At 39.0% G+C, this 258,412-nt stretch overlaps 7 protein-coding genes and 1 long non-coding RNA gene across 14 annotated transcripts in view; 6 read left to right on the forward strand and 2 right to left on the reverse strand.

Annotated features, from left to right (window-relative positions):
- The window catches only part of tmem102 (transmembrane protein 102), a 14,346-nt gene extending 9,412 nt beyond the window's left edge, over positions 1-4,934 (forward strand). For all 3 annotated transcript variants that reach the window (XM_017710301.2, XM_017710302.2, XM_017710300.2), the window contains exon 3: positions 3,246-4,934. In XM_017710301.2, the coding sequence (XP_017565790.1) occupies positions 3,246-4,609 (1,364 nt within the window). In that variant the 3' untranslated portion in view covers positions 4,610-4,934. The remainder of the gene's footprint in view (positions 1-3,245) is intronic.
- Positions 4,935-12,211: 7,277 nt separating this feature from the next.
- On the reverse strand, positions 12,212-51,534 carry LOC119261814. Its single transcript, XR_005129207.1, has 4 exons — positions 51,249-51,534; positions 43,011-43,119; positions 33,330-33,492; positions 12,212-12,917 (listed from the first exon to the last, which is right to left on the reverse strand). It is a non-coding gene; the product is annotated as an uncharacterized LOC119261814 (long non-coding RNA).
- A 9,858-nt stretch (positions 51,535-61,392) lies between these two features.
- fgf11a (fibroblast growth factor 11a) lies at positions 61,393-156,771 on the forward strand. Its single transcript, XM_017710298.2, has 6 exons — positions 61,393-61,586; positions 61,803-62,578; positions 106,183-106,293; positions 118,442-118,545; positions 146,793-146,991; positions 147,602-156,771. The coding sequence occupies exons 2-6, from the start codon at positions 62,386-62,388 to the stop codon at positions 147,736-147,738; spliced, it is 744 nt and encodes a 247-aa protein (XP_017565787.1). The 5' UTR covers positions 61,393-61,586; positions 61,803-62,385; the 3' UTR covers positions 147,739-156,771.
- A 5,385-nt stretch (positions 156,772-162,156) lies between these two features.
- chrnb1 (cholinergic receptor, nicotinic, beta 1 (muscle)) lies at positions 162,157-198,957 on the forward strand. Its single transcript, XM_017710297.2, has 11 exons — positions 162,157-162,340; positions 167,070-167,203; positions 170,135-170,179; positions 171,143-171,252; positions 175,586-175,694; positions 179,406-179,550; positions 180,197-180,385; positions 182,185-182,408; positions 187,128-187,300; positions 196,153-196,300; positions 198,374-198,957. Exons 1-11 carry the CDS (start codon positions 162,268-162,270, stop codon positions 198,518-198,520), a joined length of 1,497 nt encoding a protein of 498 aa, XP_017565786.1. The 5' UTR covers positions 162,157-162,267; the 3' UTR covers positions 198,521-198,957.
- Positions 198,958-203,531: 4,574 nt separating this feature from the next.
- Positions 203,532-220,575, forward strand: chrnb1l (cholinergic receptor, nicotinic, beta 1 (muscle) like). Of its 3 annotated transcripts, XM_017710243.1 has the most exons (12): positions 203,532-203,623; positions 203,796-203,892; positions 205,776-205,909; positions 207,450-207,494; positions 208,667-208,776; positions 209,139-209,247; positions 210,307-210,454; positions 210,691-210,876; positions 211,347-211,570; positions 211,878-212,056; positions 218,431-218,572; positions 219,210-220,575. In XM_017710243.1, the coding sequence occupies exons 2-12, from the start codon at positions 203,811-203,813 to the stop codon at positions 219,348-219,350; spliced, it is 1,500 nt and encodes a 499-aa protein (XP_017565732.1). In that variant the 5' UTR covers positions 203,532-203,623; positions 203,796-203,810; the 3' UTR covers positions 219,351-220,575. The 3 variants fall into 3 exon arrangements, with proteins under 3 accessions (XP_017565732.1, XP_017565731.1, XP_017565733.1); XM_017710242.1 differs by having other exon boundaries at positions 203,552-203,892; XM_017710244.1 differs by having other exon boundaries at positions 203,552-203,892; positions 211,347-211,459.
- Positions 220,576-226,958: 6,383 nt separating this feature from the next.
- Positions 226,959-234,854, forward strand: cldn7a (claudin 7a). Its single transcript, XM_017710296.2, has 4 exons — positions 226,959-227,388; positions 231,085-231,249; positions 231,671-231,755; positions 232,651-234,854. Exons 1-4 carry the CDS (start codon positions 227,166-227,168, stop codon positions 232,808-232,810), a joined length of 633 nt encoding a protein of 210 aa, XP_017565785.1. The 5' UTR covers positions 226,959-227,165; the 3' UTR covers positions 232,811-234,854.
- Positions 234,631-237,430, reverse strand: si:dkey-112a7.4. 2 transcript variants are annotated; one of them, XM_037533337.1, is made up of 3 exons: positions 237,291-237,430; positions 236,606-236,939; positions 234,631-235,489 (listed from the first exon to the last, which is right to left on the reverse strand). In XM_037533337.1, exons 2-3 carry the CDS (start codon positions 236,829-236,831, stop codon positions 235,416-235,418), a joined length of 300 nt encoding a protein of 99 aa, XP_037389234.1. In that variant the 5' UTR covers positions 236,832-236,939; positions 237,291-237,430; the 3' UTR covers positions 234,631-235,415. The 2 variants fall into 2 exon arrangements, with proteins under 2 accessions (XP_037389234.1, XP_037389238.1); XM_037533341.1 differs by lacking the exon at positions 237,291-237,430 and adding an exon at positions 237,106-237,253.
- An 8,916-nt stretch (positions 237,431-246,346) lies between these two features.
- Positions 246,347-256,272, forward strand: LOC108434831 (placenta-specific gene 8 protein-like). Of its 2 annotated transcripts, XM_017710240.2 has the most exons (4): positions 246,347-246,410; positions 246,598-246,729; positions 247,986-248,140; positions 255,618-256,272. In XM_017710240.2, the coding sequence occupies exons 2-4, from the start codon at positions 246,612-246,614 to the stop codon at positions 255,801-255,803; spliced, it is 459 nt and encodes a 152-aa protein (XP_017565729.1). In that variant the 5' UTR covers positions 246,347-246,410; positions 246,598-246,611; the 3' UTR covers positions 255,804-256,272. The 2 variants fall into 2 exon arrangements, with proteins under 2 accessions (XP_017565729.1, XP_037391422.1); XM_037535525.1 differs by lacking the exon at positions 246,347-246,410 and having other exon boundaries at positions 246,547-246,729.
- The last annotated feature ends 2,140 nt before the right edge of the window (positions 256,273-258,412 follow it).

Genomic DNA, 258,412 nt, shown 5'->3' on the forward strand with positions numbered 1-258,412 from the left:
TTTGCAGTTGTCACAGTAGTGCAGTGTAGGCAGGAGAGATCTATGCTGGTATGAGTGTGCGTGGGTGTGTGTGATGACGCATAGTTCTTGCCGTCTCCCCAGAAAACTGAGCACTAACAGGAGTTGAATTAAAAAGTTTTTCATCTGTGCTTTTTCCCCCCTCCTTGCCTAGTAGATAGGCGCAGAAGTGGAGTGTGGAGGGCCGAGGCTGCTCTAATGGACTGACTGCTTTCTCTATGTGTGTGAAGCCATCACACTGAGATAAGAGTTTTTTTCTTCCTCTGCTCCCCATTTGCCCCAATTTATTCCTCTCCGATAAAACAAAACAAACCCAAATCCGAGCCTTCTCGCTGCGCTGCCCTCCACGCTTCTGCATGCCTCCCTCCTTCCCTCCCTCCCTCGTTTTCTTTTTTCCTCTGTGCAGATTCTTTCCTCCCCACTCCTTTTATCTTTTGTTTTTCAGTTTCAGAAGTGCTTGAGAATGCTCTGCCTATTTCTGGCGGGCGGGTGTGTGCGCTTGTCCAATTTCTCAACAACAAAAGGAAAAATTTGCACTTTGATTTAATCTTGCTTGTTTTACAGGCTTTAGGGGTCTCTGCATGCATTAAATGTGTGATGTTTTACTTATCACTGCCTGGTGAGAGATGTACATGTGTTAAAAATCTCTCCTGCTTAAGTGGCCATTCTTCCCTGTCTCATGGTCCATACAAGCTGATTGGTTAATTCTATGGACAAATAGAATTAGAACTAAAATAAAATATCAAGGAGCAGCTATATTAAAGGTTGGTTAAAAACATCTTTAAGGAACAGTTTGGCAAAAAATCTAATTCACACAAGGCTAATGTTGCTAACAGACATTGCAATCAGTAATCACCCAAAATGTTTTCACAACTACATGCCAAAAACTCTCAGCCCATTCAGCCTACATGCAGGTCTTAATTCGGGTTCCTGAGACAAGTCGATATGGTTTAGATCACAGTATAATTCACTATGAACTATAAAAATGAAAAAGGAAAAAAATATTTATTATCCAGAGTACAGTGTCTGATTACAAATTTGAATGAAATGTTTTCTGTATAAATGACCCTCAATTGTACATGTTTGAACTTGAATATACACATGAACAAATGCGTCAGTTGGATACTGAACCCACCAGTCACTCTCTGGACCCACCACTTAGCACAAAGTTGAGGTTAGTGTCTTATTCACCAGCTTCTTATTTAAATTTTGTGTTGCTTTTCTGAAGGTCTCCTTTGCTAGTTTGTGGTCCATTGCCAAAAGGCACAGTTTGCATGCGTTTGCATCAGTAGGAAATTGGTGATAACATAACTTGTAACTCTCTTATAATAAGCAGACCTTAGGTTTGACTGTATTTACAGTTTGTACCAGTGTAGTGACATTTTACAGCAAAGCCCTGGGCTACATTGTACCAGAGTTTGAAGGCAGAATAGTAGCAGAAGACAGGGTGTTATGTGGATGAGAATGTAGCTCCGGTATTAACGTCTAAATAAGGTCTGTCCATGGCATTTTACCATTTTTTTTTCCTCCCAAACAAGTTTACATGCCATACCAACGTAATTTAAAACAAATATATGAAGATTTTGCCATGTATTTGTAGAAACGGTTTTACGACTATTTACCTTCAGTGTGTGTTAGCACCGTTGGAGCAGCTCCTATTCTAAACTAAAGAAACAAAACCTGGACACAAACATGTCTCAGCTGATTGGCTGCATTTCGGTTAAGTGGAAAATTGTGTGAATTAGATCTTTTGCCTCACTACACCTTTAAGATTATTTTAACTCATCTTTACTGTAGTTGCTGCTTGATATTTTATTTTATGGTATAAAAATTATTGTATGCTTTGGATCCTCGCATGGCACAAGAGAGTCAATGGACGATGATGGGGTGACTAGTTACTAATGAATTGTACCTTTTGATTTTTCAACAAATTATTCCTTTAAATACTGTGTCCAACCCTAGTTGCTGGCAAGGTTAATATTGTAATTTCACACCTGAAAGTCCGAAACAAGGTTCATGTTTTTGATACATTGTATACATTTGATCTAGTTCATTTTGGTTTCAGGCTGCTATTTAGTGAGTGCACTAAAGAACTTGGCATGACATCCCTACAAATTGTCGTCATCATCATCTATGTGAGCTACATCTCCCTATACTTGACATTGATTTGTTCGTAGAGGAGCAAATGGCTGGTGTTGATGTGTTGTCTGTTCTGTGGGTGACCTTTTCTGTTTGAATGGAGAAAAAATGAATATTTCCTCTTTTATTCTCTCAGAAAAAACATTTAAAGTTTCATAATTTTTGTGGGGTTTTTTGATTGTTTGTTTGTTTTGTTTTTCCAAGTTGACATTTGACTTTTTTCTGTCACACCAAATTATTCATTTTTACTTCTCTCCTGGTTCTGGTTCTCCTGGTTTTCTTCAGTTTGTGGCCGGCGATAATTGTTCCAAAAATATGCGATTTTGGTTCTACCAAACTGAAATTTCCGAAGGTCCGGACCACATAAGGTAGGCATGAAAGCTCCCTAACTGTGCACAGAACCATAATGAGGAATTGTGAGAAATAGGCATAAGGAAGCATCTAAAATTCTAAACTTCTTATATGTCATAGTACAGTGAGCAAGAACATTAAATGCTTGTTTCTTTTATAACCTTTCCAAATGTCTTATGTTCTTCTCAGCATGCCCCCTCTCTTTTCACAGTCTCTCTCTCTCTTGCTCTGTCTCTCCCTCTTTTTCCTTCTCAAGCTGTCTGTTTCACACTCATTCACACATACAAGAAGAGTTATACACCCACGTTTGTAACACTGTGGCAGGGGGTTCACACACTGGCTTAGTTTGCAGATAATTGGATGAGTGAAATCATGTTATAAGATTTAAACTGCAGGACGTAGCTCAGAGTCTGAAAGAAGCGCACACAGACAACACAGTCTCTTACACATCCACTGCATTGCTCGTACATGGAATGTCTTTGCAGCTTTGGCAAGATTTTAAGACCTAAAAATTACTTTAACTTCTCTAAAGGATAAAAAAAATACATATAGCTCAGTGAAACATTGCCTTGGGCTTTGGAAAGCTGACATTTAAAACAAAAAGTCCAAGTCGGATTCATGCCCAGTGATAATGTCATTGAACATTGTGTACCATACTTTAGTCAAAGTCTGGGTGCTCTATTTCTGGGTGTGTAATAAAGTAATTTTTCTGACTTGGTGAATGTGTCTTCTTCTAGGCCTGGTACAGAAGGTGGACAAGAGGCTTCCGGTGGCAAATGAGTACCTGCTGTTGTCCGGTGGTGCCAGGGAGGGTGTTCTGGACCTGAACCCTGAGGACCTGGGTGACTACGCCCGAGGTGTGGACTTTGACCTGGATTTCACCCTGTTGGTCCCAGCCCTCAAATTGCATGACCGCAACCAGCCTGTAACTCTGGACATGCGCCAGTCTCCGCCATGCCACTCTTGGCTCAGCTTACGGCTCTGCGACCCTGCCATGCTGGCTCGATGGGGTATCTGCTGTGAGGATGAGGCCAATGGGCAACGTGAGGAAGATGAAGATGGAGAGGAAGAAGGTGGTTCCATACTGGGATCAATTCCATCGCTGCAGTCTCCACAGTCTTTGGATGGCTGCTACTTCTCGCCATTGCTGGTTACGGATTGGTTCTGGAATGTGGTGGGAACAGCAGTGGAAGAACTTCGGCGGAATCCTCAAAGAGGGATTCCAGTTCCGGATCGCATTGAACGGAATGGCCCTTTGACCACTCTGATCCTCAAAGCAGGTACCAGCCGTGTGCTCTACGATCTTCTACCCGTTGTGTCGTTTCGTGGCTGGCCAGCAGTTGCACAAAGTTGGCTAACCACCAATCACTTCTGGGATGGAAAGATCACTGAAGAGGAGGCCATCAGTGGGTTTTATCTGCTACCCTGCTGTTCCCCGGCCGCAGGGTCTGCCTCTAGACCAGACCGTGAGTGGAGACTGGCCTTCTCGCGGAGCGAGGTCCAGTTGAAGAAGTGCGTGCCCTACCCTATGGCTGCAGCCTTCCAGGCGGCTAAGGCAGTTCTGTCAAGATTGCTTGCTCGTCCTCGCACCGGCCTTAGCCTCTACCACCTCCGCACATTGCTTTTCTGGGCCTGTGACCGCTTACCTGTAGCCTACCTAAGCTGCCCAGAACAAGAGACACCTGCCCGTCTACTACTGGGCCTGCTAGACGATCTAGCCCACTGCGTGTTGGGTAAAAACTGCCCCAACTACTTCCTCCCTCAGTATAACATGCTAGAGCACCTTACTGATGGCGCTGCCCTGCTGGTGGCACGGAAGCTAGCACATTTGCGCTCTGATCCGGCCGAACACTTACGTGCGGCACTGGAGCAAGCCAGGCAGGCCTGCCAGCTAAAACGAGAAGCTGCTGGGGCCAGTAATGGACATGGGGTTTCATCACCCAGCCGTGGGCCATCTGCAGCAGGGTCACCTCAAGATGATCGACTAGCACAGAGGCTACAGCAGCTAGTCACAGAAAACCCTGGCAAATCCATTTCGGTCTTCCTCAACCCAGATGATGTCACGAGACCACATTTCCGCATTGATGATAAGTTCTACTGAGATAACAAAGTCACACTGAGAGCCACAGAGTTAATGCTAAAGCTAAATATTAAAGCTGAGAGCATGCACCCCTCCTTTGTGCATTGCACTGTACTGTTTCAAAATTAATAGCTCCCACACAAGTCGGGCATAATCAGTGATCTTTTTTTTTTTGCCAACGCTACAATCTGTAAGCCAGCTCTGCAAAATATGATTAAGCTGCTGCTACAGAGACCATCTGACCCAAATCAAGTCCTCTGTCAGCTACATGGCTCTGCTACCAAAAAAAACAAAAAAAAACAAGCACAAACAAAAATGAGAAAATCACCAAATGGAGGAAGGGACAAGAGCAGCTGTCAGAAGACTGCAGAAATATTTGTCTTGTATGCTGTTTGTTGGGGGGCCTTGGAGCTATATTGCTCAGTGAAATTTAATCCTGCAAACTGCTATGGATAATAACAAAGCTGTCTTGTTCAGTGGAATAGTACTCCAGTTTAGAGGTCATAGGTCTTAATCCTGCTATGTACTACGGAGGTGTTCTTTTTATTTTAAACGTCTATTATTTCTGTTAAACAAGATCGTCATGGAAATTATCTGAAAGAAGGTACATATAATGTAAATGAATGTATTCTTTTTTTTGGGGTGGGTGGTTGGGGAAAGTCAAAGTGAAACACTGAATATCTTTATCTTTAACTTCTGTACTTAATCTATTTCTTATTCGTCTTATTCTCTTTCTCAGGTACTTTTTGTTGCTGATTTTTTTTTATTTTTTTTTTTTTATTGCTACATGAAGATGATGGCATTTCCAGTGTTTGTGGTATTGCCTGTGTGCCTCCCACCATTTTGAGCATTGTACAAGTTGACAGTTGAGGGTTCGGAAGCTGCTTTTGGCTTAGAAGACAAGACAGCTAGATGATGATTGTGATTTAAAGGTGAGGAATTCACTCAAGTGCACAGCTTCAGCAGGTCATACTCTGTAGCTGAACTATACACCTTCGTTTTGGATCAGCCATGGGCCTGAAGCTCTGAACTGTTCAAACCTCAGGTCTGTTTTTTTACAGCAGGATCATGATCTAGTGCGTTTTTGCTGGAAAATATCTGTAGTATATGTGTATCTGACACGTAATCAAACCAAACTACAAAGCAAGACCTGCCAGTGTCACAAGGGTGAAAACTCTAGCTGCATCAAAGCAAAGGAGTGATGGCTCAGATGAAGAAATAGTACAATGTCATGTCTTTCTGGCTGCCGAGTTTGCTGTGCAAAAGATTATTGCTACAATGTTACCTTGTGACAAAGTTGGTAATGTGTCATATGATTGTGTATCATAATGTAATTGTTTTTGAGCTGATGGTTGATGTTTTTTAGCTGCTCTCAGCTTGGTGCTTGATTATACAGTAATCTCTACATATGGTAAAATATACTAAAGTTGCAAGTCTCAATTTTGTTTGCTTCCATAATTTTGTGTGAGAAGGAGAGCATGCAGTACAGCAACGCCTGTTAATATACTTTTTGTAATCAACTGTACAGCATTGTTTTCCTCAGCTAGGCTGGCTTTTTTGCTGGGAAACTGCGGTTTCTCTCACCAGAGATTCAGAGATGGGTAGAGAGAAAGTAAAGGATAGACAGCGAAAATGTAACACCGCACCACAATGATGTCACATGAAGCATCTTCAGAGAAATTGTCTTGGGTGAGAGTCGGTTCCTATCTTTCTCCCACAGATGTGCACTGGTAGCTATGGGATGGAGGGATGGCTAGAGTGAGAGAGCCAGCAGCAGCCTCCATTGGCAGATTAGTCAGAACGGATGGAGCTCCTGGGAGTCCAGACAGCTGCTTCTCTCTTTCTGTCTGCGTCTACCTCTCTCTGTGTGTCTAATTTATCCTTTTTTCTCTCTCTTTTATCCATCTCTCCCTCTCTTTCTCCACATCAGAAACTGAACTGCAGTGCATTTCCCTTGGTGTGAGTTCTACACTCTACCTAACCCAAAACAATTCTTTGTAAATGTATGCAGTAGGCAGAGCAGTCAGGCTCAGATAAGGCCTTTGGCTGAGTGAAAACATTATAAAATGGGCCTGGACAGTTGTTTTTATCTTATTTGTTCCTTTTCAAAGTGGCTGTAAATTGCTCTATGTGTGATAGATTTGTTAGGTTTGTGTCATGCACTTGAAAGATGGGGTACAACTGAAAATACTGAAGGTACAAAACATGGCTGTGACTGCATGGCAACATTATACACTAGAACTCGACAGTATAATGGTTGTGCTGGCGAAACGAAGCCAAAGAGGGAGGTTAGATTTCATGTCTGAGTGATCTCTTGGTCAAAAACTACAGAATATGATGGATGAATGGTTAAGCTTGACACTGGGTACCTTAAACAGCCTGTTTTAATGGGCTCAAATCATGTCAAATGTTTGAATCAATATTTATATTGTTATATATATATATATATATATATATATATATATATATATATATATATATATATATATATATACACACACGTGTTCTCTTCATTGATTATGTTCACTGTACCGCACAATGCCTAATATTAGATGAACAATCGTCCTATGCAATTTCACCATATCTGTCAGGAGCTTATCTGTTTCAGTGAGATATTAGCCCCTGCCCTGTCTGAGGTAATTACCAAGAGCATTTCATATGGAGGAAAATGATTTCAAAAATCGATGAGTGTCTGCCTCAGGGGATAACAGGATATTCTAATGGCCACATTTTTAGGTGTGATAACTTTATAAAAACCAAAGCACAGCCATTACTCTCCTGACAATTTGTGTTGCAGTGTTTTTTAAACTATATTATCCCAACGTTGCAATTTAGCAGTGCTATCACAGCTAGACAGGATGTCCCCTAGTGACAGCACAGAGCTGTTTTGTAGTTACAGTGTAATGGAATGAGGAAAGATAATGAATGTAAACATGTTTTACCTCTGAATTTAAGTGAATATAAATGAACCCAGACATGAAACAAGTTGTTAAATTGTGCAGTGACATGACAAGGAATTTCTGTCCTTTGTTTTTCTCATGTCAGATTTTTTTTTCTTTGTGCATTTTGCTGTTATTCGTTTCCAAAGTCATTTCAGTTGATTTGTTATTTATCTTTTGGATCATGTGCGATGCTGTCAGTCGTAGCATGAAATAAAACATTATATCATGAAGTGAGTGTGGTCTGTCACCTATTTAGTCTGCATAATGTTCCATATTTCAGTTTGATATTTTGTTTTGTTATTCTAATAAATTATCTGTACGTTAAAATATAAAATAGAAAGAAAGCTTCATGCTTGAGCACCAGTTATATTGCCGTAGAAGCCCAACAGAGGGCGCTGTGGTACAGCACACTGCTGCTTCTGTACTTCAGCCTGCTTTGCCCCTATAGTTACGGTGGTGATAAAAGCCAAAGCAACGGTTAGACAGGAACCAGAGGAAAGGATTTTTTTTTTTTAACCCCAAACTTGCACTTTGTATCCTGTCATAACACACCGTCCCTTCTCTTGCCTTGTGCTACAGCCACAAACACACTCAAACCTACCACACATTAATATCTTTTCAAGTACATTTTATATACATACCATAAAAGCACACACGTGGTACTTTGCAAAAGTTGGAAGCCACCTTTCATTTATCTAATTTCCTCTCAAAGCACTCATTAAAGATGAAGGTTTCATTTATTCAGAAAATATTTTTGAGGAGATTAACATAGTCTATGTGGATCTAGAGCAGGCATATGATAGAGTGCCAAGAGAGGAACTGTGGTACTGTATGAGGAAGTCAGTTGTAGCTGAAAAGTATGTTAGGGTGGTGCAGGACATGTATGAGGATAGTGAGACAGTGGTGAGGGTAGGGTTACATCAGGGATCAGCTTTGAGCCCCTTCTTGTTTGCAATGGTGATGGACAGGTTGACAGATGAGGTCAGGCAGGAGGCTCCATGGACCATGATGTTTGCAGATGACATTGTAATCTGTGGTGAGAGTAGAGAGCAGGTGGAAGAGAATCTGGAGAGGTGGAGTTTTGCACTGGAGAGGAGAGGAATGAAGGTCAGTAGAGACAAGACAGAATACATGTGTGTGAATGAGAGGGAGGCAGGTGGAAAGGTGAAGATGCAAGGAGTAGAGGTCGTAAAGGTGGATGACTTCAAATATCTTGGGTCAACCATCCAGAGCAATGGACAGTGCAGAAAAGAGGTGAAGAAGAGGGTGCAGGCAGGATGGAGTGGGTGGAGACGTGGGTGTCAGGGCTGATGTGTGACAGCAGGATAGCAGCAAGAGTGAAAGGGAAGGTTTACAAGACAGTAGTGCGTCCTGCTATGATGTATGGTTTGGAGACTGTGGCTCTGTCTAAAAGACAGGAGGCTGAGCTGGAGGTGGCGGAGACGAAGATGCTGAGATTTTCGTTGGGAGTGACAAGGATGGACAAGATCAGAAATGAGCAGATCAGAGGGACAGTGAAGGTGGAGCAGTTTGCAGATAAAGCCAGAGAGGCCAGGTTGAGATGGTTTGGACATGCGTTGAGAAGGAATAGTGGATATATTGGTCAAAGAATGTTGGAGATGGAGCTGCCGGGTAGAAGGAGAAGAGGTAGACCTCAGAGAAGGTTTATGGATGTAGTGAAGGTGGACATGGAGATGGTTGGTGTAAAAACAGAGGAGGCAGATGATCCGCTGTGGCGACCCCTAAAGGGAGCAGCCAAAAAAAGAAGAAGAAGATAGTCTATGTGGATAAGGAAGGGGGACGTCAAAGGAAAATAAGTGGACAAAACAGGAGGATCTAGAGAAAATGCAAATCCAGAGACTTCCACAGGTGTTTCTGTCCATCCTTCCACAATTAAACACTGGGAGTCTGAAAGGAAGTAGCTGCTGTTCTCAGAACAGTGGACTGGTCACCCCAGAGCCCAAACCTCAACATCACTGAATATGTTTGCAGCAGCTTTGATTGTGAGAAGTGAAAAATGCAGCCAACTTCCAAGACTGAGCTATAGGAGTGTGGAAAAATCTCCCTCTAGATTTCTTACAAAAACTAAAAGCAAGTCTCCCAAAAAGGAATGGAAGCTGTTAAAAAGGCATAGCTTGGACACACAAAGGCCTAAAGTTTTGACATTTAGTTGTTCATAGACCTCTGTATAATTTTCTATTTTATATGCTTTCTAGTTTTTTCCTGCCACTGAAAAATGAACAGCTTGTGCTTATGACCATTTTGATTAGTAATGAAATAAGGGTGGTCTAACTTTTGCCTATCCGGGCTGCAATCCTCATGCCCACACTGGCTGGTCTGCAACACTGTTCTGCTTCCTCTAACACTTCAAAAAAAGTTTGGAAGAGAAATGAACACTGCAAACACAGACTTGCACTCAAAATTAAATGGACAGAGAGGAGCTGAGTGCTGAGGCTGCCAGAGCTTGTGAGAAATGAGATTAGGAGTTGGAAGTTTCTGTCTCACTCATTCACACTTAAAAGACAGGTGCACACATACACCAAGGCAATCTGTCCTTTAAGAGAATTACACGTCCGGCACATGGGATTACACCCCAAAGTGACATTTATACCCAGTGTGTCTTGCTTGTCAGTTGTCGTCATAGCAACCCCACCACTGCTGGACATTTCATAACGTTATCCTGACTCATTCCGCTCGAGGCTAAACAGGGGTCAGCTGCTTTTTGAACTTCTGAGGACACTACAGTATATACACTGTTCTGTCCCTCCATATGCTGCAAGTCTTTAAAGGGATACTACAGCATTTTCAACCTAATCTCTATCTCTGGGCTGCCTATCAGCCCATCAGAATGATAGCCTAGCCTACCCCAGTGCCTGACGAGAGAGCAAACACTTTTATACTATATATTATTATTTTCAATTTAAAACTGTTTTTGAAGCATTTCCTTGACACAATAGAGTGTAATGTTATATTTTAAAACCTACCTAGTCTTCGTTCTTTCACTAAGCACAGAGAAATGCATCAAAATGATTGTCTGTGGTTCTGCACTGTATGATGCATAAACAGCTGATCGAGATTAGGTTGGAAAATATTCCTTTAAGCAACGTCTGTAGCTCCACTGGAGGTGTACAGAAGGGCTGGTGAGGGAATTCTCCCTCAGAACAGCTGCATCTGCTGGGCCACAAAGGGACACACAGTCCCCCTAATAAACACAGCCTGAATGAATACACTGTAAATACAGACAGACATTGTTCCACCACATTCTTCGTGTATTTTAGTAACAAAGGACTGAAACAGGAGCTACTCAGCTGCACTTTTCCTGAACCCATTTCTCCAGAACTCACACAAAAGTTTCTGTTAGTCCAGAAAATTAGTATTCCACTGTGATGCACAGAGAGTAGGAAAGAAAGGTTGGATTTACCTTGTCTATTTAGTGCGTTTAAAGGGCTCATTTTGTGATTTTCTGTGCTTGTTTAATTTTCTCCCCATTTTTACTTGACCGGTGCTGACTGCAGTGATTTTGCACAGTTGTCATCTTGCACAACGTTATGTTTTTGTCACACCAAACAGGATGTGAACTGGGAGTGAACCTGCTCTGTTACCTGTTTACTCATTAGCATTTCATCAGTTGAGCTAAATACAAAAGAAGGCAGAAAACATTTGGTGAGGCACGCAATGAGAACAACAAAAGAAACAATAAAGCTTTCACCTTCTGACAGTTGCTGTAGCGCCTTTTATTTATCTGGGCTCAAGCTGTGTCTTCAGCTGGGAGCTACTAAGTATCAAAAGCCAAGCTAATCAGCCAGTCTGGCCATTTTAGGCTTGTACTTCAATATAATTCAGCTGTCTTTCCAAAAAGGATTCAATTTAAAAACAATTTGTCAATTGCAATTATTTATATGGTAATTAGTTGTTAGCTAGTGTACCATGATCATGACAGGCCTAATGACCGTTCTCCAGCATCTCTTTATCTCTCATTGTTACTGTGCCTTTAAGAGCGCTTTATGTAAACGACCTTCGTTCTGATATGCTGCCTTATTTCTTTTAGTTCAGTTTTTATAAAAGGGCTAAAGGACTATGTTTGAAACTTCTACAGTGTTTTTTTTTTTTAAAGTGAGGGTTTTCCTTGGCATGTGCCCTTTGTTTTGTGCCTTTGTGATTCCCCGTGTCTCGTGTGTTTGCTGTATTTCCTGTCCTAGGCAGAGTAAAAGTGGGCCAAGGCTGGGCTGAACCTCAGGCAGAGCTGGGGAAGCAGGGCACTCTGTAACCTTACCTTGTTATTCTGAGGTCATTCACACTTCCTCAAGGACATGAGCACAACACATCAAGTACTGCCATGCAGACACTGCATTCATTCTCTTATTTTGAATATTATATTTGGTGTACATTTCAGCACTTGGAAGTTTACTGTGTGGATCACTAGATATAATGATTTGCAGTAAAGGTGGTATCGTATATGCTGATGTTATGGTATGTGGTATGGTACATATGGTAAATGCACATTGTGTGACATTCTAACAATTGATCTGTTGAATTCATTAGCCTATAGATTCATGGCTAGGCTAGCAGTCAGCATTAATTGACAACACAGGAATTCCCATGGCTGTATGATGTATTTGCATAATGCATGCTGGGTGTTGTAGTGAGAAACCACTGATGAATGAAAAACATCAAAGTCAGCTAGTGTGGTTACGCATTCTAAAATGGGGAATTTGCTATGTCTTGATCTTGTTTTGATCGTAACACCCATAACTAACCTGAAGTTATGTGGCTGTTGGAACACAAGAGTCAAGTCAAAGTTTATTTAAATAGTGGTTCTGCTACAGGTGTTGTCACAAAAAAGTCCGAGCCCCAATGAGCAAGCCTCAAGAAAAAGCTTCCTAAGATCAAGAGGAAGAAATCTTGAGAGGAACCCAGACTCAAAAGGGGAATCCATCCTCCTCTGGGCGACACCAGATAGCAAACACTAACACAAGCAATAGGAACAGAGGAAAAGATTTTACAGGTAATATAATATAAAATTATATTGAATGTTGAGAAAAAGAAAAAAGAAACCAGCCTGTCATTGGACAGAGTGTTTAGATTAATCAATGGTAACCAAGAAATAGTAAAATGTTGGTATGGCTCACCAAACTCACTTTTTTTTTGTTCCATTTCTGAGCCCTGGAAGTAATACAGTGTAAATGAGTACTAGATGTACTGGATGTATTTCAGGCTGAACTCCTGTCTGTACACATAGATGATGCCACCTGCTGTGCTGTTTATTATTGTCTGCTGCAGGTGCAGCTTGGTACCCAAGTGCCTAGATGTCCAGAGCTCATGAGGGCTCTCAGCATGTCTGCTTTGTTGTTCAGTTCCAGCTCCCAACACACTGATCATCAAGAGCCCTAGAGAGAAGACAGTCGTGTTAAACGTTAATAAAAAACTCTGTAACTTGGCAAAGGCTAAATACACTTTACTGAAACAACCAAACAGAGCTGAACACGCTCACAACAGCTACAGCTTAAAGGGACACTCCAGCCAAAATAGAAATCACTGCTACATCTGTTGTACTTGCATCCTCCAGTGGTACCTTGCTAGTCTCTAGGGAGAGATTTCCTGGTTTAAAGATTAGGAAAATAACCTCATATGATGTCTCTTGAAAGTGGGAGGAACATTTGAAAAAAGGTGAATATAGGAAGCTAAATATCGCTGTTGTTTGAACAAAACCTTGTATATCCAAAATGGTAACTTTACAGGAGAAGGAAAAAACCTACTTTACTTTTAATGTAAGTCAATGGAACCAGACTGAATCATTAAATGTACAAGCAAAATAAAGAGCAATAGGTACTTTTAAATTAGGTCAAAAACTGAAAAACGTCAAAAACGGAGACGCAAGGTTTTGTTCCAACAGCAACGATGTGTAATGTCACTGGTAGGAACACACATCACATCTGTATACTTGTGGCAAATCACCATTAATACTTACTGCAGCACTAAAAGTGGGCTTCCATTCATTTATTGTGTGTGCATATGTATGTGCGCACATGTTTGGCCTATGGCTGTGGATCCGTCATGACTGTGTTTTCATTATTTAGCTATGCTAGTACACTCCTCCAACCATCCATCTCTCATTCTTGTCTCCAGTTTCCCTCCTCATGTACAGTGTCACACTCACATCTCTCTCTCTCTCTCTCTCTCTCTCTCTCTCTCTCTCTCTCTCTCTCTCTCTCTCTCTCTCTCTCTCTCTCTCTCTCTCTCGCTCTCACTGTCCCTGAATGTCTCTCTCTCCTGCTGTTGCCTGTTCACATTTATCTCCATTAGAGATGCATGAGTATTAATAGTTTCTGGGGCAAAATAAAGGAGAATGGTTTTTGCCACTTGTGCGCTCCTTACATTGTTTACCATCGAACAGACAAAGGCTTTCCCACCCTTTTAGCCTGCTATAACTGTTTTATTGTTCCTTATACAGGAACATTCATGTTCGTTAATCTCTCTCTCTCTCTCTCTCTCTCTCTCTCTCTCTCTCTCTCTCTCTCTCTCTTTCTCATGCCTACATTTTCCTGCTTTAGTTTGCTATCATTGTTTCAGAGTTGTCATCATGTTTTGTGGGACTGGTGCTTCAGCCCTTTCCAAATCCTTTCCTTTTTATGAGCAGAGGGTTGTTGGAGATATTAATCACTGTCCTCTAGTCAGGCTCCCCAGTGGCACGTTCTGCCACTATTACTTTTTTTTTTGGTGCCTTTGTGTGTCTGTGTGTTTATTCGGGATAAAAACACTCACCTTTCTTATATTGTCCCATTAAGCCTTACCAAGAACGCCTTAGCTGCAAAGTCCTGATAGCGAGGTCAGAGGTCATGTGATGTCAGATAAGATAAGAATGAAGTGTAAGACACGAGTGATGATTGTGATGATGTGGATCATTTTAAGTGGCGAATGCAATTAAAGCTTATTGATTGCTTGGCCTGGGATGCACCGCAGTGCTGCTGCTTTCTCTCCTTCTCACTCACTCTTTCCACACAACGTCTTCTCCTTCTCCTGCATTTGCTCTATCACTCTACCAACATATGTGTTACATTTTTTAAACTGTTTTCTGTCCATTTTTTCTATACTAACCCAAAGTAGTTATTATTAAAATCAAATATTAATCTGCACATAAACATTTCTGATCAGCATTCAAAGCAAGTCCCTATGTTATTGTACTGTATACTGTAAATATCTATCATCTTCAAAATGTGATAATCACTTTTCAAATGTGAGATATATGATTAATTATCACAATATTCATATTAGAACTTCCATCTCAATGTTCTAACTTTCTCTGTCATTTTACAGTCATCTATAGCTCATCATTCTGAGTCTTATTGGGAGAGCATTGAAAGAGTATCAAATAAAAAACTCATGGTGCAGGATACAAGGATGTGCATGAATGATCTAGTGTTCTAATGTTGACTTTGCTTTTGAGACCTAAACATTGAGCCGGATCTTTTCTTCTCTTTTCAGTCTGTGATGTTAATATATAAAGACATATTACGTGGTCTGAAAACTTGACGCCCCTGACTTTTAGATTATTATTTCAGGCTTTACAGTGCGACTCGCACCAGCACACCCACCCACCATATATTAGTGTGTTTTTTCTCCTGACTCAGTAACAATACTTCATTTAATTTTAACAACAAAGTCTTACATAGTGTAGCTTTAAGATGTACAGGACTGGCACCATATTAAAATAATTTTATACACATTTGTACATGCAACTAACTACATCCTGCAATTTGGGGATCTGAGAACACCTGACATTTCAACAGCCAGTATCAAAGAAAATCAATATTTTTACAATAAGAGTTTGATGTTGTATGCTAACTTTGTTAAAGTTTTTATTTATATACATCCATCCATCCATCCATTTTCTAAGCCGCTTCTCCGTCAGGGTCGCGGGGGGCAGCTGGAGCCTATCCCAGCAGTCTTCGGGCGGAAGGCAGGATACACCCTGGACAGGTCGCCAGTCCATCGCAGGGCAGACACACAGACACAGACAGTCACTCACACACTCACACCTGGGGGCAGTTTAGCATGTCCAATTGGCCTGACTGCATGTCTTTGGACTGTGGGAGGAAACCGGAGAACCCGGAGGAAACCCACGCAGACACGGGGAGAACATGCAAACTCCACACAGAGAGGACCCTGGTCACCCGGCCGGGGAATCGAACCCAGGCCCTCCTTGCTGTGAGGCGACAGCGCTACCCACCACGCCACCGTGCCGCCTTATTTATATACATACAGTCCCTTAAAAAAATTAAACTGCAAAAAAGCCTGTTTTAATTCATTTTGGGATGTCATGAGTGTGGTGGGGTTGTCTCATGCTTTACATTCAGTATTACAATTCAAAAACAAATACTGTTATGAACTGGAGTAATAATATTTTAAATATTCAGTACAGAAATAAAATTTAGCTGCCTGTTACAATTCTTTTACTATTATGTCGGTAGTTTTCTTTTTGTATGATGTGCATGTTACTATAAGTATTTTATCAAAATTCAACATACAATCATAATACAAGTGTTGATAACTATTAGCCAACTATTAGCAAATGACTGCTTCTTTTGTTTGGTCCCTTCTGGCTAAACAAAACAACAAACAATTTTGACTTTCATTAGAGGATTAAAGTGTGATTGATAGCTATATTTGCTTCTTAGCTGTGTAGTTTATCTCAAAAACAATCTTGTGACCCCCAGAAATGTCTTGCACAACTTCAAAAGTTGGGGAGGACATGTCCCCTACACCCCCACTGATGTCCCCCCAGTGAGTGAACCTCATGGAAAGAAAGCCAATAGCAGGACAGAGACGCTTAGCACTGATATTCAGATAGTTGTAAATCTACGCCTGATTCTCTGGCTCCTGCCTGTCCTGTTTTAATGTGTTTTAATGTGAGCTCGCTGGTCCTGGCTTGTGTTAGAGTGATTTTAAACTTTATTATTCTCTGGAGGGAGCAGTCAGTGCTGAGACAGCAACCAGGAGTCATCCTCCACCTTCTGTTACTTCCGCAGCCCTGCCGCTGAGAAAAGACGAGCCTACACATTCACACGCTCACACAAACTCTGCTCCTCACCATCCAGGAAGAGCCCAGGAACAGCATCCTCACCCACACCCACTGCAAGCAAACATACACACACACACACACACACTTTTTACTGAAGCATCGCACAAACCCAACAAATTCTGTCTGATCAACAGTTCAAAGATATCCGTCTCTCTCTTCCTCCCTCCCTACTTTGGTTGGTATTAATTAAATTAAATTTTTAATTACACTGTGTGTCAGGAGGGAATTCGAGGCTTTGCCGGAAATTGGTCATGCTGCTGAATCTTTGATGTGGAATAGCTTCAGTGAAGTTAAGAACAAAGAGAGAAAGATGAGGCAAGGAAAACCAAGAAAACAACACTACAAGTAGCTGAATATAGACTGGGCTTTATGGAATGCTCTGGCATTTTTCCAACCAAATCTATGTATCTGTATCATATGTTCATTACCAGGGATGTTTTGTTGATTTTTTTGTAATAATAAATGCACAATTTAGGGCACAATTTCTTTTTCTAAGTTGTACATATTGGGAAAAAAATGAACATTATATTGTAGCATCTTGTTACTGGCTCACAGTGCTGTAGGAGCAAGGGAGGCGTGGCCATGCAGAGCGCTCTTGGTAGGAGACACATTTGTTGTAAATAAATTGCTGTTGCTGTTGCACAGGCCACATTTTTTGCTTTATTTCTTTTTGCCAATATGTTAAATTAAGCAAATACATATTAATTGTGCATTAGAATGTGCAGACAGATGTACTCTGTAGAGGATGTGTAAGTGACTTCTTTTCACTTAGAAAATTAGTATACATCATTTTATCAGGTGTGCTCAAACTTTTGCACTTTTTGCATCTTAGAGTTTAGCCCAGCAACCTGCTGAGTATTTTAGTCAGTGATTAACACCAGAGATATAAAGGAAGAGTAGACAGTTCACTGGTTGAAAAATAAATGGGAATGCTCATATTGTTCAACATGGCATCTGTTTACAGGTATTACAGGTCTCACCCTTTAATACTAAAGGCCTGCAAAGAAAAGCTGCAAGTGGGAAAAGCCCTCTGTTGTGGAGAAATGCACAAGATCTACCTGAAGTGTTTCTGTGTATTACTTGAGCCGAATGCTCGAAACCCTTCAGCTTCATGTCCTGTCATTGGATATTATTTTACCCTAATACAAAACACAAGCCTTAAGGTACCACATACACACATACATACAGCTAAGCTAACTTTGATTGCTACAGGAAATATATTTCTTACAGTTTTTATGTTACCTCAATAAGCCAAGATGTTTCCACTTCATCCTGAGCAGAAAATAATTTACTGACAACTTCCCCTCATCTTTCACTGTTAGCTCTAGCATTAGCCACTGATTAAATATACAGAGGCTGAAAAATCCCCTATGCTCTGGAATGACTGGAGCAGCATGAGGAGTCGACTCCAAAAGAATTGATTGGTATAATTACAAATTTGTGTTACATTGTTATGATTATATATTTTACTGTTTAATTTCCAATAAATGGAAATTAATTTCCATTAAGTGGACTCCATTATACCTGGAGTTGTGTGTCACTGTTTTTGACAACATCAGCTATTTTTGTATAAAGTATTTAAAAAATAACTGAAAATCATTTAGAATAATATTTATAATAGAAGCCATTAGGCCAGTTGCTTCATCACCCGCCCATTGACTTTTATTATACATGACTTTCATGCCACTGTATTTTCTGTACAAGGAAATGTGAAGAATGTATAGTAATTGACTGGATACATGCAGTAGGCTGAAAAATACTGTATTCTTCAAGTATTTCTTCAAGAAACATTTACTCTAATATCTTCCTATATGGCTGGCATGTGTATATGCGTTTGCATGTATTTTCACCTGAATAAGCATTGTCCTCTCAAGAACCATATTAGTTTGACCTGGGGACAGGACAGACCTCCAGTAGCAGCTCCCATACATGTTCTAGTCAACACCATGGCTAATGCCAACGCTACCAATACCCCTGGGGACTGCACACAATCTAACTGTGTTTACAAACAGTGGCTTCACGCCACATTAGCCTGTAAACTGCATTAAGCGTCTTTTCCCAGACATTCAATTTCCTCACTTAAACCATGTTAAACCACAACAGGATCCAGCAGTGGCTTGAATATGAATCAGGTGCTGGTGAGTGCCGATGAACACTCTGGAAGAGAAGTCATGATAGCACAGGCTACACAGATTACACTGTATGTGTGTAGTTCATAATATCTCTGACCTCTGAACTATAGAGTCTATTCATTTAAGACTTACTGTCCCTCTGTTAGTCAAACTGCCAGAAAGGGACAGTGAATGCCAATGGCCAAAAAATGGACTGAACAACCTCTGCTGAACCCAAAAGATTTAGTCAATCACTCATGACATGGATTTTCTCAAACAAAATAGATAATCCTTCTTGTGTTTGATTTACCTCAACTGTGCTTAAAATAGTCTTCCTTTCTTAGCATAAAATCTCCTTATGAGTAATATTGGCAAAAAATAGCATTTTAATGCTGTCAAATCAATGATCTCCACAAATATACATCTTAAGTCACTGCTTACTTATGAGATGATTATGTAAAGTATTTCATCTGCTAAGCATACATAGTTTAACAGAATGTTAGTATAGGCAAATCCATGAGCATTTCATCAGTCAGTTACCATAGAGAACCCACATACTAGCCAACTCAAAATGAAAAATCTCTATCCACTGTAATAGACTCAGTTACAGTCAGAATCAGTGCTTCTGTGTTTGAGTTTATATATTAGCTCACATGGTACTGGCCCACTGGGAATTCTCCCGACTCTCCTGATTACCCACTTCAGCACTGGTTCATCTAACCTTGGATTTTCTGTCATCACTCACACACACACACACACACACACACACACACACACACACACACACACACACACACACACACACACACACACACACACACACACACACACACACACATTATTTAAGCTGCTTATCCTCCACAGTCTTGGTGCTGGAGCCTATCCCACTGCTCACTGGGTTGAAGGCAGGGAACACCCTGGACAGGCTGCCAGTCCATTACTAGGGTTTGTATCATAATGGTGGATCATTTTCATTTTCTTGGCCAATCACAGTGAGTTTCTGACCCATCAAGGACAATGGAGGTGGACTCTTTCAGTGATTTTCTTTTTCTTCATGATGTTTGTGGCTCCCCAGTAGTGAAACTGCCTAAGTGCTGGCCCCATCATCAGGCGATCATGAGTTCAAGCCTCAGTTCAAACCATCCCTAACCAGTAGTCCAAGACAGCCCAGCTGTGGGGGTGATAGCCCTCTTTTTACCCTCAGTCATTCAGCACAATGCTAGCCAATGTTAGCTGATGTAACAGGACTGTCAGTTATTGCTCTCCTTCAAGCACGCTGAGCTGTCCAATGCTATTGCATTGTTTTGACACAAATCGACAGTTCAAAAAGATGTGGTGGCTCAGAGGAACCATGTGCCAGCTTTCACCATCTGAGCAATGGTAGTATCATGTATTTACGGGAGACCAGGCTAGTAAGAGGAATTGGAGACTCTGCCTCTCTAAAATTCTCTTTTTATACCCAGTCATGTGAGTTGGCTTCAAATTGCTCCTCCAGCTGTTTTTTATTAGTACCAGTTACTTTTCCAGCCTTTTGTTGCCCCTGCTCCAACTTTTTTAAGATGTATTGCTGCCATCAAGTTCTAACGGAATTAATGTGTTTCATAAAGTGGAAAAATGTCTCACTTTGAATATCTGATGTGTGTTCTATGTTCTATTGTGAATAAAATATGAGATTTCCTGTTTTTATTTACACTTATTTGCATTTTACACAGCGTCCCAACTTTTTTGGAATTGTTGTAATTTGCATTATATAATTTGTTTCAGAAATAGCCATTTGGAATTCAGCCATGTGTGTGCAATGCAATGCTACACAAATAGTGCACTATTTGGAGCCAGATTTTAATAACTTCCTCCCTCACCACTCCATGAGTGTCCCTCCCGAAGCTCCGTGCTTGGTGGAAGAGAACAGAATCCCTAGAGACAAGCATCACTGGTATAGAAGCTGTGCACGAGCCTGCTACAACCTCCAAACAAGCTCAAGGCCCATTTGTAGGGAAACGTAGGGAAGTCGAGCTCCAAGACTTCAGACACATCCAAATGAGGCACTGCACGTGGCAGTCTGCCGTTCTTGAAGTCCCATGAAAATATGGGCAAGCTCTAGAGGTACACATAAATCTCATAGATTTCCACAACATTGCACTCATTCCATCTACTGACACACATTTGTGACCCATTCAAATTCATGCCAATATGGCTCTTACTCACATATTAATGCTAGATTTTGTGTAGGCCAAGGGCGTGCAGAGTCTCGTGGTGATTTGTAAAGGGTCCAACAGTGGCTGAAAAAAAGGTGCTTGCTCCCTTGTGGGTGGTAGAGGTCCTTTGTCGACCTGGATCCACCCTACAAGGTTCATTCACTGCATTTAGGGTCACTATGGGTGATGGCTACCTGGCCCCCAACCTAGTCATTAGATTAGGTGGTAGATTACTCGACAGGAGAGCCTAAATTACCCGAAATCATCACTCTGCCCAGTGCTTGAATGTCAAAGTGAAGAAATTCAGTGAAGCATGGGTAAAACGGCTGAAGTAATTATGACTCTAACCTAGCACACTATATAGGAACAAGTGAGCCATTTGTGTTTCAGCCTGGTTGACAGAGAACATTACTACAGGGAAATAAGGAAAGGTTTTGGCCCCAGAACACACAGTGCCCAGCAAATGACAAAAGGTATATATACTAGGAAAAACAACAAGAAACACCTGAGATAGATAACTTGAGGCTGCGAAGAAGACAGGAGAACTGAATAACAAGGGGGTGGAGCAAGAGTGAACAGGTGACAAAGCTGTGGCAGAGAGGGAAGAAAAGTGTCTGGAGAAACTGTGACAGGTATGTAACCGAGCCTGTGAAGAGTGGTTAACTAGGTGTACAGTGTGCTAGCATTGGTGCTAAATAACTTTCTAATGTAGTCCATTACAGAACAATGTTTTGAATTGCTAAGTTTACTTAAGACTTGTCAATGCAGGACACAGGCACCTAGAAAAACAGAGTGCTCAAGACAACCTTCATTAAAAATGAAATCAGTGCCTGAAAACATTTTTGCACTTCCTCATCAGCCAGCTGTTCCTTTCGATTCATCAGCCATCAAACCTGATGTATGCTTGTTCTATGCATTTTTGTTTCACCTCTGTTTCTTTTCTTTTCACATTGCTAATCTCTTAAGTAAACATTTTAAGCCTCCATTTAAAATTCTGTAGAGGCATTTTGAAATATAATGTAATACACTTTGGCTGTTTTTTGGTCTAAATAGAATGTATTACATAATACTGCAGTAAATCATATTTAACTGCGGCCTGTGATTTAAGGCTTCTTTGTGTTATCAGCAAATTCACACTGGGTGTTCTATCATTCTTAGTGCTGAAGAGCCACATTAACCTCCAGCTGTTCCTGTAATTAACCCCTACTCTGCTACTGACCACACTGTGGCCTTGTTTATTTATACTGTATTGCAGAATAGTCATGAGGCCTGAGACTGGTATTGATTACTTTGTTATAGAGTCAGCTTTCCTGTAGGCCATTTCAAAGGGCAGGAAAACCGAACTGTTTGAGCTAAATAGGCTGTATATGAAAATTACCCTTCACTTTGTCATTCAACAGATGCTCTTTCCTAAAGCAAATTACAGTTAAAAGCATGTAAACGGTGAATCATACAGCAGTGCAGTATTAAGGTGGAAAAATGGGAAAATTAGCTCCACATTTTAGTCCTAATACCACAAATTCATGCTGCATTTATTGAAAAACAATATGAACTTCTAGGAAATGACCTCTTGAAGAGAGTAATCGAGGACAGGTGTTCCAATCAGTTCAGGTCAAGGGAGGTTGACCTTCTCTGCTATTACAAAAGCCTCTATGCGAACAGAAATCTGCTCAACTGCAATATGGATCCATCAGTATATACATGACCTGAGGCAGTTCTGTATAGAGGAATCATGAGTTAAAATACCTCTTCACCACTGAACTGATAAGCAGCCCAGAGAGCATTTCGTTGAGGTTATTGCAAATAAATTTCCACTATTTACTCAAAGAGAAGCTCCAGACAAAATGGAAAATGTAACCGTTGCTGCGTTTGTTGTTAATGTGCTTACTCACATACTACAGTGGTAATATCGTACTGTAGCCATACACTGTTAGTAATAAAGGTTCTGTGCAGGTACATTTTGCGTTCATCAAGGTACAAACAATGTAAATGTTCCCTCAAAGGTGCAACAGCGGTATTAAGGTCCAATTGTGAACCCTAAATATATTTTTCCCAGTGGAAAAGTACATATTTGTACCTTTTCATAACCTGATGGTCAAAAAATAGAACAATAGAATATAAAGGCTGGAGACGAGACGGGGTGTGTGGAGTCAATACTACTGAGAAATATAATTTCAATTAATTATGGTACATTTATGTTCCCTGACTTAAGGTACTGACCTGTACTATATTATAGTATTATATTTATGAGCCTTTAGTTCAGTGGTAGGACTAGCATGATTGGTTGACGCCAAAGAGATTTCCAGCGGCTATATGATGCATTTTTGTAATGCATGCTTTAGTGTCATAACATTGATGAAAATATTGCTGAGATGATATAAAATCATGAAAAGAGGCATGGGGGCATATCTGCATTACAGAATACTGCATAACTGCATAAAATTAAATTCTAGTTTTATTCCCGTTCAATACATTTTGCCATGCATTACCTTACTTGTTGCATTGGCCATTTTAACAATAGAGATATGGAAGTCTTAACTAAAGTTGATGCCCCACTTGTTCAGATCTGTGCTGCTTACACTCACTGATAATGCAGTTAAGGTGACTAATTATCCAGGAAAACAGTAGCTGTCTGCTAATAACTGATAGTTTACTTACAGCACCCGATGTAATAATGAATTAAAGAGAGTGCTTATGCATTGTTTTTAATGCCTTTGCATTCAGCAAGTTCCTCATTTCTTTACTGCAGTTGGCTCTCTGTGAAAGCAGAGTTATTAATTGTGCAGTGTTTTACTATTTTGTTGGGCCTCTATTTGGTGGGGAAAATTTCATTTGAGCCAAAGACCTTACTTGGCTTCATATTGCCATGAGACTATGCAGCCTCCTTCATAACCTCATTTTCTATCCCAGGTGTTTCCTTCTCTCTCTCTCTCTCTCTCTCTCTCTCTCTCGCTCTCACTCTCTCTCTCTCTCTCATTTTGTCTTTATCTCTTTCTCCATCTTTTTTGTCTGACTCTCTCCCATTCTCTGTTCTACCTCTCCATCATCTCTTTATTTCTCTGTCCCCATTTCTATCTCGCTCTTTCCTGTCTTCCTCTTGCTTACTCTCCCTTACTCTTTCTTTCTTTCTTTCTTTCTTTCTTTCTTTCTTTCTTTATTTGTCCTTCTCTCTTTCTAGCTACCTCCCTCACTCCATCTCAATCTTTCTCTCCTGCCTCTCTCTTTTCCTCTTCCTCTGTCCTCCCCTTGTCTGTTTTTTTCTCTCTCTCTCTCTCTCTCTCTCTCTCCCTCACTCTCCCTTCCTCTTTCTTTCTTTCTTTCTTTCTTTCTTTCTTTCTTTCTTTCTTTCTTTCTTTCTTTCTTTCGCTACCTCCCTCCCTCTGTCTCTCTTTCTCTCTCGCTCTCTCTCTCCAGACTGGGAGCAGATGAATAATTCCACAGCACTCCTGCTGTATTTATTATTGCACTTAGTTTAATGGGAGTGTGTTTAAGAGCCAGTGTGTGGCTCCGTATGCCAGACTGCCTGAACAGGGAGATGATGGGATATTGCTTATCCCTTCTCCACCATGCCTACATGTTCCTCTCTCCTTTGGTCCGCCTTTTCCCTTCCTTTCATTCCCTCTCTACTCTTTCTCCTCCCATTTTGGAAAAGAATTGATTATACAAATGGAAAGTCATTGAGAAGAAATGAAAATGCACCCACTGTAAGCAGGGGTGGGGGTGGGGGGCACGCCCTCACATGCACGCATTCACTTTCAAAACACACATGCACATGGTTGCTCGCGGGAATTGAAATGAGGCGCGCGTTGATGGAAAATGGATTCAGTAATGGAGTGGCCAATGCGCGCGCAGCCCTTTAGTGCAGAGCCAGAGCTGATATCCCTGCATCCACTGACATTGAACCACAGAGAAAGGACAAGAAGGGAGGGAGGAGGAGGAATGAATGGAGAAGGAGTGGACTGACTAGTAAACATAGCATACACTCACAGGCATGCACACACAGCAATAATCTGCTGCTGCTGCCTTTACTTTTTATTAATAAAACCAATAATCATGGATAAAAAATGAAGAAAAATACACATATCAATTTTCAGAAATAGTTACAGAGTTGGTAGAGCAGATGAATGGAAAGAAGAAATATTTGGAGATGGATGGAGAAACAGAGAGGGGCAGAGAAAGGAGGGAGGTAAAGAAAAAGAAGAAAGGAAAAAGAGAAGAAAAATAGAGAGAGAGAGAGACAGAAAGAAAAGTAGAAGAAGAAAGAGAGAAGGAGAAAGGAAGAGAGGAGTGGAACAGAGAGGGAGAGAGAAAGAGAAGGAGGGATGGACACAGGGGTGAGAGAGGGAGAGAAAGGAAAGGACAGGAAAGGTGGAGTAAGAGAAGAAAAAAGAGGAAAGGGAAAGATTTAAAAACACATGTTCTGTGTTTTTGTAACATATTACATTTCATGTCCATTTAAGTAGCTTCTTCTTCTTCTTCTTCTTCTTCTTCTTCTTCTTCTTATTATTATTGTTCTTATTGCTCTTCTTCTTCTTCTTCTCATTATTATTATTTTCTGTTCATTTCAACATCTTACATATTAACACAGCCAGTGACTTTTAATTATGTAATTATGTCAGAGACCTGCTGTTAATGAAGAGAGTGCCTTGTTTTCTCTGCTCAGTGTAAAGAGTACAGAGAGCTGTAGAGCAGCAGAGTCACACAGATTAAACACTGACAGTGTTCAATACATGCTAATCTCACACTGAATTACATCACACACAGCTACATGGCAGGCAGTGGGGAGGATGGAAGAGGGAGGGGGAGGAGAAAGTGCTGTTTGTCCTCTTTTACACTATAGGATGACTCATCTCACTTACTGCTGTGCTATGAATGAAGGGCTGGGGGAGCGTGAGAAAAGATCAGTCTTCAGAAATCAGTGCCTGATTGTGTGCCTGTCTGTGCTTTTTTTGTACATTTTTAAGACAAAAATTGATTGATTTTTGAAGGAAAACCAGAATAAAACTAAAAGACTAATCTTCAATATTCAGAGCAAAAAAATGATGCAGACTTCGTAACGTTTTTTTTTAACAGAAGCTCCGTTTGATTGTTTAAAACTGATAGTGTAAAACTATTTCTTTATCTATGAACACAGTATTTATACATTCTTGGGTTTAATTTTAGTGTACATTTGTTCAAAATGGACTTGTGTCCAAATCCACAGCTTATTAACGTCTTGATTATCAAGTCGATTATGTACTATGTAATAAACCACTGATGTTCCCTTAGGCCAGAGGTTCAACTCCTGTCTTTGTATAAAAACAAGGGTGTGTGTGTGTGTGTGTGTGTGTGTGTGTGTGTGTGTGTGTGTGTGTGTGTGTGTGTGCGCACGAATCAGGATTGGGCCCAAATAATTTGAATACTTGCAGATTTGTGTTTAGTATTCAGAGGCTTTGCTTTTTTTCCCTTTTGAGCCACAAAAGAGTAGCCTAAACTGCAACACGTTTCATCAGCAAAGGCCTTTAAAAAGGATATTTTTAATATGTATAAACTATTAAATAAGTCAAGTATAGCTAATTTAGTTTAAGCATCCATATTGCCTTGCAGACAAAGAGCAACAAACTGCTGCTTCCATATGGCCAGTGAAGCTAAAGAGGAAAGAGCACTTTAAATGATCAGATAATAAGAGAAATGGGAGTATGTGACTTGTAGCCATGATTCAGCGATAAGCAGGGTTTGGATGTTGTGAACACCTTCAGAATACAGAAAATTAAGGATCTGTATTCACTCCAAGTTGTAAAGGCAATATTCAGACTACAGTTACCTTTTACATTTTCTATAGAATATTTATAGTATATTTATCCACTAAATTAAAAATCTGTACCATCTTTTAATGAAACATCATCAGTGCTTGGTTGTTCACCAATTAAAGATCATGGAATGTGAAAATCAGGCTTCTTTACAAACACAGAACAAACAAATCTCCTCAGTAGTGGACGTGTTCAGAAGTGATGAGATTAGCATCAGTGTTGTACTGGACTTGCATGTGTTTTGTTACATATTTTTAGCTGAAAATCACATAGCAACCCACTTTATAGACAAAATTGTTTGCTTAGTTCATAAGACAGCAGTGAGATTATGGGAGCAGCAGTGGGCTGAGGCAGAAGATGACATACAACATTTATTTTTTGTAACTTCATTTAAATAAGTGAATTTTACATGAAGCATTAACACAATTACTTGAAAAAAAACTACCAACTACCAACCAACAGCAACAGTGTGAATTAAATAAAAATTACAGTAGTAGAGTTTTTCTTATGTACCTTATCAATGTGTATTTTAAGGCCCAATCCCTTTTCATCTTTTGCCCCTGCCACTTAGCCCTCCATTTAAGGTGAAACAGGAAAATTCTAATGAGAAGCTGGTGAATACATGACTTCAGCTTCATGTCACCAAAGAATTAGGGGTGGGTAGTAAGTAGTTATCACATCCCCCCTCTTTGAAAGCAAATGATGTAACTAAAGCCCAGTGGTGAGGTTGCTGAACTTTACCGTTCATCTGCTATCACTGGAGACTAGCAGTGCCACCTACAGACTGCCACTAATAGCCTGTTAATGAAGCAACGTTCTTCTTTATTTGAGGGTCCCAAAGTGGACCAGAGTGGACCTAAATGCACTCTGAATATGTTACATTTAAATGTATTGCATATTGTAGTTATGTGCATTGTAATGGAATATGTTACTGAATACATTTGGATCAGTGTATTTAGCATTTAGCCATCACTACTGGCTACATATATCCATAGGTGGTTATGCTAGAATCTCATTGCGAGAGGTTGCTACGAAGGCATGGCTAGGGAATCATCTCAAATGTATAGTGATAGTTATGAGTGGTGATAGTTATCTATCTGCACCACTGGTACTCTGGTGAGGGCAATGGCAATATCTGGGAACACAGAGCCTAAAACCTGTTTATTGTGGTGAATTCTGGCAGTAGAAGAGAGGAACAGCAGCTCTGTGGTTGTCAACAAACATTTGAGTACTTGCAAAACGTGAGAGAAGGAGAATCTTCAGATGCAAACAGAAGAGCTGAGCTATGGCATGTGTCTTCCCCTCTGGCAAGCATGAGGAAGGTGTGTGTGTGTGTGTGTGTGTGTGTGTGTGTGTGTGTGTGTGTGTGTGTGTGTGTGTGTGTGTGTGTGTGTGTGTGTGTGTGCACATGTGCATGCGCGTGCATGTGTGTGTGTGCGGCAGCAGGAGGTAGGCTGTGTGAGTTCTGCCTGTCACTCTCCATTGTGCTGTACATACATCTCCTCCTGCACTCAAGGCCATATCAGCCCACGCGTGTGTGTATATCTCACATACATACACACACACACTCCACAGACAATGAAGAATTACAGATCCAGTTACACCTTTCATTCTCTAGAGAGAACATCCAAGAGTTTTCCCAAGGTCATAATCCAGTCTGCACGCCTTTTTCTTGCCCTTTGTACACACTGGGGAATACGCACTATTCACCCAATGGTGTGGATGAACCCACTCATATTGGCAATCAATCAGGTGAAGCAGTCCAGCAATCAAACAATCAATAGGATCTTCAAAACACAAGTGGCCGCAATTGACTTCTAAAATGGCTGGGCACACCCTGGAAGGTTACTATTTGCTTTTCAACCATGTCGGGGCAATCAACAGAAGCTGAAGACTCACATGGGCTGCAGAAATATGGACACAAAGATTCTACATAAATCTACATAATCTACTGTAAACTAAGCACGGATGAGAGGTAGATTTATAATCTGGTAAATAAGCACATTTATACTGATCAGCCTAGGAAAAAGGACAGTTTTATGACCAGTGATACAACCAACAAAAGAGAGCAGAAATAGAGGGGCTGCTTTGTATTCTGACAATGACAGTCAGATAAGCAGTAATAACCTCTGACAATGCCTGCATTGTTCAGGAATGCACGTTTAAAATGGCTGTAGAGCTAGACTCCAGTGTCTTTGCCCTGAAAGGTCTGGAGTAGACCGAAGCTTAAAGCGATAGTTTGGTAAAAAAAAATGTACATCAATTTTCCCTCACCCCATAAGCCAGGACATGAATGGTGTCTAGAATTTGCTTCTTTACTTTTGCACCGAAGCTATGAGGCTACTGTAGCTAATAAATTATAGGAGCTATTAGCATCAAGCCAAGTTGGATGCAATATGCCAAATACAAGTGTTTAGGAACTGTTTTGGTGTGCTTGGATTGTGTTCACTTAAATGAGAATGGGAAGTTTCTGCATGCTTGAGTTGCACAGATGTAAATAAAGTCATTCAGAGTGGTCTAATGTGAAATGCACCATTAAAATGAATGACTTTATGAATTAATGATAATTGTCCACAGTGGTGGTGACAGGGCCAGACATCAAGCATTTAAAGAGGCTTCCCATCATCATCATCATCATCGTTAACCGCTTAGTCCAGATAGGGTCGCAGTAGCAGTTGAGAGAGCAGAGAATCCCAGACGGCCCTGTCCCCTGCAACTTCCTCCAGCTCATTCCTGGGGACCCCAAGCTGCTCCCAGGCCAACTAGGCCGGTAGTCTGTGCCTGGTACACACCCACTGGGAGGCGTCCAGGGGGCATCTGGATCAGATGCCTGAACCACCTCAGCTGGCTCCTCTCAATGCGGAGGAGTAACAGCTATACTCTCAGCTCCTATGTATGTATGACAGTATGACCAAGCTCCTCACCCTATCGCCTAGTGTGTAGCCCACCACCCTGTGAAGAAAACTAATTTCCGCCACTTGTATTCACGATCTCATTCTTTCTGTCATTACCCACAGCTCATGACCATAGGTGAGGGTCGGGATGTAGACCGACTGGTAAACAGAGAGCTTTGCTTTATGACTCAGCTCCCTCTTCACCACTACAGTCCGGTACAGCCTGCGGCCGATCTCACGATCTCTCATCCCATCACTTGTGAACAAGACCCCAAGATACTTAAACTCCTCCACATGGGGCAAGTTCTTTCCCCTTACCTGGAGTGGGCATGCCAACCTTTTCCAGGCTAAGACCATGGACTCAGACTGGAAGGTGCTGATCCGCATACCAACTGCTTCACACTCAGCTGCAAACCGCTCCAGTGAGCGCTGGAGGCATGCATGTGATTCAGCCAAAAGAACAACATCATCTGCAAATAGCAGAGACACTGCCATCCGGCCTCCACACATAATGCCCTCCTTACCCCAGCTACTACGCCTTGACACTCTGTCCATGAATATTCCTGGGCCATTCAATCTCTGTCTCGGAGTGAGAGCTGTGTTTGTATACTCGATATTAAGTCAGAGTCTTTCAATGTTAGGATTGGACTCCAGCAGGGTTGTGCCCTGTCTCCACTCCTGTTCCGCTTTCCATCTGATTTTTTCAAAATTTCTACATAATTTAATGGATGAGACGTAAACAAAGGCATTCAGAGCAGTTTAATGTGATATGCTTCATTCTAAAGAAGGTTACCAACTCTGATTTCTTTACAGTGTGGATGGAAACCAGGTTTTATGCTGTCAACAAAATATAGCCATTTTATTTACTATTCAAAACCATCAGTGAACCTACACTTCTTCTTACATGAGTTTTGTATGTAATGATGATTATAGTAAAATCTGGAAAATCTTAAAAAAGAAGTCTTTGGGTGACTTCCCACTGCACTAGAAATGGAATTAAAATATATTTTGGGTCAAAAACCTTCTCAAAATGATAAAATTCAGTCATCATGTAGAATATTCATGATCATTTCATGTAACAACTTTCTGTGAAGAAGCTTTTAGAGGTCAGTGTCTGGTTCACCACTGTGAACAATTCTGAGACACACAGAAATACACCTCACCTCAAGACACTGGAGACTGCAATGAGAGCGCACATGTGAACACTGCACACTGTATAAACTGAATGTTTACTTGTTGTGATGCCATTATAGGATGATAATGTTCCTTTCTAGGCCTGGAAGGGTCCACAATGATCCAAGAGAAGGAGGAACCTGTAGTGAAAGAACTTGTGGAACCATAGTTATGGTTAGAGAATGCTCATTAACTCAAGATGTGAATGATACCATAAAATATCTGTGTATACACTTATGTACTAACTGACTATGACTGTAATATTGTATCAATGTAATTATGTCTCTTATTCTGTCAGATATGGTGTAAATGTGGGATGACCCAGACCCTAATTTGGAGGGCCCACCTGCTTAAAGGGGGAAAAAGGAGGATAGAGTTAAAAACAGCTGGAAGACCGGTACTACAGAAGAGTTGTGTATGGCCTCGCAGCCCCAGACTCATGTTTCCTTGGATGGATGGGTTCCAAGAACATAGAATAACAGTCATATGTTGATCTTTGGGTCAATGATATTATTCTTAAAGTGCTTTTTTTCTTTTTTTATTAGATTTTTTTTTGCGCGTGTAAATATATTGTATGTGAATAGATTCAATAAACTTTGGGGACTTCCCTGCAATGGACTGTATCCTGCCTTCTGCCCAATGACCGCTGGGATAGGCTCCAGCACCCCCCGCGACCCTGAATGAGAAGCGGCTTAGAAAATGTGTATGTATGTGTGAGTGCTTGGACCTCTCACACACTCACTAAAACTAGTGAGTGACTTTACCAGCGGTGTGATCGTTACAAATATAATTTGTTTAAAGAAGAACTGGTCTCAGTTGAGACCCAAGATTAAATTTGAACATGGTTCCTCTGCAAGAGAAGATTGTAACAACAGTCATGCCCTGGTGAACTGGCAAGAGTGGCCGGAAACTCTCTGTAACTTGGTTAGAGAAGGAAGGGCCAGCTTGAAAGTTTAGAGGCTATTACAGCTGCACTGCTATTACAGCAGCAAACCAAGACAAGGCAAAGTACAAATACTAAACTCTAAGACAAGGCAGAGATTATAGAAAAACATCTTCAATCCAGACTAGACAGAACTGGAGTCCTACAGCACTGTCATTCAATTTCATAGCACTGAAGGTTTTAGAATGTACCCATCCCCTGAGACCTTAAATAATGATCATTCCTTTCTGCTGTTTTAATCTTTAATCAAGATTTATTTTCTTCCTTGTGTTTTTACCCTCCCCCCCAGGATCCAAACATGTTATTGATGTAAGCTGTATTGTATAACTGTTCTGTGTTGATATTATGTCTTGAGATTTCACTGTGCCCTGTTTAATTTGTCTAGTCCTCTTATTTTCTCAAAAATAATTTTTTCATTACAGTGTGAATTTTTTGTGAAGTGACCTTGGGCTTGGGAAAGGATTTATAGATAATATTAAAAAAATCAGAAAAATGATGAAGATGATGGCCTGAACTGTGCACATGTTGTGTGGGACACAAGAAAGACTACAGTAATAAATGTCAGACACAGACTTTCACTAAAGCTACAGATCACCTCAGAACAAACAGTGATAATCCAGTCTGCACTGTGTTTGCACAGTTCTATAAAAAATTTCAAGGCTTCTTATCAGAGAAACAAGAACAGTTGTAAAAGACTGTGTGCTCTAAACCAACCCCCCCAGGCACATTTGCACACTCACTTGTGACCAGATGCTTGCACATCCTTGCAATCACAGGACCTTATGAATATTCATATTACTAGCCCTGCCCAGAGGAACATCTGCATCAGCAAAAGCATGACTGTGTGTGTCTTTGTGTGCGTGATAATGAATGTAATTATGCAACTATAATGGACTGAGGGTGTGTGAGAACAGACTGTGCAGTGATCTGTGTAGTATAAAAAAGCACACTTGGTGTTTGAGTTATTCTTCTAAGCATATATTGTTGCTGTCCATACAAAACCATTTATTTCCATAATAGTAACTTTATGGGCAAATGCAAAAATGTTTTAACAGTGGCCCCTAGAAGTATGTTATAACTCAATTAACAGCAGTTCACATCATTTTAGGGCTGTTCTAGATTAAACATGGACATTTGAAACTTATTAATATGGAACCCTGTTAGTGACATGCCATATAAATGAAAAATATTTCGTGGCCATGCTGTATTAACATGTGGGAACAAGATCCTGATATGTGGCCATGACTTAGTAAGGCATGAAAATGAGAAAATCAAGTGGTGGCCATGACTTAGTAAGGCGTGGGAATGAGGTCATGCCTTATTAAGCTGTGGTCAAGTCTTAATGGTCTCATTCTCAAACCTTAGTAAGTCATTAGGATCTCATTCCCATCCCTAAGTTGTGGCCATGAATTATTTTTATTCAATACAGTTGTTGCCAATGGTAAACTGAAAGACAGACTTGTGATGGTGTAGAATATTCTGTTCATATGGAAATGATGGACACATTTAAAACAGAAAAAAACCTGTGCATCCCCTTCTTATTAATATATTTTACTTTTAGAGATGATTGTTTCAGAGATACAGCTGCAAACATGAGGGTTTGTGTTTGTGTTACCAAATGTGACTGATGGGGAGCCAGAAAGCCTGTAAAGCAGGAAAACTCTCATCTCTCCAGTCCCCAGAGGCGTCTCTCTCTCTCTCTCCCCCTGTCTCTCTCTCTTTCTCGGTCTCTCTGTCTCTCTCGCTCTCTCACTTCGGAAGCCCCCTCTCCAGCCGCCCTGATAAAGACAAATGGCACATAACAAAAATTCCAATTAAAGTTGTGTGAGAGGGAGGAATCCCAGCACACTGGCAGCTAATTCATCCTCCTGCTGTCCTCTAACACCTACTCTCTGCTCTCCATCTCCCTCTCTTTTCCCTCTTCCCCATTCCTTCCTTCACTTTCTCAATAGTCGCTTATTTCTGATCTCTGACCACTCCATTTGTGTGCACAGTGTGGCACTGAATTATCCCTCTCTGTCTGATTTAGATTTTGGATCAGAGTCTTGTTTAATCCTGTTATATTCAATGTTGGCTCTTAATGGAGTGGCATACACACATAGACACATACACACGAGGGCTTACATAACACACATCAACTTCCGTCTGATGAGAGCTGTGTCAAGAGTTCTCAGAGTGCGAGTGATGAGTGATTGGGGAGCAAGTGTGTGTGTGTGCGTGTGTGTGTGTTGGTGTCAGTGAGGCAGCCGTGTCATCCCCATTTCTTTTGAAGCAGAGAGCCATATGCCAAACTGCCACTCACACACACAAACTGAGCTCATACAGTATCTGCTGCCAGACTGTGTCAACTTTACTCAACACAGCCGTAGCCCGAGAGAAAACTCAGCAGGGGTGCATGTCACACTCTTGTTCTGCTAATACATTTCCATGAAGGTCACACTCTATCTGGCAGATGAAGTAAAAGCAGTCTTCTGTTTATCTCTGCTTAAGTCTCAGTGCTGTCAGTAATGCTACAGCAATATGGGTATTTAGTGTTGGCAGTGGGGGTTATTCTTAGTGATACAGTTAAACAATGTGTACTTAACAAACCTACACTGAGTTCGCAGCTTTTTAGAAACACCAGTTGTGAACCCTCAGAACTTCCTAGGCCTTCAGAGAAGGTCTAATTATATCTGTAAAATAAAAAAATTACATATCTGATCATCATGCTTGTTGTATTAATCTCCATAATAACCAGAGTGATGCTCTTATTTCATTGTCAAGTTCTGATTGTAACCAAAAGTTAAAATCTTAAAAACACCCAATGGAAAATTGTCCAATCAGGATTTATTTGCTCTTTAGTTTCTACAGCCAAGTGGCTCTCTCACTGGTAAGGCCTTCAGGAGCTGGACTAAAGGCCTTACATGTTAATTCAACTACCAACATAATTAGGAAATGGCAGTGGAATCAACCAGTTACCTTTTGGTTTCTAATAGGTGACATTTTTGTTTCCAGTGGATGTGACCATTTCTGAGAGAAAGACTTTAGATCTTTAGGTATGTAACTAACTGTGAATATGAGCAAATGCAATAGTCAAACATGGTTTCATTTAGCTGTTAGAAATGGAAAATGCTGACAGCAGCTCTCTGTTGGGGATTTTTACTAAAAAGTCACTATAAAACTGTTACATACAAGGTAAAATCTATGTTCAAGTCTATTACAAGGTCAAACTAAATATGTCTTTTAAAAGTTTTAAACATCTATGTTTAATCTAGAATGGTCAAAAATATTAATGCAAAATGCTGTTAACCTAACACTAATATAATATTAGAAGTCCCCAAAGGGCACCAGCAAAAATGAGCAATATTAAAGAGTGTTTTTTCCTTCTGTTTTCACTGTTTTGACATTGATGGCCTGATTGAAGGCCCAACTCTAACAGTTATGGTTAGCCACTAAAAACACTTATTGGCAATTTTATGAGGTACATCTACCATGTAGGTGCAGACGCATCAACTGAACCAATTTTTAAGCCAGGCATTTAGATCTCTATAAATTTGTTCATATGTATTGTTGATAATGATAAAACAGTGATAAATCTGAAATATTGAATAAAGCATTTCACATCAAACCACATTGAATAACTTTGTTTACATCTCATGCAGATTTTTTTCTATCTCAAATAAATTAGCATATTGTATTGAAAGTAATACAAAATGTGTTGTCCTTAACAGGACATGTCAAAGTGTTAAGAATATGCATATTACATCTGATTCTATGCACTGAACAGGCTCTAATTACAGTTGTGTGTCATGCTGCATTATTTACCTTAAGATGGACGAATAAGTAATTGACCCAATAGGAGGTGCCATTGATGGCAACAATGGCTTAGACAGACCTTAAGTACTCTTGACAGTCGTCTGGTTATGCAAAGGCATGACAAGTTACACACACACATTTACACAGACCAATGACATCTGGGGGTGGATGATTTAGGATGAAGGTCTGATCCTTTTCCTCCCCTTGTCGCTCTTTAAATCACTCCTGTCACTTGTGCAGTGCAAAGTGTTATGACGAGGAGACCGTTAGCACCTGCCTGAGACCTTGTTGACGTTATGACGACAGTTGCCCCACCTTCATGGCTCTAACTTCACTGGCCTCTTCTAAAATAAGTTCCCTGTGCACACTGTGATTTACTGCAGTGGACAATTTAACTGATACTGTGTAGAAGAAACTATGACTCACAACCATGACTGGATCGTATGGATCTTTATTACTGAACCCCAGGGTGGTGGAACAGCCTGTAGAGCCAGGAAATGAAGCTTAAATAAGCCCATCTAAATCTGTCTGATACATTTTCTCGCTGGGAAACAGATTTTGCACAAACAGACACTTTGTAAATGCTGAATTGGTCTTTCAGAAGTTTCTTTCAGTTAGTAGCTCACCTAGGTCAGGCTAGTAACTTAGCTAAGTATTGCACCTGTAGCCTTCTATGATAATGCTAATACCTGCTAGCATCCCTGTGGGATTCTAATACCATTTCTATGCACAAATATGAACATTTTTGTCAATTTAGGATTAAAAACAGATATTTAAAGCTTTCGAATGACCTCATGTTTTACTTCATAAATATAACAGACATGTTAGAACATCTTTAAACTTGCAGTAGGTTCACAGTGACTCTTTCATTAATGGGCTCTGGTGTAGAGCTGCCACCACTGTTGTCTATTTCTAACAAGCTACTGAGTAGGCTGCTACTTTTATTCACAGCCTGTGACATGTCTTAGACTTCTAGTAGGCCTAGAGGTATTTTTGTTTCTCATGAAATTAGAAATCAAAATATGATCGGATGATTCCTCTGTAGGTTCATAATTATGCTGATGGTTAATCTAACACGTTGAGAAGTACAGTGATATTTGCAGAGTTTACATACAAAAACTACAGTACTGTATTGTTTTGTTTCCAGAAAGCACTAGGCCTTCTCTGAAGGGTTCCACTCTAATTGCATTGTATTGTTGTACTAGGACTAACATGTTAGCTTGGAGCTAGTGGATGAACTTGGAGATAACAAATTAGATTGTGACTACAGCGTTAGGTTGGAACATCTTAAAGCACAGCTTTTGTTTTAATATTGCACTTTTTAAACTACAGATGCTCTAATAAAGTAAAAATGGAAATATTAACATATTAAAGCACTAGTATTTAGTATTTGTCACTATTACACTAATATTTAGCATTTACTTTATTATCAAATCTATTGATTCATGACATCATGTATCGTATGGATTCAACTGTGAATTCTGTAAACTGTTACACCTTAATATTAGTACAATGCTAACATGCTAATTTGCCAGCTGGTGAAGAGCTACAGGATTAAATGGGAAATAGAAAAGAAGGTTATGTTTAGTTTGGTTTCCAAGACAGATAAGTGAGTTTGCAGTGTGTCTCGTCTCGTCTGTGCCTCTGAACCTAAAAAAGCTAGTTTCAAGTTCTTTTCTCCAGATGAAAACTTTCTCTATTCGTACTTGTATTTGTATCTTTTAGAACACGTTATCTTTTCATTCTCAATGATGTATTTGTTGTGGGTTATATCCCTGTGGCAGACTATCCAGATAAAGCCCTGTCTGCACATTTTATTTATTTGTTTTTTTGTCAGAGCGTTTTCTCTCTGACCTCCACTCAGAGATCCAGTCCAATTGACATGAAAACTGACATCCCTTTGCTCCATATTGATTTATTCAAACACTTGTGGGTTTAGAGGGCATGGCTGCCTCACAAAATGTCTTCCTTGTCCCCTCATCTCCTGCACATGTGTCACGCAGACTGTAATTCTCTCCTATGTACGATATGCAGTGATGTCCAACAGCATAGCCCCGCTGAAGGAGACCTTCTGAAAGAAATGAATTTCCTCCTGGCAGTTAAGACAGAGCTGATCACAGTGGATTAGGAAAGATTTACCAGTGGACAAGGAGACAAGGAGAGGTGCTTTCAGTTTAATGGAGAGAAATGGAGAGTTATGTGCAGCGTTTAAAGTGTAAAAATACACAGTTGTCTCTGATTGTAACTGGTTGGTTTGGTGTGGAACCCAGTACCCTCAATGCAACTTGGAGTATAAATCTCACATTTGGATGGAATTTAAAAATCTGTAATGGACATTTCAGTATATATCACAATCATATTATGTTGTTATATTTATACAAAGGGGGTAGAAAAGTATCACACCCCACTTGCAGACCCCTCAAATCAAGCCCTGGTTATTGCTTTCAGTTTGCATTACTTTTCAACTACAATAATATAATATAATTACATATTTAATTACATAGTGGGAAATATAATATGCATTGTTAGAAATATAACGGGTACTAGCAGGTACATTTCTCATTCGTCAAGGTACTGACAATATAAATGTACTTTCAAGGGTTCAACAATGGTTTTAAGGTCCAAATATGAACCGTGGTGTGTATATGTATATACAGATATATATAAATATATCTTTTCATTACCTAATATTTTAATACAGAACAATAAATAACAACAATAAAAAGTGTGTGGAGTCAATTTAACATATATAACAAAATATAATTTCAATGGATTATGGTACAATTATGTTCCCTGACTAAAGGTACTGCGATAAACTCTTGTGGGTACCACCCCAGTGATAGTTTTGGCCCTTTTTTAAGAGTGTGTGAAAATATAATAGATCTTTTTTTCTGCAAAACAAAACTACACACAGATGTAACTGTTCATTGAATTCAAATCATAGTAAAAACCTCCTCTTTTGCTTACAAGCATGACTGAAAGTTTAAAACGGCCATTTCTGACTGGATCTCTTCATTTGCTTCAATAGTTGGGTCTCCATCCACAGGTTGATGTGATCTGATCTCAGTTATACTCTTTACTCACACTCAGTTATCACTCTTACTGCTAAGCATCTAATATAGAGGCCCAGTTTGGTCTGTGATTTATTGGAGTGGATAGGCTATTAAAAATACTGTGTAAAAGAAACTATTACTCACAGCCATGATTTGATCTTACAGATCTTTACGACTGAACTCCAGGGTATCAGAACAGCAAGCAGAGCCAGGAAATGAAGCTTAAATAAGACCACCTAAATCTGTCTGATATTTCTGCTCTCTGGGCTGGGGGTTTTGCACCAACACTTAGAGGATGGATTTTTACTCTTTAGATGTAGCTTTTGATGTAAAACTGGGTTTTCAGAAGTGCTTTGGGCCAGACTTTCATAATAAAAATTGTGCAAATGTGAAGAAAAGGTCAGGATGATTTTCATGTGATTGGCAGTTTAGATGTCAGCACTGTATACCTGCTGAATGTACTATGATGTATAAGCACACTGAAATTTCCACATGAATGCATTATATCAATAATTGTATAATATTTCTATATAGTATTATGTAGGTGGAAGTGACATACACATTTTGTTCCACAGTTCATTGGGAATGTTAAAAGATTTATTTTAGCATTTTTCTACAAAAACAATGAGCACTGTAAAGAGGTGGATGCTCTTAGCTCGGTAACAGAAGCTCTGTTTCAGGATACGTTTTCTTTCCCCCTGCTACACTCCAAACTCTCTGAACACAGGAGACAGAGCTAGCTGACATTTGTTCTTCTTACACTTGTTAAACACTGTCTGTTGGTTTTAAATATTTGCCATGCCTGTCCTGCATATTTTCTGAAATAACGCTGGCAGGCTGCATCCTTTCACAGCGCTTGAGATAAAAATGTTACCTCAGTTGGTTGCAAGAAAGTTGCAGCTCAAATTGGCTGTAACGACTAGATGTTGCTTCATTTTCAACATTTCACAGCATTCACATTTTATCACTTTGTCCTCAGCTGAAGCTGTGTCTCAGCCTTGGGTTAGGCTGGCCTACGTCCTATGTCACTTTAAACAGTCTCTCCAAAGCTGATATGCTTCATTTGCTTCTGACCTCACTCAACAAATGACTATATGTTGTTTGTGCTTCAGAGTTTTCATGCATCACTTTGACGAATCATTGTGCTGAGGGTCTGTCTGGACTGATGAGGGAGAGAAAGAGAGAGAGAGAGAGAGAGAGAGAGAGAGAGGCAGAGGGATAGGCAGAGGGAGAGAGAGCTGGCAGTATGTGTGAGCAGTTTTCTATGATATGGATCCAGCCTCTTCATCTTCAATAATGGGTGAAGCCAATGAAATCCCACCATTCTGAAAGCCTGCACCTCTCTCTCTCTCTCTCTCTCTCTCTCTCTCTCTCTCTCTCTCTCCGTTTGGATCATATGCAGCTAATCTCAATCTGTTTCAGAGCGATAGGACAACAGTGCTATTGTTACTGTTCTGTCAGCTGATTGGTTGAGCAGCCCTGCACCAGAAAGCTCAGCTCCAGCACTTGAGCCACTTAATTACTGTAGGAGGATTCCACTTAAACATCCAGCTCTCCTTATTACCCCTCTCTTTCATTTCCTCTGATCGCCTGCTTTCTCATGAAGCACTTTGAGCTGCATTTTAATGTTTTTAATATATGAATAAATTTGATCAATATTGTTATTATTTTTACTTAATTGACAAAACTGTGCTGTTATTTACTGTATGCATTTTTTATATTTTATGTTGTTGCTGTTTTATGAAAGCAATAAGCCACTTGAGTCATTAGTGCATTACAGTGATTTTGACCTCAGACAAGGGGTTAAAGACCACCCCTTATGTGCAATAAAATCACTGTAACCAATGGCCTCTTGTGGCTTATTGCTTTATTAAAATATATACTAAATCTATGCTCGTTTCATAGTTTCCACAAAAGAGAGCAAAAAAAATGATGCTCAGCAGAAAAGGGAGATACAGTTTTCAATTTCAATACCAGTTTGGAACATTTTGGAAAATTTTTGCTGCTCTATTAAAATTGTTACACCTCTACTCGCTGCTTTGATCTAAAGCAAATCTTCTTGCTCTTGTTTCTTGTGCTGCTTCATGGGTGATGCGAGAATACACTTTCATTTCAGCCTCTGAAGTATTCATCACTTTACCCCAAGTTTACCCTGCGCCCCAGAGTTTAACAGCTGTGCATATTCTCTGTGATTTCTCTCTCTCTCCCTCTCTCTCTCTCCCTCTCCCTCTCTCTCTCTCACCCCACTAGGATTTTGTAGTGGACATTACAGCCAGCACACTGTTTTGCAAGTTGCTTTGAAGTAAACTCACATTCCTGAGGACAGCTTCATCCGTTGGACATAAAGCCACAGCCAAATAATTGTATAAATGACCAGTGTGAGCATTTTGTACATTAGCTTGAGTTTTGTAATGGATGTATAGAGAGGTCAGCATGTTCTCTCTGCTGGCGTCCAGTGGCACAGCCATCCATTCACACAGGCTTTTGCCGTCCACGCTTTCTCTCAGCATGCGGTCTGTTTATTTCTGCATTCATCTGTCAACATCCCTTCATCTCCATGTGTTGCTGGGGTTGCTGTGGCTGCCTCTCTTTTTAATCACCGTCTGAAAAACTCATTTCTGCTAAGCCTGCGCCAAAATTAAGCTTTTATGTAACGCTTTTGGACGGCTTTAATTAAAAATAAAGAAATAAATCAAATTTTTAAATGCTTCCTACTCAACAGCACATGGCAGGGGCTTTTTGGAAAGAGACTGTAGTTGAGACGATGAGTTCAGGGAAGGAGAGGAAACTCATCTTTTTTTTTCTTTTTTCAGCTCTGTGTTTTTCTCTCCTTCCTGTATATTCAAGCTGAACTGCTGTGCTAGAGAGCGCATCCAATTGAAGCACTGCTCTGCATCAGAGGCGAGTAGAATAGGCTCTGCTCTACATAAATTATTGGTATTATTGTTTTGTGAAATAATGAGCTCAGTAAAAGTTCCTCTCTAAAAAAACAACTTAAGTAGAAGTACAAAAGTATCCGGCCAAAAAATAACTTAAGTGGACATTCCAGCCTAAAACTGACATGTAACTTGTTATCTAATATGTCATGCTGTGATGTTATGTAATATCCCTCAGCCCCATTGATTTGACCGAATTCACAATTGTGTGTTTTCGTCCATCAGCATTCTCCTAATTTAATACCCAGCATGCTTTACGCAAATAATTGTGAAAAAGGAATCCTGCTTTTACAGCCACTGCTATAACACTGCTTGCATAGCCTTTGATGTAGAGGCTAATACAGCCACTTCTACTGATTGCTTTAAAGCTTTTACTTGACATTTACTTCAGACTAAAATATATATTTTTAAATGACACTGATCATGTTTATTTTATTAAAACAAATAAGATAAGGTAAGATAAGATGCCTTTATTGTCATTGCACAATGTACAACGAAATTGAGCAGCAACCCAACGGCACTTTAAAAACAAAATAATGAAACATTAGGCAAAAATATATAAAGTTTTAGATTTAAGAAAAATCCTAAAAATCATAAATATAAAGAAAAAGGACTATAAAACTATGTATTCTAAACAGACAGTAGACAATAGACAGGTGGGGTAGCAGTTAGTTATTGCACATTCCTTGGATAGCTCATAGAGGTATATAAATGACAGAACATTCCACTTTGTCACTACAAACACAATCAAAACAATAGCAAATTATCAGAAAATGTTTTAGTAGTGAGAATTCTAGCTAATTTTGAGCACAAGTCAAAAACATTAGTTAGTACATGACTAAAAAAACACAGGTTTAAGCAGTAGTACACATGAAACTATGCTATTTTTATTAAAACACAAAAATGTGTTTTGGTAGACACTTTTAAATGTTACACATTGATGTTCAGATTTTGAGATACATTTATAATCAAAACAATGAGATGTAACTGCTCACCATGTGGTCATAATGGGATGCAGTCTAACTTCCTGCTCTAAAATGCTGTGGTGTGGCTAAAATAAGGCCCGTCTATGGACTAAAACTCTTTGTGTTTCTGGAGTGACATGAAAACATGGCGCAGCATTGTTTATATTCCTAGAAATAACATTAGCTATCTGGCTTTTTTCAGCTAGCAGTAAAAACTCGATCTGAAGTAAACACCCCACTACTTTGTGGCTTTCAGTTCCTCCTGCCTTCAAGATACATCACCTGGCAGAGAGTGAAGTTTTGTGAGGTTTAATTCTTCCCTTTCTGACAATGCTCTTGGTCTAAAATAAACTAATAAAACATAAATGTGAGAGGAATGACCCATCACAAAGCAGTACAGATATCATAATGAAATTAAACACACACAATTGGTAACACAAATATACTTAAGTAGAAGTATTATGATTTGAAAATGCTCAAGGAAGTACAAATCCATCCAGATGTCACTTGAGTACTTGTACTTTTATAAATGTAAATTTTCACTTACCCACCTCTGCTCAGCATTGCACAGTCATTTCCTACAGCTGGGACTGGTGTAAGCCTATGTGCCGCTCCAGGCTGGAGGTCAATGAGGACGCACTAGCACTGCATTCTCACTGGAAGAGAGACATAATGCAGGCTTGAGCATCCCTCTCTCACCAGTCATTATCTGTCCCTCTCTCACCAGTCATTATCTGTCCCTCTCTCACCAGTCATTATCTGTCCCCCTCTCACCAGTCATTATCTGTCCCTCTCTCACCAGTCATTATCTGTCCCTCTCTCACCAGTCAGTGTTGTGACATGGCATATTATTACAATATAAGTAAAATGGGTTTAAAATTAAATTAAACACAAAAAAGTGGGAGGAGACAGGGGAGTGGGGGGGGTACACATGTTTTTTTCTTAAACGTCGTACAAATTCTAGCTGTTTTTTTTAGAGGGCTGGCATGGCAAGCACTGATAAAAACTCTATTGTTGATTTTTTCATTTATCTGAACTACACCAATCTGCACAGTATATAATTACAGCTCTGTTGAATCAAGACATTTCAACACATAATATTTTGAAAATCAAATAAGATTTTAACCTCAGAATCAAAAATCTTATTAACCATGGCACAACATCTAGGTGTTGGATGTTCTGGATATCTGGAGATCTGTGAATTAAATCCATAGTAACTGAGAGTCTAATAGGGTACAATCTGCCTTATTCTCTGGATTAGTAGGATGGCTCATTGCTCTGTGCCAGTGTGGCCAGTGTAGCCAGTAAGGGTGTCTTTTATGTAACAGAACTGGTATCTAATATTCTCTTCCACGCATGTTAAGCTGTCCAGTGACATTGCAAAAAGATGCGGTGGCTGACTTCACATGACTTGGAGATAGCATGTGCTAGCCTTCACCCTCCTAGTGCTAGTAGTATCATGCTATTGAAGGGAGACCTAGTTAGCAAGTGGACGTGGATAAATTGAGTGAGAAAATTGGGGAAAATACAATACTAATGCTACTACTAATAAAAGTAAAGTATTAGCACCTAAGAGTAAAACTAAGGCCTTACTTACCTAACACACACAACCCAGACCACCACCTGGTTTGAACCCATGGTGTTATGAGAAAGTGCTTAACGTTTTTACACACTTGACACTTACTGTGTAGAGTGGTTGTTAAGGGGCTTTGTGTTTTAAAGACAATAGCCCATCTACTGCCTTAGGAGATTTCTGTACAACATGTACACACACTCTCTCTCAGACAGCTAAGAGGCCCTCAGCTATCTGCCCTTTCCCTCTGTCTGTTTGAATGTCTGCACTTCTGTTTGAGTGTGTCTGTATCTCTCCCTCTCCAGACAGCTGACATCCTGTCCTGGCCTCCCTTTCTTGTCCCTCTCATGCTCTCTTCTAAGGGTGGGCAATATGGTAAAACTGTAATATCATAATACTTGGAGACTGTTTATGACGGTAAACAGTTGTGTATTTGTTGTATTTCATTGTGGGAAACAGAGGCAAAGAGTCTAATCATTAGATTAAATGTGACGGTTTTACTAATGTTTGTGTGTGAGTGTATGTGTTATACTTTGCTACTCTGAAACACAAGTCTGTTGTTAAAGCTGCACTATGTAAGATTTGTTTGTTGAAATTGAAAGAATATACTTTACTGAGAAAGAGGAAAAAACTTCTGAAAGGTGGCATTCTTGTGCTGCTGCAAGTCTTTATGTAAAGCCTGAAAAATTCATTCAAAACCTAGAACTGTTGGGTTTGAGCTTTGGAGCATCAAACCACATCAGACCACGCCAGACATCTATACGTATTGATGTCACACGCACAGACACAAAAAAGCAAGTTGCCTGAGCAAAGCTGGTGATGTCTGTTTAGCTAGAAAAAGTGTTGCTGTTAAAGCGTCAACCTGCTTTTTCATGCAAGGAAGTGTCTTAATAGCATGTTTGCTGGTGTTTGTTAATGTTTGCCATCAGTGGGAGATTGATGGGTAATGGGCCACTGGTATCCTATAGCCTTTTGTCTTATGGTTTTGGATGGTAGCTACCAGGCATTTGGGCTATATGCTATAAGTATGAGCGAGTTAATAAAGAACTTTTTTCTGTGGGTTCTAAATATGACCTTCTGCCACATCTTCTTTAGTGACATCACAATATTGTCTAACTTCACTCTTTTACAGCTTCTACCTTTTACTCCGATCATAACGATTCTTTCTGTTTTGTTGCCTTTATGTTCTTCTCTTGCCCTCGCCTTTTGATTTGTGTTGCTGAACTCAGCCGAACTCTGTTTAACAGGCACTCTTAGGTTCCTGTATTCATCTAAGTGACAGCGCAACAGATGGGATTAACATTATCCTGACACTCAGGGACTATAATTGCAACAGCTGGAGTTCACACACACACACACACACACACACACTTATACACACACACATAAACAGCTGGAGAGAGGGATAGGAGGGTGTGCTGTGATCCGTGCAGAGGGTCTGTAGTTGGCCGTAAGGCTGTAAAAATGACCCATCTCTCCTCTGCACTCCTGTTCTGTCCTGTAGGCCTGTGCTGAATTGAGCTGTATGCTGGTCGCTGACCTGTAACACTCAGTGCTGATGTCCCCCTCAGTAACACTGGAATATCACTTCCACAGTAATATCTTGCTTTTATTGTGTCACTGAAACCCCTGTTTTCCGGGTGACTTCCATCACTAATGCTATCTCATCCCACTGCCTTGCTTGCTTCTGTGCTTTCTTGCTGCTCAAGGGCAGAATGCAGACACACTCAGGTACTTCTTGTATCTGACGAGCACTCAAACCTTTGAGACCATTGGCCATTTGAGGCCATGTGGACCACCGCGTGATCCACATACATGAACAAAGAATGATATAATGTTGAACCAGTCATGTGTCTGTTCAGCCCCACACGCTTTGCCTGTTTTTTTTTCTATTTTGAATGTACGTTTCTAAGAAAATGTATATTAGACTTTTACACAATGTGAAGGTTCTTCAAACTTCTTAGAAGATTCTTCACATTCACACATCATGTCATTTGTTGTTCTTTTTTAGTTGTTTTTTGAAGAACCATCCACTGAAAGTTACTTTTGGGAACTGAAAGTGGTTTGTCTGTTGTTGACCTGGAGGGCCACTGTCCTGCTCTGTTTGATGCTTTCCTTGCTGTACTAAACTCAGTAATTTACTAATGAGTTGCATCAGGTATGTTGGAGCAAAGAACTCAAACAAACTATTTGCTTGAGCTAGACACTTGAACTAGACATCTTTTCCTTGCTGCATCTTCATTCATTCTTGGGATCTATTTATATTTTTTTTATATTGTGTGTTTATAGTGTTTATATTGGTTGAACTGCAGTTTAAATGCTGCTAGTGTGTTTAATGACATGACTAGTATAGAACTGTGTAGAACTACTTTCCTAAAGATTGTTATTGGGGAGGGGTGTGGAAGCACACATTATGTTCCAGTGCATGTTGGGGATTGTAGTGCAGAGCACTGAGAAACAGGCTAATATTTATAGAAAATTACAATAATTTTGCAGGCCTGATAGAATTGTGCCATATCAGGCCTGTGACCTTTTGTTTGATGTATGAACAAGTGTCCAGTATGTGTTATTAGTGATACACCAGTATGGGAATTTGGGCCAGTGCTGATATCTGATCATTTTTAAGTATGTATATGTGGGAGCCGATATACACTCACCGGCCACTTTATTAGGTACCTAATAATAGTGTACCTTTACACTTTACACTTTACACCTGTTCAGTTGCTTGTTAACACAATTAGCTAATCCGCCAATCACATGGCCACAACTCAATGCATTTAGGCATGTAGAGGTGGTCAAGACAACTTGCTAAAGTGCAAACCAAGCATCAGAATGGGGAAGAAAGGTGATTTAAGTGACTTTGAACGTAGCATGGTTGAGTATTTCAGAAACTGCTGATCTGCTGGGATTTTCACGCACAACCATCTCTAGGGTTTACAGAGAACGGTCTGAAAAAGAGGAAATATCCAGTGAGCGGCAGTTGTGTGGACGAAAATGCCTTATTGATGAGAGAGGTCAGAGGAGAATGGGCAGACTGGTTTGAGATGATAGAAAAGCAACAGTAACTCAAATAACCAACCAAAATCTCTGAGGAACGTTTCCAACACCTTGTTGAAAGTATGCCATGAAGAATTAAAGCAGTTCTGAAGGCAAAAGGGGTCCAACCTTTTACTAGCACTGTACCTAATAAAGTTGCCGGTGAGTTATAAACGTTTATAAAAAGCAGAAACTGGGACTGCATCCACTGGAATTAGCACTGTGGAGAAATATAGCATTTATTTGTTTAGAGCCATCAAATCAGGCTACTCTTCTGAAGTATAATAAATGTCATTACTCATCCATTTGAGTAAACATCTGTCCAGTGCACATGCTACTTTCAAGCATTATCTGTTGGTACCAATATGGTTCTGATGCAGTTGTGCATCTGTTGTTAGCTACGTTATAGTCTGTTAGCTCCAGTGCAAAAGTAAAGAATCAAACCTAAGATACCAAACATATGTTGGACTACATTTGGTGCATTTGGAAACTGTGAAAATTTTAATCACTGAATTTTATCCATGTCTAGTTTTCCAGTAATGCTTGTGCAAGTTCCCTGTCAGCATTCTGCCAGCAGTGTTTGAAACAGTGGAGGAACACTTCCTACTGAAACTTTCATGCTGTTTTTGTTTCATTCAGCAGGATCTTATGTCCTGTGTTTGGATGCGGTGAGTAGGACACAGTGGCTCACTCCCCTCAGGCTGACACTTTACAAAGCAATATCAAGTCCAAGGTTTGTTCACACTGGAGTGAGAAACGGTTTTATCTAGGCTGTACAAAAAACACAGCATAAAAGCCCACCTACGCTTATACACATAAAGCCAACATAGCCCACTAAATGACAGCGCCTTTATGTAAGTACTTTCTGCTTCAGTGTGGCAGTGACTGTGACACTGTGTACTCTGGTGCATGAACAAGAAAGCAGTGCTGTGTCAGTCCTGGCACCCCTGTGTTTGAATCATGCAGAGGCTTTAAATGGCCCATATCCTAGAAAATCCAATGTGGTCCCACTTTATTTGGATAGCCCACTAAAGATGTTCAAATTATTAACAAACTATCTGGTGAAACTCTGTTGATTCTTAACAGCACTGTGGATGGGACTAGGACCGAGGTTAGGTTTAGGTTTTGGGCTGAGGTTAAAGAAGCAATATGTAAGACAATGCAACCTGTCAAATTCATACTCTACACAGTCCCTCCTCCTCCCTCTTCACTAGAAGAAACTTTGCGAGTCCATTATCAAACTTTGTCCCTTTTCTCTCCAAGAGAAAACAATGCCAATTTTAACCATTATTTTGCTTCTATTTACTCCATTTACTTCTTCTCCCTCACTCAACACTGCAGTGACCAGGGATGGGGGAGTAGCTAAGTAGCACGCTTTTTTTTTTAGCTAACTACACAATTCAGTAGCTAGTAGCTGTAGCGCCTACACATTTTTGTGTAGCTATAGCAAAAATGTTCGCTACAATTTCGCTACAGGCTTCAATCGATCCGTGCAAAATTGAAACCATAGAACGCCATCATTCACTGGGCTGGTGGCGATTGTGCAATCCTGACTGAGCCGTGGACAGCTTGAACAGTCACACACTCACCCCACATGCTGATCACACCTTACTAGTGGGCTTACCTCAGGGGTCACAACCGAAATGTTAAGAAGAGCCATTTTGTCCTTTCAACAAAAATGAAACCACCTTGGGAGCCACAACATGTTATGTCTGTTTTACCATCTTGGATGTAAATATGTCTGTATTGGCTGTAGGTATGTGGTAATGTACTAGTATAGGCTATAAAACATAATACAAACAAAAACACAGACTTCCTTGCTCTGCTTTAAGCTTTACATCAGCTGTAGCTGCTTTCTTGCCCTCAGTCAGGAGAATTTCAGCAAAAGTAGCTTCTTGTAAAATGTGTCTCAGCATTCGACTTTTTACGAGGCTGAAGTCGCTTCTGATTCACCAGCTTCTTGTTCAAATTGTCCCGTTCCACCTTAAATGGTGCCTGAGGTGCCAGATTGTATGTTACTCCTGCACCATTTAAGGTAGAACAGGAAAATTTGAACAAGAAACTGACTTCATTACTTAGTGTTTGACAGTATCTCATTGCAGATAAAACATATCAGGAAATCAGCTGGAGTGATTATAAATGCTAAAAATGTCCATTTGTTTTGAAATTATTGACATTCGTCTTACATTTTTTCCGTGTCATTAGCTGTGAGCTAGGCGAGATTGTCTGTGTTGCTGTTTGACCAGCGTCAATCTTCAGTGTTAAAGGTGGGTGAATTAGCAGTTCTACATTGACTCCAGCGTTTAAGACCATTTATTGTTAAAACTGTGTTAGAACTGTTGGTTGGTTAGTGTAGTGGTTAACACCTCTGTCTTCTACACTGTAGACTGGGGTTCAACCCCCACCAGGACAAACACTATACCAATAAGAGTCCTTGGGCAAGACTCCTAACACCGCCTTGGCCTACCTGTGTAAAATGATCAAATTGTAACTCGCTCTGGATTCACTCTGGACATTCTGAAGAGTGTCAGCCTAATGCTGTAAATGTAAATGTAAACTGTGTGTTATAACAATAAGCAGAGCTTTATTTTACAGCAAAGGAGGATTATGTTATTTTACCTTATAATCTAGTGGTGCTGCAACAGGGCAGTAGAAAAGCCACATGTGTTGCTAAAAGTGTTGCTGAAGTTCAACAAAGGGCTCTGAATGTCATGTCTGTACAGATCTTGCTGAAATGTGTAAACTGATGCGGTTTTATTTTGACAGTTTTATTTCGACAGTCGCTAATGCTTTGCACAAAATTATTTAGTGTGTATACAGATATTCTTGTTGATATTCTTAGCCTAGATTCTTGTTGGATATCACATCTTTGGTTGTGTAAGTTTGATCATTGGTTACACTTTTTGGTGATCTTATTGTATATTTAATATATACACACACACACATATATATATATATATATATATATATATATATATATATATATATATATTTTTTTTTTTTTTTTTTTTTTTTTTTTTTTTTTTTCAATTGTAGCTAAAATGTAGTGCACTACTTTTCAAAAAGTAGCTAAAAAGTTGGCACTACTTTTTCTGGAAAAGTAGCTAAATTGTAGCTAGCTACACATTTTGGCAAAGTAGCTACAAAGTAGCTAACTACTAATTTTCATTAGTAAACATTGCTTCTTGAAGTGCAAAGTGGTATTACGAGACAGGCCAGGGCTAGCTGATAAGCATGATAACTTCAGTAGATATCTCTGCAACATCTCTGCAATGTCTCGTGTTTGCCAAAAAAAACAGATAACCCCCCCAAGACATTTTGGAGGACATGGGTCTCGCTGGATCTGGCATAAAGTCATCACTGCATTGCACAAAAAGAAAATCATACCAACTGTCAAAAACAGTGGTTGTAGTGCTTTGCTTCTGAAAGACCTGGATAACTTGTCATTATTGATGGTACCATAAATTGTGCTTTCCATCAGAAAATCCTGAAGAAGAATGCCCGCCCGTCAGTTTGTGACCTAAAGCTCAAACGCAGCTGGGTTATGCAGCAGGACAACGGGTCAAAGTCAAAGTCCTGACTTGAATCCCATTGAGATGCTGTGGCAAGACCTTAACAGGCATTTCATGCCCAGAAACCCTCCTATGTAGCAATTCTGCAAAGATAAGTGGGCCAAAATTCCTCCACACTGATATAAATGACTCGTAATAGGTTATTGTAAATGCTCGATTGCAGTTGTTACTGCCAAGAGTGGCACAACCATTAATTAGGCTTAAAGAACCAGTTACTTTTTCACATGGGTGATACAAATATGACACATACACATTTTGTGTATACTTGTGTTGCCTTTATCTTGTATTAAAAATTGTAGGATGATCTGAAACCATTAAATGAGACAAATTAGCAAAATAAAAGAAATTACAAGTTACAAGGGCTTTTTTTTAGCCTGAACTGGTTTTTGAAGGATGTCCATTATAGGGCAGCTAATCAGACAAACAGAGCTAATTTACATATATCAGTATTGAAGGCACAGTAACAAAAACATTCAGTTTCATCCTAAGAGATGGAAGCTTGGAAAATGGTCATATAAAAATAATTTAACTGAAATAGAAATGCACAAAAGTTATGTATGGAGCTCCCAGAAAAGAAAAAAAACAGGAGATGAAATATACTCACTTTAATCATCTTTTTGGTTTCTCAGTTGAGCTTTTGTTTTGATGTGAGGTTTCAGGAAGAGAAAGAAGTTGTTCTTCATCTCCTCTTCTTTAAACATCTCTCATTAGCCCAAAAGTGTAAATCACCAGGGACACACAGCTCTCTGCCAGTTGTTGTATCATGTTGTTGAGACGTTTACTACGGTTTCCATCTCCTGTGTGCGTGAGTGTGAGTAATGGAATGCGAGCAGCGCGTCTTCACTGAGTTATGCGGTTATTAAATGCTCCCTGGAGGGCTGTTTCCAGTATCAATCCTCGTTCCCTAGTGATTCATTCAGACTGGTCGCCAGTTAACAAGCTCTGACTGACACCCACTCTAATGTACTAGAAGCAGATTTGAGCTTGCAGACTGTCTGGAAGCTGTAATTTACAGAGCCCTGTGTGGAGCTACATCAGCTGATGTCTTTCTCACCTCTCACACTCTATACTATCCAGACCATCTCTAGCTTTTTGTTAATAGATACCAACATTCAAAAGTTTGGAATCACTTACTGATCATTTTTATGATTTTATGTGGAATAATCCTCAATGGAGAACAAACCACTGCACACTTAGTGCACAATTACTTTATTTTAATTTATTTGCAAATATAAAGAAAAATGATTTTTTCCAATGTTAGACTCAGCAATTCTTTTTTAATTTTCACTTAGAAAGTCAGTAAAATGTAATTTTACTTTTTTCCAAATCATGTCCAATCAAGTGAATTTACCACGGGTGGAGTCCAATCAAGGTGTAAAAACATCTCAAAGATGCTCAAGAGAAATGGAAGGATCCCAGAGCTAAATTGCAGGTGTCATAGCAAAGGAAAAATTTGCAATTAAAAAATTTCTGAAATTCTGTTTTCACATTAATTGTATTCAGTAATTGCTGATTGATGGGGAAAAGTTAATTTATTTTTTTATTTTAGCAGAATTGCAAAGTGAGTCTAAAAACTTTCCAAATGCATTGTATATATATATATTTTTTTTCTTCCTCTCCATCTTGCTTTTTTCCTCTCAGCCCACTCTGTTGTTCCCCCTGAGTCTTCACCAGCTCTGTCAGCCCATACCCTGTCCACCTCCGTTCCTACCCTTTCTTTTCACATTTGTTTCAGGGCTAAATTGCAGACTTGGCTCAGCATTTTATTTCTCTCTCTCTCTCTCTCTCTCTCTCTGTTCATAGATGTGTTAAGATTAAGCATTATGCTAATCACTTCCACTCAATCTTCCCTTCCATCTTCTCTGCTTTCTCTCTCTCTCCTTCTCTTTTTGTCCCTTTCTCTTTCTTTCTCTGCTATTCTCTCTTTCCCTCTCCCTCTCTTTCTGTCCCTTTCTCCCTCTCTGAGATGTGGAGTAGCGGAGTACAGATTGAAATAAAATCCAAACATTCATTAAGTCGTTCTACTCTCTACATTTCGTTACTCTCACTTTTTGGTATTTCCTTGAATGTAGCTGTGTCTGAACTGTTTTTGCTGTTTTCTCATGTTCATGATTTCTTTCTTTTTACATCACCCCATTGTACAACCCATCATAGGCCCACCCCCAACCTTTCTATCAACCTGACAGCTTGGAGATTAGAAGAGTGCTTCTGGACTTGTGGAATAAAACCACTGACCTGGAGAACTGTTTCTACAGTTTCGTCTTTAGACAAGAAGCAAAACTGATTTAAGCCAAAAAGTGTGATAAGTTTCTGTTTGCGTGTGCATACCTGTGATCCAAAAGTAACCCCAAACTGAGGACACATTCATAACATTCTAATCCCGAGTCACCCCCAGGGAGTGTGTGAGTGTGCGTGTAAGCGTGCTGGAGGGATTTAAAGCGGAAATGAACCTGGAAGTCGCCTCTGTTGCCTGAAATGAGGTTTTTGGCCAAACAGCTTCTCCACTCTAATCTCATAGACAGACACCAAATCTGCTGCTGGAGTCTCTACACACAGCTCCGTGAGTGTGTATTCACGTGTAAGAGGTTAAAACCCCTGAACTGTACTTGAAATCATTTCAAGCAAACGAATTTCAAATGTATGTGTGTGTGAGTGAGTGAGTTACTGCACAGTGACTGGTGTGTGTGAGTGTGTTATTGAGTGTGTAACTCAGCAGGAGTTTGTGGCTATGTGGTACACACTCTGAAGGCTGCTTGATTAAAATGGAGCAGCTCTTTTCCTCCGCAGGCCACACACTCTTTACTCACATTATTCACACTCACTCACCTCCCCTACACTGCTGCTCCCCCAGCATTCTTACTTCAGATTCATTCAGACACAGCTCAGGGCTTTAACTTCTAACACACATATAAAACACATATCCCAGAAAACCATTTGCTTGAAATGTATTCAAAGACAGTTTTGGGGTTTTGACATCTTACACATGAACATATGCAGACAATTCTACTGAATTAGTTCAGACTGCATCCCTGGTAGAAGCTATTTTTTTAAGTAAATATGTCCTGAAATCTGAAAATTAGTGTGGAACATTAAGAATGGCCATTACCAAAACATAATGATAATGTTTTAATGAGGTATATTCTGATTCAAAGCTGTGTTTACCATAGTCATGTGTTTTTATGCTCAAAATTAGCTAAAATTGTAATTACCCCGATATATACGTATATATATATATATATATATATATATATATATATATATATATATATATATATATATATAAAATCTCTCCTAAAAATTATGGTGCTGGACTAAACCTCTTAGTATGACATGATCACCATAGAGGTCAATAAGCAAAAAACTACTGCAACATGGAAAGTACCATTAGGGTATTACCATCCAAAATACAGAGGGACACTTCACACCATTACATAATGAGGAAAGGATTAAATGCAGAAAGCCTGTTACCTCGGCAGGGTGTTAAAGAGAGAGAGAGAGGGAGAGAGAGAGGGAGAAAGAGAGAGAGAGAGAGAGAGAGAGAGAGAGAGAGAGAGAGAGAGAGAGAGAGAGAGACAGACACACACAGAGCAGGGTCTCAGGGGTCCCCGGATGAATGTAATCTCTTTAGACGGACAGTACGACCCGGTCACATCATGTCTGGGAGTTTTGACGATAAAGAATGCAGCCTGTGTAAGCGTTTACGTCATTATTATATCATACAGACTGTCCTCTACACTAACATCCAACAGTCAGCTCACTCACATCATTTCAGACATGTAAAACACTAAGTTCTTCTAACACACATGCACATTCAAGGAAATATGCATTCAAGGAAATTCCAAAAACAAGGATGAAATGTTCAAAAATTACAGCCAGTTAAAATGTACTGAATATCTGCCTTATCTGTTATAGTGTCTCAAAGCCAAGCCACGAGGCATCAGGATTTGGATTTACTCAGATGTGTTAAAGAAAGCAACCATTTAGAGCTGAATTCTTTTTCCTTTCTTGATTGGTTTGTGCAATTAGAAAGAGGTGAACATTTTTTGAAAAAGTGAGGAATATTAACATTTAATTGGTACAAAATTATATAAGTCTGCTGAATTTATTTTTGTGTATATATAGTGCTTTTTTACTACAGCAGTTGTCACAAAACACTCTAGATACAGATATCAGTGTGTAATAAAGAAACATTTGTGACATACATGCAAACTTGAAGTAGGATATACACAAAAGTCATTTTTGCTTAGAGGGAATTTTTAATCGGTCTGTGGAATGAAAGTAAGAACCAGCTGTGTTGTACATTATAGGCATATCCATATTAATAAAACAATAACACATAAAAACAGGAGGCAAAATCAAAACTAGAGAATCACCAGACAAAAAGCAAATGGGGTATATACAGGTAATTAGATTGAAAAAAAAAACACCAGGATTGAACTAGGAAAATATTCACCTCAAGTAAGACTTTGCAATGTATATGAAAAAAATCCACTACACAGTTGCACAGGAACGTAAGAAGACAGTTGAAAACAGGGAGAGAAGACTAGACTGCAAAACAGATGATGATCTAGACATAAGTGATAAAAAACTGCAGCCACAATCAGGGTGGAGCAAAGCTTGAACTGGACAGAGCAAAGGCAGGGATTCCATGCTGCAGTACACCTACAGATATATTCTTTTTTTGCAAGTTTTCAACCTTATAGAACAGTGGTAAAAGTGCATTCACCTTGATGAGAAACTGTAGCAGACAACAGTCACGGAAATGATTTATTCAAATTTATGTATTTCAAACACAGTTAGAATGGATATAGTTGTTTGCGTATGTACATTTACATTTAAAGCATTTAGCAGATGCTCTTATCCACAGTGATGTACAAAAGTGCTTTGTTGTTCACTCCGTCCACTTAACAAATAAAAATAAAATAAGAATCCAAACTACCCTTGAGCTGAGACACGGCCAGAAAAGTGCCAGTGTTGATAACTTAAAAGAAAGATCCAAAATACAGAATTAGGACAGAAATGCAACACCAGACAACTTCATAAATGCTAGATGCTACATTAGTTTTCCTTTAAGTGCTTCACAAAGAGATGGATCTTCAGTTGGAATTTGAAGATGGCGAGAGATTCTGCTCTTCACATGTTCAATTCACCACCTGGTGTCAGGACAGAGAAGTGCCTTCATCTTCCATGTGTTCTGGGGGATGGTGGGTCAAGCTAAGAAGGTATAAGACACAGATTGAGTTTGTCATCAGGCAGAGAGCAGCAAGTCCTTTTCTTGGCTTTGTGTCCAAGCATCAGAGTTTTAAATCTGATGTGGGCAGCTACAGGACACCAGCTAAGAGAAGGCAGCAGTGGAGTGACGTGGGTGAACTTAGGAAGATTGAAGACATGCTGCATTCTGGATCAGCTTTAAGAGCCTGATGGTAAGTGTAAAAAGACAAGCCAGATATGTGTTGCAGTAGTCAAGCCTTGAGATGAAAAGAGACAGAACAAGCACCTGGTTGGCCTCCCTAAAGAGAATGGGTAAAATTTTCTGGATGTTGCAGAAGAGAAACTTGCACGACCCAATCAAATTTGCAATATGAGCCAAGAATGAAAACTGGTCATCCAGAATCATATAACAGAGCAGCTTTTACCACCATTTCAGCATGTGGCAAAGCTTGTCCAATCTCACAACAGTTGATATGAAAACGAGCCATATGTCAGCTGGGTTATGAAGCTCAGTTTGGGGTTTTGCAGTGTGCAGTGTCTTCACTATCTCTTGCTGACCCTGCATGTGTGCTCCCTCTTTTTCAGTGCTAGATGTCTTCATCTCTCAGAGGTTGTCTGGGACTTTATGCTCTGTGGGCGTAGTAAAAGCTCGTCTTCACCAGTGGACAAACAGCTTCAGCAGCCGGCACTAATTCTTGCTGCATATGCCTGATGGAACCTTATTAAGGCCTGCAGAATGAGCCTGCTGGATGTGAGGAGTGGGTGGTCCCCTATATCACTGTTTTTGTCAGTGCTGGGGGCCTTGTATCTAAATGTCATCACACTGGGTTGATGCGCAAGAGCGGATTGGGGGAGAGGGGAGAGACGTGAATGTCAGGATGGGTCTCGCAGCTGTTTTAGAGCAGATTTCAGAGCCACACAGTCCTTTAAACAGCTCTACAAAGCAGCTTGGCAAGTCTGAGGGATTGTATGTGAGTGTGTTTTTGCTTATGTGACATCAGATTTGAGGAAGATGAGCCGAGAATTAAAAGACATGAAAAATGAAGTTCATATAGAGGTAAACACTTATGTGTGAGCTTAGGATAATTTTGTAGTTTACAGGTAACTGGACTTGTCTCTCCAATTTTGGAGTTTACCCAGTAATTCTAAAGCAGAGAGATAAAGAAGTAACTTTAACGATAACATATAAACACTATAAATATATATTTGTTTATATATAAACAAATATAAAAAGTCACTCAATTATTTAGTACTTTTTGATCAGTAGTGTATAATTTTTGTATAATTAAACTGTTAAGTTATAAGCAAAGTAGAGGTCTGCTACTCAGCAAAGTACAAAATATGAGATTTTGACGAATTTATCACATACAACATTTAGAACTGGGTGAACGTGCCACTGAATAGGGGTGCGGAAAAAACTCGATTCTTACATGCATCGCGATGCAGACGTGAATGATTCTGAATCGATTCATAAAAGGTCAAAAATCGATTTTCGAAATATTTAATTTATACCGTAACGTTGACGGAACGTAAAAGGCGGAACTTGGAAGTGGGTAAGTGCAATGCCCGGACAGTCTGTGGCGGCACATAACTAACAAAAACACCCATGGATGAGTGAGAAATGTGACCGGCTCTGCATTAAAGCCGTTAGGCCAGGAGTCACAACCCAAATGTTAAGAAGAGCCATTTTGTACTTTCAACAAAGTCAAACCACCTTGGGAGCCCCAACATTTAATGTCCAGTTTGTCTCAGTGTGTGCTGATGTCTTAGTGTAGGCTAAAAAATATGAATGAGAGTGCAGACTTAGTTACTTTGCTCTGCTTTAAGCTTTAGCTCAGCTGTAGCCGCATTCCTCCCGTTTCTGTCAGGAAACTTTTCTCAAAACTAGAGCAGTTTCTTGTACAATGTCTCTCAGCGTTCTACATTTTGGGAGGCTGAAATCGCTTCTCATTCGCCAGCATCTCATTCAAATTTTCCCGTTCCACCTTACATTCTGCATGAGGCGCTGAATGTAACTGCTGCACCATTTAAGGTGGAACGGGAAAATTCAAAAGAGAAGCGACTTCATCTTCACAACTTTTTAGTGTTTGACAGTGTTTGACATTTGCAGATGTAGGTTTCCAAGAAACCAACTGCAGTGCTTATAAATGTGAATCGGTCCATTCACCTCCAAATGTTTGTCTTGTAGCTGCTGACGAGGTGAGACTTCGTTGCTCTGACCTTCAGTCACATAGTCAGTCGTTGAGAACCAGGGCTTTCGCGCTATGCTGCACACTTTGGAGCCCAGATTCAGCATCCAGTCTCAAAAATATATAACTGACACAGCGATTTTGCTTTAAAACTAACAAGTCCTCAGACATTAGGAAAATAGAAATCCTGTATAGAAAAGAGATGCATCAATAATCATTTTATAATCGCATTGCAGCCCTCTGAGTCATAATCGAATCGAATCGTGACGTGCCTAAAGATTCCCACCTCTACCACTGAACAGAACCAGAATGAAGTTACATCATTCACAATCATCCAATTGATGAGTTGGTGAAAAGGTCACAACACATCTTTCCTCTTTGCCTGTTAAGCTTGCCCAAAAAGTGTTAAGTGTTTGTGTGAGGAACTTGACCCCAGTGGAGCTAACATTTGATCAGAGGAACAGGAATGATGTTCTCTGCCAGGTACAATCAGCAATTCTTTTAAAAAATACAACTATTAATGTATTACAGATGTGAACATATCAGTTTATCCCAGCATTTCCATCATAACATTTTCTGTCAATCAAGCATTTTGTAACAAATCAACGCAGAGTTATCCATCTGTGTGAGTGGGTTTGGTTTGCGTTCAGGATCCAAATGAAGCTGTACCAGTCGGGCCTGGTTGGGTTGGGTCTCAATTCATGAGTATGGATCAGTTTCAGGCTTTAATTTCATGCCCATACAGAGTGTTTTGATGTGCAATATATCTATTTTAGAGAATCTCACAGAATGTTTTATAGTATTGGTGATAGGAACAAGACGTCAGAAGAGTTCTTTGAATCTATCTGACAGAAAGGTGTTGTACAAAGCGGTTATAAAAACATTGCCTGATGCTTTAGACATTCTTTTGGTATAATTTTGGCCCATGCATGGCTGGGAGGTTCATGCAAGGTATTGTAAGGCAAAATAGCCCCAATGTTTTTTTTCATCCCTAATTTTCTTAGGGGCATTTCAAAAATGCAGACCCTTGTAGGTTTATTGGTTATTTGGGATTGTAAATAAAATGGTTATATTTGTATTGTACTGTGTCCTTGATTCCTAGCACTGCCATTGTAAAGAAATCTAAGCTTATAAGCTTCTTTACAGAGTACAATGTCACATCAAACTACTTTGACTTTGATTACATCTCAATGACAGAATTACAAAGACATTGTTAAAAATCGGTCAATTTCTCCTTTAGTTGTCCCTGTACAGACTGCATCTATAACTACACCTGCCTGACCTTTATATGTTCTTGAGTCTGTGAATTTATGTAATATTTCTAAATATGAGCACATGTGTGTGAATGTGTGACTCTTTCTCATAGGTGAGGCACTTTGTCAGTATTACAACTATAGAGAGCACAGCAGCTGCTGACAGTGTCTCTTTCTCTGTCCCTTTAAGCCAACATCAGGAGGCTTTAATTTTTTTAACGCTCCACACCACACACAGAGAGAGAGAGAGAGAGAGAGAGAGATAGAGGGAGGGAAGGGTGGAGGAGAGAAGGACTCAAGTGAGGACTGTGGAAGAAGGAGGGATTGTGAGCGATCAAGAGAGAAAGGAGGGATATGAGTGACAGAGAGGGAGGGAACAAGAGGAGAGAAGAGAGGAGGGTTTCTAGAGAGAGGGAGGGTAAGAGAGAGCAGCATGTTTCCCGTGCTGGCTCGATCATACACGAAAGAGGGAGCGAGAGAGAGTCACACACTCACACACACTCTCAGTCACACACACACACATACACACACACCTACACACACACACACACACACTCACACACTTACTGTCAACTGCAGGCGCCGAATCAGAGGTGCCTAGCTGAGGAGACTTACCTTACAGACACACACACACACACACACACACTCAAGAAGAAGGAGTGATAGAAACTGGCATCACTGTGTAAAGAGCAGCCAGAGGAGCTGGGACAGAACTGAACTGAACCAGGACAGAACCAGGATAGAACTGGAACAGAACAGAAATGGACCAGAACATTGATGCAGAACAGCGCAGAACCTGGACTGAACAACTCTAAATGAGGACAAAACCTGGACTGAACAGCACTGAACCAGGACAGAAACTGAATAGATCAGTCCTACCCTGGGATGGAATCTTGACAGCGCTCTACTGAACTGGGACAAAATCTGGATTGAACAGCACTGAGCCAGGACAGAAACTGGATAGATCGGTCCTACCCTGGGATGGAATCTTGACAGCGCTCTACTGAACTGGGACAAAATCTGGATTGAACAGCACTGAGCCAGGACAGAAACTGGATAGATCGGTCCTACCCTGGGATGGAATCTTGACAGCGCTCTACTGAACTGAGACAAAATCTGGACTGAACAGCACTGAGCCAGGACAGAAACTGGATAGATCATTCCTGAACTGAGAAAAGATGTAGACAGAACTCTGACAAAACAGATGATACATAACTGAACAGCACTGGGATAGAACAATGCTGACCTGGGACAGAACCTGGACTTAACAGTGCTGAACCAGGGCAGACAGTATAGCACTGTACAACTGTACAGCACCGGGACAAAACAGAAACAAGACATTACTGTACAGTGCTGGGAAACAAGCTAGATGGAACATTTATGAACCAGAAGTTAACCTGGACAGAACAGTAGTGAACTGAGAGAGGGCCTGGAAAGAACATTACTGAACTCACATAGAACCTAGTCATAACAGTACTGAATTGAGACAGCACCTGGATCAAACAATACTGTACCAAACAACCTGGACAGAACAGTACTAAATTCAACTGAACCGAACCTGTGTAGGGCACGGATAGAACCGAAGAGAAAGCTGTACTGAATCAGGACAGACTTGTATTGTACCACGACAGAACTGTACTGAACCAAGAGAAAACTGTACTGAACCAGGACAGAACTGTACTGAACCAGGAGAGAGCTGTACTGAAACAGAACAGAACTGTACTGAACCAGGAGAGAGCTGTACTCAAGCAGGACAGAACTGTATAGAACTGAACCTTCCTGACTGACTTTCTTTCTCAGGACCTGTACAACACAGCTGGTTTCCGGAGTTGACTGACACGTACAAGCTACAGCGATCTCTCTAAGGAGCACATACCTGCACTCTCCATCTTCTCCACACCTCCCTCTCCCTCCCGTCGTCCCACGTTCATTCATCCCTCTCTCTTGTCTCGTGTCTCAGTGTGTGTGAAGGACACAGAAATGCCAGGAGATTAGCTGCACACCACGCTGCTCTCCTTTCTTACGTCGAGGGAGAGGCTCTCCTCTCTCCTGCTCCCACTCTCTCTGTCTCATTCTGTGTCCGCTTTCCCTCGTTCATGAATGTCACCCCTGTGCGAGGGAACCTGTGAAATTTACAAAACCTCTCCCAGGGGCTGGAAATGGAGGGAATGCATAGGGGGCATAGAGGAGGGAAGCTGTCTTCCGTCCGATTCCTTCCATCCCTGTTTCTCTTCCTCTAATCCCTCACTCTGGATGTGAGCTTCTGGGATGACCGTACCAGGTTTTGAGGTTTTTAAATACCTTTCTTTCTTTGTTTAAAAGCAATTGCTCTATTTATGTCAATTTAATTGTAATGGAGACAAAACAGGTTTCAGGTTAAGCAAAAGAATGTCAATGTAGTGTTTCTGGATTTTTTAAAAGGTTTGGTTGGAGTTGTCTCAGTTGAGAGGTCAGACAATCTGGATGATTTGATTTGCTTTTTAATTTGAGTCTAATGATTTCCAGTCTAAAGTCAAGATTTCGAGAAGCTACGAAGTCAATTTGAAGCTGGATAAAGTGCATGTGGTGTGGAAGCTTGTCCGGGACAGGCTGGGACTGCAGAGACTCCAAGAGATGGAGACAGAGTGAAGCATGGACGCGTGGTGCCTCACTCTCCGCTGCCGGACAGCAACAACATGACTCCGCTAATCACCCACTGCCACACTCGTGGTCCAAGCGTTAGCATTTCGGCACGACCACTGAAATACAACACCAGCAACTGAACTTGCCACTTCTGAATCAATGAGAACAGCAGTTGCCATTTAGGAAACAACCTTGATTCAATTCAGAAAGACCCTTTTTTGTTTGTTTGCTTCTGTTTTTTCAACCAAAGAAAACTTTACTGGGACTTTATTTGGTGTGAACCCACCCCTCTGACTCATAGATCCAGCCCCCTTTTCTCTCTCTGATATTGCCTCCTCATCTGCTGATTGCCTCGGGAGACCCAGTACCTCTCCTGCTGTCTGTGCTCCCCTGCCTGTTCCTGTCCGGCGCCCTGGGTGACTGGGCGGGCTGGCGGCCTTTTGACGGGTGATCCTGGCACGACAAGATGGCTGCCCTCGCCAGCTCACTGATCCGACAGCGCAGGGAAGTGAAGGAACCCCAGGCCAACCGGCAAATCGCCAGCAAGCGCAAGCCCTGCCCCAAGAGCAACAAGTCCCTGTGTCAGAAACAAATCCTCATCCTTATCTCCAAAGTGCGGCTATGCGGCAGTCGAGGGAGGAAACTAGAGAAGAGGCCCGGTGAGTCCAAAAACGTTCCTTTCCTTCTTCCACACTTACTTTCTGTCTTCTTTCCAGCTTCAAGTTGGTCACAATCACCTTTCTTTTATCTTCTGTAGAGATTTTCTCAGCGAGTAGGGGGATTTGATAATAATTTAAAGAACTAACTGAAGGACAAATCATTACTACCTGCTTTGACCCTGTGATTCTTCTGAGCACTCACGTACTGGTTCCCTCTGCACTTGGGTGATTGTGTATGGCGCATTGACAAGTTGTGTGGTGTAAGCAAGTTCTCACTGTCAGCGATGAAGAAGGCAGCTTTTGAACCACTTTTAACAAAAATGTTACCCAATTTCCAAAAGTGTCTTCCATATTGTGGTTGGTCAGATCAGTTTGCCATTTAATGTAAATGATAAAATACTTACTAATCAGCAGTTTCTTACTCCTGTCCTGGAGTGACACTCATAGGGATACTAAAGATGTCATCTAGAGTGGCACGATACCACTTTGCTGATACCGATACCAACACTGAAACCTTGAGTATCAGCCCATTTTTTTCACCGTGATTACTGTGGTCTCCTGATATCTGATCTGCTGATATCGACCCAATACTGATACCCAGTATGTTGTAATGTCTTCCGTAAAAGACATCAGTGTGCTGTCCATTAGTGTTTGGTGGAGAGCAGTGCTTACTGCTGTGTAATCGTCCTGATTATTTGGCTGTGTGATGCTGCAATGCCTGTGACAGCACCTGGCAATTTACAGCCGACAGATGCAAAAGTTGCATGTAAAATCATTTGCAAGTTCTCCAGTGTCCGCCTCCCTTGTCCTCTCACTATGCAACTGTATGCATAGAGAAACCACTTGGACGAGTGTTGGGCTGGGTGGATGGACGCTGTTGTTTGTGTAATAAACCACAATGTCAGTTTTACTCTGTCACAATAAATTGATCAGATTACTGATGAGTTTATGTTGGGTAGGTGGTAAAGAATACAGGCAAAGGCCCTTCAGGGGTTTATAACATCATAAGAGAAGTGGTGCGGAACTCAACCGCCTTTAGCAGATGTGCTCATCTCCCTCTTGAGAGACTGTAATGCAATGTTTACTGTTGGAAAAGCTTGAATGCATTTTACACAGCTTTTCAAAAGATAACCGGAGGGGTTTGGTTTAAAGTTTAAGTAGATGAATTCGTCTGAAATGTATGTACAAAGTGCAGTTTGCCAATTACATGGTAAGGATCAGCATTACCCAAGAGAAAGTCTAGAACAATGTCTAGAACAGTTAAATGGAGTTGTCCATGTTCCTTGTCAGTAGAGGGAGCCACTGGGGTGCATGCTGTGCGAATACCATAAATGAAGCATGGAAATTGAATTGCCTCTCTCTTATTATCAGACCCCTCTGGCCTCCTGCTCTTAGACACAGTGAATCCTTCACCTCAGAAAATTAGCCATCCTGTTTTTCATAAATGCGTTTCTTTTTTAATACAATTTACATTTGAATGAAACTTTTAAAATAGAGCAGTACTCTCTGAGATGGTTTGGAGAAAATGCTACGAATATGTGCCTGTGGCGGATTTAGCCTTATCTACTGGTACAGAGGTGACACGGGGACGAGTTGTACGGTGGATGTGTTGCCTAGTGGCACCCAGAAAGCAAACACTGCTGACTTATTTCAGTCTCTTATGAGCACAAACTCTTTCTTTAACCCTATTTGAGCTGGATTATTTTTATAGAAATCTACTATAATTGAAATCACTTTTGCAGAGATTTGTGACTTTAACTCAGCATTACAGGCACCACAGTTAATAATTCCAGAGTAAATTCATTTTTGTCAACGGTAAACATGAATATCATGAAAAATTACCCGTATTGCACCCTGTGGTAAACAAAGATGTTTCAAAGATGACCAAACTCATTGGTCAGCCTTGAACCATGATACCATCCATTTTTCTCAGCTTTGGCCCAGGACTCTGGCTGCTAATAGATGATGACATTACCTCAAAGATCTAAAGAAGTTTTGTACAAATCAATAACAATAATGTTATAACAAAACCCCTGGAAATAAACAACACCACTTCCTTTGGTGGTCAGAGGACAAGGTGTATAAAATGACTTGACAAAGTTCTTTCATCTTCAATACAGGCGTACAGTAAGCCACAACATTTTGAAAATAATGTTACTGTTATTGACTGTAATTTGATAATGTAATGCTACCATGAACTGATGTTTCAATTCAGTTTTTTTCTTTTCGCACATTAACATTAAAAAATCATATCTGTCTTTTATATTCTGTAAACATTTTATGATGTGACCTGATTGATTGTAGATAACGTTACCAACTCACATTTCTTCACAGTGGTGGTGATAGGAATAGCGTTTTAAAATGGGTCGCTCTCAGAAGCTCAGTGAATTCCAGCGTGGTACCGTTATAGGATGCCACCTGTGCAACAATTCCAGTCGTGAAATTTCCTTGCTACGAAACATTCCACAGTCAACTGTCAATGGAATTATAACAAAATGGAATTGATTGGGAATGACAGCAACTCAGCCACGAAGTGGTAGGCCACGTAAAATAACAGAGTGGGGTCAGCGGATGCTGAGGCGCATGCAGAGATCGCCAACTTTCTGCAGAGTCAATCGCTACAGACCTCCAAACTTCATGTGGTCTTCAGATTAGATCAAGAACAGCGTAGAGAGCTTCATGGAATGGGTTTCCATGTCCGAGCAGCTGCATCCAAGCCTTACATCACCAAGCATAATGCACAGTGTCGAATGCAGTGGTGTAAATCGCCGCCATTGGACTCTACAGCAGTGGAGACGTGTTCTCTGGAGTGACAAATAACGCTTCTCCATCTGGCAGTCCGATGGACGAATCTGTGTTTGGTGCTTGTCAGGAAAACAGTACTTGTCTGACTGCATTGTGCAAAGTGTACAGTTTGGTGGAGGGGGGATTATGGTGTGTGGTTGTATTTCAGAAGTTGGGCTCAGCTCCATAGTACCAGTGAAAGGAACTCTAAATGCTTCAGCACCAAGAGATTTTGGACAATTTCATGTTCTCAGTTTGGGGATTGCCCCTTCCTGTTCCAACATGACTGCACACCAGTGCACAAAGCAAGGTTCATAAAGACATGGAAGAGGGAGTTTGGTGTGGAAAAACTTGAATGGCCTGCACAGTCCTGACCTCAACCCAATAGAACACCTTTGGGATAAATTAGAGTGGATATATTCATCACTATTGTAAAACAGTGTCTCAGTGCCTCATTAGGCAGTGTATTCACAGTGTAATAACGTTCTGTGAGCGAACTTTAGAGAGGCATTTAACACCTGAGACGACTGGTTCCTATCACCAGCACTGTAAACAGTTCTGTAAACACATTCATCTGGAAAGCACACATTTCACTTCATAACACTGAATGATTTTACATCCAGATTGTTTAAACCATCCAAACATTATTTTTGTTCTCCTATGAAGTTACCGTTTTGTGGTTAGGAGTTTTTTTTTTATGACAGTTGGTGTTAGTGACATTATACTTTATCCTGTATGAATCGTTTAGTCCATTAAACTTTACATTATGGAAGATCCCTTAGTAAAGCTCGTCCAGCTCTAAAGGTGCTTTTCTCTTTTGCACACATGAATACACAGTAACACACTGTGCCTCATCAGTTCAGAGGGCTTGGCTACGTGCGCGTCATCACGTCGGGATATTGATGACAGGCGTGAGCCAAGTTCATCATGATAATTACAAGCGAAAGCATCCTCGCATAGCACAGCATCTGCTGTAGCACAGCGCCGGCTGCCCAGCTGTAATTACGTGGTAAAATACGGCTGCACACAAGCCTGCTTTGCCTTTGGTTCTGTCACTGTTAGGATCACTGGATGCTGCTCCAAAGTGCTGTGCTTATTGTTTTATTATGGAAATGGCAAGGGATCTGCCTCAGCTTTGATGGAGGAGAATCGGCGGCTGACGGTGCTCATAGTGTTGCCTTGTCATATGCACAGATTCGCCTGTCAGCACAAAACCCTGAGCGAGAAGGAGAGAGATAGAGAAGAAGATGGAGAGACGGAGAAAGCCCTTGGTGTGTAATTTTGCAAAGGAAATACTCCTTAGAGAGAACTGATCTCTCTCTCTCTCTCTCTCCCTCTCTCTCTCTCTCTACCTCTCTCCCTGTCCCCCAGGGTAAAGGAGAGAATTTAGAAGCTGTTTTACTTTAGAAACTTTACCCAAAGTGAACTCAGGTGCCCTCCCTCCCTCACTCCCTCCCACTCTCACTCTATCTCTCTCTCCCTCCCTTCTCTCTGCCCCTTCCTCATCTTTCACTCTCTCCAACTCCTCTTTGTCTCTCTCTCTCTCTCTCTGCATTGATCCCCCAGCTCCTCTCTTTCTGTCTATCTTTGTTTATCACTCCTTCTCTCCCTGGTCTGTGTTCCTCTCTCTCTCTTTCCATCCCCCATTTTGTCTGTTCTCTCTCTTTTTCTTTCCCTGTCAGGAGAAAACAAGCAAACAAACATTGGGGTCCAAAAGTCTGAGACTGCTTGTGAACTTTGCCTTGTTTTCTAATTTACTACAAAAGTTTTCATTACAAATTTTTACACAAACCAAAACCTAAAAATAATCTGAAACTCCTATAAACATTCCAAGATTCTACATTTACATTCACATAAGTGTTATGCTGAAAGGAAGAAAAATGCTTTTCTCTAAACCACATCAACAAGTTTGGATGACCTTAATGAACACCTGGATGCAGTGCAAGTTGAGAGTTTTGGTATGTGTTTATGGAAAAGATTTGGGTGACTGTTGACTTGTAATGTTTTTTTTAGCCTTGTAGCGCCATCATTAGACAAAATAAGCAAATCTGGAACCAAACATGTCTTGACTGATCAGCTGAATCCGAGATAAGTGTAAAGTTGGATTCTGCATTGCTCTTTTCCTTTAAGGTCACTTCATAATGATAAAGCATGTGAGAATGTAGAGAGATTTATAATACTAGAAATGAAATGAGTAAACTTCAGTTCAAATGCACACTGACATAGAGACTGTATATATGTGTGTGTGTGTGTGTGTGTGTGTGTGTGTGAGTGCTGGGGGGCATGATGACCTTGTTAAATGCTGACTGGGCTGTTGTGACCGGTGTTCATTAGTGTCTGTTAGGACAGACTCAATCTGACATGACAGCATGTGACACACCCGCACACACTTAAACTGTCATGCAGCAGACAGGTACACTGCAATTAGACACACACACACACACACACACACACACATACACACACACACACACACACACACATGTTAGAGATGCGCAGGAGTCATTATATTCATGCAAATAGACCAATAGCCTGCTAGCCTTATCTTATGTAGAAAACATAAGAAAACAAAAAAGTATATATAGTGAAAACCATACGTCTCAGAGCACACTGAAAATCTCTTATTTTTCATTTAAATCTGCAGCTAAACAGGAAGTTTTAGAATTTTGATAAATAAAATAAAATACAGAACAATTAGGACAAGTAAAATGAAGAAATAAAATACTTGTACATAAACAGTTTGCACAGTTTGTAGGTCACTAACCAAATTATAGATACTGCGTTGTTAAGACTGATCCGTGTCACTGTCAAAATGTAACCTCATATTTCCAAAATAGTAACTTATCAGGAGAAATAAACAAAATATTCTTAACTTAAAATGGAAGTTAATATAAGAGGAATTTTTTTCCAAGTAATTTTTGATTTTCTGTTGGTTCAGCATGAACATTTAACATAACACAAAGGAAAGTGTGAGTTTTCAAATGACTGAAAAAGTCCAAAATGACAAAAAATGGAGATATAAGGTTTTTGCACAACAGCGGCAATATGCAAACAGGCTCACTTCTGATTGGCTGCTCTGTACTGCATCTCACTCAAAAAGCAGTCCAGGCTAAAACATACCTTGTAACTTCACCACATAAAGGTGAAGCTAGACTGCTGTGGGCTAAGTAGGTGAATATATGTAAAACTTCAAGACTTAGTTTTCATATATGGACTGAGGAGTGAATGGTCATTTTAGAAACTTTAACAATGTTTACATACTATATCAAACTCTATATTTTCTTGAAAGCCAGGAGGTCATTTCTCATGATATGGAAGTTAATTTGTGACATTGACCATGTTGACCATTATACTGAGTTTTTCTTATCTCTTCCATTGAAGGTCGTGTTCAGGCGATTCTTAGGTGGATTTGATCTACTCAAAAGAAGCTATTGCACTTACCTTCAGAGTCCTTGCCAGTTTGTCGCTAAAGCAAAACTCACTCAAAGTGTTATGCTGATAGTCAGAAAAATGCAGAAAAAATCCATAATGATTTTTTTGTAGCAGATTAGAAAATAAGGCAAATGCATGCATGCAGAGGGTGAGTCAGATTTCACCAAATCACTTGTTGTCTAAAATTGCGTTCAGCTACACAGTGCACAGGCATATGGAGGCTACTTATTTTCATGATTTCTGTTGTTCCTCTTTATAACACAAACTTTCTTTAACATGTATGCAACCACACAAGTATTAATAGAAATAAAAAAAAGCTCAATAAAATAACATTATAGAAATTCTACACTCTCAGAGTTTAGACTTTTAATACTTGAGTGTGTTCAAAAACAAGTTCTTCTGTGCTTTACAACTTTACAACCTTTAAGCTTTAAACAGGAAACTTCAGCTCGAGTAATGTGTTATAAAGGATGTCTGTACCTGCAGTCAAGTACAGGAGTTGTTTGTACTGATCGACAACACACTCAGAATACAGTACAACATGTGCGTGTGTAAGTGTGTGCCCGAGTCATTGGAGTGCTTCATTGTTGCTGGGTGATTCATTCATCTGAACACTCCGTTTCTCATTAACGCTCTCATTTATCACCCTCCCTCCACTGCATCTTTTTCATCCCTCACTTCTATTCATCTCTCTCTCTCTATCTCTATCTCTCTCTCCTGTCAGGTAGTGTATCCCTACTTATGCCCTTAACCCTTATCTAGTGAAGGACATCTGCTCTCTTGTCAATCTCTTTCTTTTCTCTCCCTCGCCACACTCTCTTTCATTCCTTCTCTGTCTCATTGTTATAGAGTCAAGCCTCTTGAATCTGTCCTTTTTTCTTCTCCCTCCTCCTTGTTGTGTTGTCCAAGTGTATGCTTTAAAGCAATTGTTTGTCTACATTTTGTGAAAGGGCTGCCAGTTCATTTGTCTTTGAAATTTGAAGGATTTTCAAATCACAAGAGCTTGAGTTTTATTTATAGCCTACATCAAAAACAATGTTAGCTTAAGTTAACTTAAGTTTTATGTTGGGAAATTTAACCTAATAACACTCATCTTGTGAACTGCATGTAGATGACCAATTAGACCAATCAGAAGCAAGCAAACACCCATGTGTGGTGTATATCCACAGCTAACTGCAAAGCTTCCACCCAGAAAACATGGATATTCTGGTCTTCTGTCCTAAAATAATAGGCCAGAACCTCAACATGTAGGAAGTGATTTCATTTAAAAAATATTCAGACATATAATAAAAACCCTGTTATCTATACAAATGAGCAAAAGTACACTGTGTAGCTAAAACAGTAATAGCAGCCATCCTAAATCCTGAATTCTGTCTATTCTTTTGTGCATTTTTTATAGATAGCAGTATGACACTCAGTGCCAGAAACCACATAAGCAATTCTATTTGAAATTAGTTAACATCTCACCACAGTTTAAGACATGTATGTAATAATTTAGATCTGCAGGTTGAACAATTGATGGAGCATAAGCTTCTATATCATGTTAGCTACATTAGCCTCGTAATTCAGGGCAAAACTAAAAAAACAAACAGACTTATAACTGTTTTTTCAGTAAAGGGGAAATTGAGCATCTGATCTCTGTTCCTTGTTTAGATTAGAGCCAATTGTACATTACTGCATTGTATTTGTGAGAAAAGTGATGAGTATTTATGAGTAATACTATCATATTAGAAATAAAAACAATTGTTTTTAGTTGGCCACAGTTGTCCATAGGACTGTAAAGCTCTAGCCTCTCTCTCTCTCTCTCTCTCTATCTGTGGAGGGTGTGGTAGGTCACTGCGACTGCCCAATACTCTTTATTTTATTGATAGAGTGTTTGATCTGTCAGTGCACACAGATTTATCTTCACCTGCAGATGGGAACATGGAACAAACATGACCTGTTAGGAATGAGTCAAGTGTGTGTGTGTGTGTGTGTGTGTGTGTGTGTGTGTGTGTGTGTGTGTGTGTGTGTGAGAGAGAGAGAGAGACCTCATCTTTTTTGGTCCCAGGTGTTTTGGCTGGCCTGAATTGAGGTCACATGAAGAGCAGATACAACAACTCAACACACACACAGATGAGGGATGCAAAGTTCCAGAAATGCTTCTTCACTTGTGCCAATGAATAACCGGCATTAGAATGGTCTCTGACAATTAAATGCACGCACACACACACACACACACACACACACACACCAAAGGTGATGACATTTCAGTGACATTTAAACAGTATCAGAATACAGTGGAACACTTGAGTCACCTCTGCATAATGAAACCAGAGGACAACCTGTAACCTACACACAACACCTAACCTTAAACTGCACTCTCTCTCTCTCTCTCTCTCTCTCTCTCTCTCTCTGTCACTTCTCTTTCTCTCAACATCTTCATCTCTCTCTTTATGGGCATGTGTGTCAAGCACAGCATCACAAAAGTAACAGTAACAGCATCAGTAATAATAATAACAATAATATAAATTACATTAACAACAACAAATAATAAGTTAATCAGTTAAATATATTTTTAATGGGGAGTTTGTTGCCAACTATCTGTCAGTGTTGTATGAAGAGTCGAAGATTCAGTATGTTTTTGTTATTACAACATCATAAACAGTTTGATACTCTACATCATGGAAAGCAGAATTTTCTTCTCTTTTCTGAAATAAATAATGTAGCATGTAAACATTGCAAACATTTCAAAATTTAATCAAATGGAAACCCAGCTGCAAATTAAGTTAAGTTAAGTGATACTCTTTTGATCCCACAACCGGGGAAATTCCACCTCCGCATTTAATCCATCCGTGAAGTGAAACACCACATACACACTAGTGAAAACACACACTAGGGGGCAGTGAGCACACTTGCCCGGAGCAGTGGGCAGCCCTATCCACGGTGCCCGGGGAGCTGTTGGGGGTTAGGTGTCTTGCTCAAGGACACCTCAGTCATGGACTGTCACAGGGCCAGATCCCTAACCTCCAGCCTCTGACTGCCCCAAAAATATGTCTTGTTTTGGAATTCACTGTTGTTCTGATGGCACAAAACCAACACATTTGCATTTATCCAGCTATTCAACCCCACGCAGTTCAGCTCTTCCCATTCACACTGACTTTACAAGAAGTGTTTAAGCTGAGCCTTATTATTGAATGAGGCACAATAGGGCAGCCAATCAGTACAGAAATGTTGCACAGTAACAAAAACAACTTATGTAATTAAAAAAAATATGATGATGTAATAAATAAATAATTTTAATAATTATAATTATTAAGGTACACAATCCTGGTACTGGAGGTCTACCACCCTGTACAGTTTGGCTCCAACCCTAATTAAACATATCTAATGTAGGTAATGAAAGTTTCTGAATATTAGAGCTAGATGTGTTGGATCTGAACTCTTGAGAGTGGTAGATCTCCAGGACCAGGTTTGGGCACTCCTGATTTATGATATGGGCCTAAGAGTTTTTATGTTTTTATGTTGTGTTCTGTACTGTTGAGCTGTAACTTACCTTTTTGTGGCTCTTTTTCTGTGTTTAGTACCAGTTGGCCATTTTCCAACCTCTTTATTCCCAGAAATGAAACAGGCTGTTTTTATCTCTGTGTCTTTAAGACTGATATTAGGTGTTAAATTAATTAGCTGTCCTGTATTGTGCCTCATTCAAAGAGCAATCCACGCTTCACTATATATAAATATATATGTAATATATATAAATCTGTTGATTTTCTGACATCATAAAAACACTATATTCAAAATGGTCTGCAGCTTAGTTTCCATATATAGACTGGACTACAGCGTAAATGGTGCATTTTAAAATCTTTGCAAATAAATTGCTTTATTAAATAAATATTTTTTTAGGTTGATTTGATAACACCATTTTTTACAATGTAGCACTGATTTACATTCAGAAATACTACTAAAAAGTGCATTTTACTGTGGTAAACAAAACACACATGAGACAGACACATTCTCACACTTGATCTCTCTCTCTCTCTCTCTCTCTCTCTCTCTCTCTCTCTCTCTCTCTCTCTCTTCCCCCCACCTCTTTTGAATGTATCCATGAAAGTGTCTAATTAGAATGTCACTCACACTCTCCACTGTGTGCACTGTGAGTGTTAAGGCCTGATGCTGTGGTACTATTGTGTTTCAGTTCAGAGTATTAGGTTTAATAAAGAGGCTCAATTTCAAACCCATACAGCACACACACACACACACACGCACACACACACACACACACACATTCTCACACTCTCTCTCTCTCTCTCTCTCTCTCTCTCTCTCTCTCTCTCTCTCTGGTTTACACCTGTTGAAGTTTTAATAGCAGCCCATAAAGAGAGAGAGAGAGTGTGTTTGTTGTAGAAGCATTGTCAGTTGGGAGAGTTTTACTAGGAGTCTTTTCGTGGTGAAAACAGGTGTGTATGTGAAAGAGTGGAACGGCATCTCCATTATGTTACCAAACACACACACACACATACCTCCACGCTGGCTTTGAAGCATTTGGGCTTTAAATACGCACCGACTGTTTCTGAAGAGCGAATAAACATACTCCTAACAGGATCTCTGGCCCTAGCACCTTGTATGTGCATGTGTTTGCTGTGTGTGCATGAGACAGAGTGTGAGAGAGCGAGAGAGAGAGAGAGAGAGAGAGAGAGAGAGAGCATGTGAATCACTAAGAGGCTAGCTGTCCCCTCCAAAGTTTTCCATTTTAGTATTTTGGTTGTGGCCTCATGTCATCGAACCACTTCAAGTCATATCTTGAAATCTTTCGCATGTACAGGATGATGAATCATAAACCTCTGCACAGTTAGAGGAAATAAACTGGAACAGCAGCAAATTCTGTTTCACAGCACAAATGTTTACATATTTACAGTGAACTCCAATAATCTGAAATCACTAGTGAAAGTGGTAACTTTTTAAAAGAAGGAAGAAAAACATTCATTATATTTTATGCCATTTTGTCTCCAAAATGGAATGTTTCAAAATATGTAATTCTTTATTCTAGAACACTGATATTGCAATATTAAAATGAACCTTTTTATGAATCACTTCATGGTTTACTGTCCTGACCAATCACAGACATGCTTTGGATATTTACATGAATTGAGGCAGTCACATGATCCAAAAAGCATAAAAGATTTCAGTCAATTCTGAACCACATCACATCAAGGGTTCTTTAAAGTGGTTTCAATATATTGGAAGGTATTTTACAATCACAGTATGTAACAATTTAATTGCAACATAGTATTTTGCACCTTTAAGCAGATTATTTCCTCAACCACCCCTCCAAATGCACATTTCCAAAGCATGAGTGACAATGAGCTCTATTTGGAAATAGTTTATCTACGTCAAATGTAGCCTCATTTTTGTTCATCTCAAAGAATACGTTTGCAAATAATAAAATGCTAAAAGGTGCCATCACTGACTGTTCTGCAGGTGCAGTACTCTGTAAGTACTCTATATGTTTCCACTTATAATTCTGCAGTACTGTAGAGCTGTAACATTTCATTATGACTGTGAGTCACTGGTAAAGAAGGCTGTCAGTCTTTTTCATTTACTGTAGAGGAGCTGTGACTCATCCCCTCTTTCCAGTCGTTCTCCATGTCACGGCAGCCCCATCAGCTCTCGCCTCAGACATAGCCCTTATGTGACCCATCAGATCCACGCTGTCAGGGTTATGAGTTATGTGAGGGCAGTAGGAGTGTGATGCACGTTGGAGAATGGTGACATAACAGTATTGCAGTTTTGTAGACTTCGGCACTTCGCTGCTTTATCACATGATGGTGCGTTGAATATATAACGTAAATTAGGATCTACATAATTTACATGGAATAAAATGTATTTTTTGACAGGCCTATATTTGTAGACCTATTTGATCACACATGTATTCCATTTTATTCCGTTAAAATGCACTGTCTTTTCATATTTTGCTTAACACGTTACATGGCCAGGAGACTCTGATGAACCCACACTTCTATTCCTCACTCTGTAACTTAAAAAGGGGAATTCCATTGCTTTTACAAAATATCTACATAATGAGAGTTTAAACAAAGTCATTCAGAGTGGTTTGATGTAACACGCTTTGTTCAGGAGAAGCTAGACAAATTGTTCACAATATTGGTGATAAGAATCAGACATCTGAAGCATTTAATGTCTCTAAAAACTACATCACATAAAGCTGTTGCATGAAATAGTTACAGATATGCTGCCTGATGCTGGGGACATTGTTTTATGACGAGGTTTTGGCCTGATGGTACATTTTTAAGCTTATTCAATGCAAGAGGTGCTTGTAAGGAAAATAGTTATGTTGTAAGGAAAATAGTACCCCTACTACTTTACCATTATGGGGGATGTTGGGCTATAAATACCTGAGGGTGTGTGACAGGATTCATAGATTGAGAAGAGGCAGTACAGTGCAGTCTTGTTTGATGTGTGGAAAATGGGCCGCAAAGCAGATGTTAATGATTGGAAAAAAGGAGTGATTGCATTTGGGTATGCCAAAGGCCACAGTGTGAAGGAAGTAGCTGAATTTGCAGGTGTATTGAAGTGTCCTGTCATACAGGTCTACCAGCAGAGGCAAAAATCCTAGTCTACTGGAAATTCTTGTGAGAACTGTGGCCAAAAGATGAAACTGACAGACTGGGACTGACTGCATGTGGCATGTGAATAAAAATCAATTTGCTTCCGGGCAAGCATTGCTTCCAGAAGTCAATACAGGTCCCTCACAACCAGCTGTTATACATGCTTTTGGAGGTATTACATGCTATTAGCTAAGTTTCAGTCACAGGTGACACATTTTTTGTGTGGTGAGCTTACATACATTGTGGACACTGACCCCTAGTTCCTCTCACCATCACTGTAAAGAAATCCAAGTATGTAAGTTCCTCTACAGTTAACCATTTCAAACCACTCTGCCTGACTCTGCTTTTATCATAACAATCAAATTATATGCATTTGGAAATATTGGTGGAATTTATGACTCAAAGCTCAGTAGGGAAATTCTGTCCAAAAGTGGAGACTTTTAATTGATACCACTTACAAATTTGTTTACAAATTAGCAGGAAAAAAGCCATGAGTGCAGACTTTAACCAGTCAACACAAACTCAAATATAAACGTGTTTAATCACATATGTATGTAATTCATTTTTGTAATGCATTAATTGCATTGTAATAACTGTTTATTGTAGATCAAACGTATAGTGAAAATTACAGTGTGTTCTAAGACAAAATAGCACCAAGACTGAGATTTATTAAGATTAATTATCAAGGGCCATTTCCTATAAGCTGCCTTAGATTTAAATTAAGATTTAGCTTTACCTTCATTGTCTATCTAATTAAAAGTGAAAATTAGTCTTTGGCCTTTGAACAGTATGGCTCATCACGTCCAGCTGCATTAATTAGGCCCTAACTAAAACAATGTAACACAGTAATAGAACAAAAAGGGCAGCTTTAATAATTAACTGGCATTATAATTGTGACAGTTTCACGACACAATCTTATATAACTATATAAAAATCATGTTGTCTAATCATGTCTTTATTCACACTACAGCACAGTAGCCTGCCATTTTAATGGCTTCATGAACGCCATAAAGAAGATCTTATTACTGAATGTTATACTATAAAACCTCATTAGTTTACAGTTTTGTTGAAAAGTGTAGTCATTAGTGGGGGGCATGTTCAGAGCTGTGTGTGTGTGTGTGTGTGTGTGTGTGTGTGTGTGTGAGTGAGTGGTGAGCAGGCCACATTTTGAGTGCACTATTTAGTTTCCACCCTTCATATTTCTTACAGCTTCCATCTTTTTTGTTTCTTTTTGAACTGCTGTCAGTTAGTTTAGTCTTGTGCAAATCTTTGCTTTCAATTTTTCATACAAATCTGAAGGGATATTTTTGAACACCAAAGTGGAGGCTCAGAAGTTGGCTGCATTTTCTGCTTCTCAAAATCCAAGTAATCCACATTCAGTGATCACTGACTCCCACAGAAATTTGATTGCTTACATTGCTTGCTGATAGGACATGGTATTAGTTCATGTTTACTATGCACCACTAGTAAAGACTAATTACTGTTTACTCCATAGTAGCTAAGGTTCCCGAGCACACATATAAAAATATCCGGGTCTAAGCCCAGTCAATTACAATTTACTCAAATCACATTGTGTGATTTATTTAAATTCCATATGTACACATTACTCAAGCACACACTGTGATCTTAGAAGCTACTTAACACAGTTAAATGGAACCTTTTGACATTTTAAGTAACATTTTAAATAACATTAATTTTTTGAGTGCAGGACTGTTATAGGGCTGAGGTGTGTCTGAGGATGTCTTTGTGTGTATGTGTGTGTGTGTGTGTGTGTGTGTGTGTTTAATATCTGTCTGAAGTGTTGAGCACCCTGGCAGGGCTCCAGTGTGTGAGATTGATGGAACAATAAAGTGAAGGACGAGACTCACACCTGAGCTGCTGATCTTCAGGGAACACACACACACACACACACACACACACACACACACACACACACACACACACACACATGCACATATCATACATGCACAGGCATCATAGACACACACATCACATACAAATGCATCACACACATGCAACATAGACTCATGCATCATACATTACACACATCATACACAAGCACCATGTGTACACACACAGACACACACACACACACACACATCATACACACAGACATCCCAGACACATTCATTAAACACATACATGCACACACACATCAACACATGCATCGCAGATATGCACATACATCATAGATACACAAGCATTATAAATGCATACATTATAGACACAAATATCATATACACACATGCATCTTACACACAAACATACACTGATCAGGCATCCTTGTTTCTATGCTCATTGTCCAGTTTATCAGCTCCACTTACTATATAGGTGCACTTTGTAGTTCTACAATTATAGACTGTAGTCCATCTGTTTCTCTGCATACTTTGTTGGTTTTTAAACACCTCAGTGTCACTGCTGGACTGAGAATAGTCCACCACCCACAAATATCCAGCCGACAGCATCCTGTGACCACTGATGCAGGAAGCAGCATCATCATCATCATCATACACACATCATACATACATAACACACAAATATCATACAAACAGGCATCATAAACAAATACATTATGGACACACACAACATACACACACATGCATCACACACATCATACACACATACATCATAGACACACAAGCATCATAAATGCATGCGTTATAGACACAAACATTATATACACCCCTGTATCATAGACACACATCATACACAGACACATTCAGATAGACAGTGCTACAATCAGCAAGGTGCCTCAGACACACACATTACCACATACACACACTTGAATGCTTTCTACTACTGACACACACATTTATGTTTTGCACAGTAAATAAATCATGAACAAACTCAAAGCTCAGTAGGAAATCTCCTGCACTTATGAGTACACACACCAGTACACTCCAGTGCTTTTCATTCATACATACACAGTTGAACATCAACACTTTGTGAGACTACATACAAGCTTTCTGTTCTCTCCCTGCTGCAGAATTCATCATCTATGCTTTCTCTCCCTCTCTGTGCCTCTCTCACACAGGAGGAGGGATGACAGGAGGATGACAAAAACAGGAACTGTCTTTTCATCCTCCAACATGAATCTAGCAGAAATGAGTGCGTATTGATCTTGGAGGAAAATAATAGATATTTTGCATAACTGTAGACTCTGTCATCCCTGTTTTAGGACATGCTTAACAGCAGGGTTTTAAAGGGCCCATATCACATAAAAACAAATTTCCCTTCATCCTTTCAAATCTCTCTTCATTTCCCTTCATTCCCTTCCCTTCAAGAGTTTTGTGTAGTGTGTAAGCCCTGTTAAAGATCTTACACATCCCATATGTGAAATTTAAGATGCAGAAACAGCCCATTTTTCATTTATTGCTTTTATGATGTCACAAAAGACAGCCCATTTACACATATCCACCTCTTTACTGAAGTTAGGTAGTGTTTCAGTCCTGGCTGCTTTTAAATGGAGCACAAATCAGGGCAGCCAATCAGCACAGAGCTCTTTTACACCAGGATAAGACTACACAATTTAAGCCCGATTTTGATATGATTTTGTTGCAGCCAACAAACTTCTAGCGTCAGGCCTGAATATGAGCATCGAGAACGAAGAATGGCTTTGCTGTGTGACATAATCGAAAAACAGCGATGCGGCATCTGGGATGTCCCATGACACCCTAATGAAAAGTCTAGCATGTCAGAATAGTTGATATTTTTCTGCCTAATTTCTCCTATGATGCGTTCCTTGATGTTAACCAACCTGAACATGAATGATTGGTCAGTGTCAAACTTGTACTGTTGCCAGCCCCCTAACTAAGACATGGATTTATGGCACTATGATTACCTAATCTGACCATCATGAAAGACAAAAATATCATGTAGTCTGAATCTGACATTACATAAACTTCTAACTTCATAAACTTTGAAATTTACATACAATAGTAAGTTACACAATATGAAATTAGACATAACAAACTATTCACTGAAAAGTATTTTAGATATTTTACTAAATAATTCAAGAATTCTACCCTGCGATGGACTGGCGACCTGTCCAGGGTGTATCCTGCCTTCCGCCCGATGACCGCTGGGATAGGTTAGAGCAGCCCTGACCCTGAGGGAGAAAATGTAGCAGGTTAGAAAATGTGTGTGTGTGTGTGTGTGTAGATATTTAAAGAATTCTGTGAATAGAAAAGTTATACAATGATAAATAATATAGTGTCATTGTCTATTTACATATTTTATTCTATATATTTTTTTTTTGCTTTGAGATTTGATCTCTTTTGAAATGTGATGAATTCCATTTTCAATGCTATACAACTTTCTCAGTTCTTTTAAAGATTTGATTCATCATTCTGGACACTGGACATTTTTTCAAACCTTACAGTGTACCTATACAGTGATTCCAAAATTTAGAAGTTTGAAATTTATAAAATTGGCCTGTTTCACTCTAAATGATGGATAAAGACCAGTTGGAGTATTATGTTCCTATGAATTACAATGTTTTTGTGTAGAAACCTACAAAAATAAATGGGCCTTGGGGAAAAATAATATCCATTAAAAATGTTGGATATGGGCCCTTTAAAGACTAGAGTGAATATGACAGTCAGACTGTAATTAAAGCACAACTGAACACACAGGTTGTTAGATAACAACCATACAGAACCGCAGGGAGATGTTGGTGATCATTTCTTCCTTGTCAGTTGAGCCGTAATTACCACGCTTGTTTATGATTTGTTTTCTGCCAAGTTCTTTTTATTATAAGCAATCAAGAAGTATTGCAGAAGTATAAACAGCTTGTGCTGAAAGAAGGGAAAACGACAACAGCAGCATCTTAATCTAGTAGAAAGGGAAACATTTGCTCTTACTGAACTGCTCTCCACATTAGATCAGTGTGTGAGACTGCCAAATGCTGTTTTACACACAGACACGCATTAAGGCCTCTCACTTTTGATTATATTAGATATCAAGTTATCTTCTGATTAATTTGATGATTAGTGTGGTTATCAAAGTATTAAAAAAAGGCAAAGCTATAAAAATGGACTTAACTGAGCAGTAACAAACCATGCCTTTCAGTCATTGCAAAATGCTTTACTGGAAAAAGACTTAAAGGTAAAAAGTCCACCCTTCATTTGTTTAATTTCCAGTTCAAATAATCATTCTGAGGAGATGTTTCTGAGAAGATTAGATATAAGTTATAATCCACTTGTACAAGGCAAAGAAAAATCAAAGGAAAATAAATGAAAACAATAAGAGTTTCTAAAATTAGAGTTCAAAAAATGATTCAAAGATACAGAAAAAAAGAAACTGGTAGACTACCAATAAATCTGATAAACAGCACTTAAATCTCTGAGAGAGAGAGCCCTACTCTTGCTTCACATCTGAAATCCCCAGGTGTTCCTGTCCTTGCTTCCACTGTAAGAAGACAAAGAAAGTTTCTGAGAAAGATAGTTAAACACGGAAGCTGCTGGTGTTCTCAGACCTCAACTTTATTGAATGTGTTTGAGATCACTTGGATCATAAAAATCAGGAAATGCAAAAGCCTCTTCTAAGACTGAACTTTGGAGGTGTGGAAAAATATCCCTGAATAAACTGAAAGCAAGTGTCTCACTGTTGTCAGAACAAAATCTTGTATCTCCAAAATGATAACTTTACAGGACCACGAAGGGAAAACTTAATGTACATTTTTTCCTGGACTCTTTTGGCTGTTTCTTTTGGTCCAGTCATCGTGAAATTTACATATGATGTAAAGGCAAAATGTATTTTCAAATTGGGTAAAAAACTGAAAAATTACAAAAATGGAGATACAAGGTTTTGTTCCGATATATATTTATGAAATCTGCAGAAGACTAAACTAACTGACAGCGGTTTGAAAGGTGATGTGTTTTTATCAGTGAGCTAGTGTATTTGGAGGCAGCAGAGGGTTTTAGTTAGATGGTGTGTCCATAAAAGAACCGTTGTAGGGTCTTCAAAGAGAGACAGCAGAAGAAAGACTGGCTAAATCTACAGTCTGGATTATGTAGGCTTTCACATACTGTTACAGATACAAACTAGTTAATATGAAACGTCACTGTATTATTTATAATGTTCAAGCTCACTGAGCATGAAAAGAAAAGATGTGCTTTTCTGGATCTCTCAGTGTAAAAGATGGTGTTAGTGTCTTAGACTGTTTGTCTGCTGGTGTTTAACTCACAAACACCTGCTCAGAATCTAAAACAGCAACCTCAGTAAAACTCCACACACGTCACAACAGCGTCACATACACACCTGTATTCCACCCATGAACACACTCTTACTAAAACTCTCCCAAGTAAAAAAAAACAACAAAACAAAAAAACTCTCGCAAGTAACAGCTCCTGTAATAACAACTGTGTGTTTAAGTTTGGACAGCCTTTTCTCTGGTCTAAGGATCCGGCAGTCTCATTATTTACTCCTTCCTTTTTCTCCTCTCATTTTCTCACTTCTAAAACACAGAAATAATTAAAATATTTCTTGCTTAGTTCTTAGGTCCTGAGGTTTAAAAATGACCCTGACCAGGCATCAGTATCAGGCGATATCTTCAAAATATGCTGGATCAGATATTGGAGGGGAAAAACAAATGAATCTAATGCATTTCTGTAACAAATTTAGTCTGAGAAAGGACACATTCACATTGTATAATGTCATGTTGTCATCTTTTTATTTCTTTCTGTGGGGTAGTGTAGTGTTTGAGTAGTTTAAATCTGTCACATAGCCAGAATTGAATTTTAAGGGTACATTTTTTAGTATTAAACTCAGTACAAAATTGTTGTACACTAGTTACTAAAACATTTGTTACTATAACAACTGACAGCATTTCTTGGTGTGTACAGGCTAATTGACGAGAGTCCTACCTTTCACGACTGAGTGTAGATGTCTAGGGCGAATAGTTGAAGGTAGCAATGTTTACAGTATTGAACTTTGTTCTTTTTACCACAGCCAAACACCACTACTCGCTAACTAGGTAAGCAGACTACAGAAATTTTTCACTGTCATGAGAAACAGTCTAATAAATTTATTCTGCATTTACATGTCGACTTGGAAAATAAAGTGTATTTTGGACTATTGATCTATTTATACAAGCTAGAATACATTCTCTTAGTGGACAACAGAGCACCTTTATAAGTTGTTCTGGATAGGAGCAGCTGCTAATATAATTGTAAATGTAAAATTGTACAGGAGTGTAATTATTCATAAGAATTTAATACTGAAAGTAAACTTGTGCTGTAATTTAGGGTGGGCCAAGGATAAAAATGGGTGAACCCAGGCCTACTGGAACCCATCATTGCACCACCACTGGGTTTGCTCCTGGTTTGAGCATGATAGTCTACTTTTCAATCCACATCTTAAAGGAAGAGTTCGGCAAGAATCATGATGTAAGTGATTAGTCATGATAAACATGATGTATCATTTACCGAAGATGCAGTCGATCAGTCCTGACAATGGTATCTGAAATATGCTTCATTAGTGTCAAATAGGAGGTGCTATGTATTTTGGGCTATATATGCCCAAAATAATACCTCTCAACCCACTCAAAGCACATCCAGATTTTCATGTTTCATGCAGAAAAATCATTGTGGTTTAGAACACAGTATGACTTACTTTAGTCTATAAAAATGCTGCTTAGGTGAATGGTAGGATGACTAAATCCTGGGGCAGTGTGAATTCCTAAACACACAAACACATCATAAAGTTACTTGGCAGGGAAGCTAAGCTAGTTTAGTCAGAAAATCAAACCTATGTCTAATTATGATTTTGACAGCCACACCTTCAACACCAACACGGCTTAACTATATGTTTGAATCTCAGTATACATGTAAAGAAAAACATCAGCTGGGTGCTGGAACCACCAGTGACTCGCCAGGCATACCTGTGACTCCGTGTATAACAGGAACTTGGTGGTGTAGTTGTGACAACTGCCAGGTGATGCCAACCCGTTTGGAGTGTCTCAGCTGGGCCTGTTTACACTTTGCATTGACATGTGCTTTTGGTGAAAGCCAGGATTATGATTGGATGACGTATTCAGTATACAATTCTGTGAGCAGAAGTGTGTCTGCTGAGAGCGCACTAGCAGTTGAGAGGATAAACAAGTAAACTAAAGATGGAAGATACACAAGATTGAAGTTAGCCCCAAACCAAGAGTCTTCAGGCATTCTGTTGAAAGCATCCAAGCTGAACTTGTCAACTCTTATCATCATGGGAAAAGAGTATACAAAAATAAAATGGATACAACGTATGTGCTCACGTGCTTTTTACTGGAGAAATGTACAATCAGATCTCATGTCTTCACACAAACACCTTTTTAGTGAAAAGTAATACAAATGGAACCCAGCCTAAGCTTTTTCAGATATGAAGGATATGAAACACATGCTAATGCCAGGTGTAAACTGGCTCTATTTTACAGTTATGAAGCCTTTAGCAGTGCTAACAGACAAACTTTATACCTACATGGTAACATTTTGATGTATAACACACTCCTTGCAGTCCAGTTTGTAAGCAAAACTACTACAAAATGGGACGTCATGTCAAGGGCTATAGTTAAAAATGGCTCATTTTAATAATAGTAGTTTTTAAGAAAAAATGGCAGCTCATTATTGACCCAAAAACCCAAAGCTCTCAATATCCAAATCAGTAAAAAAAAAGTGATGTTGTCTGCAATAAATGTGTGTGTGTGTGTGTGTGTGTGCGTGCGTGCGTGTGTGTGTGTGTGTGTGTGTGTGTGTGTGTGTGTGTGTGTGTGTGTGTGTGTGTGTGTGTGTGTAAATATATGTGTGCATGCGTGTCTAGGAGGCTTAATGTTTACGTATGATTGTAAGTGTATATGGGCAAATAAGCGTGTGTGGGGCTGTAATTGGTGGCATAACAGACATTAGCTGAGACTCTGGAGGACCGCTCACAGAATGATTACCAGGGCTTGAGTTTTCCCTTTCCTATCCTTCTCTCTCTCTCTTTCTCTCACTCTAATTGCACTTGGCCCCCCCCCGTGAGGCCTGTGCTTATAGGAGGCACCACTTTGCACTTTCAGGAGCTCCCTAGTCAGCAAAAAGTGTGATGTAGAAAAAGACAGAGGGAGAGATAGATAGAGAGAGACAGAGAGAGAGAGAGAGAGAGAGAGAGAGAGAGAGAGAGAGAGAGAGAAAGAGAGACAGAGAGAAAGAGAGACAAGAGGTGGCAGGATGAAGTGACAGTGTCTCTTTGGTATTAGATAAAAAGGTCTAATTAAAAATGTCTTAATGGATCTCTTAATGAATGTAACATCAGAGTGTGAGACATGTCTGTGTGTGTGAAAGAGAGAGAGAGAGAGAGACAGACCGAGAGAGAGAGAGAGAGAGAGAGAGAGGCAGACAGAGAGAGAGAGAGAGAGAGAGAGGCAGACCGAGAGAGAGAGAGAGAGAGAGAGAGAGGCAGACCGAGAGAGAGAGAGAGAGAGAGAGAGAGAGGCAGACCGAGAGAGAGAGAGAGAGAGAGAGAGAGAGGCAGACCGAGAGAGAGAGAGAGAGAGAGAGAGAGGCAGACCGAGAGAGAGAGAGAGAGAGAGAGAGAGAGGCAGACAGAGAGAGAGAGAGAGAGAGAGAGAGAGAGAGAGAGAGAGAGAGAGAGGCAGACCGAGAGAGAGAGAGAGAGAGAGAGAGGCAGACCGAGAGAGAGAGAGAGAGAGAGAGAGAGAGGCAGAGAGAGAGAGAGAGAGAGAGAGAGAGAGAGAGAGAGAGAGAGCACCTGCTCACACCACTCATGCTTTCATTTGGTTGGCATAATTTAATATGCCACATAACTCCCTCTGGAAGAGTTTGGTGAAATATTACAGGCTACTAAACTTTTAATGAACACCTTCGTCTAAGTGCTTCAGCGTAATTGATGTTGACCTTTTTGAACAGACCAGAGGAAGAAGCAATATAGAAGGCAGAAATCCATGACTTCTGGGTCTCCAGAAACCCATAGAAAAAGATGTGAGTCTGAAAATGTAGAGATTTGCAAAATAATTACATTATCTGGATCACACGACTGTGTCTGTGAGGGATGTCGCTAAAGAAATAATGCTGACTCATGCTTTTCCAACAGATATATTATATTGGAGCAACTGCAAATCTGAGCTTTTCAGAAGCCTATCAAAGAAACATGAAGACATGAAAAACATGAAAAACTGAAGTGCCAGCAGGCGTACAACCTTATATCAAAAGGCAAAGCTGCTACCAGCTGGCCTGTGTGTGTATTTCAGTCTCCTTTCCTCTCATTGCTTCTCTCTCAATTATCCTTAATGTCTCTTGCTACCTTATCACAATAGTTGCAATTAGTCCTGCTCTCTTAGCAACATGGCTTTACATCCACAGATATGACCTCCACATACAGACTCCCACAAATACATCAAACACATACACACAAGACACACATAGGCTATCCACCCTTTAGTCCCTGCTCTAGTTAAGGTGAGCACAATTATAGTCTAAAGATACTGTAAATTATGTTTACATATACATTTAGACTTGATTCCTTCAATTTTGTTTGTATGAGATGCCAGGCAGAAGGTTGGCAGAGAAGGCAGAAAGGTTGAATTACTTACTTCTTAAGTTATTCAACATTACTGCAAAATAAACAATCAATAAATATTTTTGTTGTCAATTTTTCATTTGTATTTTCAAAGTGATGTCCAACCTAGAGTGAGTTAACGACTTAACTTGAAGAGGGCAGCAATCCATGTATAGTGCACCTATGTAAGCAGAAAGAAAAAGATCAATAATGGCAGAATGTTAAAACAGAACTAAAATCTGAAAGCAAATTCATACAGTGAAGGTTAAACACCAGAAAGGAAAACATGCCAGTGTTGATTCTGAAACAGCAAAATGGTCAGTAAATGGTAGCTTCCCATCCATGTTGGTGAACTGACAAACCAAACTACACCCTGAGGACATGGTTCACACTGTGAGTGCCTTGTCATAATGTGCTACTGTCAGCCTTACAAAAATCATTAAAACTCATCATGTTGAATTACTAACCTTAGTCACTGGAATATTCTAAGCTGCACTTGTTCTGTTAATTGGAAACATTTAGCAGCTACTTTAACCCCTTAAATGACCAGGGCCCAAAGTTTTATTACACACTTCTATAACCTACGAATAGCTCAGGCAGTTTGACTTGAAGTGTAGTTACTGAAAAATAAGCCTTAGTATGTGATAAGCCTGAGATTTTAAAGGGTTAATAATATTTTAACCTAAAAGACAACTCTTTTTGTAAACATTTTCACATGAAAACATTTTACATGCTAAATTGTTAAACCAGTTAAATGCTATGATGTCTGATTCAGATTGATTCACGATGACTTGTTAATTTTTGTTAACTGGTCAAAACTACACTGTTAAAGGTTCTTTAGTAAATATATATATATATATATATATTATATAGAACCATGAACACTCAACAAACCATTTGCATGCGTAAATGTTTTTTTTTTACAGTGTGAAAAGGTTCTTCAGATTGATGGAGAAAGTGTTGTATGGTTCTATATAGAATCTTTTTGAAATGGGTTCTATATTGTACCAAAACAGGATCTGGTATTGTTGCAAGTAACAATAGTAGAGCCCTTTTTGGTGCTGGAACCATATACAACATATTCTCCATCAATCTGAAGAATGTTTTCACCATGCAAAGAACCCTTTAACCATGCAAATGGCTCTTTGAATGTTCACAGTTCAATGTAGAACCACTGTCTTTTTTAAATATTCCTTTGAACCCCTTTTTAAAAAGTGTACAACCACTCCTTCCTCCCCATTTTCCTTCCCCACTGTTCCAAGGTCAAAGTGTCTGTTGGAAACACAAGAGCTAATACAGTACAAATGATTTTCTAAGTGACGGTACCATGCTGTTTTAATAGGCTTTTAAGCTCTGCAATTTAGCTACATAACAGTTAAATGGCAGCTGGAGATACATGGGGTGTTAGTGTAGCATGAAGTCCCTCTGTGGATCATTACATCAGCAGTTAGGAGTTTTGAGTAACAGTGTAGAGCACAGCAGTGAGGAGTTACCATAGTGTGGAGAAACTGTATGGATCATACCAGCAGTTAGGAATTAGTGTAGAGCAGAGTAACTATGTAGAGCATAGTAGCAGGTTTAGCATAGTAGATTGTTGAGCAAAGTAATTAGAAGTTCACATAGTGTAAGGTAACTGTAAAGCAAAGCAGTTCATAGTTGGCGTACTGTGAAGAATTATGTGAAGCACAGCAGGTGGAATCTAGCATAGGGTGGAGTAACCACCCTATGTAGAGCCTAGAATTGTTTATGGTTTATAGTGTGAGTAACTTTAAGGCATAGGTATTTAAATACAGACCCCGAATGCATTTTCTGGTCCTTTATTTTGTAATCACTGGTAGATGACACTGGGCAGTCATGCGCTAGAGGTTAGGGAGCCAGCCTTGTGACTGGAAGGTTGCCGGTTCGATCCCCAGAACTGACAGAACACGACTGATGTGTCCTTGAGCAAGACACCTAACCCACAACTGCTCAACTGCTCCCTAGAGTGTATGTGGTGTTTCACTGTACGGGTGGGTTAAATGCGGAGGTGAAATTTCCCCGCTTTGGGACTAATAAGGGTTACTTAATTGTTAATTAATGACTAACCTACAGACATAACTTCACCATCTAGCATAAAACCTTCTAGTGACTGCAAAATCTAGGATCAGAAACTAGATTCAAGAATTGAATACCTCTGATCTAGATCATAGCAGTTGTCCCAGTGTGGAGCAACCATGCTGTGCATGGTAGCGGTTGATGGTTTGCAAAGTGTGAAGTACTGTATGTGCACCACAGTGATCTTGTTAGTAGAGTGTTAGCATAACTGGCTCTGTGAGTGTAATGACATTAGCATGATGTATTCCCATAGCATGAAGGCGTGTTGTGGGTAGTAGTCATTTATCATCTGAGCATAAGAATGAGAATTGAATCAGATCTTGTGTAAGTGTACAGTTTTGTACTGGTCACACTGAGTGCCTTTTTTCAAAGAGTAAATTCTTATTTGCTTCTTATTAAATCAAATCAAATTATAGAATGACAGACTAACTGCATCAGAAACCATGGAACCATTAAGATCATATTAAAAGCATGTAGGTCAGCACAGACAAATTCCTCTTACCCCTCAGATTTAAATCAACACTGCATATTACATAAACAATAATGCTACATTTGCCAGGATAAAAAGAAAAAAGAGGTGTATATTAACAGCTGACCTTTTCTCTTCTCAAAAGCTGTATGGCGAATCTGAGATATGGCCAATCCCATTAACGAAAATGAGAAGACTTTCTCTCATTCCCTCTCTCTCTCTCTCTTTCTCTCTACTCTTCTTTCTCTTATCTTGCACAGACAAACATTTTTATGTACACTAACTAAACCCAGGAGAACCAATGGAAGCAATTATGTGTGTTTTCTGTGGAAACTGGCTGGTTGTAATTATTACTGTGATGGCCCTCATTATCAAATAAATATAGTCAGGAGCCAAATCTTAGCAGGGATCTCCTTAAATGAGTTTCTGGTTCCTCTGAAGCTGTTAAAGATTTTAAGAAGGTGTACAGAAAGGCCTGACAAAAGGCCTGACCATGCTTGTCTAAGTGGGGCTGCATACAGGGATCACCCGGCAAGATTTACTGCATTAAACCAGTGTGATTGAATTGCCATTGAGGAAAGTGTGAAAGAGAGAGTTTTCACATGAAAACAACATGTTACAAATATATATATATATATATATATATACACACACACACACACACACACACACACATATATATATATATATATATATATATATATATATATATATATATATATATATATATATATATATATATAACAATTGATGTCTTCCTGCTTACTGACATTACATTGTTAAAGGACTCTTAATGAGGGGAGAAAAAGTGGAAGATTTTGAGCTCTTCATGTCAGTTTCCTAATTTATGTCCAGTCAAGCATGCATTTCACTTCATGAAAAGGAAACTCAAATCAAAACCCCATCAACACAAACACCTGTGAATTACTGCAGCAAAAACCTGGCAGAGTATCTCAGAGGAAGATGAATGAACGATGATGTTAGAGGGTCACAAGATCTGTGTCTGTACTTGTGCTAAGACTAAAAGTATTGCTTTTATTTGAAGTTAACTTTTATTTTATATAAAAACATATTTTGTATGCATGCTTATTACTGTACCTGTAACATATATGCATCTTTCATCTTATTTATCCATAGTGGCCCTGTGAATCTATTTCTTGGGTGTTAATGTACATCAAAAACAATTGTGACTTCAGTACTTATAGTGATGTTTTAATTAATTTATTTTTTTAGCAGTCAAGTAGCTCTTGTGTGAGCATCTGAAATGGAGGAAACTGGCATAAACACCAGCAGGATCTCACAACTGTTTATATATTTCCAGTCCCTGTATGCTGGGCCACCCTACCCTCACCCTACATAAGCATGCAATGGGAGGAAACATTCAACACTGTTGCTGTCATAGTTTGACACCAACTGTTTACAACACTTCAGCTAGTAGTCAGCCTGGAGACAACCAGAGGCAGAAAAGCACCAAGGGCACTATGTAGAACTTTTGCTTCACATCAGTCACATTGTGTATCCTTACTGCCTTGAGTTTCCAGACCTTTTGTCTACTGTTTTAGCTAAATTGAGTGCCTGGGCTACCACTCTGTCTTTGTGGCTGTGATGACCATTTATAACTAAAGCCTGTGCCAATTAGGGTGTTGCTTCAGTTTGTCTGTACTGCTTCATGATGACAGGGCCTCCTTAGGCTTACCTGTTTTTGTTTCTTGTCTATTTCTTCTGCTCTGCTCTACCAAAGGCCTGATACAGTGCAGCAAATGAGTGGAGACAGGACTGAGGAGCTATGGCGGCCGTGCACACGAGAGAGAGTGAACAAAGAACAAATCAGATTAATTAAAGAGTATCGATGCATGAGATTAGACTGCAGGCTTACGGTGTAAAGGATTTGATTACACACAGAGAGAGGGAGAGAGAGATAACAGGACAGGGAAAGAGATGATGAGAAAAGGAGAAACACACTAAGCAGCAGAGGTGACAAGTACACCACATTGTGCAAAAGTTGTAGAGCAACCAAAAAATGTATCTCTCTCTGCTTCGCCAACAAATGAATTCTTTTATGGCAACTTTGCGAGGCTTGTTACTTTAAACATGTTTTACACACAAATATCCAGTTCAATCTAATGAAATATTAATATTTATTTATCCATAAAACTCTAAAGGTCTGACAACTTCCATATCCACTCTTAAGGCAAACGTTTAAAACAACCAGAGCTATAGTGTACCTGTCTGGAAGAGGATGCATGTTTTTTTCTTTTGTTGTTTTTTTTTATTAACAGTGAGGGCAATTGTAAGAAAGACAAGGAACATGCTTGGAGGTTTATTTTTGAAGTCACCAAGTCTCGAAAAACCTAGCCTCCAATTAGCCACCTCAGTGGATACAAATAATAAATAAGGAAAAAAATGAAAGCACCTGGAGTTCACCAGAAACTCTGGGAGCTCTATGGTGAGAGAAAAACAGAGCATTTTGGAAGCAAGGGTGATTGAACAGGAAAAAAAGGAATCCCCACTGTTAAGTATGGTGGAGGAGGGGCATCTCCAAAGAAACATGGCATCATGGACTCAGCAAAGTACCAGGAGAATTTAAATGAAAATCTGGCTGCCTCTACCAAAACGTTATAACTAGGTTGTGGTTGTATCTTCTCAGCAAGACGTACTGAAATCCCCACAAAAATAGTGCAATGACCATAGAGGCAAGCTTTTGCCAATGCCATCTCAATCCCCTGACCTTAACCACGTTAACCCCTTAAATGGCCAGGGCTCACCAGTGGGCTCACAGTTATATTACACATTTCTATAACATAAGAACAGCTCAGCTAGTTGAAGTCCCTGTGGTTACTGAATAATAGGTCTTAGTTTGTAATAAACCTGGGTAAGCTGAAGAGAGGAAAAAGTACCCCTAAGGATCTGCAGAGATGTACAGAGGAGTGGTCGCCTTGCTTCCCCAATCTCATCGAACATTTTAGAAGACTCCAAAAGGAGATTTCACAAAGTATTAATCGTTAGTAAAAAAAAACAATCACCCCTTAATGAAGTATTGATTAGATGAAGTGAGTATTGGATGGTAACTACAAATATTGGACTGCCTTGAGGGGGGTTGGAAATGGTTAACACACTGAGAGAAATTACAGTCGATTATTATATATTTGCATCTGTTGTAATGTTAGTGTTTTCTGAGCAAATAACCACTTACTAGCCAGACAAATGGCTTTATTCATCTTCATCAGGTGCTCTAAGACTCTTATACAGAAGGGACTCTATGTGGCCAAGAGGAACAAAGACTGGATGAAGAGAAAAAGGATGGATGACACAGTAAAAAGAAAGAGAGGGCACATATCTGAGTGGCTGGTTGGCTCTCAGTTGGCAGTAGTGTGGGTGGACGCTTGTGTGTGTGCCCTGTCGCTGTGGTTTTGCTGGTACAGTGTGATGACGATGTGGAGTTCTGACATCTCCAGCTGCAAGCTCTGCATGTCCCACTCAGCATTATACACACACCAACACACACACACACACACACACACACACACACACACACACACACACACACACACACATATAACTTCATACACTCTCGTTCACACCTGGTTTCAGGTCTAAGTCTGAGTTTGTACATGAACAGTCACTCACTAACTGAGGCAGTTAGTTATGTGTATGTGGAAATGTGCAGACCACTTTTCCACATGTGAAGAAATGTGTGCATATGCACAGTTCGAAATGACAAAGCAGCAGTTTAACACTCTTTACAGTAATTAAGGTAAGAGACAGTGACGCCTGAAAAAGTCATAAATGTGTCAGCTTGTTTGTGTTTGCATCTGCAACAGAGCTCTGCATGCAGATTAGCCGTGCTTATGAAGTATTTCTGCTCTTGAGTGAGCGTGCAAGGGAATGAAAGTGAAGGAGAGAAGAGAGACGCGCCCACTGCTGTTTGTTTGCCATTATAGCTCCTGACATCAGAGAGAGAGAGAGAGAGAGAGAGAGAGAGGCTGATTAGCATTGTGTCCATGTCCCACTGCCGTGACTCTGCTGTGAGATAAAGCAAAAGAACGATGGAGAATGAGTGTGAGGAGGGTAGAGAGATGAAGAGGAAGAGAGGGAGAGAGAGAGAGAGAGAGAGAGAGACAAAGAGAGAATGACAGAACTTACTCAGCACATTTTGGGGGCCAGGGTGATGAGGAGGAGAGAGGGAAGAGGGAGGTGAGTGAGGAAAGAAAGAAAGTAGACAAAGAGACACGTTCACCCCCCATACCCCAACTCTCTTTCTCAATCTGTCTCTCTTTCTCTCTGCCACCCTCTCTCTGTCTTACTCTTTGTCTCTTTCTTTTTCATTGTTTCTCTCTCTCCCTATCTTTTTTTTCTCGTTCTCTTTCTATGTCTGTCTTTTTCATTTTCTCTCTCTCTCTTTTGCTTCTAAGGCACTTACTGTTTTCTTGTTGTTTATATTCTCTCTCTCTCTCTCCCTCCATCTCTCTATCTCTGTCTCTCTCTCTCTCTCTCTCTCTCTCTCTCTCTCTCTCCCTTATATATATATATATTTCTCTCTCTTAGTCCACGCGACTCTGAACAATAGAGAAATCTCAGACAGCTTGCAACGGTGTAACAGCAAGACCAGACTGGAGTAGAACACTGTAGACGGATACACTTTCACTCTTTCTTCTTAACTAGCACTTTTTTCAAACACTTTTTTCTACCTCACTGCTTTGTTGTGAGTGTTCTTCTGCTGAAAGCCGCTTCTTTGCTTAAGTGTGTTTTCTTTCCAGGTACTTTGCTTGAGTGGAGTTTCTTTCCATCTTTGCTCAAAACTGCACACTCATACAGACAAACACACAAGCACACATGGACTCAGCACAGCAACAGTGGTGACCATAGACTTCTAAAGTCGGGTCAGCATTGTATAGTTGGCATCATGTCTGTATTAGGAGCTCTGGGTTTAAGCTTATTTTCTCTTTGGAAAAAATAAATGGCTTTTTTAGAAATCACTACTATGGCATCCTTTGGTAAACAACAATGTTCCAAAGCCAATACATTTTGCCATATATATATATTTTTCTGCTGAATGTTTGCTAAATACTCAAATGATGATGTCGTTAGAGAGTGGAAAATACTGATAAAAGCAATATTGCTGTGTACTGAACTGACATGGGATGACTGGGATCCTCATCAAAATACTCAACACAAAACATCAAGCTTTGTCCAATGTGGTATTTAAGAGGCTTTTTCAGTAGTAGGTTACAGTGTGAGCAGCTGGTGTTGTTATATAATAAGGTTGAAGTTTATTAGTAGACACTTTCATTCAGTGCTCAGGAACATTAGCTTGCTTGTATCGTCTGTAGCATTATTTGCATCATGACTGCTGAACAGCGTCATAATTCAGAGGATCCAGTGACGCTTTGGGGTTCTAGTGCCAAACACACACCTCAGTTCATGTCCACATTCACACACTCCATTAATCTCTGTCACACCACATGGCAACACACATACATTCATACAGTCTTGTAAAACTATATCTGTTTGGTTTTTAAATTGACTTATGTTAGAGAAGGTGTGTCAGTATCGGCAGAAAATGCTAGATCAGATATCAGAGGGTTAAAAAAGGAATTAATCTGATCTAATGCAGTAAGAAAATGTATTCTAAAAGAGCTCACACATTGTGTGATGATAGCGTTTGAGTAATATGAATACGAAAGGCTGCTCTTATATGCTTATCTTAATTGGTGCTTCAATCAAAAATAGCTCATTTTAAAACTTTGTACAGAAGAAATTTCAAGTTTAGTACTGTCTTTTACTTAGGCTTTCAATATCAGTTTTGTTATCAGTTATCAGTTCAAATATAAGTGTTGGAAAAGAAAGTAGGTATAGTACTGTCCCTATGTTGTATAAAAAAATGAATCTGGCCGTAAAATCATTAGACAATTTTAAAAGAAAATAATTTTCAAAAACACACTCCTCAGGATTTTCATGCAAGTTTAAATGTTTGGTAGTTCTGAGGTGGTTTAGAGTGCAGTAAAGCTTATGTTGAGAGTTAGCATCATATTTTAACAATATATGCATCAAAATATGCATCATATTTTAACAGTGTGTGTGTGTGTGTGTGTGTGTGTGTGTGTGTGTGTGTGTGTGTGTGTGTGTGTGTGTGTGTATAACAATCTCACAGAATCCAGACGCGCACAGATAAAGAAATGCAAGAAGGCTTTAATGTTAAAGTTGGAATCCAAAATCGTTGTCAAATACAGGCAAAAGGTCAAAACACAAAGAACAGAGATGCAGAGCAAACAATCCAAAGGGCAAATCAAAAGCAGAGTCAAATAAACGGAGAATACGGGTCATACCCAGAATCAAGATAACAGACAGAACACTCAGTAGTTTGCAAATGAAACAGTACCTCGCACTGAACTAATACTAAAGCCCAGGCTTATAAACTAAACTGAGTACGTCACATGATCAAACACACAGGTGTAACAGGTGTAGAGAGAGAGAGAGAGATCTCAGAGACAGAGAGACAGAGAGAGAGAGATCAACCTTAGCTTTGTCTGTTTTAATAATATTTTTAAAATAATAATCTTTAATAAGATTTACATAATAATGAAAGCAGGTCTATTGAGCATCCTCACACACTTGGGGTGGTTATCAGGTTGTGTGGAAGGCAGATTGTGGGCCTTTGTTGGGCAGATCGTTAATGTAATTAACAGCTGTAAAAGGTGAACACTGGAAACCTCAGCATTGGCTTTTTTAACTTTCTCTCTCTTTCTCTCTTTCTCTCTCTCTCTGTCTCTCTCTCTCTCTCTCTCTCTCTCTCACTGTTTCTCTCTCTTATTTCTCCATCTTCCTTTTTCTCATCAGGCATTCTTTCTCCGCTTCTGTCTGCTGACTTTAATTATTTGGTTGTTCGTGTAACCACAAATCATTAAGCTTTACAGAGAGAAAAAAAACGCTAATTAATCTGACTTCAATTAATCTTGAACTACCACTCTGGCACCACAGAGCTGTCTGTGCAGGCACTTATTTACATGTACGTGTGTGTGTGTGTGTGTGGATGCATGTTTTTATATAAAAGTCATCTTTATTAGAATAAATTATAACATTTTCCTTCAAAGGTTACACATTAATTATTAATTATGTATAATAAATGCATGACAAATCATTGATTACCTATTATTGACAAGTTAACTGTTCATTAAGCAATATTTATTACTTAGTATCTGATTAAGTGCTTAGCAGTGTGTAACTGAGTATGGCATTAACTGAAGGCTATTTCTTCATTAACTTTATACAAACTATTGCTTATTACACTAATAATGAAGTGGTGTGTGTATGATTGTCACGATTGGCCCCTCCCAGTCTTGTCCATGTGTTCGTGTTGTGTTTTGATCTTCCATGTGCATTTGTTTTGGTTTCCTAGTCCGGCCCCTTGTTTTGATGACTCCTCCCCTGATTATTCTCACCTGTGTTTCCACCTGTGTCTTGTGAACCCTCGTTAGCAATCTTGTATTTAAGCCCTGTGTTTTCATTAGTCTAGTGCTGGTCTTGGTTTGATTTGTACTGTTTGATGCTTGTGTTGGACGTACTGTGTAAGCCTGTGTGATTGGTCTGTTGGAAGTGTTTAGTCTTTGTACTGTGTTTGGATGCACTGTTCGTCATGTCTGTTCTGCAACCTCTCCGTATAGGCCATTTGACTTTGGACTGTCTCGACCCTGATTTTGGATTTGCCCTTAATAAATCTCACTTATCTCCGCATATGTATCCGCCTCCTCGCTCCCCGTTACAATGATGTGCTTATGTAAAGAAAGAAGACCTATTATTACCTACTAGAATACCTACTAGTACTCACGTGTTTACTTCATTAATTGTCTGTTAATTAATTTTAGGTTATATTTTTTCTTCACTGCGCTTAAAAGAAACTAAACTGATAGTTAACAGTGTACTCTGTTAAAGCTATGCACTTAATTAGTCACTAATAACAAATTTTTATTAAGTGGTTAATCAATACAGTGTGATCCAATTGATTTTGCATTCAAACTTAATGTAGTTTCAAACAGTGCTTTCAAACTTAATATAGTTTTTTACACATTTTTTTAACATATCTGATGTTGTCTCTGTGCTGTATTAACACAAGCTATGATGGAAAGAAAAAAAAAACTCCAAAAAGAAAAAAAAAAAGTTTATTTATATAGCACATTTCATTCATACACTGCAGTCATACAAAATGCTTTACAAAGAAATTCATAAAAAACTAAAGTAATTTAAAGCCAAAGATAAAAGATGTAGGAGAATAGAAATTCAGAAGATGATTAAACATGATTAAAACAATACATTTAAAATAGAAAAGATAACATTAAAAGCAAAAAGGCAGAAACAATATCATAAATCTGCTTGAATCTAAAGTTCAGAATTCTGAACATTTCTTGTTCATTTTACCTCATTTAAAGTTACACCTTTCATTTGTTTTAAAAGGTTTCTAAATTCTTAAACTGTACATTGTTTAGTTTCATGTATAAACAGAAATACCAGATTCCTAATGTGATCTCAGGCTTTTGGACCCCACCATACATCATTAATGAATATGCAATGACTTATTAACAACATGATATACAATTTATATTTATGTAAAGTGCTACCTAAAAAAACAAAGGCATATGAAAGGTCTGCGTATTCTGGTGTACCAAACGAATAATATAAGCAATCTCTAATAAACAATGTTACCTATTGTAATGCCTGCATTTCACATTCTTTAACCTGAAAGAAACATCTTCTCCATGCAAGAAAAATCATAGAAACATAATTTCCGTTCAAACAGATAGAGCAGTGTCAGCATATATGGACTTACCTCAACAAGTTCCAGGTTGCAATAAACATTGACATATTTTCACTTTGGAAGTCAAACAACTTGGTTCATTTTTTTTGTAGGAAAAGAATAACAGCCATGTTCATATCTGCATCATTGTTTCATCTTGTTGGTTTTCTTATGTATTAGATTTGAAAGATTATTATTGCTTATGTGCTTCTTTTTTCTTTCTTTAACTCATGATGAACTGTTTTCTTATTAAACATTAATAAGTGACTTATAAACATTGTTAGAAGCAGCTCTTCTATAATACAGCGTTATTGATTTTCCTAAGCACCAACGCCTTCGGCCTGTGGAGCAGGAGTGAGTTTGTTTAGAGGTGTCTAGCTTTTGTCTGATGAGGGATGGTAGGGTTTTCCCTGGGAAGATGATTGATTGTCCAACTAAATATTGCTGTTCCAGCACAGGCTCCCCACCCCCTTTTCTCCATTAGTCACAGTCAGATTAGGGCAGCGGGAGCACCCACTGTAATTTTATGCAGTTTAGCTGCTCACTTCTCATGAATATGAAACAACACCTGCTCGCTTCTGCTCCTGAAAAGCTATACATACAAGCAGCGTTATTGCACTGACGTTGGACTCTGGTGGTCTCTGTGCTGGAGGAACTGTCCATATTGTTCATTCATTGATGGTTTGGTGTCATTTGCACATATGCTTTGCTTAGAAAGGGCTTCTGTGAAATCTACACATTCCTCCACAGTTCTCACAGTAGCATTCCAATAAAAGGCAATGGCATCCAAGCCTGTATAGTAGCTAGCTTGAAATGGAGTCAGGGATGTCCTGATCACTCTGAAAGACTGGGTTCAGAGCCAAACCAGGCATGTTTTAAAAAGTCCATATACTATATATTTCTTTTACTTTTCCCCTTGGGTCCTCTTGTGATGACTGCTGCTTTTATGTACAAAGATATTAATTTTATCATTATTTAGGACCGTTTATAACCTAAATAAAGCTAAAACTGTCAATCATCCTAAGCTAAAACATACTACCACAGCCAGAGTAGACAGGTCACTGATCACTGCTGAAAATGATACAACTTTTCTTTAACTCAGCCTGACATTTTCTGACATCCTCTAATTTATCAGATTATCTGGTTTCGCTTTTACAGAAGGCCCAGGCACATGTTTTGTAGATCTGGAATTTCAAAGTCAATGTACATTCATAGGATTGTAAACATAACATTAAAATAATTAAAAAGGCAAAGTTTGACCAAGGTAATAGGGACAGTGGAGCAGTTGCCAAACAGTGATTGGAAGAGAAAATGAAGCAGACATTTAGGAATGTTTTGGAGATCATCAAGAAAAGGATCAGCCATAAGGTTAAAATTAATTCTTTTTTTGCTGTTCTGCTCACTGTGGTTCAAGACAGCTGTGAAGATTTTGTCCTAATAGCTGTAGGGACTGCCTAGTTGATGATCATTGGATGATTCAGGCCTGATGCTAATACACCCCCATACCATGACAGATGCTGACTTTTGAAGTTTACAGTGGTAACAATCTAGATGATCCTTTTCATCTTTCACCCAGAGAACAGAGAACATGATGTCTACATTGTCTATAAACAATTTGAAAGGTTGACTCGCCAGCGCATTTCAGTTGAGCTTGAGCCCAGAGAGTTCAGCGGTGTTTCTGTATGTTGTTGGAAATTTACTTCCACTGTGCATAGTACAGTCTCAACATAAAGAAGAACGGTGTTCACTGACAATGGTTTGTTAAGAGTACTCCCAAACCCATGTGGTGATATTCATGACAGACGGTATTCAGATGTGTTTTTGGTCTTGACCTATATGCACAGTGATTTCTCCACATTCTCTGAAGGTTTTCATGATATTATACACCATAGAGAGTCATATAGCTAAAATTCTTACAATTGCTCTTTTAGGAGTGTCTTAAACTGTTATTCACTGATGCATCCAAGACATATAAGTCTTGACCCGTACTTACTCATGAAGGACTTTTCCTTTCATGGCAGCTCCTTTTATTTTTTTTATTAAGTGATTGCGTCACCTTTTAAAGATGTCTTTATAACATTTTATGAAATTCCAATTCTTAAACTGTCTCAACCTTTTTGGAAAGTGTTGCAAGCATCAATTTCTGAATGAATGTATATTTAAAAAATTCAGTTAAATTGTTAAGGCACAATATTAAACAAGTTTGTACTGTTTTATTTAAATAGAAGTCAAAGTGGATTTACAGATGATTTACAAATCAGTTGCATTTCACATACTGTCCCAACTTGTTTTGAAGCTTTTTTTGTGTATGTACCAAATAAGACTCATGTATCAGCAGATACTCTACATTAAAAGATTCGGATAGGATTGGGGCCAAAACTGGAAAAGGGACATTTCTAGATGGTTTAGTGCTCATGCTGTGGACTAAAACTTCCATGCTGCTAACCAATTCAACAACTGCCAGCTAATATGTGAGTGAACAGCATGGCAGTTATAACATGGTATGGTGTCTCTGATAATGATGGTGACCGCAGAGCTGTAAAGACACAGTGCCTCCACCTGCTCTCATTTCATTTCTCACTTTCTCCACTCTTTCAGCCATTGACATATGGCTGGCTTCCCCTGCAGAAGGGCAGGTTTTTGTTAAGCACCATTGCGCTTGAGTGTTTTATCGACGGCTCATGTAAAAATATGGAGCGTCTCCACATTTATTTAGAGTGTGAATCTCCTCTAATGAAATAACTGTGTCATCTCTCTATGTCTCCACATCCTTCCTCCATCTCTCTCTCTCTCTCTCACACACACTCAATCAGCAGAGAAAAGTAATGACTCTGTATCTCCTGCTGATTGGTTGATGTATGGCGTTATTCTGAGCGATATAAACTCGCATAACTCAGCCACCCGGGGTTTGGATGAGGTGAAAGTGAGTGAAAGAGAAAGAGAGAGGGGTGATAAGACAGGAAGTCAGAGAAAAAAAGGAAGATAGAGGGAGGGGAAGCCTGAATTGAAAATCAGTGAAAAATCACCTGGTGATGCTTTCCTGGGTGACCATGTGTAACGGGAAGTGAAGAGGCGTACGCAAATGTGGAGATAAGTGACTTTTATTAAGGGCAAATCCAGGGTCGTGCTCGATACAGTCCAGGTTCAAATGGCCAATACGCAGAGCAGGAGGGACAGACATGACGAAAATAAACAGGTACACAAACAACAGGGCCGGAAGAAAAACAACATCAAACCTCAGACATCAAACAATAAACAACATCCCAAACAACAAAGACCAGCAAAAACAAGGGGCAAACACAGGGATTAAATACAACAGGGATGATGAGGGACAGGTGGAAACAATCAGGGGCGGAGTCATGAAATAAGGGGCTGGACTAGACTGAAAAACAAATGCACGTGGACAATCAAAAAGTAAACAGAAAAAGCACATGGAGTAGTGGGAGGAGCCAACCGTGACACCATGTCTATGTGACTTCTTTTGAGGGCCTGGCCCTTGGCTCACTGGTGTCTTCAACACACCGACACACGTACAGAAAAACACACATTATCAAAACACAGCCTCAAGTGACCCAATCCAGTATTACAAAATACAACACTGTTCAATAAATAAGCAATACAGTTTATTGCAGTTTACTCATATGTGTGTATAGGGTATTTTCAGAGGGGAATCTTCAGTGTTTCAGGCTGTAACTGTATTTGTGCCTCTATATTGTTGCAGTCAAACAAAGAAAGTATCTCCATTTTTATGCAGTTTTTATTTTTCTGCATCTTTTGAGCTCTGATTTCATTTCATGATGAATGGACCAATAGAAATGCTCCAAAACTGCTTAAAATAAAATCTCTTTCTATTAACTTATTTTGAAAGTAAAGAGTGTTTTTTGTCCTCTCCAGCAAAGTTATTATTTTGGAGATACTGCATTTGTTTCAGTTCATTGTTTTTATTTAATAGAATCTTTTTTATTTAATAGAATCTTATTTCATCGGTTTATCCACAAACTGGTTAAAGTCTTGAACTGCCCAGTGGAAACTGAGAATTGAGACATACAGCAAAACTCTCCTCTTGGTCAGCCCTGCAGGAGCTGGACTAAAGGCCTTACACATTAGATTAATCCCCCACATAATTGATAAATAACAGAGGAATGAATTATATCCTGATTTACAATAGGTGAGACAAACTTCATAAGAAAAATCACTCTAGGACTTCTGGAGCTCTTATATCACTGACTATCACTGACTGCTCTTATATCTAGCTATAGCAGGAAAGAAATGGAAAACAGCAGCAGCAGCTCTGTATCATGGCTCTTTACTGAAAGAGTTACTGTGAAACTGCTACATACAAGGTAAAATACATGCATCATATAAAACTAGTGTACTGTCTTTTGCCAGTTTCAAATGTCCATGTTTAGTTTAGAACTGCCAAAACATGTGCACTAGTTTCTATTATAAACCTGAGGTGTTTTTTTTTTCTGTTTTGACATTTATGGTCTGAACTGGCAGCCTGTCTCTAATAGTCATGGTTCACCACTGAACATTTTACACAAGCCTTGAATTTGGTTCAGCTATTCATATTGTAACGGGGAGCGAGGAGGCGGACGCAATAAGCAAGATTTATTAAGGGCAAATCCAAAATCAGTGTCGAGACAGTCCAGGGTCGTAGAGCCAACACGGATAGAACAGGGGCCAGACATGGTAAACGACACAAAACCTCAAATAATGAACCCAACACGAGAATACAATAGATACAACCAACAAACAACACATCAAAGGAACAGCACGATCAAACAAAGACCAGCAAAGACTCAGTGCAAACACAGGGCTCAAATACAACAGGGAATAACGAGGGACAGGCAGAAACCAGGTATCAACAATCAGGGGGCTGGACCAAAACAAACACTCCTGGGTAAACCAAAACAACATGAACGCATGGACTGGACTGGGAGGGGCCAATCGTGACACATATTTTAGAACCAGAAAAATGCATTTATAATTTTCGTTTTATGGTTAAACTCTTCACACAGACCTGCTATTATTTTACACATATAAATTTCATTAAGTGTGAAAATATCAGTGGTGCTGATAACAAACTGCACATGACATTCTGTATTGTAAAACTCATCTCCATGTAAAATCTGACATGGTTATGTTAGTTTGCATTGTCTACTGCTGTTTAAAAGTGAGGACATGCTGTCAGACTGTTTCTGTGTATAGGTGCACACTGCTTCAGTTATAAAGGATCTATGCCTTGCAGTTTATGAAAAATAGAAATATAATATAAGTGATAATATAAACGACTTCTGGACTTACATAACTTTCTAACTTTAGTAACTGTTCACAGTTTCAGCCATCAAAACAATCCATAAAAAGTTGATGTTTATTGACAAACGAAAGATAGACACTTCAGAAAGCAAGAAGGTTTCCTATCTACAGAGACTGATGAGCATCAGGGGAAGAAGCGATCAGAGAAAGGAGAATAAAGGCAGACTGGCCTGGGAAGGAAGATGCAGTAAGAAAAGAAAAGAGAGTAAGTGACAGAGACGGCCTGGATAAACTCTCACAGACAAAAACACACTGATATTTTGACAGAAGAGTCTTGTCAGCTCCAGGTCTCCATCACTTTGGTGTGAAAACAGGCAAAGCTAATGGAGATGCTCCTCCGCTGCTCCTCCGCTGCTCCTGCCCCTGTTAACCCTCACTAGCACTGTGTAGATCTGCTCGTACTGCTGTCTGTCTCCATTACATTTTAGAACAACATCCACCTTTACGTAGCAGACCGTGGGTATGAATGGTTTACACTGGAAGTGCACTCACTGATTTATATTCTCTTCTAAATTCAGAGCACAAATCTTTGACTGTTAATTTTTTTGCAAACATCAATTTTTAATACTAAGTTTTCCCAGTCAAACTGAAAGATCTGTATTCTATACAGTTTTTCAATACGTTTCAAAGAAGTAATTAACAGAACACTGGGAGTATATACACTCACCAGCCACTTTATTAGGTACACCTTGCTAGTAAAAGGTTGCACCCCCTTCTGCCTTCAGAACTGCCTTAATTCTTCGTGCCATACTTTCAACCAGGTGTTGGAAACGGTCCTCAGAGATTTTGTTTGGTTATTTGAGTTACTGTTGCCTTTCTATCATCTCAAACCAGTCTGCCCATTCTCCTCTGACCTGTCACATCAACAAGGCATTTTCTTCTACACAACTGCCGCTCACTGGATATTGTCTCTTTTTCTGACTGTTCTCTGTAAACCCTAGAGATGGTTGTGCGTGAAAATCCCAGTAGATCAGTAGTTTCTGAAATACTAAGACCAGCCCATCTGGCACCAACAACGATGCCACGTTCAAAGTCCCTTAAATCACTTTTCTTCCCCATTCTGATGCTCGGCCTGCACTTCAGCAAGTTGTGTTGACCACCTCTAATTGCTTAAATGCATTGAGTTTCGGCCATGTGATTGGCTGATTAGCAATTTGTGTTAACAAGCAACTGTACCTAATAAAGTGGCTGGTGAGTGTGTGTGTGTGTTTGTGTGTGTGTGTGTGTGTGTGTATATATATACACATTAAGGAGTGAGTGCCAGGGTGAAGCTGGAGCTGGAGTGAGCCATAACAAAAGCAGATGGTTCATGTGTCATCTCTCCATGTGCTGCAGAGAAGAGACCCTGTGAGACAGTATTGAAAAAATATTCATGTTTATGTCTACAATTTATGTGGCTTCAAAACTTTCAACCTGTAATATTGTAATTTAGTTCACATACTGAATTATTTAAGTATGTTTATTTACCCTTTTATATATCCAGTTGCATTTCAACAGTAATTCTGCTGTCTACATTGACGGCACACTGATGTTGCATGCATGAATGATGTTGGATCCGCATATGTCTAACCCTGTGAGACAGACTGAGCTTACCTAAGAGAATTCGTTTGCTGAAAGTTTTCAGTGCTTTTTCCAACATTAACTTAACATTGCATCACAGCAAAATAAAATGGAGCTGTGTTACATAATTCTCCACACAGAGTGAAATTCACATTCCTCAGCAGGACTGCTTCCAAAACCATGAAACCCCCCTGAGAATAGCTCCTGTAGGGGACTTTTTCCACTGCCTTTGCCACTTTCTATCGTTTTCTGTGTATTTTCTTCTGTCTCGCGTACTTTATTGGCAACATAAAGGCAGGCCTGTATTAGCAGACACCTGGAAACAGCCCCAGAGCTCATGCATATTTGATCTGTCCGATTAATGCTTTAATGTAGTTTTATTCCAAGTGGTCTTTGGATCCATCTCTCTTTCTCTCTCTCTGTCTGTCTCTGAAGGCCTAGAGTTAATGATTAAGTCTGCCGAACAGCTGGGCGATGGCCACTTTTCGGCATTTGTGAGCTGCTAGCAACTGACATTGCCAAGAGCAAAGCAAGACAAACTCACGCTTTCAACCTGAAAAACAAACTCTCTCACATTCTCCCTAAACAGCTTTTCTCATCGCCGCTGGCTTTTGTAAATGTGGCACTCTTGTTTTTTTGACAGGTCTGATGTCTGCCTCATTTTTAAGGCAAGGAATGAGGTATTGATGTTCCAAGAAATGTGCATGTGTTTGGGTTGTGTCTTTCACCTCCCAGCAACCTGTGATGTCCACCTTTAACATGTACACATTAACATGGCTGGAGGAGAAGGAAAAGCTTTTTTAAAGGAATAGTTCAGAGAAAAAAATCTAATTTACACAAACAAGCTCAAATTTAGTTGATCAGCCAAGATAAGTTTGGTGTCTGGAGTCTGCTTCGTTAGTTGTGCATTAGAGCAACAAGGCTAATGTAGCTAACACATAATGGAGCCTTATAAGCAACAGTTAGCATTGTTCAGACGGCATGTCTGCATCATTACACCTGCTTCAAACCATGTCGAGTTGTTATGTGATCTCAAACACTCCTGCTTATGTGGTTTCTGTACCATACACTGGTGGTGTGCACAGACTTTGGCATGAGCTGAGGTGTTTGAATGTTAACCAGATGCACTTCTGCTGCAGATTTTATGTCAGAACTTTCTAAGTTTGAAAAATACAATGTATGTATTTCTAAGTATGAAAATATCATTGTCATACCATAATACCACATCATAAGGTTATTCTAGACCAGGTTGATCATTGTGGTCTTTATGCAGATATCATTTTATGTTTGATGAACACAAATAATAATAGTTGAACAATTACAGTGACTTTGTAATATTATTTACACTCTTTATTTTACTGTTTCATTGTTTGTGTTACCCAAAAGCCAACCTGTGCATACAGGTTTGGATGCCCTGGGTCAACTAACATGCTTTGTTGATTTTCTTAGTTAATAACATGCACCTGTACAGAGAACACATCTCTCCTTTTGGGGGGAAAACCACAACATACAACAGATGAGGCCTGTGCAAATGTTATGTAATATTATATATTTTATTTTTATTTTTACTTTTCCCAATATGTCAAACTCAGAAAATAACTAGATTTTGTGCACAAAAAATTACAAGATGGCAAAATGCCATATTTAAGTTTGTTCCCTAGAGAGATCTGTTAACTCATTTTCACTTAGAAAGTCAGAATAAGGTGTAATTTACCCAGGAGTGTTCAAACATTTGCCTTTGACTATAAATATTGTGTGATTTACAATGCCATGAAGCTTCATCAGTTTTCAATAAGAATCTCAAAGTGCATCCTAATCATTTTAGTATCAAAGTAACTTGATCATCTTGCCATCTTGAACCTTGAATTATGTTGATTTTTTAAAGTGTGTGTAAATTGCATACAAATGGTATTTTTCACCAAACTATTCCTTTTAAAGAGTCCTTGTAGGAGGCCTGTGAGTCTATGACAAGTATTTGCTAATAGACCTTTACCTTTTTCTCATCTTTTCCTCCCTCCAGAGCCTCAACTAAAAGGCATTGTCACACGTCTGTACTGCCGACATGGATTCTACCTCCAGATGTTACCAGATGGCACCATGGACGGCACAAAGGACGAAAACAGCTCCTTTTGTAAGTCTGCAGAAACCCGTTTTCCACAGCAAAGACAGCACCCATCAACCTTAGCTGAACTCACACTTATACACCATTCTGCATCATAAAAGAAACAGAAGATGAAAGTGTAGCACCCTGACTCACGCCGCCCCCCGTGGGGCTCTGTAATATGCTTTATGTAACCCTTGCTTTCTGTTTAGTCGAGTGCTGCGTGGTGCAGCATGAGCTCAGTTCAAAACTCAACTTTCTTTTGTTACTTGTTTTTAGCACTTTTTCTATAGCGCTTTTTTTAAAGTCAACATCACCACAACCTTTCATTTGTCCCATGTGGGGAAACGCTTACAAACTCAAAGCCAAGAGGTTTTCTTACGCCTTAATGCTTTTTTGATGAAAAATTAAAAGTCAAAAGAGAAGTTCATGTGCTTTCAACACCCATGGAGCTGTACATTTTAAGAATGCTCCCCAGACACTGCTGCTGTGCCATGTGATAGAAGTAATTCAGACATGGTTTCAACTCGAGGGCACCTCTCAAATAAAAGCCATAAAAATGGGGGCTGACAGCTCTTTCAGTCTCAGAGTGAAAGCTCTGGTTGCAGGTAGGCTTTTGAATTAGTTCTCCCGAAAGAGCAGTCATATAGTGTGTTTAATGGGGGGAGGCATTTTGGAGTGTTTTCATGCGGAGATGTGGGCTCAAGTCCAACCCTGAAGCACAAATTTAATGACTTAAGAGTTGACTTGGCAATGCAGCAGCATACTTCTAACTTCTAGTCTTGAGTGTGATGTGTCCAGAGAACTTTCAAGTATCATGAGCCAAACGTCTAGCTAGATATTTATATTTAACTTTTATTGAAGGTTTGTACAGAACACTGGCAAAAATCCATTAAACATAAAGAAAAATTATGAAGATATTAGTTTAGATTTCCCACATCAGGTTGACCTTGTGGTTTAAAATGCTATGCTACTGAGCTACATTATTTTGTTATAGCTAATCAAAACAAAGAACAGTGGCCAAGTTGTGACCATGCTAATATTAGCTTGACACAACAAAAACTACACTTGAAATATCCCAAAGCTGGATTTACACAGTAAAACGTTTAGGTAGTTGCATGTTGTCAATTGCATGAAACTTAATTTCCATGCAACTTAAAGGTTACATGTAACACATTTGACTAATAAGTAACAAAATTAGCAGCTTGTATTTTTACAATTACTTTACATTGTTACATTGTATTTGATGTGCGTGATGCTTTATTGGCGCTTTGATTGGCTGTTTTTTTGAGACTTGCATCATGAAGTTGAGACATTTGCAGGTCGAGTTGCAGTTGAGCAAGATGCTTTACTCAAATACAATTTAGTTGATTGCAAGTTTCAATCAATTAAAGTTTTGTAAAGCTTGCTATATTAAATAATCTTCTACATGTTATTTACATTTACAAATTTGAAGCATTTTTGTCTGTATAGTCTTCCGGTTGCTGCAGTTCTTGTTTTTATCTATAGTTCTCTTTTATGTGTCAATGGTTCTTTACTAATATTTGACTTTCTGTGTATGGTAAGCCCTTCAATTAATATTAGCAAACAATATGGTTGCACTTGATGCTCACCCTGTTCTAGAAGCACTGCAAGTTCTTTTAGGGCAGTATCTCGATCCCCACTTCTAGGATACTTTTCATTCTTTGGTGCCCAAATGAGTCAGAGGGCTGTTTAGTTAGTGTGTTAGTTTTGCAGTGGTGCAGAAAAGTTGTTGTCATAGACCCTGTTCCGGGCAAGAAAGACAGCAAGGCCCTGTAGCTCACCTTCAGGCCCATCACTAACAGCAGGCCTGTCAGGTGTCTGTGAGATAAACCCATTATAGAGATAAGAGCCTAAAGCTCTGTGTACAAAACATCACTGTCTCTGAAGTTGTTGTTGTCACCTGGGACTTGCCCTTGGGATTTTAGTTAAGAGCTGAATGTTTGAGCTTTTTCTCCCATTTCTGTTTTTTCACATGATGGACAAAGGAAAAATGTTTCATTAAATGTTAAGCACAAGTTATTAATTTTAACTTTCATAAGATATATTAGCATCTACATGCATAAGGAAGTGGAAGACAAATGAACATGAGTGGGAAAAAAATGCCCAAAACTGAAGCTCCAAAGAATCTTAAAAAGCAACTTTTAAGACTAACTGACTGACAAAAACACTGAGTATTATAATAAATGCAAAGAATGGACACACTATAGTGGTATGCAAAGGCATACCACTATAGTGTGTCCATTCTTTGCCTTTATTATTATTTATTATTATTTATTTATTATTTAGGCACCCTGGTCAAATTACAGGGTTTGTTGATTTTCTAAGTGAAAATATGTCAACACATCCTTTATATTGAACACACTTAACCACAATCACTGTTTATTTGCTGAATTTAATATATCAGGGGAAACATATGTAAAGAGAGAGGAAGAAAGAGCGAGAGAGAGAGAGAGAGAGAGAGAGAGAGAGAGTGTGTGTGTGTGTGTGTGTGTGTGTGTGTAGTACAGAAGAGGTCTGTCTGCTTGTCAAACCATGTCCATAGTGTGAAAGATCTGCCTTCTGTTTGAACTTAGGAAAGACCATCTCTCTCTCTCTCTCTCTCTCTCTCTCTCTCACACACACACACACACACTCACACACACACACACACACACACACTGCTGTTTGTCTGATATGAAGAAGTCTGTCTCTCTCTGCCTCAGCAGGAGGTGTTAGAGGTGTGTGCCCTCTTCTCAGCAGTGTGAGGGCTATCAGGCTGCTCATTATGCGCTACACTGCGGAGTATGCTAACGAGCTCCAAAAAAGCACTGAATCAGCAGTGAAAAGGGCTAAATAATTAACACACACACACAGACTAACTCACATCTGAGAAGTGCATTTCAAATGGTCTGTGGTTCTAGGATTACTTTGGTCAATAGTTCCAAAGTTCATTGGTAGTAATGAAGACGATGCTCTGGTTTCATGACCAGTGGTAGAAACATCACATGCGGATTTCGGAGCCTTCTGTGCTCTTCTAAAAGCACCAGTGTTCTCGCATCACATCAACATTCACACCAAATCCTCAAACTTTCCTTTTAAACAGTTTGTGATGGTCCAAAATGATGTGGAATAAAACCTCATTATTAAGATTTTCTTTCTTAAGTTTCCATTTCAGAGACATAAGGGTTTATTACCACAGCAACAGTATAGACTGTACTATCTCTCTTCCTCTTTCTTCTTCTGTATCTTTCTTTGTCTTTCTTTCTTTTTGTTTTTTCTCTTTTACTGTTTTTCTTTTTTTCCCATTTTTTTCTTTCTTTCCTCTCCTCCTTTTCCTCTCTCTCTCTCACCGTCTCTCTATCTGTCTCACTTTATTTTTCTTTTTTTGGATCTGTTTTTGTTTCTTTTTTCGTTATTTTGTTTCTTCATTTCCCTCTCCTCTCTCCCTGCTATTCTTTCTCTCTCACTCTCTCTTAAACCATCTTGAACTTTCTCTGTCTGTCTTGTACCTTCCTTTCTCTCACTTTCTACTTCTCTCTCTTTGTTTCTCTCTTTCTCTCTCTCCCCATTTCTGTTTCTTCACTCTACCACTTCTCTATATCTTTCTCCCTTTCTCTCTGTCAATCTTTCTCTTTTCCCCTCACTTTTTGTCTCTCTCTCTCTCTCTCTCTCTCTCTCTCTCTCTCTCTCTCTCTCTCTCTCTTGCTTACACACCAGACATTCACCAGTAAAGAATCACAGCCAACTCTCCAGTCCACCTGTCAGAAGTGATATGTCATCTCTTTATTTCTCTCCCTCCCCTTCTCTTGTCTCCGTCCCCGTGTGCCCCGGCTGCCCATCCAATCTAAATAGAGAATCAAGCCATGAAGCCCTGCCAAGCCCAAGGCCATATGCAACCACACACACTCATACACCCACCTGTTAATTCTTCAAACTCTTCCTAAAGCACAGTTGACCGTTGAAGTTGTATTAAGGACACTGTGCAGAGATGAGAGCCCTTTCTCATTTCTCTCTCTTCCACAATTAAGCTGAGAGGCCGTAGCTGGCTGGCTGTGGTTTGGCTGGCGTTGGCCTCTGTCCAGAGTGATTACATGCTGCAGTTTGCTCATCTCAGCCAGTTAAGGACTCATTTTACTACAGCTGCCCTGTCTTATTGGTCCCCACAACCTCCACAACCTTCCCGTCATGCACCATGTCAAGATGCTGACCATCAGCTCATCCGGAACAAAGGCTCTCTTCCCGGCAACATAAATGCTAACTTTTAGCATAAACTACTTCAACGGTGCAAAGCAATTCACATTTTAAATGAAGCCTGAGGAAACATATTTTATTTCAAATGATGGTTTAACCAAAAATGATTTTTGTCAATTTCCCTCTTACCACAAACACAATCAGTTGGCTACATGTTTAGTGTCCAGAATCTGCTACTAAGGCTAATTAAGCTAAAAAGTAAGGGAGGCTTATAGCTGTCCTTTAGCACTGTGTAAAGAACATGCCTAAATCACCACACAAACACAAACTATGTTGAATTGCTAGATGAATTCAAATAGACTAGCTGATGTGGCTTCTGACACATAAACAGACCAGATTGAGGCCTAAAGGTAGCTGATACTACTGGTTTTAGCTATGATAGTGGCAAATGATAGTGTTTTTCCAGTGTGGGAAACCACACAGGCAGGTTTTATTCAGATGACTTCAAGCAGCTCTATTACTAGTGAGTCTCATAGCTCTAATACAAAACTAAAGAACAAAACCAAACATGTCACCACATTTCAGGTAAGGAGAAAATTTGGCTGAACCATGTCTTTGACTCTTTATTATATATTTTGGGTGCCTTTGAGGTGAGCAGGTATCTTTTTTTGCTGACTAACCAGAATGTTGCACTCATCACAGCTAATCAAGAGCCCATCCAATGTAAAGAAGCTGGAAGGGCGGGTGCATGGTTTAGGATTAAGGATTAAAAAAGGGATAGATACTGAAGAGGAATACTAAAATTCAGCATGGCTAATTAAGCTTTTAATAATGACCCAGGGTTCTCAAGCATTTGCCTGCTGAAAACCGATAAATATGACTTAAGACTTTTTATGGAAACAGTCCTTGTCTGTAAACCTGGCGTCTGCAAAAACACACACCCAGACAGGTTACTGATTGGCCAGTCTAGGGGTGCCAGGGTGTTGGGTCATGCCAGAGAAACATCTGGCCTGATATTGATGAGTGTTCAATCACAGAGTGTGGTGTGTCAGGCAGGGGCTTGGCACAAACCCCTCCACATCTCCACCCTCTGGAGGTGCCTGCTGCTGCTTATGTAACACAATAATGAAAAGACACAGGAAACAGACAAGCAGGGAACACAGTGGGATGTATCTGTGTGTCAGAACAGTTTGTGTTCGAGAGAGTTCTTCGTAAATAAAAGAGACAGTCAAGGGAGGTACAACCCCAATTCCAAAGAAATTGGGACGTTGTGTAAAACATAAATAAAAACAGAATACAATGATTTGCAAATCCTTTTCAACCTATATTCACTTGAATACACTACAAAGACAAGATATTTAATGTTCAAACAGATAAACTTTATTGTTTTTTGCAAATATTCACTCATTTTGAATTTGATGCCTGCAACACGTTCCAAAGAAGTTGGGACAGGGGCATGTTTACCACTGTGTTACATCACCTTTCCTTTTAACAACACTCAATAAGCGTTTGGGAACTGAGGACACTAATTGTTGAAGCTTTGTAGGTGGAATTCTTTCCCATTCTTGCTTGACGTACAACTTCAGTTGCTCAACAGTCCGGGGTCTCCGTTGGCGTATTTTGTGCTTCATAATGCGCCACACATTTTCAATGGGAGACAGGTCTGGACTGCAGGCAGGCCAGTCTAGTACCCGCACTCTTTTACTACGAAGCCATGCTGTTGTAACATGTGCAGAATGTGGCTTGGCGTTGTCTTGCTGAAATAAGCAGAGACGTCCCTGTAAAATACGTTGCTTGGATGGCAGCATATGCTGCTCCAAACCTGTATGTACCTTTCAGCATTAATGGTGCCTTCACAGATGTGCAATTTACCCATGCCATGGGCACTAACACACCCCCACACCATCAGAGATGCTGGCTTTTGAACTTTGCGCTGATAACAATCCGGACAGTCCTTTTCCTCTTTGGATTTGGATGCAATTTCCAAAAGCAATTTGAAATGTGGACTCGTCAGACCACAGGACACTTCTCCACTTTGCATCAGTCCATCTCAGATGATCTCAGATGAGCTTGGGCCCAGAGAAGCCAGCAGCATTTCTGGGTGTTGTTGATATGTGGCTTTCACTTTGATGGCAGAGTTTTAACTTGCACTTGTAGATGGAGCGACGAACTGTGTTCACTGACAGTGGTTTTCTGAAGTGTTCCTGAGCCCATGTGGGAATATCCGTTACAGAATGATGTCGGTTTTTAATGCAGTGCCGCCTGAGGGATTGAAGGCATTCAATGTTGGTTTTCTGCCTTGCTGCTTACTTGCAGAGATTTCTCCAGATTCTCTGAATCTTTTGACGATATTATGGACTGTAGATGATGAAATCCCTAAATTCCTTGCAATTGCACGTTGAGAAACATTGTTCTTAAACTGTTGGACTATTTGCTCACGCAGTTGTTCACATCCTTGCTTGTGAACAACTGAGCCTTTCAGGGATGTTCCCTTTATACCCAATCATGACACTCACCTGTTTCCAATTAACCTGTTCACCTGTGGAATGTTCCAAACAGGTGTTTTATGAGCATTCCTCAACTCTCCCAGTCTTTTGTTGCCCCTGTCTCAACTTCTTTGGAACATGCTGCAGGCATCAAATTCAAAATGAGTGAATATTTGCAAAAAACAATAAAGTTTATCTGTTTGAACATTAAATATCTTGTCTTTGTAGTGTATTCAATTGAATATAGGTTGAAAATGATTTGCAAATCATCGTATTCTGTTTTTATTTATGTTTTACACAATGTCCCAACTTCATTGGAATTGGGGTTGTGCATTTTGTGCCACAGAGAGAGGAATGGATCCTAGAACTGCCAGCTGGCATGCATGCATGGATGGATGGATAGATATAGGGGTGAGTTGAGGGGAGGATAAATAAATGGATATGTATGAATAGATGGTCTGATGGATGGATGGTTCTTCAACTCTACCCCCCATCATAAGCTTATTAGGAGCTTATTAGTTATGCTAAAACTGAAAGAGCAAGATGTCACAGCTCAAGATTCACAAAAAAAACAGACAACATCAGTTCCAGAAGTTTCAGAAAACAAAATATGGTGATCTGTGGGAGAACAAAATGGAAACTGGCTAAGGGTGGTGCTGTGACCTGCTGTGACCCATATGCTACATTCCAGTATCCCAGAAAAATGGTCCCAGAGGTGGGTTCAAAGAGTTGCCAAAGTGATGGTCAAAGACAGGCAGTGGGATAGTCTATGATACAATGACTGGGACACCCATACATGCACACACACAGGTTTTTATACCTTTTTCTCAGCCTGACACCCTGACATCATATATATTTGCCAGCAGAAGAAACACAGGGGTAGCCATGATTCTGCTATAACCACACACTTCACCCTGATGGTGACTGCCCTTTACACACAAAAGCTCTAACCCTCAACACTATTAACACAAACACATGTACACAACTTAAATCACTAAACAACATATGTTGCTCTGTTGAAGGATGAGCGCTACCATGCGCCTCTGCATGTGGTTATCTGCCTTGCCACACCTCCCTAGTCTCAGGTGCCAGCACCAGCCAGAAGCCCAATGCCACATAGCTTCCCCTTCAAAGGTCAGCTGGTCCTCCTTGGGCACATGCACAGTCCCAGCATAAACAAACACTGCAGGGCACTTGCTCCTTGCAGTAAGTCCTCTCCCAGGCCATGGCTCCTCTGTGTTACTGTAGAGCTCCCCACAACACGCCACCTCAAATCCCGCACAGCTTGGAATGGGGGTGGCAACAGCAGGGCACATCCTGGCCCTTCCGCTCTTACCACTGCCCACTGTGCCAGCGATGCTGTTCTGAACGCCGCACGTGTGCTGCAGCTCCACTACTGGTAACTTACCTGAGCTGGACAATGGTCACCTTCCAGCTGTGTGATGTGCCCCTCATGAGCATGCTGTTTGCAGTAGAGATATTGCCGATATGGCTGAGACATTGTTTACGATAATTTTGAAATAAGGCTTTGACCCATTTTTTTTTTAAATCCATTTATGTTAAAGCAGTATATGCGGGGTAACAAAAGTAAGGCAAAATAGTTCCCAAAGAAACCTTTTTTTTCCAGATTTACCACTAATTTACCATGGTAACATGACACATACATGTAGTTTCACATGTAGGTTACTTTAGATAGTAAATACAGTGGCTATATTTACATTATAGACATCACAACCTCTGGTTCCTATCATTATCAATGTAAAGATTCCTCTTGAGTGCAGTAACCAAGAAGAAAGGCTTTTATAAAAAAATCAGGATAATTTTGTTGATCCAGATATTATGGGTTATTTCTGCTTTGTCTTTTTTCCTAGAAAATCAGAAGATTTTTGTCTTGAAATTACACATGAAAACACACACACACCTCTGACCTCTACTTCATACTGTATGACTGCATCTTGCCTGTCCCTTATGACAGCACTATGTATTGATGGTTAGTTCAATGAGCTGCTCACTAACACTCTGACGACAGTGCTGCTCTGATGCGACATTGCTGACACACACCGTATCCCATATGTGTGTGTGTGTGTGTGTGTGTGTGTGTGTATGAGGTGAGTCAGTGGCTGTTATTGACCATTCTGCAGTGATCTGAGAAGGACACATCTTTTCTGTTCTTTATCAATCACCTTGCGTACTTATGTTGATTTTGACATTTCTCATTTCCCACAGGTGCCAGAGGTGTATGTGTGTGTATGTGTACAAATGATGTATTGGATATTAACACTTCACACACACACACAGGTACTAAGTATATGTATTATATCTCCAACACACACACAGACACACACACACGTCCATGCTCTTACATAGCTTTTAGTCCCAAACAGATGCACATCTATGCACTTCATATACATCATCTGTACAGTGGAAGAGCATTAGCAGAAGGAGGATGGAAAAAAAGTTCATCAGAAAAGCAGGGGCGTGACTACGTCTGGGCTATTGAGCTACAGCCCCAAATGTTTTAGACTTAGATTCTATGATTGAAATAAGAATCATATAATATTTATAGCAAAAGAGCCAACTCTAAGCATCTCAACTCTCAGAGTCATTGGACAAGACTCAACCGGAAATGTGTTGAAGTCAATGAATCGACTCATGTGGAATTAACCCTCTATCAATAGCTGGGGGAAGATAGTACGATTCCATTGCTGCAATAAAAGTCTGAAAAGAAATGAGAAAAATAGCTAAATACTCTCCTTTAGCATTTTTCTTATGTGGTGTTTTACAATGTAACAATGTTTTAAGCCATATAATAATAGTCATCCTGTTGGAATTGACTTCACAGTAATGTAATAGCAAAACCAGTTAACAGAAAATGGTTCAATTATGGTCATGACTGAATTACAGTGACATTTGGTAAGTTAAAAACCCCCACTTTACTAGCCTAATGCTGGTCTATATACCATTTAGCTGCAGTGTGTTGTTCTTATTCAATATGTGGCACCAGTGTCATAATGCTGATGTAAATACGTGCACAATGATGTTTTGATCCAGGCTGTTTGGGGTAATTTGGGGAACTGTGAATTGGCCAGTCAGATCACACACAAATCACATCATATTAGTAGCATTAATGGTAGGCAGGCTTTAATGTTAGGCTAGCTAACAGTAATGTTTGCTTATGCTAGAAAAAAAACAAAACATTACATTAACCTTAATTGTTATTTTACTTATAATGTCATAAACTTAAATGCACCATTGTGCCATGAGTTCATTAACTGTTGGCCACACCATACTAGCTAGAAGAGGTTGGAGAGGAGCTTAACACAAAAGCAGCTAAGAAAGGACACAGGCTGACTATAGAAGCAAGAGAACCAGCAGATGAGATCAAAGCTGGCAGAAAGAAACAAAGGGAGCCAAATTAATGTGATATGCATATTAGTGTGCATTACACTGGCATACGTTTAGTTTGAAATGGCAAGCCGTTTTTACGGTGCATAGTAGAAGCACTCCAGAATCTTGAGGACAGGCTGAATAGCAATCCAACTATCTTGGCTCTGATCTCAGATGTATGTGGAGTGGCCTGCACACCATCGCTGACTACAAAGAAGGTGTAATCTGTGATAGGTGGTTCTTCCTCCTCACTTGCAGATGAACGTAATGCTCATTATGCTTGTTTTGAGGCAACTAACACCTCACCTGCTGAGACACTCGCACTAGATGTGGAGAGCTGCGTTCCAGCCATTCCCGTCTGAGGTGGTGAGAGGCAGTTAACCCACGCAAGGCACCCAGTCCTGATGGCGTCCATAGACGTGTACTTAAAGCATGTGCCAACCAGCTGGCTGAGGTTTTCACTGACATCTTTACCCTCTCCTTAAGACTGTCAGTGACTCCCAAGTGCTTTAAGGAAACCACAATTGTTCCAGTCCTCGAGAAATTGTCTGGTCACCTGCCTGAATGACTACCGCCCTGTTGCACTGACACCTATAGTTATGAAGGTTTTGGCTTATCAACCACAGGCCTCCCTTTTACAGCATCAGGTATAGATGTCTAGGGCGAACAGTTGAAGACTGTGATGATCTGAACCCTTTTTCACAGTGTTGATCTTGTTTTTTGTGGTCAAGTTCTACTACTTGCTAACTAAGTAAGCAGCTTACAGTAACAGCATTGTATTGCTCAGCTTTGTTCTCTATCAGGTGATGATGCCATTTCTGTGTTCACATGCTGGCGTTAAAAAAAGCCTTATTTGTGTGGCCAACAGTGGCATGCAGCAATGTAAACATTGGCATGGCAATAACATCTGCTGAAGATTTGTAAGGATCTAAAGAGTTTTGTTTTTATTTATTGGTTATTTATTTATTTACTTAAGGTGGAAAGAAAGTCGTGAGGATAATAAAACGTCTCCTTCGCCCTTGATGATCTTACATTTAATAATATTTTCATTGGCTACAGAAAACCTGTTTTGTTTTTAACTGTTCTGTCAAAATCTGGGGGACCTGGCCTCAGGTCCCCCTGCAGCTGTGCACGTGGCTGCATATGTGCAAAGTATTGGTATGTATACACATGCAAACACACACACACTAATCCTTCCACTTATTAAGCTGATCAGATTTTTCTTACCCCCAGTCTTACCCACACTTACACTCCATTTTTTAAAAGGCTTAATTGAAAAGTTGCTGCACACTCAATATAATGTGTTAGAGAATGAGGAGCAGGAAAAGACTGACTTATCTACTTTCCAGGCTGAAGAGAGTGTAATCCACCTAGTGTGAGAGATGACGATGATGGAACTGGACAAGATTAGTTCTTTTTCTATCACTTTTTCTTTTTCCACTGCTTTCAGTTAAAGCCGATTTGTGAAGAGATCTGCATTTAAAGCACAGTCATGGGGCTGTCCGTTATATTTCGATGGGATATCTCCTCACATATCTCCTGATTTGCTGTCAGAGGATATTGGAGTTCACTTGAGGTCTAAAGTCTTTTTAGGAGCTGCTGAAATCTGCAATGCTCCCATGGAGATGCATTGCCTTTGGCGATTTGGCACTCCTGCTGAAGTCAACATGTCACTCCAGACTTTTCTCATGCCTTACAGCTCCAGTCAACATTCTTTCCAGAAAACACAGGCACAACACTCACAGTATCACTGAGACAGGCTTATGAATAAGCAGACACTGCCAAAGATGTCAAAACCAATTCAGTTGCACACTAAATTAAGTCCCCACCTCTGAAAGACATGAAATCCTATAGGCTATGGCTGGACGAATTACTGTTCTACAAAGGCATGATGTAAGAAGATTGCAGAACTGTGTGTGTAAGGTGTGTCTTACAGCATCAGAAGTGTGCTGTGTAAGTGTGTGGTTACCTTTGATAAACTACAAGATTCCCAAAAGTAACAAATGACTGGCAGAACAGTTATTGCTAATTGGAGGGATTTCAGACTTATAATGTAGGTGGACTATAACCATTTGTAAATCTCCCTCTCTCCCTCTGTCTCTCTCTCTCAGTGCTGTTCAACTTGATTCCTGTGGGCCTGAGGATAGTAGCCATCCAGAGCACTAAGACAGGTCTCTACATTGCCATGAATAGTGAGGGCTACCTGTACACTTCGGTAAGTTATAATCATTATAATTCTCTCTGTTCAATTCCACTGGTAACTCTAAATATCATTCAGTAGAATTTTTATGGTTGAAGTTTTTTGCCACTTACAGTATGCTAGTGCTTTCTAGCTAGGAACTCTAATAATGTACCATTTCTGCTATATTGTTCAGTTGAGGCCCATTATCAGAACTTCAACTTGCAGTCCAAGTGCAGCAGGAAGAGCATTAGGAGGGTCATATAGGCTAGATAGTCATAGCAAGTAGCCCCATCCCTCTTGATAACCAGTTCTGCCCAATAAAAGACATATAAAGCAGGCTAAACGTACTTAAGCAAAGGCATTGTTATCCATCCATCCATCCATTTTCTAAGCCACTCCTCCGTCAGGGTCGCGGGGGGTGCTGGAGCCTATCCCAGCAATCATCGGGCGGAAGGCAGGATACACCCTGGACAGGTCACCAGTCCATCGCAGAGGCATTGTTACTTTAGTGAAATAATGACTTAAATAAAAGTAAAAAGCACAGGAGTTCAATCAAATCAAATCAAATTTATTTATATAGCGCTTTTTACAACTGATGTTGTCACAAAGCAGCTTTACAAAAATGGGAATCACAGCACAGAGAATCAGACAAAACACTGAACATAATATACAGAATATACAGAATATACAGAACCCCCGTGAGCGCTGAGGCAAGGAAAAACTCCCTCAGAGCTGGAGGAGGAAGAAACCTCGGGAGGACCAAGACTCACATCTAAAGGGGGGACCATCCTACCACTGGTCAGACAACTTATAAGTTAAACATTGAAAAGTCAATTTTACATCCACGCAGTTCTAATATATTCAGGTGTGTATAATCAACAGTGGAAACAATTAGAGTTCATATAGATTTGGATGTGATCTGTAGTGGAGAAGCTGCGTTCCAGAAACTTCCATCAGTCTGGTCAATCAGGGGGACAGGGGGACTTGAGGGTGGGACATCCATCAGTATTGGGCCGGACCGGTGGACAGTCAGTAACTCGGAGGAAGGAAAGATTTAGGAATTAGTTTAGACTGGATTTATGAAGAACAGAAAATGTAAAAAATTATCAGAGTGTGACTAATGACTCCGGCAGGTCTGAATATAACAGCCTAACTAAAGGGAGAGAGCCAGAAGGTAACATAGACACGGAGGCTCCCTGAGACACTGGCATTCACCCACTCCACCATCCACAAACCTGAGTGACTGCATGTAGTGAGTGACAGCAGCACCAGCATCTCAGTTTACCCACAATTCACTATGTCCATGAACCCCTGGATCTGCAGCCTTATCTAAAGGGAATTAACATTAACTACCAAAAGCTAAACTAAACAAGTAAGTTTTTAGTCTAGACTTAAAGATTGAGACTGTGTTCTGTACAATATGATGAGACTGTTCAATACAAGTACAATAGACCAAAAAAGAACCCTGAAGTACTGAGTAACCTAAATAACCGCAGTGAACCTGCTTAGTACATCCAGCATTTTTTAGCATTGGATCTGACCTTTAAGTTCTATTTTCTTCTCTTTATGGGATCGTTTTCATAAAGCTCCAAACGTTTGAGGTGTAGCCAATCACAAAGCAGTACAGATGATGTCACCAATGTGAATAACATGTATCTGAATAAAAAATGATTATTTACCTGAGTATGGGTAAATAATTTGGAAATATTCAGAAAAGTCTAATTAAAATGCTATGTGGCTACATGTAAGTGAATAATTAATCACTAGCCATCTCTGCCCAATAATAACACTTTTGTAGGTGAAACTCAAGTAGTTGCAGGAAAAAAGTTTCATTAAAAAAGATTTAGATTAATAACTGAATAAAGCCCTGCAGTGGTTAACATTCTATTGTTTGAACTTGGTCTTACTAAAAATGCCTGTGAAATTAAGAAGAAATGATATGATGGGATAGTACGAAGCAGCCCTGTCTCTAACTTTAACCTAAACGTTTGTAGCATTTTAAACAGCTTTTGTGCATTTATGTAAAAGTACATTGTCCATTGCTGTTTGGAGTCTAATGTGCTAAAGCTCCCTATCTCCAGTCCAGGACGCCTGCAGGCATTACAGAGTTTTATCTTTTCCCTGCACCTGACTCACATCATTAGCTAATGATCAGACCCGTCTAGTGCTGAGTCAGATGTGTTAAAGCAGGAAAAACACAAAACTGTGCTGTGCAGGTGTGCCTCAAGGACTAGACTGCGCGCTCAGGCTGCACAATATATTGTTTGTTAATCGCTATGACACTACTGGTCTTCGCAACACTGATATAGCAGAAGGCTGAAATATGCAAATAAGCTTCTAAACAATATGAAATGTTATGAGCATCCTGGCCAACACATACGCTCTGAATGAGTTTATGGGCATTTGGATGAATTAAACATATATTATGAATTCAGTTCAATTCAGTTTTATTGTCATTATGCATACGGGGGTGCAGTAAAATATTCTGTACAAAACTTACTTCTCTAGTGCCTAAACATTAAGACAAGGACATGAGTGCACATAATATTAGTTTAATGACAACTGTTTAGTCACAACATAACCACCAAAAAGATTTTTTTTTTTAATTGCAGAGAATTTCATAACTGTACGTGTTTTCCCTTTTTTCCACTTAGAAAATGAACACAAGTTGCAATTTGACTGGAGGTGTTCAAACTTTTATATGAAATCAGTGTAATGCATCTGACAAAACGTGCTGCTGCAGTAGCAGTTGCACTGTCTGTGTGTGCACGTGTGGGTGTTCAAGTAAAAAAAAAGGATTCGTCGGCAGACTCTTTTTTTCATGGTACTCCACGTGAGCTTGACACATGTCCCCTGTAGAGGTGCTGAATAAGAAAGAGTAAAGAGCAGGGAGGAAAGATGTGAGTGCATGAAAACATCCTGTTCCCTCTCTCGCCTTCAAGAGAGCCAGTCTTCTGCCTTTTAAAGCAGATCTTTACACACTTCAAAGGAGATATACTGCCAGTGTGCAGTTCTGTAGCAGCCAGGCTTACAGATATGACACATGTAAGGAATACACACCTGGTGCACACACACACACACTCTCACAGACCATCTCTACTCAATCAGACTCACCTTGTGTTAGAGAATGTTACCCTGTTTCATAAAGGATCTACAGAGAGTCTGCAGAGGCCTTTCTAGCACATCTATCATTCTGACAGAGCTCTCTTTCATCCTTACCCTGTGTGTGTGTGTGTGTGTGTGTGTGTGTGTGTGTGTGTGTGTGTGTGTGTGTGTGTGTGTGTGTGTGTGTGTGTGTGTGTGTGTGTGCGTGCATTTGTAAGCATACTCGTGTATATCTGCCTGTGTGTGTATGTGAGAGTGAATGACTGAGATTAAAGAGTGAAATAGAACTGTCCAACTTCACCAACTTCACAGATGTCAAAGTCTTCAAATCTGACTTTGAAGCTTCAGAAGAAAGTCCAATAGCCAGTTACACCTGCTTCAGTCATAGCCTGGTTTGAATGTAAAATGACCTTATATTTGATTTTACAAGCTACTACAATTTAAACAGCAACACTAAGTGACATATATAACTTATTAATTAATACTTATTAATTCATATTCAATAAATTTTGTTTATTCAAATATTAACCATTTTTTTCTCAGCAAATGAACACATACTACACAAATAAAGTCTTGGGTGCCTAAGACTTTGGCACAGAACTGTAAATTACTTCTTTTATTTTTAAGTAACTGGTCTGGATAAAATAGACAAATTTATGAAAATACATTTCAATGAATGAAAACTTTACACTGATCCATAGAAAATTTTATTCCAAGTAAACTCAAATAAATTGTACTGAAATGGCATACGTTTTTCCCTGTGGAGAGACTCATTGGACTGACCATGTCTGGAATAGCTTATTCCAGCTCATGTTCCTTTCTGGCAATACTGCACACATACCTATGGCTTGTCAAGGGGTTAACATAATGGGGAAAAAAACTAAATTCTGCACAGGCCACATTTCATATTTTTGGCCCCAATATATAATTGTTCACTAAAATGTTTAGAAATGTGTTCGGTATAAAGGATGTATTAACTTTGTCACTTAGAAAATCAACATATAATGCATATGACAGGTATATATACATATTTTTTTTTTTTTTTTTTTTTTTTTTCCTCTCAGGTAGTGTTGCTGCTCTACTAAAGTGGGTAACTTTGGAGTTACTCTGCTGACAGATGGTGGGGAATGTTAAAATGTTTTCCTCTGGCTGTGTGATGTGTGAGGCTTCGTGCTCTTGTTAGCTCTCTGTGCTATTCCCGGATGGAGCTACACACCGACTCACAAACCTCTCTGCGTTTCGTTTTGGCTGGTTTGTTGATTTGTTTGAGGTGTGTGTTGCTGCCAGCATGAGTGCTCATCTCTTTAGCATAACAGAGCAGAAAAGAAGGGATGAAAAGAGGAGAGATGAATGTGAGGCCACTGGAGTGCAGGTAGAACAGGGTGAAAGGAGGACAGTCTTTTACTTTGTGGGGTTTTCTCTCTTATTCCTCTCCTTTTTTTTCCTTCTCTGATGTGGTCCTTTCCCGCAGTGAAAAATAGGTTGGCTTTCTTCTACCCAGAGGATGCATGTGAAGGTAACCTCTTTATAGTCTAACAGCTCCTCTTGTGTTGGTGTGTGTGCCTACATCAGTTTAGCTTCCCCTATATAAAGACTTTCAAAGGTTTAACTGCTTTTTGAATGAGGCACAATACAGAGCAGCCAATCAAGACACAGATCATTTTCTTTTACCAGTCATAACGTCACAGTAGCAAAAACAGCCTGCTTAATTTGTAGTGAGTCCAAAAGGTTGCAAATGTTTATGGTCCATAAACCCATGCAAATGTCCTAAATGGACTTAAGTACTAAATGGACATTGTAAAATGGTGAATATTCTTTGTCATAACATTTTCACTGCAATGTTGGCTTATTATTTCACTAAACATTTGGATTCTAAGCTACGCTACTCTTCAGTGTGTGTGTGTGCACATGTGGACACTTCGCCTTTCTCTCTTGATGGTTTCTAACTTCATGCCCATCAATAATTCTTGTTTCTCTGTGGCTGACAAACTCAGACATGCTGTCACTGTGTCCTCCACAGAGACCACACGCGCACACACACACACACACACACACACACACACACACACACACACACATACATACACACACACGCCCTGACTTTGACATTCTAACACACATAAAATTGGCACACACAGCCTCCCTCAGTCTGTCTTCCTATCTCCTTTTCTCTTTTGCTACAACTAAAAAACTAAGAACTAAAAACATTCTTAAAGTTGTAATCTGTTATAACACAAATAAGAAGGGTAACCATGTTTTAAACCATTTAGAAACCCTTTATATGGGTAGTGTTATTATAAGTTTGTACCTGTAACTAAAACATGGTGGCAGGCAAGATAAACAAGACAAGGTACAACTGTGAGTCATTGGCTGTGTCCGAAATTGAAGGCAGTTGTCTCAATGCCTTGCTGCCTCTGCTATCTCTTAAGTCGGTGTCTAAGAATGCAGTGTTGTGATGCTGTTTTTTCCTAAATGTATCAGCGCTGACACAAAGGATTATAGGATATGTAAGGCAGTGAAGGATACATCTATGCTGCCTTCAAAATACATCCGAACAGAGAAACCTCAGTAGACAGACAGCTTTTTATATAAACATGTGATTCAAACATGACAGGGTGCTTTCCTGCCTCAGAATACATATGAGTTGTCAGTGTTAGTTACATTTCAGACACAGACAAGTCCAGGCTTCTGGCTGGGGTCAAAAGGCAGGCAAATTCAAAGAGAGCTGGGCAGCACATGAAAAGGAAACATGGAAACAACAAAGCAATTAAGTACTGAACACTAAGAATAAACTAGACAATTAAATACGGGGACAAAATGCATGGAGAACAACACATAGGCACCAAACAGTAATGGAACTGAATAATGTAGGTCAGGAAACACAAGCCAAAGGCAAACAATCAACTATGTATTCAAGGAACACCGAACGGAAGCCCTCATAATTTCCTCATGATTTCATTTCAGATGGAAATGACCAATCAGAATTTGTTTTTCTCCATGGTATCTAGGTCAATAAAGCTAAGAAAGCGCTCCTATTGATTAGAATTTTAAATGCTGGAGAAAAGTCCTATCCTGTTAGATTTACTACCAGCATGATTACGAAGTGACAGAGGAAATAAGAAACTGTGTTTTGATTTCCGATAGGTAGCATCAGTTCTGTGAGATAAAATGTCACTTTAAGCCTTCTGGAAGTTTTAGATACGTCACTGATTGTGACTTTGAGAAGCACCCCAATCAGTGAGTTGTTAGAAAGCATCTTACTTACTTACCATATTACCCCACTTATCTGACTGTCACCTCATTGATCCACTATACACCCTTTAACTGCTGCTGCACTCAGCACTTTAACTTTAGACTCATACTTTGCAAATTGTAAGGTTTACAGGTTTGACTGTGTGTGTGTGTGTCAAATTGAGTGATGCTAGGAATGCATGTTATTTTATTTTGTTATATTTTATGTTTATTTTACCTTATTCTCTACATGTGAATGCCTGTCTGATACTGTGCACTGTGAGCTCCTAATTCCTTGTATCCTTAGCATACTTGGCCAATATAGCTTGATTCTGGTTCTGAAAGAGAAAATAGCAACAGCAGCTCAGTTCCAGAGCTCACTACTAAAAGAGTGACTGTGAAACTGTTACAAGGTAAGACATAATGGTAATATGTCCATCACAAGCTTCAGGTAAAACAAGTAATGTCTTAGATTTAGACAGACTTTATTGTCATTCAAATTAACACCGTACAGTGTGCATTAGAATGAAATTATGTTGCATTGGCTCAGAGTAGACCGGGAAGAAAAAAAAACAGTAATACAATGTAGTGCAAAGTGTAGTGCATATGTAAACATATGTATATCAACAGACAAATGAATTTTAAATAAGTATATATACACAAGAAAGTGTTTTACACTGAAGCTCCCAGGTATGGAGTAATCAAAAAGAATCGGAGCAGCATTTTATTTAGAGTTCAGTGGTCTTGTGGCATGTGGGGAGAAGCTGTTTTTTAAACTGGCTGTTCTGCTTCGAAGACTACTGAACCTCCTTCCAGTGGCCAGCAGCAAGAACAGTCCGTGGTGGGGGGTGGGAGGGGTCTGTTTATGTTTTGAGCTCTGGTCAGACAGCAACTTGTCACCGTGTCCTGTATGGGAGGAAGTGAAGTCCCAGTAATTCTCTTAATTTTCTCTTTGTTTAATCTAGAACGGCCTTTTTCTAATTTTCCATCCCATCTTAAACAGTATGGCAGGCACGTTCTAGTACATTCAGTGTTTTTCACCTTTAACACTGCAACAGTTACACGCTGCCTAAATGTGCTGAAATGTAACTACTGCATTATTAAAGGTGAAATTTGAATAAGATGCTTACTTGAGCCTCAACAGTGTTAGTGTGAATTGCTGTTAGCTTCCTGCTTATAACCCATCCTTCAGTTGGGTTTTTTTTCCTTATGATTTTCCTCATCTTGATGAGTTTTGATGTTAACTGCCCAACTGGGGGCCTAGCTTTACTAGTCACTGTTTTGCCACTGCTGAACACAGATTAGAGCTGTACTGATGAGTAGGTGCTACAGTACACACCACACACTGGTGACACGGATGACAAAGGGCTTGAAGCTAGGGGATGGTGACAAAGGATGTATTTCCATCTCTCTAGTAATGCAAAGTAGACCATGGAGGGTATTCAGGCATTTTAAGGGTTATTTTAAACCATCGGGAGCAGGAATGTTTCATTGGAAGAGAACTCCACATTGGGCTGAGAGCAGTGAAATCTTTGCAGGAAAGCAGGAAAGTTTAGCCGTCAGTTGTTTAATCAATTGCAGTTCCCCCAACTGACACCTCGTGCTCAATGTGTAGGGAATATAATGGTGCTTAGGGACCCAGTAGAATAGAATGCAATGAAGAATTGGGAGATGAAAGAAAGTGGTGGAACCTGACCAGGGAAACCATGACAGTAACAAATCACTTTTGATCATTAAGTCAGTTTATTCATCATGAAAATGTTCATACAGTGTAAAGGACAGCTGGTGTTTTCAAATGGTGTAAAATAATAAAAACAATAAATACAGTATATGCTCTCTATCTCTGAGGTCAGGTCTGTAGAGGCTGGTGTAAGGTGGGGGAAAGCTGTGTGTCATTGGCGTGTGCTTTGCAGGCCGCTGTGCTACCTGTAGGGGCCTGCAGGAAATTGCTTCTGATAAAAATAGTGCTCAGTCCTGTAACCTGACCCATTTTATTACCTCTGCTCTGAGTAGAACTCCACCCGGACCCGCAACTCTGAACAGAGGGGATGGGAACCATTTTACATACACACAAACACACATCCAAAGGCACAAGTGCGCACTCATATTTACACACATACACAAGCATGGGCAAATATATACATGCATGCATGTATGCACACACCCACACACCCACACACACACACACATACACACACACCCCCACACACACCCCCACCCCCCCCCAAACACTTGCACACAGAAGCGCCCATTTGCAGTGATAGAGGTAAGGAGGTAACCTGACAGAACTGGGGCAGAGTGTGTTTAGGCAGGCCAGCTTTTCTCATGACAGAGTTTAGAAAGTTGCCGTGGAGGAAAGTTTAACTGTAATGTGGCCATGACAGCAAATGATGGGTACTAGACTGACATCTGTAGCAAAGCTCTACACTAATATGTTTTACGGGGGAACAGGGATTTCAGGCCATTCAGGCTGAAAGATTAATTATTATTAATATCGAAATCTCACTTTGAAAGACTAATTTTCTTTTTTTTTGTTGTATCCTACATTATCTTAGCAAGTTTTAAGTAGGGAAATTTAACCTGATAACAGATCTTCTGAAGATTGTATAGATGAGAGACCAATCAGAAGCAACCAAACACCCATGTGCTGTGTACATAACAGAAAAACAACAAACTCAGTCTGGTGCCCTGTGTTCAATGGATATAAAAAGCAGTTATGCTGGTCTTTATTACCAAAAAACAGGTGAGGACTTTAGTACATAGAAAATACTTGCAATTAAATTACAGTCACGATACTGGTAACAAAAAATCTCACTTACATATTTCCTATCCACTGTGCCCACCAGCAAAACAGGAATGTCTTATTTAAACAGTGCTATCAAACTATAAGAAAAAAAGCCTAATTCACCAATGATTCTTAAGAGGAAAATTCTTCTTAAAAGTAATTTATGCAGTTTTAACATAGGTTGGTTCTGTGTGATGTACACTGAGGATGTATTTCTTCTCATTTCTTCAACATATTTAAAAAGACCATTTTCATACACACTGAACTCTTGGCATTTCATGAAATTTCAGCAAATAAACAAAACATGAATAGCTTACATAAAAAACTGAAGACATTTAGATTGACTGGTCACTCTGTCATAATAAAACTTATATTTGCATTGTTGTCTTTGTGACTCAAGGTTCCTACCAGTACCATGCAAAGAAATCAGAGCCATCATGTTTCTCTACGATGCATCACTCTGAATGTTTAGATCTGACTGAATTATGCAGAAATTGTGAAAAATTCAACATTCCCCAGTGTTTTCTTATCTTGAGGTTTGATTTTAGGCAAGAACAGAAACTAAAACACACTCAAGAGCACAAAAGTGTGCAGTTTCAGAAAAAATCATGAATTTGATACAGACTTTCTCTTAGGATCTTTCCATTCCATCTTTTCATTTTTTTCATGTACTATGTAGTGCTGCATACAACTTAGCAGGGCCAATCATGTCTTCATAATATCAGATGCTCTGTGCACAGAGATATGGATAATTTGATATTCATTGTATACTAAGCTGGTCGTGATGGTACTTTGTCTGTTACAATTACAGTCTGATTGGCTTGTCCGTGTGATGCACCTCCATGCAGCAGCCCAGTGGAAAGCTTTTGAAACTAGTGGGCTTTTTCAGAGCAAGATACAGTTGATGGACTCAAAAATCAAATGTCGCTTGAGATTTTTTTTAGTACCTACTAAGCTTTTAGTAGCTAGTAAACAAGAAATCCTGGCATGTTTGCCAATACATACTATTTTGTTACACATGGTTGTGTTTGCATGTTAAATGTCTTTCCTGCCATAGTGGGTGGCTCTTGGTTACACTGAATGATAAAATCCACCACACTTCTAACTTGCAAGGCCAGAGCTCTCGTTTCCAGTTCTGACCAGACGCATGCACAAATAGATGCAAGGATTGCGAATGGACATGGACCAACTACTTACTGAGACAAATGAAGTCTGCATTAAGTAGCCTATTAAGAAATCTAATGTGAAATCAATAAAAGCTTATTGGAAGGCACCAACCAACCAATCCGAAAATGCACAAATTATTCAACCTTTAATGCAAATGATTTGTAATCATAAATAAATAAATAAATAATCATGATCACTCCAGTGAGGGTAAAAATGCTGTCCACTCAAAATTGTAATATAAAATCTAGTGTCAAACCATGACTACTAACAGCCAGGACTTCAGCTTGGGCCATAAATGTCATAAATCATTCAAAAATAAGGGAAAAACACATACATATGATAATGCTAATTTCTACTACCACACATTAGGGATTCATAAGGTATGTTTTTTGGCCTTGGTATATTAAACACATAGGTTTAAAGCTTTTTGTGTCATTGCAAGCTTATATCAGACATATTAGCAGTTAGTAGTCTTTCAAAGAAAGAGTCCTGACATAGAGCTGCAGGTGTTTTCCATTTCCAAAAATTCAGTGAAATGTATTATAATAAACAAACAGACATATATGTCATTTTTATTTCTTTTTTGTTTACATGTCTTGAGTGTTCCTTACTGGTAAAACCCATAGAACACTTATCACCAAGGTAACACCAAACAATCTGGCTGTCTAAAATGTACATAGTTTTCAATGATCAGTCCAAATGATTTTGTAATTATTATATAATTACATTATATTATTATAATGTACATTACAATTATATTAATATAACAGTTGTAATTGGCTTCCGTCAACATTATCACACTGCATGCTCTAGTGAGGATTTTGAGCCTAATGTCAGGGAACTTCCTTCTTTCCTACAGCACGTCATGTCAAACCAAACCAAAACATAAAATAGCAGTGGCACTGCTGTATCAGCTCTGTCTGGGTCTGTACATCCAGCTTAATAGTAATTTCATATGCTTTCACTAGAGAGTATGGCAGGCAGTTAGATTTTCTTATGATTGTAAAATTTCAGCAAGACAGGAGAGCTGTGGGCAATAATTTGCATTCTGAGTTATACACTGAGTGTAAGTGATAAATTCTTAACCATATGAGAGCAAGTACTCCTGAGACGTTTATACAAAGCGAGCCAGCTGCTAACACTATATCCCTTTCACAGTTTTTGAGAGCGCTGGTGGAAAATATGGCCTTTGAATCGAGTAGAGGGAATTTAGCTGTTGAAGTTTACTCTGAATGGCATTGAAAGGAATTGACAAACAGAACCAAATCCCACCTCATTGTTGTTAAATAATGTTCTGTTATTGGGTTGCGTTTCAAATGGCTCATTCTGTATTGTTTTATATATAATTTCTCCCCTGAAATCAACATATACCATATATGCAGATTTATGTACCAACTACCAGTGATAGTTATTTTTACATTACCTTTGTCGGGTTCTTTTACTGTGCCTTTAATACTGATATATGTAAATCTCTGTGTTGATTGATTGTCTTGTATTGGGCCACAGTCCAAATCAAACAGTCCAGGCTAAAATGCACAGAATATACTGCTTAAACTGGAATCGTCAGTAATCTCAAAGAAAATAAACTTTATGCCTTCTTTCAAATTTCTAAAATGCTTGCAGTGACATTTATTTCCTTAAACATGAACATTAATCACTACAGACTTGCAGCTTATTTTACATATATGTAACATGTACTTTATGAACTGGGGACTGAACAGGGTATTTAACAAGAGCCCTGTTCACAGATTTTTCAAAATTGCTGCAAAATATGTAGTTAAGAGGTAAACTTCTCCAGAGAGGTTTAAAGTGAAATGCAGCATTTTAGAGATTCCTGCTGCATCAGAATTTTTCACAAGAGTGGTCATAGGAACCAGATGTCTGAAGCATTTTAATACCTATAAAATCTATCTTGAGGAAAACTACTGCATGAAATGGTTCTGAATATATTGCCTTATGCTTGAGGCAATGTTTTACGATAGTTTTGATATAAGAGTTTGGCCTGAAACATGCTTAACATTCATACATTCATGGTGCAGAAGTACACACAAGGTGCAAAATAGCACCCAAAGCCATTTTTTCACCATGAAAAATCCTCATAAAATATGGCAAAACGTTATCCCTTTTAAAATCAAGTGTCCTTTTTTTTCATATTAGAGTAGTGTACAGCAAAGCTAATGTGTGGTACTAGTTGATGGCTGAGTGCTATTTTTTCTCTTCCCCCTCTTCTCCCGTCTGTGTGATGTACACTGAGGATGTATTTCTTCTCATTTCTTCAACATATTTAAAAAGACCATTTTCATACACACTGAACTCTTGGCATTTCATGAAATTTCAGCAAATAAACAAAACATGAATAGCTTACATGAAAAACTGAAGACATTTAGATTGACTGGTCAACTGTATATAATATAATAAAACTTATATTTGCATTGTTGTCTTTGTGACTCAAGGTTCCTACCAGTACCATGCAAAGAAATCAGAGCCATCATGTTTCTCTACGATGCATCACTCTGAATGTTTAGATCTGACTGAATTATGTAGAAATTGTGAAAAATCGAATTCCTCTTTAAACTGAAACAAGGAGGTTTATTTACTGCCAACTTTGTGGCAGAACACACCCTGACGATACTATCAGCTACCATTTACAATAAGATAGGGATCACCATAGTCACATGACCAGTCAGAGCGAGGGATGAGAGTGGAAGGAGAGAAATGTTAGAAAGCATTCTAAGTGTGCAGGCAAAACTGCTGCAACCTGGGAGTTTTAAACAGCATTAGTCACACTGGGACTCTGAATAGGACTCAACATCACAGTTCATGTACCCGCATACATGCACACACAGCCTCTTCTGAATTAATTTACTGCCCATTTCTTTCTGATGATTCAGTATTTAGTACTGTGAATAATGTATACCGCTGCAGATTGGTCCCAGACCAGACAGCTGTGTAAAAGCTGTAATATGTATTCTAAGAGTGCGCTGTGGATTGGGTGAATGTAAATGATGTGTGCTGCCTCATCTGTCTCTGCTGCAGTGACATTGGGGAGCGGAGCTGGAGACTTATCAGCTAGCGAGACTGCATGTCAATAATGACAGAGTCTATGAATGTGTAGGTGTGTCTGTGAATATTGTTTTGTGAATGTATTTGTCTGCGTGTGTGACTTTGACAGTGCAGAGCAAGTGTCTTTTTTATTGGGTGTTTGTTATCCTACACTGACTTTTTGGGACAGGCAGAAAAACAATATCAGAACCAAAAAAATCATCCTGACTTTTTAAAGTTTTATTTATTTATTTTTGTTTAAAAAAAAAAAAAAGAGCCTTGTTTCACAGTTTAAAACAAAGGGTACAACCATTTATTTGATTTAGGTTAAGATCCGGATTAGGTTTTGTGTTAAATACTTGCATTTACAGCATTTGTAATCCAGGAAAGTTTACAGTTTCATTGTGCAGAGGCAGCAAACAGTGTTAGGAATCTTGCCCAAAGACTCTTATTGGTATGGTGTGCTTGACCAGACGAAGAGTCAAGCTCCAATCTGCTGTGTGGGGAATACTATACCCACTATGCTATACCCACTGTACCAGCATATCATATCTCCAAAAAGAGAACTTTATAGCGAAAGAAAAACCTACTTTTCTTTTAATGTAAGTCAATAGAACCAGGCTTTTTTCCTAGTCATTTTGGGTCGCTTATTTTCCATTCATTATGAACTATACACACAATGTAAATTACAACAGGTATTTTCAAATGTCAAAAACTGAAATTATAAAAGTGGAGATACAAGGTTTTCTTCCAACAGCAGTGATATGCTATACCCACTATACCAACTTACAACTTGTAGTTAATACATGTTGGCTATTTTGTTACATATACATACATGCCCAATTCCATTGAAATTGAGACGTTGTGTAAAACATAAATAAAAACAGAATACAATGATTGGCAAATCCTTTTCAATCTATATTCAATTGAATACACTACAAAGACAAGATATTTAATGTTCAAATGGATAAACTTTATTGTTTTTTGCAATTATTTACATTTACATTTACAGCATTTAGCAGACGCTCTTATCCAGAGCGACTTACAAGAAGTGCTTTGTCAAACTCATTTTGAATTTGATGCCTGCAACACAAAAAAGTTGGGACAGGGGCAACAAAAGACTGGGAAAGTTTAGGAATGCTCAAAAACACCTGTTTGGAACATTCCACAGGTGAGCAGGTTAATTGGAAACAGGTGAGTGTCATCCATCCATCCATGCATCCATTTTCTAAGCCGCTTCTCCATCAGGGTCATGGGGGGGCTGGAGCCTATCCCAGCAGTCTTCGGGCGGAAGGCAGGATACACCCTGGACAGGTCACCAGTCCATCACAGGTCAGACAGACAGACACAGACAGTCACTCACACACTCACACCCAGGGGCAATTTAGCATGTCCAATTGGCCTGACTGCATGTCTTTGGACTGTGGGAGGAAACCAGAGAACCCGGAGAGGACCCTGATCACCTGGCCGGGGAATCGAACCCAGGCCCTCCTTGCTGTGAGGCAACAGCGGGTGAGTGTCATGATTGGGTATAAAGAAAGCATCCCTGAAAGGCTCAGTTGTTCACAAGCAAGGATGGGGCAAGGTTCACCACTTTGTGAACAACATTGTTGAGAACAATGTTTCTCAACATGCAATTGCAAGGAATTTATGGATTTCATCATCTACAGTCCATAATATCATCAAAAGATTCAGAGAATCTGGAGAAATCTCTGCAAGTAAGCGGCAAGGCAGAAAACCAACATTGAATACCTGTGACCTTCGATCCCTCAGGCGGCACTGCATTAAAAACCGACAGGTTTGCTTACAATGTCTGTGGTTTTATGCACGAGAAACAGTTCTGAGCAGCTCATCTGAGATGGACTGACGCAAAGTGGAAAAGTGTCCTGTGGTCTGACGAGTCCACATTTCAAATTGATTTTGGAAATTATGGACGTCGTGTCCTCCGGGCCAAAGAGGAAAAGAATTGTCCGGATTGTTACCAGCGCAAAGTTCAAAAGCCAGCATCTCTGATGGTATGGGGGTGTGTTAGTGCCCATGGCATGGGTAACTTGCACATCTGTAAAGGCACCATTAATGCTGAAAGGTACATGCAGGATTTGGAGCAACATATGCTGCCATCCAAGCAACGTCTTTTTCAGGGATGTCCTGCTTATTTCAGCAAGACAATGCCAAGTCACATTCTGCAAGTGTTACAACAGCGTGGCTTCGTAGTAAAAGAGTGCGGGTACTAGACTGGCCTGCCTGCGGTCCAGACCTGTCTCCCATTGAAAATGTGTGGCGCATTATGAAGCGCAAAATACAACAACGGAGACCCCGGACTGTTGAGCAACTGAAGTTGTACATCAAGCAAGAATGGGAAAGAATTCCACCTACAAAGCTTCAACAATTAGTGTCCTTAGTTCCCAAACACTTATTGAGTGTTGTTAAAAGGAAAGGTGATGTAGCACAGTGGTAAACATGCCCCTGTCCCAACTTCTTTGGAACGTGTTGCAGGCATCAAATTCAAAATGAGTGAATATTTGCAAAAAACAATAAAGTTTATTTGTTTGAACATTAAATATCTTGTCTTTGTAGTGTATTCAATTGAATATAGGTTTAAATGGATTTGCAAATCATCTTATTCTGTTTTTATTTATGTTTTACACAATGTCCCAACTTCATTGGAATTGGGGTTGTACTTACATGTTGGCACTGTACCTCCAAAATGTTCATTTTAAAAGAGAAGGAGAAAAAAGTCTTAACTTGTAATGCCAGTGAATGTAAGAAGTAATTTTGGAGCATTCCTATGGTCAATTCATCTTGAAATTTTAACACAATCCAAATAGTAACTGGATTTTTTTCTTACCAACTTTATTGTTATTATGTACATATATACTCATACCTCCAACACATTCCAAAAAACAGGGAAATTAGGAACACTGTGAAATCTAAATAGGTGATGCCACCTTGCTTGGGTAAAGGACCATCCAGGAAAGGCCTAGTGCTTTGTAAGCAAGGATTGGGTGACTTGGCCAAAAATGCATCAGCAAAAAATCCAGTAGTTTAAAAATAATATTCCTCAAGGGTCAAAAGATTTTGAATTCTGTGTGTGTAAACAGCAAGGTTGAAAATTGTCTGCCCATGAGCTGCCACATGAGCTAGTGAATACTGTAAGGAACCACTGTCAATAAACACATTGCATCCACAAATGCAAGTTAGGGCTGTACCATGCACAGCTGAAGACATAGGTCAACTGCACCCAGAAACACTGCTGGGCTTGAGCTCATCTGAATTACACTGATGTATAGAAGAAATGCGTATTGTGGTCTGATGAATCATCTTTTCAGATTGTTTATTGAAATAATGGATGTTTAATGGATGTTTTGTGAGCCTGGTTGCATAATAAGAAAGTGCAGGTGCTAGACTGGCCTTCCTGTAGTCCAGATATGGAACATAAAAAATATAAAAATACATATTTTGACATACGTCAGAAACCTAGGACAGATTTTTGATTCCACATCGTAACTTGGTGTTTGTGGTTTGGAAATGTATGTGCTTGACTTTGATGGTGTATGGATGGTGTTGATGGTACAAAGTATTCCACTCTGTGTGTGTGTGTGTGTGTGTGTGTGTGTGTGTGTGTGTGTGTGTGTGTGTGTGTGTGTGTGTGTGTGTGTGTGTGAGGTGTTGGCAGGGTGATTACTCACCTCAGGTACTGGCGGCCTCTGCTCTGCCCCTTTACCCTATCATCCTAGTACACACACACACACACACACACACACACGGATGAATGTACATACATGCTCACACACACATACACACACAGACACGCACACACACTCACGTTCACACATATACACTGATGAGGTAATTAGTCTGTTGCTGTCGACCCTGAATGACTGCGACTAACCTCAGGGACCACCCAAAGCCCACACACACACATACTCGTGACCTTCCACTCCCTGTTCAGAAACACACACTCATCTTTTTTCCCCCAAGTCAGCAATCTCTCTCCTCCTGTCTTTATCCTCTCTCTTCTCACCCACCCTCTACTCTTTTATGTACACACACACACACACACACACACACACACTCTCTCTCTCTCTCTCTCTCTCTCTCTCTCTCTCCCCTCTCTTCAAACCACCCTGTTCCATTTTCCAGCCCAACATCAGAGAAATGAGAGCATAAAAGTTTCTGTAAACAAAGGAAAATGGAGTGAAAAACAAAAATGAAAGGACAGAGACACAGTGAGTCAAAGAGAGAGAGAGACAAAGAGAATACGCAAACAGTGAGAGAAGAAGAGAGAAAAAGGAAGAAAGCCAGAAGAGAGAAGAGAGAGATAGACTGAGGCGTGAGAGGGAAGAGAATGGCAGAGAGAGAAAGAAAGAGAGGAGGAGAGAATGAAGAAGAGAATGAGAAAGTGGGAGAAAGAAAAAGAAAGTGGAGAGGACAGAAGGAGAAGACATAAAAGAGAAAAAAAGTGAATAAGAGGGAAAAAAAATATTGAAAGAGAAAGAACAGTGGGGCACAGTAAGCTGCACTCTTCCTCTATGGAAAATACCCAAACCTCCCTGTAGGCTGTGCTGGTGAAGGTGAGAGGCAGAGGACACACTCCACTCTCCAGCTGTTCGCAGGTCAGTGGTGCAGAAACGTGCAGGTGTTCAGACAGCCCTGCTCTGCTCCTTTATCTGACCTTGGGTCAGCCTACAGCCCTTAAAACTCATAACACACATAACTACAGAGAGATGAGCTGAGAGGCAACAGAGAATGCATACTAGCCTCCTTCTGTCCTTCATACATCTAGTTTCAAGATGTTTGTTTACTGACCGTTCACTTCTCTTGATAGACATGTTAGCCATTTACTAAGGCAGCAGCAAATTTCTCAGAACCTAACTGTTAAAGTGATCAAAAATCAGATTTTCCCCTTACCCCAAATGGTTAATTAAATCATTTAAATTAAATACGTACATTTATTTAGTCTGATGATCCAGAACATCTTGCCTTCTAACATTACCTGCTCATCTATTGGAGTGAATGATACTGAGTTACTGAGTTACTTTAACACATACTTTCAAAGTGCATTTGTGTCGCATGAGGAGTTCAATGTGTGTTGGCGTGTTAATGCCCAGCTTGCTGGTTTTAAGCCTGTAAGCGGTTTCGGAGGTTGCCCGCATGTCTGAGCCAGCAGGGGAAATCAAATACTTGTCACAGTTTTTCCACTAATGCTTATTGACATTTCTTTGAGGCCTTACATCAATCCTGCCATCGGACAGATTTCAAGCCATGCACAGCAAATAGTTAATGTCAATGTGAACACTTTCTGTGGTACATTTACATTTACGGCATTTGGCTGACGCTCTTATCCAGAGCGACTTACAATTTGATCATTTTACACAGGCAGGCCAAGGTGGTGTTAGGAGTCTTGCCCAAGGACACTTATTGGCATAGTGTAGGGTGTTTGCCCAGGTGGGGATTGAACCCCAATCTAAAGTGTAGAAGGCAGAGGTGTTACCCACTACACTATCCCAACCACCTATTTGACTGTGGATGTTCCTTTCAGTGGAATGCCCATGGATGGCCTGCAATAGTGATAAACATCAGTAACACAAAAGTGTCTTTCTGTGTTATCCTAACATATTCTTCCCTATTTCTTCCTTCCATTCTTATCTTACTGTGTCCTCACATCTTGTCTTTTCAACCGTCCTCTTTGCCATTCACATAAATGTCAAACTGGACTGCTTTTTGAGGCATTACACAGGGAGCAAACAAATATTTGAATAATTTTATTGGCTGAGTTTAATATATTGGAAAAGAAATACATAAAACATGCAATACCCTTTGTAGCATTTCTCCCAGTATGTTAAATGAATCAAATTAACAGAAACTGCATTAAAATGTGAAGATGAGTCTTCTCTATAGAGGACCTGTTAACTTATTTTCCACTCAGAAAATCAACAAAACATGTTATTTGAGCAGGGGCACCCAAATTTTGCATATGACTGTTTGTGAGCCTTTAAAAACAGTAACAAAAATAGCCTCTTTAAATCTAAGAGATAAAGAGAGGTTGAAAATCGGTTCTTTTGGTACGTAAATATACACAAGCTGTAGACCTCAGGGGGATAAAATAAAATGTATGAAAAAAATAGCAGCTGGGCCTTTTAATATTGGTACTATTACCTATTCATAGGATTTATTATTCAGTAACTGTTATGAGTTACTATGAAACATATGTAAGTTGTATAGTTATGACACTGAGGAACTGAACTGTAGACAAATACAAGCCCTGGGGGTTAAATGAGTTAATCTTGCTGTCTATGGGATAGACACTGGTTTAGCAGTGCAGTGCTGGATCATGGGTACTCTCATGACTAAGTGCTGGGTGAAAGTGTGCCACCTGCTGCTGATTCATAGTAATACAATTTTCCTTTAAAACTGCAGGCAGGACCGTTAAAGGGAAATTCTTCCATATTGAAGATGAGCTGCTTTTTCTTTGAGACAGGAATATAAGACAAGAGCACTGCCACGGCAGTGTAGCCTCCATTAGTGGGTGTAAAGAAAGAGTGACAGAACGAGTAAGAGCAGGATAGCAGAGAGGGAAAGGAATGAGGGAAGAGGAATATAAGTGAAGAACGGAACAGACAAATGGAGCAGGAGAGGCAGAATGGTTTAGAGGAATTGAGGAAGTGCATAGAGAAACCTACACAGAGTGAGAGAGAATGTATCCCAATTGCATACTAAATACTACTATTATGAAATAGGCTTATACATTGCCTACCAATCTTAAAGGCCCATATGCTACATTTTTCTTGTGTTTTATTTTTTCCATAGAGGTCTACTTGTGATGTTTTGTGGTGTTATGTACCAGAACACATAACTGACATATGTATTATATTTAAATATGATCATTAAGATTAAGGCTTTTGTTACTGTGCCTTTAAGAGAGATGTATGAGAGCTCTGTTCTGATTGGCTGCTCTGTGTTGTGCCTCTTTAAAAAGCAGTCTGCACAGAAATACTTATCATAACATCAGCATGATTGGACAGGGCTAATATGCTGTAGACTCAATAGGCAGATATACACCAGATAAGTACACCTCTGTGAATTCTCACACTGCCAGTTTTATCAGATCCATTTACCATATAGGTGCACAGAATCCCCAGAGAGCAGGTATTATGTGGGTGGTGGAACATTCCCAGCACTGCAGTGACACCGATGTGGTAGTGCGTTTGTGAGTGTGTAGCGCTGGTATGAGTAGATCAGACACAGCCGTGCACCTGGAGTTTTTAAACACCTCAGTATCATTTCTGGACTGAACCGTCCACCAACCATAAAATGTCCAGCCAACAGCTTCCTGCAGGCAGCATCCTGTGACCATTGCTGAAGCACTAGAGGATGACCAACACAAACTGTGCAGCAATAGATTAGCTGTCTCTATAAGGTGGAGCAACAAGGTAGGTGTGTCTAATAAAGCGGACAGCAAGTGGACACCACGTGAGTATCACTGCAGTGCTGAGAATGATCCACCACACAACTAACACCTGCTCTGTGGTGGTCCCGTCCATTGAGGAAAATGGTATAGGGGGCTAACAAGTTCTGCAGAGAAGAAGATGGACTACTGTCGAACTACAAAGTGCACCTATATGGTAAGTGGAGCTGATATATGGATGAAGAATGTCACTACAAGTTAGCTATACTTAATGAAGTGGCTGGTTGATGCATGTGAATGTGTTGGATTTTGTGACATCACAGAAACAGTGAATTCAAAACAGGCAAAACAGTGGAGTAAGCACTGAAACAAACTACAACATTGTAGGCTACTTTGCAGTTAGTAACAATTTTAGAAATGTTTTATTAAGGACATCCATGAGAATTTGACTGTATTTAGCCATAAGAGCATTAGTGAGGTCAGGACCTGATGCTGGACGATAGTTCTGGATTATCTTTCTCTTCCTCTCTGTCTGTCTCCTTCACACTCTTTATGTATTCCATCTCTCTCCTTTCTAGTTCTCTCTCCCTCTCTGTTTATGTATTCCCTCTTCTTACTCAGAGTTGTTCTTATTTATTGATGGTCTCTAAGGGGCTGCTGGGCTTTAAGAGGCCGCACTGGACCCTTTATAGTTTAATGAGGAGGCATTGGGTAGCCGCCTATGTAGAGGGTCCTAATTACTGCCTAACTCCATGTCTGGAGTTAAAGTACACACTATACACATACACACACATACACACACACCCCACTTCTTTCTCTCTTGTTCTCTCTATCTTGTTCCCATCCTGCACTGTCCTCTGGGAGCCTCAATTTAATTCACTTAATTCCTCAATTAATTAATTAATGCTAGAGGAAGGCTTGGACTTAAGCCCCCGCTATTTGCTTCCAAAGATGTTTTACAATGAGGGCAAGATTTAATAGGTGGACACATATATGCACAAGACAGGATCTCATGTGTCAAAGACATGCACTTTTTTAAAAATAGTTTTAAAGGGAGAAGACATATGTTCAATAAATACTTCTGCATTTTTCAAACCAGTCTGCCACATCTGTAGCACATGGTCATTTACCATGCACAATCATGTTTGATGTGTTACCTTGTGCTTACTAAAAGAACAGAACCTGAAGTCAGGCTTATAACAGAAGCCAACTGGCAGTAGTTGCAGTATCCCATTTTAAGACCAAGAAGATCAAGAGGAACTTCATCCTTCCAACCATGTACCACTGTACAGTGGAACAAAACAACCTCCTCCAGGGCCAGATACAAGACAGGGCCTGTGTTTACATTATAGGTGATAGATACTCCACCCAAGAGGAGGGCTTGGCCGGAGTACTGCAGAGTCCGGGCAAGGTCTTGATTGACCCTCTCAGTTTGGCCATTGGACTCTGGGTGGAAGCCAGAGGAGTGGCTCACAGAGGCTTCCATGAGCCGGCAGAAGGCCTTCCAGAAACGGCTAGCGAACTGGGGGTCCTGGTCAGACACCAGATCACTAGGCAGCCTGTAGACCCTGACCATGTGCTGTAACAGGAGCTCTGCTGTCTCCTTGGCAGATGGAAGCTTGGGCAGTGCCACAAACTTGCAGGCCTTGGAGAAGCGGTTCACAAGGACCAGGATGACTGTGTTGCCCTTGGAGGATGGTAGGCCTGTGACAAAGTCCAGGGAGATGTGAGACCATGAACGCGCAGGGATGGGCAGCGAGTGGAGGAGACCTTGGGGCCGTGACTGGTGTGCCCTGCAGCATGCAGACATCTCGCAAAACGCAATAAAGGCACGGATGTCTCTCTCCATGCTAGGCCACCAAAACCACCTGTGCAAAAAGTCCAGGGTCCTAGCTACCTCTGGGTGACCTGAAAAATGGGAGGCGTTCCCCCCATAGGAGTACCCGTTGCCACACGACAGCAGGCATGGCGAGGGTTGAGGCACTTTGCCTATTGGACATAGGCCAGGTTCTTGTGGTCGGTCTAGACCACAAAGGGATGTTTAAATTGCTCAAGCCAGTGCCTCCGTTGCTCCTCCGACATCATAGTTGCATTCAGCTGGGGTAAGACAATGGAAGAAGCCTGGCCAGGCTACAGAACTCGATGGCATAATCCGACACTGAACAGGCTCCTTGGGAGAGGGCCAATGAGGGTTATGAAAGGTCGCCCGCATAGCCTTGGCAAAACTCTCTCCCGTTGGAGTGTCAGGAGAGTTCTGCTCCCACAGTGAGGTGGCCCAAGCCAAAGCCCTACCAGTCAACAGGGAGGTCATGTAAGCCACTTTGGACCTCTCTTTGGAGCCGGGAGGGTTGCTGCTCAAATACCAGAGAACACTGCAAGAGAAACCCTCTACAGGTCTCTGGGTCCCCAGCATATCTCTCTGAGGATCACCCCAGATGGGGTTCAGATCAGCAGGGGGAGGAGGAGTGGGAGCTAAGGCAGGAGCAGGGGCAGCAGCAGGGCTGAACCCTCGGTCTGTGCCCTGACCAGAAGGGTCAGCAGCTGCATCATGTCTTGAAACAGCTGCTCATGCTGGCCAATAATGGCACCCTAATTTTGCATGGCAGATTTGATGGGATCCACTTCTGCTGGGTCCATGGTGGTCACACCTTTCTGTAACGGGACGGTGGGGAGGCGGACCCATGCGCAGAAATGAAAACCAGAGAGAAAGAGTGATAATGAGTTTATTGGGGCACTGGACTACGAGTTTGAAACGTTGCAGTTGAGGCTGAACTAGAAAGGCGAAATGAAAGATAACAGAGAAAAAAAACACTTCCATTCCAAGAACGAAGGAAAGGCAGACTTTGCTTCAGTTATTTGCTCTTCTATTTCTTTGAGCTGTTTGTAGTAGCTCAAGAACCCTTTTTTTCTTGGCTTTAAGTAGCTCTGGGACAGTTTCTTTTCTCAGCCCTCTTTTCTTTTCTTTTTAGTTTTGGGGCAATTCCTTTTCTCAGTCTTCTTTTCTTTCCTGACACTAAGTACCGTACTGGTCACCCCTTTACAAAGGTGTGACAAATGCTACTGTTTTCTACGGTCTAAAGTAGAGGAGTGCACAGGTGTGTCAAGTTGGGTCTAATCAGCCCATGGGCTTCTGGGAATTGGAGTTCCCTGAAGTTATGGCCCTGTGCCGCTGCCGCTGGACACTCTGCCACTGTCACCCTCTGCTGGCAGCAGGCAGTGCCAACTGAACCCTTACACCTTTGTTTGCTGGGGTACCAAGCATGCTGAGTATGAATATATGCGCTAAAAATGGTGCAGACCATTGATTGGTCAAAAGCAGTCGCTCCATTATCAGGAGTCGTCAATGGTTTCAGATCATTCCATTTTTAAAAAAACACTAGCTAGCCAGAAAATTCATTGTGCCTTTGCACATAAAACTAAACGCAGAGAAAGGACTAAATCAGATCTGGAAGCAATTGTTGTTTATGTATACTGTTAGTACTACAGTCACATTAGAAATCATGTGACCACCACTCAACCTTCACAGAACCCCCATTTCATGGTCCTGTTGATCACTGAGAAAAGGACCCAGGGTTTAGATAACTCTGGGCTTGGGTTAGTAACTGTACTGTGCCGTACCACACAGGGTCATTCTGGATTTTTTGTATACTCAACAAAAAAAAGTATGTTTGAGGCCAAAGATCTGGGGAATTCCTTTAGGTTCACCACTGCATTACAGTGTGTAATGTAGTGTGTTTATGCAATTTCCAAAGGAAATATTAACCATAAAAATTAATTGCAGTCATTTTTGCTACAGAAACGTATCAAGGCAAATGTAGATAATTTATGAATAACATGCCGTTCCCCCTGCTGACAATGTGTATGTTCCAAAACTGGAAAAGAGAGAGAGAGAGAGAGAGAGAGAGCTAAGAGCAAGCTACTTATTCAGCTGCTCAGCTCACCAGTCACACCAAGGATTCCAATCAATCCTGAAAATTGGTTTGTTCCCTGACAAGGTTACAAAATGACGGGGGGAGAGGAGGGGGAGTTAGGGATGGAGGGAGCACTTGAGAAAGAGAGGGAGAGGGGAGGAATGGATGGATGGAAGGAGAAGCAAGAAAGAGACAGAGAGAGAGGGGGAGTAAGAAAGATGTGAAGAGTGAGATGTTAGTCTTTGCTTACTGACAGGCTCCAATCTCCTGAAGGGATTTAGAGACTGAAGGTGTTTGCTGCTTTGTGGGTATGAGGGTGAGATTAGGCTGCAGCACTGCTGTCCACCTAAAATGAGCTGAGTGAGTGAGTGTGCTAGCGTACACATATGTAACGTAGGAAAATAGTGGATAAAAGCGATGTGGGTTTGTTTGTGTGTGTGTGTGTGTGTGTGTGTGTGTGTGTGAGAGAGAGAGAGAGAGAGAGAGAGAGAGAGAGACTTTTGTATGATATCAGGACAAAAACATCCTGACTTTATAGAAAAAAAACAGGAGAAAAGGCTAATCTAGGTGTCAGGTCTTTTATTTATTAAAACGTAGAGTGTCAATTTTTTGTTGTTGTTGTTGTTTTTCTTTTGGCCAGGTCTATTTGATTTATTATATTTTGATATTTACATGGATATAACGCACATGGGACATATTACCATTACATGTAAATATTAACATATACATTAGTATGCAAAATTTTGGACAGCCCATCACATTTTGTTGATTTTCTATGTGAAAATAATTGCACATCCTTTAAACAGATCTCACTTCTGCACATTGTTATGCAGCATTACTGTGCATTACTGAACAAAATGAAACGAAGTGTGGCAAAGTTGTGGCAAATTTTATATTCAATATTTCCCAATTTGTTAAATCATCAAATCAAATTTATTTGTATAGCGCTTTTTACAACTGATGTTGTCATAAAGCAGCTTCACAGAATTCCAGAAAAGACGAGGGGCGACAGTGGCAAGGAAAAACTCCCTCAGAGCTGCGGAAGAAACCTTGGGAGGAACTAGGCTCACCAGTGGGGGACCCATCCTCCTTTGATCAAACTACCTACAAGTGATTATACTACTAATATTAATAGCAGTAATATTAGTAGTAGTAATAGCTAGGAGTCTATGAAAACATCAGTGTAGGGTGGGCAGCTAGTCCAAGGTAGGTGGCAGTAGCTGGGGCGTGGGCAGCTGGTCCGAAGTGGGTAGCAGGAGGTCTCGACAGTCAGTTGTCCTTTAATGTCCGGCCGGACATGTGGGCGGTCGTATACCTGTAAAAAAGGCAGGGAGAGGGAATCAGTTTTATTCTGTCTGTTTGTACGTAAAACAGGGAATGTGAACATTTCCAGAGTGTGGCTAATGACTCCGGCTGATCTGACTATGACAGCTTAACTAAAAGGAGAGAACCAGAAGGACACACAGACATGGCAGCACTCTGAAACCGTTTGGCATCGCTCCACTCCACCGTCCACAAACCTGAGTGACCACATGCGAGCAGTGGGACGACAGCACCAGCGTCTCAGTTTACTATAATTCCCTGTGTCCACGGACCCCTGGATCTGCTGCCGTTATCTAAGGGGGAATATTACCTACCAAAAGCTAAACTGAACAAGTGAGTTTTCAGCCTAGTTTTAAAGACTGAGACTGTGTCTGAGTCCCGAACAGTTTCTGGATGAGTGAGCCCAGGTAGGGCTTTATATGTCAATAAAAGAATTTTATAATCAATACGGAATTTAACAGGCAACCGATGAAGTGATGATAGCACTGGACTAATATGATCAAATTTTCTAGTTTTAGTGAGGACCCTGGCTGCGGCGTTTTGGACTAGATGAAGTTTGTTTAAATTCCTGCTCGTACATCCTGACAGTAGCGCATTACAGTAGTCTAGCCTAGAAGTAATAAAAGCATGTACTAGTGTTTCTGCATCACGCAGGGACAGGGCATTTCTTATCTTGGCATTGTTGCGAAGATGTAGAAAAGCTGTCCTAGTGATGCTGCCTATGTGTTGATTGATTGATAAATCTGAATCAATTATGACGCCAAGATTTTTTGCTGCTGAGCCAGGTGTAACTGGAAAGTCAGCTAGATTTAAAATTAAATCTGGTCATTTATTTCTTGGACCCAGAAGGAGAACCTCTGTTTTGTTACTGTTTAGTAGGAGGAAGTTACGTGACATCCAGCATTTCACATCTTTTACACAGTCCTCCATTTTCTTTAACCTATATTTGTCATTAGCCTTGGCTGATATGTACAGTTGAGTATCGTCTGCATAACAATGCAAGTTAATGCCATGGTTACTTATAACTGTGCCTAACGGTAACATGTATAGTGTACATAATAATGGCCCTAAAATAGAGCCTTGCGGAATTCCAAGTCTTTTGAGTAGTTGGAAGATAAATTGTTTACACTGATGAACTGATAACATTCTTTTAAGTAAGATTTGAGCCACGATAGGGCTGTCCGTGACTCCAACCATGTTTTCTAGCCTTTCTAGGAGAATATTGTGGTCTATTGTATCAAAAGCTGTGCTGAGGTCAAGTAGCACTAAGAGAGATATGTAGGCTTGATCAGAGGCAAGAAGAAGATGATTAGTTATCTTAACTAGAGCCGTCTCAGTGCTGTGATGTGGCCTGAATCCAGATTGGAATTTTTCATATATATGGTTCTTATGTAGATATGAACTAAGTTGTTGGGCCACAGCTTTTTCTAAGATCTTAGATATAAATGGCAAGTTAGAAATAGGCCTATAATTTGACAATATGCTAACATCAAGATTTGGTAAGAGCATTTCTATACTCTATAAGGCCGTCCTTCCAGGCAGAGTGGAACACTTCCAGCTTGGTTTGTCGCCATTTCTGCTCTAGTTTCCGGGTTTTATCGTTGTACCATGGGGCGAGTTTTTTCTGCCTTATTCTTTTTATTTTAAGTGGCACCACATTTCCTAAAGTAGATCTAACTCCATTGGGTCTGATGGAGTGAAAACTGTGGTTGATAGTTCAAGGAGATTTTCTATAAATTGTAGAGCGGTAGGAGGTTTTATTGAGCGCTTTGTAGAATAGCGCGGGGACGTACATATATTATGGCTAAGTCGTAGCTCATATGAAATTAGGTAATGGTTGGAGATTGCTGAGGTTTGCGGTAGGATATTAAGCTTGTCTATGTTAAGACCTAGTGTCAAAACTAAATCTAACATGTGACTACAGTAGTGTGTAGGCCCTGTTACATTTTGGGTAAAACCAAACTCAGTAAATTAATATAAATTGTGAACATGTCCAAAGCTACAGTTCCCTGTAGTTGGTGTCTTAACCTATTTTCACTTAGAAAACCAATAAAAGATGTCCTTTGACCAGGGGTATTCAAACTTAGTGATATGGCTGTATATAATATATAGGACTTGATATTATTATACACATGAGACATATTATTGTTACATATAGCTACTTATAAACATATGAAATGAAATGCGTCACAGCCCCCTCAACTCACGCTGAAAATATCTCAATATCTTACTGGCGAAATATCAACATTTGTAACCTGTTTTCATTATAACTAACTCTGTAACTGTATGTGTGTGTTGTGTGTTACAGGAACACTTCACACCGGAGTGTAAGTTCAAAGAGTGTGTGTTTGAAAATTACTATGTGACCTATTCATCCATCCTGTATCGGCAAACGCAGTCTGGACGAGCCTGGTACATCGGCATCAACCGCGATGGGCAGGTCATGAAGGGCAACCGGGTCAAAAAGACAAAAGGAGCTGCCCATTTTCTGCCCAAACTCATCGAAGGTGCGCTAGCTATGATATTCTCTGTCTGCTGAACACACATCCACTGCTGAAAAGGCACTGACAATACTGTATTTGAAGGAGAAAAAGTTGTTGCCAAAGTCTAGCCTATTGAAGGTACACCATTCATTCATCATCTGCCCCAAGTTAATACGACTCTGCTATAGAAATCCACTGTACAGTCAGTGGAACAATAACGGGAGACACTTATTGTTGTTGGTAAATGCTTTTAATACATTTTAGCATTGTTTACAACAGCTAGAAAATAATAGAGATACTATCTCTCTCCCCTTTTCACACATTCTCTTTCACTTTCTATCTCCCTTTTTCTCCTTCTCCTGCCTCTTTTCTATTTTTCTCTCCTCTTTCCTCCCTCTTTCTTGCTTTCTCTTATCGACTCTTTTATTCTCTTTCTTTCTTCTTTTTTTTTACATATGGTCTCTCACTCTTTTTCATCCTCCTTCTTTCTTTTACCTCTTTGCTTATCATCTCTATTTCACTTTTTGTTTCACTCCTTCTTTCTCCCTTTCGTCATCTGTCTCTCCTACTCGTTCTCTGTTCTCTAACCCCATCTTTCTCTGTCTCTCTCTCTCTCTCTCTGTCTCTCTCTCAGTGGCCATGTACAGGGAACCTTCGTTACATGACATTGGTGAGCAGAGTCCACCTCGGAAAACAGCCAAAACTTCAGACTCTCCTGTCCACACACACGACAAGAAAGACCCGCCGCCACCCAAAACAAGCGCCTCCTAGCGTCTGAAGGAGCACAGACTGGCAACCACACCAACATACAAAGGGCATAGGAAAGGGCATGAGAAAAACACTGCTTGTAGTCCTGCTACTGACCCTGAGAACTCCATTACCCAAGATGCATCAGGGCTAAGTGAACTTGGCAGTCCTGGTGAAAAGCCTACCTTCAATCTCTTCCTGCTATGGTCTTCCAGTTTGAACCTGGGAATTTTTTTAGCAATAAGAACCCTGGGCTGTCTGAGGGTGCACATCACAGGAGAAACAAGCTGCAAAGAAAGAAAGAAAAAGAAAGAAAGATCCGTTTGTTTCACCCTTGTGTTCACCCGACATGTGTCAGTTTCATACATATCTCCTCTGTGTAAGGGTTTTTTTCCCTGACACTGAAACCTGTCCCCCCAGCTCAAGCAGAACATGACATTGAAAGGTCCTGGATCTTGGCAGATCTTGCCGATCGCATTGTTTTGGAAGCATCTGCTCACGCTAATCCTGCCTGATAGCTCAGCAACCTCCGCAATCCCCTCCTCCATCTCTAAGCCCAGTGTAATCTCCTCTTCTTCACCTTCTCTGCTGTTTGATTAGTTTGTGACATAGAGTCAATTTTCCACTCCACAGCACAGGAAATGCCCAGCATGCTCTCCAGAGGACCATTACAGCATACTCATACACATGCATACACACCCACACGCATATCACCAGACAACAAAAGAAATTTCAGATGTAGAAAATAAACACATACTCTCCCCTTTCTGTATGATAATGCAGATAGTTACACCCCAAGGAGGTAAAAAGTCTTTCTCCTTTTTTGTTTATACACAATAGCCCCAAAACTGATGAAAGTGTGTGTGTATTTGTGCGTGTGAGGTGACTCATAACTGCGGGAATTGAGGTATATTATTGCTTTCTTTTGATTAGTTTTCCTCTGCACATTATGCCCCGGGAGCAATATTTTTCTGCTGCTCTATCCTTTCCTCTCCTGTTTGGGTTCATTTTGTTTCAGTGCAGGAGGCATAATTTGCTAACCAATGAGCTTGCAACTTTCTTCAAGTTCACGGCCTTATAATCAATTTTGTTCTATCACTTTTGGCCCAAAGCAAAGGCAGATATTCCCAGCAAAATAAAACCACAAACAATAAGATTTTCTACCTTTTATTTTCCTAATATTACAGAGCATATGCCATGTGGTACAGATTTATGAGAAATGGCTTTGAGATCCTGTGCTTCAGTAGATGGTCCCAAATTCCAATATCATCACTGACTTCTGATCTTAGAGCAGCGGATTCCCTACAGGTATACTCAAATAATTTAGTGTGTACTGCATATCAGATATTTTAAGCCATACAATATATCACATTTCTTCATTCAGTCAAAAATGTCCATGCTAATTAAGCTTCATCTATTCATCTCTTATTGATATCAATAATTTCGGATAGCCTCTTGCTGGAATAGCTGAAACAACAATAAGCCTGGATTCAGCAACCTGAAAGAAGGTATGTTGGAGCAAATTAAAGGCAAGGAGAGTACACCAAGATTATGGGCTAGTAAAAGAGAAGATGGTAGAACAGCAGTGTTGGAGTTTAGATTAATGCAATAATCTTCTCTAACAGCAGCAGGGAAGAATGGTGGACACTTCTGCTTCCTACAAATGGAAATATAGTATTTAACAGATTGATTCATGAAGGTTTAGGATTCATTGCCATTTATTTATCATACTGTCTTCCAAAAGATGAAATGGAAATCTTACAATTCAACTTCCAGGGAAGGAACACAGAGAACATTCAAATCAAAAAGTAAAGTGCACCTTGATGTTTTTTAAAACAATAAAAGCTGAATCTGTAACCTTGGAGAATATGTAAATTTCATTATCCATGCTTTTTTATTGTATGACCAGGAGCTTTATAATACATTACAAAGAGATCTCCATTCATTATTTAACACTATGTCATTTTAAGGGCTATTATCATCTGAAACCTTCACAATGTTCTTCAAGAGCTGGGCTTCACTGACGATCATCTTTATAGGCTACCACAAAATATTAAGGCAGTAGAATGATCAGAAACCTAATGGGGACAAGAAGACAGGGAAGGCTTTGAAAACTGAAGGTAAAAGGAAAGGCCTTGGAGGTTAAGCCTTTGGTCTGATTAAGACCCTCTGGCCTGTGCTGGTTAATGACTTCAATTAAGCCACTAAATTGTTCTTTTAGTCTCTTGTACTCTCGTCTCATCTCTCATCTCTCCTCATCCTCTCATCTGCCTGAGGCAAAGCCCGCTCCTTGCATACATTTTTACAAACCTGACCATTTGAATTACAGGACTACTCCTACCACGGCCAATTACAGAGAAGATTTGCAGGTATTTTAGGGTTTGTAGATCTAAATAGCTGGAATTCAGGGGTACTAATGAAGAGGCTACAGACATTGACACTGTGCTTTGATTGGAAAACGCATTAGGCTTTAAAAAAGGGGATTACTTCACATTAAATTGGGTTGCCAAACTGGGTTCCACAACACTGCAGCGTTTAGTGTTCCTCCTCATTAAACACACCCGATTCAACTCATTAGGCCTTTGGGAGTTTAATTCTGAGTGTTAGAAGAGGAGAAATTGTAATCTCTGCACAGGAGCCCAGTCTGACACGGTGGGCTCTTCACACTTTATAGGTTTTACTCTAATGAAAGTTTGAATTAAACTAACTATGGACAAAACGAGTGTGTGATGAAATAGCCTAACTAGAGGCAAAAAGATCTGTCTGAATGACTTTCTGTCTATGATATTAATTTATATATACAGCACCTCTTGCATGCTTTACTTTTCACAGCATGCATTCTTTAAGCAGGAGGAGCTAGTGCTCGAAAGATGGGGGTTCATTTCTGTGCACAAAGGTCTTTGCTTGCTTGGCTATTTGTTAGCCATAAATTTAGAAAGGTGAAGATGGAAGTAAAGGGCTCATTCTAAGCTACATGAGTGGCACTAATGACAAGTTTTACTATAGCCAAACATTTTCAACACTTCTTGCTTTTCCATACAGTGGTCCAAAAGTTTGATACCACCTCTTTTTTGCATTCCTTTGTATTCCATTTAATACAAAGTTTTCATTATGAATTATATTATCAGCATAAACATTTCAGTAAAAAAGTTCAGTCTTTTCAATTTTAAGATGAATTTGAAATTTCTTAGTATTTGGTTTGTCACAGTGTGCACACAAACTGGCAGTGATTCTCAAGTTTGTGAAAAAGCCTGATTAGTAAAACAAATCCACCTGAAAGTCAGCTGAACAAGAGATAAGCCTTTAAAGGCATCAACATGGTCAGTGCCACAACAAAAATTAAATCTGAATTGTGAAGAGAAGCAGGGCAGAATTGTGTCTTTGTCTAAATTTTTCAAAATTCTAAAACTACTTATTTCCAGATTTCATGAAAGTAAAAGATTTTTTGTGTGGTCCCAGACTTGGATCCCACTGTATGTACAAAGATAGAGATGACTGTGTGTGGTCATAAAATTTTGCAAAAAAAAAAAAAGATTTTATCTGTATTTATAATGTGGTGGTTAAATGTGTTACTTGGTGCTGAGGTCAGTTGTTAACATTTTATCAGTGACAGTACATTTCGAGTCAACATTGTGTAGTTGTCAGTGCATGTGTATGTGTGTGTATGTGTGAGTGTGTGTGCTTGCATCTGCACTTATTTAACAGAAGTGAAAAAGCTGAAAGCGTACTTGAATAATTAGGAAAGAAACAGCAAATGAACAAAACATACTACCAGTTATAGCAGTGGTAAAGTAAAAAGTACAATATCTACAGGCTACTAATTTTTTAGACACCAGTAAGTCCTTAAGGGTACTTGATACTTGGAGAGAAAAGTGCATTACTGAGCTTTGCCTAAAGAGTAAAAGATTTTTGGCATAATATATTTGCATAATGTAAATGTCTTGAAAGCCAGGAAATATTATTAAAGTAATGTTGTTTTTTATAAGTACAATTACAGATTCATGAACTTTTTTCTTTCTTTTTTTTTATTCTTTTTTTTTATTTCTTTTTAAAACACTGGTGGTGGGAAAAGTGGTGACATTTCCCATTAAACAATCATACAATTCAGTGAAAGCAAGAAGCAATCATTAATTGCATAAATGAGAACATTATAAATTGCCTGATTATTTGTTTTACTGATTGTTAACAATGTAGTTGAAAAAAAAAACATTACATTCTAAAAGTAGTTGAAAGGTTTGAATACAGCATTTGCAGTCTGTTATAACCAACATGCAACTTCAATTAAATCCCACAATCAACACCAGAAGAGAGATGATACTAACCTGAATCTCTAGTTTGAAGTAAAAGCTTCAAAATTCCGCTAATCATGCAATTTTTTTTCTTTCTCTCCCACTTTAATTCGTCTCTTGAGAGAAGATAAAACTGTCTGGCCTTGTTTTCATGGGTCATGGTGATAAAATGTTGTTGGGCATGCTGCAGCTCTCTACTGCCTGCTCAGGCAACACTGAAACACTCCACTCCTGTTTATCTGAAGTGTGTTATCTTTAGATTTAGGCTTGGTTTCATCAAGCATAGTTGTGTATAACAAACTTCCAAAAAATTAGATGCCTTACAACAGGTACAAAGTTAAAAGTAGAGTTACTCAGTTTTCTCTGTGCACCAGTGGTTATTATTTGTAATGATTCATTTAGAGTTTTGCTTACGTGTGTTTATTGTTTAGCTTGTGTTAGTATCCACTTTCAAATGTTATATTGCAGTGTTGCTTATTCATAAATAGATTGATATCTTCAGACCAATACAGAGGACTCTGTATGGTTGCCCAAAAATGTGTTCTTTCATAGCAGTTCTTGCAATGCTTGACAGGTTTTACACGACATTGGTAAAAATGGCATTCAGTGAGAAATCTATTGAGTAATTGTGGTACTTAAGGTCTCACTGGAGGTCTCAGAGAGATTAAATGTACTTCTTTGTAATGTAATTGAGTTAATGTTAGCACGATAGCAAATTTGTCTCCAATCTGCCCAATTTCAAATATACTGCTACAATATAGTCCAGCTTGGAAGTGCAGCATTTCCAACCGGAATTCTGCATTATATAGAATCTAAATGAAACTGAACTCCAAAGAAGGTGATTAGGTTGAAAGGATTTTTACCAGTGTCCTGTAAAACAATGTCCAACCTCAAAACAGTTGCTATGAAAGAACATTTGTGGGCTAAACATGGATTGGTCAATTGTATTTTTATCATTTATTTGTGGTGTGGTGCTGTGTAGTGTGGTATGCTGTGCTGTTTTTTTTTCTTGGTTGCTTGTTTTCTCATGGTTGTGTGTTCTGGACTCCACTCTTCTCACTCCAGATTCATGTGTGTTTCTGACAAAGTACTATCAGAATTTCTTAATAATACACAGAATATGAAAGTGTGTGTATGTGAGTTGGTATAAAACTTGTGTAGGGCTACCAGGAAACCCATCTTTCCTCAGTTTCTCAGTAAGGAAAGAATAAGTACTGTTCTACATGGATGTATGTCATGCATACCTTCTCATTCTGCTTCATGTTATTCTGTTTATATATGTGCACAAACATTATGTACTGAATTTACTTGATTTAAATGTGTACATAATTTCCACATGAAGATAATTTCACTGGTAAGGTAACTCAGTCTTAACTTTTAATGCAAGATAATGTGATGCGTTTTGGAGCATTCTGCTGGCCCATTCATCATGAAATGAATGATCATAGTGAAAAGGGCTGCTGGCAGTGTTGGATGGTACAAAAATAACCTAGTAGACCACCAAAACTGTCACCATTAGTTAAACAGTACTTAAAGCTTTCATCTTTGAGATGTACAAAACAAACACAGAAGCTGCTGCTGTCCTCTGCATGAAGGACAGGTCACCCCAGACCTCAACATCATTGAATATGTTTGGGATTACTAGGATCGTGAGAAGCAGAAAACTTCAGCTGTTGTATTTAGTTGTTCTGCAAATGTTTCTGTTGTTTTCTGTTTTTCCCAATTAACTTTACTTAATGGCTGCTCAAATTTTATAGAGTGCTGAACATGATTTTGTTTTTAGTTCACTTAGTTTTAATAATGATTGTGTGACTGAATATTTTTATTCATGCAGAAACGATGGGCACATTTGAATCAAGTCAATTCAATGCATTCATTTTTTTCAACGAGTGTTTGTGTAAATGTCTGTGAGAGAGAGAGTGAGATAAGCGAGGCACATGTGATTACAGAAGACAAATCTGTACCTTGTTTCCTGGATAGAGAGTAGAATATCTAGCAGATTGAACAGATTACCTACAAATGCAATCAGGTGGCAGAGAAAACATGCCCAGTGAGAGTGATGCTCTCAGCCGGGCATGCTGCTTATTGTGTATGTGTCACTTTGAGGTGTAGCCCCAACCCTGTATCTGCAATGCAGCAGAAAAGACAAAAAAACCCAGCCCTCCTCACGTGGCTAAACCAAAGGGTTATCCCCTCCACGCCTGCTCGCTTTGCAGCCCTCACCGAAGCGTTTTGTTCCAGAGCCACCCTGCCTTGAATGTCATTACCCCCGTCGATTCCCACTGTAAGGCTGAACGTGTGTGTATGTGTGTTCTGTCTGAGAGAGACCCCTGCTGCATTTTAAAGGCAGCAACACTGAGACACATCTGCATTGCATAAGCAGCAGTTGTGCGTCAGTCCCTGTGCACAAATGTGGGTGGCTAAAGGTGACCTTTAAGACTGGAGGCTCTAAGAGCACTACTACAGTAATTATTGCACTTCCCTGTTGTCCCTTCACAGTGACTTTACTCCACTTTACCCCCGTGACTTTACACCCCGCCCCCCCCTCCACTGTGAGTTGTGGTGTTGTGGACGAGTCCTCACAGTTGTTAGCATCCATTGATTCAATTTAAGCAGTGCAGCTTTTTAAATTAATTTACTTAGTGAAGTATTGTGACCACAGGCCAGTTTCTCTGACATGTATTATGTCTAGTCATGGACTAAACTGCAAAGCTAAGCTAATGGTGTTACACCATTAAAAATCTGATTTAGTCTAGGCTTAAGATTTGTCTCACTCTGAGGAACTATCCAAATATTGTCACTGTAACTCCATAGTTTTTTAAATTACTAGTTTGTACACTATTTAAAAGCTGCTGGTGTTGGGTAAATTACGTAACATATTTACTCAAAATATATAATCTGGTACTTCTTATAAATTATATGACTAAAAACGTAATCAGTAACCTTTAGGATTACTTAAAAACTGTACTTTGGACTACATTTGGTCTTGTATATTTCCCCTCTTCTTCCTTTAAAGTAATTTCTAGACATCTATTAGTCAAATACTGACCACTCCCATCTTGTCTGTTTGAAGTTCAAACCATCCAAGGTACAGCTCTAAAATGCCCTCATACTTTCTTCATTTTTCTTTTCAGCAAAAATATATTGCTATCAGTCATAATTATGTTTATGGACACATTCAATTAAGAGGGTATTATTAGACCGATTTGTTGGCATTAACTAATCAAAATGCAATCCTTAAAACAGTAATCATAATTCGATCAAATATTTTTTTAAGTCTCCTACTCTGATTACAAGTATTTGACATTTATAATCAGATTACAGAAGCCAGAATATATCGCTGCTGTTGGAAAAAAAACACATATCTCCATTTTTGTTGTTTTCTAGTTTTTGACATAATTTGAAAATGCCTGTTGCCCTTTGTGTTGAAACTTCACGATGAATGAACTAAAAGAAATTCATTGATTTACATTAAAAATGAAGTATGTTTTTTTTTTTCTTCTCCAGTAAAGTTATCATTTTGGAGATATGTGATTTGGTCCGACAGTATGTAATCTGGTACTACCCAACACTGCCAGCTCTTCTTTACAGTGTTTCATGCTAAATGAGCCCATAAAGATACTACTTTGGTGGTATGAAGATATGAAATGTTGTTACCATAGCAACTAAGTGGAAGCTGACCTGAAATGGAGCCCTACTGTTTACCATTATTTGAAATATTTATCTTTGTACTAAAATTGCAAGCCTTTTTATTGGTCATAAATGCAGTCCTGTGCATGTATATGTGTGTCAGACAAGCACATTTTCATTCATTTTCTTTCTTCAAACCTGTCCAGTTGTTTGTCTGATAAAGGCCTAATTAGGACTAAATTGTTAATGAAATGCTGATGTGAGCATACACCTCTGTACCCTGACTAATAATGCAATTTTTTGATTCAGTCCAGTCTGGGGAAATCTGAAAAGACTGTTAGTATCTAAGGGTGTATTAAGAGTTGTGGACAGTAATGGACAGAGGCCTCCTCGCCTGCTTGCCTGGATTTCCTGCAGCAATATGGACTGCTCAGTTTTGGTTATCACTGTCTTATACACCCTTAATGAAACACACACACCTTATAGCCATGTGTGTGCCATATCCTGATTGAAGGAGTCAGCTTTATATCATACGGCTCCTGGAGGTTTTTGTATGTTCTGCATGGATGATCTAAATTATTGTCTTCCAAAAGGGATTTTAAAAACAAACTGTGTTACTTTTTTCTCCCCTTGTCTTCCAAACCAAGAGAGTTCAATAGTCTTCCAGTCAAAGCCACGATGACAATATTTTTATATCAAAGAACAACAAAAAAGGACAATCTCAGTGGAATCATGTAAGGATTGGCTCCCCCATTTCACAAGCCCACAGTGGAAAGCCAAACAAAAATGGCAGCAAAAAGAAGAAATCACATTGTATGATGGAAGAAGTCTCTAGGACAAAGGTTCAAAGACTTCTCACTGAAGCCTGAAGCAATATGACATGAATGAAGCATAGTGGAATCAACAGTACTCTAAAAGCATGCATGAACCGACATTTACTGGACACATTTAAAAAAAAGATGACCCCTATTTAATAAATCGGTACGACCCCATTCATAATACCTTACCCCATTCATCCTCGCCCCTGCATTTGCAATAGAAACTGTATCTATTTCTATAATAACTTACACAGAGTCTGAGGGAGACATATTATTGGATATTATTGAATAAAACTAATATATTTGTATGATTGTAAAAATTGTGTCTGTGTTTTCATTGTCTTTTGGGCTGGTTTTGAATTTTGCTGCTGTGTATGTTCTCTTTCAGTCATTTTACTGTCATGTTTTGAAGTCCAAAAGTCTGTTTTGAGCAGCCAGTGTGGGATAATGTGTTATCTGACAAAATAAGTGGCCAGTACACCCTGGTTATGGGTTTAGTCATTGTAAAATGAATTCTATGATGAATCAACTCCTTGTGAGCCAAAAAAACTGTTCATTCTGTGGAGGATGGCATAAATGCTATTAGCCATAGCTTCTGAACTAGCTCATGCCACTTTACTGAACTCTTAGCAAATTAATAATTACTACTACAAATAGCAATTGACATATCAACATGCAATTCAAGTTTGCACTCTAGTGCACTTATTGGTCATGTAAATATGCTCAGCGAGTTTATTTTTTACCTGGCAGAGTAAAGAATTCGCTAAATTATTGTTGGCTTCAGATGCAAGTGTTACCAAAGAGCAGTGGAGAAGATCTTTGATCACCACTGGAAAAAGTTCTGGTACTTTGTGTAGTGGAAAATGTCATAAAAGAACATATTTAAGTGTTTTACATTTTAAACTTGTTAAAGAAGTTACATTGATTGCATGATAGAGTAGGCCTACAAGATCCCCAGAACACATTTATCATCAAAAATGACGTGCCAATTAAAGGTAATGGAGCGACTAGCTTTGCCTCTTCAGTCCTTCACTCAGTTCAATGCAAAGGGTTACCAGTGGCAGTCCTGAGAAGCCCACACTAAGCACATTTTGTGCTTTTCTTCACTTAGAATACGCTTGAAGTATGTAGATCTAGATTTTGGATAATGAGCGTGAGCCTTGTGGCAAGTCTTCCTATATTAATTATTTAAAAAGTCACAGAACGGAGGAGGAAATTCTGTGAACGTAGCCTATATTACAGGAGGATTCTCTTGCCCTTTTAGTTCTGCAGCCTTCTAAAAGTGTCACCACACACCAACAGCCATATAAATCTCAGCACTTAAACCGAAGAATCGTATTTTAAGGTAATTGCTGAGATAACCGTGAATAATTCATATTAATGACTGAAAGAAATGGTGTAAGTCTACATCACATTAGCAGGGCTTCTCCCGAGCCAGAAGAGAATACATCAATATGCTGGTGTGGCCTCAAATCTTACATCTGAAAATGTATAATCCTTAAAAAAAAACACACATGTTCAAAATGGCCAACATCAATATGAACCCATATTCACCCTTCTCATAAAACAAGAGAGGTTAAAACCCCCAAAGAGCTGCAATGCTACCTACCCAACTTCAGTTCAGCTCAGTATAGGTCGTGTTTAACTAAGAATGCTTTTATATTTGTATAGTTTATTGCATTTCTGACCATAAATGTCCATTTGCTACTATTTGATCTATCTATGTATAACTTACACTGATGAACAACTTCAGTAAGTACACCTTCTTACATGTAGACTTTTTGTCCATTCAGCTCCACTTACCATATAGGTGCAGTATCTGTAACTGTAATCCATCTGCATAATTTGTTAACCCCCCTTAACCCTATTCCTCTAAGGCAGGACCCCCACAGCACCATGGCAGAGCAAGTATTATGTGGGTGGTAGATTATTCTCAACACTGCAGTAACGCTGATGTGGTGGTGGTGTGTTAGCGTGTGTTGCGTTGGTCTAAGTGGATCTGACACAGCAATTTTTAACATTGTGTCCACTCACTGTCCACTCCATTGGACACTCCTACCTTGCTGGCTTAACCTATAGACTACTACAAACTACAACATGCACCTATATGGCAAGTAGAGCTGCCAAACTGGACAAAGAGTGTAGATACAAGTGGCCAGTCTATATACATATAACCTGCAAAAACAGGAGGTGCAGTGTAGTTTGAACACAGTTAGCTTTCATGCTATAACGTGTGATAATGGAAATGTTTCTATAGCTCTCTCTAACGCAATCCATTATGTTCCTATAAGTGACAACCAGCAACGGAAAAAACCTCCAACTCACAGCTCCTGGAACTGGAAAAATTAGATTACATTAGATGGTTGATTAGCCAAGCTGTTTGAAATGGCGAGGTTTCTCCTCTGAGTACAATTTAAAATGCACTCACAATCATTTCAACAAAAAGGTAAAAGCCGCACTTTATACAGGCACACAAGTTCAGATTAGAAATAAAAGTGTCATGCTCAGTTCATTTAATATTGAATACTTTTCTTTTTTGTTGTTTTTTTTATGTTTACTTTTATATAAATGACTTGTTTTTTTATTTATTTTATGTTTTCTAATAAATTACCATATCCCTGTTTTCCCTTCAACAAACACTGCTGTCTTTTAGAAATACAGGTGGATATTACAAAATACCCCTTTTTGTGAAAAAATACACAACTACATGCTGAAGTTATGTTAGAATTTCCTCTGATTCTAAACTTCTAAATTTACTGTATTATGATGCAAAAACAGCTATTTGTATTGTATTGTGAAGTTTGCATATTATTACAATGCTGTTACTCATTTATCTAATAAGACAAATACAAATACAGATTGTGAGTGTGATATTGCTCTGTGATTACATGTTTATTAACTTGATTTCATGGTCATTGTCAATCAAATTAATTTTTTTATTAGTTTCCAAATTAAGATATATTAAGGGAAACACATTTCTACAAAGTCAGTATTAATTTCAACTGAAAGCTTAAACAACTCCTACTTGCCTCCTTCTTGATCACTAACCTGCATCAGACCTACTTCTTGTGACCAGTCTGTCTTGTTCACTTTCATTCTAGAGGAATATAAAAATGAGGTATGATTTAAACAATAAATGTGACCTTTTCACATTAACTTCTTCTACACAGCATCTCATGGCTAATACTGGTGTGACAGCTTAGAAACACTAGTGATATATAAAAACAAAAATATATATAAACAAGTGTCTATTATGTTATTTCTGTCTCTTTTGTTACAACCCCAGTCACGATTAATTGGCAGAACTGCTGCGTGTCTGTTTTCTGTGTTCATCTGTTCCAGGTGTAGCCTGTCATGCTGTTTGTGAGTGCTTGAACCCACCACCCAGGTCCTGACTAGCTGGCTTCAATCTTCCACTTCCTATAAAAGCAGTGTCCACCAACCAACAGACTGCTGTCAGAGAACTTGTAGAGAGAATTACCACCCTGTAATGTCTTCTGGGTTTCTCTAACACGAGAGGGCGCTTCCGAGCAAGTCCAAAATTAGGTTAAGATGGAGCATTTGAGCAAAATCATAGTTTATACATGATTAAACATTTTAAATCAAAAGAATACATTCATTTCCTGAACACTGAAAGGCACAAAACATTTTAACACTGCTGTTATATTTGAAGTGCTTTTAAACTAAACGTGAGTGAGCGCCAACAGCCAATGAGTTGCTATGCTCGCCAACCAATTAGCACTCACTAGAAGTAATTTTGCTGTAGAAAAAAGGAACAATACAGTTAAGTTTCTTTGCCTTGTCAGTGAAATACATCCTTCTGCTCTCTAAAATTAAAGGAAAGGTCTGGACAAGTGATTAGAAACTATTTTAACTTTTTAAAGTTAACTTTTAACTGTTTAAATTTTTAAAATAGAAACTATTTTAGACTATTTTAACTGCTGAGCTCCATTTACTCCCATTTATTGAGGACCCGCTTGTGGGCGCCCTCTGCTGTTTTGCAGTTACGTTTATGATATAACGGGAGAAATAGGAAGTGGCCAGGCTCCACATAAACCAGCTCTGCTGCTGTGTCCTTGTTTGCATGCTTTGCAACTTAACCCCTTTGTTTGTTTTGAATAAGAGTTTTGTATGACCCTATTTGAATTTGTTTTTCCGACTGTAAATAATCTGTAAATGAACTGCACTTTTCTGAGTCCTGTGATAGAACATGCTGTGGGTATTTCGAGAAGGTCATTCATACACTCACAACCAGCACAAGGTCTTAAAATTCATGGTTACATTAAAATAGCTGGCTCGGCTAACTTCAGTGTTATAAGTATTCCCTTCACCTCATGCAAACCTAAAGGTAAGTAGTCATGCGTTCCATTTGAACTGGGAATACAGATTTTTTGAGTTCCCGGCAGGAAGTTGGAATGTTGGAACATTGGAACACTACAGCACCTCACCAACCAGAGAGCTTGAAGGGTTCCTCTAGAGGGCGCTCCCCATCCAGTCCGAACAGAATGAGTTAAGGTGGGGCACAGATGAGAAATGCTTTAACGTTTGAATATACAACCCCAATTCCAATGAAGTTGGGACGTTGTGTAAAAAATAAATAAAAACAGAATATGATGATTTGCAAATCCGTTTCAACATATATTCAACTGAATACACTACAAAGACAAGATATTTAATGTTCAAACGGATAAACTTTATTGCTTTTTGCAAATATTCACTCGTCCGTTAGAAGGTTAAAAATCCAAGATGGCTGCACAGCGACTCATCAGAAAGTAAAAGCAAAACAAGCGAAAACAAATACCTCCTGCGCCTTCTTTCTCCTTCTCTGATATTTTGTTCAATAGTTGTCTGTATTTCTAAAGGGCACTCACAACAAAGGGTTTTTGGAGGCGTCCATTTGGTTTTCTGACTGTTTACTGGACCACGATCAACTCGGATGTGACGTAATTCCCAGCGAACAAACCGCCGGGTAAAAAGTCGTTAGTCCGATACATTTACAGCAGTATATCACACCTCCGTGCTGTCGGTGTGGGTCGGTAACTACTGCTTATCCCACTCGGTATATGATGAGTCCTGAACAAGGTCCGTTTCATTTAATACGCTATCAGCTAAACTCCTCTCACAAATTCAGTGGCCGCCACCTGTACTGCAGAACGAGTAGCTGGAGCCCCTACCCCAGGTCTGATGTGATTGGCTTACATCTTACGAGGTCTGATGTGATTGGCTTACATCTTACGAGGTCTGATGTGATTGGCTTACAGCTTACGAGGTCTGATGTGATTGGCTTACAGCTTACTAGGTCTGATGTGATTGGCCGAGCCGGGTTTACACTTAATTTGTAGTTACCCAGCAGAGGCAGCGCTGCCTCAGGGCAGCAGCGCCTGCTGTGGCTTCAGAGGCGTGTTGTCACAGTGGCACAGTTTAATAGTGAAGAAGGCGTGAGAAAGATGAGTTGAACTAATTAATGCGGAATTTTCAACAATAATAATAGTGATACATTATTTTACATTAGCATAAACTACCGAATTATTATTAACTTCTTCTTTTCCTTCTTCTTACTACTGTATTTCTTGCCATGTGAAGTTTGAGATCTTCGTCCTAGTGTTGATCTAGTGTTCCTGTGTGTGTGTGTGTGTGTGTGTGTGTGTGTGTGTGTGTGTGTGTGTGTGTTCTGACGCCCCCCACCCCCGTCTCGCTCACACGACAGAGCACGGAGAAACACACACGGAGTGTGTGGACATTAGCCGGGTGTTTCCTGCCCGGGAGCTCGGTGTGTGCGAGTGTGTGAGAGTTCTGGGAGTTCTGAGTGTGGGGTGATGGTGAGGATGATGAAGGCTCTGGACTGGTTCACTCTCTCCTGCTGTCTGCTCGGTCTGGGAGGAATCGCGGGTGAGTGATTAAACTTTAATAGTGCGCGCGGCGAAGGCCATCAGCCCGCGCGCTCCTGCTGTAGCTTCACGAGTTAGTATGGACGTTATCATCTGTCCCCCGAGACTTTCTGCCTTCTGAATGGTCCCGTAAAGGTCTGACTGGCCTGCTCGTCTGGCCTTAGCTGGTGAAAATGGCTTTGCTGAAATGTTCTACACGCCGAGTCAGACCGTCGTGGAGTATCAGTGATTTAATTTGCTGCAGGTCTGCGCTCTGAACGTTTTGCGTCCTCTCCTGTCATTCGTTGAACCCGACCTGTTAACCAGATAAGGCGTTCTGTTCTGTAACTAACGTGGATTAGACACGAACTCTTACACGGCTGTTGAAGACAGTTCTTTTATTGAAGTCAGATTATTTGATTATATTTAAGAAAAAGTTAAACAGCAGCGCTATTTTATCACTCCAAATCTTGCAGCCACTTTAAGCTCCCTCTGTTCCATTTGTATAATATATATGAGACTGAGAAACTGAAGTCTGGGCCCACATTTGGGTCAGTTAGGGTCATTTTTTCCAGGACAGGGAAGTCTAGTCCTGGGCTACACTGTCTTTTCACTGGAGAATCTCCTTCAGAATGCAGCGTGGTCCAGACTACGCAGGCATTTAAGACTTGGACTGGAATGTAGTCCTATAATCCAGCACTAGGCCTAATCTCAGTTTGAGAGTTGAACTCACAGGGTCAGCTTCCTGGTCAAAGATTAGCCTTAGACCTGGACTATAACGTAACATGTTCATTATGAGAAAGTTCATGGCATGTCCTACTAAAGGCTTGACGAAGTCTTTAAACTATACTACTGGCCAAAGTTCAGAAAATAACTTTTTTTTTTTTAATGAACATCAACATTAAATTTTTTCAAGATGTTCAACATTAAACACAGTTGCAATTAATTTAGACATTTTTTAGTTTGTGTGTCAAACAACTGTCATTTTTATAGTATATCGCTAAGACAAGGATCCTAGACTTGTAGAATCTTCACTAGAGGTGGCACTGATCTGATACAAGTATCAGTACTGGGCCAATAACAGCAGAAATGCTATTTTGGGTGTCAGATGGAAAATAAAGAATGACTCCAGTTCTATAAGAAATAGCACTCACACTATGTGATGTGATGTTGTTAGCTGTGTATTTTTTCCTGTGGGGCAATAGAGTACTTTGAGCATCAACATTTAGACGCTCATTTTAAGTGAAGTGTTTCAGTTAAAGGTAACCCACTTTAAAACATAATAGTTTTGAAAAAATAATAAATAATGGATTTAAATGGTTTTGGGCAGTACTGCAGGTTTTAATTATAATCTATTGTTTAATTATGTACAGCACTTTCTCAAAAGCTTGAAGCACTCATGCACATCAATAAAATACATACAAATTAAAGACGAATGTTGACGTCCAAGATAAACAAACTACAGTTGCAGATAAATCAACTATCTAACAACAAAATGGATCTCTAAAAAGTTAAGTATTAAAAAGAAATTTACGAGGCTTCTTTTGTCCGGATGCCATCAGGGACCTGATTCCCCAGGCTTGCAGCAGAAAAGGAGAAAGCTTCATCTCCTGAAGCCTGGTCTTGGGTATTACTAGCAATCCTGAGCTAGCTGAACTGAGAGGGCCAGTAAGACAGTGAAGAACTAACGTTTCAGATATGCAGTGTTGCAATGTCATGTACGGGCCTAGTAAGCAAGAAGTAGTACCTTGTAATCTGGTGATACACGGGTAACTAGTGCAAACCTAAGTATGGGCACAGAAATAGGTGCAAGCTGCTGTGCAATTGCAGTAATCAAGACATTAAGAGTCACTTAAGTTGACCACTGATGTAAGTTTGGATATTTTGGAGTTTTAAATGAATTATTAAATAGCAGTCAAATATGTTTTACTCTCATTAAAGGCAAAAGAGTTTTTGGTGTTTTGATCAGTCAGTAGTCAGTAGTGACAAAAGGAAGAAGCACTAACCTGCCCGGGAGTTGTTTTCAACACTTCTATACTGTTCTATGATCTTTTGTTAACTTTTGCCATACAAGTCATTAATGGCTCTTCCTTTTCCTTCTCATCATAATTTTTTTATCATTAATGGGATATTTTGATAAAAACCGTTAATTCACATCAGACAAAAAATGTCAGTGATACACAAGAAAGACAAAATGCCTTGGCAATTGACAACAAAACTGAATTTAGGTACTGAATATGCATGATATCCCTATGATTTGTTTTGTGTTTTAATACAGACACAGAAAGCTTGAAATATCAATATGTAATGGTGGCAGGGCTGGGCAGTATTACAATATTTACTATGACTGTGATATATTACCTCACAGTATGTCACAATTAGCTTTTGTGAGCATACTGTGAATATCCTCAGTACCTCCCAACTGCATATTTGATTAGAAATGGATCCTAATTGGTCCCTTTAATTGGATTTAGAGCAGCTCATATGTGAAATGTTGAATATAAGTAATTGCATTCATACTTTTTGATGATAAGTTTTAAATATGGTACTGTTCTGTCTGTTCCAATTAATCAAATGTCTGAAAATATATATCGTAACATCTCATGTATTGAGAAAATGTCTTGGTGTTCTTTGTTTACCCGTTTTTACATGCTGTATATATTCTATAGCTTTCTGATATTGGTCCCCTATGCTTGTCAAACCAAATGTGCACCCCTACACTAATCTGCAAAAATGAGATATGACCGAGTCTGGGCTATATTCCTTAAGTGAAAGAAGGCAGGGTGTCTAATTTTGTTAACATGTGGGTCAAAGTGACACAATAAGTCGCCTAGGTTAAAAATCGCAGAATCGGTGTAGTGATCAAAATAGAAAAAAATGCTCATCAAATCTCTTGGTATAATCTTTTTTAGTGTTATTCTTCCGGTCCAGTTACTTTGGATTTACTAATGCCTTTCAATGATCTGGATGGCTAAAAACTTTTATACACATTCCTTATGGTTCTTAAGTGTGAAGGGACAAACTCAAGAACCTCCCAAATGGTTGTAATGGTTTCTTTCCTTTAAGAGTATACATCATTTTCTTTTTATATTCTGACTTTGAAATACGCTCAGAGGAAATTAGTTAATTAACTTAAATCCAGAATCAGCAACTATTCAAATGAGCGGTTAATTTAGAGGTGTTGTGGAGAGGTTAATTGTAGCAATTATTTGTCAGCCTCTGAGCGGCTCATTTGAGGGAAGCTCACAGCGGCAGATGGCATTCCTCCGTAAGGCCTCATTTATTTTCAAATGCTGTGTTTTTTATCTAAAAAAAACTGCGAGCTTTTTCATTTCTCTCTTCTTCTGATTTCTCCCTCGCTGCTCTTGCGTCGTCTTAAGTTTGTTATTATTTAAGGTTCACTTTAAGCAATCTTATGCTGAAAGGGCACTTGGGCTAAACGTTCTGAAAGACTAAAGCGCTTGAGAATGTTCCTTGTGTGCCAGCATCCAGCACCAGCTTCTCTTGGCAGTTGCTAATGGAGGTGGGGTGTGGGGTGATGCTTGTCATTTGTTATTGTCAGCGCAGATCCTGCAGGGGCCGCAGCTCCAAGAGATTTGATGAATGTGGCTGTGACAAAAGTGCCGCTTATAAATGCTCCTAACCTTCGAAAGCAGAGAAACAGGAGTGATGCATAAAAACATCAGAGTCATTAGCCTTATGGAGTGAAAATTGAGGCTCTATCAGAACCGTGCATGCTGAGGTGCATAATGAAGGCAGCTGGCTTTTCCTGGCCTCCGTTGTCTCTGTTATCAATGCCTTTGCGTATTTATTGATTAGTTTGTTGTGAAATCATCAGTGGCAGATTTCTTCTTATATTCTTTCATGTTAAAGAAAGATTTATGTGACTGTATAACGAGTTCTGGTCAATATTGATAAAATATAAATATACCACAGTGTCAGTGAAAATCATACTAAACAGAACCTAATACTTTATGACAAACGTTAACTAAATTTCCAGATAATAAACCTATCATTCATTTTGTTTTCTATGTATTTAACATTTTTCCTTCAAAACAATTGGAAGAAAATGATGCTTTTGTTACGAGTATAAAACTAAAAAACAGCATTGCTGTTACATATAAATGGGTCATTCTAGCAAATTGCTTCAAGTAAAGATTCAGAATTTCCGACTTTGAACTGACACAGACCTTAAAAATTTGTTTGCTTAGAGTGACCTTATACTTTATTTATTTTTATTTTATTACAATAAATGATTTAACGTTCCATACGGTGGCTACTAAAACAGTCATAACCCTACTGAAACTGTACCAAATGTTTTGGTCGTGAGTGTTTTGGTAGTGGCAATTTTAGCTATTTTGATTGTTTTTACGATTTTGAGCAGAACTCGCTACCCAGTATATACCTAGCAATTGTGACTTTAACAAGTTGTACACACATAAAATCATAACATTTTTATTAAAACACAAAAGTTTATCTCACTGCGGAATGTATGTGTTTCGGTAGTGACAATTCTTAATGTTGCACTATGATTTCCTGACTTCTGGACGCATTTACTTAAAAAAAAAACACAGATGTAACTGCTCACCATGTGGCCATGAGGGACAGGGATGCAGTGCCACGTCCTGCTCTAAAATAGGGATGTGGCTAAAATAAGGCTGCACCTATGGACTAAAACTCTTTAAACTTCACTTCAAAAGAAATGAAGAAAGAAAAACTGTCTGATTAGGTGATGATTCTGTGTCCAACAGATGCCTCAAATGCAGAGAATCAGCTAATGAAGACACTTTTCTCCAGTTACAATGTCAAAGTGCGGCCGGCGGAAACGCCGCAGAGCAAAGTGGTGGTGAGAATTGGCATGACCCTGGCATCCTTCGTCAGCTTGGTATGCTATCACACTTATACACATTCAAATATGTGAACACAAAACCCCAAATATACTCACATACACATACATTCCCCCTAAACAGCTTGTGGACCCAGCATTACAGTAAAACATGCATTAAAATGTATACTCCAGCATTTTCAGCCTAATCTCTGTCTGCTACGTGTACAACCAACTGCCATGGACAGTAATTTAGACATTTATAGTCATTTGGCTAGATTATGCAGTACTCATTCCTGAATATCAGCATTATTTTAAAATGTCCTTCGACCATCTTTTATCTCTGTTAGTGGTGCAGCACTGAAAAGGAGGCACTATATCTAAGAGTAATCTTAAACACTCTGGATCAAAGCACTTAAGGCTTTATTGAAAAGGAACTGAAAGCTAGTAAATTTTAGGTATTTAAAGTTATTTGGAAGAGATTTGGGGTTCCTTTTAAAGAGAGTGATAACCGTTGATTCTTCTCCATTCAGAAGAAGCTGTTGGATTTTAAATCACTAACAGAGTGTGTTGTAGCACTAACTGAAAACTGGTTCAGCTGTTGTTGCTGTCTGTGTCTAATGGTGTGTGATTCAGCGCACAGAGCTGTACTGTAAGTAAGCAGGTCACAGTATCCTCTACTTCCCTTCAGTGGACTTTAATAGCCAGTCTCAGATAACACACACTTACATACACAAATACACACATAGGCATGCATGTGGCACAGTCTCTCTCTCTCTCTCTCTCTCTCTCTCTCCTCTTCCTGTATGAAATGTACACATATCATTCATTATGAACTGCACTGTAACGAGTGAAATGGTAAAAATAAGGGTAAATATTAAACAACTTAAAAAAAACGGTAAAATGAAACAGAGTTTAAAAAAAAGTGGTGATAAAAACAGGGTAAAATAAAACAAGGTTAAAAACAGGGCATAATAAAACAGTACAATAAAAACAGAGTAGAAACTGGTACAAAAAGCTGTAAAAAGGGGTGCAAATTGGGTGAAACCAGTTAAACTGCTTGTAGCCACGGAAAATAAGGTTTATCTTGACAAACTAGTTGTTGTCAAAAGTGGTACTTTTAAAAGATTATACACTTATATTAAGTCTTATACACTGGAAAAATGTATTTGGTCAACTCAAAATATACTTCATGTGCTTACAGTTTAATTGGTTTTATTTAAGTAAGATAAATTCAAGACTTTTTTTTATGTATTAGTCTAACTTCTTCTTCTTTTGGCTGCTCCCTTTAGGGGTCGCCACAGCGGATCATCTGCCTCCATCTTGCCCTATCCACTGCCTCCTCTACTTTTACACCAATTATGTATTAGTCTAACAAACACTTTAAATCAATTTATATCATGTTCCATTTTTTATAGCGTAGCCTGCTGTGCTCATTCTGCAAACTGTACAGTGTAGGACAAATGAAGAGCAATTATTCTCCCTCTCCCAATAAAACTAGTCACATAGGATATTGTGGCCTATATGTATCTATTATAAAAAAGGCCTGTGTGCTAAACCTTGAAGGATACACAACTGTGATTGGCTGATGTGATGTTAAAATGTTGCATTCATTAGTCATAGAGAGTGGTTTGATGTGAAATGCACCATTCTAGAGAAATTTTTCAAGGCAGAACTTGTTCACAGTGGGGGTGATAGGAACCAGATATCTGAAGTGTTCAATGCCTGTAAAAGCTCATTGCTGAAGTTATATAAAATGGGTACAAATTTGTGGCCTGGTGCGTAATGTGTTGTTTTATGATAGTTTTGTAATAAGGTTTTGACATGAAACATACTTTTAAATCCATTCTTAGCTGAGAGGTATTTATAGGGCATTATAAGCATGCAAAAAAGTAACCAAGGAAAACTTTTTACCTTACCATTATTTAATCACAATCTCCATTACATATACATTACATAAAACTCAGAATAAGTATGTAGGCTTACTGGTCATTTCACATGGTAAATAAAATATTTATGTTGTATAAATATCTATATTAGATATTATATTAGACAACCCCTGATTCCTATCACTACTAGTAAGAAATCTTTGTTGGTACATTTCACTAAACTGCATTATTTCTCAGCAAACCACTTTAAATGACTTTGATAGTGGACATAATTCACACACGAACAACACCTATTATGCCAACACAGTACTTACCAAACGTAGGTAAACTGAAAAACTGTGTTAGTGTAATAAACAATGAAAGCTGTTCCGGTGTAAATGATGTACACATCCATTCTGTTACTTTCTCAGTCTGGTAGTGCTTGTATGTCTACTGACTGCTTGTGCACATGGCCTTAATTGTATTCTGTCTTCAGTACATATATGAGATGGTTGTAAGTGTATTTGTGTGTATTTAGTGTTGTCTTGCCCACATCCCTTGTGTCTGTGTGTGAGTCCTATGTCATGTGCTGGGGGCAGAGGCAGCTGTCTCTCTAAAATTCCTCTGCTGGTTTTAAATAGAAGTGCCCTCCCTACATAAACAATCCCATCAGCACAACTGCTCTGGTTGCAGTGCTGTAGCCCAGCTCTTGCTAGCACCAGCATGCACTGCATTATGGGAAAAGAATTCCAAGCTGTTCTTGTTCCCCCTGGAGAGTTCTCTTGCTGCTAATCACTGCTACTTACCCACCTGTTGCACATACAGTATTAGTGTCCTAAATGACTGGTTTTAATGTTTACATATGCAGCCGTAGATCAAGTCTTCTACAGTGAATATTGACAGAGGGAAGACGGTTTGACCAGGTTTGGGCCTGCGACAAACAGCATACAGTGCCATATATATATTTGCAGGTCAAACTTTTGACCTGCAGTGTATATGACATCAAAGTGTCTTAAAACATCAGTAATGGATTTATTAACAGATCAATTTGCACTAAGCATATCGTCTGTCATTAATTCATGTCAGCACATTCCTGCTCATGTGTTTCCTTTTTCAATCCCAGAACATGAAAGATGAAGAGATGAACACCGTCGTAATCATGAACATGGTAAGTGCTGATACAGCAGATTTGTATTTTTTTCTGCATCTAGATCAGCTTGGGAAACAACAGCACCCTAAAAACAAGAAATGTAACCAGTCCATCATATCAAATTCAGAAAGCCTTTCTTTTGGAAATTTGTGTAATGCTGGCATAACTTGCCAGGCCAAAATGTCAACACAACACACACGCATCCATTATGTGCAAGCTATGAAAGCTAGAAACAATAAAGAACAAATTATGCAAAATGAAAAATTATGCTAATGTCCCAGATATTATTCATGGACAAATGCACAGAGAAATTGCATGCCGTATAATTAATGGCAGAAGGTAGTAAATTTGAAATAATGTGATGAAATGATGAACTGGTTAGATTTCTCATTTCCAGGGTGTCACACTTTGTTTCCTAGTCGTTTTGTCCTCACTTGCCTTTTGTACTACGGTCTGTATTGTGCACTTTGATTGGATGATACCACAGACATGGGGATGGTAGCTCAGTTGTTGAACATCTCAAAGGAAAAAATGCTGGTCTGTAGTCATGTGGCACATACACTATTTGTCCTTAAGTATCCAGACACTCCTAATGAGAGATTTCAGCTCTTTCCAGGGGCACTGGAGGCATTAAACTATGCAGCAGCTTGTATAACCTCCACAGTAAACCATTGATAAAACAATGGGTTGCTCTGGAGCAGCTGTACATAAGCATAAGTTCAACATGCCCAATGCCAAGCATCCTCTAGAGGCTACGATGCCTCCCAATTTTGAGCTGTGGAGCAGTGAAACTGCATTCTCTGTAGTCATAGAGCACCATACAGTACTTCTGGGATTAGTTAAAGTAGCATTTGTGATCCAGAACTAGTCATCCAACATCAGTACCTGACCCCACTAATGCTCTTGTGGCTGAATACAGTCATATCCTCACAGCAATGACAAACTTTGTCATACACTATATTCATACATTGGTTTGTGCAGGAGTGGAAGGATCACCGGTTGTCCTGGGATCCAAAACAACATGAAGGAATTGAAGTGCTAAGAATTCCTGCTGGAAAAGTGTGGCTTCCAGACATTGTTCTTATCAACAAGTGAGTTGGAGTACATTACAGCACATTGCCAATATATTCAATCTTTTAAATGGATAAGAAGGTAGCAGTGCGTTGGGGAATTGTGCTATTGTTTAATGCAGTGCCATTGTTTGAACACTAAAGTGAAATAACTATCATTGCGGTCGTTGAAAGACATATTGGTATATAGTTTACCTTGCAGTGGTTTTTCCATTTCTGACAAACTGCTGATTAAGCTGCTGCTGGTATTCACAGTCAGTGATGTATCTGGTACTTCCAAAGGCCTAGAGTGACCTTCTTCTATGAAATTGGTTCTGCCCGTTGGAAATCAAAATGTAATTCCTCTCTCACTTCATAGTTGTGTGGATAATCTAATGTGGTAGGCCTTCAGCTCCTGAAGTCTTGAACAGTTGTTTTTTTGCTCTTTTGTTTCCGTCCAGAATTTCACAATGAAACAAGACTAGTATTGTAATTGTTAAAGAATTTAAATAATGTTTCTGTTACATAATGAACTAAACACTTATCTTTTTTTAGTTCTTGGAAACTATTAGGCCTTCTTTGAAGGGCCCAAGGGTTCCCCTCTGGTTATTCTATAAGAGAAGCGAGTTACGCATTTTAATGTTGTTTAATATAATGAGATTTAATTCTTGATATTTTAAATTCAAATTTACATGGGATCAAATGGTGTTAGTATATGGTGAAACATTTATTCTTTCTTCTGTTTTTTTCTCAGCCTTTCTCATTCTCTTTTTCTCTTCACACACACACACACACACACACACACATGCAAGCACACACTAACAGCGTGTAGAAGGCGTACTCGCGTTAACTATGCTGTAAATTTGTTCATCTCAGTGTTACAGCCAATTAAAGAGCATGGCTTTCCATGCAATGTCTCCCACGTCTCCCAGAGATGAAACAGTAGCCCAGAGAGTTTTCACTCTCCTCTCCTCACCTTCAATGATTAATGCTGCCTCCTGGCCTACTGCTATCTCTGTTAAGGAGAAGAACAATTAGCTACATACATGATAAGAACTGTACGGTGCCTCTTATATAAGAGATTAATACGTGGATACCTCTTTAATTTGCTCTCGCTGGGTTAAATTTGAACTCATGGATAAGATTTTTATTATACTTCATTGTGAGAAAATGGTTTCAAAATGAAGGACATGTCTATCATAAAGCTGGTTTAACAGTCCTCATTCAATCTTACGTTATGATTTAGTGATAAAATTAATTTATTTCTGTCAGATAGTGTTGCTGCACAATGTAGCTCTAATAGATCAGACATGTCTCATCAGCTTAATATCAGCAATAGCAAACCCTTTGTGAGATGACTCAGGTATATCAGAGCAGAGATTAATCTCTGCAGTACAGCAGTACAATACATCAGGACCAGACAGGAGCACGGGTGTGCTGTAGAACATATTCAGTAAGGTTTATTTAACTTCCTATTGTCACTTATACAAATCTTTGATACAGCTTGCCTCTACATGTAAGCAAAGAGCGGCCAAGCGCATTGGGTCTTCTGACTAAGATCAGACCGGTAATGATAATCATTTATAGTGCAATAACTACCAAAACTCTCTAAACCAAAAAAACAACTTTACAGGAAAAGGCAAAGACGTTCTTTACATTTAATGTTTGTGAAGACATTTTTTTTCTTCCACCTAAGAAAGGTAGTAGAAAAACATGTTGATATACATTATTTTTTTGTTTTGTTTTGTTTTGTCTTTTGGACAGCAACAATATATAATTGGACAGTTGTTTTGTTGTTTTGGCTCTGTACTTGAGCACACTGGATTTAAGTGTAAACTCTTACAAATAAAAATTCCTAAATTGTTCTTTTCTTGGGCCTGTTGTCCTATGAAAAAAACATTTTTCTTTATACTCATATGTCTTATTTACATGTCAGAACCATCTATTGATTCTTTATGAAACCAAAATGGTTCTTCTATGGCATCACTGTTGGGAGGCAGAGCCAAATAACACAAAATAACTGTTTTTAGCACCTTAATCTTAAGAGTGTATTTACATTTACACTGGGTGTTTCATATGGGAATCACCGCCCATTTCATAAATAGGTCCCCTATTTCATTTTGGCCACAAGTAATCGGACAGTTGGCTGGTTGGCTGGTTGTTTGTTGGCCAGCTGTACTGTAGCATCATTAATTCATCCGCAAGAGAGCTAACAGGCCTAAAGTTGAGCTCAAAAATATATCAATGCCAGTAAAGCAGGCCATGTTGATGCTTTAAAACTAAAATAAATCAATCAAAGATAGAGCTTGATAGTGTTTTGAAATCAGCTGTTCGGTACATTTTATTTTTAAGACTAGTTAGCATAGAAATCGCAAACAACCTGGCAGTTCACCGAAGACCTCAGCAGTAAATGACTGAAGAATACATCCTTCAATAGGGTGCAGACATGGATTTGCCAAAGAAGGCCATGAAGAGAAGAACCTACTAGAATGAGCTCAGGAGGTTCATCACAAGATGTAAACCAGTACATAGGCTCATGAACAGAAATTTACATTACAGTTTGTGAAAAGATATATGAAAATGCCTGTGTGTGTTCTGGGAAGGAGTCTCAGATAACATGACTGAACAGTGATGTTATGAAGAGTATGTGAAAGGAAAAGGAACTACTTATAACCTGAAGATTGCCACCTCACCATGCCAACATGGCCATGTTTAACTGTCAACTGGATTAACTCACCAGTCTTTACTGGTGACACTTAGGCTGCAGTACGGAGAGGTTCACATGGAATTTTGGAAGTCTGAAATATGAGAGTCGTAGAGCACTGTCTTTTATCTTCAGGGTTCATGCTACAATCTTTGAACTCTTCTGGCTGCAGTGCTTTTGCTGTACTACAGTAGTTTTTTATGTCTTGATAATGTAGATATATAAAATCATACATCACTGTGAAGAAATTCTGCAGTGGTCTGAGAGATACAGATCCAGTTTTTGTCAACGATGTTAAGTGAGCAGGACTGTGTGGTGTTGAACAGCTTTCCAGCATTCCTTGCTGTTTGTTTTGTTTTTGTTCATTTGCTTTTATTCTTTCATCTACAGTTCATTTAAATTAACTGTAAAATAGTGTGTATGTAAAAGTATGCATAAATGTTTGCTACCAGACGTTTGCTAAATAGAGTTGTCCTGTTTGCATACGATCTGATTATAAACTGCACATTAAAGCATATATGATCTGTACACTAGAAATACAAGAGTGCAGGAAAACTGTCCAACTATAGTAAAGCATTGTAATTTTGTAATACAGCATGAACAGAAAGTTCAATGCTCTTGACTTGACAAGTCAATTACCTGTCCTGAGCCCCACAGAGCATGCATTTCATTTACTGCAGATAAGACTGAAAGCAGAATCAAGCAGAAACCAAAAACCCTTAAATGAAGGGCTCAATGTATAAAATATACTGTTTTTGCTATAAGATTCAGAAGAAAGAGCTAAATAGCTTCAAATTAAAGTTAACATTGCAAATTAAAGTAAACATTGTGCACTATAACCACATTTGAAGTCCAACATGTTGGACTGCAAAGCCAAAATATTTTATTTCTTTCTAATTACTTATTGATTACTCTCTAGCAGTATTAGTCATATTTCCCACCGGACACACGCACACACACATCTTCTAAGCCATTTATCATTTTGTGTTGCGGCGGGGCTAGAGCCTATCCCAGCAGTCATTGGGTGGAAGGCAGGATACACCCTGAACAGGTCACCAGTCCATCGCTGGGCAAACAGACAGACACATATACATTCTCAACCCCAACACCCCTAGAGGCAATTTAGCATGTCCAATTAGTCTGATTAACTTTATGTCTTTGACTTTGGACTGTGGAGGAAACCCATGCAGACACAGGGAGATTATGCAATCACAAGTAAACATTGGTTCAAACCCAGGCCGTCCTTGCTACACCACAGTGCTGCCCTTGCAGTCAGACAAAAACTTCAAAATGCATGTGACATGACAAGAAGAGACAAGAAGAGGTGTTAATAACTCTTCCATGCAAAAGACTCAGTAACTGCCGAATGATGGTCAGTGGACCAGTGCACATGTCTAAACTAGAAGGTTCAATATCCCGTATGTACTTCTCAGCAAGCTCTGATCTGATGACTCAGTTTCTGCTTTTTTCATGTGAAATGATGTTTCTGTAGGTAAATGATTCATGATGATGATAGCGAAAGTTAAAGCTGGAGTAAATGTAATTTAAATGTAAATCAGATTTCAAGGTGTATTGAGTTTTATACTCAGTATTTATATTTAGCACATTAATAGCTGTTAAGGTATAACAAAGCACATGGTAAGCTCTGTGGTATGCCTTGTTTGGGTGCAGTAATGATGGTGTGTTCCACGTGGCTCTACACGTTCATGTCCAGGCGTATAGTAATGGCAGAGTGACATGGACTCCTCCTGCCCTCTACCGCAGTTCCTGTGGAGTTAAGGTAGGGCCATATCATCACTACACTACACTACACTGCACCCAAATCACATCTTTATTTTTATTTTTTAGATTTTTACCTGATTTTCTCTCCAGTATAGTTCTATCCCATTCCAACTGCTAGCTAGGTCTCCCCCATTACACACAATACTGCCAAGCAGAGAGGGTGAAGGCTAGCACATACTTCCTTTAACGCATGTGAAGCCAGCCACAGCATCTTTTTGATGCTGATGCCACGTCATTGGACAGCTGAACGTACTTGGAGGACAGAGGGACAGAGCTAACTGTCTAATTCTGTTACATCAGCTAACAGCCGCCCACGGTGGCTCACAATTTGCTGATGTGATGTGGGGAGAGAGAAAGCCATCCATCACACCCACCAATAGGGCCAACGCTTAGACCATTGCTCCACTTGGGAGCCCATTACATCCTTATTTTATTCTTTTGCAAAAATGTAGCATATTAAAGACTAACCACATTTATTCTGAGAAAAACGAAATTGCACATGTAAATGTACTAATGTACTACATGTAACTACACTACTAAATGTAAAAATGTACTACAGGCTTGTGAGATGGTGTGCAGTATGCCATTGCATACATCACTGATTCATATCATGTGGAGTATGGTGGCACGTGAACAGGAAGCCGGTTTGAGCATGTCAGAGCCTGTTTCTGTCACGATTGGCCCCTCCCAGCCCTGTCCATGTGCTCGTGTTGTTCAATTCTCAGTCCTGTCCATGTGCTTCTGTTTTGGTTTTCAGTCCTGCCATCTTGTTTCATGGCTCCACCCCTGACTGTTTCCACCTGTTTCCCACCTGTCCCTCGTTGTCTTGGTTTGTATTTAAACCCTGTGTTTGCCCCTTGTGTTTGCTGGTCTTTGTTTGTTTGTGTGGTTTGTTGGATGTACTGTTCGAAGTGTATGTATTGTTTGAAGAGTTCTGTTTATTTCTGATCTGTTTGGAGTGCTGTGTTCGTTTTGTCATGTCTGTCCCTCCTGCTCTTTGTATCGGCCATTTGAACCTGGACTTTCTTGACCCTCGTTTTGGATTTGCCCATAATAAATTTCGCTTGTCTCCACACATGCATCCGTCTCCTCATCACTCCATGTCACAGTTTTCCACATCCATACAAGGAAGAGCCGGGAATATTGCCTTGGAGGATTCACTTAAGCCTAATTTGCTTAATCAATATCTGTGGCCCTTTTCTCCAGTAACTTGTTTTCTGCATGGCAGATAATGTGGTAATACCACAGAGAAGCCTGCTCAAAGCAGGAAAAAAGCAGGTGTTTCTGGTTAGAAACTTGTGAACTAAATTTGTTCTTGCTGTGATTTTCTGTGGTTTGGTAGTTGTTGCTGTAGGTTAAATAAATAATGTTTTACAGCTTATAAACAATTTCCATCCATCCATTTTCTAAGCCGCTTCTCCGTCAGGGTTGCAGCAGTCATCGGGCGGAAGGCAGGACAGGTCGCCAGTCCACCGCAGGGCGGGCAGACAGACACAGACAGTCACTCACACACTCACACCCAGGGGCAATTTAGCATATCCAATTGGCCTGACTGCATGTCTTTGGACTGTGGGAGGAAACCGGAGAACCCGGAGGAAACTCACGCAGACACAGGAGAACATGCTCCACAACTTCACACAGAGAGGACCCTGGTCACCCGGCAGGGGAAATCGAACCCAGGCCCTCCCCACTGTGAGGCGACAGCGCTACCCACCGCTCCACTGTGCCGCCCAGAATTATAAACAATTTAAGATATAATAATGTATTAAATAATTTATAATAATTTGACCAGATCTTGCTGTGTGATGTTAGCTTGTTGGTATTTTCCACCAACAGATTAACATCACACAGTAAGATCAACAGTTACAGCCGATTATTATTGCTGTTATTCTGTTAGGCTGGGCATTGTCTAAAAGTTGTATTGCTCATGTTTCCCATATTATTAGAAGAGGTTCTGTGCAAGAAAAGCTGCAAGCTGTTTGCTTGCCTTTGTATAATAAAACCTGGCCTTTGTGAAAAACTACTTTCTGTAAGTCAGACGGGTGCATGCTATGTATATCAAGGGAAAGGCAGAGGCAAGCACAAAACAATTCCCAGCAAACATATTGTAATGATAGTGATTTTGTTAGCTATCTAGTTGTGTTAGTGTGTTTTTTATGACGTGTTCTACATATGAATCCTTCATTAGCCAATAGCATGGTTACACGTTTCTTTGAGGGGAAGAGTTTTTTTTAGTTACTGGAGTGCTCGTATTCCTCGGCTTAGCCGATCCTGCTGCACCGAGAAAGAGCATTTGCCTATTTTATATACTGCTTGTTGCAAGCTTTCATTTACAAGTAAATCCGCCATCCGACTGAAAGTTCGACGTTGTTGTGTGAGTCTTCCCACGCCTCCACTGACACTGAGATAGACGAACATGACAATATCCTCACTGATCATTGTGGACTGACTGTGCAATGTGGAAACACTCAGGCCCACACAAGACCTGTGCCACAATTCAGCAACGTGACTTACTGTGGGCAATGTGGGCTTCCCAGCAAGCGAGCCTGCACTGGCTCTGTAAGAGCTATCTTAGAGTTTGACTAATAACCAACACTGGGCCTCTCAATGTTGGCCCTGTGCAGGCCCTGTCTAAGCAAGGGTTTTCTATGGGTCCAAAGCTCATTCTGGAATGGTAGTGTGGGCCCAATTTTGGCAACTCCACAGAGTTTTGTGTGAGCTTGTCGTTGAACACCGTGAGCCTGCAGTGGGCTACATTCCAGAATGGTGGTTTGGGTCTGGTGCATGGGTTTGTTTCTGGCCTCCTACAGGTCTACCGTGCAGAGTAGCCCATACTGAATCTACACTACCTTTCCGTAAAGTTTCCTCAGTGAGCTGTGGACTTGTTGATATGGTCATCAACAAGAAAATTCAAATTTTTAAAAGTCCCTAAGTCCTGTCTAATTGTTGGTCCTGTCATGAGGAGATCTGGGGCTGGGGCTCTCCCTGTCCCCCATCCCTCAGTGTGATGCTAACCAATACGGGCATCACTTGGCTAATATAACAGAATTACCAGTAATCGTTTTCAAAAGAAAACATAATGGATCACTAAGGAACACGCAATCTGAAATTAAATAATGATAATGAATGTCCATGTCGACTACGTTCGGAAGGTACCCTCAGCTTTTTTTGTACACAGTCCTCCCAGCACAAACACACAACCACACATACATACATTCAAGCTTTTCAGCTATTTTTACCACTCTGAACTTTTACTCTCTCTAACTCGTTATTATTTCTACTTTTCTTTGTCTTTGCTTTCCTGTGTTTGATCTGCCATCTGAAAATTCACTGTGTGTGTGTGTGTGTGTGTGTGTGTGTGTGTGTGTGTGTGTGTGTGTGTGTGTGTGTGTGTGTGTGTGTGTGTGTGTGTGTGTGTGTGTGTGTGTGTGCGTGCGTTGTTTGCTTATCAAGGTACAAACAATATAAATGTGTCCTCAAAAGTTCAACAGTGGTTTAAAGCTCCAATAGCTTTACCTTTAGTAAATAGTGTACCTTTAACAAGTTCTTTTCACAAGGAAAAGTTAAATATTTAGAATAGAAAATATAAATAAATAGAAAATAAATATTTAGAATAGAATAAAAAGCCTGAAGTCAAGACCCCAGTGGCATTTTAGTTCCTTTTTTTCTGAGTTTTTTTGCCTCCACATTCCTTCTTTTTGTTTTCCAGGTGACATATTTTCCCTTCGACTGGCAGAACTGCACCATGGTGTTCCGCTCATATACTTATGACTCCTCTGAGGTGGATCTTCAGTATGCTCTGGATGACAAAAGCAATGAGATACGGGAGATCATCTATGACACAGGCTTCAGTGGTATAGATACACACAACCAGCTCATATCAAAGCAGAAAAACACAGTAGAGGCTTCCCCATGAAACTTTCAGCATATGAATGGTGTCTGCAGTTATTTATGCCAGCCAATGTGTTATTCACTAACTCAGCTACTTACAGCAGCAGTCAAAACAAGGTTAGATTATTCCAATGACCTTAGCCTTGGTAATGGAGAACTGAAAAGGATTTTTATATTGAATGCAGATTATCCTTTATACTGAATATAATGTAGCAAACACAAAATACTCACATGTACAAAACACAAGCCCAGCCAATTTTTTTTTTTTTACATAGGGATTTGTTTTGTGAAAAGGAAAGCCATCTTTCCCATACATTTGTTCTCTGACATCAAAAAAGTTCAGGTCTTTATCCTGTCAAAACAGAATGTAAATCAAATGTAAATGTAATACACTGTGTAACTGTGTAACTATTTAAGTACATATAAATAACTTGTTATTTATATACATATTGCATAGCAATACAGCAATACAAACTCTAGAATGCTAAAGACTAAATTATGAATTTAGTGAAAACAATGGGATAGTACATACACACAAAGATACATACACACCCCACTCCCTCAACTAGCCCACTACACACTCCCCTAAATTTGTTCTTCTTTCCACAGAGAGCGGTGAGTGGCATATCCGTCACAAGCCATCCAGAAAGAATGTGAAGAAAGAGGACCTGTATGAAGACATTACCTTCTACCTCATCATCGAACGCAAGCCAATGTACTATGTCTTCAACATCATCCTGCCTTGCATCCTCATTACCATCATTGCCATCTTTAACTTCTATCTGCCACCTGATGCTGGTAAATCCCCGTTATCCACTGCCTGAATATCTAGCACAGTAGAGAACTGGGACAGAGCAAAATGTGGACAATCTGGAAGTTGAAAAACATTGACTTTAATGGCTAGTTTTCCTAGTACATATGAGGACTATATCTGATATATCTGCTGAAAGTCCTATATAGTCTGGGATTAGATAATTGCAACAGTTTTATTTTCCTATGGTTGTTGACAGCTGGACAATTTGTGTTTTCAGCTTCTCAGGAAAAGTTTAAGATTAGTTTTAATGTGATGGTTTGGCTAAAAATAAAATGCACATAATTTTCCCCTTGATCAGCCAAGTCTGGTGTCTGAAATTTAGTTTGCACTGGAGCTACAAAAGTAATGCAGCTAACAAGTAATAGAAGCCGATAGTCACCAATTACCATTGTAAAAACTGCATTCCTCAGCTGGAGCCCATCCCAGCTGTCATTGGGCAGAAGGCAGAATACAGCTTGGACAAGTCGCCAGTCCATCGCAGGGCTGACAGACAGACATAAACATCCAAACATGCAATCACTCTATAGATAACATAATGTCTTAAATTGTCTGAAACTACATAAGCAACACAAGTACAGTTTATTACTTGATGACAACTTGATTAGGCTTGAAGCAAGTGTGTGATGATTTGACCATGCAGTTTGCATGGAAAATTGTGTTCATTTTTGGCCAAAAACTGCTTTGTCACCAGTTGAAGAAGTCTTGAAATTTAAACTGTGCTTCAATATATGTTTAGAAAGCCAAACCCTGTTGTCTATGTTTGCACTGTGTGTACTGTTTGTCATCAATATAGAATCAAGGAACAAGCTAGTAGTTATCCATATGGACTTAATGCAGGCCAGGCACTCACTCATTTTCAGTTACCTCTTGGCTTGGATTTGAGCCTTTGTAGAAAATTGGATTGTTTAGAGTTTGGTGATTTAGTACTCATATTCATATATATTTTCTGCCAATGTTTTTGAGGGTCAGAGTATTTAGAGTAAGATCTCCTTACTGCGTGTCCCATTAAGTTAACTGGTGTTAAATTACATGGACCAGTTAGCAGTAAATCACTGGATAAATCCCTCTTGTGGCCTATAACAGCAGTGCTACACTTCATTAAATGACCGCTAATATGATCTTCATTGTGATCATGATGATTTAGTCCACTCCATATATTGCTGTTACGTACAATTATCCAGTCCAAATTCAGTGACCTATGAGATGAAGCTGCACATTAGAGAATGGCATGTGTTTTTTTAAATATGTGTGATATATGTGATAAATATATATCTTATATATAAAGAAAGCGGCATACGCAAGAAATGGGGTGGGCAAAATGATGATATAGATAATATTATGATATTCTTTACTGAGTATGTCTTGGGTGTGATCAGTACTTCTACAACACAGAACAACTAACTGTGTCACAAAAAGACATATTTAGACCAACTATAGAGAGCCTGTGAACAACAACAACCAGCGTATAGATGCATGTCAGCCTTTTGCTGTTATCTTATGCGATTATTTTATTATATTTTATTTTATTTATTATTTATCAAATAGTTCCTACTTCATAAATAGTAAATTCCTCAAATGTTAAGTTACAAAGTATTCATAGCATTTCCTAAATGTAACACTTTCACTTGTAAATGTTGTCCATTCTAACTTGATCGTACACCATCGAAACACTAAATATCCTGATATATATTATATATTGTGAAAATGTTTATGCTTGGTGGTGTAATATCTTTGTCAGTAACAAATATTGTAAATATACTTGTCTTCTTCCTCTTATTCTCAGGAGAGAAAATGGGCCTGTCCATCAACGTGCTGCTGACCCTGACTGTCTTTCTGCTGCTATTGGCTGACAAAGTCCCAGAAACATCTCTGGGTGTGCCCATCATCGTCAACTACCTTATGTTCACCATGATCCTGGTGACCTGCTCAGTCATCCTCAGTGTGGTGGTGTTAAACCTGCACCACCGCTCGCCCAACACACACCACATGCCTGTGTGGGTGCGCAAGGTTAGCCAACAACAGCAAATACACTATTACTACTGCACATATCTAAGGTTTTACCACATGCTTAGTATGGAGCACATTCAGCAGCTGTGTCTGTAGTTCCTCTGTGTGTAGTTAGGGCTGGAGATGGAAAAACTAGTTTGATATTTTTGGTAAATACAGCACAGTCAGTTTAGTTGGCCATGTACAGTTTAGTGCTTGATTAGGTGTGTTAAATTAGGATTGGCCTCCAAGAGCAGGGGCATTCTTGCCATGACTGGGGAGATATGATGACTTCGAAAGGAATGGTTCATCAAGGAATTTTCACAATTAACAAGCACTTGTGGTCAATCTGGATCTTTTCTGCAAACACAGCAAAACTTGGACACCAGACATGTCTTGACTAATCGGCTATTTCTGGGGTAATTTTATCTTTTCCCCAATTGTAGTTGATCAGCAAAGACATGTTTAGTGTCTGTTGTTTGCTTATTTAGTTTTGCACTGGAGCTACGAGGCTAATGTAGCTAAGAAGTCATGGAAGTTCATACCCTACAAGTTTGCACTGTGCAGACTCCATGCCTCAATCAGCACATTTTCTTTAACACCTTAAATTACTAAATACTCTTATGACCTAAGAATACCTCAACCAATGTAATGTAGTCTGTGTAGTTACTGAATAATAAGTATTCGTATGTCATAAGCTGTATGTATTAATTTGGATTCTGGTGCTGAGTCTTCTATCTATGAAAATGAATGACATGAAACATGTCTTGACTGATCGACTACATGTAGGATAAGAGGTAAATCGTGTCGATTGGATTTTTACTACGTTATTTGTTTAAGGTTGAACGATGAAGCACTGGTGGATATTTTGCTTAGCTGGTGACAAACATGAGTCTGTATCAAAACACTGGTAAGTTGTTTGAAGGCTTGATTTGAGTGTTACTGTGAGCAAATGAGATGCTGTCCTTTAAGCAGTAAGCTTAATGATGTCTGCCACCTTTGACAGGTTCATGACTTTCCTGTAAAAGCACAGATTTAAGAAAAGCCTCCATTCAGCACTTTCTTTCACTGTTCTTTCAACAGTCTCACATGGTGTTCTGAGAAAAAGAAAAAAAGAACAAGTGACAGGGCTTCACATCACAACTAAAAGGACAAGATAAAAAGTGATAGAAATGGAGAAAGATTTGGTCTAACAAGAAGTCAGGCACCAAAGTGAATTAAACTGCAGCTCTCCAAACAGCTCGCTCGCCGTGTTATGTCATTAACCTCTATCAGTGGCACTGGCCTGCACATTATTGAAAGTCCATTAGAGCAGGGGTGAGAGGCTTTTCTCCTCCAGATCACCACCAAGAGCGGAGAGACAGGCCTGCACACAGATTATCATCCTCTGATGGAACTACAACCTCTTGAGAATGCAAGATGGCGGAAAACATAAGAAATGCACGGAAAAGGAAAGTAGTACAAACAAGTTAAATAAAGAGGAATGAAAAGTGCACGTGGAAGTGAGAGTGCGTAACATTTGTAGAGTAGTAGATTATTAAACTTGTACTCTGTGACTTTCTTTTCACTATAGTTGTTACTTGTTTGTTAGGCAGTTGGACTGTGTTCCACATAAAATGATCTCTAATAATCTTATGCTCACTGCATTAAGTGATGTTCTGGCCAAAATATACACAGTTTTTACTGTAAGCCAAAAGTAGTCAATGTAGAAATGCTTTGATGTCTGAAGATGGCAAATTAGCATCATACAAACTGCACATCTAAATCATCATACTCTTACCTCAAACTACACAAGCTGTAAATAAATAATCTCATGTAGACCTGCTTATGTGGCTTTCGACTCTGTATGACACTGTGAGGTATGAAATTGCCCGAAAGTACAGACAAGATTCAGGCTTCAAATTACTTCTACTGTTTTTAGCTATGGGCAGCATGTGGCATGGTGGGTAGCGTTGTCGCCTCACAGCAAGGAGGGCGTGGGTTCAATTCCCCTGCTGGGTGACCGGGGTCCTCTCTGTGTGGAGTTTGCATGTTCTCCCTGTGTCTGCGTGAGTTTCCTCCGGGTTCTCTGGTTTCCTCCCACATTCCAAAGACATGCAGTCAGGCCAATTGGACATGTTACATTGCCCCTGGGTGTGAGTGTGTGAGTGAATGTCTGTCTGCGCTGTGATGGACTGGCGACCTGTCCAGGGTGTATCTTGCCTTCCGCCCGAAGACTGCTGGGATAGGCTCCAGCACCCCCCGCGACCCTGACGGAGGAGCGGCTTAGAAAATGGATGGATGGATGGATGTTTTTAGCTATGCAGCAAACAGACACTAAACATATCTTGACTGGCTACATTCGAAGCAAGTGAAAACTGCTTTACAGTATATGCGTGTCTGACATTGATGGCTCAGTACCTTAATCACCAGTTTGGGGCTCAGTCCAAATTGACTTGTGCTGTTTCACAGGAAGGCTTTAATTCTGGTTCTGAGAAAACCAACAGATGTCACCCCTAATGTAATAGATAAACCTCTTATGCAAGCAGACACTTAAGAGTAAAACAGCAAAACTGCTTTTTTGTTCAGAATTAAATCAGTGTGCTTGTGTATGACTTATGAAGACATTTTCATGATACACACAATATGTATTGAGATTTGTGGAACAAACAAAAAAAAGGCTATGAAAACCTATGAGTACAATAATGTTTTAGTTCAGTGTAACTGCAAAAGTATAGTAATCAAGAATTGAACAAATTAAATATGGTAATGACATAATTGGCTGACATCCAATTAGCTACTTGTTGAAGTGGCACTCTGGCAAAAATGAAAAAGGTAATCGTTGCTACAATCTGCTGTAAACATGTCTACACCCTGCAGTGGTGCCACAGTATTCTCGAGAGTGAGATTTTCCATTTTTTCCCCTTCAGATGATATATGCTGAAGGTGGGAGGAACTTTTGAAACTATAAGCGCTTTGGGACGAATAGTTGCTGACTAATGCTAGGAGGCCAAATGGCAAGCATTACTGCTAGGAGGCCAAATATCCTGTTTGTATTTATTAGCCTCTATATCAGTGGCAATGCTAGCTATCAGGATTTCTTTATTGCCTTGGGGGAATTCCCAATGGTTGTATGATGTATTAGTGTAATGCATGCTGGGTATTGTGGTGAGAGAACATTGATGAACAAAAACACATGAAAGGATACAAAATGGTGAATTCTACCAAGGTGATGAAGTTGAGGGATGCAATGCTGCACTGCTGCATAATGTAACAGATGACGTATTGAGTGCTAGTTTTAGGCCAAACTACCCCTTTAATATGCAGTTATTATACACTGATTTTTGCTGTTTACAGGCTCTCTGACTTATATTCACAAATCATCTATGTGTTATTCTAAGCTCCTTTTTTGTTTCTAAACTCCAAAAAGCACTCTCTGTCTTAAGATTCTTTATGGATTTGACCCTTGGGCTTGTGTGTATGTGTGAGCAGTGCATGGACCCTCAGAGCATCACTTTCTGTCTCTTGGACACTTTGTGAAGTCATGCCTGGCAGCCTCTGCTGTCTGTAGCTTAAATAGTTGGCAGCTGCTCACTACCTCACTGCTTTTTTTAGTGAGTTATTGCCATTCAAGGTTATTCAAGGAAATGGCCCTGAAACAAAGAATCTTAAGTTACGCTCTTAAGTTCTTTGATCCGGGGCAGCATTTACTGCACCTTAACAAGTGTAAATGTTTGCTCATTAATTAAACCTTTACCTAAACAATGCATGACAATTGGTAATTAAAACAAAACGAGGGTAAAAATTTCACCTCATGCGTGAGGCACAGGGCTTGTTAAAAGGCTCCTGCGTCTTGCACTGGAACGATGGAACGTAGCTCATCAATGCTATCTTTTGTAGCTCATGAACAGCAGGGCATCTGTTTGCCTTTCTATGACCAGCACTCCAAGACTTGTTAATCTCATTGCAATGAAGAAGGACATTTTTGTTACACGCTGACCTGTTTCTCATCAGCAGTTTCTGTGTACAGTTATATTCACTCTAAAGGAAACTTTGAAGGATTTGCCATTCACTGACTTTAAGAGCAGATGTTGTTTTTATCTTAATTACACACTAGAATCACAAACGCACCATTTATTGGCAGCTGCTTCAGTAATTTCATGGAACTGCTACCATTAAACGTTTAGTGTTTATGGCAGATTTTAAAGACTTGAACTACACAGGTTCTAGTCTCAGACATGACACAATCTACATTTACGGCATTTTGCTGACACTCTTATCCAGAGCGACTTACAATTTGATCATTTTACACAGGTAGGCCAAGGTGGTGTTAGGAGTCTTGCCCAAGGACCCTTATTGGTATAGTGTAGGGTGCTTGCCCTGGTTGGGGATTGAACCCCAGTCTTCAGCGTAGAAGGCAAAGGTGTTACCCACTACACTAACCATCCACCACACTACACTAACCAACCACCACCATCTACAAATGACTGCTTTCATATATCAGTTAATTATTCAATTAAAAAACCTATCAATCATTGATTATTGTCAAGATTATTAAAAAGGCTACCTAGTTCATTTTTTTCATGATTTTTTTTTCCATTAAATTTTTGGAAACACTTAAAGCCCATCCGTAGTTTGCTCAGTTCAGATAAGCCCATTTTTATTGTTTTGACTTTTACCAAACCTGATTGTGAAAACATTCAGTAAATTACTATATATAAATAAAATTGTCAGCACTGATTTCATTTTGGTTCCTTTCAGATTTTCATCCACATGCTGCCTCCGTATCTGGGGCTCCTGAGGCCCAAAGTGGAGACACCGCTGTCTCTGGAAAGACCACCCAAGAAGGAGAACCCAAAAGCCATCAGTCGAGCAGCAGATGAATATTTCATTAGGAAGCCTAACACCTGTGTGCTCTTTCCCAAACCCAACAGGTGTGGCCACCACTCACTCACACTAAAATCTGCATTTACGACAGGGAACTTCAACAGTCCTTACCTCTTAAACTGCTGACATATTATCCAGTTATTAATATTAAAACCTATAATTCAGAAACTGCTATAAAGACGTCCGAATTAGAATGAAACCAATATGTAAGTTATGTTTCTGTGAGGGAGAGCTATTAAAATGGAAGCAGTTTAAGCAATTGAAGCCTTCTAATGGGTTTGAGGGGCTATAATAATATAAATCATACTAACACATTAATTATATACACCTTATCTTTGTAATAATGCAGGGAAACAGATGAAAATGCAGCACCAGTAATAATTGTGAATTGCCTGTTGTGGTTTGCTGTGATATTGCTACACCACACATATTTAAGCATGTTCCTATGTAACGTATCAAGGATGTACAGCACTGCAAAAATCCACCCTTCATTTAAATTCTATTCAAAAAGTACAAGTTGTTCATTTTTCAGCATCCAGAAAAAGCAGGTAACTCCACAAATTACAGAATCCATAACAACTAAACATATTATTACATTTTCCCATATTTATTGTGTTCACTCACAGCATCCGTTATTTCTGTAAGATTTCCTTTCAGTTTTTCTAAGAAATGTGCAAGGATATTTTTCCACACCTTTGAAGTTCAGTTTTAGATAGTTCTCATTTTCCCTCATTTTTTTAGTTTTTTGAACTCCAGTTTTGTAAACTCTATATTTCCAATTTACGTTCCTTTGACTTTCCTTTTTCTTATGCATGTGGATTCATGTGTATCTCATATATCTTCAGAAATGTCTCCTGAAAAGTGAATAACTTGTACTTTATGCCTGTTTTGATGAGAAATTGAATAATGAAGGGTTGTCTGAGCCCAGTACTGTGTTGTATTACTATGGGTGTGTATGTGTGAGTGGGTGTGTGGTCTCTCTATGTGAAAGCGTGGCTTAATCTATGACTGTTTATTACACTCCAAATTGCCTCATCCCAGGAATTACACTTCCAGTTCCCCATAGAGCTGTATGTGTGTGTAGTGGTGGTGGGTGAGAGAGAGAATGATCAGAAAAGATCACTAAAATAATAATGATCAGTGCAAATTGGCTCAGACACATTAGCTCCGGCCTGTGTCGGAGGGGATGTGAGAGGGAAACAAGGGGAGAGGAGATAGGGAGAAGGACGTGGAGACTCTATCAGGGCGATTCGATGAGGCAGCAGTATCTTGTGGTTCTTAATTGGTTTTACGATGTGTCTTGGCAGCACCAGAGCCGTGTCTTAGTCGAATTAGTCCTTCTTGATTAGTCATCTGTGTCTGGTGACCTGCGCTGCAGGGACAGAGGGAGGTTCAGCGGGTGGTCTAATATGGAGGGATTGAAAGAATGAGTAAGAGAGTGAGAGCAGTGCGAGAGCCAAGTCATCGTTTAGCATAAAATCAAACTTTAACAGTTTTCTCCTTACCTTAATGTAGTCAGTCAGCTAAGACATGTTTGCTATCTGAAGTGTATTCTTCATTTTTGCTAATATAGCTTAAAATTAATGAAAACTAATGTTGACAACACACATATCTGGGAATGTATGAGTGCTTTATCTGTTTTATCAGATTAGTAGCTGTCTTTTCGCCATTTTCATATATTTAGTATGGAGAATATTCAGTACTGGTGTTGTCAGTTCCATCTGTGTAGAGGCAAGCTTGTGATTTGTAAAATCTGATTCCTACTTTGATAGTTTTGCTAAATATTGAGAACGCTACATCAGCTGGCCCTGCTCATGTTCAGTTAGCCATGCAGAGTTTCGCTCCATCTGTAGCATGTCTAATAGATGTGTTAAATTAGGGATGAATCTAAACCCTGCTAGGTGAAAGACTTCCAAGAGAATGAACAGGTATTCATTGATTGGTGTGCTATGATGACTAATTTGTTCAGAAATAATTTAACGACAATTTATCACTTTATCAGATTAAAGTGTATTGCATAGCTAATCGTGAAACAAGTTTATTTGTTTAACACAGTTTATACACTGTGGTCATTCAAAGTGCTCTACAAATGAGATCCAATAAAAAATAAGTTATAGAGGAATAGTAATAGAAAAACTAATTAAAACAATAGATTTAAAAGAGAAGAAAATAAACATTGGATTAAAAAAATAGGATAGTAAGGATAAGATAATAGAAGAGTAGAAGTACTAACAGTGTTTTAAACAGTGTTTTGAGCTGAAAGCAGCTCTAATGGGAACATTTTCAGCCCAGATTTAAAAGTGTCTACTGTCAGGCTCCTCTAATGCTTTCTGTCAGCTGGATCAATTTAAGAGCAGCGCTCGAAGCTGCTTCTCCATGTCTTGTCTTTATCCTTGGCTGGACTAACTGATAGTTCTTAATGATCTGGGAGTTCTGCTCGGCTCATATTGCTGCAACATATGAGGTAAAGCCTCTGCTCCTACACCATTAAGCGATGTATAGCCCAATGATAGTACCTTAAAGTATATTCTGTAACAGACTGGTAACCAGTGTAAGGATTTAAGAATGGGAGTGATGTGTTCCCTTCTTTGACTCCTAGTAAGAACTCCAGTTAGGAGATCATTACAGTAATCAGTACTGCTAGAAATAAAGTTGTGGTGGAGTTTTTTAGGTCTAGTTTAGTCAGAAAATCTTTTATCTTGTTGATGATTTTAAGGTGATAAAATGGTGATTTAGTAATTGTTTTGACGTGACTGCTAAAACTGAGATGTAAGTCCATTAAAGTTATGTGGTAATTATTTAGATTTTAGGGATCTCAAATCCAGATGGGCAGCTAGTCTGTGCCTCTTATTGCTATTCTCAAATAAAATAATCTCTATATCATCTTCATTCAACTGCAGAAAGTTTTGTCCCATTCTAGTTAGTGATGAGCTCTTGGCACTTACAAAGTGAGTGAAGAGCTTGTTTGTGGTCCGTAATGGGTGCTGAGAAAGGATCAAGAAAATCTGAATATCATCTGCATAGTTGTGGTAAGATATCCCAAAGTCATACAGGATTTGGCAGAATCCTGTATAAATTAAATAAGAGCAGCCCAAAAATAGAACTCTGAGGGACACCACGGGTTGCTGTCATGCTCTCAGAAACATTATTCTCTATTTCGACATAGTAGTTCCTTCTTTGCAAGAGCACTATGAATAGTATAAACCATCCTGTGACCTGAAATTGTCTGTACTTTTTCTTGATAGATAAGTGTCAGAACCCCATAAGCATTATTATTTTGAGGCAAGTGTTTGTGATTTAGCCATGCTAGTTGTGTAAATTAGCTTTACTTTCCTTGCTGTCACGCTACTCGGTTCCTCTGAAGTCTCCAACCAGCCTGTAAACTCCATCTCCAATGATTCATCTGGTTTCAACATCACAGGCCCTATACCTACCAATCACGAACAGTTGCGCAGATCCTCTTCCCCCAAGTTCTAAATGCCTTCACCTGTTCTCAATTTCTCTGTCTGTATATATACTTGTTCAGTGTCAGTTGCTCTTTGCAAAGTATTGCCAATTGACTTATCTACTGCGTACTGAGCATTTTTTTTTTGGTATATTATTTACCCCTTTTTCGTCCCTTGTTTGCTGTTTTGGATTCTCTTTGGTTTTGTGTTTTGGTTTTTTATTGTTTTTTGCTTTGGCCTTTGAACATTGCTTATTTTTGTGTTATGTTTATTTACTTTGCTCTCTGGTTCCCCATGTACCTGTTTATTACCCTCATGAATCTGACCTGGCTTGGTTTATTGACTACTCCTTTGGTTTGCCCCTTTGTACAACCCCAATTCCAAAGAAGTTGGGACGCTGTGTAAAATGTACAAAAACTATAATGATTTGCAAATCTCATATACCCATATTTTATTTTATTTTAATATTTTATTATATTTTATTATTTACCACATGTAGAACAACGCATCTCAAAAAAGTTGGGACAGGGCCAACAAAAGGCTGGAAAAGTAAGTGGTACTAATAATGATAATAATTATAATAAATAATTTTCTGAGGCAGTCTGTCAGATGCAAAGATGGGCAGAGGTTCACCAAACTGCGAAAAACTGCATCTAAAGATTGTGGAACAATTTCGGAAAACTGACTTTGGACTTTCCCACCATCTACAGTACATAATATCATCAAAAGATTCAGAGAATCTGGAGAAATCTCTGTGTGCGAGGGACAAGGCCCACAATCAATATTGGATGCTTGTGATTCTCAGGCCCTCAGGCAGCACTGCATTAAAAACAGGCATGATTCTATACAGGAAATCACTGCATGGGCTCAGAAACACTTCCAGAAATCATTGTCTGTGAACACAGTTTGCCATGCAATCCATAAGTGCAAGTGAAAGCTGCATCATGCAAATAAGAAACCATATATAAACTGGATCCAGAAACGCTGGCATCTTCTCTGGGCCAAAGCTCATTTGAAATGGACCGAGGCAAAGTGGAAAAGTGTCCTGTGGTCAGATTAATCAAAATTTTAAATTCTTTTTGGAAATAATGGACACTGCATCCTCCAGAGTAAAGACCTTCCAGCTTGTTATTAGCACACAGTTCAAAAGCCAGCATCCATGATGTAGGTATAGGGAAGCATTAGTGTACATGGCATAGGTGTCCTGCACATCTGTTAAGGCATGATTAATGCTGGACGAAATATACAGCTTTTGGCAACATATGCTTCCATCTAGACATCTCTTTCAAGGAAGGTCTTATTTGCATATTTCAGCAAGACAATGCTAAACCACATACAGCACGACAACCATCACAACAGCACGGCTTTACAGAACAAGAGTCTGGGTGCTGAATAGGCCTGCCTGCAGTCCAGACCTTTCACAAATAGACAACATTTGATGCATCATGAAATGAAAAAATCTATCAAAGAAGACCCAGGACTGTTGAGCAGCTAGAATCCTACATCAGACAAGAATGGGACAACATACCTCTTCCCAGACATTTACAGACAATTGGTAAAAGATCAGGGGATGCTACACAATGGTAGACATGGCTCTGTCCCAGCTTTTCTGAGATGAGTTGCTTCCATCATTTTCTAAAAAATTTTAAGTTTTTCATGAAATGGTAAAATATGTCTCAATTTCTGATATGTGATTTCTGATAAACATCTGATATGTCTTCTGTGTTCTATTGTGAATAAAATATGGGTCTATGAGATTTTCAAATCATTGCATTCAACTTTTACTTAAATTTATTTACATTTTACATAGCATCTCAACTTTTTTGTAATTGGGGTTGTAATAAAACCCACATATTTTGTTTCTGTGAGTGTCTGGTTCATCTGCATAACATGATACATGCAACTTGGGGCTTGTCCTTGGACACCAAAACTATTCCTTGAACAGACAAGTGATTCACAAATTACTTGAGTACGGAGTGAGTGGTTCCAGCTGATAGCTTTCTGGTTACATACCAGGCTACATATTTGCTTTGTTAACATGGAAAGAATATGGATTAATGCTGCTGATATATTTAATTTTGTTAATGCATGCAAATCTTGCTGCTATTCACCCTTACATAAATAAACAAAAAGAAAGCATGTGGAACAGATGATTGTGATTAAAACTCTACTTAGGCTCAGCACTGAATGAATTTACCTGCTTTATTTACCTTGTTTAAGTAGGTTGTGCAGTGTGTTTAGGTATGGCAGTGTGTGTGTGTGTGTGTGTGTGTGTGTTTAGGTAAATACACATCAAAATGTGAAACAATCAGAAATGGGCTTTCCTCTGTAATAAGAGTGATGCGGAGGCTACCAGTGCACTCTGAGTAAACCACAGCAGCCGCACCATGTCTGGAATACTCAATCAGTTCACAACAGAGCGACAGAAGAGTGTGTGCAGTGAGAAGTGAAGAACTACACTGCCCCCCAGTGCTTAGATGGTGGAATTACTACCAGAGCAAGCAGATTAACTGATTAACTGGTGCTGTAAAAGGATGGAGAGAGGGAGAGAGAGAGCTAGATAGAGACATATATAGATCGAGAAAGAGAGAGAGAGAGAGTTTAATAACTTTATAACAGAGAGACAATTGGAGAACAGACACAACACAGCAGCTGTTGGGATAGCCATTTTATCAACATGCAGGAGAAATTAAATGGGTGGTCAAACAGTCACCAGAGAGCTGAGATTAAACAAAAAGGAAAAAGAGAGAGAGAAGAAAGAGAGAGATGGTGAGAGGAAGTGGAAAGGAGGAAAGGGGATTGGGAGCGATGGTAGGAGTCACCTTGACAAAATTTTGGCGAAGCTGCCCATCTCTCTGATTTGGGATTACTTCTATATTGCTGTATCACACACAAATACAGACATAAACACACAGCTGTCTAGACAATGTATATCAAAGCTGTAAGTGTTAGCTCCCTTTTCTTCAAGGACAAAGTGGCACAGGCATGTGAAATTGTGAACAGTAGCCTGAGGTGGTCAATGCTGTTAGTAATGGCCTGTTTAACCTGTGCAATTCCATAAAACGTAACAGTCTGATTACCTCTTACACATTAAAGTTCTGTATGTGGATCCACAATTCAGTTAATCACTCTCATAATTTACATATTCATTTCTGAGTTTGTGAATAATTTACGATTACTGAATAACTCTTACAGAGAAACAGTATATAACACAAACCCACAGAGTCTCAGGGAACACAGTGTTTGTGTTATAGTAAATATCCAGCATGTATGCGTTAGGTAGGTTGCTCAAAAGAAAGCATCCATAGAGAAACACACTTTGGGTAAAGATGTGTGGGTGAGACAATGTGATTAGTGAGAACCCTGCTTACGTATGCACCACCCAGATTAGGAATTCTCATTTTACATTAAAAGGGAGCAGTGTATGCAAAATACACTGACCATCCATTGGGCATTGGCCAGTTATTCACAGGAAATACTGTAGCAAGTTCATTCAAGTTCATTCAAGTTAACATGTTCAAGAAATGTTTGTCATGTTGGTCCCAGATTATGTGTTCTGCAGTATTATGAAGGTTCGGGTTAGCCAGCTTTATTCTGTGTTTATGCCTGTACAACAGAACTAGCAAATCTGGGCTCGGATGTGGGTGAGTGCAGACCTGAGCTAATGCTAGAGCTAGCTGTTAACCTAAAGTCTTGCTTTCTGTATGGCATGGCTGAAGCTGACTACAGCCTTTAATAAAGCACAACAACTTGTTCATAACTTATGTGTCTTCTTTAATAGTGGTAAACGCTACAATATTTTATGTATATTGTGTGCCTGCTGGAGCCAGATTAACCTACTTAGAAAGAAAAGACAGGTTTAATTTCTCTGCTTTAACTGCAGGCTTGTAATTCAGTTGTTTTCAGTCTTATAATTAATTTAATAAGCTTAAGGCTTATTTGGTTATTTACTTTAAAATTCAGTAAATGCCAAAAAAATTCAGTAACAAGTATGAAGCTAAAATGTAGGTTATGTGGTCACGATGGTGAGGAATTAGCATCTGAAACTGTCGATAGTTCCTTGGAATTGGAGCAAAAGGAGCAAAAACGCTTAAAGACACAAACACATCAACATACATGAATGCACAGCATTTCAATGTGATTCAGACCACGGCTTTGACTAGACCATTGCACAAGCCTCCATTTCTTCCTTTTGAGCCATTCCTTGATGGATACTTGTAAGTTTGAGATTATTATCCTGTTAGAATGTTCGCTTCTTCAGCTTCAACTTTTTCAGATAGTCTCACATTCTCTTCAAGTACTGCCTGGTGTGAAAGAGAATTCATAGTCATTCATTGTATAATTTACAGCTTGGCCAGGCCCTGAGGCAGCAAAGCATCTCCAAACCATAACATTTCCACCACCATTCTTTATAGGTGGTATGAAGTTCTTCTGATCTTTGGTTTTCACCCAACATGATTCTGGTACTTAGGTCTAATAACTCTGGTTTTCACCAAACACAGCATGTCTTACTGTTCTCAAAAAACTCTTTCTTTGACTGGCTGTCTGTAGCACATTTTTCCAGAAATCCTGGTCCTTGCCTAGAAATTCATTAGCAAATTTTAGTCTTGTCCTGATTTTCTATTTAAACAGCAAGTACTTCCTCTTGTAGTATCTGCTGTCTAAATAGCCCCTCTAATGAAGGTAAGAGGCAAAAATGCCTCTTTCTAATTGTAGATGGTTGTGCTTTTACATCAACAGTGGCAAAAGCTAAGTGCAGATCCTGTGATGAAATTTGGGGGTTCTTAGAGGCTTTTATCAGCATCTTACAGTCTGTTCCCTGGTTAGATTTGCTGGGGCAGCCTTGCCTGGATAAGTTGGCAGGGGTTTTAATTCTTCTTCACTTTATCTTCCAGACAGTAGCTTGATTGATTTCCAATATTTTGGAAATCCTCTTAAACCTGTTCCAAGACTCATGGGTATTAAACATTTTCTTTCTGAAGGCCACATAGAGATCTAGACATCATGATACCACACACTCCAATAACAGAGACCTTAATTCACCAGCTAGAAGATAGCAGTTCAGTTCTATCATGTCTATAAAGTTTAAAAGCTAACCCAAAGCATTTTGGGAATGACCTTCATCAGGGTGTCAGCTCTGGCAGGCCATGGTATAATAAAGACTTTTTATATAAGCTTTTTTTATATCTTTCAAAACAATGTAAGCAGTTAATGTCTGTGTTTTTTTTTTTTATCTATAGGTATGTTCAGTCTATATTTTTTAATCTGTAGATATTTTTAATCTATATATTTAATCATTAGACACTTCATATCCCTTTTGCCAGCAGTCTGAGAACTTTGTATTGCTATTACTGTTGCTTTACAATGTTACAGTAGCGCTTGTCTGGGCATATCGCTAAAGTATCTTGCTAAAGTGACCACCTTTTGTAATCAGTAATGGCATTGTGTTGCAGGTACCAGCCAGATGGCCTGTGCACTGACCTGCGGAAGTTTATTGATGGCCCCAGTCACTACCTGACTCTGCCCCCAGAGCTGAAGTCTGCTGTGGAGGCTATCTGCTACATCGCCGAGCAGCTACAGGCTGAGAAGGACTATGAAGCTGTGAGAGACTCAGTCACTGTAATTTCTACTGCAAAGTGTATTTGGCTCCAATCTATAACTAGTAAATCTGGCAGTTATATGTGTCATAAGTGGAGCTATTAAAGAAGATAACTGAGCCATCAGGAATATCTTTTGTCGGGCCTTTGTTAAAGAGAAACGTAAAAAAAAAAAAAGTTTACACAATTTTCCCTTTATCCCAGATGTAGTCAGTCAGCCAAGTTATGTCTGATATCTGCATTTTCCTTGTTTAGTTTTGCACAAAAAGAGATTAATGTAACTAAAAAGGAATGACATAGTGTTATCTACAAAAATGATTAATAAATTAGCAGTATGTTATGCAGTGTCAGAAATCACATAAGCAAGTCCATATGACATTATTTAAAGTAATATTCAGGCCTAAAACCAGCATGTAATATGTTATTTGGGCTATGCAGCATTCTGTAGTGCAAAATCATATCCCTTAGCTTCATTGACAGAAATATTTTATATTGTTTTGTCTTTTCATTCAGTCATGTTTTCTCACTGAAATGCATGCATTACACAAATACATCATACAGCCACTGAGAAACCCTGTGGTGTCAACCAGTTCTGAATACTAATCTATATCCTAATAAATACAACCAAGCTCTCAATAGTGTAACTTTTACCTACTTTAAGTTTTTACACTTCTACCCAAGACAAGAAATCAAACTGAAATAATATCTATCTAGATAGTTTGGAATCTACCTTGATAACAACCCAGCATCAGATCAGCACTAGACCAGCGTAAACCAGCCTAGACCAGCATGGAATTCATGCCTATCTAAGCTGTTTTTTTTTGGTTTTTTTGGCTTTTAGCTTGTTTTCATGCTCTTCTGTTGTTTGAGTAATCCATTCGCTCTACTGTAAGGATATTTGGCTTCCTAGCGCTGACCTCAGCTTTCTGATATCCAAGATACATTAAGGTATCATCAGAAGAGGGTCTTCCAAGCTCTTAAACCAGAAAATCAGTCTGTCCCTACAAGTTGCGAGTAACAGGTCAGGTATAGCAATGCTTATATTTTTCATTTTTCATTTAAGGAAAGCGTGTGATGATTTAGGCATGCAGTTTGTCCAATGCTAATTGGAGGCTATAAGCCATTACTTGTTAGCTGCATTAGCCTCTTATCTACAACTCAAAACTAACAAAGCAAACTTTAGACACCAATCATTTATTGTCTGTTCATTTGGGGTAAGTGGTGAATTTTATGCCTTTTATTTTTTTTTTCTAAACTGTTGCTTTAAGATCCTGAAGCATCATTATGGCTCTAATCAATCTCATGATTTGCTGTTCTTCATGACTCGTTATAGCAGGTGTTGCTGACCTTCGTAGCTGTCAGTCTATTTACAGGCTAAATTAGATTTTTCACATTGTACTCATTAGCAAGCATACTGCTGGGTTTATGCCAAACATCCTGCACAGTCAACTTGGTCATTAATAATGAAAATATGATAAAGTTAACCTTGCTCTTTGGAAAAGTGCAGGGAATAAGATGAACCTGCACATGCAGCAGAATATTAAGCTGCCAGATTCATGACTCATCGATTTGGTGGGTTTGGATGTCATGAGTTTGACACCAACATTGTAATGTTGGGATAAATTGGCCAATTGTAGCATCTGTGTGCACCTGGAAGAGTGTCAGTAGCTTGACAGTAATGTGTTTTCAGTATTAGTTTTTTTTTTTGTCATTCCAACCTGTAGCTTCTGCAGCTGCCAAAGGTAAGAAAGCAAGGTATGATGCAGCTACTATACACTTCTTGTGAAATGAGAAAACAGATACAACAATCATCATTATTTTGACATCCTGGAAACCTTTTGGACAGTACTTTGCAAACCTTTAGTCTGCTGTCAGCAGTTAGAAAAACTCTAAAGTCATTCTTCAGGTTCTGCTATATGCCTTTCTGAAGACCTTTTCATATTTCTCACATATCTGTCAGCTCTCTCAGTATCGTTCTTCCTCTACTGCTATCCATTCCTTTATCATTTATCTTCTTCTTCTCTTTCCTCTATTCATCTTTTTCTTCCCTTTATTTCTCTACCCCTCCCTGCTTTAGCTGAAAGAAGACTGGCAGTATGTTGCCATGGTGGTCGATCGCCTCTTCCTCTGGATCTTCGTCATCTTCACCACTGTTGGTACGCTGGCTATTTTTGCTGATGCCAGTTTCAATGCCACTCCCACGGACCCTTTCATGAGTCTTTGATGCCAGAGGTCATCGCTGTGACCATTGTGTTTTGAACTCCATTGTACCTGCACTGCACAGTGCTGACTATTGAATTTCATATATTCACCTTCATGCTCTTGTGTTGTTTACTGTAGATACTGTGTTGGTGTGGAACATTTCTGTACTGTGAAATTTGCATATAACATAGCAATTTGTATTTTTATTTTTTTTTGTTGAAAGTTTAGTGTTTTAATAAAGGTCGTATGTATGAAATGTAGCACAGTATTTGCCCTCTAGAATGCCTATTCAAGTGAGCAACTGTATGTAATGCCTTTACATTAAACTTTACTCACCTCTGTTAGCAGGTTATTCTCATATACAAGCCTGTCAAGCCTAATCTAGCAACTGCATCAACAAGAGGAGGAATTCTCAGTAAAAATGCATACACATGCACTCACACCATGTGAGAAACACCTGTTGGCTGTATTTCCTTTTTGTTTTTTGAATTAAGATCAGAGAGAGGGAGAATCAAAGGCGTTGAGACAGCCCATCTGTTGTCAGTATGTGATCCCTGTGGCTGTATGAAGCAACGCGACCTCCTGCTCTCTGAGCTATCACAGCCGGCTCCCCGTACCTCCCTGCTACTGTACTGGCCTCCATTTAATATAAGTGGAGCTCACTGTCAACCAAGGGCATAAAGGTTTTCGTTAGTTAAGGACCTATATCATGGAAAAACAAATTTTCCTCACTTTTTGGAAACCAGAGTTTGATGTATTATGAAAACACTGTTAAAGTTTATGTAACTGTAAGTAAATGTACCATTCACACAGCCCATATATGGAAATTAATCAGCTCATTTTGAAATCATTGTTTTTGGGAAGTCACAAAAAAAACAGCTCATTTGCATATATCCACCTATTCACCCTACAGCACTTTACCAATTCTCAATGAAGACTGCTTTTTGAATGAGGCGCAGTGTAGCAACCCATTTTGAACAGAGGTCACTTATATATTTTAGTTTTTAAGGCATTGTATCAGAACCAGCCTGTACATAAGACATAAAAAGGGTTGGAAAATGGTCATGTAAGAAATAGTTATGGCTATTTTAGGTAAATAAACCCACACAAATGTTACAGGTGGGTCCTTCAAACAAAATAAAGGTTTATGCTGTGCTTCACTTTGTAATTCTGGGTTCTTAGTTAGTCCCATAAAATAAAACAGAGTACTGTAGTAAATGAAGTTTTAGATAGAATAGAATTTTAGATAGATAGAATTAATGCTTAGGATCACTATGATCTTTAAGTTGATAAAGTCTAGACATCATGCTTGGAATATCTCCAAATGTACTCTATACCCTTAGGAATTTGAGATATGGTCCCAGTATTCTTAACAGCCTCAGTTTGAAAGTGGACTTCATGTTCCTGCTGCTCTGTCACACCTATTTTGAATATTGGCCAACAGTTCTATCAAATCTAACTGGCGTGTTAAGTTGTCCTGCTAAGCTGCATTTGGCTCTGCTATGAAGAATGGGCTACTGATACATCCGGGTTAAATTTTAGTCTAGGTGCCAACTTGCCAAGCATGTATTGTACTTTGTTTAGCCACACTATTTCAATATGTCTAACGTTTGGATCTGACTCAATACATTTTGCTGTACTAGCCGAACTGAACTATCCATGTCAAAATGGTTATTTAGCAACTAGCAACTGTTGCAAGTTTAGACCAGCACTGGCAAAAATCCCATTCAGTCAAAAGAGACATAGCATGCACTTAAGAAACTGTTGAGAGAACTCAAAATATCAGTGCAACGTGGTGCATTAAAATTCCTGGGTTGTAGTCATCTCTTCTAGGGTTAATTTGATTAACCACCTTACAGGGTAAAATTGTTTTGTCAATTTAACCTAAACAAAAATATTTAATGTGGTAATTTATAAGTAAATTACCTAGTTTTATTTAACCTAAAAATACTGTGAATGAATCATTGTTTCAAAGTATTTTTTGAGATGGATAAAACTAATTTGAATGCTTATTATTACATTTAATCATTTTTTTATTGGACTGACAATCCATTTTTACAGTGTAGATTTGTTTGTTCATTCAACATTACACTGACAAAATATTTTTTAAAAAAGAAACTTACATTAGCTTTATGATATTTGGCAGACAGTGTTTTTCAGAGTGACTTCTAATCATTTTACAGACTTTGCAGAATTTGGAGTTTTACCCAAGGACTCTTTGTTGTTTCCCTAGCAGGATATCAGTCTAGTGTTACCCACTGAACCACACCAACTGTAATCTAAAGGCAAGAAGGGTGAGGTTAACATTTATTATCTGTTATTTCCACAGAACACACACCACCAAAATTCAAAAAACAAATAGTGTGAGAATTTAAATAACATTAACCTTCCAGGCCCATATTACAGCAGTTAAGGTTTCAATAAGATTTGTCCCAAATTCATATTATACAAGCAAAATATGACTTAGGAATTCTATCTTATGTCAAGTTATGAAATCCTGAATTACTCACTTGAAGTTGATAATTGATTTTTATTTTTGTGACCAAACAATTGACAACCTGCAAACACCTGGCCAAAATAACTCTTAAAACGTAATCTGGTTAGCTGGCAGCTATCGTTTAAAAAAAAAAATCACAACAAAAGTGTGATGACCTAGACAGATTTAGAGTTAGAATCTTTCTGTAATAAGGCTCCATGTCTTTACACTGTATAGCATAGTGGATAACACCTCTGCCATCCACTCAGCAGACTGGTCTGATTCCTCAATCCAAACAATCATGTCAGGCTGTCATATCAAAGAACACCTCTGGGAAAGACTTCTTATGGCATATTAACTTACTTCTGTAGCATGATTAGACTAGTAGTTCCCAAAAGTACCAAATGTTGTAAATGTAATGTAATCTAAATTTGCCATTTTAAACCAATGTGACATGTTACTGGCAGCATAACAAACAAATCTAAAGCATAGTAGCAATGACCTCAATGACCTGATTTTTCTTCCTGATGTTTTTAATGATGTTTCTTAGGTAGGGTCTCTAGGCTAACTAAACGTTTTTGCGTGGTGATAGGTGGGGTGGTGGGAGGGGGATAGTAAAGCATGATAATATTGGTTAATATTGTTCCTCTGCACACTAGTGCACGGTGATATAATCAAAAATTCCATGCTGTTAACATCCACTCTCTCTGCTTCGTTTTTTAGTAAGGCCTGTTTCATACAATACAGTCAGCACAACATGTTTGTGGCATATGTCATATACTCTAGAGAACTGTCTGTGTCTGCCTCTGGTTTGTTGCTGTAATTCAAGGTCTGAGCTCTAGCGTTTTTAATTGAGAAAGTAATGTACTGAATTTAGGGTTTTTTAAATGTAATGTCAGTGCATTGCCTTTTCAGTGTATCTGCATTTGCATCTGCTGGTAGCCTCCCACAGAGCTAGTGAAGGTCAAAGGTGACAGGTTGCGGAGCCAGAACAGAGCCAAAAAGGGGAGAGAGTGGGAATAATTTGTTGTGTTTGTACTTAATACCCTTTTCCATCTTTTACTAATGGGCTTAATCCATTTTTTTCCATCACATGAGAGTGATATAACTACAGTACAACAAAGCATTCTGTCCTTTTATCTGCTGATGGTTTTTGAGATGGAGAGCCAGAGCCTGATACTAGGAATGGTTTTCCAGTGTGTGTGTGTGTGTGTGTGTGTGTGTTTATGCATGCTTGCGTGTCTAATGCTTTGCACTGGTGTCACTGGGCAGCCCCGGTGAATGCCTATCATGCCTCTGGAGGACAGAAAGAGCAAAGTGACCACAGCAGAGAGAGAGAGAATGATAGAGAGTGTGGCATGTTGAAAGGTTGTGCCTGAAAGACATGCCGGGCGCCTACATCCTGTCTGTGTGTGCAGGTCTGTGTGTTTGTTTTTGTACATTTTCAGGACCATCCAAAAAAAATGTGTATATATATATATATATATATATATATATATATATATATATATATATATTTTTTTTTTTTTTTTTTTTTTTTTAACAAAAGTTTGGCATGTCATGTTTAAAATTGAGAGTATAAAAATTAGTTTTTAATTAAGATTACTGTGCACAATTTTAATTTACCTGGTTAAATATTAATGGCAAAAATGAACAGAAAATATAAACTGTGGCATTTCATGGCTTATTTCTTCCCAATATGTTAAATTTAGCAAATAGACAGGAACTGTGCATTAAATGCGCAAAAGTGTGTTCTATGTAGAGGATGTATTCATTATTTTTTCACTTAGAAAAATAACAAAACATATAATTTGACCTGGGGGTGAAACTTTTGCACAAAGCTGTTTGAATACTTATCTACAATACATATAAAGATTATTATTATTATTATTATTATTATTATTTTAAATACAAACCCATATATAACACATTTGTATTACACATACATACAAAAAGCAAAAAATCTACTTTACTTTTAATGTAAGTCAATGGAACCAGACTTTTTGACTAGTCATTTTGGGTCATTTCTTTTAGTCTATTCACCATGAAATTTACATGCAATGCAAAGGGTAACAGGCATTTTCAAATTATGTCAGAAACTAAAAAACATCAGAAATGGAAATACAAGGTTTTCTTCCAACAACTATATATATATATATATATATATATATATATATATATATATATATATATATATATATATATATATATACATACATATGAATGAAACATGGGATATAGTTACTTACACGTGTATATATAGGCATATTATTATTGTATATGAGTACTTACAAATAAGACATACGTATGTGACTCTATGTCCTTATAAGATATAAAAACAAACGTGCAGTTGTATGTGTCCTGAGGGAATGCTCATGCTCTTCTTTTTGCTTTGTTCTCACAACCAAAATATCCCCTTTGTCATCCATTCCCCTGTCATTTTAAAACACACTCTCACTCTACACACATTCACACACACACACGCACGTTCACCACCAACAGGTGCCTGCCAGCACTGCTTCGGAGTGTGTAACCATTCCCATAATTCCCTGCCAAACGAAAAGCTACCCCACAGGCTATCCCACACACAGATACGCAGCTCGGAGAAGAAAGCAATGATGGTGTGAAGATGGAAAGAGACTAATATAGGTTGTAGGAGCCACATTTACAGAGCCTCCTGTTTTCTGTGGTGCTAATCCAACTGGAATCTAATATATATAAACTTTTAAGGAGAGGAACAAGGACAAACAACTGGCTTGTGTGTGTGAATGACAGAGAGTCTAAGACTATGTATGTATGTGACGTTCTGTGTCTGGTAAAGGGGCCAGTGTGTGGAATGAAGCTGACCAGTAGGATGGAGCTGAGGATGACACGTCTGCTTTGGCTTCTGTGCTGCTGTAGCATGCTATCTCTGACAGGTAAGGCTGATGGCTTTGTGACGTCATATGCTTGAGTTTATCGAGTGTGCCTTGCACATTGTTAGTATCCCATAATACTCAAGCAAAAGTATTGTTATTACGTTGAAAAGAAGATTGAAGTAAAAATATGCATAACCTGGCAAGGAACAACTTACTTACTGAGTAAGTAAAACAGTATCAGGTCAAAAAACTCCTGAAGATCTCTACAGACCTACGATAAAAGCTGCTAGTATCTCCCCCGTCTATCGGCATAGAAACTGAAGTTTGCACTATTTTTTCATTTTGGAATCTTTCTTGGAATCTTTTGGTCTAGATTAAAATTCGAAAGCTGATACATGAGAGGTGTGAGCTACAGCAAAGCAGCCCAGGTGCTAAACCAACGTAACAGAATTAAGTTATTTGCAAAAAAAAAGGAATTGTGAATGTGAATGGCTAAAATAGAACAGAGTAAAAAAAGTGGAGTGTACATTTTAGTCAAGTACAATTAGAAAATAAAACCAATTACAACATAGATATTTATAATGTATTTCTCTGATGCTGACTGCTTGCTGTGAATGAATGCATGGATGATTAGATTCATATGGATAACAAACAGCACCACAGCTTTGTAGTCTATTACACAACCGCACTGAGCCAAGTATGCTAATCACAGTTAATTTGCAAAATGTGTGAGCTTACATCACCTCTGAAAGTCAACCGTAAACAGACCTCAAAACAGCAGACGATTTTACCACACAGGGTTTAGAAGGGTAATACTGCAGGCAATGCCACAATACATTTGGCCTTGTGACATACAGAGATTGTAAACAGACCGTCACATAGGACACAGCTGTGGCATAGAAGCTGTAGAAATGATGTATGGTGGCACGTGATCCTGAGAAACTCTTGTATATAACTCTTGCATAAACTCTTGTATATGGTATGTTGTAGTGGGTGACACTGCTACCCCACTGCTGTCCACAAGTATGAGACACCTGCGTGTGATTATTGGGCGACTCTAGAATGTTCTCTTCTTATTCACACTGTTCCAGAATGTTGGGGTTTTTCGTGGAAAGTTTTATCCATGACCAGTCAGAGAACATGAACCCAACATTCTAATGCTGGCAGTTTGGAAAAAAGAACTGATAAGCTTAATGAACCAGTAAAATGGAAGAACATACCTGAACAGTGTGAATACCGAAGAATTCTACAGCAGCATGAATGGAGGAGAATGTTGTTCAACTGGGCAAATAGAATAGACTAGTATGAAAGAGAGAGAACATTCTAAAATGGTGCAAATGGAGTAGAACATTCTAGAACAGTTCGAGAATGTTCTCTTCCATTCAGTTTCTCCTAGAATGTTCTTCCCCATTCACGCCATTCTAGAACAGTGTGAAGGAAGAGAATGGTGTGAAAGAAAAAACATTTTAGAATGCTGTGAATGGAGTAGAACACTCTAGAACAGTTTAAATTATTAGTCTTATCCACTAAGGGCCACAGGTCCACATTTTTGTTTCAACAAAGCTGTCAACATAAAGGATAGAGCAAAAATGTGGAACATCTGGTGGGCCCAGAGGACCGGTTTAAGAACCACATTCCTATAGACAATATGTGGGTTTGTTGGAGTTTGTCGAGTCAGTGTGCTTTGGCCCCCAAAGAGAAGATCATGTCACATCAACATTCCCAACCCATGTCCGTAAAAAGCAAAAGTCATGCTTTCCTTCCAACATTTATCACTATACTGGATTAAGTGCTTTTTTGTACTACAGCTACAGTCTAATTAGAGAATCTTTTAAGAGATGGCTGTTCCTAGTAGTGTCTCCACTGATCTACACAAATGTGTCAAAATGTGTCAAATGTGTCACTCCTCACTACCAAACTGAAGTCTGTGCGTATTTTTTTAGGAGGTTCTGAGGCAGAGCGGAAGCTGCTGCAGGATCTGTTTCAGAATTATAACCTGAAGGTGCGACCTGCTCGGACCTGGAACGAGACAGTGATGGTCAGAGTTGGAATGACCCTAGTACAGCTCATTAGTTTGGTAGGATTTCCACACACACACACACACACACATAGAACAGCGATCATTGGCCCACCCAAAGGGACTGCTCAGACTTACTTTCAATATTTAAAACTTAGTAATAAAAAAACTAAATAAATGTTAAAATAAATGTTAAATCGTTAAAATGCTCTTTGTGAAAATTCTGTTGTTAACATTGACCAGTCAAAATTCCACTTTAACCAATAACCATAACTATGTGGCGTTTGCTAAGTGTTGCTCCCTTGTGGCCTACCAGCTCTCTAAAGCTCTGAACAGGACTTGGTTTTGTCATCATTGCTCCTGTGTGCAAAACAAGAGACACACAAGAGACATGGCTTATTTTTGTTATTTTTTTATTTTTTCGTTTTTTGAGATACAAGGTAAAGACACTTAGCAAAACGCTAACGCTTTTTTTGTAGCTTGTATACCCTCCCCATCATGGCAGTAAGATTTGGTCCACCCTGGACTAGTCCTGGCACCTCCTCTGCTCACACCTACTAAGCACAGTATCTGTCTAACTGCAGATTGCTCTCACACATGTGCACACACTCACTAGCAGTGACAAACCATGACTACTAGAGCCAGGCCTTCAGTTCAGAACAACAATATCAAAAAATAAGGGAAACACCTCTATGATGCTAAAATGTAAGCTTTTAGAAGACATTCTATGTTTTATTTGAAGCCTGTAACAGATTATATCAGTTTTATAGTATCAACTGATGGTGTCAGTTTTATACTCCTTCAGTAAAGAGCCCTGGCGTTGAGGTACTACTGCTGGTTAGACTTGTAACTCGCATCCACAGTCAGTGATGTTTCTAGGTTTTACAGAAGGCCTTGTGACATCTTTTCTCATAATGTTGGTCCCACTCATTGTAAATCCAAACGTAATTGGTTTGATTTTACAATCACTTTATAGTTATGTTGATGGGTAATCAGACAACCAATCGGTTAATAGTTGGTGATGGACAGCAGTAACACTGAGGTGTGTAAAAACTCCAGCAACACCACTGTCCCTGATATGTGCCATTCCACGACCATTGCACCAACATGTCAGTGTCACTGCTTTGTTAAGAATGTTCCACCACCCAAAAAATACTTGGTCAGCAGGGGTCCTATGGTGGTCTGTTTCCACTAATGGAAAGCGGTAGAGAAAATGGCTGAGGAATTGGAATTGTATACTTGCAAAGTGCACCTATGTGGTTAATGTTTCTGATACAGTGACCAGTGAGTGTGGATACAACATATCTAACAAAAGAAGTACCTAATAAACTGGCAGCTCAGTAATAGCTCATTAATGTTATATGTGGGCAAAATGAGTTCAGCTGCCTTTATGCTCCCCTGCTGGGGAAACCAACGGTGCTTTCCCACTTTTTTCACAACATTTATCCATCACTAGCTGTGCCACCACTCTGAGCTTTACTGATACTAAGTGTCATCCCATGAATAGGCCATTAGCTTTCATCTGAGTGTTCTACTGGAGCACACACAAAGAAGGATTTAACTGTGGCATGCTAATGTCAGTGTGTCTCCATTCCTGCAGGACGAGAAGAATGGAGAGATGACAACCAATGTGTACATGAACATGGTGAGAGAGACACTACGTTTATCTTCCTCCACAGATTCACTCCGTTTTCTTTTGTGCCTAAATTCACTTGTCACTTTTTTATAAAGAGAAATTATTACATGTCTGTTTCGCTCAGAGCCTTTTTAGCTCAAAGCCTTTTGAGCTCTGAGCTTTTTGCTTTGTCAAAGGCTTCATGCTCTCCAGTGCTGGAGAACTAATTAGTGTGTTCTTTCTGATGTGACATTCTATATGTGTGTGCGTGTGTGAGAAAGATACATGAAATGGTTTATTGGTGACTCCTGCCATTTGTTGTTAGTGTTTTCATTTTTGTTTTTTGTCATAAGCTTGAGAAAGTGAGCATCTATTTCTTAAAGCAGTATTCCAGCATATTTACACTTATTCTGCATTCAAGTTGTGTTGAAAACTGGGATGATTCACAAATTTTCCACTTGTAAATTGCACTTGAACAGTCACCAAGCTGGATACATGATGATATACTAGAGGATACATGAGTTTACCAAGTGTGACATAACTTTTACCCTTTTTGCCAGTAAGCTTGGTTGTAAAGGTTAAAAATATGCCTAATAATCTACCATACGATCTACGTCCTTTTTAATATAGCAAAGCAATATGGATACATATTCTCCAGATCTCCATGCTTTCTTTTTACAGTGGAGGGAATATTTTCAAACAGTCAACAAGCAGGTTGAAGTCTTATTTTCTACTTACCAACTTGTTATATACAACTTTCTGTTAAGCACTTGAATGCAGCATATTTCTCTGTCGGCTGCATTGAAGAGTATGGCTGGTAACACAGACAATCATTTTAATGCTTTCCCTACATTAAAACAGGTATAGAACAGAAGCCAGTGGGTAGTGTGTTTGGTTTTAAAAAATGAGGGCCCTGCAGTCAGGAGGGCAGCCCTGGACTGTAAAAAGCAAATGTTTACATGAAAGCGCAGTCAAATCCCAGACATTTTAGGCAATTTAGAATTCTCTAAAAGAGAAGATATGGTTAATGTACCAATGGACAGATGTTATTTAAAATGAATAATGCTGGAACATGCTTGCATCTTCTGAAATATTATGAATATGTTTTGGCTGCCCTACACTTAGGGTCATTTCTAACACTCACAATGCAATTTCAACAATCTTGCTTATCTACCAATCCCCTCGGCTTCCTCTCTTTTCAGGCATGGTCCGATTACAGGTTATCATGGAATCCGAAGGACTACGACAATATTGACGTTATCCGGATCCCCCCTACCAAAGTGTGGCGTCCAGACATATACCTTATTAACAAGTGAGTGGCCACTGTTTTCATAATTAGTTGTACAAGCTCAAGTTGTAACCTGTGACATGGATTATATACACAACTGTAAACATGACCTGCCACCTGTCATAGCTTCTTATTTAAGCTCTGTGAATGCACAATCTTTGTTTCAATGCACTCAAAGCTATGCAAGGAAGGAAGTCGAGTGATCTGAGGTATTCAAACAGTAGAGCTCCTATAAATGACCGTGTTTATGATGAATGTTCACAGTTAAGTGTCACATGAGTCAAAGGCAGCATATGTAGGACTGAGAAATGTGCAAGAGGTCTGTATTAAATGCTTTTTATTTTAGAATGGGCAATGTTGTAACTTATATTTTGTCTAATTTGCAGCAATGATGGGCAGTTTGATGTTGCTCTGTATGTGAATGTGCTGGTTACCAATGATGGCACTGTTTCCTGGCTGCCTCCAGCTATATACCGCAGCTCCTGCTCAATAGAGGTACACCTAAAGCTGTTAGCACAGACAAATAACATCCTCTCACAAATTAAATAGTGATCAATAATGTTGATTATTTCACTTGTTTAAAGGGGCTAGCAACTTGATTGAAATATGTCAGAATCTCAAATGGCTCCCTACAAAGGGACTAGGGAGCAATTTGAGATCCAGCCTATCACAGTTATCCTTATATGTGTGGCTTTATGGTCTTTAACCAAAGCCAGAATTGAAAAGTAATGCTGAAGTAATATTTCAAATGGGAATTTTAGATTGCTTGGTGATTAACGATGATGTAGTCCTTGCAGCGTGAAGAACCCCACAGCAGCAGGATTTTATATTCGGGCAGAACTTGAACTTAAAATCTGTCTGGCACATTAAATTATAAAAGTCAACTTGAGTTTCTTTGGAAGTGATTGCAGTAACCTCATCAGTAAGCGTTAGTGACTAATGCGAGTAAGAATCACCCGAACAGGGTAGGGAATTGTGAAGGTATAACACTGTGACTAGGTCGCTATGATAGGCACTTTCTGATTTAAGCAATGTGGGCATTTATCAGCTAGGTTAGACTAGCCAAGTGGCCGAAGAAGGAGAAAGAGTGGCTCTTCAGTTTCACTTGTCTAAAGTAGGCACTGTATACACGTTTTTATTTAAGCTATGCATTACAGTCATTTTATAGCATGGGGTGTTTTTTAAATATTAGCTAACACACTCTCTGGTAGTGGGTCAAGGTTGACCTTGGTTTGTGAGGGGTGTGGCTGTTGAAAGGAGCTGCTGTCAGTTTTTTTCAGTACAGTCCTGTCTAAATTAAATCCATTTGAGGAAACATAAAAGATCATAAATCTCTCAATCCAAATGACCAATGTTGATCATTATTTGGCAATCAATAATACATTCGTACAGGAGCCTACTGTTAAAAGCATTAACAAAGTCAACTGACAACCCTTTATTGGTATTTTGCAGTTTATGCAGTCAATGTAAGAAGGTATTTCACAATACACAAGTTTAGCAATAACAAACTAGGAATAAAGTTATGCAAGGATTATTTCTAATCTAATCCTCTAGGTGGCATACTTTCCGTTTGACTGGCAGAATTGCACCATGGTGTTTCGTTCATATACATATGATGCCTCAGAGGTGGACCTGCAGTATGGGCTGGATGAGGATGGAAATGAGCTTCATGAGATCGTCATTGATAAAAATGCTTTTACTGGTCTGTCCGCTTTTTACCTTTAGTGATATCAGTACCTTTCATGTGTTACATTTGCATATGCACATTTTTGTATGTTTTTCCGACTTTCGATGTGATTAATATATTTTTTTATTTAGCATTTACATGAAAAAATCATTGATATGGGGGAAATCTGCTTTCTGTGATTTAATAAATTATATTAGACTAAGCATTGACACATTGACATAGTCAGTAACACAGTGACCCTGATCACTCAGAGAATGGAGAGTGGCAGATCTGCCACAAGCCCACCAGGAAAAATATCCAGGAGGACATGTATGAGGACATCACCTTCTACCTGATCATTGAGAGGAAACCACTCTTCTACATCATCAACATCATTGTGCCCTGCATCCTCATTAGCATTCTGGCTATATTTGTCTTCTATCTGCCACCAGGGGCAGGTGAGAGGGCTCTTTATAGATAAGAATGTACTCTTAGAGTCTATGCTATCTAGCTCTTAATCTTGCATAGGCCACGTGGTGTCACAGGTTTGGTCCTTGAATGGACCAATTTCTGTGGTATGAGTTGTTAAATGAATAATATTCTGATAGAATTTCCTAATAGTAAAAGATTGCAGTGCCTTCAGTCAACTTTGCTTCAGTCCTGAATGTATTGGACAGTGACATATCAGGGTACCAAATGGAATCTTTTGAACAATGCTAAAAAAGAACAACCTTTGTTTCCAGAAAGAACCTTTAAGAATCTTTTTTGGCACATTTACTTTTAAGCGTACATCTTGTAATTACGGTCATATGCTTGAAAGAGAACTGTTCATTCTTTAGTTAGCTTTTATTTTACTGTAAAATAGCATGAGATTTAACAGCATACATAGCATTGCTAGTCCTTTATGACATGTTCTTGTTCCCTGCAGGAGAGAAGATGACTCTGTCCATCTCTGTGCTCATCGCCCTCACTGTCTTCATGCTCCTGCTGGCTGATAAAGTCCCTGAGACATCTCTGGGAATCCCCATTATCGTGAACTATGTAATGTTCACTATGATCCTGGTGACGTTCTCTGTCATCCTTAGTGTGGTGGTGTTAAACCTGCACCACCGGACCCCCAGCACACATTACATGCCCACCTGGGTGCGCAAGGTCAGCCAGCAGGGTGGTGTGCTTAACAATACACCTACAGACGGGTTTGACAACTGTTAGCCAGCATTCTTACTGTAAACATGGCTCTCTTGAAAACTATATCATCAAATACAAGTGCATACTGTTGGGAAAAAAAATCATAGTTTAATCAAGGTCCTGTAGAACATAGTTCTATATAGCGTAAAGAACATTGCTTTTGAACAATGTCCTTCAAAGTTGGGTCCTGCTTTGCTTGCTACTCCAGTCCTAACATATGTCATATAACAATTCACAACGGATCCATTATTTATCTACCAATATTTCTCAGGTGTTCATTAACTTCCTGCCTCCCTACCTGGGCATGTTCAGGCCCCACCCAGAAGAGCCTGTGGATGAGGAGCCTAATGAGGACCAACCACAGGGTCATACGGACCGCACCCTCAAGCCCGGGGGAGAATATTTCATCCGAAAGATCAATCCTGAGTTGGTCATGCCATGGAGGGGGAGGTAAATATATAAGCTGATAAATAATGTTTTTCCACTTTTTCTGTCATCAACGTAGGATAAATCCCATTATTGGATTAAATGACAAAAAAACTACCTACAGGCATATATACAACTAGAAATATAATATATAAAATAATAATAAAAATATACAATAAGACCTATCCTGACATATTGGATGCTTGATGTGATGTAAAGGTCTCACTGTACATGTATATACTTCATGTTGGTAACATATTGAATGCCTGCTGAACACCCCCTCTAGCTCCTTCCCTCAGTGCTTCCATTGTTTGTTAGCTTCCATTAGCCCTGTATCTCCAATTCAAAACTAATGAAGCAAACTTCATACAACAGGTCTTGGCTGATAATTACTATATAGGAAAAAATGTAGGAGACAGTGGTGTAAATTTGATTTCATTAATTCATTAATTTGTTCATTTATTCATTCATTATAGTTTGATTAGTACAACTGTGGGTAGTTGCACTCTGATCCCCTAACAGACAGTTAATGCTTTGCTGAATATTTCTTCTGTTCTGAACATAACTGCTTTATGATTGCACTTTGAATATCATGCCATTTCCTTGACTCCCACAGTAAACTCTCATACAAGTGGCGGTAATTTGGTCTTATTCAAGAATATCCATGTAAGAACATGTAGCCTGTAAAAGTATGAAGTAAATAAAGTGCTAATTCATCTCTCTCTCTTTTTCTCTCTAAATAGCCTGTCTGACAGTTTAATTTGCCCCCCATACTGTAATCTAGAAGTACCCATTGTCCTGCCCCACTGTGATCGGAGGTCATAAACAGGGATTGTGGCTTTGGGGCCTTACACTCATGTGGCTCTGCGCTGGTGGCCATTTCTTTTCTCCTTCCAAGGGCATTTGATCTCAGCCCAGCTAAGCCTGGTCGCCCGCCACTGTCGCCAGACCCCTAAGCCCCTGTTTAGTTTGGGCATTAGAGATAATCCACCCGAGGACAGAGCAGAAGGCAGAGATGAGGAGGGGTGGGTGGATAGCTGGAAAGATAGGTGGAAGAGAAGTGTGGTTTAAGAAGTTTAGAAAAATATCTGAGGCAATGCTTTCCTATGGGAGTGTGTGTTACAGTGGTGAAATGAGGGGGCTACATGGCCATCAGCACTGTGTCTTGTCATTTTCCTAGAATGTACGTGCAGTTCTGTGAAAACGTGTGTTTAGAGAGATGATGTGAATGTGTTTCAATAAAAGAATGTGCGTGTGTAAGAGAGAGAGTATCTATGGTAGTCAGAGGCTGAATGGAAGTTCACATCAGCTGGTGGTGAATAAAGGTATGGGTATGGAAGGCATGTAAATATGGGGGGGCTGGTTAGTTGCTGCTCCTCACTGTCGCCAGCAATACTGAAAGGTTGATTAAAATGATAGGAGCTGCTGTTTGTTTAACTTTACAAGAGGTCAAAAGGGGTATTTCCAGAAATGCTTTCCCTCTGTGATGCTGAGCATGCTCTTATTTTGTAAAATTTGGCCTTCCTGTTACAGTGAAATGACTTCCAGGCACACTGTTGTACAGTGTGTGTGAGTAGTGTGTGTGTGTGTGTGTGTGTATGTGCGACTAGTGTGTGTGTGTGAGTATTTCATAGCTGTATGCTAGTATTGTGCGTGCGCATGTGTTTCAGTGTATTTCTCCCTAAACAGCCCCTAAACAGTCTCTCTCTCTCTCTCTCTCTCTCTCTCTCTCTCTCTCTCTCTCTCTCTCTCCATCTCTATCTCTACACAGCCCCCCATGTAAAAATCTCTTTCTTTCCCTAGATAGTCACACTTATGTAAAGCACTCTCTCTCTCTTTCTCTCTTTCTCTCTCTATCTGTCACTCTCTTTCTCCCTCTCTTGCTATCTTTTTGTCTGTCTTCAAATCTGCCCCTATCTTCCTCCCTCTTTTTTTCTAGCAGTGTCTCTCCATCTCTATCTTTTTCTTTCTCTCACTGTCTCTCTGTCTGTCTTTCCTTCTGTCTTGCTGTATCTCTGTCACAGACTCAAAGTCACTTAGTCACATTTGAAAAATAATGTGAGGTGTCAAAAATTCATGTTTTTTTGTCCTTATTTCTATCTTTTTTCTCTCTGTCTTTCTTTTTGTTTTTCCCTCTTTGTAGCATTCTATCCTTTATCTCTCTCTCTCTCTCTCTCTCTCGCATTCCTCCTCATTCAGTTTCTCTTGTTCTTATACCAGTTTAACAGCTGCACTTATAATGCACAGATTCCAAATAAAGTGTTTATGGCATGCACTGAGATGCTGAGCATAAAAGTCTGCTAAGGAATGGTGCCAGACCCTCTGTCTACCACGACCAAAACCACAGCATGTGGTTTTCTTTTTAACCCCTCAAAAATATCCAAAAAATATTATGAATTATTTAAGATAAACTGAGATAAGGTAATCCTTTATTAGTCCCACGATGGGTAAGTTCATATAGCAAGGCAAGGAAATGAAATAAAAAGAAGAGCATTAGCAAATTAATTACTCTTGTTAATTACTTAACAAGGTTACAGTCTGTTACTTGTTTCTATAAAGACATTATATAATACTAAAGATAAAAAAATATTAGATAAAATATATAGACTGTATCCTTAACATAAACTCAGTTCACAAAAATGAATAATATAAACATAAAATCATAAATAAAAGGCAAAATAATGATATTTATTTGTAATGAAATTTTACCCAAATTGCACATGAAATATTGCACATAGAGATTTGATTATATTACTTGTGGTAATGGTGATGGATTAACAATATAAGCATTATAAATAGAAAAGCAAGTTTTCACACGTTTCACACAGAGTAGTATTTACATTGCGCATAGGAAATGGTAATGAATTCTGCTGTAGGTGTATGAGGCCTAACAGGGGGGGGGGGGGGGGGGGGTTCTACTGGGAGCCATGCTGGTTTTACAGTCTAACAGCAGCAAGAAGGAAGGACCTACAATCACACTCCTTAACACACTTGGGGTGGAGCAGCCTGTCACTGAAGGAGCTGCCCAGTGCTGCCAGAGTCTCATGCATCCAGTAACTAATTTAATAGATTCAGGAATAATAAATGTTTAAATGTGTCACTGTTGGTACATAAATGCATATAAAATCACAAGGAAAATCTGACTGTAAATGGTTAGTTAGGCGTTAATCAAACCCTCTTCTTACTTCAGTAGTTTACATGTGATGACATTTCATTTTTGTTGGGAGCGTGACTTGGAACTTTAAAAATAATGTGTCTTATAGCCAAGTTGTGTGCATCTGCTTTGCTTTACTATGTGTGAGAGTGTGTGCACATGTGCTTGCGCTTTCATGTGTCTGTATGTGTATATTTGAGTTTGTATGTATGTGTGTGTGTATATGTAAAGGTGTGAAGGCTAGAAGTGTGGTAAGGCACGCAATGTGCAGATGGTGTTAGTGTAGTTAGTGAGGGACATTCTTCCTGGACTGTGGCAGGCGTGCAGTTAACACAGTATTAAAGCGGATGTGGTCGTGTGACATGTGTCATGTATTTATGTAAACAGAGAGTTTATAGGTATTGATGTGTATGTGTTGCTAAGAGTGTGTGGTGATCAGCGTATAATCTCTGTTGGAAAACACATGTCCTTGGAAGAGCACAGAATGTGATCGCAGCATCCCATTTCACACAGGCCTCTTCACCTATCAATTCACTATTACGCTATCACAGTGCAGTGCAAAAGTTTTAGGCCAGCTGTGAAAATTATGGTTTAGATATATTTATCTGGGAAGTGGCTGTTTACTCTGGGAAAAAACACTAACGAGAATAAATGCAAATAAACCTTAATACAATAAATTAAGATTCTATGTTAGTGTGTTAGCAATTCTACCCATTTCCAGACCTCTCCTCAAGACAGCTCACTATTTGTAGTTTCCATCCAGCAATTCCTTCAGCAAATCAATGCTTCATTAGTACAAATGTAATCAATATTGTTTAAAATGTATGCTATTAGCTGTATCATAGTGATTGTGGCTCAGCTTCCCAGCCTTCTTTGCAATTTTGTTAATTTACAGATATATCTTAATGTGTTTCACAGGCTTTGTTATTCTAACCATGATGGTGTTTTATGTTTCAGTTCATCCTGTAATAAATATTTATTAATGGATATTCAGTTATTGATATCTTTGTAGTTTTACTGACTGGTGTAAGTGCAGTAACTATTGTAATTTGACATGTAGTTCATGATGCGATTGATAACCTGCACTATACTGTTGTGAAACATAGTATGACTGTTGTCATACTATGCATGAACATTCAGTAAGTTGGCCTGTTAGATTTGCTGTGTTTGTTTATGTCTTGGCAAGATGTACTATTGTGAATTTCCCCGCTGTGGGACTAATAAAGGATTATCTTATCTTATCTTATCTTACTACATAACATATGAAAACCGCTGTGGGTGCACATTCAAGCAAAAAACCCCTGTGTTTTGAAATATAGTATTGTAAATTTATAATACAGTATGAGTACTGTAAATAACGAGTAAACTCCTTGAGAAAATGTCTTCTATAATTTTATGCTACTTTTTACAGCAAGGTTTTTTATAAGGCATTCTTGTTTTTATTGTTTTAATGTTTATTTGTACATTTATTCTGTTTTTTTACAAGCCATTAGAGCAAGGAAGATGTAAACACATGCAGTTTTTAGTGTCCCCAGTATTGGAATTGAGACCTATTAGGTTACACTTTATTTTGGGCGTTCACTGTAGATGCTTTGCAGATGCTCAGTTTGTCTTTTACTAACATTCAACTAAATATCTATCCTATGCAACTGGCCTTTAAATTGAATGTAACAGATTGAACCTGACAATAACCTTATCTTTAACCCAAAACCCAAATCTATTAATAAATCTTACTGTAAGCATGTTGAAAATCAACTTAAAGCATCTGTGAATCATTGAGGGGACTCTCAAATTAAAGTGACCAGCAGACCACTGAAAGCAAAACCCTCAATAAATTAAACTCTTAGACTTTAATCACAGTCTAATTACTTATTACTCAGGATGAATTACTGAGCAATACATTACAAATTACATATACATAACTTATCTCAAACTGTAACAAAAACCTTTGGGAAAACTTTAACTATTACTACCTACCAAAACTCATATTCATTAGTTTACTTCTGTATTAGTCTCTAAAACCCATACAAATATGTACTAGATAGAAAGTACAAGGAGAAACCCAGGAGTCATTAGTACTTTATTCAGCAAGAAAGAGCCAATTACAGTTAATATCTTCTAAAAGGCCTGTTACTATTCCTCAAACATAGCAACAAAACATTACGCAAAACATTATGCCTGATTCAAATTATTAATCAGGCTGATGCAGTTCAAAAACCTGGAAACTGGTCAGCAGAAAAAATTCAAAATCAACTGCCTCAAAATAATAGTATCTGTACAAATAAAATGTATAATTTACACAGCTGTTTCTGAACATAAACCAAGTTGGCTGGTGTAAATGAGGTTGGGGTTCTCTCTTCTTCAGCACTTAATCCATCAGTTCCATATTAGCAGGATTAAATGCTTCAACAGACAGCTTGCTAATTTTATGGCAATAGAATTGCGCTGCTCACATCCAAAGATGTGCAGTCACCTGTCACAGATAGCATGCATACGTGCAAATTATGTAGGAGGACAGGCACTGATAACATATATAGATGAAAATTGTCTTTTAAATATATCACATGTAACTAATATTGCTGTGAGGAACACACATAGTGCAATTCTTATTTCTTAGTCAGTAACAGTAATGTGACTCCAAGAATTTACATTGCAATACGCTACGCTTCTAGGAAAAGGTAATCACATTACATGCGTTACCAGCTGTGATCACCACTATGAAACTGACGTTTCAGGTATGTGTGACAATGAGAAGCTGTAGTGTTGACCTGCTGACAGGTCGTTAGAGTTTAAGGGGTTAAAAAAGGAGCTACTAAACTAAACAAATGAACAGAGCTAAGTTGGTTTTACTGCCTATTGCAACACTTGCTGATGATCATAATGAATGAACTTTGAAGTTCAGTGCTGCATTAGGAATGTATCGCCGTCATTCTTAAAATGGTGGAACAAGGGAGGGTGTCATTTCAAATGACATTGAGGGGACACAAGGAGACATACCACTGCAGTCGTATGTACAGTAACCTCTATGAATGTGTGTGGGTGTGTGTGCCTGAGTCGATATTTGTTCTTAAATGTCTTTTTGTCCATCTGTGACTTTGCCTCTCTTCCCAGTTTATTATGTATCTCTGCAGTGGACAATATTGTTCTGCATATAACCTAAAAGATAAAATACATCAATATATATACGCCAGTAACTAAAATGTGTATGTGTGTTTCTGTGTGTGTGTGTGCATGTGTTTTACAGTCGTCCTGATACCACAGTGCAGCTGCAGAGGTTTTTTGACAGTGACAGCTACTGTCTGATCCTGCCCCCAGACCTCAAATCCGCCATCGCTGCCATCACCTACATGGCTGAACAACTGAAAAAACAAGATGTGAATGATACTGTGAGTTCACGCACAGACACAGGCCATAAAACACAGCATCTCACATGCTGTGGCCAGCATTTTATGGCACTGTGTAAAAGTCACAGACCACCCTTTTACTTTTCTAATTTCCAGTCAAAACAGCCAAAAGAAGTGATTCATTTTGTGTTTTCATTTATTTTTTAAAAAATATTTTCATTTATTTTTTCAAATATTTTGTATGCAGGAACATATGTTTAACAGAAACTTACTCAAAAGCTTCCCACAAGTATAATATTAAATCTATCTCGATTTCATTTTGTTCCCTCTTTACTGTTGTGTAAACTGATACCACTTTAATTCTTCTACCCTTCCCATCTTAAAACCAACCAGTTCCAGCTGTATCCTCCCAACAAAAGCTGTTCCCAAAGGAGTCACTGACATTATGCTCCCTTTCAAACAGACTAACTTCATACATGCAACTACCCAATACACCTTAATTACTAATTTTCTGTTCAATATGTTTTCTGATTTTTTTTTTCTGGCAGTAAAAAATTAGTTACTTGTATTTCTTGGCCGTTTTGACTGGATTAATAATTTGACAAACAAACCCCTCTATATATACTGTCACATCATACATAACATCCAGTTGTGTGTGTGTGTGTGTGTGTGCTTGCAGATTACTGATGACTGGCAGTACATTGCCATTGTGGTGGACCGCCTCTTTCTCTGGCTCTTCGTTATTATCACCACCCTTGGCACTTTGGCCATGTTTCTGGACGCCAGCTTCAATCACACACCTGACAACCCTTTTCCCTGAGAAAATCACATATATGCACACACAGACACACACCAAACCACCTATTTCCTTAGGCAAACCCTACGTACACACACACACACACACACACACACACACACACACACATCCCACACTTAGACAATCTCTTGCTCTTCCAGAACATCTACATGTGGATGTTCCAAGGCTTTGGTCCAGGGACCGATGACTAGAGACGTTTGAGAGTGTGCCTATGTTAATTTTTCACTTGTAGACTCTACTATCAGACTGTAGAGGGCGACGTTTTGTAGTATGAATTGCACAACATCAAGTTGTTGCTCTGCCTTTCACTCATAGGCTATGTGGACTGCAGATATAATAATGATGAATGATAGTATATTCATTCAAATTCTGTAAGTCACAGGACAAATTGGTTTTATTATTATTGCATAGGTGACATGGTTATTCTGATAGCTGAGATGAAATACTATGTAATGTATTCTATATAAATGAAATGTATGATGTGTTACTGAAAAAAAGCACATTTTCACTGAATCGGTATGTGTATTTTAGATAGGAAAATATTTCAGAATTTGTCTGTTTGTTGAGACTTGTCATGGAAAACGGCATGCTTTCAATTCAGAAATAAAACTTCTCCTAATGTGAAACGGAACACAATTAACACCAAGAATGGCAAAGACAGGTACCATCTCTTAATGAAGGTCAAGGCTTCACAAATACAAGTGTTAATTGCACAGGGCCACAACTAAAAAAAACATCATCTGTCTTACCATCACATGCAACTCTGACTACACTGGGTTCTGTTATAATTGCAACATTTCCTACCTTTTACATACACTTTATTTCTTCAGTTAGCCTTGACCTTCTATGACAAACACCTTGTTGTTTTTTTTTCTTCTAAAAGTGCCATGTCATCCTTCATCAGACTTTGCAGGTCTATTCATTCTTACATGTACCATTATATAAATTAATTACTGGCCTTAAGCTATTGCATTTGATTACATCATTATTTATAAGTTATAACACTTTAAGTAGATAGGGCTATGCTCTTGATTACATCATATTACATCACTTAACATATCCCTCAGTTCCATTTTTTCATTGATCAAGAGAGCAAAAAATGAGTTAGAATCCATTGATTACCTCCCCTGACTAAACAGGTCATTCTGAATTGTGACTAAACAAGGGAGGGTTAAAATAAATGCTTTGTAAATGAAATGGATGTAAAATAAAGTTATGGTCAAAGCTAGTTTTGTGTGTGTGTGTGTGTGTGTGTGTGTGTGTGTGTGTGTGTGTGTGTGTGTGTGTGGGTGTGTGTGTGTGTGTGTGTGTGTGTGTGTGTGTGTGTGTGTGTGTGTGTTTGTGTGTGAAGGCCAAGATTCTTAGACAATAGCCAAGTGTCCCTATCATAGTTACAATTTATGTTCAAGATGAGACTGGGTAGTGTTATCCAGGCCTGGTTGAAAGTCAGAGATACATTTTGCAGCACTCTGAGACAAAGCCTAAGCATGTACATATGTATATATTATATCTCCCTCTTTTTTTCCCAGATGCATGAAAAACTTGCTGAAAAATTATTCCATTACATTCCTTTGGCTTGTCAGCAGAACTATTTTGCTTTCATAACAAGTTGAGAGAGAGAATGTCTTATTGCCAGAGTTGCTGCTTTTAAGAGAGAACTAGAATCCAGTGTGTTTTATTGCAAACGGTTCAGTGGCCTTCTAAGCAGGCTTACAGCAGTTTAATCAGGCTCCTTTCACACTGTCTGCTCCCTTTACAAAGCAGCGGAGCCAGGAGCAAAGCAGAGCCCTTCTTTTGGGGTGATTTAACGGTTTCTGCTCCCCTATTGAGTGCTGTGCTGAGGTGAGGGCACAAGACAAATGTGGGTTTACGGGAATGAGGAGGGGGAGAACGTTCAACAAAATTCTCTGTTCTTTTGTGTGTTAAGGTTTTCTGGCCCACGGTTTGAGAACCGGCCAATTGGGTGGCAGATAAATCACGTAACCAGGGGCAGCTGTGCCATCGCATGCTTTTTAAGGGAGATGCTCCTGGGATGAGGGCTTGTTGCCTCCCTTTTGGTCCTCACCCCTTCTCTCTCCCCACATTTCATCCCTGGCCTTTACATCAGTGATGACATAAAAACTACAGGAGTCCTGCCAGGACTGGAATGCTCTGTCCATCTGAGCAAAGGAAGTAGCTAGTTAGCCTTAGATGTCCTAAAAACAGGGAGACAGAAATGCTAAGTTCCTATTTGATTTGAACCATTTGATGTACCATAAAACTAATTTAGGGCCCATATTCTGCATTCACAGATGTGCATTTGCCTTTGTGGTGAGGGGTCTGCGCATGGTAACGCCCTCTCTATGTAGTAGTAAGGCCTCTTCTCACTGACACAGTCTGATCACATCCTGAAATTACATTCTACCTGTGTTCCAAAAGCTAGCCTGCAGCTGAAAATGGCAGTTCCTCGATAGGACTGTTTTGTGAAGCCTCGGATTGGAACAGTCTTTGATGATGCAACAACCAACAAATAAATGTAGCTCACCTAGACTACCTGGCTTTTGGAACACTACTACTACACTACTAAATCATAAAAAAACATTGCTTGATTATGATGGTCACTGAATATATGCCTTCCACCGCAATTCCCAACCCTATTTACTACAACGTTCCCCTTGATCTAAATGCAGATGTCATTTTAGACACATTGTGAATGAAACTCCATCTGTGCCACATTAGAGTTGATCACAGGGTCATGGGTTCAATACCAAGATCTGCTAAGTTGCCACTGTTTTGCAAGCTGCTTAACAATCCAGGGGTACTGTATCATGGCTGACCATGATCTCTGACCATACAATCTTAAAAAGATGGTTCTTCAAGAGATATTTAGTGCATTTCTAAATACATTTTCTAAATAGAACCATGAACTCTCAAAAAAACATTTCCATGAAATAGTTCTTCAGATTGTTGGATAATGTGTTATGCATGGCTCTATATAAAACCTTTCTGGTGCTATATAGAACAGTTTTAAAAGGTTCTATATAGAACCCTATACAACACATTCTCCATCAATATGAAGTATCCTATCAAAATGCAAAGAACCCTTTTATCAGAGTCCTTTGAGTGTTTTTGGTTCTATATAGAACCAATTTACTAAAGAAACCTTAAAAAAACATATTTTTAGGTGAGGTGCTTTCTAAGCTGGGATACATGAAGAAAAGAATTGTGCAAGAATAATGAAAATAAAGGTACTTATATACCTAATAATACCTGATATAAGATGTTACATGATAGATTGTATCATGCAGTACATACACAATATGGAGAAAAGTATCTGGACACCCCTCCTAATTGAGTTCAGGTGTTTTAGCCACTCCCATTGCTAACAGGTGGATAAAATGTAAGACAATCTTGCAGGCTCTTGCTGGCACAATGCTGACAATAGATTGGTTGTACTGATGAGCTCAATGATTTTAAACATGACATTGTCATAGGAAGCCACCTCTGCTTCTGACACATTCCTGTGCTGCTAGATCTGCCCCTGTCAACTGTAAGTGCTATTATTTTTTAAATGGAAGCACCTAAGAGCAGCAACAGCTTAGCCATGAAGTGGTAGACCACGCAAACTCATAGAGTGAGGGCTGAAATGCACAGTGCCTATCCTCTGTTGATTTACTCACTAAAGAGTTCCAAATTAACCCTGAAAGAAGCAGTAGCAAAAGAATTGTGCATTAGGAGCTTCACAAATTTGGTTTTAATAGCTCAGCAGCTACACACAAGCCTAAGATCAAAATGCACAATGCCAAGCATCAGGGGGAGTGATGTAAAGCACATGTAAAGCAACCACAGTTTTCTATGATGCAGAACTTTTATCTAAGTTAAAGTTATGCAAGGTTGGACACTGCAGCCCTCACTAAATGCAATAAATGCCTGTAAAGTGTGCCTGCATTTTTCCATATCTTAAATGCCCATCTGACTCCAGCACCTCTTTCACCTTCACAACCCGGGCAAACTCATAAATTGAACCCACAACAACACAAAGTGTTACAGTGTGGTGCTGGGGCGGAAGTGAAAATCATTTCCTCTCTGATTAGGGTTATTGCTTCCTCTCTGAGCTCCTGAGCTTGGTCTCCCTCTCTGTGTGAGCTGATTGAGTCAGTGGCGCCAGCTCCGCGAGGCACACAATAGCTCACAGTGTTCCAGGAGTTGTTCTTCGCCAGGACACACAAGACATGCAGGGTTCAGTTGATGGAGTGTTCAGACGTGACACACATCACATGCCCTGGTCACATTGCTCTGTGAAGATTAGGGCTGTTGAAGTTTAGGGCTGTTGAAGGCTATTGGAGTGAAGTGGGTGGGGCACCTGTATGCTATTCTGCAGTATCATTGTGGTGTTTATTGGGATTTCACAGCACTCATTTGTACTGAATTCAACATAATGGACCATACCAGAAACGTGCACTATACTTCGTTTTTTGTTGTTTCACAAATTGTTTCTAAGCACCCTCATGGCTAGGGAATGAAAAGTCCCTGATGAGAAGGGGGGGGGGGGGGGGGGGTGACAGGGTATTAAAATTCCACAGGACTCTTAAATGTTTGATGCACTAAAAAAACTAACAAGAGGTTCATTCTCATTCTCTTTAAATCCTGCCCAATGAGTTCAAAACTCCTAGACCCTGTACAATGTTAAATTAACTACAGCAGCTAATACAGCTTGAACCATTGCAGTCATGCATTTGCTGTCAGACTTGAGTGATGTGTAACTGCATTCTTCAAACCAATACTGTAGTTCTTCCACTTAGAAACACATCGACGAGAATTGTGGACCATTTTATGTTGTTTTTTTGTGTCACAGGACTTTGTACTGTTAATGCTGCTGTAATACCAACATAGCTTTAAATTTCTGTAGTTGCATCTGGGACCAGAAGCAGTATAACAAACCAAATTCAGTGGCTTATGGATATATTCACTTCCTTTTCTTTGAAACATTATTGTGAGGAAAACTGACATTTGGTTGTTGAAGAGGAGGATTTTAAAATGTCTGCATAATCCAATAATTAGTTAGAAAACAGTAGTTTGAAATTAAATGTGCTGTTCTAGAGAAACTGTCAGATCAGTATATCACATAAAGATGTTATACAAAATAATGCAAGCCCTGATTCCTGAGGCATTGTTTTACATTAATTAGTTTTGAGATAAAGCTTTGGCCCAAAATATATTTTTACAAATACATTCATGGCAGATGAGTGCACGAAGGAGATTTTAATGCGAAACAGTACCCAAAGAAAACAGTCTAAATGAATTTGTTTACATCTCAGCAATCAAATTATTACCTTTAAAGGAATGCTAATAAGCCATGAGGACACCATATGTTCAAACTCAAAGCATTACTCAAACACACAATCACTGATGCTAGCCTACAGTGGTGGTATACCCCAAAAACACTGAGGCAAATGTACAACAGGGATAGTGATTAGCCCCAGAAGCACACACTTTGTAATCTGTAAAAGAAAAAAATAGTGCTCATGTTGTTTCACAAGTACTTTTTGTATTCACAACACTAAGATTGTCTGTTTTTATATGTATTTGCACTGTATTCTGTGGCCATAGTTTTATCTAAACCAGTAAATGGAACCTAGTGTCATCGGCGTATTATCTGCAATTATACAACAGTTAGCTCTGATTGGTTGAGAAGCGTTCTGACTGTGCTATTATTTTGCCATAACATCATGTTTTTGTACAGTAACAACACTGTATCGCTCCGCTAAAACACTGTTGCTAAGCACCGGGTTTGACAGCTGTAGGAGACACTCAAGCCATTTGAATGCTTTTACTTCTTACTTTGTACACAAACAGAAAATGGGCACTATTGAAATCACATTTGACTGACAGCTGATTTGGTCAGATTTTGAAGATGAGACTACCATAAATTCCCAAACTAGTTAACCAGAAATGAACCGAAAACCATTTGTCAAACGCGTAGTCTCATCTTCAGAGTCTGACCAAATCAGACTGAGCCATAAAACTGCTGCAAAAAAAGCAAAAAAGTTGGTCACTGGTGATGACCGTTTCAGAGTTTAGTGAAAGGAACTGGAAAACTGTGGGCTGTGCTGCCAGTGAGTGGAGCTCGTTACTCTGACGTGGCAACAAGCTGCTTGTTAATAACTATGATTTGGCAGAAGGAATTGCTAACATTAAAACATTAAATGCCATGTTCATGGCCCAATTTATTCATTTCTTACTTGGCACCAAGCCACCTCAAACTATAGCCCAGTTCACTCATTTCTTACCCTCTTAACAACTTTACATTTGCTCCAAAATTCATAATCAATACAACAAACACAAAAATTGTGCAATTTTTACTTGACTAGTGTGGGCTTTCCAGCAGACTTATTCTCACAAGTCACCTGAAGTCATACTAATGGACCTCAGAGAAGCAATGTTGTGTGGATTAGTTTTGACATAATGACCAGATCTTAATGGCTATTATCAGTGCACGGATTACAAGGCAGAACCAAGGATAGCTTAAATAGGTTTGGTCCAGATGGTTTAAACCCAATAACAGCATAAGAATGTGTAGCAGTATGTAGGATTTGGGCATTTGAAGACCTCGCTGGTGAAAATATGTAATTGCACAAAATGGAAGGAAGAACATTTCTGTAAAAGCAAGAGTCTGACTTTTGAGTCTGACTTTTGCAAGTGCGTAGAAAGAGACCTGGTACTTTCAACTTTTAAATGATTATTTCAGGCATCACAGGGTAATTTGCAGCATCACACACACACACACACACACACACACACACACACACACACACACACTATATATATATATATATATATATATATATATATATATATATATATATATATATATATATATATATATATATATATATATATTAGTGTTTTCTCTGTACTCCACTAGAAGTAATGCTACTTCTTTCAGTTTTAACAAAAATATCACATAGTGCTGCTTTAGAGTCATATGCTGATTGCATCCTAAGCTTTATTCAGTAACTACATCGAAATGAGAGTATACTGGCTTTATTCTCAAGTTATAGGAGTGAGGAATGGAATTCTGGACCTGCTGGTGGCACCCGATAATTTAAGGGGTAAACAGACAATTTTATTCATCACTAAACATGCACTGATACTGAGCATGATACTGAGTATGAGTATATTATTCATCTGAGTATTATCTGCTATCTGATCAGTGATTTGAGCTAACATAGCTTCTGGCAAGGCAGTTACACAGAATTTGTTTACTTAGATAACATTCCATCACTCATTCCAGCAAAATCTGGAATATCTTTACTGTGTTTATGATGAAGCTTTGGGTGAAGATTTCAGGCATATTAAGCATTGCAAAATAAACCCCACAGGAAAACATGCAGCAGTGAGCAGCTGGTTTGCATTCTGCCCTTGGCAGCTCAGGCAGCCACAGGCTGACATGTGGTAATATTTCAGTGGTGAAGCCCTGGGAAAGGAAAACACCTTTAGTGTCCAGCCAGTGAGATCTGGCTGCAGAAGGCAGGTTATTTTTCCACGAATAGTCAGTCGAGGGGAAGGACGCTATTGGGCGTGACGTCACAACCGCGCTCCAGTCCCATTATGACGCAGGAGCTCGCAGCCCGTTCTCCTCCAGTTGCACATCATCCTCATAGATCAGCGCATAGCAGCGGTTACCTGGTGCTGCAGTCAGTCAGGGGCTAAGCTTAACGTTCCTCTCTCACGGGACTGAAAAAGTAAAGCTGAAGAGTTTTAGCAGCTTTCTTTCTTGGACTGCAGCTTTTTTAGACTTTCCGCTAAAGCGTCAGGTGCTTTGATTTGGACTCGGACATGGCTAGCTCCGGAGTCCAGCTGCTGGGCTTCTCTCTCTCTCTTGTTGGCATCTTGGGGCTTATCGTGGGCACCGTACTGCCCCAGTGGAAGATGTCCGCCTATGTGGGGGACAGCATCATCACCGCTGTGGCCACGTACCAGGGGCTCTGGATGTCCTGCGCATTTCAGAGCACCGGCCAGCTCCAGTGTAAAATCTACGACTCCATTCTGCAGCTGGACAGTAAGTGGCTGAACTAAACTAACGCTAGATTTTGCTTAGAAGTGCAACAGGTGTGGAGCGTTGACTGAAAGGTGAAAACATTTTAACTAAGGGTCGTTCAGAAGAGGACTCATTACTGGCCTGAATGGGAACAAACCTATTCTCATCTAATCTGTTTGTCCATCACTTTGTGGACATATCATATGGTAGATTAATAAAATTGCAGTTACTAAATAAATGTGTTTCAGTTTGACATGAATGTGTCACGAGTGCTCTACAGTCTAGTTGATCACCTTATAACTTCAAAAGAAACTCAGAATCTAAATCTTTGTGCTTAACAAGTCGTCCTGTGCTGATATTGACTCTTCTGTAAGCAGCAGGAAACCACTGAACACCTTAGTGGCAGGTGGGTGATGCTGCGATGATCCTGCTGGTCCACGTTTTTGCTCTGTTTCAGCTCTAGACACAAGTGAAACAGGCGAGGGCCAGAGTGCTGATTTCTGATCACCTGGATCAGGTGTGTTGAGGAATGCAGCACAATAATAAGTGGTCTAGAGGTAGAGGTGGGCAATAAATGAAATGTATTATGGTGTATTACATCACAGAGCATATTGTGCATGTTGTCAGTACTTAAAAACACTGACCAGCCTTTCATAACAAGAGAGCATAGTCATTCCTATTTAATTGGATTTACTGAAATATTGAGTAAAATCATTGTACTCATAGGTTCGATTTTGTATGTTCCAACTTGCCAGACCTCAGAAAGACTAAATGTCATGAATTACATATTGTGATGATATAATGTATCGTGACAAGTATTGGGATTTTTTTTTTGCCTTATTGTCCACCCCCTAATTATGTTTCTGTTGTAGTGTTGATGCATTTGCTGCACTGTAGATCGTGTCGTTTCCCTCAGTTGTGAGCCTGAGGCTCTCTGACTGCAAAGGCTTTGTATCTCCATACAGTGAGCTTATTGTTTCTGGATTAGTGGGCTTGTAAGCACGGTGGAGCGCAAATATGCCTTATTCTTAACGTTATCATTGTTAGTTTATCTGGTGAACTCTGACACCTCTGAAAAGCATTTTTGTGAAACTACAAAAATTGAATATATTTGAAAAATCTAATTTGGTGATTAAACAGTCAAAGAAGCACATATGAAAAATGCCACAATTGGTAGTAAATCTGCCAAATGTACAAATTTTGAAATGCTAAATTATGTGATAAAACACAGAATTAGGTAATAAGTCACAGAAGCACTACAGTCAAATCTGAAAAGTAAGGTTGATTTTTGTTTTGTTTTAACTTTTATAGACTTGCAGTCTTTGCAAATGGGTTAATGTAGGCTGTCAATCTGTGGTTATTTACTGGTTGATCTGGCAATAGCACCTCACCCCAAACTACACCCACACCTTAATACATGGAGGGTGCCTCTGCTATGCATACAGAGAGCTTGATAAATGGGCTTTGACTATGCCAGCAGGGGATGGGCTTACAGTATGCCTTCAAGGTAGTGAACATGTAGCCGTGGAAACAGCAACCCAAAGCTTTGTTAATAAGTATGCAACCTCTCTGCAACCCCTCACTTCTGAAAGACTAGCATAGCCTCTTCTCCACTAGTGTAAAGTTTGGGGTACACTTCAATAGAATGAGATATACTCCCACTCCCCCTCACCCATTCCTTCGCCAGCCATATGCCCTGGTTGGATGTGTTGATGGGCTACTTGTGCGGGAAAGTCAGGATGACTTCCAGATCAAACCAGTTGGGACCGCACCTGACAGCAGGTTGAGTTAAGACAGAGGGAGGAGAGAAGGAGGGGGAGAAGGGAGGAAAGAAGTAGAGAAGGAAGAAGGGAGGAGAGTAATCAAAGGGGAAGAAGGGAGGAGTGATGATGAAGGGGGAGAAGGGAGGGCCTCCACTGGATTCCATACTGAAGTAGTTTCAGCGCCTGGGAAGAGAGCTTTTATTGTGATTTAATGAATAATGCTGGAGAAGCCATTCTTTCCCTTCGTTACTCCCCTCCCCATCTCCTCTTGTTTTTAGTGTGAGTGTACATATACTGGTACAGACTGGTTCTTGGGGGTCTCTCTCTGTCTCTCACATTCTCTCTTCCTCTTCCTTTTCTCTTCACGTCTTGGATGGTGATTATTATCCCAGGTTGGACCTATTCAGTGTTGCCCTCAGCAGATGGGACAGCGAATGAGATTTGCTTCTAGGAAATGTTATGTAAATGCCTATAGCCTAATTAAACTAATGACATTCCTTTGTTGATCCTAATTTGAAATAGTAAAGTTAGTGAAGTTGACATTTACTGTAAGCAGAATTAAACTCTGTTATGCCATTATAGTGGTTAATTCCAGTTCTAATGGCTCGTTTGAGTAAATTACTTAGAATAGACTTGCAAAAATGTGTACACATCCTCTACAGAGAACACACCTCTGCACATTTTAATTCAGAATTACTGTTAATTTGTGCAACAGTTACGGCATATATTTTATGTTTTATTTTTGTTAAATTTATGGTTATTATGTTAACTTTAGCAAACAGATAGAAATTGTACACTAAAGGTAGCTGAGAAAAAAAGCTATATAATATACGTTTTTCCCTGTGGAAGATGTATTAACTTATTTTCAGAATCAGATTTTTAGAAAATCAAGAAAACGCCATTTGACTGGTGGTGTTCAAAATTTTGCATAAAACACATATGACTCCATACGTCAGGTCATTTTTTATCAATGCACCAAGTTACTAAAGAACATTATGCTGTTTGCAAAATTGTTGAAAAACTACCTTGTTTGGCAAGAGGATGGTTTATTATGTGTTATTAACAATAAATGAAATAATTTATGAAGGCTGCAACAAATATTTGGTCAAATTAATTAATAAAATAATTAGAATATATGAAAATGGGAATGCTGATACTTTTACCCATTTTATGAAACCACAGGCTTCCACCATGCACTGGTTTTAATTAGTCTGATGGAAAACCATTTCTTGTTTCTCAAGGTAAACACTAAGTCAGCAGTAGTATACAGACTATTAACTACAACAAGAGAATCAGGTAAAACATTTATATTTGATAGAATGCTTGATTTAAAGAGAATTGCAGCCCCATTATTCATATTGGTGTATTTTGTCTGCATTTTATTAAAAACATGTCATGTCATGCTTAACTACACCCTTGGTAAAATCACTATTTTGGCATATAACTTTAATCTATGACATCAGAGATCTCTTTGAATTATAAAATTAGATTCTAGTGAAAATACAAATAACAGCTTACTCTCTATGTAGAAAGGCACCTCACCCAATTATTGAATTCAGTTACTTACTGGTGCACCAGTCACTGACACAGGCATTCAACTGCGCACAAAAAGCTTGCCAGTAGATTCTAAAAAATCCACAGATAAGCCTAAGCCAAGCATCCAAGCATCGGCTAGAGGAGCATAAAGCGCACCCCAGCGTTTGACCACAGAGCAGTGGAACTGTGTTCCGGGGATTTGATGGCGCTCCAGCTAGTACCTTTGGGATTAAATGTGGCATTTGTGATCCGGAGTAATCATCCAATATCAGTACCTGATCTCACTCAGCTTTTGTTGCTGAATGCAATCAAATCAATGTTCCAACATCTAGTGTGAAGCCTTCTAAGATGAGTAGAGGCTGTTACTGTTTCAAAGTAAGGGCCAACTCCGTATTTGCATCCTTGTTGTGTTTATTAGGTGCCCTCCAGGCGACCCGCGCTCTAATGATAGTGGGCATCATTGTGTCCATCGCTGGGCTGGGTGTGGCTTGTATGGGTATGAAGTGTACCACCTGCGGAGCCGACGATAAAGTGCGGAAGGCCCGCACTGCCATGACGGGAGGCATCATACTGTTGGTGGGAGGTGAGTGTGTGATAGAATGTGAGAGAGATACAGGAGAAAGTCTTTGAACTTCTCATGCATCAGCAGTTGTGTTTAATATAACTTTCTTCAAAGCTGAAGGGTCAATTAACATCAAAGCACATGAAGAGTTGGAAAAATGGAGGTTACTGTACAGGGTAATAGGCTTTGTACAAAGTCATGAAAGTGTGTGTAGGCAGGAGTTTGATTCCTCTGCCAGAGGCTGCCCTCCCACCCGGTACTAAACTATGAAGAGTTCATGGGAAGGTCAATAATAGAAACGCCATTATAAACATCATTAGGCTGCTACTGAGGAAATGCTTTGAGGAAATGAGCTATGAAGTATGTGGCAGGTGTTCATACTTGCATGCAGTTTGTATCATAGACCATTCTTTTCTGATTGAACTGTTTTCTGGACTGACAGCCCTCAGTGCGATTGTTGCATGCTCTTGGTTCGCCCACAATGTGATCCGTGCTTTCTACAACCCCTTCACTCCAGTCAACACCAAGTAAGTCAATTCACAGACTTTGAGAGGAACCTTGATTTTTTTTAGAGTCTTTAGAGGAATTTTTACATAGTAGTAAATAAAAAACAAACAGAAGTTTACGAAGTCACATGCAAAAGTTTGAACAAATTTAAATATAACATTTTTCTGCACAGTTTATTTTCATTTGCTGTGTTTAACATATTGGGAAAAAATAAACATTAAACATTAGTGTGCCTTTACTTTTGCACACCATATTTTATGTTTTAATTTTTTCAGTATGTACTTATTTCCACATATATCAAATGTTAGTTGACCAGGGGTACCCAAACATTTGCAGACAACTATTTTTAAACAATTATGTACTAAATTTGTTCAAAATTTTAAATAAATTTAAATTGTAAATTGATTAAGTAATTAATAAACATAAGTAAAATAATGCATAACTAATGGAACACTATATACTATATATACTATATACTATATGTTTAATATTATTGATTTTCTTTCCCAAAATGTTAATTGCATCATATAAATACAAATTGTGCAGAAAAAATTAATTCAATCATCACTAAATTTCATATTTCATGGTATAATTCAGAATTGTTTTGAAAATACTGAATATACTGAATATACTAATATGCCGGGAGGAACTGTTTATACAATAGTGGAACTTAGATCGCAAATTAAAATCAATAATACTTTTTCTCTTCAGCCAAGACTCTTATTTTGGTTATTACTATTTAAACAATATTTGCATACATTATTGAATATTATTATAATTGATGCTGTCATTCCAAAAATGTTGAATCTGCACCTTTACCATGATACTACAATGAGCTTTTTCTTGACAGATCGAATAGATATAGATTGTAGTTTGTTAGATAGACCAGAATCTGTCTTCTCTTTCCTCTGTTAGGTTTGAGTTTGGCGCAGCCATTTTCATTGCATGGGGCGGATCTTTTCTGGATGTTCTTGGTGGAGCAATGTTGGCTGCCTCCTGCCCTCGGAGCAAGCAGGTGTCCAAGTACCCCAAAAATTCCGCTCGAGCTCCCAGCAGCACCAAGGAGTATGTGTGACTGCCCTCAGCTGGACAGACATAGGAACTGCGTGTGGTGAAGGATCCCCTGTAAAGGAAAACTGGATTGGGCCTGATGGATTGAATTGAAGTAGTTTGATGGACAACATGTTTAATCCATAGAGAGGGAACTGTGGAAAGTGTTTGATGTCAGAAGTTTTATGATTATACAGTTTACATTTTGTAATGGCCCAAGATAAAGTATTATTAGATGTTTGAGTGTTATTGGGAACAGAAAAAAAGCTCCCTTTCACAGAGAGCTGCTGTACCCTACTAGCTACCATTTGAGCAAGTCAGACTTGAGTTGAAAGATTAGTGAGGGCTGTATAGGCATAGATGATGTGATGAATTACTGTCAACTCCACTAGAGGGCATTATAGGCACTGGAGTTACCTAAAAGGGAAGGTTTCAGAAAAAACAGCATTGTGCAGTATGATAAACAGCCTAAAAGAAGTAGCCACATGTGTGAAGCTCTCCATTTCTATTTTTTCAAATAAACTTTGATGCATGTTCAGCCAAAACCCTAGACTGTCCAACAGATGAAGAAACAGGGAACATACCTACTGGGCAGTCATGACTTGCTTAACAGTAGTGTGGAATTTCCTCTCAGCTCTGCTCCACTCACAAATACATAAACAGCCTTAACATCACGCATATGGTAAGACTAATATAATTACCAGGTGTAATTATATTCACTGAGGCTGGTTATTTTGGTAACATCCCACCGACTTGCAGGCTTTTACATTAGATATAATTACATGTGGATATATATAATCAAGTGTTGTCCTGTTTATCCTATTTAGTAAAAGCCCTGTTTTTTTAGTGAAGCATACACAATGGATGGTTATATTGCTCCATGTTGTTTTTTTTAAATATTTTTTTCTGTTTGTTTATTCACTGCTACATGCGTACCATATCATAAAATGTCCCAGTGCACAATAAAAATCCTTATTTCTTCATAAAAATGTTGTCTCTGTCTAAAAATTCATTTATATCTGTATTATGTCTGTCTTTTGCATGTTTTAGTCATGTTCAAGCAGTCCATTTTAGAGCATTTACATTTTACTTCTATTTTAACCCAAAAACTGACCGTCAAGACAGCTTCCACTAACTCCTACATCACTGTCTGAACACAACCACATCTCCAAAGTAGCAACCTTACAGAAGGAAAAACCATTAACTTTAATGAAAGTTCATGTAAAAAGATCTTATTCCAAGTCATTTTTGACCATTTGTATTGGTCCATTCATTGTGAAATTTTCACAGAATGTAAAGGACAGCTGGTGTTTTCAGGTTAGCTCAAAAAATAAAAAAGACAAAAATGGAGACATTAGGTTTTGTTCTGACAGTGACATTTGACTGCTCATCAGTGTCAGTGTATTTTGGAAATCATTAACGTTCATCTGTCCCATTTGCTTCCACTATGTTTACTTTAAGGCTTAAATATTATCACAGACTTTAGTGCCATTACGGCTGTTAGGGAAGGTGCATTTTCAGTTAGCGCTGGTTGAAAGTATGAAATCTTCTTTAATGTATGAATCTGACAGCAAACTCAGAGTAAAGGTTTTGTAATAAGCAAAAGTAATCTCACAAATAATGTCACCTTCAAAAAGGAATGCTTTCTCACCAGTTGTTCACACTGGGAAAATACCAGAAGTTGCAATCTTGGTTGATGTTTAATGACTAAGAGTACTAAAACATCACATGGCAAGAAAAGTATGCCACTGTTTCCTAATCATGGAGTAAGTATGACGGTGCTTTGCAGTTGAAGCATAGTAAAAGGAAGATTCTGCACTTATAATACTTCACTGGACCAATTCATATGATGACAGTCATGCATACTTTATTTTCAAAAATGCATTTTACAAATACAAAACAAAAATCCCATAGCAATTTCCATGCAAGTCGATTACAACTCTGCACTGAATGTTGAGAGCAGTGCAGACAAATTACTCCGATTAAATACTAACCATTTTAGATAATATTCAGGTTGCGAGGAAGTACTAATTTCATTTGGATCAAAGATGAAGAATCCCTATAAATGATGACTATTTGAAAACAGTCCCTGCTAATATACTTTAACTGCCAATGTTCAGAGTGCATAAAAGACAAGCCAAAGACCTCAGTTTCCAAGGTAACCACAGGTCTTAAGCTAATGCCGCGTTACACGTTAACAGACCTGCACAGAATATATCTTCTGTGAGAGAGGAGCAACCCTACCAAACAAGGTCCGTTTGGTCTTTGCCCCCTCCGTAAAGTGCATATTTTATAAATATAGCCCTGTAGCTTTGGAGATCATTTTCAATCTCAGTATCAAAATGCAGTGTTAAACAAGAGAGGTAACCACAGAAACATAGGATTTAAATTACAACCAATGCACAAGCAATGATAACAGAGTGGCAACTGTCAACAGTCCCCAGATTTAAAGTTGCAGCGATGTGAAATGTGAGATTTAAGAGAGAGAAGGTGTGTGGGTCTATCCGCACTGATACTGTGTGAGTGAAGAGTATGGATGGTTCATGACCCATTACATTTTATAGATGATTCAGAACTTGTTTGATTAATGGTGTTGGCCTCTTCACAGCTTTGGCACAATCTGTCATGCTTTAGGCACTGATGGACACAGGGAAGCTCCTGTTGTTGTTCATGATGTCATCCAAGTCTTCATCATCAATGACCACTGTGTAATGACAGGGACAGGAAAGGTGTTATCCTCAGCTCACTGCAGGTCAGAGTACATGATTCAAAGCAAACAAATTTTGGTTCTTCCATTTAATCCAAATCAAATAAGATCGTGTGTTCAGTGCATCCTAATAACATTTTGTTTTAATGATTACGTTACCAGGGATGAACAATGACATCAGAATCATATCGTTATAGCAGATAAATGCCTAACAAAATGATCGGCATCTGAGATATTTACATTTGATCAATTTATCTGAGAAACTTATTGTACTGGAAGAGCAGAATGTATTGTTAGCGCTGGGCTACTATATTAAAATTTCTGAAATTTTATTCAGTTTACTGCATTCGCAAGCCTACAGAAATAAAAGCTATTTGTCTCCATAATGCTAATTCAGGTAGATGTATTCCTGAGCTCTACTTTTTTTTTTTATAACTGTTTGGTATCACTGGCAAATATGTATATGAAAAATGGTCAGTGCCATATCAGTGCATCCCTACAACACATAGAGCAAGAGATCAAGAACAGAAAACATTACAATCTTTGAAATTCAGCCGTGATATGCCCTAGTTATTCAGTATTGCCTTCACATCAAATCTATCCAAACGCACACGTGTACATACGTTGTCAGAACAAAACCTCGTATCTGAATTTTTATTGTCTTTTCATTTTCTGACATATTTTTGAAAATGCCTGTTGTCTTTCACATTGTGTGTAAATATCATAATGAATGATGAACAAACAGAAAAAAAGTCTGGTTCCACTGACTTACATTAAAAGTACAGTATGTTTTTCCTTCTTATGTAAAGATACTATTTTGGAGTTACAACAAGATCTTGATCCAATTACATTATATATATATATACACACACACACACACACATATATACATACACACACACACACACACACACACAACAAACGTGTGTGTGTGTGTGTGTGTGTGTGTGTGTGTGCACATGTACTTCCTTTAATCTTACATGAGATCCTTCAAGAACAGTGTGACAGTGTGACCAACATCTAACAAAAACGTGTTCAGCAGAACTGAGGAAAAGCCAGTGAGAAGTTATCTAGCCCCCTTGTTCTCATTATTAGTTTATAGTCCACTCCTACCTCTCTTGGAGCGGCCGATCTGGCCGAGTTTGGGGGCTCTCTGTACTGTCCGCGGTGGAGGCCGCATCTCTGAGCCGTTCCTCCTCTGCGCCTCCACGCCGCCGTACGGGACCAGTGGACTTGGCCTCAGGTCACACTCTGCCGGGGGCAGGAGGTCGGGCATTCCCGCCGTGCCGTACATGTCAGCTACCAGAGTCTCCCGCTGCACTTCGAAGGACGTCTTCATATATTGCTCTGCCCTTTCTCCTTTGAGCTGTTAGCCCGAGTAGCTACAGCGCTGCGTTCGCCCACACAAACTGGCACAGGCTGGATCTGAGGCCTTCGGTCAGAGCACCTATGGAGAGCACGCGCAGGTTAAAGTTACCCGAAGATTTAGCGTCAACCGACACATTCGGCTACCTCGCGCCACGGATAGGTCAATGTACAGCTAGCCTGCCTTGTTAGCCACACTAAGTGTGCTGACTTTGATTAAGATCACACGAAATATAAACTCTACGCACCACTAAAGAGGCTGTGTGTTTAACCCACAGCTCGTCGAGTCGCCTTTCTTCCTTTACATCGAGCTGTCAACACAAACGGCTCCCACAGGTAACGAGGGTTTCCGTACCTACAAACGGCCCGAATCCACTAACACGACTCTCTTCGACGACCCCGTGGAATATAAAGGCACGAAAGGTGAGCTTACCTCCGTTTTTGTTTGTCCCGGAGGCGACAACGAAGTTAACGAGCAGCCTGAGATGACGACGTTGTCAGTGTTTCTCTGCCGTGAGGAACGTAGCGAGCGAAAGAGCTGAGCGTTAGGTTTTAAATCCCACCCGTTTTAGAGGTAGCCCCGCCCTCCCAGGCTACTTTCCCACACGATTGGCGGACTACTTTTGAGCCTGAACTACTACCCAATCCTAGCGCCGGTGGCGGGATCGTGTTAGCCAATCCCAAGTGGAGAAGGCAGGATGACACCGAAAACGGGTGGTAAACAAAATGACGTGACAGCACGCTGTGTCGTAAGCGTTGTTTGGGGATTTCCTCGGTTCGTGTGCGTCACTGTGATGAGGGGGAGCTCTTGTGTAGGCTGTAAATGGGTGAATATTAGTAGTTGTAGGCGGACAGAGTCTGATATTAGCCGTACACCCACAAGAAGGTTACAGAACAGTAAGTTACACAGGTCACAGCCCACACGTATGTAGGCAGCTTTCTGCGTGCTTTAGTCGCACACAGTGGATGTATTTGTATGGCCTAATCATAAGAAAAAGAAGCTGAGCGTTTTACCTGGTCTAAGCTCTTCGGCCCATGTTGTTTAAACCTAGCAAAGCAAGAAAGCTGACCGAAGATCAGGCTTTCACGCTTTTCATGTAGTCTGATAGTAATTCAGCTTATGATCCTAGATCAGCAGCACTTTGGACTTTGGATCTAAATCAGTGGTGACTGATGGTCAAGTCTGAGTATTAAGTGGTAAGACAGGCAGGGACATATTACTGATCAGGCCTGTGGGGATGGTGCACAAGGGCCTCAGACTGCCAGGGGCCTCAGAGGGGGCTCAAATACCTGGGGCAATCCTATGCAAATAGGTGTTCTCAGGCCCCTCAGGTTTTATGTTTTATGTCATTTTCTTTGTTGCTGCCTTTCAAAAGGGATATTTCACCCTTTTCCTGTGTATAAATACTTCTGTTACTACTCAATTTGGCTTAAAGGAAAAAGAGAAGAAATCTTGATTAGAGTCTGTCTTTAATGTGCATATTACATACAAAAACAAAATGTGAACTATTGCTAAATCTCGCTTTTTTGTGTATTTGTTGATTGATTTATTAATTTATTTAATTATTAATTAATTTGTTTAGTACAATGGTTAGAGTTTTGGGCACCATGATCCATCCCATCCATGACAGGGACAAAATATAAGAGGAGTGTGGGACATTTAGGCTAGTCAAATATACGTAAAGACAGAGAAATACTGTGTTATAATTCTGAAATAAAGTCGTCCTCATCTTTAAATTTAACTCTGGAGAACACCAAACTGTTTATTAGTTTGTGCTTATTGTATGGTTTTCTTTGAAACTCGAGAGGATTAAACTTCACATCTGTTAGCAGAGCATGTCACAGGTCTCACGAGGAAAAGAATCCTTCGGCAGCTTTTTGCTTTGCCTTGCAAATGTTGGATGCTCCCACACAGCTGTTTTGCATTATATTGTGGAAACATTCTACACAAGCAAGATTTAAGCTTTTCTGTGAGCCATGTGAAGTCTAATCCTCTCGAGTTTCAAAGAAAACCATACAATGAGCACAAACTAATAAACAGTTCGGTGTTCTCCAGAGTTATTATGAAGATAAAGTAAAAATGGCTGTGAAAACAAATATAGAAATGTAGTTAATTGGTTTAATATTATGCAGGCAATATGAGGGAAATTTAACCTTTCAGTGATGTAAAATTACTCAGTAAAAAAGATACACATACATATATATATATATATTTGCTGTTGGAACAAATCCTCGTATCCCCAAAACTTTACAGGAGAAGAAAAAAACGACTTTACTTTTAATGTAAGTAATTAAAGTAATTTTGGGACGTTTTGTTTGGCCCAATCTTCATGAAATTATACATGCACACACACACACACACACACACACACACACACACACACACATATATGTATGTATGTGTGTATATACACTCACCGGTCACTTTATTAGGTACAGTTAGACCCCCAGTTGGACCCCCTTTTGCCTTCAGAACTGCCTTAATTCTTCATGGCATACTTTCAACAAGGTGTTGGAAACATTCCTCAGAGATTTTGGTTGGTTATTTGAGTTACTGTTGCTTTTCTATCATCTCACACCAGTCTGCCCATTCTCCTCTGACCTCTCTCATCAATAAGGCATTTTTGTCCACACAACTGCCGCTCACTGGATATTTCCTCTTTTTCAGACCGTTCTCTGTAAACCCTAGAGATGGTTGTGCGTGAAAATCCCAGTAGATCAGCAGTTTCTGAAATACTCAAACCAGCCCGATCACCAACAACCACGCCACGTTCAAAGTCCCTTAAATCACCTTTCTTCCCCATTCTGATGCTCGGTCTGCACTTCAGCAAGTTGTCTTGACCACCTCTACATGCCTAAATGCATATTTATTTGTGTTAACAAGCAACTGAACAGGTGTACCTAATAAAGTGGCTGGTGAGTGTGTGTGTGTGTGTGTGTGTGTGTGTGTGTGTGTGTGTGTGTGTGTGTGTGTGTGTGTGTGTGTGTATTGCTGTTGTTGGAACAAAACCTACCTCCGTTTTTGGCAATTTTCAGTTTTTGACATAATTTGAAAATGGATCTTGGCCTTTATATTCTGTTTAAATTTCATGAAGGATGGATCAAGATAAATGGCCAAAATGACTTTATAAAATGTCTGGTTTCATTGACTTACACTGAAAATAATGTTTTGCCTTCTCCTGTAAAGTTACCGTTTTGGAGATACAAGGTTTTGTTCTGACAGCAGCGATATATATATATATATATATATATATATATATATGTATGTATGTATGTATGTATGTATATGTATGTATATGTATATATATATATATATATATATATATATATATATATATATATATCAAAACATATAACATAAACAATAAAAAAACAATAACATATCAGTTGATATCAGTTGGCACCCCAACATATTATTATGACAAAAAATAATTGCCACATATTCTCATTCATATTCTACCTTTTCTAAGTGCAGGAGTTCGACATGTACTCTTGCACTTACAGACACTGTATTTTCTTTTTACTTTGAAGTTTAAAATAAAGTGGTGGCTATTTTTTTTACTTATGTATGTTTTATTGCGAGTGTCTGTCAGTTTAGTTAATATTGGTGTCAACCCAAAGCTCACGGTTTACCTGTATAAAATACAGTTTTGTTAATTGTTGCTGTGCTGTTAAAACGGACACATAAGGCTGTGAGATGTGAAATCTAGTCTAATATGTGTTCCTATAATAATTCGGTTGGCTTAAATTTGTTTTTCACTTTCAGTTGGTTTTAGATGTAATGATCTAAACAGTAACCTGTTCGGCCTGCAGGTGGTGGAGTATGAAACGCTTTTGTTGCACGCATGCTGTACACGTACAAACAGAGATCACCTCACAGGAATAAAGAGCCGTTAGAGCCATCAGGTCGTCATGCCAACAGTTTAAAAACTGTGGTGCTGTAATATTCAGAAATGTGCTGCCAATGGTAGAAATGTTCTACACAGGTAGAATGAACACAGTTTGAAGTCTGTGAATGTAATGTTTACTGTGGAGATTGACACCTATAAATAAGCACCAGGATTGTCACTAAAAATTACACTATTAATTGAGTAATCTACCTGTTATTTTGACTTTTGATCAAATGATCTGATTTTTTCTAAATATAAACTTAGTTAAATAATATTGAACTCCAGTAAACTTCATTGGAAACAGATAAATTAGGAGGCCTTATTTAACATGTAACCATGGAATGCATGTAGTTTAATGTAAACCTTGTTCCTTAAACAGAAAGATGTGTAAATGTGAACTGATAGGGCATACTGTGATCAATCTCAGCACATAATATCATGTTTTGCTTTAGTTTTGGTTGCACAGATTATTTCCAACGATATTGCCAAGTCAATTCAGCAATATTGTCAGGCTGTGACTGCAGATACACATAAACGTAACTGAATTTGAAAGCATATTTCAGCAATTTTTACAACAGTTTATGAAACTAAACTATCAAAACCCTCTTCAAACCAAGAGTTAGTCACATTTTAGTGTTTGATCACTGTTTGATCATTTATGCTACATTTAAATGCTTGTTTTCATTTTCCTAGTGTGAATTTTTCCTGACATACATTCCCACCATTTGTTTTGATGCTGCAGTTAACATTATCAAATTAATCTAGGTTAAACTGTGGAGATAAAAATAAAATTATGTTACTGTTATATACTAATATAAACCTGAATACACAATGCCAAAAAATGTAGTAAATTTGACAATTATAAATTTAATTTTACTCATCAAGTATTGTGAATCCATTTTTCTAGATTGTAAAATAACAAAAAAGGAGTTAAGATAATAGACAGATAAGATAAATTAAGATAATAGACAGATATCGTCAATGTGTACAGCTTTCATTCTGTTGCTTATAAAGGCAACCATATACATTTCCTCTTTGAATAAGCAGACTGACCAGTATATCCTAGGCCTGACCAGTATATCCACTTAACCTTCTGCTGAGATTCAGTGAAGTGTGTATAGGCTGCTTTTAATCATGATTTCATAGCGTAATTAGTATATTAGTAGTGAGGATGGTCACTTTACTTGGAGCAACACAAATTATTATTTTAGTTATAGGAAGTAAAAATTAATTAATGGTGAAAATGTAAAGAGGCAGCTGATATTTCTATGGACTTAAAAGGATGTTTTCTATGATACACTGCTAAATATAAAGCTGTGAAAATAGTTTTTTTGGAGCACTACCTCAGCTGAACCACTTTTTATTCCCTAAAGAACATTTAAATGTTAAGAATTTTTTAAAACCGTTGCATAATGTCAAAGTTCTATATTTCTTTTGCTAGAAACTTTTTTTAAGCATGTAGTGCAGTTACGAGACCAGGCCAGGACCGTGTCTTGGAAGAGCCAGACAGATCTAAAATCTCCTTGTATTTGATGAGGTCCTTGATATCATATATCCTGTTGAGATTACTGAGACCTCTCTTTGAAAAACAACAACAGAACTTCAGATTTCCACCACCATGCATCACGGTGGGGGATCTTTTTTAGGCCAAATCCACCTCTTGTGTTTATTTTTGTCTCATCTGACAAGTGATGCTCTTTGTGGCGTAGAGGCAGCGGGGGAAAGAGTATTGAAAATCTCTGCTCAAGTAAAAGTAGTTACTGTAGTGATAATATACTTGAGCACAGGTAAAAGTATTAGAAAAGGAAATTACGCAAGAAAGAGTAAATAAGTACACATCTTAACAACACAACATCTTCTGTTCATCAATGTACAAACAATGTAAAAGTACCCACAAAGGAACAACAGGGGCTTTAGGGTCCAGTTGTGTACCTTAAGTAAGTACTGTCCCCGTGACAGTTTTGTCAATTTTCTGAGAGTGTAGTGTATTGCTTTAAGATAACAAACCCTGAAGTGTCCCCCAAAGAAATTATTTACTGAGCATTTCTTCAAACTGCGTTTACTTTGTTTACTTTTTTTTACCAACTGGTATCATAATGCAGACTTTTAGAGAGTTACCTCTTAGCATATAATTATCAATGCATTTGCAACCTTTGATGTAAAGTGTTGATGTAAAGTGTAATGATCTTCACACATGGTCTCCCACCTCATTTAGCACTATAAGAGAAGACTCAGTTTCCAGACATTACCTTCATTAAATAGAGGTCTATAAACCTCAAAGTCCATAAATATAATGGAATATGTTTTGTGTTGGACAGGTGTACCTAACCTAACAGATGTACAGTCTCACATCAAGCTGGTAAACAACAAAGATACATTTTACTTCATGCAGGTTTACATCGCCTAAATATCTTTGTCTTGGAAATAATTAGTTTGGGCCTCATATAAATGCTAATATTTTCATTTCTAAGACTGCAAACAGACATTGCAAGAGAAGGAAAAGATAAAATGTCTTTCTTTTTCGTCCATGACCGTTAACAAGCTTGTGAGATTTTACGACAAGGCGAACCAACCAGCAGTGAAAGTTTGTGAATAACACTGTAACCTGAATCAGTTGGTTCAATGCCACAGATTGCAATCTAATCCCAAAGACATCAAAATTCACATTTTTTTCTCTTGAGAGATTATGTTTACTGCATTTACACAACAAATACCTCCATTTTCAGCCATCCATTCAGGACAGAGGTATGTGAGGACCTGTTGAGACCCATTTGCCTGGACCAGTTTGTAAACCCAGTGGGGGCTTTCTTGTGTGGCTCCCAGGGCAGGGAAGTGGGGAGGCAGGATGATCATTATCGCATTATCGACAGGGATAAAAGTAGGAAAGGAACCTCTGCTCCTCTGTAAGACAGATGAGAGAAGCTCAGTTGCAGTTGTTAAACCAAAACCAGTGAAAGGATGTCCAGGCTCTCCTTGATGATTTTTACCTTGGTCATAATGACCACTATTTTGTGCAACCACTCAGGTAAAAACAGAATTATTTTGTTTCAAATTCTTTTACTCTACCTGTAGGATTTTGGCTTGTCCACTGTAGTGTGCAACTCTTTGTGGTTGCTGTTCTTTATTGTAGCCTTACATATTTAATAGAGCCTTAAGATGTGTACCCAATTTAAAAAAAGTGTCCATTTTCAGTGTCACCTCATATTTTTATGTATAAATCTATAGTGTTTGTTTAGTAATGTAATGTTGTAATTTGTATGTCACTAAACTTTTGCAAATGATCTTTTATATCCATTAGTACATTCCCGAAAAAGACTTTTTAAATGCGTGTGTAAGTATCCTTTTTCTTTTTTTGGATCAGAGCTGTGACTTTCCAGCTTATACTCAAGCTTATACAAGATTTACTATGTGTCCAAAAGTTTATAGACACCTGCTAAACCAGTGCTTTTTTTTTAAAATAAAAGGTAATAATAGGGGGTTTGTCGCTCATTTGCTGCCTTTACTCTTGTGGAAAAGCTTTGTACTAGATGTTGGAACATTGCTGTGAGTTCCATTATTCCAGTAAATGCTATTGCACATCTCCACAGCTCAATGCTGGGTCTTTGTACATGCTGTGTTTAGGCAGTTGAACACCAGTGTCAGCACTGAGTCCACCTTAAAGGGGCAGCTGGTTACTTTTGGACATATGTACAACATATGTAATAAATATAATGACATCAGTTATATATATATATATATGTGTGTGTGTGTGTGTGTGTGTGTGTGTGTGTGTTCATAGTACATTTCTCCTAAATTGTTGTAGTTCTCTGAGTACTCACATTAACCTCCCCCCTGCCTTTTTTTTCTCTAGTCCATGGTGGTAATTTCCACAAAATAACCAGATATTCAGACATTCCACAGCATAAGCAGGATGTCAGACAGTGTCTGTGCTGGAAGAAGCATCATGGTAGGTTTTCAAAATGCTTGTGCATTTTTTTTTCCAGTTTTCCAGAATTTAATGTTGGTCAGAACTCATAAGTTGTATTTTGTCTTTTGTTCAGGAGAAATCGTGGGACTCTGTAGAAGCCACACAAACCACAATAAGGAAATTCTCTTCCGCATTGCCACCCCTCTTTAAACTCCCATAACTGCATTTCCGAGGGTTTTGTGGCAAAATATTCTTTGCATTTCTTAACATTCTGGCTACCTGCAGTATAACGGTCTAATGAACTCAAATATGTAAACACTGATGGAAAGGACATTGATGGAAATAACTGCAAAATGTCTAACACTGATGGAAAGGACATTTATATCTAGTTATTGTGTTTTTCATTCTTTTTTCTATATATTGACCCCTAATTGTAAAGCCTTTTTGCTTTGAATATATTGTACAATGCTAATACTATGTACTTTGTTACAGTTAGATAATGAAACCAAATAAATGTGATGTGATTTCAGATATACATAAATAAATGTGGAATAAATGTTAAATTTGTCTTGTGCTTAACTTCTTTAGTCTTTGATAGTTGTGTGGGCTATTGTGAAAGTCTGGTGTAATCTTATAACCCCACTGAAGCTTTTCTTCACTTTGACCAGATTTAGATTCACACCATCCCATTAAACATGTTCCCACAGGCCACTTTAGTGGGAAAAGGAAGACACTCTATTTCGGATGCAGAGCATATTTTCTACACTGCTCTCTATCTGAGCTTTACATCAGCACAGTTCCTGAAAGTCCATGATGGTATAACACTGACTGATGATTACATGTCAGGTTAAAATGAGAAGAACCCTACTACTCTGCAGATATTTGGATAGCTTCACACAACAGTATATTGTGAATTAGCAATCTTGCTGCTGCTAAGACAATACAGAGAGCCTTTGAATACACAATAAACCCATTACAAGGCCAAGTTTTATTGCACACTTCTATAGTCTAAGAACAGCTCAACCAGTTTGCATCAAAATCCCTGTAGTTACTGAATAATAAGCCTTAGTATTCAGTAAGCCTGGGATTTAAGGGTTAATCATTTTTCTATTAAAGCATAATAGTAAAATATTCATTAAAACTGTATTAAAATGCAATGAAATATTTAGAAACATTTTTTATACATTTTTAAAACAATTTTATAACACATTACTCCCTTCTGGACCAGCTGTAGCTTGTGTAATTTCTTAAAGCATTCATTGCTGTTTACCAGTGAATCAGTTAAACTGGAATGTGATAAAAATCATAAATATTTTAGAATTAAAGAATTTCCATTCTATAATTTTAATTTGACAATACTTGGCTAAATAGCCTGGACCAGGACCTGGAGGTATCCATTCCTGCTTTCCTAATTCAATAATAACTTTGCCAGTTTGCAATTTTTTCCATGTGTTGCTGAATAATATGCCTTAGTAATAATAGCCTTAATAATAAGCTTGAAACATTAAGGGGTAAAATGCATTTGAATTAGCTTTGGGAAACTACTTCTTTTTTCCCTAAATAAATAAGGCCAGCTCAGCAATTGTAGCCCGTGTCAAATGAATCTTAGACCAAACACCAAGGTGATTATCTTTCCAGGCTCCTGTTTACAGTAGATATCACATGACCTGTGGGAGCACATAGGCCAACACTGTTGTTTAGTTCACACTGTGAGGAGCCACACTTTAAGTTTTAATTGCCCCCTGGACTTGATAAGGTATGTTTCATTACTCTCCAGCATCTTAAAAAGACAACACAACATTATCCATCTCATTCTGTTTATTGCTGAAATAGGTTCGTTTTTAAAATCACGGTAAACTTTGATGTAGAAGAAATGGTAGCATGGTGTATGACCCCTGCAGTCCAAATGGATATCTGAATGACATTTCAACCTGGTGGTTCAGGACTACATTTCATCATGGACAGAGAAAGACTTCCTCTTCAGTTGACAGTGGTGCAGTCTCAGCCTGGTCCAGCAGTTCGGGATGGGCAGTGGAGCACTGGCCTGTGTGAATGCTATGGGGATATGGGAGACTGTGAGTAGCCTACTGCTCCTCTTGTGGGAGGTCTTACACTGAAGCAGGTCTACATTTTAACATTTACATTTTAAGATAGCATCAGCTTTCTACAACATTTTAAAACTATATTTACAGTTCTGTGAAAAAGTCAAAGATCACCCTTCATTCAAGTTGTTCTTTTTTCAGAAGATATTTCTGAGATTAGATATGAGATAATCTACTTATATTATTTAGGGGAATTCCTATATTCAAAGGAAAATAAGAGAAAAAAACAGAAACTCCAGTTCAAAAACGGTTAAAAGAGAGAGAAAACTGAACTCCTAACAACCATGCAATACAAAAACTTTCACCACTAGATAAACAGTACTTAAAGAGAGAGAGGAGGAAATCAAGTTCCACTTTTGCTTCAGATCTGAAAAAAATCCACTGGTGTTTCTTTCCATCCCCCCACTGTGAGAAGACACTCAACACTATGAGTCTGAAAGGATGTGCAGCTGTCAAAAAGCTCTTTCTGAGAAAAGGAAATAAACAAAAATAAGAAAATTTGCAAATCAAATAAAGAAGCTGATGTTGTTCTCAGAACAATGGACCGCCCCAGAGTCCAGACCTCCACATCAGTAACTGTGTTGTGATTATGTGAAGCAGAAAATGCAACTGGCTGAACTTTAAAAGTGTGGAAAAATATCTCTGCATTTTCTTTGAAAAACTTGACGATGGAAGCTGTAATGAATGTAAAGCAAACCTGAAAATTGCATTCTACATTATTATTATTATTATTATTATTATTATAATTATTACATTGTTATAATTATTATAAGTTGTCAAGGCTTTGGTTAAATCTTCTCCTAAATAAATATTTTCTGCTTTTTTATTTTCCCTGATGCTGATAATTGAATACCCTGTACTTAATGACCGTTTTGACAGCAAATGTAATACATGAAGGGTGTTTTTTTCTTTTGCAATATGACAAATTATGTTCATATAGTATGTGTGGGGTGCATGGCAGCATGTGATGATGTGTGGGGTGTATTTAGCTCTTTGTGAGGACCAAATGTCCCCAGTAAAATGGAAACTCTGATGGACAGTGGATGAAAAATGGGATGTTTTGACATAAACAAACCAACTCATTTTGCCGGAAAAAATTTTTAGTAAAATGGTAAAAATATTAGGGTTTAGATTTAGGCAGAGCTGCAATAATACAGTAATTAATTAATAGAAAATACATCACTGACAAAAAGATGAAAATGTAAACTTGTGTGTCTGGATGTGTGTAGGTTGCTTTGCTCTCTGGTGTTTGCCTGTGTTTGTGTGTAAGACGAACAGGGCCGCAGGGGGCTGTGTATGTTTACCTCTGCTGGACTGTGTGGGCTGTGTGCCTCCAGCCTCCCTCGCAATGCGTGCAGCAGTGAGAGAGCGCTATGGCATAGAGGTACGAAAAACACACATTCTTTCATTACTGATTAATGTAAAATATAAACTGCTGTAAATTTACAGTGTAAGCACTGCATTAATCAACTGTAATCCTTAAAAACAGTAGACTGAGGTGAAGATTGGGTCATTTCACATTATCATTTTGTTTTTATTTGGTTTAACATGCTATTCCTGCCACAAATATATGTTTGATATATTTTACATACTGTCGTACTTTCACAGTGTTTTGTGTTTCAATTAATTAAATTATCCTTTAGTGTTGTAATTACTAGATATCTGGTTATGGCTGTCTTTGTGGCCTTAAATACTGGTATAAATGCAATAATTGCTATAATATGATGCTCAGTTCATGGTGGGATTAATAAACAGAACTACAGTGTTGTGAAAAAAACACTGTTGTGATTATTCTTTAAAATATGTAGCAGTAAGCATCTATGTCCAATCATTTTCTACTAGAAGCTAGCAGATTAAATTTTCCATTTGTCTGTATCTTTAAATGTTGTAGTACATAATGTAACACAATTTAAGGGTCTTTAGAGAGTTGTGTGTGCACATTAGATCACAACCATTAGAAATACAGGAGTGAATGAAAAACATACAGGAACTATATTTTGATACAGTAATACTTTAGTACAGTAAAAGTTTGTACTTTAATAATACTGATTGAGTACTGTAAATAAAATTCATCCAACTTGAGAAACTGCTGCCAATTTAACAGTATGATTTACAGTGCACTATACAGGATATCTCCCACTGTCTGTTTTTCTTCAGTCTCATGCCTTTTGAATTTTGATAAACATCTTCACCCCAGTGTCTCAGCTACTGAAAAGGTTGTTGACGGTTAGAGAGCAAGTTCTGATAAGAGCTCCTCAACACTTCTAACCCAAAACACTGAAACTTTCCCACATATGACACCTCTATGTGTAGGATGGGGGTTTGTAGATAAGCTGGCCTGTGGCTGTTGTGCTTTGTACTACAAGAATAAATGAACGCTTCAGCAGGCTTCCTCTTTACACGTTCCTCTTTACATATTCTTATTGTGCTGGGATATTTCCTAACTACGTAGAACAATGGTTTCAAACATGCATTCAAACATTTACACCCTATTCCATCTATAAGAGGAAGAGTTACAAGAGACAGGTTATTCAGGTCTGGACAGACATGAGTCATTTTGTTGTAAATGACAGTGGCAGCCAGTCATAATTGTGCCACAGTCAAGTCAAGACTGAGAATGAGACATATTGAGTCAAGACCTGAATGAATATAAGTATATATGTATATATAAATATATCAATTGACTATATTACATAACATACATTACATAACTCTTCCTTTTATAGCTGGAATAAGGTATAAATGTTTGAATGAATGAATTTTTGAGACTTTTGTTTTATATATATATATATATATATATATATATATATATATATACATATATGAACTGAAAATGAGTAACTGCAGCTATGTGCTGTTTGTTCAAGTGTCTTTTTAAATGAAGCTTTCAAACCCAACACCTTACATTGTCATCGGGAGACTAAACACAGTGAATAGTATCTAAAACTGTCCAACTAAGCCAGAGCTCCATTTGCAACTTTCTTCTGTTCAGCCTGATATCCATCACTAGCTACCAAATCAGTGTCCTCATAAGATAAGTTAAAAAAATGATCCGTGGCAGTGTTTGTGTTCATTTGTGTAGGCTATGTTTAAGGGATCTCTGATCTAGAGAAAGGGTTTTGTTCTGTTTATTCTTTGTTTTGATGATATTTAATTATAATTCAGTTTCTAGTTACCTCAGACAAAGACATCATACTCAGCAGCAACGTCCAAGTCCATCTTCCCTCTAGACTAAGACAAGAATCCAAATGAGGCCAAGACCAAGACTGCTAGTTTCTGGTCTCGAGACCAAACTCGAGTACTACAACACTAGGTCATAATACAGGTTAGGAGGATAAAAAGTAACACCTATCAATGGCATGAACACTGTAACACCACATTTTGGAACCACTTGATGAAATGAGCTGTGAGGCTGTGAGGCAACTGGCCACACCTAAATGTTTGAATGAGGATGTATACCATTACCTAATGCTATAGCAATCTAACAGAACAATCCCACTACCTTTCATAGCAGCTTTGCATGTATCTACCCACTGCTACCTACCTGGTAACTACAAAAGAGCATGAGAAGATTTAAGTTCAAATCATTATTGAAGAATATTGTAAAACAGTAACATACAAACTAAAAAACATAACAGTTACAAGTTCCAAATGTCCACGGACAGCTGATATGGCACCCCTGCTAGCGTGACACTAACACTGAACTGCAAACAATTTAAGCACACTAATAGAAATTTGCATTATTCCAGTTGTGGAAATAGAATAAATGGAGGCTTTTCATTAAAGTCTCTTTAGTAAACTTCACCACATAATGACATGCTCACAATTTTGTCTGACTGTCAGTGTAAACAAAATGAAAAGGTTAACATTCATGTGAATGAATATGCAGCATTTTACAATGGCTTCAAGCATGTCTAGGCCAATCTGGGTTTAGATCCAGCCCTTATAGTACTGAATGCAAGAGCATGGGGCGGGATGTCATGAGCACAAGTAATTAACCCAAATGGATAAAGAACCTCAGGGGTGTTTCACATTATATAATAGGTCACAACACGCTTGACACAGAATCACAGATGAGTGAATCCACATCTTGAGCTAGATGTAAATAAATCCCAATTTCAACCAACTTGTATACAATTTACCACCTTTTGGTGGTACTAATGTTCTTAGACTTCACAGAAGCCCTAAATATTTCTAATCATTTGTTAACAGCAAGTCATACAATATGGATGACATAAATGAATCCATATTTTAATAGGACAATTTTTTTCTTTAAAAAAGTGGAGGGTTTAACTCAGCTAGCCCATTCATACCAGCCACCCCTGGACAGTGACATGCACAAATAAAGATAGCAATAAACAGTTGAGACTAATAAACAGGTCTCCAACCTGAGAAACTGCTGCCAATTTAACAGTATAATTTACAGTACAACTATACAGGATATCTCCCACTGTCTGCACACATGTGGAAGCAATAATAACTTTACTTATAGAGCAGTAAATTGATTCCATGATTTAGATGCATAGTAACAGAAAGTGTCTCTTCACATTTTCTGTATTTCATGGAGTGTATTTGCAGAAGGTCAGTATCTGCAGATCTAAGATCGCCTGTTGGAATATAAACAGATAGGCAGGCATTCTGTGAGGTGATTTGAGATCACTTAAGTTTTAAAAACTAATAAAAACTTAAAAATCTATCCTAAAAGATACAGGCAGCCAGTGTAGCTCTTCTTTAACTCTCTATTTGTTGTTCTTGCTAGGCTCAATGCTGCTGCATGTTGTATGAGTCGTAGAGGGTGTAATGTTTTCTTACACTGTAAAAAAAAATGGCTTGTCAGATCAACCTAAAAAAGTACTTCATATGGTAACAAGCAACTGAATTGAGTTTTATTCAACTAAAGTATTTATTTAGGTTGAACAAAACTAGTTAATTTACTTGGTACCACATAAAGTACCTTTTTAGGCTGGTTTTACAAGTCAAGTTTTACAGTGTAGGAGGTCTAGTAAGAAGAGCGTTACAGTCACCCACCCTGTTTATAAGAAAAGCATGAACAAGTTTCTCTGCATTACTCTGTGATACATCAGACTAAACTTTCACAATACTTCTTTAACTGCTTTTACCTGCAGGATAAAACTGAACTCAGCTTTTGTACTTCAGGTTTGGGGCATGATGCAAAGAGCTCTACACATAATTTGTACTTCAGATTTTTCTTTATTTAGTTGTAAAAACTTTGTGATATCCACTGAGAAATACTTAACACGCAGCTGGTAAGCTTCTTGAGAAGGAATGAAAATATGTAATATTGTATCATCAGCAATAGTTATGAAAATTGAAATCAAGTTTCCAAAACTGTTCCTGAGAGGCATAACCACTTTTCATGATAGTAGATTATAATCCATTAAGACTGAAATAGAAACTGAAATTAGTGTATCAGCACTGAACCTGAGTTCACTCAATAGGGCTGTCTCAGTGCTATTATGAAAATGAAATGTTGCTGAAAGGTTGCTTTAAATGTATTTGATTCAAATAAGTACACAGGCTCCCTATGAATCATCATAATCGTCAACATAATTACTGTGTGTAACCTAATTAACTTTATTAACATAATATTTTGTTCGGAATGTGGAACTGATGGATTTATTTTTATCATGTAAATTCAAAAACTTTTTTTTAGTATAGATGCATATTTAATTGTTAGGAAATAACTTTTTCAAAAACTTTACTTAAAAAAGGAGGAAATTCATCTGAAATAGTTGTGTATGGAAGGATCCATGCTACTTCTTTTTAGTAGAGGCTTTACAATGGCAGCTTTACAAACATCAGGAAAAGCACCTGTTGACAAAAAAAAAACAGAAACAAAAACAAAAAACTATAGTCTAAATTTAATTTTTCACACAGGAACAGGGTCAAGATCACATGTGGAAGAAAGTACAACAGTTATAAGCTCCTGATAAGCGAAAGCAGATAAAGATATCATAATGATGTAGGTGGCATATCAGCATATCAGGAAATTCACAGGAACTGGTTACAGCAGTATGAGCTATGCACTGTGAAAAACAAGCAACTGAACTAGTTTTATTCAACTCAAAAAAATGACATTGATTGAAAGAATCGTTTATTCAAAGTATTTATATAGTTTGAATAAAACTAGTTATTTTACTTTTTACCACATAAAGTTTTTTGGTTAATCTTATGAGCCATTTTTACAATGTAATTCTACTATGTATACCAAATCAGCATCCTTGTAAACATACAGGTTGGTAGGTGATATGCATCCAGTATGCAGTGGAAGTCACACATTGGAAGTGCCTATAAAAACAGAATAAACTAATACTTGTGAAATCTTGCTCTATTTAGGCTCCTAATGGCAAACGGCATTGCCTAATGGCAATACTGAAAGTAAAATGTAAAATTCATGGAATTACTGGAACATACAATAACTGGCCAATCAAAGTTTTTATGTTAAAGTAATTACTAGTAATTAATAGTTCCCCACATTTATATTCTTCCCCACCAAGAATATAAATGTTAGGATCAAATGTCCATATATAATGAATAGCAAAATATATACAATCTACAGAGATCAATTGTGTAGAATGTACTTAAGTTAGGAGCACCCTAAATCGCTGGCCCAGGACCAGGCTTCCACTTCTCTCATATGAATGAGTCCAGTTTTCATTGCAAGTATTGATTAATAAGACAGTCACGATCAGGATAAGGAATAAGCCTAAGAATTTAAGAGGTTAAAAACAGTATTGAAGTTCATGCATTACTGTATTGTACAACTCCATTTACAAAAAAAGTTGGGATGCTGTGCAAAATGTAACATTTAAACCAAATGCAATGATGTGCAAATCCTTTGAACCCTATATTTCATTGAAAATCCTACAAAGACAACATATCAAATGTTGAAATTGAGTAATTTTGTTGTTTTTTGAAAAATATATTACATATAACATTTGGCGCATTATGAAATGAAAATGAAATAAAAAATACAACAAAGGAGACCCTGAACTGTTGAGCAGCTGAAATCCTATATCAAGCAAGAATGGAAAACATATCGCTTTCAAAACTACATCAGTTCATCTCCTCAGTTCCCAAACACTTACAGTGTTGTTAAAAGAAGAGGTGATGAAGCACAGTGGTAAACATGCCCCCTTCCCAACTTTTTCGAATGTTTTGTTGGCATCAAATTCAAAAGGTGCAAATATTTTTCCGAAAACAAGAAAGTTTTCTCAGTTTCAACATTTGATATGTTGTCTTGGTAGTATTTCTAGCAGTCTATTTTTATTTACATTCTGCACAGCTTCCCAACTTTTTTCGGAAGTGGGGTTGTAGAAGCTGCACTCTGTAAGAGCTGGAGATGTGTAGAGATTTAGCAACCTCTCTGGTGGAACTGTGTAATTGCATGCAACGTTTTGTAATGTGTGTCATGTTTCCAAATTGATTGATTCGAAAGACGAAACGCATTACAAAAAGTTCTTCCATTGATTGATTGATTGATTGATTTGTCAATTAATCAATTAGTTAATCAGTCGATCAATCAATCAATCAAACTTTATTTAAACTCGGAGCACATTGAGAGAGACTCTTGTTTACAATGTAGTCGAACCAACGCAGACATCAGGGATTGAGATGTTAAATAGTAAAATCATAACAAATGCTAAAAAGTAATAAGGACCATAGTAGTAAATGTAAAAAACCATTAAAGCATTTTAAAAATCTGATGATTGTGAGTATGTTGAAACAGTTTTAAAAAGGAACTCAAAACTAGGTGAAGGACGTGTCTTCCAATGGTTGTGAATGATTTATCTACTATTGTCATCATGTCTTTATCAGTATACAGTTTTTTTTGCATTTTAGACCTAAACATCAAGCCAGACCACCTGTTTGAGCTGGTGTGTAAACATATATGTCTTAAAACTCCTGTGAAATCTGTCAGATAAGATAGACAGTGGTTGTAAAAATTAGTACAAGTCATTCAGTTTGGCTTTTATCAACAACAGTGATGTGTGCAAAAGCTTTGAACTACTTAATGACCAAATGACACAGAAATGTGATAGACAATTCTCAGAAAATGCCATTCAGGGCCAAACATTCAGGGCTCAACTGGATGCTGAAGTTTATACGCACTCAGAGGTCTATGAGTACATTCTGTTCACTTATATTTACTTTAGCTGAAATAAGAGCTTTGTTTCGTTCTTCTTACGTAAGAATTTCAAAGAAAGGCTTCCTTCATTGTTGTTGTCTAGGTTTACATGGCTGAATGCAAGGTTCATTTGACATTCAAAAAAGGCATTAGTACATTCATGTGCGAATACAAGTGTGCAATCTGCTTTTTATCTTCATGGCGTAAGAGTCAGTGGTGGAAGACTATGCTTTGGAAGTTACAGAGGCAGTGGTGTGTATAATGCTGGGCTACTGATTCCTTCTCAGTTGTGAAGCCCTTGTGCAATTCACTGTGACCTCAGAACATGAAAGAAGAAGAACAAGAGAACAGTGGTATGAATGAGTTTGAAGGTGGCGTGACAAAACTGAGCAACAGGCTTATTACGAGAGTGAAGGCTTTTGCGCAAGTGTTATTGAAAACAGTCCAAGAGCTTTTTGTGCAATCTTATAGCAATTTAGAGCAGTTTGAATTTGAAATTGAAAAAAGATTTGATGACTTTCACCAGAAGAGGGTGCTCTATTATTCTGAATTACTGACTGTTTACAGAGGAGTTTAACAGAAATTTGCACGTACAGATTTTTCAGTTCCTGCGTCAGATACTGGCAGCATTATATTACTTGACGTAATTGATAATCATAATGCCTCTCTCTCTCTCTCTCTATCTCTCTCTCTCTCTCTCTCCCCCTCTCAGGGCAATGTGTTCAGTGATTGTTTCTACGGCTGTTGCTGTTATCCTCTGTCCTGGTGTCAGATGTCCAGAGAAATCAAGAAGCGGACAGCTGCCTTGGCCAAAGCCCAGTCTTCATCGCTCTCCTCTTCCTCATCTAAAACATGCCGCACTGCCCTTCTCTACCTGGACGACTCTCATCTCATTTAGAATACTAGGACTCGTACCACAGCAGCAGCAATGTTTGGTTTAAAGAGCCAGGCAAACTGCAGTGCAAAGGAGAGCATTTTGTACCATTAGAGAATATTTTATAACTGCATGAGTTTGTAAAAGACTTTTTACAAGACTTTGATTTTTTTTTATTTTATTATCATTAATTTTTGACTCAACATTTTGCTGTTAGTTATGGAGAGAGAGAGAGAGAGAGAGAGAGAGAGAGAGAGAGAGAGAGAGTTAACACTTCAGTCAGATTACCAAAAAAAATTAACAAAAAGGCTTACAGACTTTTAATTTCACTGAAGCCAAAGACTTACTTGACTGAACCCTTTACTCCTGCACTGAAAATTCTCTAAGAAAACACAGCAAGACATTTACTCAAAACTAAAACACCTAAGCAGCTCTTAAAAAGCAAGAAATGCTCATATTTTCATCAGACAGGGAGAGAGAAAGAAAGAGAGAGAGAGAGAGAGAGAGAGAGGAGAGAGCGATGGAGAGAGAGAGAGAAAGAGGGAGAGAGACAGAGAGAGAGAGAGCGCAAGGGAGAGAGAGAGAGAGAGAGAGAGAGAGCGAGAGAGAGAGATGAGAGAGGTGGTGGGTGTATTTTAGGTCAGTAAACGATGACTGATAACTGGTCTGTCCAGGTTAGCTGAAGAAAACAGAGTCTTTATAAATGCACCACCCAAACCAACTTCTCTAACAGAAATCTCTGCTTAAAAGAAGCTTTACAACCTTTAATACATTTAAACTATTCAAATGTATCGGGGGGTGGGTTATGAAAAGGTACAAGCACATCCTTTTCCACTGCTGAAAAACTTATTGAAGGTATACAATTGGCAATTGGACCTTAAGGTCACTGTTGTACCTTTGGGTGTACATTTATACTGTTTTTACCTGAACAAAAAATGTTCCTGCAGAGAACCTTTATTTCAAACAGTGCACACTTCAGTTTCACCTTGTATCACAGTGTTACCCTCAAAGGAGAAGACAAAATCTTCTTAACTTGTGATGCAAGTTTATGTATCTATTTATTAATGTATGGAATTATTATATGTGATTTTGAACCAATTCTATTGGTCCATTCAACATGAAATTTATGCACAGCTGGAGTTTTCAAATGATAATGTGTAGCAGCTACTGACAATTATTGTAGTGATAATAATAAATTAGTCTGTGGGGCCAGAGGTTGTAAAAGCATATCTCTGTGTGCTTGAGATGTTTACTCTATTCTGCTTGAGACATGTTTCTTGTAGTTGTGTCAAATTTTTACTAGTAAGATGTAAGATGTCACATGGCAGCTTCACTGGTGCTTCAAGGTTACGGGGTTTGACTGTAGGCTGCTGAGTGGTATGTGCCTTTTTTATGAGGAATATTTTCCTTATATTTTCAATATGCTTTGTTTATCTTGTAAATGTCAGGCAAAGCTCAAACAAACAGAAACTTAAATAACAGGATCTGCATTCTATGCACTGTAAACCGGGGCTTCTGGTTGTACAAGGGTGTAGGGTGCGCAATAAGAACAACCTGACTCAACGTATTCTGACAGACATGTGTGTCTGTGTGTGTCTGTTTGTGTGTGTCTGTGTGTCTTTTGCTACAGTTCCATCCAAAAGATTTTTCTACAAAATGTTTTAACACTTCAAAAAGTTTGATGATGTAAGCTATGGAAGTGGATATTTTCAATAATATTTTATGAATGTCAACATAACTATTCTTTTGTCAAAACTATTCTATTCTTTGTCGGCACCTATGATGTAAATTAATTTGAGAAAAGTCATTTCCCTCACATGCCTCTTACATCAACCACAAAGGAAAATACATTACATGATATATCCTTGTCAGTAGCTTGTAGGAAAGTCAGAGGCATAGGGTGCAGCATACATCAAATTAGAAATGGAAAAATGTCAAACACAACTTTTGACACGAACCAAACTACTAGTACTACTACTACTACTACTAATAATAATAATAATAATATATGCAAATGATTAAGTGCTCATAAACAATAACCCATTTTAATTGACCATCTAACTGAAAATGTAAATGTTCTCCATTTTCATTTCCATTTTCTCAAGTTCTCACTGTAATAACTTTGGCTTTATGGTTCCTTAATGGTAGATTACATTATTATTACTCTTAAATGTTCCAAAAAGAGTTTTTTGTAGCAACGCTATAGTAGAATCATTTTAGCTTCCCTTGAGAATGAGATGTGTGCATAACCACCAGTAATGTGTACCATGTGGTTAGAGGTGATCTCCTTGGAATCATGGCCTTACTCTACGCTGATGCTACTATGTATTTAATATTTCAATATTGATGGACTTAATCTGCTATATTGACAAAAGTACTATATATTGTACTATATAGACAAAAGTACTGGGACACTCCTAATTATTGAGTTCAGTTGTTTCCGCCACACCTTTGGTAACAGGTGGATAAAATTTAGCACATAGCCATCCAGTCTTGATAGACAAACACTGGCAGTAAAATGGCTCATACTGAAGTAGTCAGTAGCTTTAAACATTGCAATGTCATAGGATGCCTCCTCTGCTACAAGTCAGTTTGTGACATTTCTGTGTTGCTAGATCTGTCCTTGTCAACTG

Source organism: Pygocentrus nattereri, chromosome 2 (genome assembly GCF_015220715.1).
Source record: "Pygocentrus nattereri isolate fPygNat1 chromosome 2, fPygNat1.pri, whole genome shotgun sequence".
Classification (NCBI taxonomy): Eukaryota; Metazoa; Chordata; class Actinopteri; order Characiformes; family Serrasalmidae; genus Pygocentrus; species Pygocentrus nattereri.

Excerpts from the sequence above, each read along its gene's own strand:
- fgf11a (XM_017710298.2), top strand. The coding sequence starts at position 62,386 with ATGGCTGCCCTCGCCAGCTCACTGATCCGACAGCGCAGGGAAGTGAAG. Across the intron at positions 62,579-106,182 it reads GAAACTAGAGAAGAGGCCCG|AGCCTCAACTAAAAGGCATT; the intron begins GTGAGTCCAAAA and ends TCCTCCCTCCAG. Across the intron at positions 146,992-147,601 it reads TCTGCCCAAACTCATCGAAG|TGGCCATGTACAGGGAACCT; the intron begins GTGCGCTAGCTA and ends TCTCTCTCTCAG.
- chrnb1 (XM_017710297.2), top strand. The coding sequence starts at position 162,268 with ATGGTGAGGATGATGAAGGCTCTGGACTGGTTCACTCTCTCCTGCTGT. Across the intron at positions 187,301-196,152 it reads CTCTTTCCCAAACCCAACAG|GTACCAGCCAGATGGCCTGT; the intron begins GTGTGGCCACCA and ends ATTGTGTTGCAG. Across the intron at positions 196,301-198,373 it reads CTGAGAAGGACTATGAAGCT|CTGAAAGAAGACTGGCAGTA; the intron begins GTGAGAGACTCA and ends TCCCTGCTTTAG.
- chrnb1l (XM_017710242.1), top strand. The coding sequence starts at position 203,763 with ATGTATGTATGTGACGTTCTGTGTCTGGTAAAGGGGCCAGTGTGTGGA. Across the intron at positions 209,248-210,306 it reads GCAGCTCCTGCTCAATAGAG|GTGGCATACTTTCCGTTTGA; the intron begins GTACACCTAAAG and ends CTAATCCTCTAG. Across the intron at positions 211,571-211,877 it reads TGCCCACCTGGGTGCGCAAG|GTGTTCATTAACTTCCTGCC; the intron begins GTCAGCCAGCAG and ends AATATTTCTCAG.
- cldn7a (XM_017710296.2), top strand. The coding sequence starts at position 227,166 with ATGGCTAGCTCCGGAGTCCAGCTGCTGGGCTTCTCTCTCTCTCTTGTT. Across the intron at positions 227,389-231,084 it reads CTCCATTCTGCAGCTGGACA|GTGCCCTCCAGGCGACCCGC; the intron begins GTAAGTGGCTGA and ends TGTGTTTATTAG. Across the intron at positions 231,756-232,650 it reads TTCACTCCAGTCAACACCAA|GTTTGAGTTTGGCGCAGCCA; the intron begins GTAAGTCAATTC and ends TTCCTCTGTTAG.
- si:dkey-112a7.4 (XM_037533337.1), bottom strand. The coding sequence starts at position 236,831 with ATGAAGACGTCCTTCGAAGTGCAGCGGGAGACTCTGGTAGCTGACATG. Across the intron at positions 235,490-236,605 it reads GATCGGCCGCTCCAAGAGAG|TGGTCATTGATGATGAAGAC; the intron begins GTAGGAGTGGAC and ends GTCATTACACAG.
- LOC108434831 (XM_037535525.1), top strand. The coding sequence starts at position 246,573 with ATGACATTTCAACCTGGTGGTTCAGGACTACATTTCATCATGGACAGA. Across the intron at positions 246,730-247,985 it reads CTATGGGGATATGGGAGACT|GTTGCTTTGCTCTCTGGTGT; the intron begins GTGAGTAGCCTA and ends GGATGTGTGTAG. Across the intron at positions 248,141-255,617 it reads GAGAGCGCTATGGCATAGAG|GGCAATGTGTTCAGTGATTG; the intron begins GTACGAAAAACA and ends TCCCCCTCTCAG.